A 209,462-nucleotide genomic window follows, 5' to 3' on the forward strand; every position below is an offset into this window, starting at 1 on the left:
TGGTTTATAGCAATTTGAGTCTGCAGATATATCGCTGTGTCACTTGGGGGCTATAAAAACAAGGAATACCTAGAGAAAATGTGTCACATTTCTCACACTGGGGGAAATTCAAGGTTTTATAAATGCTGCCTTATAATATTAAGTACTTAAAACTTATATACTGTTAAAATATGGATCATTAGCTATGATAGGGGTAAGAAGCCACCACAACAGTGTAAAGACAGATTCCATAGACTTTCAAGCTTCCAGAATGAGCAAACTTATTAATACAAAAGATGGTAAGAAAAAGGAAGACAAATGCTCCTCCACAATGAATACCTTGAACATTTGATTACTAATAGAAAAAGAAATACGAAAACCAGTAACAAGCAGAAAGAAAACTACAGGTAGACAAACACACACATTCACAAAGCCATATTTCCCAAAGTCAAAAACTTCTATGAAGCCAAAACGCAATATAATTACAATTAGTACACACTATACTACTTAAAAATCCAACTGAGAGTACATTTACAGCATTCCTTATAGTAAAATACAGAAATAAGAAGAAATCAAAAGCTAGAATACAGAAACATGACAGGGCTACAAGGGTTTTGATACCGATCTATGTGTAATATAGCCCATCATGAAATAAAACAACAATCATATAATGAAATAGAATAATAAGAAGATAATAGGATATGAAACAAACAAGAGAAAACTAAAGATTAAAGAAGCTTTTACACTTGCTTAACTGAAAATACAGTCAATTTAATGTAAAATACAATAAAATTTGGATATTCCCCTCGATAACCATTCAATTAGTTATTCAATTCAAAGTTTAATTGGTCTTATCTTAATATGTAGCACACCAGACGTTTTTATGGAGAATATCCAGGATCATATCCCAGCCATCTCCAAAATAAATATATTTCTTCTCAGCACTTCCTTAAAACATGAGAATATCAACATCCGAAATATAGGACACAAAGTAATTAGTACCTATTAACAAAAACTAGTAATTAATAATTAGAATGTGTTGACTGTATAGGCTACTAACCATGCATTACAATGATTGATATCCGATCGCTACAACGTTATCGAAATTACTTCTACAGCCAATGTTCAGGTTTGTTATGTGAGGTATATCTTTATAAATAACTAACATATCATTATAGCTAATGTTCAGGTTTGTTATGTGAGGTATATCTTTATAAATAACTATAAATAATTAACATTTCATTATAGCTGATGTTCAGGTTTGTTATGTCACGTATATGTTTATAAATAATTAACATATTATAGCTGATGTTCAGGTTTGTTATGTCACATATATGTTTATAAATAATTAACATTTCATTATAGCTCATGTTCAGGTTTGTTATGTCACGTATATGTTTATAAATAATTAACATATTATAGCTAATGTTCAGGTTTGTTATGTCACGTATATGTTTATAAGTAATTAACATATCATTATAGCTGATGTTCAGGCTCGTCATCTTACTATATGTTTAAAAATAATGAACATATCATTATAGCTGATATCCAGATATGTTATATCACGTACAGGTTTATAAATTATTATAAACAGAGTTTTGTTGCTGATGTTCAGGTTTGTTATGTGTATGTTTATAAATGATAATTAACATATTATTATAGCTGATGCTCAGGTTTGTTATGTCACGCATATGTTTATAAATAATTCTTAACATATTATTATAGCTGATGCTCAGGTTTGTTATGTCACGCATATGTTTATAAATGATAATTAACATATTATTATAGCTAATGTTCAGGTTTGTTATGTCACGCATATGTTTATAAATAATAATTAACATGTTATTATAGCTGATGCTCAGGTTTGTTATGTCACGCATATGTTTATAAATGATAATTAACATGTTATTATAGCTGATGCTCAGGTTTGTTATGTCACGCATATGTTTATAAATGATAATTAACATGTTATTATAGCTGATGCTCAGGTTTGTTATGTCACGCATATGTTTATAAATAATTCTTAACATATTATTATAGCTGATGCTCAGGTTTGTTATGTCACGCATATGTTTATAAATGATAATTAACATATTATTATAGCTAATGTTCAGGTTTGTTATGTCACGCATATGTTTATAAATAATAATTAACATGTTATTATAGCTGATGCTCAGGTTTGTTATGTCACGCATATGTTTATAAATGATAATTAACATGTTATTATAGCTGATGCTCAGGTTTGTTATGTCACGCATATGTTTATAAATAATAATTAACATGTTATTATAGCTGATGCTCAGGTTTGTTATGTCACGCATATGTTTATAAATGATAATTAACATGTTATTATAGCTGATGCTCAGGTTTGTTATGTCACGCATATGTTTATAAATAATTATTAACATATTTTTATAGCTGATTTTCAGGTTTGTTAGTATCATTAGTGTGGGATTTTTGAATACAATGTTAATATTTGTTTCTTCATATATACAAAATTAGAAACGAACTTTAACGTCTGATGTGCGGGTTCATTAATAAGATACGTAATTTCCATCGAAGCTTTCGAGCAGATAGATGTTGACCTGTGTTACTTTTATAAATGCACAATTACTGTCAAACTTCACAGCTGTTGTTTAGGGTTGTTACTCTGTTATTTACAACACTATAAACAAACATTTACAGATAATGTTCAGGTCGTTGAGTAACATACATACAAACCTTCCAACCTTCTATATATGCAAAAACGGCTTGTTTGGGTTGAGAATATATTTTTTTACGTAAAAAAAATTCTCAACCCAAACAAGCCGTTTTTACACATATATATTTTCTCTACAAGTGGGTTTTCTCGACATCACTTCATACCTTCTGTTCATGTCTGCTATTACAATACATAAAAATCTCTGTTAAATCAAACTTTTGAATGTATGTTTAGGTTATTGTAACATGTTTGAAATTACTATATAAACGCTTACAGCTAATTTTCACTTCTATTAATGTGATGTTTAAATATTCAGGGATTGCATGAAATAATTATTTCTTATGTTCATACACGTTACTACAATGAATATAAGATTTGCTCCAGTTTTATCAAGACTTTTTGGGACCTACGTGTTTTTAGCACATCATGAATATAAGATATGCTCCAGTTTTATCAAGACTTTTTCGACTTATGTGTCTTTAGCACATCATGAATATAAGATATGCTCCAGTTTTATCAAGACTTTTTGGACGTATGTGTTTTTAGCTCATCATGAATATAAGATTTGCTCCTACACTCTTGTTTACGTGTTTTGCAGTGAAAAACCACATGAATAAAAATACAAATTTATACCCGACCTAGTTTTATTTTACTGTAGTAACTGCAAGTTAGCCATCTAATTACTTATTTTACGTTCAAATGGAAACAGTCTCATCGTATCAATTATTTCACTTGGTTATTTTTCATGGTTTAAGAATTAAAGTATCTAAATAGAATTTCCGTCACTGACTTCTATATATTTTGCTATAATAATTACAAAAGTATCTGCTATCTATCATCTCCGACGCTCATAGTCTTATAACTATGATCCACACTTATATCATCAAATGAACACAAAAATAAACTTTTTTGTTAGTTAATTAATTCCTTTATATTATGCTTTCCTCACTCTCATCGGTAATCAGTACGTCTGCGAGCTTAAGTCACTAAAATTCGGGGCTCAATACCTGTGATGAGCACAGTACTGACAGCCCATTGTGAATCTTTGTGATTAAAACCAAACTATGGACCCACAGTGACTCAGCAGTAACTCTGAAGGTTTATAATGTTAAAAACCTGGTTTCTTTACTCATGGGGGGCATAACACAGATAACTCATTCTGTTGTTTTTTCTTAAACAACAAACAAACCAATCTTTTATTATGAATATGCAAGCTTAGTTCAATCAAATGACTTTCGTGAAGAAGCAAAACTGATACTAGCAAGTTAACGTTTTCTATTTTCTATCTGATGAAAGCAGCTCAAACCTGTGAAAGGATAAATGTTATTTGCAATGACTAAGCTACAGAAAAACAAACCCATAATTATAAAATACTGTAGATAACTTTCACCAAACCATTTATATGCGATTAGGATATCTGTTGACACGTTTTTTGATCTGAAATGCAAATAATTTATTAGTTAGTTTAAATTCGTAGTTGAAGGTTTCATAGTGATGGCTTTACATGTTTATACCTTATGATATTCTGGAGTATACTGATGGAACGTGAAGTATCGTCTAAGAGTATCCTGTGTGTGTTCTATGAGGATGATTTGTTTGTTTGTTTTTTGAATTTCGCACAAAGCTACTCGAGGGCTATCTGTGCTAGCCGTCCCTAATTTAGCAGTGTAAGACTAGAGGGAAGGCAGCTAGTCATCACCACCCACCGCCAACTCTTGGGCTACTCTTTTACCAACGAATAGTGGGATTGACCGTCACATTATACGCCCCCACGGCTGGGAGGGTGAGCATGTTTAGCGCGACACGGTCGCGAACCCGCGACCCTCGGATTACGAGTCGCACCCCTTACGCGCTTGGCCATGCCAGGCCCCTATGAGGATGAAGATTGTTCACTGTGTTACGTTGGTTCATTCATTAAGCCAAAGTCAGGGCCATTTGTACTTCTTCTTGGAAGTATAAAGGGTCGTACGATGTGTTCCTTGTAATCCTGTATAATGTAGAAAGTGGCAAGTCTACCGTTACTCATTCCACTATACTTCCAAAATTACCGCATGAATCACGCTATTTTTATGAAATTATGGTGAATTTGTTCCAAGTTTTCTTCATAGGGAACGTGTGCTTGCTGTGTGATTGCATGAGGAAGCACAAACAGTTTGTAAAAAAAAGACTTATTGTGAAATGAACCTCACTGGGCTTGCATACCTACCTTATGAAGTCTGTTTGTGACTATCTGTAGACTTGTATGGCGTACAGCTGTGGCTACGAACAACTGATTCAGTCTTGGAACAGGTATCTCAAGATTATATCGAACTGTAATCGACAGATAGCAGCTGTGTACTATTATTATGAACGATTATCTGCCTTGTCTAGGTGTTCCAGACACATTACCATTGACTTGTAAGCTGTTCCACATTTTATTAATGACGCTTTGAAATACTTACAGCCAGCACGTAATAAGCTGTTTTAATTAGGTAGCTTAAATTTGTCTGTTGTTTCTTTACACGATTGAAATATCTAGGTGTCTTTTTTAAGGTCCAACTATGGTTTACGAAACACTTGGATTATTTTAATGCCCTGTGGCTCACTTTAAAGTGTCAACTGAGACTCAGTTTTGTAAGACCACTAAATATATATATATATAGGAAAGGCTGAATGACAAATACAAACGATTGTATATATATATTCCTCATACACACACACACATACATAATTTAATTCCTCAGCTTTTACGTTTTTTTCTAAAATGATTGTTCGTCCGTCATTTGATAATGTTCTTATTTTACGCTTCACCATTTAAATTGTTTTAATTTATGTATTAATTTAAATCATTATCTTGCGGAAGCGTTGCATAGCTTTGTGGTTAAGGACGCTCGATTTGCAATTTGCAAATAGCATGTTTAAATCCTTTTATCGAACATAGTCATTCTTTCAGCCGTTGAAGCGTTGTAATGGGATGCCCAATCACACTTTTCGTTGTGAAAAAGTAGCAAGAGAAGCGTGGTGAGTGATAATGATAATGCTTTCAGAACATTTGATCAATAGTTTTTAGTTTATATATGTGTATAGATGGCATATCCATTTAATACTGGTGGAAGCTAGAGAGGAAGTCAGAAGTCAGATCCGGATACCCACTCGCCTATGTCACCCCACCCCCTCGAGGTTCTGAGGGTACATGCCAGGTTTAGTGACAATGGGTCCAGCTGTTCGCTATTTAAAAGTGGACACAATGCACGGGGGAGACAGAGAACCGGGAAGGTAACATAAGGGTTAAGATCCGAATGCAGATCTATTTATGTCAACCTGGGTTTGATGACAATCGGTCCAGCGGTTTTCCAATTATAAGTAGGCATACAAATAGATTGTTTTGAGAGAATAGTATACACATGTATTCGTAGTTAAACCGCCGAAATTCATATCTTGTCTTTATTTTTTATGATTTTAAAAATATTTGTCCGTCGGTTTTTAGATTCTGCGCATGAATGTATTCGTTATTTTATCATTAAAATTGCAAATTTACGTTTTACCTTTTTACAAAGTTTCAAAATATTTTACTTTTGTTTTAGATTATATATATGTATATAAATTCGTGTGGATTAACAGTAAAATTCTAATCTAACTTTCATTTGAATACAAATGAGAAAATTTCGTTACGTGTTTACCGATTAACGCTTCAGTATGGTCTTAAACTTTTGAACAACTAGTATTTAGGCTAATTTCATAATGTTCACATTTTCCCTATTAAATGCTAAAAAATATTTTTATTTTCTCATTTTCGTCTTTCGAAGCTTTACTCAAATAAGGGGTTGAATCTAACAACGTAAAATGTGTCTTTTTTTCTTTGTGTTTATTGGCCTTAAGTGTGTGTGTGTGTGTTTTTCGTATAGTAAAGACACAAGGGGCTATCTGCTCAGTCCACCGAAGGGAATCGAACGCCTGATTTAAGCGTTGTAAATCCTGAGACATACCGCTGTACTAGCGGGGGGCTTATTGGCCTTAAGATTTTGGCCAGCAGTGTATATTACTTTCCATAACAACTTATTACCAAATAATCACTAACTTATTTACCTTTACCTCTAAGGTATCATTGATGCGTAGGTGTCAGTTAATTCGCACTGAAGTACTAATTAATAGTAATCTTGCTTACTTTATCCTGAACTAGAGAATAGAATCTCCATTCATTTTCCAAGATTACCTTCTTGAGGAATATAACTAGAACTGTCTCAATACAGAAGTTTATTCAGTTACAAAATTGTCCAATTTATTTCGTTTGCGAAACTTAATCAATCTGATGTAGATAGGACTATATACTAGACCTTAGATAAAATTATTGTTGGATTTTGTAGACAGCTAATAGCGCTCTCTGTCATACTATTTACTGTCAATTTTATCTTAATTTAATATTTTAAGCATAAACTTCGCTATTTTCAATTGAAGATGATAAACTGTTAGTTTTGTTTCATAATAATTACCACAATTATAGTCTTTCTAAATGTAATTTTAACTTATACAATAGCGGAAAATTGTAAAATGGCAATCGTACTTATTATGTCTTTGCCCAGTGCATTTATAAAACAAACAAACTTTACGCCTTCAACTTTGATCCTTGTGTTCTTTGAAATATGGTCAGCCTTAAACTGACCATTTGTTTATTGTTTCAACATTATGCGCCAACTTATTGAAAGGCTCTCTTCGCAATGCCATCCTTATTGTTTGTTTTTGAATTTCGCGCAAAGCTACCCGATGGCTAAATACGCTAGCCGTCCCTAATTTAGCAGTGTAAGACTAGAGAGAAGGTCACTAGTCATCACCATCCACCGCCAGCTCTTGGGCTACTCTTTTACCAACTAATAGTGGGAATGACCCTCACATTATAACACCTCCATGGCTGAAAGGGCAGGTATGTTTGGTGCGACAGAGATTCGAGTCCGCAATCCTCAGATTTTCGAATATTTTCTCTTATAACATTTACCTATTTTCTGTTCTTTGCTTCAATATTTGTATAATGTTTATTTCTTCCCACTTAAATGTGGAAAAGTGGTGGGTATTTGTTTGTTTGAAATTAAACTCAAGGCTGCACAATGGGCTATCTGTGCTCTGGCCTCCTCGGGTATCAAAACAAGGTTTCTAGTATTACAAGTCCGCAGACATACTGCTGTGCCACTGGAGGGCAGCAACGGGTGAGTAATATTTTATAATATAGCAAAAATAACTTGCATTAAAGTTACTCACTTTTAATATGAAGATTGTCAGTATTAAAGACATAATAGTAGTTCACTCTATTGTAACATTTTTTGCATGTCTCAGCTTGAAAAGGCAAATAACTTGTGTAGTTGTTTTTTATCTTTTCTGTTCATGGACTCGATACTGAAGTCTTTCTCAGAAAGCATTTTGGTTTCTCAAAAATGGGCATTATACGTAGAACTTTTACTGTTGTTGTTTGTTTTCTTAGAAGTGGTTAGCAGCGCAGTATAACATCACAGTCTCCATGTTTAGTGGAAGCTAGCAAGCAGACCATAGTCTTACATGTTACAAATATGTTAAATATTCAAGATTATAGAAATTATTTGATTGGACTATAGAATAACATAACAAACATAATTAATTTCGTGATGTATTAAAAATAATAAGTCCAAAACAATTGCATTCATTATACGTATAAGGTAATATAATAACAAAGTGTACTGTTAACTGACTTGTCAGAAAATCTAGTTTTTAAAATTGCTGAAACAGTATTTTATCAAGTACAAAGTAACTTTTGTTCGGAAATAAAATCAGTGATATTCAGCTATATATACGCTAGTAAAACAACAAAAAACTATAGAAATGTGAGTGAATCTAATTCTAGTAAGTATGACGTCAATCTGGGTTAAAAATGCAATAACAGAATATCTCGTCTATACTTTTTGGCGAATAAAACGCCATAAAAATTCGTGGAAATCGATTTTCAGTCGGTATGACGTCATTTTTGGCATAATGACGTCATTTTCCTTTTCACTTGATAATGTTTGGAAGTTATGGGAGTTTGTGCACACCTACCATACTTCGTTATTTTGAGACAAGCCAGTCATGAGTTATACGCCTTTTCCTATTTTACGTACCTATAAACACAACACCACAAAAATAAAATGCCATACCATAAGCAGTAACCATCACAGGCTTGTAAAGTAAAACATAACATTCATATGCACTAACTAGAAATAGCTTAAACATCTCTTCTCTAATATATAATTACTAAGAAAAACGTACCAACAAAAACGAATCAATATTTAGTTTAATGAAACTTGTATTTTGAATAAAGAAAACGATAAAATCGTTTTTATTATTTCATACGGACAGTGATCAACGTGAAGGTTCTTCAACCAGGAAAAGATGAAATTACTGAATAACTGCAGTCTTTGAAGTATACAGAAAATGTAAACAGATACTGAATGTATTTTGCTTTCATGATGTCCATAGATGTATACATAACACTTGTTTTAGGGCGTTATACTACTACATCCGCAGCTGTATATAGATGCAGGTTTAAAGGGCGGCACGAATGTAAAGAATATAGAAACAACTTGGATAATACTGTTATCAGCACGAGCAGATATCAGTAAACGCAATAATTGAAAGTATGCTTTAAAATAGTTTTCTCTTAGAAAAACAAGTATTATGGCAAGAATGGCAGGAACATACGAAGACGAACTTTTGGCAAAATAGGAGTCATTTTCAGCTAACCTAACTTTATTTTTCTAACAGGACGATTGGATTACATTCAGATGTAGTGTAAGCAATTAATTTCAGAAGGTTTGAGGGAATGATTGTTACATATTTGAATGATAAGGAATGATTTTGCTATTTTTATTTTCATTTTAAAGTTTACTTTTGTGGATAGGATGGCTTAGAGGGACCAACGGACCTCTTCTTGTCCTAAGCTTATGTGTAAACAAAAGAAAATAAAAACACTTCGTTTTCAATTTTGCTTCACTAAAATTAGCTTAATAAAACTTCATTCACTGCTTATTTTATCTACTCATATTTACTAACGACAAGTTTACTGACTAAAGAGTGAAGTGTAAAAAGGGAACCTCCAGAAATTGCTTTTCAACAGAATGTTAAACGACCAGATTTATTTCTTAATCCTCCTTGTGTCAAACGAACCATGTTTAGCGAAAAATACTACATACAATAACATACATTACAACAATATTTAGAGTAGCTTGTAAATACAGTAAGTTATATTTTACGATTCAAGAAATAGAACATGAATTTGACACATTAGCTATATAGTAATATTCTTGAGGTGAACTGTGATTAGCTTATAATTTTGTTGCACAAGAGGTTGTTCCAATCAATCCATACCTACGAGTTAATTCCGCACATCTGTGCTGTCTTGCATACGTAACAGCTTTTTGACACAATCTTTTACGAGCTTACTTAGAATGGTAAAATAGGCATTTTAATTTTTAAATAACTTTTGAACATTTAACGTATTTTTATCTAAAATGTCTCTCAGAAACAAGGTTATGGTGGTTACTTTCAGAATCACGAAATATTTATTTAGAAATCATAGTTATGGAATTATAGCTCGGCATGGCCAGGTGGGTTAAGGCGGTAGACTCGTAATCTGAGGGCCCCCTTCATCCTTACTGTAGTTTTACTCATTTCTATTTTATTCAAGCCTTCTTCATCCTTACTGTAGTTTTACTCATTGCTATTTAATTCAAACCTTCTTCATCCTGGCCCGGCATGGCCAAGTGTGTTAAGGCGTTCGACTCGTAATTCAAGGGTCGCGGGTTCGAATCCCGTTCATACCAAACATGCTCGCCCTTTTAGCCGTGGGGACGTTATAATATGACGGTCAATCTCACTATTCGTTGGTAAAAGAGTAGCCCAAGAGTTGGCGGTGGTTGATGATGACTAGCTGCCTTCCCTCTAGTCTTACACTGCTAAATTAGGGACGGCTAGCGCAGATAGCCCTCGAATAGCTTTGTGCGAAAATTCAAAACAAACATTCTTCATCCTTACTGTAGTTTTACTCATTTCCATTTAATTCAAGCCTTCTTCATCCTTACTATAGTTTTATTAATTTTTATTTTAATTAATTATTCTTCTTTCTTACTATACAAACATTTTATGTTTGTACATTTTGATAAGTATTTAGTTCGGATAATTTGTTTTGTTAAAAAGTGGTATTTTAACTTTTTATTATAATTATCTGTAAAATTTCACCTTTTATGTCACGAATCTAGTATAAAATAACAGAAAAGAGAAAAACGAAAAGAATTGTAGGTTTAGCTGCATATATATATTTATTGTAGGTTTAGCTGTATATATATATATTACTTGTAGGTTTAGCTGTATATGTATATATATATATTAATTTGGATTTTAATTCATCTTTCTCCTTCCTTACTATAATTTTTTGAAGTTTTGATATTATTTAATCTTTCTCCTTAAAAGAGATATAATTTAGCTTTTGTGAATTTTGAATAATCTAGTTACGTATATTCTAAATGTTTTAAATATTTTGTTAATTTTAAATGACCTAGTTACTTATATTCTAAACATTTTATATATTTTGTTAATTCCGAATAACCTAGTTACTTATATTTTAAACATTTTAAATATTTTGTTAATTTCAAATAACCTAGTTACTTATATTTTAAACATTTTAAATATTTTGTTAATTCGAAATAACCTAGTTACTTATATTTTAAACGTTTTAAATATTTTGTTAATTTCAAATAACCTAATTACTTATATTCTAAACGTTTTAAATATTTTGTTAATTCCAAATAACCTAGTTACTTATATTTAAACGTTTTAAATATTTCGTTAATTCCAAGTAACCTAGTTCGTCGTTTTATCACCATTTAACAACGAATATATCTAAACGAACAGTTCTAGTGTAGACTCTCTGAACTGATTATCTGAGTTCAAACCTGTTGAGGGAGAAACGTCAACGCTGTTACCGATTTTAAAATAATTGATTATTTTGTTATTTCTCCGAAATAAGTAACAACTTTATCGATTAAGAAGATAAATATCACACTAGGCTTGTATGTAAAATAATTTCCCCCAAATCTCGACCTCATCCGATTTAATAATATCTGGATGTGTTATTGAAAGTTATTTTTCTTTATGCTCCATACATTATAAGTAATATTAAAGCCTGGTGGTTCAGAAATATAAACCGACGTACTGTTTTCATTTCATAATATTTTTTTCCTGACGTTTTATGTGTTATCAACGTTTGATAGTCCTTTTCGCATAAACTTGTGTCTCTAAAAGAAATGTTCAGATGTTGGCCTTGCATATTGATATTGTATATTTCACACAAGATGATTAATATTTAGACGATTCTTTATACGAGGGTCTAAAACCTACCAAAAGATGTCTTCGCAAGAACAAGCGTTATTGATTTTTATTTACCAAACTATCACCTTACTGTTTTACTTTAGATCAGTTCAATTAAATTTTATGACTGTATTTTATTATTTAAAGTAATTTATGTACTTTTAAAAACTTCGAAACGAGAATTTATTTGTGTGAGTTAAATTCACTGCTACATATTTTCTTTCTCTAATTCTTAACATTTTGTTCTGATTTATATGTTTTTGATAATTGCTTCATAATACTTTTCACAAGAAAAACTGTGTCGAAGAAAGTAAATATCTAAGTACTACTTAGAACTTTGTCAAAAAATATTTTATTCAGTGTCTTTAAAGTTCGTTTTTAAATAGTTCCGTATACACATATTGCTGTTTTAAAACACTTTCAATTGAAATTATGATCACTAAAATGTTATTCATTGTAGCTACATAGTATGATGATATACTTGTCAAAATATGTAGGATGAGAATAGGAAGAAAAGTAAGTGAATATTTTATAGCTTCTGTGCTGGATGGTTAGTAAAAATGATCGTAGAGTAGGTATTTTAAAACTTTTCACTAGGTGGTTAATAAAGATAATCGTGAACTAGGTATTTTAAAATGTGTTCACAGGGTGGTGGTGGTTAATAAAGATTATCCTGAATCAGATATTTTAAAGTGTCTTCACATGGTGGTGGTCATTAAAGATGATTTTGAATTAGGTATTTTAAAATGTCTTTATAGGGTGGTGGTCAAAAAAGATGATCTTGGATCAGGTATTGTGAAATGTCTTCATAGGGTGGTGGCCAATAAAAATGATTTTGAATTAAGCATTTTAAATCTCTGCATTGAATAGTCAGTTAATATGATCCTAAATTAGGAATTTTAAAACTTCTGTAAGTGCTAAATGGCAATAAAAATCATCAACTAGACGATCCATGTACTGTATGATTCCAAATAGAAGATCTTCAATAGGATATTTTCGAACTACTGTAACGATTAGATGGTTAATAAATATAGTTTTACACTATGTGCTATGAATCTTGTGTATGAATTAAGGGTTAGAAATGAGAGATCATAAGTTAGCGTTTTCAATTCACGTAAACATGAGATGGCCGATAAAAATGCTTTAAACGTAAAACTCCAATCAGAACTGGATGTTTGTAAAAAGAAGATTTTCAATTCACATTTTAAACTACTGCATTAGTTAGTTGACATATAAAGACAATATTACATTGCATATAATTGATTTCCTCTACTTTATTGGTGGTTATGGAAGGAGATTCTCAATTAGCCATTGCAGATCACTACAATAGTTAAAGACCAATATATTAGTATGAAATAGTAGTTTTTTTAAGTAGAATTTTAAAACAGTACAATAATTGATTAGTCGATAAAGATAATCTTAAACTACTTATTATAGAAATTCTATAATAACTGATTGATTATAAAAGACGATCCACCATTAACATTTGTAATAGATGAATGTCATTATGAACTTTTTCTTGTTGCTAGATTGTTAGAAAAAAAGATGATCCTCAACAAGTATTTTTAAACTACAGTAATTGTTAGATGGTCAATAAAGATAGTATTAAACTTGGTATTATGAAGTATCGAATGGTTATAAAAAGTAAATCCCAGTCAAGCATTTTCTAACCACTGTATTTTTTGTATAGCCAATAACATTATTCTGATCTAGGTATTGTGAACGTTTTGTAAGTAATGAACCAGATTCTGAAAGGTCACTAAAGATGATTTTAAACTTGAGATTAGAAATCACTTGCAATTACGGAATGGTTAGAAAAAAGACGTTTCTCAACTGGTATATTTAAACCTCTGTAAGAGATGGATGACCAGTAAAGATAATCTTAGATTAGTTTGATAATAACAAGTTTAAGAACTGGATGGTCAAAAAATCCCCTTAACTAGCATTTTCAAACTACTTTAAATTTGTTTTGAAAGTAAGAATAATATTGAACTAGGTCGTATAAATCTTCTGCAAGTACTAGATGGTTATAAGTAGAAGAATCTCAATTGGCTTATTCATTTACTGCAAGTATTGGATGGTTAATAAAGATAATCTTGAAGAAGGAAGTATGAATCTTCTGTAAGTATTAGATGGTTAGAAAAGGGTCATAATTAACTAGCATTTACAACCACTGTAATGGTTGGATGTTCAATCAATACAACTATAAACTAGATGTTATGTAACTTTTGTAAATACCTGATGATCAGAAAATGTAAGATCCTTAGCTAGCATTTTCAAACTACTAGACCCTCCCAGCGGCACAGCGGTATGTCTACTGACTCACACTACTAAAAACCGTGGTGGGCCGAACAGAGATAGCCCATTATAGCTTTGTGATTAATTCCAAATAACACTATGTAACACAAATTTTGTTCCTGGATAGTATGTGTTAGTTCTTAATTGCTTATGTTGTAAAAGTACAGAAAATAGCCATTATTCCCTTCAAACTTTGCTTTTTGTGACCTGGATAATGAAATTTAGAAATTAACCTATTTTCTATGTAAAAACGGACAAATTTGCACATTTCCATTTACATAATGTCTGAATAAAACAACATATGAATCAAGATTTACATGTATTTATACTAAAGTTATACAAAAATGTTTAGAAGTGAGTAGTTTTCCGAGTTTTACATCTGTAATGTAAATCACTTTTGCGCATCAGCCCCCTTATATAGTCTCCTATCATGTTTTCGTTATACGCTCTCAGGTCAAGAAAGCAAAAGTTTGAAGAGAAAAATAGTTCTTTTCCATTTACTTTAGGCATAAACAATTGGAGATAACACTTTCTGCCTAGGAACACGAAAAAGTTAAAAATTTGTTACATAGTTTATTATGCCTAGGAACACGAAAAAGTTAAAAATTTGTTACATAGTTTAATCAATAAACAATTAAAACCACTGTAATGGTTGGATGACCAATAAAGATAACCTTGAACTAGGTAATATGATGTTGCTGTATGATAAAGGAGATCTGTTTGTTTGTTTTTTTGAATTTCGCACAAAGCTACTCGAGAGCTATCTGTGCTAGCCGTCCCTAATTTAGCAGTGTAAGACTAGAGGAAAGGCAGCTAGTCATCACCACCCACCGCCAACTCTTGGGCTACTCTTTTACCAACGAATAGTGGGATTGACCGTCACATTATAACGCCCCCACGGCTGAAGTGGCGAGCATGTTTTTTGGCGCGACGGGGATACGAACCCGCGACCCTCGGATTACGAGTCGCACGCCTTAACACGCCTGGCCATGTCGGGCCTAAAGGAGGTATTAAAGTAATTTTACTTAACATTACTTGATACTTTTGGAAAAAAACATATGTCATCATCTTAGGATGGACATGTCTAATTACTAGAACTTTGTGTATTTTAATCTTTATTCATTTATACACTTTCGAGTTTCGTAAACTGGCTTTTTAATTTTTTTATATTTTCTCTTTGCAAAGGTTGGGGCGAAATATTTTCGTATTAATAGTCCACAAAGGTCTTCAATTATTCTTTAGACATTAATCCTATTTCATAAATAGTATTCAGTGAGATGATATTAATAAATAACCTTCTTTGACTCTATTGGATCTTACAATTATTACTTTCAAATTCAAGGTTTTACAACTAGATTAATTTGCTTGTTAACGTCATTGAGTCATTCAAACAAGAACGTTTTTTAACGAATCTTCGCAATTTATATTTTATTGCTATTGAACCATTCGACGATTTTATTACCATTTAACAATAAATATATCTAAACGGTCAGTTATAGTGTAGGCTCTTGGAAGAAATTATCTGAGCTCAAATCTGTTGAAGCAAAAATCTAAACGTTGTTACTGACTTTAAAATGTTTTTTTATTATTTGATTTTTTCTTCAAAATAAATATAAAAAACAATATCGATTCAGAAGATTAATATTACCCTAACCTTAAAAATAATCGTAGTAATGTAGTAAACTCATGTGCAAAAGAAATTCTCAAAAGCTTCGACCTCATTCGGTTTGATAACATCTGGATTTGTTATTGAAAGTGAATATTTTCTTTGTCTTATTTCTTCTCTTTCTAAGCCATCGGGTTTTAACGTTACTAGCAAGTTTAGTCGATTGTCAACTATATAATTTGTTATTCGTTACTGGTCTGTTTGAAAATACACCTCATAAGTCTTTAATTTTAAATCCTTGAATTGACGCATTTGGTAAAATAATTTAATGTTCATTGTTAGTAAAACTATGTTGAGAAACTATTGGCCAACTTTATTTTCAGTTTCAAAGGCCAAGACTTTATAACGATTTTGCAAGTCGTCTTATTGATCGAAAAAGATATAGAAAGATCACTATAAAAAAGAAGTTTTTTTTTTGTGGTCATGTTGCAGTCAAGGATTTCCTGGTTTTGGGTTTTGTACATACGACCATAGTAGTTTCTAGGAACCAACCGCATGCAAACATCAATCTCTACATGTGTTTTCAGCCATTATTCTATAGCGAAGAAAACACCTGTTTTTCTTTTATATTTTCGTATCTTACGATGTGCAGATGTAAGTTTTTATTTTATTAACTGTTTAAAATCATTACTAACTTTCTAAAAAAATGATGAGAGACCATTTTTGAATTCCTATGCTAAGTTAAAATCGATTAGTGAAATGATTTGATTAGGAATATTTAAATTTCGGACCAAAATAAAAAAGTACAAAAATGACTGAATTCTTTTGGAACAAATTATTCTCTGTCCATCCATTATTGCTTCCCAGTGGCACAGCGGTATGTCTGCGGACTTATGGTGCTAGAAAATGGGTTTCGATACCTATGATGGGCAGAGCTTTGTGCTTAACACGAAAACAGACAAACCATCTTTTCTTATGGATATCGTAAAATAAAAATAGATAGTTTTTGAGGGGTGGTGTTAATTACTAAGTTACTTGGGAGAGTGGTGAATTAACCATTTATATCATTTAAGCTTCCATAAGTGAGGGGCACTGATATTTTAGCTTCTATTAAAGCCACATTTATACGATTCAGAATATCAAAGAGGGTACAGCAATAAAACAAAACAAAAACTAATAAGAACCTGCCTATATGCTATCTAAAATGTAATGGCATTAAATAATTGATCTGTTTCTTTCTTGGTGACGAACATATACGTATACAAATCAGCTAAGGATTCATATGTCAGGAAAACTCTGATTTTAACCTGTAGGTGGACAAAATAAATTTATTTATACGTGAGCTCTGAATTTTTCCAAAAAATGAATTTTGTTTGGAATCCGTAAGAACAACAATAATAAAATTCTATTGTTGGAAAACGATTAAGATATCACTGATAAAAGTAAACTTGAACATGTGACTAGCCACCACGAATAACAGTTATCAATCCTTAACTTCAATACTTTGTTACAAAATATCTAAAGTAGTGAATGAAATAGAGTTTTAGGCCTAAGTGTGAAAGATGCGCTTAAGTGCAAACGTTTCGTTCTTTAGTTACACTACTATTAGTTAGCCAATTAAAAGTTTTAAATTGAAAATAACCAAGTAAAACTAGTATTTTAAAAACCATATTTTACTTGTCATGCACAAATACTAAGGAATCTTATTATTGAAATAGCTGTAGTCTCCGTACACTGAACGGAAAATATGTAAATTCATCATCAATGGAGGGTTGCCTTAGGACATGGAAAGTCGCTTCTCTTATATGTGATTGTTAAAAACGCAGAAACGCCCGTTAAAACCGAAGAACGCAAAATGTGAAACTGTTAACAGGAGATGAAGTAGTGGGAGAAAACGCAAATAAAAACCAGAAAACGCAAAATGCAAAACTGAACATTTGTACTTGCATTGACTTGATGAACCTCCATACCGATTTTGATGAAGATCCACCCATAACCTGCGAAGTAGTTACATGGACATACAACAAACAGTACTGTTATATTTACACAGATAACTCGGAGACCAAAATAATAGTGTGAATCCATTTCATTAAAGTGATTCCAGAACTCATTGACTGATCTAGATTGAGAGAAAGGAACTGCAGCTGATAGCGTCACAGCCGGAAAAATAGCTTTTTCAAATACTTTCGAAGAATCCGCCATTTTTCAAGTTGGCAACTAGTGTGGCGAGTACTAGTTTAAAAAAGAAACATAACGGTTTTCCATGCCTTATAAACGTGAATTTTACAAATTCAGAAATATGTAGCTAACACTTATGCTTCAACAATTATTTGTAAATGTTTCGTATTTCAAACCAGAAATTCTTGCTTATATAGCTAGGACTAACCAAAGAGGACTTTAACTACGCTCCATGTTCGTACTGTCAAACGCCACGATACCCGTGACGGGGTGGGGAGAGCACAGAGCCCATTGTGTAGCTTTGTGCTTAATTCTAAACAAACAAACACAACAAATATCTTATAATTAGCTATTTGTGGTTTACGATCTGGTAAAAAGATATTGGTGGGAAATTTACTAACAAAATGATTGTTACAAATGACACATTTGCAAGCGATCAAACAACATCTGGATTTTATAGGTTGTGGGCATTGTCTGTGGTTTAAAGGCGAGAGTATTTGTTGAAATTTAAATTAAATAAACATATTTAAAAAACAATAAGAATGTATTTTTGAGAATTTTTAAAATCAATCTTTTTCACCTCTTTCTGACAACAACCCACACGAACCACGGAACAGATGATTTTCTGACAAAGTTCTTTTGCTATCTGTTATTAGTTATTCCATGGGAATACCTCTCGTGAACAATTAAAAATTCCTGTCTCAAGTAGTCGAAAAAGTTACTTCTTGTAGATCACACATTAAGGTATTGCATTGTTGCTTTCTGTTCATACATTTCTTATATACATTTAGATCCAGGATTGGGTTTTGTTCTATGTTTGCTGGACTGTGAATGTATGAATTCATAGACCTTGACCTATTGCCATAAAACCTGTATGAATTATAAGAATGGTGGTCAGATCCCACTGTTTAGTCCCCACTGAACGACGGTAAGTCTACGGATTTATAACGCTAAAATCAGTGATTCGATTACCCTCTGTAGAAAATTGAGATAGCCCTAGGTGGCTTTGCTATAAGAAAAAACCACAAACAAACAAAAGAAAACACCCCCTGTTTGGGTTGATGGTGGGTGCTGTTGATTAGCTATCTTATCTTTAGTCTGTCAGCTCCAAACTTATGGACTTGTGTGAGTTTGTGTGAATATACGAAACAAACAAGCACATAGGCCCTGGAACAAATACAAAAAATCCGACTGGTTATTTGACGGATTATATATTTTTTTTAGTATGCTTCTCTTTATATTTGTTTACTAAAATATTGTGTATTTTTGTTTAATATGTATTATAACCTAAAATTACGGTGCTCTTTACACATGTGTCATAATTTGACATTTCTGTTTAACACATGTTCACAAGATGAAATTACTAGTCGAATATTAAGGAAAACGTTAGTTAAGATTACATTGTTCATTGTATATCTAAATGAAAATAACACAAGCTGAAAACATATTTTGCTAACAGGTATCTCAAATAAAAGGCCACCTAGTGACACAGCAGTATGTCTGCGGATTTATATTAATAGAAACCGAGTTTCGATACTCGTGGTGAGAGGAGCACAGTTGGTTCATTGTGTAGCTTTGTGCTCAACTTCAACTAGTCATCTCAATTATACGGTTATACAGAGTTTAATATCTATGATGGAAACGTTTCACCACGTCAACCATTAAGGTTTAAACTTCACAAGCTGTTTCCTATTAAATATGTGGATAACAAGTTTAATCCGTATCAAAGGTGGATTAAAGGGAAACAAAACAGGTCCATGGCTCCCTCTTTGCTCTCTATTTTGTTATGTTACTGCATAACACTCACTATTCATATCATAGAAATATAACAAGAAGGATCAACTGTAATAAGTTATCAATATACGATTAAATATGTTTATCAGCTTAAGCTAGACTTGTGCTGCAATCAACTGCTTGTTATTTGTGTTCATTTTAGTTTAGCTGGTGTGATATCCAGAATTAGTAGAAAGAAAAGATAAATTTACGGACATCATCACTGGCCGAGTGAGTTGTCATGGTGTCACGTGACTGTTCTATAGGTGTCTTTGGCATTTCGGTAATTTTTTTCAGTTTGGAAATTCAAATAACTGGCTCTAGAAACGAGGGTCATTCTACTATTTTTATAAACAGAAATAAAAAGTATAGAAAATGTAAATTAACCTGTTTAATAAACAATCATTGACTCAGCTGCATTTGTTTAAGTGAAATGGGAAAATATTTAAGGAGAGAGGAGACACTTCAATTTCTTCGTACTTGGAAATACGTATAAAGAACATGAAACATTAAGGAATATCGAACAGATGTCGCTGGTTTGCTGGTTCTTTCAGTGAAGTATTTGGACATTTTTTGTTTAGAAAGTGAAATTTTAAATGAAGCAATTTCGACCTTTAGAGTTCAGGTACAACTGGAAGGTTATCTGTTTGGAATTACTTTATGAACCTGCACCACATGTGATGTCTTATAATGTAATGTAACTTTGACCAATAGTGAAGTGGTGAGAAAGAAAATTTTATGAATACGAGTAATCATATCGAAACTCTAGTCTATTAGTTCCAAGTTAATGACTGGTAGCGTAGAGAATATTTGTGCAGCTAGTTATCACCACCCACCGCCAACTCTTGGGCTACTCTTTTATCAACAAATAGTGGGATTGATTGTCACATTATAATACCCCCACGGCTGAAAGGGCGAGTATATTTGGTGTGACAGGGATTCAAACTCGCGACTCTCAGATTACAAGTCGAATGCGTTAACCACCTGGCTATGCCAGGCCTAAATAAGTTTGGTCTTATTGTGACGTAATATAAAAAAAAACTATTGATCATTAATATTTAAATACTTTCTCAAAAACGTTTGTTTCTAGATCTTTTGCCTAAACTTACATTAGTGCTACTTGCACATAGTTAACCCTAACATTAAACTGAGAGATTAAAGAGAAGGTGGCCAACCAACAACACTTACCGTCAACTTTTGGGTTACTCTTTTCAGACGAAAAAAGTAGATTTGACAGTCACTTATAGTGTACCCACTGTTACGTTACAAAATGCAAAGCGGGTTTGTGCAGCAATGAGAAGCGAACAATGAAATGCATTCTTGTATTGAAATACCGGTTACTATAACCATTATGTAAGTTCGGATCCGTAAAGTCATTATTACTGTTAATAATTAGTATTGCATTGTGTTGAAGTGAAGCTCATGTCTATAGGGTGGCCCGTAAGTCCCCACCCATCCATATGTTATTATGTTATATTCAATTACGCATGCATTATAAATTTGTTTCTTTTTTTTTTTTCAAAGAAATATGGCCGATGTAAGCCCATTTACACTTGAAGAGCGTATTGTGACAAGTACGTGGGTACATGAGCGCTAGAATACTGGTGACAGCACACAGATACATTGGATACATAAGATATATGGATGGATAGGGACTTACGGACCACCCTGTAGTTTGTTCTAGTGAGCGTTAGAGCAACTACAATAAAATTATAAGTATATTTAAAAAAAATATTTTGAGGAATTTATACAAGGATAAGTCTTCAAATTAAACGTTGTATCCAAATATGACTCTTCCGAATTCACTGTTATCGTACAACAAATAAAATCCATAGTTACTGATATATTGTTTAAGTTCGTTCTAGCTATCACGTTACATGCATTTATGTGTTATACACAATTGTAATGCTTTACTGTGGCAAATATCTTGTATTTATTAGATGACTATTAAATAACTTGACTTTACAAATATAATAAAATATGATGCTCATTGACATCAAAGTGTCTTTCTGCTTTACCCATTTTCCTGTTTTAAAACTAGAAATAGATAAACATAACTGAAATGAGGAAGCAAATACTTTAGATATATTATTATTTATTTATTTGTCCAACATTATTTTTGAGTATCCAACACAATTGTCCTGCCATGACCTTTCTAAAACTCGCACACCAGTAGATCATAAACGCGTAAATTCTTTCTATTTAATGCATATCTTTTTATATATTAATAATTTCAGTTAGAGTTTCAATATATATATTTTATTGATTAATTTGAATTCAGTACAAAGCTACACGATGAGCTAGCTGTCTGCGCTCTGCCCAACACATACCGCTATGCCACTGAAGAGCTATATTTTTAAATAGTGTATTTTACATGTATTAAAACTTTGTTGATATTGGTGTCTAGACCGAATTCGATCTATATTTATATAATTATTTATTTATAATAGTGTAACATTGAGCGTTATTATACCAACTAGCGTTTGTGTTATAGTACTTTTTGTAGTTTGAATAAAATATTCCTATTATATATTTTCTATAAAGCATTAATGACGTATGTTATATACACATACATGTGTATGTATACCTCTTGCATAATTGACCAACTTTTCTTTTCACGAATGTGGCTTGCATCCTATTTTTTTGTTTTGTTTTGCGCAAAATGTCTTCAGTTTAATCGCACGAAAGTTTTATGTGAATAAACTAGAAATGTATATGTGTATACACATATTCGCAATAGCATGTTATACTAATACAGTGAAAGGTGAAAAAACATGTTGCATACTTCGTGAAAAAAGACAGATATGTAAGTATACCGAGGAGTAAATCCATGATAAGCTGACGTTTTCTTGAAATTGTTTTATATAAAAATAACAACTGTATAATAACACAATGTGAGATTCATAAATATTTAACATAATATACGCTTGCGCTTTGTGTATTAACTGCGTCTTCAAGTATATATCGTGTTTAGGGATATTGTGTAATGACACAAATATCATATATTTATACAGAAATTTCAAGAACATTGCGGAATTTCTTACTTCTTGTGAAAGATAGATAGGGCTTCACTTTTATTATTATTTTTAATGATTTTTTAAATGTTTCCGAACTAATAATACTTCCTATCCCATTACAGAGGGCGCTCGCGCGCTTAACGGTAGTAAGCCTACCAAGCTAAAATCCGGGGTTCGATTATCCGCACTGGCCGCAGTGGATAGTTCAATATACTTGGTATGTGTGTTGGTGTTAGTTTTAGGTCAAACTCCCTGTATCTACAGTGGGGAACTGAACCTCGGGTTTTAGCGCTGTAAATCCGTAGACTTACCATTGTCCCACCGGTGGACAGTCCAACGTAATTTTGCTATAAAATAACAAACAAACACTTATAACAGGTAAATATAAACAGCTTCAAGGTAGACACGACGTAAAAATCAATAAACTTAAATTATTGTGTAACTTTATCAATGTGAGTATACTGCTGAATTCTACAGTTATTTAACCTGTTTTACATCAAACGAACAGTTTAACAACAAAGATTGAAACGAAGCTTGAGTTATGGTCATCTGTCGTATCTCATCATTATATTGAAATTCATTGCCCGACGGGAATCGAACCCCTTATTTTAGCGTTGTAAACTTACCTCTCTATTAGCAGGGAACCAGTGCAATGGTGATAATCCTTCAAATATATATATCATATTTATGTTTATAGCTCCAAGTATTACAATATTTAAGATATGCACAATTAACGTTAAAACTGATAAAATGTGATAACAGGTTTTATACTGCTTTAGTCAGGGTCATGAGTTCGAATACCCTTTCCCTTCGCCGAACATATTCGTCAGCCACGGTGCCGTCTGGACTGACGAAGCGGATGGAATACTTCTGGCTTACAAAAAAAAACACAACAAGAACAGTCGACCTTAATGCCAACTAGTTTGATTTTTTACCCTTTTAAATTTAGTAAAGTTAATTAATTAATTGAAGACAAATATTTAGTATTCTAGCATGTTAATTAACGATCAACCACGTTTATCGAGTCTATGATTTTTTAGAAAGCGATTATATTTCATTTGATACAGTATTAACTGGGTCAATGGTAAATTTGCGGAATTACAGCACTAAAATCCTGGGTTCGATTTCTCTCAGATAGCTCAATGTGTAGATTTATTTTAAAATACATGCATAGCGTACTAGAATAATCTTATAAACAGCGAAATGACCAGATTTACTAACTATCTTGCTCATCATGGCCAAGTGGGTTGGGCGCTCGACTCGTAACCTGAGGGTCACGGGTTCGAATCCTCGTCACACCAAATATGTTCGCCGTGGAGCCGTTATAATATTATGGTAAATCCAACTGTTCGTTGGTAAAAGAATAGCTCAAGGGTTGGTGGTGGGTGGTGATGACTAGTGCCTTCCTTCTAGTCTTACTCTGCTAAATTAAGGATGGCTAGCGCAGGTAGCCCTCTACAGCTTTGTGTAAAATGAAAACAAACAAACTAACTCATTATTGTGAAACTTCTAATATCCACTTTTCGCTTTTTCAGCACGCACACGCTGAGCCCGAAGACAAAATGAAGTTTTGCTCACCAATTTATTCTTTTCTTGTCTTATAAGGAACAACTGCTTATGTTTATGTCTCTGATGCAAATTATTTGTTCATCATTCCAAAATAATGAAGATTTTTATCTATTCTGATTTTCTGGATTTGCAAAGCAGCCTTCATTTTGTCTTTATGTATGCGTTATTTTGTTTCCATACAAACGTCAATTAACATCCACAGTTCACCTAAACGTCATTTCCAATCACTTATTTACTCTATTTTGATTCTGATAGATAATGTCCCACCTCGTTTACTGTTCCGTATTGCTTGAACATACTTTAGACCTCAAGCCGTTTACGCATTTCTGAAAGAATTTGAAGGTCGCAGTCGTTCTATAATCATCTGTTGATATCTGTGAACAAAGTTCGGAGCAAGATCCTAGACGAACGAGGTACAGCCGAGAAAGACAGCTTCTGACATCTTGTTGAGCTTATATCCGGGCTGGTATCATGGTGAAAGAGGGCCTTATATCAAATTAGTCGGGGTTATTTATAAAATGGTGTAGCAACATGAAACAAAAATGTAGTTATCTGTTGTTACATATCCCTTATACAGAGATATCGAACTAAAAAAAGAAAGGAATGTGTGTTTTCTTGTAGCATAGCCACATGTAGCTATCTGCTGAGCCCATCGAGGGGAATCTTTATTTTAGTGTTGTAAATTCGTAGACTTACCAGGGGGCTAAAAAAATAAAGGAACAGGCGTGTATGACAATAAGTGATTGCCCATTTAAATCATGGCTCCAAAGTGGTACAGCGGTATATCTGTGGAGTTACAACCCTAGAAACCGGCTTTCGATACTTCTGGCTGGCGGGCAGAGATGACCCCTTGTAGAGCTTTGTGCTTATCTTCAAACAATTTAAATCATATTTGATATTTTTTTACAAATAAAATTATACTAGTATCAGGTTATAACTGGTTGCGTTAAAAAGGGAGGGAAATAAGCGAATATTAGTATAGGACATAGCTGAACGTAATCACTTTTTCATATTGATTTGCAGAGCGAATATTCACATTCTTAAAAGCTGCTCAACTAGTTTTATTGAAGGTTTTGAGCTAGCTGTGTCTAGGTTCTGCAGATTGTTAGCCCAATCATTTGTAGAACATTTAACGGCAAATGTCTTCCACATGAATTGAGTTATGGCCATACTTTGTCTATAGAGGTCACGGGCTCTTCTCCCTCACTTCTGTTGGGGTCTTCATAAAAAAAAAAGGTAGAAAAAAGTGAACAATAAAATAACAGAATTCTCACTCAAACATAGTAGAAACTGAACAATAAAAACATTGTAATCTTACTCAGCCACATTAAAAACTGAAGAATAAAAACGCTGTAATCTTACTTAGCCACATTAGAAACTGAAGAATAAAAACGCTGTAATCTTACTTAGCCACAATAGAAACTGAAGAATAAAAACATCGTAATCTTACTCAGCCACAATAGAAACCGAACAATGAAAACATCGTAATCTTACTCAACCACAATAGAAATTAAACGTTTTACTAGCTAACTTAAATTATTATTATGCTTTTTATTCCTATATATGGATCTTGATTAACGCGAATGTGTGTAATTGGTTCTTTATAGAAAAGTCCCCTAGCAGACAGCAGCATATCTGTGAACTCACACAGCTAGAAATCGGGTTTCGATACTCGTGGTGGGTAGAGTACGAATAACTTACTGTGTAGCTTTGTGCTTTATTTTAAAGAAGCAAACAAACTTAACAGAGAAAATATTTTGAAGTCAATATTTATCCAAAAAGTATTAAGAATATTAACGACATATTTTTTTTATTTTTAAAACAACAAATATTTCGTTTGTTTATTTTACGTCATTGATTTTACTTGAATAATAATAAATATGCCTCTACACTGCATAAAACAGGGATTAATCGGCATTTTCAATATTCTAACAATGACAAAGCAAATCTCCTGATCCTCCGCTGGTACATTGCTAAGTCTACGGATTTACAATCCTAAGATCACGGGTTCGAGTCTCCTAGGTGAATTCAGCAGATAGCCTGATGTGGGTTTTCTATACGAAAAATACCCAAACTTACTGGAAAGTCCATAGAAATTCTGAGTTCTTTGCATCCAAAACAAGAGTCAGATTTAAGTCGTGCCACCTGATATACAAATCGCAGTAGTAGATAAAAATGAAGAAAACACAATGTGTTTCTTTATAGCAGCTTGAATAAGCCAAAGTGAAAAGTTCCAGATTCACAGAAAAATATATTATGCCTACAACAAGGATATGAGACAGCTGCATGATGGGATATAAATAGGCAACTAGAGGTTGGCAAAATATAATAAGTTATTTTTGAGTGATTAGATGTCTCACAAAGAATGGGTTGCAGGATGAAAATTCACTTTAAGAATACCATTACAGCTGGCCTTGGGTTTGAACAGAGTAAAATGACTGGTACTTGATAATATGGTCTAGAAGCCACCTATGAACCTCAGATTACTAAATGAATCAACAGTTCATGTAGTAACTGATAGATGAGTCAGAAGGAATAGGTCAGAAACAAACTTTATTATGTTAACCTTTATACCAGATGACCAATGGCCGAGTTTCTCTAACCCACGTAAAACACACAAAACTTAACAGAATATGTTTTTAGTGGTGTCTAAAACATGTAGGTTAGTCAAACGACCTCTGGTTGATCGTCTTGTTTACAGACGAACCACATTTTACACTAGAGGCAGATAGGTGACGTGCACGAACTTGGATCCGGGACCTGATCAAACCCAAATTTCATGGAGAAAATCATACATACAGAATACGATGGTAGAATTTTCGTCCAGACAGTTTCTGTGGTCATACTGACCTTTACATGTTATATCATGGTATCACGGCGTACAGATGAAACTTTACCCCGTTACTCTTGCCATAGGCCAGTCAGACCTTTATTTTAATGGATGATAACGCACGCCCCATTGTATTAAAAACGTTAGCCATTTCCTAGAAAAATGAAGGTGCTGACTAGATTGACTGGCCAGTACATTAACCGGATTTGAATTTGACTGAACATATGATTCACTTCCAAGCCATTCTGATGAATCAGTGAGCCATTTTACCTCAGAGGCTTATTAAATTACCTATTGGAAGGATGTTTTATCAATGCACGACTTGTGTTAGTGTTAGAGGTTACTATACGCCTTGTGAACAAAACGATTTTTAATAATTTATTAGGCTACGAGTTCTGTAGTACCGAATAAGTATTTGTTGGTATGAACGCCATATTTCATGCCAGATCACATGGTTACCCACCTGAATATTGTTTTACACACAAATAAACTCAGTGGCGCCATTAATATTTTTTGATAAGAGAGTTTGTACCTTTACATGTGTAGAATATTGAAAACAACAATTATCATTTAACTGCTTGTGCAAATCTTTCAGCAAATTATTGATAATTTATGTAAAACGAAATAGCTGAAGTAAAAACCGCAAAACTTTGTTTCTGACAGCACTGAAACTAACTTTTATTTACGATTTTAAGGCCTTTAAAACTACTATTTACGTTCATGTAGTACTAACAGAGAGACTTACATAAGACAGAAAAGGTTACGAAAGCGGTGTGTCTGTGGACTTACGAGGCTAAAAACTGGGTTTCGATATCTGTGGTGAGCATTTCACAGATAGTTCGTTGTGTAGCTTTGTGCTTGTCATAAAAACAAACAAAATAACTAAAATAATTCAAAAACAAAACATGTACACTTGTAAAACCAGTCACATAGGCCACTAAAACCAGCTTAATATGCTTTTAAAAGCACATCTATATGTTTGCAAATCATGCCTATATGCTTCTAAAAATAGATCTGTATTTCTCTACAACCAGATCTATATAAATGTAAAATAAAACATGTATGTCATTCTAAAAACAAAGCTATTTGCTCCTAAAACCAGATGTACAAGTTCTAAAAATAGATCTGTATTTCTCTACAACCAGATCTATATAAATGTAAAATAAAACATGTATGTCATTCTAAAAACAAAGCTATTTGCTCCTAAAACCAGATGTACAAGTTCTAAAAATAGATCTGTATTTCTCTACAACCAGATCTATATAAATGTAAAATAAAACATATATGTCATTCTAAAAACAAAGCTATTTGCTCCTAAAACCAGATGTACAAGTTCTAAAAATCAGATCTGTATTTTTCTCAAACCAGACTATTTAATTATAAAATCAGACCTATATCATTATGAAACAGATCTTTGTGTTTGCAATATCAGGTATAACTACTTTTAAAACCATATCTATTTGTTTAATAACTCATATCTGTGTTGTTTTTAAAACACAATCTACATTATTCTAAAATAAGTCCAATACTGTTATATAAAAAGATGCAGAAGTGTCAAAACTGAAATCTGTAAGAATAAAAAATCATGTTTATGTGCCTATACAGTCAGGTCTATATACTTTTTATATTAAACCTATATACTTCTAAACTCAGGTTATATATACCGAAAAATCCATGTATATATATATATATATATATATGCTGGTGAAACGAGTTCTATATATTTGTGAAAACAGATCTATGTACTTTTAAATGCAGTTCTATCTAAGTCTAAAACCAGTTCCATATTCTTACAAAACAAAAGATATATGCTAGTAAAATCAAATCTATATGGTGGTAAAAATCATATCTGTATGATTTAATAATTAGATAAATGTTTCTCGAAAACGGGATCTATTTAAAATGTGGTCTACACGCTTCTAAAACGAGATATATTTGCTTGTAAAGTAATTTTTATTTGCTTATTAAGATAGTTCTATATGCTACTATTATTAAAAAACGTATATATATATTTAAAATCAGAATGTATAGTATTCCTGAACAAAATTTATGTGCTTATAAATTTTGTTGTACAAATGTTTAAAACCAGGTAAACATACTCCTAAAACTTGGCCTCTGTGATTTAATATATATATATATATATATAGTCTTCTCTAAAACAATGCTTATATGCTTGTAATATGATATCTAACTGTATTTAATACTAGAACCATATAATTTTTAAAATAGATCGAAATGCTTTTAAAATCAGATCTATATGCATGTTAGATCACATATATATGCTTCAAAAAGTATATTCGTACTCTTGTAAGACCAAAATTATCTGTTTGTAAATTGAGCTCTATATGTCTAAAAGTAAAGCAATACGCCTCCAAAACTGGATGTATATTCTTTGAAATTCACATATGTAGGAAAATAAAACCTGATCTATATGTCCATGAAACCAGATCTATATGTCTCTAGAATCAAATCTATAGGCTCTAGGAATAAATTGTCAAGCTTCTGAAGTGCGTTCTGTGAAACCAGATTTATGATATTCTAAAACCAGAATAGTATGCTTTAAAAGAAGATTTATACATCTATAAAGCCTATCTATATACTTCTCAATCGAGATCTATGTGCTTCTTCCCTCGAATTAGGTATCCGTAAAATCATATATATATATATGCTTATAAAATCTAACCTGTATAATTCCATAGCTATACCTATATGATTCTAGAGTCAGGTGTATATGTTTCTAAAAGTTGGTCTGTATGCTTAGTAAATAATCCATATTTCAAACTTGATTTACGTCTGTCTTAAACCATATTTATATCCCTCTAATTGAGACCCACGGGCTTATATAACAACATATACTTGCCTTTAAAATAACACCTTTATGATTATAAAACCAGATCTATACACCTCTAAAACCAGTTCTATTTGCTTCTAGAACAGGATATATATATATGCTATTATAAACTTGTCTGTACACTTTTAAAACCTAATCTATATGCTTCTAAATCAAGTGGTACATATTTATATAACCGGAACTATTTGCACAAAAGTTATATTCTTGCAAAGTATGATATTTTTACATACTTGAAAATCAGCTTCACATACTTGTAAAACAGGATATATGTATATACTAGTAAGATTCGATCTGTATATCTCTGAAACCAGTCATATACGTTTCTAAAATTTAATCTATACGCTTCTAAATAAATATAAATACAGATCTAAAATCAGATGTATAGAAGTTTTAAAACGTGAGCTATATATCATTTTAAAACCAGATAGATGTGTTTATAAGACAAAACCTACAAGTCTTCTTATAAACCTAAAATTGTATCCATCTAAAATCAGGTCAATATGTTTATAAAATCAGATATATTTGCTTCCAAAAATAGCTAATACTATACCTATATATCTATAAAAACATATTTATTTTCTTTTGAAAATTATCTAATACCAGGCCTATATTTTCTTAAAACAATATCCATTTACTTTAAAAATAAGGTCTTTTCTCTTTTAAAAATCTCATCAATATTTGTGTTTATAAAGCAAGGTCTATAAGATTCCAAAATTCAGGCCTAAATGCATGTAAAACCGTATGTATAGACCTCTAAAATTAGATCTATAGGTTTATTAGACCTGTACGATTGTAAAAGTAGATTTAGATAACTCTAAATGCTGTCTCTGTGCTTGATAAACCAGATCTATATGTCTTTTTAAACCAAATCTATTTACTTCTCCAATCCCATTCATATGCTTCTTAAACCAGAACTATATGCTTTTAAAAGCAGATTTAGGTGCTAATAAAATCCTATTTATGTGCTTCTAAAAACGGCTCTGTATTCTTCCACAACCAGAACTGTATGCCTCTAAAACCAAATCTATATGATTGTAAAATCAGATCTACACGCTTATAGAACCAGATTTGCATGCTTGTAGCAAGAGGCTTATAAAACTATATCTATTTGTCTCTTTGATCAGGTTCACAGTATTCCAAAAGAATATATATATATATGCTTTTAAAATAAGATCTACAGGCATCTAAAATGATATTTATATTCTTTTAGAACCAGATGTATATGCTTGCTTATCCTTGATTATTTGCTTCAAAAACCACATGTGTACGCCGGTAAAAAACATACCTATATGTTTCTAAAATGAGACGTATCGGCTTAGAAAATCAGATCTGTTGCTTCTAAAAAAAAAAAACAAACAGATACATATTTATTTCTAAAACGAGATATACGTGTCTCTAAAATAATGTGCATATGCTTCTGAAACTAAATCTACTATCATTTTGAACACGATCTAAAATTAAAACTACAGGTGTTCTATAACAAATCCATGCGGTGGTAAAACTAGATAGACATCCCTGTAACCACACATCTATATACCTCTATAACTGTACTTCTGTTCTCATAAAATCAAATGCACATGCGCCTAATACCATACGTATATATACGCTTTTGAATCCAGATCCACTGGCTTCTAATCTCAGGCTTATGTGCTGTTGAAACCTGTTTTATATATTATTTTAAACCAGATTAATGTGATTATAAACAAGATCTATATTCTTCTAATACCAGACCAATGTGTTACTAAAACAGATTTATATGCCTGTAAAATAACATCTATACATTTCTAAAACCAGATAAAATCGTTTCCACATGCTTCTATAAAGATATGTATTTGTCTTTAGAATCAGGTGTCAAAACTGGTTCTATGTGGTAACATAAATGATATAGGTGTTTTAAAACCTGATCTATACATTTCTTTGAAATCTAATCTTTTTGCTATTCAGGTTAGTTATACATGCTTGTAAAGCCAGATTAATGTTCTTCTAAAAATAAATCTATATGTTTATAAAATCAGACCCTTATACTATCAAAAGCAGACTTATACGTCTCTAAAACCGTATATTTAGATTTTTCTTTCTGAAAACCCCTAATGGTTCAGCGGTATGTCTGTGAGCTTATTATGCTAAAACCGGTTTTGGTACCTGTGGTGGGCATAACCCATTTTTAGTTTTGTGCTTAAAAACAGCAAATACCCTTCTGAGACTATATTCATATTGTGTGAAAATAGATATATGTACACCTAATTCAAGATATATATACTTATAAAACCAGATCTATATTATTTTAAATTTAGAATCAATCACTAAAAGGCTTATTTTTTGTCATCCTGTCGAGAACGTTTTCATGCTCTTTCTTTGGTAATGCTTAACAATATACATGATTGCTTACTGAAAAACACTTTACATAGAAGAGCGAACAACGTTTCGACCTTCTTCGGTCATCGTCAGGTTCACAAAGAAAGGTTTTCTCAGCCCAAACGAGCCGTTTTTGCATATCAATTTCTCAACAAGTGGGTTTCTCGTCATCACTGAATATACATGATTGCTTAGCAACAAAACAATCATTTGATTGTTCTTAGGTCAACTATGGTGTTTATGTTAAATGCTAAATATTCATGATGATTTATCAGAAACGTTATTTTTTATTCTTTATTTTTGATAATTTCGGTAAAAGATCAACAAAACAGTATAATTCAGAAGTTGCCTGACATTAAATGAGAGCGAAAAACAAAATATAATTTACCAAGTAGTGTTTCAGCTAAGCATTTCATTTATGTATTACGCCTAATGCTTAAATTAGGCTACAAATAGACCTTCTATCACTATTGTTATAGAGTCAGTATTTAAAAGTTTAAGTCGTAAGTAAAATTAATTAATGCATATTTTTTGGTATTTACAAATATTACCTACTAGGCTTGGAAACATAAAGGAAGATAAACGTTTATCACTTCCAAGTATTTATTATTCTTTGTACAGTCGAAAAAATTGAAACTTTGAGTCGAAATGTCTACACTATGTTTTTCTGTAGTGAAAAGGCTCAAATATCCTAATTAAGTCTCTTTCTGAGTGCACACATACTTTTTTCACGATGACATTTCATTTTTCTGCGCAGTTTCTACTAAAAATTAGTGATTAAAAATTACTTTGAGACTAATGAAAAAGTGTAGAGTACAACCAAATTAGTTTTAGTAAAATTTATAAATTTTGTTAGCTAATCGACAATGGTTTACTGTCATTTTAACGGGCTTTGTACTAGTATTTTTATAGAACGAGATGTACGTGATTATAAAGTTAAAACTATATGTGTTTATAAAACCAGAATTATATGTTTGTAAAATCAAATTTATACAGGTTTGAAACAAATCTATAAACTTCCAACACCAGGTAATCAGGCTTCTAAAACCTTATCAATATACTTTAAAGCTCATTGAAAATCATACGTGTATATAGAAATCAAAGTCAAATCTATATGCATATATATATATGTGAGCTTATATAACCAGATATATATGACTCTAAAATCAGATATATAAATATCTAAGACCAAGTCATCTAGCCTCTAAAACCATATCTATATGTTTCTAGCATAAGATTTATATGGTCGTGAAACCAAATCAATACATCTATACGCCTCTAAAGCGAGGTCCACATGCTTCAAAGGCGGTTCTATATATGCTTTTAAAACGAAATTTAGTTGCTTCTAAAAATGGATCTGTGTGCTTTCAAAACCTGATGTATGTTCTTCAAAAACAGATTAATATTCTTGCACAATAAGATCTATACTTTAATATAAGTAGATATATATACCTGTAAGATTAGTTCTATACGATTATCAAATCGCATATATGTACCTCTAAAATCATATCTATATACTCCTAAAACCAGATGTGTAAGCATCTAAAACTAAATACACATGTTTTTGAAACCAGATGTATATGGCACTAAAAGCAACTCTAAATAATTCTACAACAAGATGTATGTTCTTGTAAAATCAGGTCTATATACTGTTTAAAGTCAGACCTATATGCTTCTAAAACCATATATATACACAGGATTTAAAATCAGACGTGTAAGTGTTTCTACCAGTTCTATCGTCTTCTAAAACCAGACTATCATGCCTCTAAAAGCAGATCTATATGCCTGTATAAAAATATCTCTATGGTCTAAAATCAAATGTAGTTGTGTGTGATACCAGGTGCTTTTGAACTAATATGTATATGCTTCTAAATTTAGACCAATATACTTCTAAAACCTGATATATATATTATTATAAAATCATATATATATATATATATATATATATATATATTACTTTAAAACCAAAAGTAAGTGCTTAGAGAGGCAAATCTACGTATTTTTAAAATTAAATCGATATGCTTGTAAAAAATATGTATATGTCTGTTAAACAAGATCTATGTAACTGTAAAATCAAATATATATATTTTTAAAAGTATATCTACGTGTATCTAATTTGAGATCTATATGTTCTTAAAAATCATATGTATTTGCTTCTTAAACCTGGTATTTGTATTACTAAAACCTGACTTAAATTGTGACGGACTTATTATTATATATCTATTATAATATTGATGTTCATTTAAGTTAAATTTATATTTAAGAAGGTACATAACTCGTAGTGTTAAATCTGTATTGCGAAATTCTCGCATATTCACCGACGTTGTAGAAAATTCATGAATGTAAGAACCAACAATATATGTGTATATATAAAAGCTAATGTATCGTCAGTATTGTTGTGCAGACTGAGATTTCAAGAAACTTTCCTCACGCCTATAAATGTAACTAACACGGCACGCCAAGAGACAGTACATATTGTTGGTTTGCTGTTGTTGGTATACTATAAACCTCGGAAGCTATCATTAACGCTTATTGGATAGTTAACTAGACATGTTTTTAAATTTCTAATATTACCCCCACTTAACTTCAGATATCAGACATTAGTATTTTTACGAAAGCTTTATTATAATTTGATTTGTAAAAATTTGACACAGAGCTAGCTCCCTATTAGGTGAATTGTATCCATATCAACTCAAAATTAGCTCGCTTATCGTAAATCCCCGATAAAATATCCAGTACCAGATTAGATAGCAGACACATTATTGTTTGTAGGTTTGTGAAACTTTTGTACATAAATCATCATTTGTAATAACCGTTATTATAAATTATATTATTATTTTATATCAAAACATATTTGTATTAAGAGAGAAAAGTGTGTGCGCCGATCTTATTTATAAATATGATAAGTTGGATGCATATTGACATTTATTTAATTTCTAAGTCTAAATTACAATTAACTCAGTTTCAGTCTATTTGAAATTGTAAGACGTAACATAAAAATTAAAATTAGCATTAAAACTCAAATCAGAATTCAATTTATATTTATCAGTGCCAATAAAATTTAATCTGGTCTGATTATCAAGATTTTCTTGAATCAACCTCCCTCGAACAGCTAGAAAGATATAATAAAAGTGAATTCTTCGAAACTGTCAAAATTTTAGAACCAAATGTCAAAAAATAATGAGAATAAATGAACTGAAAAAGTATTAGTGAAATACAAGTCGATGATGATTTGTTGTTCGAGGAAATATTGGGTAATATGCTTGCGTCTCCTCTGGTTAATCGGAGTTAAGTGATAAGGATAAGTTAAAGGTCCAGCTAAAATGCAGACAAATCTAGCTTGAACAAGCTTGTATCGAAGTTGAAAAAGAGAAAGCATAAGCTCATATCAAAGCTGAGAAATAACAAGCCCGTATCGAAGCCGAGAAGGAATAAGCTCGAATTGAAGCCGAAAAAGAAATCAGGCTGAAAGAAATGGAAATTAGACTCAACTCTGATCGACCAAGGGAAAATAGCAGCTTTGAACTCAATCGACATATTAAAGTATCACCATTTGATGAAAGGGAAGCTGATAAATATTAAAATACCTCCTTTAAATGAAATTGAAGTTGATAAATATTTCCAATATTTTGAGAATGTTGGCCAAAGCATTGAATGGCCTACCGAAAAGTGGTTATTATCATTATAAAGTGTTTTAACTGATAAAGCACAATAACCTTATGCCGCTTTTCCTCTAGAAGATTGTACAGATTATAATAAGGTTAAAGCAACTATTCTCAAAGCATACGAGTTAGTACAGAAAGCCTATCAGCAAAAGTTTAGAGGTTATTGCAAGTAAGACAGGCAAACTTATAAGGAGTTCGCACAGCAAAAGAGGTTTATTTTGATCGATAGTGTAATTCTATGCCCATTGGCAACCGTTTCTACAAACTAAGACAATCATGTTTAATTAGTGAACTTAAACGTTGTGCAAGTGATGATGTCAAAACTTACTTGGATGAAAAGGAGGTTGAAGCACTACAGAAAGCAGCTGTTCTTTCTGAAGATTACACTTTAAAACCACTTTTCATTGCAAAAAATTCTGACATCTCAGTAAAAACCTGTATTTTTTTATAAACATCCTCAACATTAGTGTTTTTTTTCATAAAATGGCAGATAGGCCTTGAAGGTTTTGATAAAGTTTTATCCGATTGCTGTTGTTTGATAAAGAAAAGAGAAAAGGAAGCAACACACTGTGCGTTCATGTCTACATATGAACATAGTTTCACCAGATCATCCGATGTTGTTGGTTTGACCATTGATACAATGGCTGATGTAGTCAGAAAGGGATTTATACCTTTTTTTGTCTGTTGGTTCTGTGCCTTTGACAAATGACACTGTTTATCTCATACCCAATCGTATTTTACGTGATATTGGGGCGACTTAGTCATTGTTGTTAGAAGGTATATTGACTTTAGATCCGAGTTTTGCTACTGGTAATTCTATTATAGCTCAAGATATAGGGAGTGGTTTTACTTATATTCCTCTTCATAACATTTGTTTAACATCAGATTTAATTTTGGGACCAATTTTGGTTGGAGTAAGACCTACTCTACCAATTCTGGTTGTATCATGACTGTTGGGAAACGATTTGGCTGGGAGAAAGTTTTTGCCAAACCCAAAATAATTAGCGAGCCAATCGCTGTTTGGTTTAAGTTGATGTTGCTGTTCAGGAGAATTCAAATGTATTTTTCTAGTGATTCAGTCTAAGAAATTAAAATGATATACATGTATTCAGAGGACGATATTATAGATTTGTGTCAGACATTTTTTGGATCCAACGAGAATGCTGTGGATAATTGTTTTATTGACAATTCCTCGGTGAATGATGGACGTGAGGGATCTATCTCACCTAATGAAGTTCCGTTTGCTAAATTAAAATGATCGCCGAGCAAGAAAATGATCAGCAGATCTCTTCACTATTTAAATATGTACACCCAAAAGATGAACTGGTGAAAATTTTAAATAGTTATTCTTTTATAAAAATGGTATGTTTATGAAGAATGGAGACTATCAGATGTGTTAACATCAGAGGATTGGCTAGAGTTAATCAAATTGTTGTTCTAAAATATTGAAATTTGCCTATGGTGTCAAAAAGATACGTGACAAATCTATAAGATATTTCTTTTGGCCAAACATTAAACAAGATGTTTCTCAGTTGTTTGAAACTTGTCATACCTGTTAATTGGTCGGTAAACCTAACCAGAAAATTCCTGTTGCTCCTTTAAAGCCTGTCTTACCCTGCTTTACTAAAAACTCGATCAAAGAACTAGTATTTGTTGACCATCATGTGTGCATCTGCTAGATTCCCTGAAGCTTTCCCTTTAATACACAGCCTGATGGGAGATCATATTTTATGTCTGGATTGTTTTAACAAGTTGTATATAATCTTGGCGCTAAAAATATCAAATCTAGTGCGTACCCTCCAGAATCGCAAGAAGCTATCGAAAGATTCCATCAACCTTGACAAATATGATGCAAACTTATTGTATCTATAACGAGGAGGATTGGGATGAAGCAATTAATTTGTTACTATTTGCTGTTTATGAATCGGTTCAGGAGTCGTTAGGTTTTGAGTCGATGTTTGGTAATTCTATTAATGGTCCACTGAAGTTGCTGAAGACAACCTGAAATCAATATACTTATTCGATTACGATTCCACGTTTTGGTCCAGACTCTTACGTATTTGTGAATTGGTTCGAGGAAATATGAAATTATCCCAAGATGAAACGAAAAATATTTATGACTGCAAGGCTGAAGAGCCTAAGTCCTGTTCTGTTGATATGATTTTAGTATTACTATACAATGTTGGTCATCCACTCAATGCTAGGTATCAAGGTCTCTGTTAGGTTGTTAGGAATGTTAATGCTACAAACTATATTGCAAAACCTCCTACCTGGTCATCAAAAGGCTACCCAGTTGTGTCATATTATGTTGAAGCTCTATCACATCTGAGATGTACCCGAAAATATTTTAGCTGTTGAGTGTTCTTCTGATACTGATAACAATTATTTTGATTCAGACACTCGTAAATTTGAAAATATTGGAGATTAATGCAACATTAAATTAAGCACGTCTGACATTTTAGCAAAATAGTCGTTGAAACTGTAACGGTACGTGTTAAAAATTATCATTGAGATAAGCAGAGAAGAAGAGCCGAAAAACTAGACATATATGCTTTTAAAACCTTGTCAGTGTTCTTCTAAAATCTGAATAAAGATCATTGTAAGATTAAATCTCTATGCTTGTAAAATCAAATGTGGATGCATCTAATACCAGATGTATATGTTCGTGAATGTGGCTTTACTGGCTTCTGTGTATTTTTCAAACATGTCTGATATATTATTATAAAAAAAATGTTTGTATTCCTCTAATAAGAGACACATGTGGCTTTGAAACGTGGCGTCTACTTGCCTGTAAAAATCATTTTTTTTTTTAGAACTAGTTCTGTATGTATGTTAAAACAAATGTATATATGTTTGTAAAACGAGATCTATACGATGCTAGAGACAAATTCATGCACCTCTAAAACTGAATCTATGTGATTTTAAATCGAAACATGTATGCTTATAAAACCAGATTTATATGATTCTAAAATCAAATCTATGTGCTTCTGAAATATATGTAATTGTTCTAAAATGAGATCGTGGTTAGAGTGCAGGACTCTCAATCTGAGGGTCGCGGGTTAGAATTTCTGTCCCATTAAACATTATCACCTTTTTAGCTGTGGGGACGTTATAATGTGACGATGAATTTTAGTATTCGGTGGTAAAAGAGTTGCCCAAGAGTTCGCGGTAGGAGTTGATGACTAGTTGCCTTCCTTCTAGTCTTTCATTGCTAAATTACAGAAGGCTAGCGCAGATAGCCCTCGCGTAGCTTTGCGCGAAATTCAAACCAAACCAAACTGAAATAAGATCTAAATGCACCTTATGCTAGATATATGACTACAAAAAGAGATCTATATTCTGGTAAATGTAGATATATATATGGGAATAAAACCATATATGTAGGTTTATGAAACGAAAACTATCGGCTTTTAAAACAAGACCTGTATAAAACGAGATCTATATGCCTAAAAACTCATACATATATGCTTGAGCTTTATCTATATGATATAGAAATATTTTTCAGAGACTAAAAAGAAAAGCTTTGCAATATCGCTTTATCACTAAATCTAATCAGATTTAAATGTTGTTTTTAAATCAAACCTATGCGTCTCGAAAAGGAGACCTAATTTCTCCTCCATACCATACCTCTAAAGAAGTTGTATATGATTTTAAATGAGATTCATATATTTACAGACCTAGAAGATATTCATGCTTATAAAATGTTATATATATATCTTCTAATATCATTCCTATACACTTGAAAACTGTATTTATGCGCTTCTTAAAACCACATTTTTGTGCTAATAATTAGGATTAATAAATATCTAAAACCATATTTGTATTCCTGTTATAACAGACTACGTACTTCTGAAATCAGATCCATGTGTTATTAAATGAAATTTGTACACTTGTGACACTTGATCAATGCGCTATGAAAACCAGATATGCGTGTATCTTAAAGGAGAGAGAGATATGCTCTTACAATTTGATTTACGTTAATATGAAACTACAATTATGACCTTATAAAATAAGAGATAAATGCTTATAAGATAATATATACGTGCCTCCAAAATCAGATATATATGTTTCTAAAAACAGGTTAATATGCTTGTAAATCAACATCTATACATCTATAAAATCATGTATCTATGTTTTTGAAAACCAGATATATATTTTTGTAAAAACATAGCTGTATGACTCCAGAACCTATTATATATATTTTTATGTATATATAATCAAAACCATAACTATATGCTTTTAAAACAAGATCTATATGCTTACAAAGCCAGATCTATGTGTGTCTCAAACTGGATGTATATGCTTATAAGATCAGAAATACTCTAAAATAAGAGTCTATGTGCTTATAAAACCATATTTATTGTTGTCCCAAAATAGGCCTATTTACCTTTAAATATTGATCTCTGTGATTCTAAGACAAGGTCTATAGGCTTTTAAAACCTGATCTAATTAACTCTGAAGCCAAAAGTATATATATTTCTTTTTGTTCGAAGTTAAGCACAAAGCTAAACAATGGGCTTTCTGTGATCTGTCAACCACGGGTATCGAAACGCGGTTTCCAGCGTTGTAAGTCTGCAGACATACCGCTGTGCCATGGGGGGGCTATATGTCTCTAAAACCACATATATGCGATTTTTACAACAGGCCTATATGCTTATGAAACCAGATATATGCTTGTAAAACCGAATCTTTGTGATTTAAGACTAAACACATCTATATCTTATGCAAAAAGAACGTCTGTATCATTTTAAAACATCAAAGGTAAGATCTATCTAAAATTAGCGCATCATACTTTCAGAAGCAGATGCTTGTGTATTTAAAACCAGATTTGTATGCCTGTGAAACCATGTCTATTTCCTTTTAAAACAGATATATAAGCCTCTAAAACCAGATTTATATCCTTATACAAGCATATATATATATATGAATGTGGGTCTATAAAACCTGATATATACAGTTCTAAAACCAGATTTATTTGATTCTAAAACCGGATTTCTAGGCCTCAAAGAACTCGACCTGTATGCTTGTAAAATCAGATATATATATGCTTCTAACAACAGTAAGTCACTAAAACTAGATATATATACTTCTAAAATGTTTGTAAAAATGCTTTTTAAACGAAATGTATATGCTATAAAATTGGATATACATGCCTCTAACACCAAAATGTATATGCTATTAAACATATGTACATTTATATGTTTCTAAAAGCACATTTATAACATTATAAAAACAGAGTTATACGCTTTGAAATCTGATATATTTGCTTGTAAAGTCAGATCTATGTGCTTGTTTAATGAGATCCATGTGTCTGTAAAACTGAGTGTATGTGTTTGTCAAACCAGATATATACGTCTACAAAATCAGATTTGTATGCTTCTAAAACAAGATCTATACATATTTATACAACTAGAACTCTATGATGTTTTGAAAAGGTCTATATTATTTTAATACAAGTGTTAGTGTATTTCAGAAGTAGGTCTTAGTGATTTTAAAACCCTATAAATACTACTTTAAAATAAGATCTATGTGCTTCGAATGAAGAACAAAGTCTTAAATTTAGAACAGTATGCTTCTGAAACCAAATCCTTCTAAACGTGATCTTTATGCTTTTATAATCACACGTGTGTTTTTAAAATCTAATCTATGTGTTTCTAAAACCAGATTTATATATTTGTGAAATCGATTCTACACACCTTTAAATAAAAATGTATATGGTTTTAAAAGGAGATCCCTGTGTTTTGAAAACCAGATCTTTATTCCAGCCTCCAGTATTGGAATCCTAACTTCAAGAGGTAAGTTATAAACTTACTTACCCCCAAATGGTAGTACTTTATTTTCTTGTTCTTATTTTTATTTCAATTCATTTTTCTTCTTTATTTTGGAGAGCCGTCACTGTCTGCAGACAATGAAGGGCGATACAGATGTGAGACATTGTGGGCTTGAACACTCACATATAGCTCTCCTAATTTCTATTTCTATATCTATTGCTACTCTTTTATTTCTTTTGTGTGACTGGCAAATGGAGGTTAGGAGTGATAAACAGTGTATCCCCACTGCAATGTGGGTCCTACTTCCTCAGTCACCTCCAAAACTTAGGGTACATTTTATAATCCCACATTATAGCTTGTACCCTGGGATCTTTTCAGTTGATGCAGCGTTTTTTTTTTGTTTCGGGCTGTTTTTGAGTTATAACAAACTTATATAATAAGTCAGAGGTTTAGATTTGCTGTTTTTAACGTAGTTCTTCCTTATGTCTTTACTTATTTTACTATTTATCTTCATTAAAATTTAATTATTTTCACTATAAGTATATATATATATTCGTTTAAAGTTTTATTTATATGTCTTTAAATTTAAACGCAGTCTATATGATTGTAACAAGATCTAAAGCTAGATCCATATGCTTCTTAAACAATATCTACAAATCTGTAAAGCTAGGTGTATGTACTTCTACTAGATTTATTCGCTTCTATTTCCAGATTTGTATGCCAATATCCAGACTTTTAAGCTTTTAAAATCAGATCTATATTTTTCGAAAAGCACGCACATGTGTCTCTATAAGCGAACTATAGTCATGTAACCATTGTTTATTTAAAAAAAATTATATATTCCTCAAATACAATATATATACGTTTCTAAAATAAGGTCTATATTCTTCTGAAAGTAAAGCTATATGTTTCTAAAATTATTTTTATGTGTTTTTAAAGTCTGACCTCTATTTGTTTAGACTTTTATTTATGTGCCTTTAAAACCTAATTTGTATGCTTGTAAAACTAGACATATATGGGTGTAAAACTAGATATATCTGTATATAAAACCAGATCTATTTGCCTATAAAACTAGGACTGTATGCTTCGAAATGATGTTTAAGTTATTTTAAAAACGTATTTATTGGTTTTCTAAAGCAGGTTTATGTGATTTTAAGACTTGGTTTATATTAGCCTAAATTGGATCTATGTCCTTTAAATCAAGATTTATAAGTGCCTAAGTTCAGATCTATATGCATGTGAAATCAGACTTATATGTCTCTCAAACCAGATTTATAGTTTCTAAAATATCTGTATGCTTCGAAAATAAATTTTAAAATCTGATCCATATGTTTAAAAGCAATATGTATGTGCTACTAAAATCAGAACTATATGCTTCAGAAAGATCTCTTAGCTTTGAAGCTAGTTCTAAATACTTCTGAAACCAAATTTGTTTTTCTCTAAAACTAGATCTACATTATCTTTAAATTACACTTGTCCCCACGTGCCACAGCGGTATGTCTGCAGACTTACATTGCTAGAAACCAGGTTTCAATACCCGTAGTGGGCAGAGCAGATACGGTCCATTGTTAAGCTTTGTACTTAATTCTAAATAGAGAAACAGAAATTACACCCACATGCGTTTGTAACCAAATATCTTTGCTCCTAAAACCAGGTGTATATGATTTTATACGCAGATAATTTTGGTTCTTAAATTAGATTTGTGGTTTCAAAATAATATCTACATGGCTATAAAACCAGACAGATTAGCGTCTAGAGTCACATATGCCTCGAAAACCACGTCTCTTTCCTTGTAAAATTAAATGTATATAGTCTAATTCCTAACATATATGCTTCTTCAAATACATCTATGCACTCTTGAAACTTTACATTATTCAGAAGCCAAATATATATGCTTAGAACAAAAAAAAAAGACATACATGCTTCTGAAACAAGATATATATATATAATTATAAAAACAAATCTGTACGTTTGTAAAACAATACCTATTAGCTTCTAGAACAAGATCAATATTCGTATTAAAAATGTCTCAAAATTGTTTGAGAATTAGATCTGCATGCCATCGAAACGAGATGTGTATTATTGTAAATTCATATAAGCCTGCTTTTGAAACCATGTTTTTAGAATATATTAAATATCTCTAAATGTTTTAAGCCACGCATGTTTGTTTCTTAAACTAAGTCTAAATATTTTTAAAGCATAATTTATATTATTCTAAACAGAAACTTATATACTTATAAATAATGTCTATAAGAATCTAAATATAAGGCCCTAGGTATGTGTTTCTATAATCAGCTCAATATGTTTCTATAAGCAATCTCCCATTTTCTTTAAAATCATATTTATACGTGTTTCAAACCATATCTATATACATTAAAATGTGATATGTATTGTAATACCAGGTGAATATATTTATAAAACAAGATAAATATTCCCCTAAAACTATATATATATATGTCTTTAAAATCAGGTCTACGTGTGCCTCTTAAACTAGCGCTATAGTTTCTAAATCCAGATCTATATTTCTCGATTATGAGACATATATACTCTTAAGCTTATGAATCCATTCATTTACATGCCTCTAAAACAAGATCGGTATAAGTCTAGATCCATATGACTGTATTATTACATCTATATACTTGTGCAACCAAGTCTATATTCTTATGAAACATCTCCTATATTATTCTAAAGGCAGATTCTAAGGTGCTTTTGTAAACAAACATACAAAGCTCTGAAACAATCTATATGTCTCTTGAAATTAGGCCATCATTATGTAAAACCAGATCTATGTGATTGTAGATCGAGATTTCTGTACTCTTTAAAGCTCTTTTATGTTGTTCCAGGACTGTATTTATATTTCTCTGAAAAATAAACCTATATGTTTGTAAAATCATATATGTACATCCTGTGAAACCAGATCTCTGCCATTTGAAAATTAGACTTATATTCTTCTAAAACCAGATTAAGGTGCTCCTAAAACAAAATATAATTGTTTGTAACACAAGATCTATAAATCTATGAAATCAGACTTACATCCTTAAAAATTAGTTCTAAATTACTCTAAAATGACGTCTCTATATCCTAAGAGGAGATATGTATGCTACTAAAGTTAGATCTATGCGTTTTAAAACAAATTGTATATACTTCTATGTATTTCAAAATTTATAACAATATCTATATGCATTTAAATGAAAACGCATATGCTTATAAAACGAATTTTATGACATTTGAAAATCAAACATATATACCAACAGATCCAAAATGATATGCTTTTAAAAAATCTTTATAGTTATAAAGCATTATAAAAGCATGGCCATATAATTGCAAAACTTGTTTCTTAATTCAGATATAATTGCACTTAAAACCTACCTTATTTATATTATTCTAAAATCAGATCTACATATTCCTGAAATCATATGTACATGTGTATGTCGTAAAAGTAATCTATATGTTTTTAACATCAAAATGTTTATTCTTCTAAATATGTTTGAAGAAAAGATCTACATCCTCCTATAACTTGATCTATGTGAGTGTAAAACCATATTTATACGCTTGTAAAACCAAATATATATTCTCGTAAATCCTGATCCATGTGACTAAATGTAGATCTTTGTACCATTAAAACTAGACAGGTGTGATGGTTAAAAAGCAGATCTATATGCCTTTAAAACCAGGTCTATATACTTAGAAAAAATAAATACACGTATACAAATATAATTCAAGAATAGTTAGAATCATTTCACTTGACCCTAAAATTAAAGAAAAACACTCAAAGTCACTTCTTATTAAACAAATACTTATCAAATCTTTTTTAAAACTCTCTCAGATTAACTGTATCCTGTGCCCTGATTTTAGTTGATAATGCTCCGAAACCTCAGTTGGTGTCTTGGAAAATCAGAAAATACCACCATGATATATATCATACTGAAACGCCGAAATTTCCCATGTTTATGAACCCGAACCTCAATTTTTACAAGTATCTTGTGACATATTTGACTGCATCTACCATATCTGAAATCAAAACATTCCAAAGGTCAACCATCCAGTTAGAAAAATGAAACTGTCTTTACTAAAGATGACTCCTACCCTGCCAAAATTTATATTTGTGTTCCTCGGTCCTACCATTGCTACCATTATTTATAAAAACATACGATGTTTTAACACTATCAATAATTCCCTTTACAATCTGAAGTACTTCATTCAGATCTCCTGTAACTCTTCTTTTATCAAGAAAAAAAAATTCAGATATTTCAATTTCTCCTCGTATGATAACACCTAATTTCCAGGTACCATTCTAGTAACCCTTCTCTGAACTCATTTCAACAATTCAGTGTTCTTCCTAGGGTAAAAAACCAAGACGAAACACAGTGCTTTAAACGTAGCCTAACCAGTGACTTCATATAATGAAATTATAATCTATGGTATTTAGACTTGTATTCAATATTTCTTTAGATACAGCCTAATGCTACGACTAGTAACAGAACACTGCTTGGATGACTAAAGAGACTGATCACCCATTCCACCAAGATCCCTATCTTTAATGACACTGTTAAGATTATTTTCATTCAAATTATATTTATAATTCAAATTATGACAGCCCACATGCATTATCTTGCATTCATTATAATTAAAACCCATCTGCCATTTATTTGTTCAACTCACCAAATGATATAAATCATTTTGTATGACATTAGTCAAGTTTGACTGAACTCTGTTTGTAACAAGCCTTTTCTATCCAATTTGCTATACTGTTCCCTACACCCGTAGAGGTGACTTTATTTATAAGCCTATTGTACGAGGTTTTGTCAAATACTCTTTGAAATGACGATACACTAACTTTAAACCATTACCCTCATCTACGTAAGCAGTAACCTTTTCGAAGAATGTCAAATATTTATAAGAAAAGATTTCCATGTTGTCTATGCGGTAACATTTTAAACTTTGTTATATGACTTAAAAGAGCATATTTTGTCAGACTTTTCAAAGATTGCTGCTACAATTCACGTGAGACTAATAGGTATATAATTACTTGGACAGTTTTTATCATATTTTGTGAGAAATAGGAGTTACATCAGCTAACTTTCAATCTTCTGGTACCTACCCTCTGTTCAAGGACTGACGAAAAATAGTAGCAAATGGCTCACATATACAATTTATAACTTTCTAAAAAATCATTGGGAAATATTACCTGGCTCAGGAGCCTTATCGTTTTTACCCTTTCACATTTTTTGTTCAACAAGCTCAAAATTAATGTCACCATCTTGTTCGATCTCTTTTATATTTATTAATTGTTCAAGATGAGAAATATTGCTAAACTTTTCAGTAGCATAAACTAAAACAAAAAGTAGGAATAAATAACTTAGCCATTTTACAATCATAAGATACCAGCCGTTCTTTATGATCCCTAAGAAGTCTTAATCCTATTCCAACATTTTGTTAACCATAAGATACCAGCCATTCTTTATTATCCCTAAGAAGTCTTAATCCCATTCCAACATTTTGTTAACCATATGATACCAGCCAGTCTTTATTATCCCTAAGAAGTCTTAATCCCATTCCAACATTTTGTTAACCATTAATATATTTGAAGATATCTTTACTGTTCATTTTTATATTTTCAGCTGACCTTTATATGCGTCCTTCTTCATGTTCTTATTTTCTGTTTGACCAAAACTCTTGATCTTCTGTAACCTTCTAACTCTCCCGTTATACCAGTCAATTTGAATTTCTTAAATTTGTGATAATTTTCTTTAATATTGTCTCTTACATTCTTTGAAATGTTGTATTTACTTCAGGCCTAAATAAAGCAACCACGAATAATATTAAGTTCTGTAAACTTTAAGGTGGTAAATTGATTTGGATAATAAAGTTTACAATTTTTTAAACATGAATAACGTTATCACAATCTTTCGGAATGAAAAATGAGGCAAAGAAAGAAATATTATGAAAAAAAAAGTAACTTATTAATGTGAAAACAACAACAGCCAAACCTTATTAAGGTTGTTAACCGCAAAAATTTATGCGCAAGAAAGGCGTTTTTGAAAGTTTTTATCTTTAATGGTGACAAAATTTTCACCATTGAAAGATATTCTATTTCGATGAGACGCTATTAAGATGTCTGTTGTCACAAAGTTTTGTAAAGAAGTTTGTATGAAGGAATATACTTTACGCGAATATTGTATCCTGATTGATGATAAATTCCTAACTACCAAAAATATTCTATTTACTCAGAAAATTATTCAGTAGCCGACGTCACAATGTTTCATAAAGAAGTAGCATATGTTTTACTTGAATATTTTATCCTGGTTGATAACAAAGCCTTCACAGTAAAAAAATGTTATATTTAGTTTAAAGATTGTTGGACTTGCAATTGTTAAAATACTGTTAAATTTTCAATTGCAACAACGCCATTACACTTCCCATTGTTACATAGCTCGGTTGTACGTCCATTAATGAATAAGTTTTTATTATGTTTTCTGACAAATGTGAAGAGAAAATTACGAAATTTGTATTACAGAATGCGGCACTTTAGCTCATATATAGAGTTACGTCTGTATCAACATTTCATATAAAAATGAGTGTTTATTACAGAATAGTAGCAGAATGGCTACGATATAAAGGTATTTGGTTAATGACTCGAGATGTTCTTTAGGTGGCACCTGTAACAATATTTCATACAACAATGACATGTTGTAGAGTTTAATACAAAGTAATAACAAAGTGGTTAAATATAACATTTATCCATTTATTGTTAGGCACAAAGCTACACAATAGGCTATCAGTTCTGTGCTTGTCATGTGTACTGAAACTTTGATTTTAGTATCAGAAACCTCCAGACATTCCGCTGAGTCGCTGGAAACATCTTATATGGTGTTTTGTTCATAACTTGGAACTATTTGTTTGGTACTGACTGTAGCTATGTTTTATGATGAAATTGACTTTAGAAATGCTTAATACGGAACAGTAACAGAAGGTTTATTATTTAAAGGAAATAAACTTATAACTTGGGCCTTTTAGTTGGTGAAAATATATTATATACAGTGACATCTTATAAAGATGTTTTGTTTATAACTTGGGACTTTCTATGTGGTAGAGACTGTAACAACATTTTATAGAGAAACTGAACATAGAAATGCTTGATACGGGATATTGATATGATGTTTTGATGTAAAAAATACTTATAACTTGGACTTTTTTATTTAGTATTAAACAATATTAAAAGGACAAATGGTGTGTTACAAAGTTTAACACCGGATATTAATACAGTGTTTATGACACAAATCTGCTTTTTTGTAGCTTGGGACGTTCTACTAAGTGGTTACTAAAACGATATTTTATGAAGAAATGATACACTAGGCATGTTTGATTTGGGGAAATGTCAAAACGTTTATGATGTGAAGGTTCTTTATTTACGTGTAATATTGTTATGGTGGGGATATGTCGTCAAATATGCGCATTCTTGTAGACATGGGGACCTTACGATGTATCTGTCAATTCCGTTATTCGTTGACATAAAATGGCCCAAGAGGTTGCTATGGGTGATGTTGATTGGTTGCCTTCACTCTTGACTATCACTAAAAATGTGGACTGCTAGTGCATCGAATTAGCCCTTGAGTACCTTTGTGAGAAATTCAACAATCAAACCAAACAAAATTAAGACGTTGATTGTAACTGTATGAAATTAAAAAATATGTAAGAATGTTTAACCTGGAATAGGGTCGTAATGGTTAGGATATAAGGGTGCTTTGTTTATAGTGCTCCTCAATATTCAGTGATAACTGTAAGTCCAGACGCTTAAATTTTAAAAACCGAGTTTCGATACCTCCGGTTGGCAAAACGCAAATAACCTATTGTATAACTTTATACTTAACAAGAAACAAACATTTATTTACTGGGACGTTCTATAAGATGGCGACTTCAACAGTATTTCATTAAAAATGTTTTTTTTTGGAGATCAGCATGAGATAATAACAGACTAGTAAGATATAAGCAAACTTTGTTGACCCTCGGTATTCTTAAAGTGGTAATTATTAAACCTGTATAAAGAAATGATGTGTTGGAATGTTTTGTGTAGAAAGGTGACAGAGTGAGTTCATGATATAATTTTTATGTACTTGGAACACGACTATAATGAACAGCACTTACATTGAACAGAATATCTATTTTTCTCTAGTACAATTAATTGATAGAAATAAACAGAAGATATTTAGTTTAAACAAGAACAAAGTATGAAAATATTTTCCGTCATATATTTAATGTTATGTTAAACTAAATATATAAAGTCTGACTGACCAAATTTAAACCAACTTTTGAAGTGAACGTAATATATAATTTTCGAATGACTTTTACCGGTTTGTGTAATTCGTGGTACCTTATCTTCATTTTTTATAAATGTTTGTTCAGTGTAAATCTTGAGAATTACTGTACCAACAACATCACAGGGTTATCCTTAAGGATCACTGTACAAATAACATCACAATGTTACTCTTGAGAATTATTGTACCAAATATTACAAGATTATCCTTGAGGATCACTCTACCAATAATATCACAATGTTATTCTTGAGAATTATCGTACCAACAGTGTCACAGGATTATCCTTGAGGATTACTGTACAAATAACAATTCAATATTATCCTCGACGATCACTATACCAACAACATCACGATGTTATTCCTCAGGATTACTGTACAACGATGTCACAGAGTTATTATTGAGGATTACTGTACTAACAAAGTCACAGTGTTACAGTTTAATCCTTTTGCGAAAATTGTCCAGTTTTAAAGATTAAAACTGACGTCATAGTAGTTCAGAAAAACGCTTTTAACATGTGATTTTGTTGTAATTTTAGTGTAAATGCTAATAAGATGTTTATTGGAAACTTGCATACTGTTCATAACAGCAGATTATATTTTTGGTGAATAACTACTTTGAAATATGAACATTTTATTTTGTATAAGCGTGAAAAGAGGAATTATAATGATTAATCCTCAGAGAACCCAGGCTATATGCTTTGGATTAGAAGATTATATTATGTCTGAATCAATAGGGTACAGGACATATTCACGTAATTTGTAGCAATGAAACTTAGAATAGAACTGAATTCGCAATAAAGTGAGTTGAGATTGATATTGAATTCACAATAAAGTGAGTTGAGATTAATATTGAATTCACAATAAAGTGAGTTGAGATTGATATTGAATTCACAATAAAGTGAGTTGAGATTGATATTGAATTCACAATAAAGTGAGTTGAGATTGATATTGAATTCACAATAAAGTGAGTTGAGATTAATATTGAATGTACAATAAAGTGAGTTGAGATTGATATTGAATTCACAATAAAGTGACCTGAAATTGAAACCGAATCAGATCATTGCGGTGTGATTCTTGATTGGAATTAAAATCAGATCATTCCATTTCACGTATCTCTGAATTGTGTATATAAATATATTAGATTTATAAACACACATTAATTTAGAGAAGTATTTATCGAAGTGTGATGGTAAGAAAGGAGAACATTGCTTTTACGATTTTCATAATTTCAAGATAAGACCAACGTAACAAGTCTTTTAAAGAGCAAATTCTAAATTCTCCTATAATGCTAATAAGAGAGAAATTGAGCATTATGAACTTATAGTTACAAATATTTTGAAGCTACTGTTATATACATAGCATGTATAAGTATTTTCACCTCTTTTATTGATAAAAATGATGACACCGGTACAAATGTTGGTACTAAGAAAGCAGATCTGATCAGGGCGTTTACATGGTAACCTGCAAATGATCTTGAAGGGGTAAACCAAACTTATCACTGAAAAATAAGAATTGTCCTTGACACAAGTATTATGCTAAAATTCGTAAGGTACATTTAGAGATTTATTTAAACGAAAACATCAAATTACCAGTAGTCAGTCGTAACTCATATATCTATCTATGATAGCCTACGTAAGATAATTTACAAAGCTTATTTTAATCCCATTATGTCTATACGTGCACACAGCTTCTGAAGCACAGTTTACTTTTATGGGTTAATATTAATCAGTGATGTCGAGAAAACCCACTTGTAGAGAAATATATATATAAAAACGGCTCGTTTGGGTTGAGAAAATATTTTAAGTTAATATCTCTTTGGAAACAGGTATCAAATAATATTTGTGTTTTGTTGTGTTTGTATTTTTGATTTTATGATAAAATATGTCAGTTTTACTGACTATTAGTTTAGTTATATTTAAGTCAAAGTCAAAGATTATCGAATCTTTATTCCCACTACTTGAACAAATATCCAACACATTTTATATTGAAACCTACACAAATCATTGTACGTTCTAATATTTTTTCCTTAGATCAAAGGATGCCAATCTATTTAAAACACTTCTCTTTTGAACATTCATATCCAATGAATTAAGCAGTATTTCTTAACAAATTGGAAACTAAACGTTAGAGTTGTTATAATATCTGTGAATGTTTATGAGCAGTGGGTTACTTGTTCTGTGAATACTTGGTTCATTCATCGGTTTCCACTGCTGATACGAGTTATTTTTTCAGTGTGCACCCACAGTGACACAGCGGAATGTTTGAGGACTTAAAATGCTAGAAACTGAGTTTCGATACTCGTGGTGGGCACATATTTCAACACTCTGCTGATAATGACAAAAACTTTGTTCAAAGCAGTTAATTCCAATTATCATACTCTAGAAAAGACTAATAGACAGATTAGGTTAATATTTATGTAAAATAATGCTTTCAAAATATCCCGTTGAGAGACACACGTGTTTATGATATGCTATCGTATCTAGGATAACATAAGTCGTTCATCGATTTTTTTTTATATCGATGAATGGAGAAACAAGAGCCTCTTATGTTATTACAATATTATTAAATCGTCATAATTAGAATATGAGATGACAGTCATCGATGTTTTGAATATTAGTTATATGTTATACACTGCATACTACGTCGCTACTGTCTGTCCGACATCAATTCTTTTTCCAAAGTCGGTAAACCAGTAACTAAGCCGAATATTTCGTTTCTCCTTAAAACACCTAGTGCAGTTAGGAAAAGAGGCCATAAGCTGCAGCCTTCGCGGTGCTGACGCCTTCCTGAGACGGGCCCACGTCAGGCGCGCGTGTCAACAAGTGTCTTTAGATGTGTTGCTTTTATATATAAATATATCAAAAAAGAAAATACGATAAATAATGTATGCTCATTTTTCTCTGTACGTAGAAGGTAAAGTTAGACTATGTTGACCAACACTTCTAATCAATGTGTGAACTCAATATATTTGACCTTTGTTTGTTTAGAATTAAGCACAAAGCTACACAATGGGCTATCTGTGCTCTGCCCACCACAGGTATCGAAACCTGGTTTTTAGTGTGTAAGTCCGCAGACATACCACTGAGCCATTGGGGGGCAATACCTGACCTCTCTCAGTAAGTAAAACTTATGAAAAAACGACATTTCGATTTTATTGATATTAAATCTTAATATATATATTTGGTTCATAGGAGGCGGCCTTGCAATTAGAAACCCCTAATAACGATAAAATGATGAATATATTGTTAGCTTTCATTAATAACAAACGGCGTGAAAGATTTTACTTGGTATGCTCGTATTCTATTCTCGCCGTGAACACGCCTGAGCTTTTCTCCATCACCGACCGCCAGTCACTAAACACCTGAAGGAAACGTGACATCATTCGTGGAAAGTAAACCCTACCTCTCATCCTCTGATTCAGACATTTGTCGGTCGTCTTCTTCGTCTGATATTTCAGATACGGACCTTTCAAACAGATCGTCGATCGGCTCAAATGTCAGTTGAAAATCACTCATTTTTTTTCTAGAGTTCACTAAAGTTTAGACAACGCAGTATTTTAAAACCAGACACCCAGCATTTCTTCTTTGACGAGTTAAGGTAAAGAGCAGTTCGACAGATCGCTTGTATTACTAAAAAAAAGCCCCAATGTTGAATTCATTCACAAAAAAGACAACTCTAACGATCTTGTATGTTCAATGGTGCCCTTTGTCATCAAAGGCCTTAACAATTTTGTGTGTATTTGACGCATCACTAATAAACAAATACACGCATGCGCATGCAGTGATGTATTCATAAACAGTGCCCGAAATCCCGAGCATATGATGGACGTTCGCCCACTCAGCGTTGAAAGTAGTCCGGTTTCCAGCCACATAAGAACTCAGAATGGTTTTCGCTGGCACTTGAGTTTACTTACGTCATTGATTACGCTTGCGCGAAAGCAAAGACATTTGCTAGGTGTAGGCGTACTTACGATTTATCGTTTCCAAACAGCACGACATCGGGAACTGCAGGTAAGCATTTTCTTATTAGATGTCTTCACCGTGTTAACGGTAACTTTCCTATCGGCTTGTTAGGAGTCAAACCTAAAGGGAGAGAAACTTTGTCTTCAGTAAGAAAATCCTTATATGTTTTCTGCGAAAAATAAAGAAGAAATAAACAGATTGTTAACTTCCATAACCAACTAATTTTACACGTGACAGACATACACATTCATATACAAAAACAATTAATATGAAATTGCATATCACTGGATGTATGATTTTTCACTTTATTTTAAATTCGAACTGACCAACTTATTTTTTCCGTTGAGGACGTTTAGAAATTTTTATTTTAAAAATAATTAAGATTATTTTATTTTGCAACAGGTTTTTAATAAATAATATAGATACAAAATTCAACGCCAAAAACTACGATGTTATCTTAAAGATAAGTCTTAAAGAAACATATTATGTTAACACGTTTTTAACTGTAACTAAGCAAAGAAATTTATCAATAACAGTGAGATTATGACAAAAACATTCTCCTGTCACAAAACTTATAGTTTTTCAGGCTTATTTACAAAAACAAATGCTGGTCCCAAACGTATAAAAAAATTTACATTTTTTTTTTTTTTTTGATTTCTTTTCAATAAATTTCAGAAACTATAGACTGGAAGAATAAATATAGAAATATATAAACAAGTGAAGGATATACATGTACTTAAATGTAACCATCGCTGGCGGTATTAACTATTCCATTGTATTTCTTTGATGTAAAACAGTCATTCTTGATATTAGTTAAGGTTGAGAAAACATTGACAAGAAATATGAGGAGCAACCGGAGCTACAAATAGTTCGACAGCTACTACTGTTTAAGAAAAGCGCACAGACTCAACCGGAGCTACAAATAGTTAGACAGCCACTACTGTTTAAGAAAAGCGCACAGACTCAACCGGAGCTACAAATAGTTCGACAGCTACTACTGTTTAAGAAAAGCGCACAGACTCAACCGGAGCTACAAATAGTTCGACAGCTACTACTGTTTAAGAAAAGCGCACAGACTCAACCGGAGCTACAAATAGTTCGACAGCTACTACTGTTTAAAAAAAGCGCACAGACTCAACCGGAGCTACAAATAGTTCGACAGCTACTACTGTTTAAGAAAAGCGCACAGACTCAACCGGAGCTACAAATAGTTCGACAGCTACTACTGTTTAAGAAAAGCGCACAGACTCAACCAGAGCTACAAATAGTTCGACAGCTACTACTGTTTAAATAAAGCGCACAGACTCAACCATGAGCATTGACTTTCTTTGAACTACAAACATTTTCCATTTTGTGATACATAACTGAGATTGAAATATAATAAGTTATCTTGTTTTTGTCTCATATGACTGGCTGTTGCTAAGCGAGGATGAAATTCTACTTTCTATGCTACGCACTGATAAAATATTTTACGGTAACTTTAGAGCTTGTGTTGAATATATGCTACAAAATTTGAGCTGATTAACTTGAAGTCTTCACATTGTTAGCGCTATTATAGCTGGTAAGAACTACACCAGAATAAGACATATTAACTGAACCTTCACTTACGCCTAATAGTTACTACTGGTGTCTGGTGTGAGTGGTATATCAATTTGCTTTCAATTTAGCTATCACATGTATTAACACGTATTATTCCAGTGTTTATTATACATCTATTCCTAAAGTAAACAAAATCACCAGCTATTTTGCTACATACAGATGAAGCTAGTAGACTCTTGTTATAACTATAATCATACATAAAGATATGTCAGTCTGAAATTAAATTCTTATGAAATGAAACTCTGAAACAATTCAGTGCATTGATGAGACACTTAAATTTTGCGAACGTTCATTTTGAATACTTGGAAACTATTACTAAATAAAAACGACACCTCTTTTTATATCTACCTGTTTATCTCCAAACAGAAAATAAAAGGTATGTGCTCATTGATACGTATTTGTTATTTTAAGTAAAAACTGTAAAGAGTAGGCGATGTCTTTACGCTTCGTAATAAAATGGTCAAATAATATTTTCCATTAAAAACATCTGACTATTGTGGTGAATGTATTGAAAAACCAGTAAAAACTTAATATATCTCTTTTTGTATAATCTTACTTGTTGTGAAGCACAAAGCTGCACAATGGATTATTTATGCTCCACCAGAAGCGGGTATCAAAACCAGAATTTTAATTTTATAAACCTTCTAAATTTTTATATGGACCAGTAGAGAAATAAAAACCGAGTTTATAAAATAACGAACTGATGAAAAGGTCCAATAACACTTTCAGCTAGAGCAGACGTATGATAATTAAAACACTTACTTGAAGCAGAACAAACCTTCACCTTTAAAGGTCGCATTTATTTCCTGCACAACCAGAAAACTATTATATCGATATAAAAAAAAAAGTAGACACAAAGAAAAATACACTCTTTATCAGCAACAAATTCAGTAAGATGTACTTTGATACTTTGTGTTTCAGGGTTCTGGTTTTAAAAAAATTCTGGATTGTGTGCTTGTCAAGTAATAATGATACAAATGTAAAGTGAAGTAAACATCCTTAGGAATAAAAATATTATTACCAGCAGTGAAAGTTTCTATTGGTCGAAATATTACATTAAATTCATTTGCAGTTGCCAAAACAACAAATAAATGAAAAACTCCTAAATCGTATTGAGACTGGGACGTATTTATTGAGTGAATTTTTTTATATTTTTTATATAATTCGATGGTATAAAATATTTTATCACTTGACCATAAATAATTGTTAGCATCACTGTTTATTCGGGCATGTTTCTAATATAATGAACTGATGTTCTGATGTTATACAGCATATATCTGACGTACTATATAATTAGTGTTTTATAAGTGGTGTAAAAAAGTACGTATATCTTCCTTTGTTTTCATATTGGTTACTACGACTAGATCGTTGTATCTGCAAATAGTTTTTGTGGAAGAACAACATTCTGAGTATACTTTGTTATAACGTTATGAATTTTTATTAAAACAACACTAATAAGATACATAACATATTCCAGCTTTTACTTAGTAAATAATGATAAGTATAGCCAGCGACATGTTCGGCTTAACCTGGTAGAAACAAGAACTTTACCGTACCCTGGAAGGAGGTTTTGATCACTACATGAACATGTTGAACTGCTATTGTTACATAAATTCGACCATAATCACAGTCACATAGCGTTCTAAGACATAACAGTAATGACAGATAATAAGTTTATTTAATAATAACAACCTGTTATAAACCCGACGAACATGTGAAATATTTAAAGTGAAACCTGTTTTAAATAAGGCAGTTTGTCGAATAAATATTTTTCTGTAAAGATCGATTTAACGGGGTATATAATTAAGCCTTTTAATATGTTCAAGGGCTAAGAATTATATTTTCCAGTTTATAGAAGGTAATCAATTATAAACCATTTAATGGGGGCTAAGTTAACCTATAAATAAGGATAACTTATTATAATTTTTAATGATATCTCATAAAACTACCAATGGATACATTTACGAAAGAGAATGTTTCAAAACTGTAATTTATCTATGTAAATCATCCAGTGAAAAGTTTCTAGACTTCATACCATTCGTTAATTAGACAATTAAAACTGGTCTGGGTTAACCCCTGTCAATCGGTCTTTTTTGCATAACGTAAATGCTGTTTACAAAGACGTACAATGATTGTTTGTTTGTCTTAGCGCAAAACTACACGATATCCAGCTTTGTTTTATCCACGACGGGAAATGAATGGAGGTAAGTATTTTAGTGTTGTAAGTTAATAATTTTATCCATTACCCACTGGCGGATTGCACAATTATCACGATTAAAACAAAAATTACGTGTAATACTTGATTTTCCATTAAAGTAAACTCTCATTGAATGGAAAAATACAAAATTTCCAGTAAGTGGTGTATTACTAGTTACATTTTTATGCCGTTATCTTTAAGTTACTGATTTTGAAGATTAGTACATAAAAACAGAGACAAGATAGAACTTAGAAAATGATTTTTTTTTACTTTAAGCAAAGTAGCAAAGCTGTAACTGTAATGTCTTTTGTGCAGTATATCGTTTCATAGAAAGTTCATTAACAAAATTTAATATAAGCCATGGAATATTTTGTAAATGACTTTATTATAACATAAACAAATAAACTTTCTGGCCCGTTCTAGCTATTGTATTAAGTCCATAAAGATATAATGCGAAAGTAAGGTTAAATAAGGCTAAGGTGTAAAATAAGAGTTAGATAAACTAAACAACCAAAATCTATATTTATTCTAAAAAAGAACAATAATTATTTTCAACTAGTAAAAAAGTGCCGAGAATGTAGAAAGAGAAATGCTGATATCAGTGACCAGAATCACAAACAACAGTAAAACCGGTTTTTACCGAAACAATATCCTTTTATATTAATGCATTAAAAAAGGCACAGTGACATGCATAGGCGAAAACCTGAACTTTAATACATATCAAAACGTATAAGTAAAGAAGAATTAATTTATGTGTCCTTAAAAATTAAATTTAACTATGTTATTAACAAAAAAGGAACTTGTAAAACAACATAAAACGCTATTTGACGTGGAGATGTATTTTGCATGAAAAGATTAGAAAACTTTAGTTGAATTACACTTTCGAGCCTTTTATCAAAAGGTACAAGGTTCGAGCTGTGGTGTCACCAAACGCTTTAAGCTCTGGATTACGTTATGAAGGTGCAAATTCACCTCATTATTCGGTTCCTGTAGCAGCGAAAGTATTTGAGTGGTTGCACTACCCGTTGGGCTATATTGTACTGAGCACACCTGAGGTATCGATACTCCGTTGTTTTTTTTGTCGTTACAACGTTATAAGCCTTCAAATTTGCTTCTGAGCCAATGTGGAAGTCCCTTTTTTCTGGTAAGTTGTTCAAAATTATGTAGATTACAGATATCTTTACCCTTGTAGATTAGCTCGTGCGTACATAAGGTATCGGTCAGGTTGAATATACCAAACTTTAACTGAAAGAAGGTTTTTTACATAAAACACAGAGAATTTTGTTACTTTGATTTGCAAAATTTATATGAAAATACTTTCAAGAGCTGACACGCCAATTTTCAACTATTCAAATTATTACTCAAGTCATTCTGGCACTAAGAGAGTAGAAATCTATCAGTAAGGAATAGCTAACACAACTACTGTTTGTTTGTTTTGTTGTTACAAATAGATCAACGTAGGGGCTATCTCTGCTGTGCGCACCATGGGTATCAAGTCCTGGTTTTTTAGCTTTATAGACTTTTAGACTTACAACTAAACCAGTGAGCGGTCGAAGTAATTTCATAAAGTAGAAATAACTTCAGCTTTTAGGCTTACATAAAATATAGAAAAATGTGTAATTTCTCTTCCTTTAATTTTAATATGGAACAGCAAAATACATTTGTAAATTTGCAATCTTATTTTAGAGTGTGAACTTACAAAACAGAATAATTCGTTCGCAGTTTTATAAGTTCTTTTCTCGAGAGATCTCTTAAAAGAGATAAATAAAAAACATATCGGAAAAAACTTTTATCTGTAAACTGGCTCAACGGTGAGTCTGAGGGCTCATAACGCTAAAATTTGATTGAGATACTCGCAGAGCACAAATAGCCCAACGTGTAGTTTTGTGTCTAACAGCATAAAACTATTGTGAATTTCAGCTTTTGTTTTAAACAGTGATACAAAAAAAACTTTTGCAATTATATTACAGATAGATATATTTCCACGGAATTTTTACGTCAAAGTTTTTGTTTTCAGTTTACAGCCAATGATATCAAAGTGAAAAGCTGACTTACGACGTTTCTGATATCATACTACAAGCGGAATCTTATAGAAATTTGACTGTTTCATTAGAATTTTTGACTAAAGATACAGTAAGACAACCCGAAAATAGACGTCCCCAGTTTGGTACTGTCAGATTAGAGGGAAGGTAGCTAGTTAGTAACACCCACCGCTAACTCTCGGAGTACTCTTTCTGTCCTAATAGTAGGATTTGACATTCACTCTTACACAACACCTACGGTCCCAAAGTGCAAAGATGAGTGTTTTTTTTTTCCAGTTACGAAAAACGAACAAGTAACTCTAGGATTCAAAGTCCAGGTTTACTAACATTTTAGGTCCAGCATGGCCTGGTGATTAAGGCACTCGACTCGTAATATGAGGGTCGCAGTTTCAAATCACAATCTCACTATACATGCTCGCCCTTTCAGCCGTGGGGGCATTATAATGTGAGGTCAATCCCACTATTCGTTGGTAAAAGAGTTGCCCAAGAATTGACGATGGGTGGTGATGACTATTTGCCTTCTATCTAGTCTTACACTGCTAAATTAGAGACGGCTAGCGCAGGTAGTCTTCGTGTAGCTTCGCGCGAAAACCAAACCAGACCTAATATTTAAGATACGATTTTGTAGAGCATTCTTTCACAAAAGAAATATTATTGCATAATTTAGAATTTTTGCTTCGAGAAAAATTACTTTGATAATTTTAGATCCATTAGGCGATGTTACAGAGCAGAAAGGTTGATCTGGAAGTTTTTAACTGAATTTTACAGAGAGGTCGTACACGTAACAATAATAATCGTTTTCTGAACATTTGGGTATTAATCCATTAGATGATATTATAAAACAGAATAAAACATGTTCATAAGTTTTGTTCGTTTGGGATAGTTACACGGGTTCTATTTGTGTATCGCTGACCACAATCTTGAACTCATAAACCAAGGAGAAAATAAATATTGGGATTTGACCGTCACTCTTATAACTCACCTATAACCCGATAATTCGAAACGTAATTTAATAGCAGAGGACACGAAACATCGACCACCGAATTCATAATTCGTCACATCCCCTAGGTCACACCTGTCCGTTATTTGTTTTGAACTTCAAGTGACAGGGAGACTCTATACTAGAGAAAAAACATGTTATTCATATACATTTGTTGTATAACACGATTTGACGTTATGAACACAATCTAACGATTGTAATATTTGTTTTTTCTTTAATGTAGAACAATTATGTGTTAATTAAAGAGATTATGAGTTGATTTTTTATTTATTTTATATTTTATAATATTAGCTGTTAATAAAAAAGATATAGCGACGCATTATGCCAAGATCAGAAAAAACGCGCCGTATAAAATAAATTAAGCGACAACGAATTTAGAAGATTATAATTACGACGAAGTAAGAAACCTACGAATTAATGCCAAAAATCTCTTCAAGGTTGTTATTTAAATCAGACATCTGATATAAAAAAAAGTTATTTATCTTATAATCTGTACAAGATGTAGTGGCCTCGCAAAGTCTTGTTTCGGTTGTCACTTTGAAGTGAATCACAGTGTTTAAAGTACTTCAAATTACTTATGAACGATATCTAAACCTTAAGAAAAGGCCATTACTTGCTTCATTCCTGCTGAGAGTAGTAGGAAGAACGGAAGCCGAACAATCACAGGCTGCTGCAAATTGACTACAAGTTCTTAAACTGTCGTTAGCAGTATGTGGAATTACACCAAAGCCTCTGGCACAGTTTAGAGGCAGATGGTCAAGGCAGATCATCAGCTGAAACCCAACTGGACGACCGCAAACTATTGATTGTAGTTCTGTGCAACCACGTTTTATCCGCTTCGAGATTGAATCAAATACTCACAGCCGCAACTGAGAGCTGTACCAGTGTACAACTTGTTACAAACCTCAAAATACCGGTCTATACATGAGAAATTCAGTGAGGTGTATTCCGTTTTCAACAATTTAAAACCTTTTTTTTTTTCATAGATGAGTCTTTCTTTACCATGCAACAAATAAAGTATTCATTAGAAAAGAATCTGGTAATAGATCCAATCTCATTTTCTCGGACTAGCTTTCATGCTTCCAAAATGTTCATATTAGAGAACACAAAATGGAATATTTATAAAAGGTAAGTAACGTTTCTTCCAGTGCCTCCAATTAAGATGTTCCGGAACAATTATTTGAAGATACTAGTTTTGAATAGTTCAGGACTTACCAACAAGTATACTTAAGTGTACAAAATAAGTTTCAGTTTGTCTTTACTATTCGTAATGACTGTATTTCAGTTTGAAGTAATACGACAATGTTCTCCAATGGGACACTTTTAAGTCTAAGGATTACGATCCTAAAATCTGGAGTTCGATTCCTCGCGATGTACACAGCCGATAGTCCAATGTGGCTTTGCTCTAAAATAGGTAAGTAAGTAAACAAAATGTAAAATGTCAATAATTCTAAACATCTTAAGCCTCCTCAAATAAATATACGTTTACGATTGTATATTAAATGATCAATAATTTACATAATAAGTCATGTGGCGAATCACCAGTTCGCGATTTTTATACAAGCAGACAAATGAGAAACAACTGATATAACTTTACAACAGTGGGATTTACAATTTCTTAGCTAAAATATTACTTCAAATAACCTTTGAAGTATTTGTATACATTTGTAAATTTTAGAATAATATAAATGGCTTTCAATTTTAACAGTATTTTATAATAAGAACCAACAAAGAAGTTACTCACGTACTGAACATTTATAATATAGAAACATTTCGCTTTTAAAAACAGAGTGAGAATTAAATCTGTATTAATTCTATAGGTTGATGTTATATTTAGAGCAAAGTGAGGATTATACCTCTATTAATTCTATAGGTTGATGTTATATTTAGAGCAACGTGAGGATTATACCTCTATTAATTCTATAGGTTGATGTTATATTTAGAGCAACGTGAGGATTATACCTCTATTAATTCTATAGGTTGATGTTATATTTAGAGCAACGTGAGGATTATAACTCTATTAATTCTATAGGTTGATGTTATATTTAGAGCAAAGTGAGGATTATACCTCTATTAATTCTATAGGTTAATGTTATATTTAGAGCAACGTGAGGATTATAACTCTATTAATTCTATAGGTTGATGTTATATTTAGAGCAAAGTGAGGATAATTTCTCTATTAATTGTATAAGTTGATGTTATATTTAGAGCAAAGTGAGGATTATACCTCTATTAATTCTATAAGTTAATGTTATATTTAGAGCAACGTGAGGATTATAACTCTAGTAATTCTATAGGTTGATGTTATATTTAGAGCAAAGTGAGGATTATACCTCTATTAATTCTATAGGTTGATGTTATATTTAGAGCAAAGTGAGGATTATACCTCTATTAATTCTATAGGTTGATGTTATATTTAGAGCAAAGTGAGGATTATACCTTTATTAATTCTATAGGTTGATGTTATATTTAGAGCAACGTGAGGATTATACCTCTATTAATTCTATAGGTTGATGTTATATTTAGAGCAACGTGAGGATAATTTCTCTATTAATTCTATAGGTTGATGTTATATTTAGAGCAACGTGAGGATTATATCTCTATTAATTCTATAGGTTGATGTTATATTTAGAGCAATGTGAGGATTATACCTCTGTTAATTCTATAGGTTGATGTTATATTTAGAGCAAAGTGAGGATTATACCTTTATTAATTCTATAGGTTGATGTTATATTTAGAGCAAAGTGAGGATTATACCTTTATTAATTCTATAGGTTGATGTTATGTTTAGAGCAAAGTGAGGATTATACCTCTATTCATTCAAAAGATTGATGTTATATTTAGAGCAAAGTGAGGATTATTTCTCTATTAATTCTATAGGTTGATGTTATATTTAGAGAAAGTGAGGATAATTTCTCCTATTAATTCTATAGGCTCTATTAATTCTATAGGTTGATGTTATATTTAGAGCAACGTGAGGATTATTAATTGTATAGGTTGACAAAGTGAGGATTATACCTCTATTAATTCTATAGGTTGATGTTATATTTAGAGCAAAGTGAGGATTATACCTCAAAGTGAGGATTATTTCTCTATTAATTCTATAGGTTGATGTTATATTTAAAGCAACGTGAGGATTATACCTCTGTTAATTCTATAGGTTGATGTTATATTTAGAGCAACGTGAGGATTATACCTCTATTAATTCTATAGGTTGATGTTATATTTAGAGCAAAGTGAGGATTATACCTTATTAATTCTATAGGTTGATGTTATATTTAAAGCTATTATATTCTATAGGTTGATGTTATATTTAGAGCAACGTGAGGATTATACCTCTATTAATTCTATAGGTTGATGTTATATTTAGAGCAAAGTGAGGATTATACCTCTATTAATTCTATAGGTTGATGTTATATTTAGAGCAAAGTGAGGATTATACAACTCTATTCTATTCTATAGGTTGAGTTATTGATGTTATATTTAGAGCAATTTAGAGCAACGTGAGGATTATAACTCTATTAATTCTATAGGTTGATGTTATATTTAGAGCAAAGTGAGGATAATTTCTCTATTAATTGTATAGGTTGATGTTATATTTAGAGCAAAGTGAAAATAATTTCTCTATTGATTGTATAGGTTGATGTTATATTTAGAGCAAAGTGAGGATTATACCTCTAAATAGGTTGATGTTATATTTAGAGCAACGTGAGGATTATAACTCTATTAATTCTATAGGTTGATGTTATATTTAGAGCAAAGTGAGGATAATTTCTTTATTAATTGTATAGGTTGATGTTATATTTAGAGCAAAGTGAGGATTATACCTCTATTAATTCTATAGGTTGATGTTATATTTAGAGCAACGTGAGGATTATACCTCTATTAATTCTATAGGTTGATGTTATATTTAGAGCAAAGTGAGGATTATACCTCTATTAATTCTATAGGTTATATTTAGATGTTATCTATTTCTAGGTTGATGTTATATTTAGAGCAAAGTGAGGATTATACCTCTATTAATTCTATTTTTAGAGCTGAGGATTATTAATTCTATAGGTTGATGTTATATTTAGAGCAAAGTGAGGATTATACCTCTATTAATTCTATAGGTTGATGTTATATTTAGAGCAAAGTGAGGATTATACCTCTTAATTCTATAGGTTGATGTTATTTTAGAGCAAAGTGAGGATTATACCTCTATTAATTCTATAGATGATGTTATATTTAGAGCAAAGTGAGGATTATATTAATTCTATAGGTTGATGTTATATTTAGAGAAAGTGAGGATAATTTCTCTATTAATTCTATAGGTTGATGTTATATTTAGAGCAACGTGAGGATTATATTTCTATTAATTCTCTGATTAATTCTATAGGTTGATGTTATATTTAGAGCAACGTGAGGATTATACTCTATCTATTAATTCTATAGGTTGATGTTATATTTAGAGCAAAGTGAGGATTATACCTCTATTAATTGTATAGGTTGATGTTATATTTAGAGCTATAGGTTGATGTTATATTTAGAGCAAAGTGAGGATTATACCTTTATTAATTCTATAGGTTGATGTTATATTTAGAGCAAAATGAGGATTATACCTCTATTCATTCTAAAGATTGATGTTATATTTAGAGCAAAGTGAGGATTATTTCTCTATTAATTCTATAGGTTGATGTTATATTTAGAGAAAGTGAAGATAATTTCTCTATTAATTCTATAGGCTGATGTTATATTTAGAGCAACGTGAGGATTATACCTCTATTAATTCTATAGGTTGATGTTATACTTAGAGCAAAGTGATGATTATAACTCTATTAATTCTATAGGTTGATGTTATATTTAGAGAAAAGTGAGGATAATTTCTTTATTAATTGTATAGGTTGATGTTATATCTAGAGCAAAGTGAGAATTATACCTCTATTAATTCTATAGGTTGATGTTATATTTAGAGCAATGTGAGGATTATACATCTGTTAATACTATAGGTTGATATTATATTTAGAGCAAAGTGAGGATTATACCTTTATTAATTCTATAGGTTGATGTTATGTTTAGAGCAAAGTGAGGATTATACCTCTATTCATTCTAAAGATTGATGTTATATCTAGAGCAAAGTGAGGATTATACCTCTATTAATTCTATAGGTTGATGTTATATCTAGAGCAAAGTGAGGATTATACCTCTATTAATTCTATAGGTTGATGTTATATTTAAAGCAACGTGAGGATAATTCTATAGGTTGATGTTATATTTAGAGCAACGTGAGGATTATACCTCTATTAATTCTATAGGTTAATGTTATATTTAGAGCAAAGTGAGGATTATTTCTCTATTAATTCTATAGGCTGATGTTATATTTAGAGCAACGTGAGGATTATACCTCTATTAATTCTATAGGTTGATGTTATATTTAGAGCAAAGTGAGGATTATACCTCTATTAATTCTATAGGTTGATGTTATATTTAGAGGAAGTGAGGATAATTTCTCTATTAATTCTATAGGCTGATGTTATATTTAGAGCAACGTGAGGATTATACCTCTATTAATTCTATAGGTTGATGTTATATTTAGAGCAAAGTGAGGATTATACCTCTATTAATTCTATAGGTTGATGTTATATGTAGAGAAAGTGAGGATAATTTCTCTATTAATTCTATAGGCTGATGTTATATTTAGAGCAAAGTGAGGATTATACCTTTAATAATTCTATAGGTTGATGTTATATCTAGAGCAAAGTGAGGATTATACCTCTATTAATTCTATAGGTTGATGTTATATCTAGAGCAAAGTGAGGATTATACCTCTATTAATTCTATAGGTTGATGTTATATTTAAAGCAACGTGAGGATAATTCTATAGGTTGATGTTATATTTAGAGCAACGTGAGGATTATACCTCTATTAATTCTATAGGTTAATGTTATATTTAGAGCAAAGTGAGGATTATTTCTCTATTAATTCTATAGGCTGATGTTATATTTAGAGCAACGTGAGGATTATACCTCTATTAATTCTATAGGTTGATGTTATATTTAGAGCAAAGTGAGGATTATACCTCTATTAATTCTATAGGTTGATGTTATATTTAGAGGAAGTGAGGATAATTTCTCTATTAATTCTATAGGCTGATGTTATATTTAGAGCAACGTGAGGATTATACCTCTATTAATTCTATAGGTTGATGTTATATTTAGAGCAAAGTGAGGATTATACCTCTATTAATTCTATAGGTTGATGTTATATTTAGAGCAATGTGAGGATTATACCTCTGTTAGTTCTATAGGTTGATGTTATATTTAGAGCAAAGTGAGGATTATACCTCTATTAATTCTATAGGTTGATGTTATGTTTAGAGCAAAGTGAGGATTATACCTCTATTCATTCTAAAGATTGATGTTATATTGAGAGCAAAGTGAGGATTATTTCTCTATTAATTCTATAGGTTGATGTTATATTTAGAGAAAGTGAGGATTATTTCTCTATTAATTCTATTGGTTGATGTTATATTTAGAGAAAGTGAGGATAATTTCTCTATTAATTCTATAGGCTGATGTTATATTTAGAACAACGTGAGGATTATACCTCTATTAATTCTCTAGGTTGATGTTATATTTAGAGCAAAGTGAGGATTATACCTCTATTAATTCTATAGGTTGATGTTATATTTAGAGCAAAGTGAGGATTATACCTCTATTCATTCTAAAGATTGATGTTATATTTAGAGCAACGTGAGGATTATAACTCTATTAATTCTATAGGTTGATGTTATATTTAGAGCGAAGTGAGGATTATTTCTCTATTAATTCTATAGGTTGATGTTATATTTAGAGAAAGTGAGGATAATTTCTCTATTAATTCTATAGGTTGATGTTATATTTAGAGCAACGTGAGGATTATACCTCTAGTAATTCTATAGGTTGATGTTATATTTAGAGCAAAGTGAGGATTATACCTCTATTAATTCTATAGGTTGATGTTATATTTAGAGCAACGTAAGGATTATACTTCTATTAATTCTATAGGTTGATGTTATATTAAAAAGAAACTGATGATCATAATTATATTAATTATGTAGGTTGTTCTTATACTTAAAATAAAGTGAGGATCATATTTGCCTGATTTTTATAGGTTGATATTATATGAAAAAGAAAGTAAGGGTTATATCTGTATTAATCTTATAGGTTGTTGTTGTATTAAATACACAAAGCGAGAATCATATCTGTATTAATTCTGTGGCTTGTTGTTATTTTCAAAACAAAGTGATGATTTTATTTGTATTAATTGCATTGGGTGTTGTTATATCAAAAACAAAGTGAGGATTATATTTGTGTTAATCCTATATCTGTACAAACTATATGAGTTGTTGTTATATTAAAAACTAAGTAAAAATCATAACTGCCTCAAACCAATATTTGATATCATATTGAAAACAAATTGAGGATTATATCTGTACGAATTCTATAGGTTGTATTATCTAAAACAAAGTGAGAATTATATCTTTATCACTTTCGTAGGTTGTGGTTATGTTAAAAGCAAAATGATAGTCATGTTTGTATAAATTCTACTGGTTGTTGTTGTATCAAAAACAAAGTGAGGATAATATTTGTGTTAATTCTATATGTTGTTATATTAAAACGAAATAAGGATTATATTTGTCTTAATTATATATGTTATAATATTAAAAACAACGTGAGAATCATATCTGTATTATGTCTATAGGCTTTTGTTCTGTTAAAAAGGAAATGTGGATAATATCTGTATCAATTTTTTAAGTTGATGTTATATAAAAAACAATGTAAATATTATATTTGACATTAGGCTATATGAGATAATATTTAAAACAAAGTGAGGTTATAAAAAAGTGTGGATTATATTTGTATTAATCCTGTGCCTGTATCAATTATGTGAGTTGTTGATATATTAAAAACAGAGTAATGAACACATCTGTATAAATTCTATAGGTTGTACTTATAATAAAGTGAGAATTATATCTGTATTAATTCTGTATGTTGTTATGTTAAAACAAAGTGCTCTTATATTTGTGTGAATTCTATAGGTTTTGTTATATCAAAACAAAATAAGGATAATAACTATATTAATTCTATGGGTATGATGCTGTATTAAAAAAAACAAAGATTATATCTGTGTTAATTTTAAAGATTGTCTTTATATTGAAAACAAAGTGAGGATTAAATTTGTAGTAATTCTACAGGTTGGTGTTATATTAAAACAAATTAATAATCATACTTGTATTAATTCTATAGGTTGTTGCTATACTGAAAAGAAAATGAGGATTATGTGTGTATTAATGCTATACGTTGTTGATATATTAAAAAGAAAATGAAAAACATATCTATATTACTTCTGTAAGTTGTTATTACATTAAAAACAAAGTGAAGATTATACCTTTATTAACTGTATTGGTTGATGTTATATGAAAAACAAAGTGAAGATTATATCTGTATTCATTTTATAGGTTGTTATGTTAAAAACAAATTCATGATAATACTTGTATTAATTCTATAGGTTGTTCTTATACTTAAAATAAAGAGAGGATCATACTTGCCTTAATTCTATGATTTGATATTATATTTAAAACAAAGTAAGAGTTATATCTGTATTAATACTATTGGTTGTTGTTATATCAAAAAGTGAGGATTGTATTTGTATTAATCTTTTAGCTGGATCAATTCAAGCTTGTTGATATATTAAAAACAGAGTAATGATCACATCTTTATTAATTCTGTAGGTTGATGCTATATTACAAACATACTGAAAATAATATATGTGTACGAGGTCTGTTAAAAAAATACGCGGACTGTCTGAATTGCACGGCTCCAGTTGGTTCCAGGGGAATCCGTTTGGTGTCGCTAGGTTTGCACAGATCAGCTGATCACAACGCCATTTCCCGATTGCAGATATCTTCATTTGTGTATTAGCTACGCGGTTTTAAGTGAAGTGCGATTTTTTCGTTTGGCGGATTTCAGAATGAATGACCTGAAGGAGCAATGACTTACTGTGAAATTTTGTGTTAAATTTGGAAAATCTGCGACTGAAACTTTTGCTATGCTTAACACGGCTTACGGTGATGTTGCTATGAAGCGTACGGCATGTTTCAAGTGACATGAACGTTTTAAGGATGATCGACAGTCCATTGAAGATGATGAGCATCCTGGACGTCCTTCCACGTCAACTGACGACTCACACGTCGACAAAATCAACACCCTGGTGTGGGCAAATCGACGTCTGACTGTCAGGGAGCTTGCTGAAGAGTGTGGGATATCAGTTGGATCTTGTTACGAGATTTTGACCGAAAAATTGAAGATGCACCGCGTTGCTGCGAAATTTGTGCCTCAGAACTCGTGAGTTTTTGGCCAAACACTCGATCACTGTTCTTCCCCACCCCTCTACTCACCTGACCTTGCTCCTTGCGATTTTTTCTTGTTCCCCAAACTCAAAAGACCCTTGAAAGGAAGAAGATTTGAGACGATTTCCGAGATTAAGGCAAATGCGACGAAGGAGCTGGAGAACATTACAAAAGAAGCGTACCAGGACTTTTCAACAAGTGGAAACACCGTTTTGGGATAAGCGTTGGGGCGGAGAGTACTTTGAAGGGGTCCCAGACCTGTAACTTTTAAATAAAGTACATTTTGTTTTATGACGTCAGTCCGCGTATTTTTTGAACAGCCCTCGTATTAATTATACATGCTGTTATATTAAAAACAAAGTGATGATCATATCTGTATTAATTCTAAAGGTTGTTGTTATATTGAAACAAAATGAGAGTAATATCTGTTTTAATTCTGTAGTTTGATATTATATTAAAAAGAAACTGAGGGTTATATCTGTATTGATTCTATTAGTTGTTGTTATATTAAAAACATACTGAGAATTATATCTGTATTAATTTTATATTTTGTTGTATTAAAAACAAGGTGATGATCATATCTGTATTATTTCTAGAGATTGTTGTTATATTAAAACAAAATGAGGGTCATAACTGTCTTAATTCCATAATTTGATATTATAATAAAAACAATGTGAGAGTTATATCCGTATTAATTCTGTATACTGTTGTATTAAAACAACACTGTTGTAACAAAGTGAAGATTATATATGTGTTATTTCTATAGGTTTCGTTATATTAAAACTGTGAGGATTGTAACTGTATTAATTCCATAGGTTGATGTACTATTTGAGAAACAAAGATTATACCTGTATTAATTCTAAAGATTGTCGTTATATTGAAAACAAATTGAGGATTATATTTGTAGTAAGTCTATAGATCCGTGTTATATTAAAAACAAAGTGAGAATTATAAATATGTTAATTCCATAGGTTCACGCTATATTGAAAAGAAAATGAGAATCATAGCTATATTAATTCCATGAGTCACTGTTATATTAAAAAACAAAGTGAAGATCATATCCATATTGATTCTATAGGTTGTTGTTATATTAAAAACAAAGTGAGGATGATATCGGTATTAATTCTATAGGTTGCTGGTATATTTAACAAAATAATAATCATATCAGTCTTGTCTTTTTAGTTTGATATTATATAAGAAACATAGATAAAATAATTTTTTATTGATTCTATTACTTGTTGTTATATTAAAAACAAAGTCGGGATGATATCTGTATTAATTCTATAGATCTTTGTTATATTAAAACAAAATGAGGATCATTTCTATATTAATTCTATAAGTTGTTATATCAAAACCAAAGTAAAGATCTTATCTATATTCATTCTATAGGTTGTTGTTATATTAAAAACAAAGTAAGGATGATATGGGTAGTAATTCTATAAGTTGTTGGTATATTCAACAAAATAAGAATCATATCAGTCTTATCTTTTTAGTTTGATATTATATAAAAAACATAGTGAGGATCATTTTTGTATTGATTCTATTACTTGTTGTTATATTAAAAAACAAAGGAGAATGATATCTGTATTAATTCTATAGGTTGTAATTATATTGAAACAAAATGAAAGTCACAACAGTCTTAATTCTATAGTTTGATATTATATATAAAAACAAAATGTAGATTATATTTATGTATTGATAATTTAGTTGTTAATATATTAAAAAGAAAATGGAAATGATATCTGTATTAACTGTATAGGTTGTTGTTATATTTAACTCAAAGTGAGGATCTTATCTATATCAATTCTTCAGATTGTTATATTAAAAATAATCTAAGGATTATATTTTTATTAATTCTATATGTTGATTTTCTATTAAAAACAAAGATTATGTTTGTTCTAATTCTAAAGATTGTTGTTATATTTAAAATAGAGTGAAGATCATAACTGTATCAAATACTTAGGTTGTTGACATGTTATAAACAAAGTGAGGATCATATCTATATTAATTCTTTAGGTTGTTGTTATATTAAAAACAAAGTGAATATGATATCTTCATTAATTTGATAAGTTGCTGTTACATTAAAAACAAAACAAGGATTATATTTGTATTAATTCTATACGTTGATGTTCAATTAAAAACTAAGATTATATCTGTATTAATTCTAAAGATTGTTGTTATATGAAAAACAAAGTGAGGATAATATTTGTACTAATTCTATAGGTTGTTTTTATATTAAGAATTCACAATCATATCTATAATTTTTCTATAGGTTGTTGTTATATTAAAAATCACCATCATATTTTTAATAATTCAATTGGTTGATGCCATATTAGAAACAAAGGGGGAATCATATCTATATTAATTCTTTTGGTTGTGGTTATATTGAAACAAGATGAGAGTCAAATCGGTCTTAGTTCTACAGTTTGATATTATATATAAACAAAGCTACGATTATACATGTAGTGACGATGTTAGTAGTTAGTATATTAAAAAAAAGTGCGAATGATATCTGTATTAACTGTATAAATTGTTGTTATATTTGAAACAAAGTAAGAATCATATCTGTATTAATTTTTAGGTTGTTGTCATATTAAAACAAAGTGAGGATTGTATTTATATTAATTCTTTATGTTGTTGTTATATTAAAAGTAAAGTGAAAATCATAGCTATATGAATTCTTTAGGTTATTTCTATATTAAAATTGAGGATTATGTTTATAGCAATTCTAAATGTTGTCGTTATGTTCAAAAGAAAGATGAGGATCAAAGCTATATTATTTCTATCGGTTGTTGTTATATTTAAAACAAAATCAGGGTCTTATCTGTGTTAATTCTATAGGTTGTTGTTATATTAAAAACAAAGTATGGATCATATCTATATTAATTCTGAAGGTTGTTGTTGTATTATAAACAAAGTGATGATTATATCTGTATTAATTCTATAGGTAGCTGTTATATTGAAACAAAATGAGAGCTAGGGTTATGTATGTAGTGATTACGTTAGTTGTTATTATATTAAAAAGAAAGTGAGAATGATATCTGCATTAACTTATATGTTGTTGTTATATTTAAAACAAAGTGAGGATCATATAAATATTTATTTTTTTAGGTTGTTGTCATATTAAAAACAAATTGAGGATTATATTTATAGTAATTCTTTAAGTTGTTGTTACATTAAAACAAAGTGAATATGACATCTGTATTAATTCTGTAGGTTGTTGTTATATTAAAAATGAAGATAATATTTATAGTAATTCTATATGTTGTTATTTTGTTAAAAACAAAATGAGGATCACATCTATATTAATTCTATAAGTTGTTGTTATAATAAACACAAAGTAAAGATCATATCTATATCAATTGTACAGGTTGTTATTATGTTATAAACAAGTGAGGATAATATCTATATTTATTCTATAGGTTGTTGTTATAATAAAAACAAAGTGAGGATCATATCTATATTAATTCAATTTCTTGTTGTTATATTGAAAACAAATGAGGATCATATATATATTAATTCTATAAGTTGTTGTTATATTAAGAAGAAAGTGAGGATGATATCTACTTAATTCTCTTGGTTGTTGTTATATTAAATAAAAGGGAGAATCTTATTTATATTAACTCTATAGTTCTTGTTATATTATTACGAAGTAAGAATCATATATCTATATCAATTATTTAGGTTGTTGTTACAAAAAAACAAAATGAGGATTATGTGTGTATAAATTATATACGTCGTTGTTATATTAAAACAAAGTGAGAATCATATCTTTATTGATTCTATAGGTTGTTTTTATATAATATCAAACTATAGAATTAAGACTGATATCACTTTCATTTTATTTCAATATAACAACTGTTTTAACTGCATAAGTTATTCTTATGTCAAAAACAAGGTGAAGATCATATCTATATTAATTTTAAAGGTTGTTTTTATATTAAAATCAAAGTGAGTATTATATTTGTATTAACTCTATACGTCGATGTTTTATTAAAAAAAACAATGTTTATATTTGCATTCATACTAAAGATTGTTGTTATATTAAAAAGAAAGTGAGGATCATATCTGTATTTACTGTACATAGGTTGTTGTTATATTAAAAACAAAGTGCAGACCATATCTGTATTAATTCTAGAGGTTGTTGTATTGTGAACCAAGTGAGGATCATATCTATATTGATTCTATGGGTTGTTGTTATATTAAAAACAAAGTGACGATCTTATGTGTATTAATTCTATAAGTTGTTGTTCTATTAAAAACAAAGTGACGATCTTATGTGTATTAATTCTATAAGTTGTTGTTCTATTAAAAAGAAAGTGAGGATTATATCTAAATTAATTCTGTAGGTTGTTGTTATGTTATAAATGAAGTGCGGATCAATCTTTATTTATTTTATAGGTTGTTGTTATATTAAAAATAAAGTGAAGATGATATCTGTATTAATTCTATATGTTGTTATTATGTTGAAAATAAAGTGAGAATCATATCTATATTAATTTTATAGGTTGATATTATTACTTCGCATTGCTAAAACTGTTGCCGAAATATTATGCTTATTGATCCTGAAACAAGAAGAGAACCACCATAAGTAACAAATTGTTTAAATAACACTTATATATATATATATTTCTGATTGTAATTTCGTCCTTTTTTTTAATGCCACGTGCACCTGATATCGTTTTAGGCGTCATTTTAATCTTCCACTAGGGAAAAAACTAGTGCTTCGAGTACAAAGTATTTTTGGTGGTGGTGGAGTGCACAAAATTTATAACGTGTAAAGGCAGGTCTTTAGATACGAAGGTTAGATACGAAGAATTCTGAATGAATCTAATGATCGTGCGTGGCGCCTCAGTGACTGTGAAGTTTCACCTATTTTACAACACGTGACAGCCACCAAACACCCCTAGTAAAAAGGACACTGTAAGCCGAATGGTGTGATAAAAAATAACAAACCGATCGACTTATCTAGTAAGAGACATCAGAATTAGCAATGCTTTCAGAACCTGAGTATAGGGGAAAATATCGAAATTCAGTGATATTGCTCCCAAGTCTGCATTGAACAGGATGACGGTACAGGTTCTCAAGTGTATATAAACAAACGAAGAAATTCACACACGAAATCTTGACGTACACAAACACTGCTAACTGGGATGCGGCTCTCTGAGGGACGACAGATCCAACCCAAAATAACTTTTCCTTTGCAATGATCTGTACAGTTCATGTCTCCCTTTTCTTTATACACAATGTGACGTCATCTATACTTCCCTGCTCTTCAATTAGTTTCTACGTAGTTTAATGAAATTTCAAAAACCTCACATGCACCTTACTCTTATTGATACATATTAATGAAGAAACAGGCTACCATTTGTTGTTCATTAGTGCATAGTCACAACAATACTCAATGTATTCTTCAACTTCGTGTATTTTTCAATAATATTATATTGTTTTTTTTTAAATTTATTTCATTTGTTTTTCGAATAAAAGACATAAATAGGTTATTCGTACAAAACACTGGTTTTTTAGTTGTTCATTAGAAACGAAAAACAGTTGTTATTATTTTCGTATTGAGACTTTACAGGATATATTTGAAATAAAAATAAGTTTTTATCATCTAAATATAAATATAATAAATATAAATTATTTTATTTTATAGTTGAATATGGTCAAGAAAGTGACAACATCATTTTGAAAACTCTTTATGAATGAAGTATTGTCGTTAATAAAATGTTAAACATAAATGCTACATAATGGGCTATTTGTGATTTACCTTGTTTTGAGCATTATAACCCTAAAGGTTATAATGAGGTGGCGTTAAACTCTCAATAGAAAATATGGTCGTTTTTATAAGTTACAAAATACTGATTACTTCATCAGAAATAGACAACTGTGAGAAACGACTACCCTTTACTTGAGATAGTGAAAGATGAATATATAAATGAAAGCGACAAAAAAGAGCAAAAAATAATATATATGAGAGAAAATAAAAAGTTAAGAAAGAAATTTGTAAGATGGATAAAATCGACTACTTTTTAAGGTGAAAGTGTTGTCCACCGTATTAATTTTATGGTTTGTTTGTTTCGTACAAAGTTAAGATGGAGTTATATACGCTAGCCTTGTATAATTTTTAAGTGATAGGATAAAGCTAAATAAACAACTTCATCCAATCTATTGAAATATTCTTGTCAGACCAAATAGAAGGATTTTCCTATCACTTCTATAACGCACTTATGGTTCCAAAGTGGTATTACGATTTGTTTTTGACGGTAATGTGACCCGAACTTGGGATCATCAGGTGCACAATCCGACAGGTCAAACTCGGCCTAATTGTATGGAAATGCTATACAAGAACGTAAGTAAAATCTATAAATAATGTATAATTTTCCATTTACCATTTCTTGTAAAAATATAGAGCCTTTTTATCAAGGGGACTATATTTTATTTAGAAAAGTAATTATAGAATGTTATATTATGCACATCTAATTTAAAATAAGTATGCGTTTATTATAAACAATGCGAAAACGTTCAAAGATTAAAGTTTTATAACATAGAATAGAAGAGAAATAATAGTATAGTATTTGAAAAGATAAATAAACTGATAATTAATTAATTATGGAAAACTCAAATATCAAGTTTATTTCAGACAAATTGGAACTATAATAAAACCATTTTTTGACTCCATCGGTTGGTTAGTAGTCAGTTTATGAAATAACACATAAAATTTGGGGTTCGATTCCTTGCAGTGAAAAGATAAATAGTATAATATAGCTTTCTCTAAAACAAATAACATCTATTATTTTCAATAACTAACCTCTATAAGTGTTTTTGTACTTCAATTTGTAATTCACATTTTTTGTTATTTTTTTCATTTCGCGCAAATAACGAGAGTTATCTGCGTTAACCGTTCCTAATTTAGTAGTGTAAGAATAGAGGTAAGGCAGCTAGTAGTCACCACTCACCGCCAACTCTTGAGTTACTCTTTTAATAACGAATAGTGGGATTGACCGCACGTTATAACGCCCTTATGGCTGAAAGGGCAAGCATGTTTGGTGTCACTGGGAGTCAAACGCCTTAACCCATTTGGCCATGCTGGGCCAAAAATTCAATTTAACATACGAATCTTTTGAAAGGAGTAAAAAAATGAAGAAAAACGACGCGATTGTTTTAATTACAAAGCTAAACATAAACATCGTAACTTCTTAAAGAAAGTATTTAATTTTACTAGATAAGTTTCTTCAAATAATCAATCTTCCAGTGGCTCAGCCGAAAGTCTACAGGCGTTAAAAATCGGGTTTCGATACTCGTGGTAGGCAGAGCACAGATATCTTATTGTGCAGCTTTCTGCTTAACGCACAATCAGAAAATTAAATATATATTTAGAAACTCTGTAATTAAGAAATATATTATGAGCATAAAAAAAAAAATATTTTCAATGACAAAAATATGGTAATGTATTAAAATACGTGAAAAGAAGGAATATACGTTTTCTCGACCTCTCAGTTAATGATTATTGTTGGGAATGTTGAGTGGCAGAAATCAAGCACATTTTCTACCATTTAGTGTTGGGTCCAGCTATGACGTTTTGTATAAACATAAGTTGTTGAATTAGCTAATAATATACTTGATTCTGGGTCCTGGCGTAACCATAAGGTTTTCCTCTACTTTATTTTCAGTGTTATTTTTATTACATTACTTAAAGATTATTGTTGGTAATTACTGAGTGGAAAAATCAAGTACATTTTTACACAACATTTGCAACAGTTTCATCTTCACAATAAAAAATAACAGTAAAATAATTTAATTAACCAGTACCAATATTTGATAAATAATCACGTTTTCACTTGTAATAAAATGTAGACCAATATAATTTTAAATATTCTAAAAGCATGTAAAGGAATAAATCATGACATTGTTTGTTTTTCGTAAAAATTATCTTGAACAAGTAAATTAAATAAGAAAGTTAACAAGATATGTATGGCTTTTAACAAGAATATGAAAACAAAACAATGTTAATGAAAAATCACCTTTTAATAACAATAAAATAGCAAAACAATGTTAGTGAAAAATTAGCTTTTAATTACCATAGAAAAACAAAACAATCTTAATGAAAAGTCATATTTTAACGACAATAGGAAAACGAAACAATGTTAATAAAAAATCACCTTTTATTAACAATAGGACAGCAAAACAATGTTAGTCAAAAATTAGCTTTTAATTACCATAGAAAAACAAAACAATGTTAATAAAAAATCACCTTTTAATAACAATAGGATAGCAAAACAATGTTAGTAAAGAATCAGCTTTTAACGACAATGAGAAAACAAAACAATGTTAATGAAAAATTACCTTTAATAACAATAGGATAGCAAAACAATGTTAGTGAAGAATCAATTTTAAGGACCATAAGAAAACAAATCAGTGCTAATAAAAATCAACTATTAAAGACAATACGAAAAACAAAAAAATGTTAATGAAAAATCGATAGAAAGGAAGAGCAGTGGTTTTGTATCAGAAACGGTAATGTTAGTTTCATTGAAGTCCTTTTACAAATATTGTCTGGACCTAGAACTAAGCAGTTTATTTGCTAATTTAACATTTTTTGGTTTACACAAAAAGTTACAGCTGGACCCAGAATCAAAGAATAGAATAACAAATGCGAGAGTTTATGTGTGCATATAGAAGCGGGACTAAGCCTAGAATTGAGCACTAGAGTAGCTAACGTAATACTCTATGCTTGTACAGAGATTCTTGACTGAACCCAGAACCTAACAATGGAGTATCTAATGTGAGGGTTGATGTTTACATAGGTAAATGAGACTGGACCAAGAAATAAACAATAAAATAGATAATGTAACAAGGTTTCGCAGAGATAGGTGACTGGATTCATAACCAACCGGTAGAGTAGCTCATCTGACAATTTGGACAGACAGCAATGATTGGGCCCAGAACCAAGCAGTAGAGAAGCTAACGTAATTCTTTATTTCTACAAGGAGACCTGTGGCTGGATCCAGAGTAAAAGCAGTAGATTAGCTAAAGTGATGATTTGGTTTTATACAAAGAGCCTTGAAGTATGACTAGACCAGGAATGAAACAGTATAATAAGCAAACGTGCAAATAGTGCAATATTTAGTGTAATAGTTTATATTCATAGAGTGAGCCATACTGAGCTCTGAATCAAACAGTAGATTAGTTAATCTGGACAGTGTATGATTACACAGAGAACCATGACTGAATGTAGAAATAAGCGGTAATGTAAGTAAACTGACAGTTTATCTTTGTGCAGGAAGACGTGACTGTACCCATAAACAAACAATAGAGTATCTAATGCAACTGTTTGTGTTAAACACAGAAAGCTTTGAGAGAACTCAGAATTAAACAGACAATGTGTCAGTTTATTTTTAGGCAAAAAGCAATGTCTGGACCCAGGACCTAGGAGTATATCAGCCAAAGCGACAGTTTATGTTTAGACAGAAAGTCAAGACTGGCCTAAAAACAAACGCTAGAGCAGCTCATGTGACAGATCGTATATATCCAGAGAGGTGTGATTGGGCTGAAAACCAAACAGTAGAGTAACAAATGTGTCAGTTTGTGTTAACACAGAAATCTGTGAGTGGACTCAGCATGAAGCAGTTAAATAAAAACAAGTTATGTGTGGATCCAGAAACAAGCGTTTGAATAGTATATGTGGCAATTAATACACAGAATGCTAACTGGACCTCGAACCAAACAGTAGAAAAGTAGCTAATGTGACAGTTATGTCTACACAAGTAGTTGTCACCATACTCTAAAGAAGAATTATAGTAGCTAATGTTATTGTTTATTAATATAGAGATAGTCGTATATGGACAAATAGTCAAGCAGTTTAGTAGATAATGTGGCAGTATACGCTTACATAGAGAACCGAACAACGGAGTAGCTTTTGTGTACCAAGAACCAAGCAGTACATTGTGACAACATGACAGTTAAGTTTAAAAACGAGAAACGTCACGTGATCCAAAACCAACCAGTAGAGTAACTAATGTGACTGTTTGTATTCGGACAGAGAGCCGGTGACTGGATCCATAACGAAACAGTAGAAAAGCTAAAGAGACAGTTAAGTTTTTCAAAGAGATCCATGAATAAACCCTATCCAAACAGTATGTTAGCTAACGTGAAGGTTTGTTTTTGATCAGAGAGTCATGATTGGCCTATAACCAAGGAAAAGTGTACCTAATTTCACAATTTATGTTCATAAAGAGATCTGTGATTAGACCCAGAATCAAATAGTAGAATAGCTAATGTGACTTGTCTACATAGAGATCCGTAACTGGACCCAGAATCAAGGATCACATTATCTTTTATATAACTTTTTTTTGACAGTCAAAGAAACAGTTATATAATAGATAATGTGACCGTTTGCAAAGAGACCTATGACTGGACACAGATTGATGCAGTAAAGCAGCTCATGTGTCAGTTTATGTTTATCTACATAACCGTGACAGAACTTATAACCAAACATTTGATTAATTAATGTGACAGTTGATATTGAAAGGAACGAATAGATCCAAAACCTGATGGTAGAATAGCTTATGTGAAAGTTTATTTTTTATAAAGATATCCGTGACTGAGTCAGAATTTAGACAGTAGAGTAGTTAAGGTGACAGTTTATTTTTATAAAGATATTAGTGAGAGAAACAAAAATTAAACAGTAGAATGGTTAAAGTGACATCTCATGTTTACAAAGAGACTCTTGACTGGAAACAGAACCAAACAATAGAAAAGTTAATGTGACAATATGTGCTTTGATAGAGTCGTTGCTCTGAAAACAATAGAGTTTCTAATGTGACAATTTATGTCTACATGAAGTGCCGTGACTGATCCCAAAACCCAGAAGTAGAGTAGCTAATGTAACTGTTTGTGGTTGTACGTAGAGTCTTGATTTGACACATAACTAATCAGTAGAGTAGATAATGTGACAGATTATTTCTACACATGACTGGAATAGAACCAGTTTAGAAAGAACTCCGAATGGATCCTGAACGAAGCAGTAGAAGAGATAATATGACAGCTTAAGTTAGCAAAGAAAGTCGTGATCAGACTCAGAACCAAACAGTAGAATGTCCAAAATGAGAGCCGCTGCTGGATAGAGACACAAACAGCACAATAGCCAATTTGATATGTTATGTTTACACAGTAAACAAATGTTTAGTTTGTTTACAAAGAGAGCACTGAATCTACCTAGAACTAAGCAGTAGAGTAGGCAATTCTTCAAAGTGAGCCTTTTGAGGGCCCAGAACCAAGTAATAAAGTAGTTATTGTTACAGTTGATATTTATATAAAGAATTGTGGATGAACCAATATTTAATTGGTAGAGGAACTAACTGTGCAGATCATGTTTACGCAGAAAGCCATGATTGAACCAAATCCAAGATATAGAATAGCTTATGTGACATACTATGTTTGAACAGAGAGCCACGACTGATCAAGAACCAAACTGTTGAATAGTTAATGTGAAAGTTTATGTTTACAAATCACACTGGACGCAGAACCACACAGTAAAGAAGCTAATATGTCTGTATATCGAACCATGAATGGACCAAGAACCAAACGGAATAGTCGATAACGTGATGGATTTTGTTTATCCAAAGAGCCGTTCCTGGTTACAAAACCAAAAAGTAAGAGTAGCTAATGTTGCAATTTATATTTAAAGAGAAATGCATGACTACTAGACCAAAAACACAATCATTAGAGTAGTTAATATGATAGTTTGCATCTACATATTGGTCGATGATCATAATAAATTCAGAGTGACATAGGAGACGTTTAAGTCCAGCTCTTGAGCTGTGATTGGTCTAAAACCGAGCAAGAGGGAAGATTTTGTTATAGTTTAAGAGTACACCCACACTCTTACTTAGATCTGACTACACCGAGTAGTGGTGTAAGTTATTCATTTCTTTATGTCCATAGATACACACACAGATACACCAAGAACCTCGTAATGGTATATGTAATCTTACTTTTTACTTTCACTCACACACAAAGCTGTAACTGCTACTACATTCGAGTACATTTCTGTTTTGAGTGGTTACTTCGCCAATAATCAGATAATTGGGTAGTTTGTGTTACAGTTACTTCACACACACACATAATCGTGACAACATCACGAAAATAGTAATAAAGTATATTGTATTAGGATTTGTGTGCTCTAAATGAGCACATGTGTTATATTTGATATCTATACAAATATCCCTGGATGCAACGAGAAAATTGTAGAATACATTATGTTTCATGTGCGTATGCAGAGCCGAGAATGCACTGAAGCTGTGTGTTGTAAGTGAATTGTGACATTTTATTTACACATATGTCTCATGGGTGTTCTAAGAAACCGTTAAGAGCATTGTTTAACTTGCGGTTTCTGATTGCATTCACATTCTTAAGGGTCATCAACTCGCAATCTGAGGGTCGCGGGTTCGAATCCGTGCTCACAAAACATGTTCCGTCTTCCAGTTCGAGTTGGCAGTGGGTAGTGATAACTGGCTGACTTCTCTATAGTCTTACACTGCTGAATTAGGAACGGCTAGCGCAGATAGCCCTCGTGTAGCTTTGCGTGAAATTTACACAAACCAAACCAAAACATTCTTAAGCATCGTTTCACCTCCAGTGGTACAGCAGTATGTCTGCGGACGTACCGCTAGAAACTGGTTTTATACCCATGGTCGGCAAAGGAAATATACCTTACAAATAACTCTAGCGTCAGAGAAAGATTTTTTTTTCGTTTTAAAGACATGACGATTTTCCAGAAGTTGCGTTATATGTGTTTCATTTTTGTTTTTTAACTGGATGTCATTAATTTGTTTTAAAATAAATCATAGCTCCAATTATTTGTCTTCAGAGCGACCACAGGTTGTTTCAAAATTATATGTTGACTCTTTAGATGCTATAAGCTATTTAAAAACGTAGTTTAAAATTATCAGAGCTTTTATACACACTGCTAGCCAATATTTTAAGGCCAATGAACATAAAGACAAAAATATGCATTTTGCGTTGTTAGACTCAACCACTTATTTGTGTAGAGCTTCGAATGGCGAAAATAAGAAAAAAGAATATAAAAGTAAAAAACATTTTTAGCATTTAATAGGGAAAAGGTGAACACTATGAAATTAGCCTAAATATTAGCTGGTCAAAAGTTTGAGACCATACCAAAAGAGAAGTCCTAAACAGGGTAGGAAATGCCCAACAAGAGGTCTCAGTAGTGAGTTGCACGGCCTTCAATGCGAATAACTTCAAACATTCGCTTGGCATGGTCTATATAAGCGTTTGCAGAAGGCTGGCTGGAATTTTATTCCAAGTGGTGAAGTTGGCTTCACGAAGATCATTCAGTGTTTGGAATTGACATCCATTTCTATAGACTTCTCTTGTCATCCACCCCCAAACATTTTCAATGGGGTTCAGTTTGGGCGAACAGATCCATGCTACATGTTAAGCACGCAACACAAACCTTACTGAAATCCACGCTGCGTCACAAGCATACAACACAACGTTCGCTATTCAAATCCACATTGCATGTTAGTCACACAGAACAACCTGATGGTGAAATAGTCTATCCGGAACGTTGTACATCTGTAATGCAGTTTCTTTCATTACACATTCAAGTCGATTCCAGACGTTATTAACACAACTATCACAAATCATATCCATACTGCGCCAAAAGCATTCATCACCCTTAAAATTTAAATACATTCTGCGTGGACCTGGCATGAAAGTGTGTTAAGGCTTTCGACTCGTAATCCTAGGGTCGCGGGTTCGAATCCCCGTCGCACCAAACATGTTCGCCCTTTCAGCCGTGGGGTCAATCCCACTATTCGTTGGTAAAAGAATAGCCCAAAAGTTGGCGGTGGGTGGTGATTACTAGCTGCCTTACCTCTAGTCTTACACTGCTAAATTAGGGACGGCTAGCACAGATCGCCCTCGTGTAGCTTTGCACGAAATTCAAAACAAAATATGCTGCATGACAAGCATACAACACAACCTTTACTATTCAACTGTTAGTTCAAAACGTTTCACGTATGTTTTAAATAAACACAATGATTTCTTATACATCACTATATAGACACATAAAAATATTTTAGTGAAAATAAAGACACACACACACGTATATATATATATATATACACATATATAAATCATAACTTCATCATAAATAGATGTAATTACGTGTGTATTCTTTTTCATTGTGTCTTAAAAATCACTCACCTTTCGTAAAATTACAAATTTAATTATATATTTTCATAAACGTTTTCTTATTCTACTGTGACATAATGCACAATTAGAGAGCAAAGTTTATCTTAAGAAATATTAACGTTGCGTTGCGTGAAAGATTAATTTTAAATCATTTAAATACGGATAACGTGTAAGAAATGCTTCTTTACAAGGTGTTTGAAACACGATGTTTCTTATGAAAACCTACAAATGGGGAGAAGAGAATTCTGATAATTGAGAAGTTAAACCCTAACACACCACTTTGGTCTTGAATTCTTGTAGGTGCTCCCCCAGGATTAATTGGCTGGCTTACTTGAGTTTGTTTCAATCAAGTACCAGTATTGGACTTCTCAACGGGTGTTCTGGGCATTGTGTCTGATGCTGGTATAGTGCTCATGACACCCTAGCATTGCTGTAACGACCTTGTTTGGCATTGTAGTGCATCCCCTCGTAGAACTCTATTGTGGATAGTGACAATGGGCACTGAAACTTTATGTCTTTATTGTGGATCCCCCAAACCCAAACAAAGATAAAATAATAACAAACACACCATAGGTAAACGACCATGTCTTGAAGATTCTGAACAACAGTTCTTAACTTCCTTAGCACCTGTACTTCATATTCTGATATCACATTCTTTATTAGACAAATATTTAGGGCAAATGTCTCCCTTTTTTATTCAGAAGGAATTAGAGGGCCTTGCTTGCTCTCCTAAGTCAGTCAAAAGTCTACGTTTTTGTATCATCTTGGTGAAAACCTCCACTCCAAAACACAATGAACTTCTCTTGCATTCAAAGGCCATTTAAGATATACCAATTGAAGTTACTCCTCATGCTACTTTGAATTTATCACGAGGAATTATTGTTGAGAGGGATCATCGTTGGTTTATCCAGCCAAGGAGTTTCTGTGGTGCATTGTATCTCCACTCAAAAGGACGGAATAATGCTGCGTACAAATGCACTACTTTTGACGTTAACATCACCACGTCCACCTGTTATCATAAATGCAAATTATTTAAACTGTGAGGTACAGTCATATATTCTCAAACCTCTCAGGTGTTTCTAATGTCAGTGACTTGGTCACTCAAAGACACATCTTGACATGTGTTCGTTGTGGTAGCGATGTTCATGATGCCTACGAATGCGAAATGATCCCCGCTGTGTTAATTGTAGTGGCTCTCACCCCTCTTTTCATCTTGGGAAATAAGATCTGTAGCAGTGAGATTGTAGACAGACAAATCTCACTGGGCCTCCGAAAGAGTAATTTTCAAACCACATAAAGAGTCTTTTGCCCTCCATGGTTAAAAGAGTTGACCCTATCTCTGACACTACCATTCCTCCAGTGGCTAACCAAATCATCTTCAATTGGCTCTGGATGCTGGCGTTTCTTCAGGTCCGTCTTCTTCTTCAGTCCCGAGATATTGAATGATTACATTGCACAACAATTTTTTTGAAAAGTTTTTGCTCATTGTGACAGGTAATTGGTGGGTATGCACAAATATAGTTTTGGTTCTGCTTCATCACGTAGGAACTCTGAGAAATAGACATTTAAATGTTTACCGGCAATAACGTATTTATTCGCGTTTATGTTTCTAATACGCTATTAAGTTCAACATAATTAAAAGTGTTTTTCTCCTGATTTTTGTTTGTATTCAATGTCTGGTGCATCACGTTGCAGTGTCCAACAGTAGTCAGCAAGCATTGACGGATTCCAGGTTGCCCTGATATCGTTATTCCATTGTAGCAATGTCCTGGTGATGGGCAAATTTGGATGTAATTTTCGTGATTAGCAGCCAAAAATCTACAAGGAACACCCAACAGTGTTCAAGAAGCAAAACTTATGTTGTGCAGTGCTATTTTTCTCGACCTCAGTCTCTGAACTCTACGTTTACTGACAGAGACTTGCTCACTTGATCCAAGGCAGAATCAATGGAGGTCAAAAGACCTCCTTCTAATAAATGAAAAACGGCGTCATCTTAAACCAAAATGTTTTCTACCTAAATAAAAATGGGCACATGGATGCAGTGGAACTGTCAAGGTTTGCATTTAAATATAAACGAAATTAAGAATTTGACTGACACTTATCATCCTGTGTGTCTCTTCTGACAGGAAACATTTCTGAAACGTGTCAATGCATTCACCACTAGGCAGTTTTCTTTGTACAGAAATGACAGGTTGTGTGGTAGACGAATGCATGGAGGGGTGGTATGGTTGAGCAGTATGTGCCCACCTTGTCTTTGCCACTCAACACACCCTTGTAGGCTGTAGCCATCAATATATTCTTTGATCATACCGTCACTGTTTGTTCTCTGTACCTGTATTCTAAAAAGACCAATAGTTAATCATACCTTGATGCTCTCGTTGAACAGTTGCCGTCTTCCTTCTTAATCCTGGGGAGTTTTAACGAACATAATCCCCTCTGGGGTGGTGCTGATATTGATGGAAGGGGTTGTCGTTTTGCAGAGTGTATGCTCTTGGACCACAAATTTTCTCTTTTCAATACTGGTTCTTATACTTGTTTACATGCACTTAGTCAGTCTTCATCTCTATCTGCTCCATTTCATTTCTCTTTCGGAGTTGACAGTTACTCATGAGGCAGTGATCACGTTCCTATCATTTTGGATAGACTGGCCGTGGTAGATGCTACCCAACCCACGTGCCTCCGTGGAAGCTGGACTAGGCCAACTGACCCTCTTTCACTGGTTTCTCGTAACTTGACTCTACCATCATCAGTAAGCTATCAATTGATGACTGTGTTGCAACAGTGACGCACTGTATTATCCAGGCAGCTGCTCAATGTATTCCTAAAACCTCGACATGTTTTACACGGTATTCTCGTCCATGGTGGAATTCTGCCTGCCACATGGCAAGGAAGGCTCAAAGATGGGCCTGGGATACTTTTCGTGGGTATCATACACTTGCAAACTGCATGAATTTTCAGTACGCTCATGTACATGTTCGGCAGGTAAGACGCCAAAGGGAGAAAAATCTTGGATTAGGGTTACGACGAGCATCTTTTCTACCACCACTTCCAAAGTCATATGGAGAAGATTCAGAAGATCATAAGCAGTATACCTCTGCTCCCCTTTTGATCTTACTCTTCAATGCTCAGGAATTTGCTGATGCCCAGAACATTGCCGACACACTCAACGAAAGGTTTTTCTCGTACATCTAGTACTTCTGTTTCACCCTCGCCTTTTCAGCCATCAAGAATCGGGAAGAGCGATTGCCTCCTTCCTATTGGGCTGATCGTCCCTTTGATTATTATCCCCCCTTTACATTGGTGGAACCCAAGCTTGCTCTTCATTGGTCTGGCAGTAAGTATATTGGTCGGAAATGATGATATTCACTACGAGATGCTGCGCCATCTTTCTCCTGCCTCTCTTGCTATTCTTCTGGTTCTTTTTAAAAGACCAGAACTGGCAGAAGAATGCTTTTCCTGATGTTTGGTGCTAGACTATTGTTCTCCCTTTTCTAAGCTTGAGAAGGATTCTAAAATTCCTTCAAACTACTGTCAAATAGTTTTGACGAGCTGTCTCTGTAAGATCTTAGAAAGGATAGTTAATGCTCGTCTGGTTTAGTTCCTCGAATCAAACAACTTCCTCTCGCCCACCTCTTAAACTGTTAAGTTAGAGATGGCTAGCGCAGATAGTTCTTACGTAGATTTATGCGAAATTCAGAAACAAATAAACATTTTAGTTTTAAAAAGTTCGAGTGATATTCAGAAAGTAAAGGATTTTATATTCTCTATATCAACTAAATCATAACACAATCAACAAACAAACAAAAAGAGTAGTTTTGATATGCCTGCACATTACCTGTTAACATGACCTCCATCATGTACAATTGATTTATTTTATTTATTCGTGAGCTACGTTAGGCCAGATTGATATAATGCATATGTGATGTTATAAGACCACCAAATATTTGAATTTTGTCTGCGTATCTTATATTTGGCAGAGACTGAAGAGTGCTTGGTATAGTGGTTAGTTATGAAGGGCAGAAATTGCACCCTAGAACCACTTCTGATTTGTTAAAGTTCTAAAACATAATATGTAGGTAGGCCCCTTTATTCAAATAATATCGTTTCTTCTTTAACGAATATCTTGATAAGAAAATCCTCAGCATTTTTTTTAATGTTTGGTGAACATAAGCATTCCTGTTCACTCACTTAATGCCATCTATTTTCAATGAACGTGTTGAAGGAGAACTCCATACATTATAGGTGTATTGAAACTTGGTTAGTAGTAGGCACGTCTTTTAATCTCTTTAGTGTCCCCCTCCACGTTTTTTAATGAAAGTACTAATAAGAAGAATCCATGCTTGTTTCACGTGTTAAAGGAGAACTCCACACATGATAGGTGTATTGAAACCTGGTTAGTAAGCAGGCACGTCTTTTAATCTCCTTAGTGTCCCCCTCCACGTTTTTTAATGAAAGTACTAATAAGAAGAATCCATGCTTGTTTCACGTGTTAAAGGAGAACTCCACACATGATAGGTGTATTTAAACCTGGTTAGTAAGCAGGCACGTCTTTTAATTTCCTTAGTGTCCCCCTCCACGTTTTTTAATGAAAGTACTAATAAGAAGAATCCATGCTTGTTTCACGTGTTAAAGGAGAACTCCACACATGATAGGTGTATTGAAACCTGGTTAATAAGCAGGCACGTCTTTTAATCTCCTTAGTGTCCCCCTCCACATTTTTTAATGAAAGTACTAATAAGAAGAATCCATGCTTGTTTCACGTGTTAAAGGAGAACTCCACACATGATAGGTGTATTGAAACCTGGTTAGTAAGCAGGCACGTCTTTTAATCTCCTTAGTGTCCCCCTCCACGTTTTTTAATGAAAGTACTAATAAGAAGAATCCATGCTTGTTTCACGTGTTAAAGGAGAACTCCACACATGATAGGTGTATTGAAACCTGGTTAGTAAGCAGGCACGTCTTTTAATCTCCTTAGTGTCCCCCTCCACGTTTTTTTAATGAAAGTACTAATAAGAAGAATCCATGCTTGTTTCACGTGTTAAAGGAGAACTCCATACATATTTGGTGTTTCAAAATTTGGTGAATTAGTAGAGAGGCCCTCTTTCAAATATTTACTATTTTGTTAATGAAGGTATTGACAAGATAAACATTCATGTTCGATGAATTGAAGAGTGGTGAGTCTACAGGCAGATTCATTATTGGAAATAATGACCTCTCTTTTCAATGAATATTTCGACAAGAAAACTCCGTACATTTTCAATGAGATGACATTTGATGAGCATCTAAACATGCTCCTTCATTCGGTTGGAGTTCTATTTTCAATATTTCTTGACAACTGAGGGCACTTCTCCCTCCCTGTTTTCAATGAATTTTCACGTTAAGCGTGTTGAAGTTTAATAAATGTGCAGGAAGTCGCCTTCATTTGGTTAATGGCCACTTTTTTTTTAAAAATCAATGTGTGAACAAAAGTCTCTCATTCATGTTCGATATTTTAATGCTGATGATTAAAAAAATGAATGTGTGAACAAAAGTCTCTCATTCATGTTCGATATTTTAATGCTGATGATTAAAAAAATGAATGTGTGAACAAAAGTCTCTCATTCATGTTCGATATTTTAATGCTGATGATTAAAAAAATGAATGTGTGAACAAAAGACGCTCATTCATGTTCGATATTTTAATGCTGATGATTAAAAAAATGAATGTGTGAACAAAAGACGCTCATTCATGTTCGATATTTTAATGCTGGTGGTTATGCAGATAAGAGTTTCCATTACCACCTGTTTTCAACATATGTGTAAAGTAGAGAACTCCATGTATGTTCGGTGTGTTGAAGTGAGACTTAATTTGGTTATTGTTCCCTCATTTTCAATGACTGCAAGCTTCATTATTGTCAAACTTGTGATGCCCTTGTATGGTGTTCCGGTTACAGGTTCCCTTTACATGTGTGTATATTTACTAACTGACCGGAGTATAAATCACGAATCGTTTGCAAAATGAATGTCCATTCGCTTTTGGCTGCTGATCGTGTTCTTCGTACCAGCTATATTTTATTATGCTGTGATAGAAACTCACTCCATTGAGTATCTGACGTATAAGTCGTCATTGTGAAATTTATTTTTAACCATTGTTTACTCATGCGACATTCTACTATGGCTGTAATCTTCAGAAATTTCCAAGATTACAATGAGTCAGAATTACCTGCTTGTGATATTTATGATAGGATTATTCGTTTGGAAGTTGTTCCATATCCTTTTAATGACACTGTGAGTCATTTATAGTCCATTCTCAATGGACTGCTGGGAATATCCAGCCTCCACCACTTATATGGATTGCTCTGTAAATAAAACACTCAGATATCTTTTTGTGAGACCTAGAGAAAGTTGGTGAGTAGCTTAGGACAATTTGAGCTCTGTGATTTACTTTAAAATGACAAAGGAAACATAATTATTTAAGACCGTTGTACATATAACACATAATAACAGACCACTTATTTTGTATCTCCTACAACTTAACCCATCATCAGATATTTGATATGAATAACAATGGGCTGAGAATTTATTTGTTATGGAGAACAGCCACATTAGGCTATTTGCTGTGTCCACTTTGGTGAATCAAACCCTTTACCTTAATTTTGGAATTTCATAAACTTACCGCTGTCCCATCGTGAAAGATAAACTGAGAAAGGTGGCAGAAGTTGTTTAATGAGCGTACGTTTACGTCATTACTAATTACGATTGCCGTTTTTTTCAGTTTAAATTAGAAACAAAAAGATTAAATAAATACGAACAAATAAAATTAGATCAGTTAAACAAAGGTAACAACACGTGAGATAAAAATAAGTACAAACATGTTGGAAAATGAAAACGCTGTACATAAATATAAAAAACATCATATTAAACTTATGAATAAGAATACGTTGGATTTGTCGACGAACAGACAACATAGGCACAATAGGAGCGCGTCAGACATGGACAGGAAACTTTCATTGTCAAGGGTAAGCAATAACTCGTTTAACATAAGTAAATTACGTCATATTAGATATGTCAAAATAATAACAGATTTGACACGTGAAAGTTAGGGCGTATTAGTAACAAGTTATATCGAAAATAAAATTGACTTTTGACTCATAAGACATTTAAAGGTAAAACCAGGGTAAGCCTGTACAAATAAACCCAAATTAAAAACACGCAAGTATTTGGCCCGGCATGGCCAAGTCTGTTAAGGGGTGCGACTCGTAATCTGAGGGTCGCGGGTTCGCATCCCGGTCGCGCCAAACATGCTCGCCCTTTCAGCCGTGGGGTCAATCCCACTATTCGTTGGTAAAAGAGTAGCCCAAGAGTTGGCGGTGGGTGGTGATGACTAGCTGCCTTCCCTCTAGTCTTACACTGCTAAATTAGGGACGGCTAGCACAGATAGCCCGCGAGTAGCTTTGTGCGAAATTTCAAAACAAACAAACAAACGCAAGTAATTACATTTAGATATGTAAAAATCAGAAGAGCAAAAATATGTATAAGTTAGAACAGGGAAGACGTAAACTTAATACAGTATTAGATATGTACTAATAAGGACACTAATAAATAAACAAGAGGGAATCCTCAATAACACTGAGGTATTTGAAATTCGTTTATGCAGAATTAAAGTAAATTAATCCATGAGACCTTATTTCATTTTTGTTACCTATATTTTGTGCATCAGTGTTACTGGGCATGCGTAGTGTCGATCTGATTTTATTACTCTTCAGAAATTCTACTACTCTACTCTCAAATTGAGTTTGAGTTAGGCAAGGTTAAAATAAATTAACCTATGAGACTTTAGGCGTGGTCAAATACATTAATCGGAAGGGTTTAATCTTTTGAATACAAAACTGTAATTAGATCTCAAATCAGTCGAGAGCTGATGGAACTATGAGCTAAAAGTTTGTACTTCAAAAATTTCGGAGCCATTCTACGAAGCGTTATGCCTCGGCTAATAATAGTTGGTTCAGAGGAGAAACCAAAATGTGTAAGAAACGTTTAGTTTATAAATGCCTTATACTAGGAATTTCAGTTAGTAAGTATAACAACTAAAAGCATCAAATGATAGCAATTGAATTAAAACCAGTAAGAAAGTCATGCTCTAATTTATAACTAAACGTTTATAAGTTATAAGAGTTAACGCGAGATGATACTGCCATTCTCTTGTTCATTATTTACTGTATTACGGTAAAAATAAGATAAATAATTGTGTGTGTGTTTCTTATAGTAAAACCACATTGATTTATCTGCTGTGTCCACCAAGGGGAATCCAACCCCTGATTTTAGCGTTGTAAATCTGAAGACTTACCGCTCTTCTCGCGGGTGATAGGTAACTAACTAAATCATTAAAGTGTAGTCATGTTAATTTCGGAAATGTATTGGCATTCTGTAATATACTTTGGGTTATTATTAATGTTGAATTCACTACATAATTGAATTAACTTGCTGATGTTTGTAATTTGGAAAGGGAAACTATTTTCGTGAAAAATATGAGTGAGTTTATGAGTTTTGTTTACAAAGTCCTATAATAATGAACACATTATATAGTATTTAAAATACTTTGAAGAGTAAATATAATGGAGTAAACTATTTGGAATATTAGCATTAACAATAGGAAGTTTTAGATTTTCGAAATTAAAAGCTTATTTTAACAATATTTATATTTCATTCATTGCAACGTGCATTTCTGTGAAGGAAAAGCTAGGTTTCTCCACAGACTAATTCTGGAAAATAATTTGATTAGTCTTTTTTTTTTTGTGAGTGTAAAGCCGTGCAACAGGGATCGAATCCCTATTCCTAGCTTTATACATTTTCAGTTTTATCGTTTATTTACCAAATGTCATCGACTTTGTAGCGTTAAAAACAAGAACGTTTGGTAAAACAACATTTTCAATATATTTACAAGAGTAAATAATGTCTGAACTTTTCTGTTACCCAATGAGTTTGTTTATGAAAGCAGACCTCTAATGAACATGAAACTAGCAGGCTGAGAGCTTGTACTAAACTAAAACCTGTGTTATAATTAATTTTAACGAAAGTATTGCGAGATCCTATACAGTTGGTAAGAATTCGTTGAGCGTGGAACAGTGATACATTTTTTTTTTACTATTAATAATGTTATAGAAACATTTGACTTCCCAAACCTAAACCATTAATTTGATAAAATTATGGTGTTTTATTAAATACACTGTATTATATTTAAGACTTACCGACTAGAAGGAATGCATCATTATAGTTTGTTTTTGTTCTTTTGCACTGACTTTTGCACGGCATTGTGATTTATATAATTTCGTATTTTAACAATTGTTATCTTGTAAGCCTCCTTTCACAAGCTAGCGAAATATGATTATAATTGATTATTCTTGTCATAGAACATTGTTAGGCCTATTATATATTCTAAAGCTTCGTTCTTAATCTAATCTTTTAGGACTATTCACTACTGACGAGAAATGGATTTTATTAAGTAGCGTTACGAACACTTCTGTGCACGTTGTATCCCAATCAGTTTGAATAGCTCTGGATTTAGGGGAAAACGTCGTCGGCAATAGATATGGCAAATACAGCATACTTTAAATACTGTTACTGTACACTGTAGTAATTCTTGAAAATACCCAGGAGACCAGATTAAGAATATAATGAAAATATTACAATAGACCTAAAATATTTGCTTATGACAAGAACAATTAATTATAACCATGTTTATTCAGAGTGGAAAATACATTCATACTATAACAGTTATTGCAACAAATGGCTTTTATAAACGCTGTTTCGACAACTTTTCATATTCGTGTATCCCATCCGAGCTTAAAAGTTCAGGATTTAGCGAAGCGCATCATTTATAATAAATATCTCGAAAATGGTGTGGTTGAAGTATTATTGTTTTGTGTTCTTCTTATTATTAAATTCGTAAGGGACTAGGCTGTTAACGTACTGTTCAAATATAATAGGCCTAACAAAATAATAAGCATAAATAATTTCGAAAATATTGGTGCAACATTATTGCAATTTTGGGCATCGCATTAGATTCCTGAATGATACATTTTATATAAGCTGTGGTCTGAATATGTACAGACATGTGAACATACACAAATTAAATATGTGCCAGTAAAAATAAGTTAAACATATATCATTAATATAGCATACAGACAACAAAGTACCAATTGCTTTTTAAAGGCTGTCTCTTTTCATCTATCCCCCCCCAAAAAAAAAGATGAAAACTCATCCTTCTCTTTTCAAAAAATCATCTAATCCCTTAAATCTTTGAAGGGTCCTTCACAGCTGACGGTAGCTCATTCCATAATCCGTAAGTTGGACCGTAAATAAAGTAAAATAATCTTAACTGGAGCCTAAACTCTCTTTTTTCCCAGGTCTTAAGATTTTTCTCTCTTTCAGAATATACCTCAAAGAAGTCGGAGACTTATTCTATCGGTTCTCCAGATAATATTCTAATCCTAAATAAGATCATCCTGTGCCCTTTTCGCAAAAGAAAAGAAGTCCAAAGATATTAACTTTTTCTTGTAAGATAACTCGGTCATCTACGGAATCATCCTGGCCCGAAATGATTTATCGGGAGAATCACCATTTCTCCGAGCCTTTTTTCAACAAGCAAATATTCTTTCTTGGGTAAGGCGACCAATACTAAACACAGTATTCCAAGTACAGCCTAACTAGTTATTTCTATAGATGGATAGTTCTTACAATAATATATTAGAAATGCTTCCGACCCTGAGCATTCTAAGGGAAATGTTGACCTGAATAAGGTCCTGTATTAGTCTCTTGGTGAGAAGTAGAAATATTGAGATGTTAAAAATAGATAAGACAAGGTCTTAAAAGAGGTCAAAGATCATGAATGCTATCTTCTTTCTCTTTTTGTTTCTTTGGTAGGCCAATAGGAAGTGGGCAGGTATCTTAGGATTGGGAGTTGTTTTATTATACAGGACCTGAATGAGGTCCTGTATTAGTTTCTTGGTGAGAAGAAGAAATATTGAGATGTTAAAAATAGATAAGGCAAGGTCTTAAAAGAGGTCAAAGATCATGAATGCTATCTTCTTTCTCTTTTTGTTTCTTTGGTAGGCCAATAGGAAGTGGGCAGGTATCTTAGGATTGGGAGTTGTTTTATTACTCTAGTATTAAAATGGGTGATAGTTATTTAGTCTTTACTCGTGTAATGGGTAAGATTCTAGAATCTGATTAAAGAAACCTAACAACATAATTTAGTTAAGTATAATACTGCATATGAAAGTCAACATGGATTTATGAAAGTAATATCTTGTGTCACCAGTACGTTACCTTTTGGAAGATGTTATTGTTTACCTGGACAAAAGAACAGATGAAAACTTGGAATGCTTAACTTTTCCAAAAGCTTTTCATAAGGTGCCATACAAAACATTAGCAAAGAAATCCCCATCCTCAGGGGTAATTGGAGTGTAAGCTGGTTGGATGAAAAAAAGAAAAATATTTTTATTAATGTAATTCCAGTCAAAGTGTTATTTATGGAGTACACCCAGGATCAATACTTGGGACTTTGCACTTCTTATTTACACGAATTCTATTGATCAATAAGTAAAAGTAACTTAACAGTTAATAGTAAGTTTTCACTTGTAATATAATTTTATAGTATTGATTTTATTATAGATTTATTGGTAAAAGACCAGGGAAAGGGTATCATGATGGTCTGTATTTAAAAAAAAAAGAAGGATAAGAAACGATCATATTGAAGTTTACAGGATAGTCTGTGGAAAGAGCTTTTCTTTGTGTAAGTCTAGCCTTCTGTTACTTGAAACACTGCTGCACGTTCTAAATTGGTGTTCAGTCGTTGTTTGACCTGTGAGGGTCAGGTTCTCAGCTGGATCTCTTCCTATCTCTTTACTACTTTTTAATAACTTGACAAATGATACTAATATTATTCTGCTAGCAGGTTTATGAGATGTATTATTACATTTTATAAACACTGGCGTATTTATCTTCATCTTTTCAGGTCTTTGTCCTTGAATAGTATTCTAGCAGCATTTAGTGCCATTTTATTTTGGTTTTATTCGATTACATACACTCACAAACACTTAATACTGAAGTATTTCGTTTCATTTGATCGTATACGTGTTAGCAAACAGTGCGGAAATGAAACGACACTTGTTCACGAGATGTATCTAATATACCTCATTTGACATATATACCTTTTTAAATACACAGGTGGGAGAGGTCTCTTAGTATATTTTGAAATTCCCGCCATTGTCCTCACAACTTGCTTCTGCCTTTTATTGACGGATCTATATTTTTATAACATGTGTTCATACCCATGGATCTGTATCATAAATATTTCTTATCTCTTGTGCCATTTATAGCAGTCTGGGCTCTAACTACAACATTCGTATCTTTCTAAGAAAGTGATTGACTTATTGAATAAGTTACCTTCAGATGTAGTGAGACAAACATTTTACAGTGGTTTAAGAGTGGAATCGATTACTTCCAAACACAAAAAGCGTGTCTATGTTTTAAAATTTTCACAAGAATCGATGAACAGAAACAGCTTTGAAGGCACCAAATAGTCCCCTGTTTTCCAAATCTTTTGCTATTTACGTGTCCAGTTTGTTTTTTTTATATAAATTTTAGCCTTTCCTTACTTAAAAAACCGTTAAAGGTCTTTCTTGCTATATTTTGAAAAACTCGTCATTGACGTTACTTTGTTTTGGTTTTTACCGACGGGTAAAAACTTAAAGTGTAAGGTTGTCGTATCTGTCTCTGTATAATTGGTAAGAAGGTCGACTAATAAACTGCAGGTCGCAGATTCGAAGCTTATCACCTAACATGGTAACCCTTACAGTCATGGCGAGATTGTAATGTCACAGTCTATTGTACTATTCGATTCAAGAAGTCCAAAATTTCGCAGTGATGTTGACTAGCAGTCTTCCCTCTAATACAGTGGTTCCCAACCAGGGGTGCTGGCACCCCTTGGGGGTACGATATAGCATTCCAGGGGGTGCGAGATCCATACTCCTTCAATTTGGATAATATGTGGGATGATGAAGAACTGAAGGAGGATCTTATTGAACTGCGCAGCAATCGAGTTCTTGAAAATGCAGTTTGAAAGCAAAACTTTGGAACAATATTAGTGTTCGGCAATGGACATGTTTTCAAGACTTTGTGAAAAAGCACTAACTGTGCTCATTCCATTCGCGACGACATACTTATGCGAGTTTGGATTTATTGCCCTTTTGTCAATCAAGACAAATTCTAGAAATCGCTTGGGTGCACAGGCAGACTTGTGGATTGCTATCAGCAACAAAGTGCCACGCTTTGAAAAACTCGTAAGAAATAAACATAAACAAAAGAGTCATTAAATTTAAATTGGCTTATGAACATTTGAACATTTCAAATTCAAAGAAATTTCATTTCATGCATGGATGAAAATTTAATTTTTTGTAGGCCATGTAGGGTTTATGCAACTTTTAGTTTGTTGTAATATTTTTTCGTTTCCAAATGTTTCGTTTTTGTTTATATATCATTAAAAAATAATTATAAAAATTTGTTTTGGCCACCTTCACCTTTATTCTAAAATAAATAATTACTGTGAGGGGTGCGAAAACGTAATAAATGTTTTTAGGGATGCGGGGTATGAAATAGGTTGGGAACCACTGCTCTAATCTATCAGTTTAACATTAGAAAAGCTTTCGCAGATAGCTTTACTCGAAACTTAAGCATTCATGTTTTGTTAGACAAACGCTTCCACTTTGATTACGTGTAAATGTTTTATTTATGTATAATTTCTAGGGTGTTCAAAACTCTTACTACATGGCTACTTGTTGTTTACTGTCCTCCACTGGGACAGCGGTAAGTCTACGGATTTACGGATTCATGAAGTATTCTTAATTTTACACACATAAGTGTCTAGTGTTTTTACTTGTTCTTGTTTAACCTATTTTTACTTGTAAGCGACTAACGCTTTTATTTGTAGGTGCTCAAACTGGTTTTGACGTTCACGTTCGTAACTTGGTGTTAATATTTATACGTGTAATCACTCTTCTGGTATATATAACTACTTTTAATTGGTTCATCTTCCAGATGTTTAATGTGTTAGACATACAAGAGTAATAGCACCTTAAACATGTGAAAATAAACCAGGTAAGCTTCATCAGATGATTTCATTTTTACGTCTTACCTCCCTTAACTTATACGTATCTAATCATTTCGATGTACAAAGTGAAAACAAGTAGAAGAGAAGAGTTCCTAGAGATTGCGCAATATGAAACATCTTTTAAAAATGAATTTGAAAATAAAGCGCATTTTGGTGGAAATTGCATATACCCATCAATAAGCATGGTACTGTTTAATATGTGGAAATGGGTCGAGAAAAAATAGTTGCTGACGCATTCAGTCTGTTACTTTATGATGTAGCCCGGCATGGCCAAGTGGGTTAAGGCGTTCGACTCGTAATCTGAGGGTCGTGGGTTCGAAACCCCGTCACACCAAACATGCTCGCCCTTTCAGCCGTGAGAACATTATAATGAAATTGTTTACAAAAAGAAGAGAAAACAAGTAATAATATGCACATTTTAAGTATGATTTAAGTATGGTAAAAGTATGGTATTATTATATAAGTAATAATATGCACATTTTAAGTATGATTTAAGTATGGTAATGCCAAAAGGTATAGAAACAAGTTAGAGATTAGTTCACAAAATGTACAAAAATCCTTACATGAGTAGCTTGGCATGGCCTGGTAGTTAGGACGATCGACTTGCAATCTGAGGGTTACAGGTTCGTATTCCTGTTACCGAATATATTCATGTTTTCAGCGTGGGGTGTTATAATTTAACAATCAATCCCACTGTATATTGGTAGAAGAGTAGTCAAAGAGTTGATGATGGATTTTGTTGAGTAGCGACCTACTGTCTACCGCTGTTAAATTAAGCAGCTAACGCAGATAGCACTTTTGTAGCTTTGCATAGAATTCACAAACAAACACATTTTTAATGTGTTATTGTTTTACGTTTGCAGTTTTCTCTGTGTGACGTCTATCTAATGTATTTTCATTTTTTTTATCTAAAGTTTTGTTCCTTACGCACGTTTGAGTTGATATTTCTTACACATTTGTAACGCACTCTTGTTTTTATATAATAAACTTACTCTCCTAGTAACATCTTAAGCGTATGTTTACCGCTACGTTTCACGTAATTTTACTTTTACTTGCACGACGTATTTTTTGTTCTTACTTCGTGATTAGTTTTCTTTCTTATATACGCCTCACCTTTGATCGTATAAAGTTTTAACTGTAGTTTCATTACTTGTGTATGTTTAACATTTTCATACTTGCACATGCCTAACTGCTCTTGTTTTTACATGTTAAAAATACTTTTACTCACATTTTTATTTTTTTTATTTGGAGAAACATTATTTCTTTCACAGATGTTCTTAACAAATGTAAGAATGGTGTTAATTATCAATGTGTTCTGTGTATTAGCCCTAATTATAAACCATTGCTCTGCAACGCACAAAACATTAAAGCTGATATTTTGTTAATCTTTTGTACCTAATTCCATCAACCGTGCATGGTTGACAACTTCCGAGGGATTGTTTGAGCCACGGAAAGACACTAAGGTCAATAGAAAATGTCTGAAAATGGTATCAAATGAATTAGTGTTTTCATTTCGATATAGGGAGGTACTGCCATATTTCCCTGGTGTGGTCGTACTTTACTGGTATCTATCCGCTCAGAGATATCTTATGGTATGAATATCTAATAAAATGAACGTAAGTATGTTTTATTCCCTATAATTCCAGTTTAGAACTCGGTAAACCTAAACTTGGTCTTGCGTTTTTTAAGTCCTCCAGTATTATTTTCTGTAGTGTGATTACCAATGAATATCGGATATCATCATTGGCCGTAGTTGAATTTCATACTTGTTATATGAGGCAAAGATACATCTGGATTTTAGATATCCAGTTTTATAATTTGCCAACTACAAATATAATGACAGATTCAATTCAACTCTGAAGGAGCAAAGGCTTGTTACATCCTTTAGTTCAATTCTTCTCAAATTCCACTGAAGATGTGTGTTGCTTAATTTTCAGTTTGTTCGATCGATTACAGTTTATTAAGCGAATACGATTTTATTTTCAACCAGTTATATTTTTGTTTGCATTAAATACAGTTTCCTTCTCCCTTGTAGGGTTCAAATCGCCTTTTATTACCCTTATAATAAGTGTTACAATTGCTGCAGGTATATAAGTATACATATGCCATATCCAGTGTAGCAACATACCTCGATTTGTCACATATCAAGTAATATTGCTACAGTAATATTTCAATTATTTGCTTCATCAGCAACTTTAAAACTCAAATCTTAAGTTGAAATTGTAGACACACATCAGTTAGTATTATCATATTTTTAATTTCCAGGAAGGCCATTATTTCATCTGTAATATGTTGCTGTATTCTTAAATTACTTTGGTGTGAGTTTGTTTGTTTTTGAATTTCGCGCAAAGCTACTCGAGGAATATCTGTGCTAGTTGTCCCTAATTTAGCAGTGTAAGACTAGAGGGAAGGCAGCTAGTCATCACCACCCACCGCCAACTCTTGGGCTACTCTTTTACCAACGAATAGTGAGATTGACCGTCATATTATAACGCCCCCATGGCTGAAAGGGCGAGCATGTTTGGTGCGACTGGGATTCGAACCCACGACCCTCGGACTTCGAGTCGAACGCCTTAACACACTTGGCCATGCCGGGCCCTTGTGTGAGAATGGTAACTCGTCTTGGAATTGCATGATTTTTATTTTCCTTGTGCAGTCGTACCTAAGCTTGCTTTACAGGTATGGTTTAATATAGCGGATACAAGCTTCGTCGAATCTTCGAGTTTTCAATGCTTTTATAATAGCACAAAAGGAGAATTCTTCATCCACAATTTTTATTTCGTAATCCTTCTTTAAAGAGGCCAATCGCAAAAATTAACTGCACTTGAAAATTACTGAAATGCAAGAGAAAAGACAAAGTTTTAAACGCATTTAGTCGAAGAGTTGATGTATGGCTAGGGTCAGGGTGAATGAATACACAAATTGTTACTATAGATCGTGAATAGCCATCCTAAATTAATATTTTCTAGCTCTCGGTTACTTGGTTTGCCCCACCAGTGGCTCAGCGGTATGTCTGTGGACTTACAACGCTAAAAACCGAGTTTCGATACCCGTGTTGGGCAGAGCACAGATAGCCTATTGTGTAGCTTTGTGCTTAATTCAAAACAACAATTACTTGATGTCTTCGAGTTTGCTTAAGATTTTGTTATTATTTACGTTTAACGGTTTTGTACATTTGTAACACTTACCTTTTGGTACTTTTTAACACTGAACAGATATTTATATCTCTGTTGAGACATATTCTGTTTCTCTTTTTTTTTTCTTATTCCAAAGACTTTTCAATCGACTGCCATTCCTTCATTTATGGACAGACTGAATTGGAACTTGATAGATGAATACTTTGATATGCCAAGAAACTGTTTTCTTTATTTAGGACATTTTGAAGATGTTATGGGATCAAAGATAAAACAATCCCATAATTGTACATTTTAGGGTCCTATACAGTCATATCTACAGTAAACATGATGAAAGTTGGCACCAGTATATATATATATATATATATTTGTTTATATGCTCAACACACTGTCATATAATAAAGTAGGATTTGCCATTTTGAGTGTTTTGAGATTGTTACGTTCTCAATAAAGCATAATGTTGGGGTTTTCGGTCAATTAATCGGCCGTATTCTGACCAACTTACACGCGATTTCATACAAAGAAACTTTTCTAAAGGTCTTACACATTAATAAACAAAAAGAGTGTACTTCATATGTTTATCAGCTATGGGAGTGGTCACGATGCTACAAAAATAACATAACTTTTGGTTTTTTTTGTGCCGTAGATTCATTCGATGGGAATCAAAGTTTAATGATGAACAAAAGGACGACGGCAGCAACAACAAACCTTTGACACACGTGTGTATAGCAACAAACCTGTGACACACGTGTGTGCAGTAACAAACCTTTGGCACACGTGTGTACAGTAACAAACCTTTGGTACACGTGTGTACAGTAACAAACCTTTGACACGTGTGTACAGTAACAAACCTTTGGCACACGTGTGTACAGCAACAAACCTTTGGCACACGTGTGTACAGCAACAAACCTTTGGCACACGTGTGTACAGTAACAAACCTTTGGCACGTGTAGGTACAGTAACGAACCTTTAATTCTTGAACGTTTCGGGACTTCCATATTCTATCTTCATCAAACTATGTTGAACATGGTCAGTTCTTAGGTACTGACATCTCATAAATGTAATTAATTAGAATACAGAAGAAAAGTGTGAAATAAATTAAAAGACTATCAGATAAACTAATGCAACGATTATTATGTAGAAATTTAAAACAAACTTAATTGTTGTGAATTTATGTTATTATTAAAAGTTAGGATTCAATTTAAAATAGATAAACGTTCTTTAGTTAAAAGTTCAGTATTGATGATCCAGACAAGATGACTGAAATTCATAATCAAGGTGGGGTGTTGGTTATTTTCACTATGTGTGGAGCCTGATGGATTTGATAGGTTTTTCTTACCAGTTCTGTTTGATATTTTCATATGTTGGCAGGTATAATTAGCATTTCAGCCACCACAAGTGTATTAATATATGATCCTGGAATACATGGAATTAGGTATTGGTCCTTAAATCGGAACAGATTTTGTATTTTAAATGGTGATTTAAATATCACTTGTAGTTGAATTTGTGAGTAAAATGTTTTAATTATTCTTAAAATTTGTGGTTTAAGTATGAAACCATCCTTACCATGTTTTTTTTTTGGGAGGGAGTCAAATTTGTGAGACAGAAACTTACGTGTTAGAGCTTGAATGAAATGCACGAGATAACTTTTGTTTGTTATAATGTCCTATAAGGTGGAGATTTCAGTATGCAGATCGTGATAGTTGGAACAGATGTTATATGTTCTATTGAGAAGGCTGGGAATAAGGCTGTGTTTAAAGGAATTCAGAATAAAACTACAGAATCGCGTATTTCGGCCAGTTTACGCTGTATTTGGCACTTAGCTACCTTTCTTGCAGGTTCCAAACAATGATTCGTACAATTTTTTATTTTCCTGTGTTTTTTCCACAGTTTTTTCTGATGTCAGAATTGGCTGACTTAGAATTACATGGTGGAGACATTTTGCATTCCCCCGCGAATGTTGGCATGTTTAATTATTAATGTGTTCCTGAAAGTTTATACCCCCAGCTGGTACAGCGGTAAGTCTATGGAATTATAACGCTAAAATCAAGGGTTCGATTCCCCTCGGTGGGCTCAGAAGATAACCCGGTGTGGGTTTGCTATAAGAACACACACACACACACCCAAGTCTTATATTTAACAAATTTCACTTTACGTTGTGCCGTTTTATCCGCATGCACCAAACATAATCATATTTGTGAAAGTCTAAGATACTATTTGCAGAATATCAGTATTACGTTTCAATTTGAGCCAGAACCAGGCTCGGCTTAGTGGTTAGCGTTTCGGGATGCCCAGTAAAAGGCCCAACTTCTTATTTTTTAAAACTCTTTACAGATTTCTGTACCAGAGTATAAGTAGTTCGACTGTGGCTCCTTCCTAGAGGAATATAGTCTGAAACTGGTTCACAAGTGTCGGTGGAATATTGTGAAAGGAATGTAACATTCATTTTGGTCCAAAACATGCATATTAAGACTAAGATCTGAAGATGAAGAAAGATGACCAAGAAACCTCCGCTATGCTTTCGAAGCAGTTTTTTAGACAATAATATGTTATGGTTTGCTTGACCTTTGGCCATCATGTGTTGTACCTTGTTTTATCATCATGTTCATAGAAACATCGTTTTTTTAGTGTGGAAATGCAGCACATGGTTTATAAAACTATTTACGAAGAATGGAAATGTTATTTCTTGTGAAGTAATTAAATGCCCCAAACTTTGCCACAAGGCCTCCTATATCAATATATTAACTTCCACATATTCTACTGACAGGTTCAACAACATTTCGTGGTATTCTTTACACTTTTACTTTATTATTAGTACAGATAAGTGAAAAATGATCTATCGCAGACTTTTATTGCTCATAAACTGTGCTTAAAATAATATTCACGCCACAATTGTTTTCTATTTAACCTCTTAAACAAAGATACTGTTGACTGATTTATCAGCTGACAAGTGACAGTTTTTATAACAGATTTTGCACGGTCGGATAGAGATGATCGAATCCTGGCCATTCTTTAATGACTAGGCGAATTAAGACATAGTCTGACGTCTCTTCTCTAGGTCAGTCACCAGCAGTTGGCGAATGTTTTTTTTTTTTATTGTAGTGGCACATGCGCATTCTCTTTTGATTGTGACAAGTAACAGGTTTGTTAATAGATATCTATGAATAGTTAGTCTCCCCACCCAGAAAAAAAGAAAAGGTCTTTGATGTTGGAACTCTCACCGATTCCATTACAGTGTCATTTTTGAATAGCCAGTCAAAGAAATTGTAACTGATAATAGCAATCTTGCTGAATCCATTATCGTGCCATATTGAGAGTTCGACAGATCCTCGCTTTTACCACTTATTTCACAGACTAATTATAACATGAATACATTTGTGTATTAACCGGGCTTAACTGTGTATGTGGAGAAGTCCCAGTCAAGTTAATAGTAAGTATATGCCACTCAAATGTGGCTAGCCTTAAAGCTTAAATCTTTTTCTTAGTTATCATTGTTACAAATTAAGTACAGTTTTAATTTTCTAATTTGTTAATCTTGTACATCTTACTTAACGACTAATTTTCACCTTAAATTTTCTTTACGTTGCCAACCTTCACTGATTCGATGTGTTTTGATGTTTATAGTGATATTTTGTAACCTAACTTTTATAAGCCTCTGATAATGAGAAAGAGGAAAAAATTTCTCCAGTTTTGACTGACAAGTGATTCTATTTGTGTAATAAATTTTGAAAACGTCGCTGAAAGTTTGTAATATAATCGTTGAAAAGTAAAAAAAAAAAACAATACTAAGTGCAACAAGCACTAACTGTTGTTATATACAAGTTAAAATATTTTTCTTTAACAAGAAATCTTAAGATGTCTGAATTTATCATATAACATCGATAATTCTTTTCACGACTGTGATTTTTTAAATTCATGAGGTTTTAGTACTTCTGATAACGTCTGAGAGCTAAGAGTTTACACAACAACCAGAATACTTTGTCCATCTAATTGAATTTTGGATTACAGAAAGGATGGGGGGGATAAAACTTCAATATAGCCTTAAAATTAGATGAACAAAATTATGACAACGCTATAAACCGGGTTTCCATACCTGTGATGTGTAGCTTTGGGCATAGCTTCAAACAAAAACAACAACATGATGTGGATGATCTATTGCTAGTTCATTTAGGAAGAGACATCGTCAACGCAGCTTCGTTACCTTTTAGTCAGGGAAGCAGCAACAAAGGATAACTTATTTTTAATATACTGGAAAGGTTAGTTCATCAGTGTATTTCTTTGTATGTTTAGAATTAAACACAAAGCTACACGAGAGTTTATCTGTGTTCTGCTGCCACTGGTATCGAAAATTCGGTTTTTAGCGGTGTGAGTCCGTAAACATTGCACTGTGCAACTGGGGGAGTCGTCATCGTAACTGCAAAAGTGAAACATATCAGTTTCGATTTTCTTCACCTTTCTTTCCTCTCATTAAATCGTTTCGCAGACTGAATCAATCTTTGTAAATACATTTTAATAATTAACAGATGTTATTGTTTGTATCGGTGGTTGTCCGCACATAAACATTCCTAATGTTGAACTGGTGGACTAGAGGGAAGGCATCCAGTCAATATAATCCATCGCTGTCATTTAGACTACTATTGTTTGATTGAATAGATGGATTTCGTCTTTGCTCTTATAGCGATCCACGACGATAAGCGGTTTGTTTGTTTTGAATTTCGCGCGAAGCTAAACGAGAGCTATCTGCGCTAGCCGTCCTCACTTTAGTAGTGTAAGACTAGAGGGAAGGCAGCTAGTCATCACCACCCACCGCCAACTCTTGGGCTAATCTTTTACCAAGAATAGTGGGATTGACCGTAACTTTATAACGCCCCCACGGTCGAAAGGGCGAGCAAGTTTGGTTTGACGGGCCATTTCATAAAACAATGTACAAGAAATAACAACATACAAATATAGTGTATTCAGTAATCTGTTTTGTGTAGTTTCAGGACAAACCTGCACAATGGTTGTCTGTGATCTGGGTCCGCGAGTATCGAAACTCCGTTGCCAGTGTTGTAAGTCTCCAGATACACTGCTGCGCCACTAAGGTTGTCCCCGTGCTTATCAGTTTTTTTAAGTGAGGGCTTGTTTTATTCGAAGCGACAAGACCCGAAACGTTAACTAAACACTAACTGTTTTTGTCCCTTTCATATTACATACAGTAAACGCGCATTTATTTATCTTAAATTTGTGAATTCAAGCGCACATGCAAAGAAATATTACATTCCATAGTAATGAAGTGTTTTGTGGACATTCTATTGTCCGATGCCTTGTCTGAAACAAATTTTAAGAAATTCAACAAAATTTGCTTAAACCTCGTCCAGTATAGAAAGAGGGTAAGTGTATTTATTTGTATAGTCGCCAGTGGTCAATATTTTTGAATAAACTTACATTACTTTTTGAGCAGAAGCTGTACTTTACTATGCCTGTTTTCTTATGTTAGGAATATTATTTTTATATTTCTCCATATTGTATCACCAAATAGTTTTTTTCTTGCATCAGATAATAAACCAGTTAGTTAATAGCTTGTAATGGCTTTAATATTATTTTAATATCTGTTTGTTTCAGTTTAATATATACTAAGAAATATATGCAACTTATATTGTTAAATGCGTATTATACAAGTCCCTCCTGTTCGGCGCAGATAACCCTCGTGTAGCTTTGTGCAAAATTCAAAATAGACCAAACCAAACTCTCCTATTCTCTAAATTTGTAAAAGATTCGACATTCAATTAAATTCTAAATTCAGTTTCGAACTTCGATTTATTGAAATTGTAATACGCAACGTACGAAACGTAATAAATTGGAGACTCGTCTGAGATCAATTATAATACGTAACAGATTGTCAAAATGATTAATATTTTCTACTCAGAAGTAGATATAATTCTACATTTCTCCCCGTTTTTCTTTCACAAGTTGAGATAAACAGATGCGTATTTTAAGTAAAAAAAATTTAATGAAGTTGACTTTAATTCGCAGTATATGTTCGCACACTATTTGAAGATCAGCTGTGTCAAAAAAGTTATTAAGAATAAAATGTCGCGCGGATGTAGGTAATACTGTCAAAATTAGGGCGCGTGGGCGGTCGAACTAAATGGAGAATAGAAAGGACTACCTCGGATGATAAGCTAGTAGTTTGTCAGAAAAATAAATGAAATTCGTTGTGTAGGTGGAAGAAATATACAGTGGCGCCATCCCGCTCAACTGGCTCTATTTAGATCTGAAGCAGACATTGAATTTATCCGGTGGATTGCTGTGTGTTGGAGGTTTGACGTCATAAGCGGTTTATTGTTCCCAATTGGACAGGAAGAGCCAGGTGAGAAAACTGTATTCTTGACTCTCTGCCTGCTCTGCCAATGGCTCACATGTCTGGGAATTTGATGGAAGGTTTATGTCTGTAATAAGCCTTTAAAAGCTGATAATATGTAAATTATTTTCTTAATAGTTTGGTAGCATGAAACGTTTAAAATTGCTTTCAGGCTTAATGCTGATAGTATTAGGTATCAATATTGAAATCAGTTTCGAAATAGTGATAAGTTATCACTGAAGAAATAGCGTTTTTTACAGGTACTTTCCCTCCTATTGTTTGGATTACGCATATTTCAGGTGGAAACGAGTAGCAAAGTCACTACGACTTTATATGGGGTTACTAATTTGCTAGTAAACAAATAACTTAAACAACTCGCACTAAACACAGAATTAAATCAGTTAAAAAGTAATACATCACTTCAATGGCCGTATTTACCACAACAATCAGACATTAGTTATAAAACGTATATTTAGCAACATAAGAACGTGAAATTAAAAGTATCATAAAGTTTGTATCAGTGTGAACCTATTAAAGTTTTTTTTTTAATTTCGCGCAAAGCTACACGAGGGCTATCTGCGCCAGCCGCACCTAATTTGGCAGTTTAAGACTAGAGGGATGGCAGCTGGTCATTACCATCCAAAGCCAAAGGTAAACAAAAAACTTCAGAAGATGTTATTCTTGAGTCGTGCATAGCTTTGTGGTTAACATGGAGTAATACGGATCGGAAGGCCCACAGTTTGAGCCACTAAACACGCTCCACAATTTCAGTTATGAGTACATTATAACTGTGGCAATCATTCCTCCAGTTTGGTTGTGAGTAAGCTGCATATGTGGTAAGTATGTTTACTGATTCTTTTCCATGTGATTATCTTCTTAAATGTGTCACCGATCGCTAGTCTGGATATTTGGACTTTATGTAACTGGGGTGTCATTCATGCTGAAAATACCAAATGTGGTATTCATAATGAAAGTAATCCGCTTGCAAGTCCATCAAGGTCTATTGGTCTGTGAAACAAGACTAATGAAAGCATAGGAAATACAACATATTTTGGGATGTGTTACATCAAGGGCTGTTTTAAATTTTATGGGACCTTGGCCAGTGTTAACTATAAGAATGTTTAAGAGTATGTTAAACCTAAAGAGAGATAGTCGGTGTGATTAACTTTAAGGAATACTTATTTAAAAATTATACCTAATTGTATAGTGATGTGCGATAAATCTATATGAATACTTATGTGTGGTAAACCTAATGGGCTTAAGACATTGAACAAACTTCAGAGTTCTTAAGAATTTTATAAACTTAACATTGACAAGATACAAGGGTTAAACTTAAAAAAGACTTGATAGTCTGTTAACTTAATATGACTTGGGAATATGTTAACCAAACGTGACGTCAGGAGGTTTTGAAACAACGAGGACATGAGAAAATGCAAGAACTCGTGAGAACTGGGGTTTCTAAGTCTATAAAGCACTTGGGAATGTTTTGCCATAACAGAACTTAGAAATGGTAAGTTTAAATATAACTGAACTTCAAGGCTTGTTAAACCTAATTAAACCAACGAAAAAAAAACAAGGAAACGTGTTAAACTAAACAGACTTGAAATTTGTCAAACCTAATTCTTTTTCCTGTGACCTTGTACAATTTTATACTATTCTAAGTTATCTACTAATAGAATAAGTTCACCATAACAAGAAGTGTAATATTAATGGCGTATTAAAATGCATAACTTTTACTGGTTCGTGTCCTCAACCTCATTAGAGAATTAGTTTGCTTTGAATTTCGCGCAAAGCTACACAAGGGCTATCTGCGCTAGCTGTATCTAATTTTGAAGTGTAAGGCTAGAGGGAAGGAAGCTAGTCATCACCACTTACCGCAAACTCTTGAGCTACTCTCTTACCAACGAATAATGGGATTGACCGTTACATCGTAACGCCCCCACGGCTGAAAGGGCAAGCATGCTTGGTGTAACAGGGATTTGAACCCCCGATCCTCAGATTACGAGTCGAGTGCTTTAATCACCTGGCCTTGCCCACCCCTTCTCAGTAATGAAGTACATTGTAAGAAAAAACCAACAAGAGTTGTGTTATAATGTTATTATAATAGTATTAAGTTGTACAGGGCAAGATGCGAATGAGAAGACGGCGTTTTAGAAAACAAATATAACACTATATTAAACAAATATAACACTATATTAAACAAATAGCGTCCCCTAGACAGAAATTGTGTAAATTCATAATTAATGAAATATTATCTTAGGACATAAAGTTGTTTTCGTTATATGCAATTGTGAGAAAAACACAACAACTCAAAAACAACCATAAAACCGCAAGTATGCATGTATCTCCTCATAAACCCAAGCAGAATACTATTGCATACTACAATATACTTTTGGTAGATGGTGGTTTTTGGTGTTTCTTATAGCAAAGACATGTAGGGTTATCTGCTGAGTCCACCGAGGGGAATCGAACCATTGATTTTAGCATTATAAATCCGTCGAATCGCAGCTGTAAGCCATAAACAAAATACGCTGCATATTTTTAAAAAAAATATCGTAGGGTACAAACTATAACTGGGATTGTAAAATGTATTTTAGATTTTGGAGATGACTGCGAAAATAGGACCCACATGGCGGTGGGGATACACCTTCTATCAGTCTTAAACTCCAATTTGCTAGTGTCGCATAAGAAGATTAGATATTAGGAGAGCGAGATGTGGGTGCTCAAGCCCACAACGTCCAACATCTGTATCACCCTTCACTGCCTTCAGACAGTTGTGGGAAGATGACTGCTCTCCTAAGTTAAACATAAAAAGATGAAAAATAAGGATAATAAGATACTACCTAATACATATTTGTACGTATTACAGAATAACTTAATAATTTCATGTTATATTTCCTTATTAAATCCATTAAGTATTAATTCTTTATGTCAATATATCAACATTATTAAAAATATTGTAATTTATTACAAATTTTACAATATCTGAATAACCGCGAAGTTATAATGCTTATAACAGATGGATATGACGCATTACTATATATTTTGATAAAAAAAATAATAGTTAATTAGAGTGTCCCCCACCAGTACAGCAGTAAGTCTACGGATTTACAACGCTAAAATCAGGGGTTCGATTCCTTTCGGTGGACTCACCAGCTAGCCCGTTGTGAACGTGTTATGTGAAAACACGCACATAAGAAATATCAGATTAAGTTATTCTGTAATAAATACAAAAAAGTAAAATGGGAGAAATATTACTAATAATTATATTTAGTTAAAAATAAGGTTATTTAAGAACTTGGCACTACTTTATGCGGATGTACACCTTAAGCCGCATATGAAAGCACGACAGTCTTAGAATTCTGGTGTGGCTCAATGTCGTGTTTATTAGTGCCTATACTATACTGGGGGCAGATATGCTGCTAACTTCAAGAGGCAAGTTTTACTTTACTTATGCCCAAATGGTAATACCTTATTTTTCTTGAGCACCCACTTCTCTCTCTCCTAATTTCTAATCTTGTTATGCGAGACTAGCGAATTAAAAAAAACCTAGGATACATTTTATAATCCCACGTTGTATCTTGTATCCTAAGGTCTTTGCAAAAATATGCAGCGTATTTTGTTTAATTTTAATGTTTTGTTTATAGCTTAAAATTTATGGTTATAATGTAATTAATCAGATGTCAGGATTTGCTGTTTTTAACGCAGTCCATACTCATGATTTTAAACACTTATTTCACTTCATTTAAATGTAAAAATGTAATTTCACTATTATTTATTGATAGGACTATTAATATGGAAGCCAACTGAGAAATGTGGTAGAATTTTACAGATTTGTAGAGCTGTGTTTTATGGAAGAAAAACTATTTAACAATATTAAAAAAGTATCACCACGAGACTCTCTCACGTGCCGACAGATATCGCAGTGGATAAAATTTCGAAATAATTCTAGAATTCAAATTATTTTGCTTTTTCAAAACTAAGTATTAATTAATGAAGAACAAAATATTAACTCGTTTTTAACAATTATTTATATCTATTCTAATTTTATCTTAATATTATTTCGTGTTTGTTTAGTGAGTGTATTAATATTTTATACTGATTAATATTGAGTGTGTTTAATGTATAAGAGCCATTGTCTCAGACTGAAATACCTTGTGCACATAACATGGTCTAGTGTTCAACTTTGAACGAGTAGGAGGTATAATAGTTCACGTAATAAATAAAGTCCCACGTTTCTCTTTTTAGTTTCCATGTTGATTTATGTATATTGTTTCCTTCTTCACCCTAACAACGTCTTGTACACGCATGACAGGTCAAACTGTCAGGCCAGAGATATCTGATTTTCAGTTTGTAATAATTACGAAAGAAACATTAAAATAACAATAAAGTCGCATAAGGAACTTTTGATATAAAGTTTCCTAAATCAAAAGGTAGATAATAATAATTAATACAAATAAAACATTATTGATACCGAACCTAGAAAAGTCAAGTTGAAGCTGAAGACAGTCTTAACGTATCACGTTAAAAAAAGGCATAGCCGTCCCTTTAACAATGCGACAAAATAGGTCGTTGGTCTTCCCCTCAAAATATGAACATACCGTTAGTTAGGTAGTTAGTTTGTTTGTTTTTGAATTTCGCACAAAGCTACTCGAGGGCTATCTGCGTTATCCGTCCCTAATTTAGCAGTGTAAGACTAGAGGGAAGGCAGCTAGTCATCACCACCCACCGCCAACTCTTGGGCTACTCTTTTACCAACGAATAGTGGGATTGACCGTCACATTATAACGCCCCCACGGCTGAAAGGGCGAGCATGTTTGGCGCGACGGGGATGCGAACCCGCGACCCTCAGATTACAAGTTGCACAACTTAACACGCTTGGCCATGCCGGGCCCCATACCGTTAGTAAGTAGAGCTCTCATCCTTTCGCTTAAGAACAAAATTTATTTGTTTGTTATTAAGCCCAAATCTACTCAAAATGTTTTATTTGTCCTTTGCACACCACGGGTGTCGAAACCCGGTTTCTAGCTATGTAAGGTCGTAGACTGCCACTTGGGGCAAGGGAGGCAAGAGAGCAAAAAATAAAAAATAAAAGTTTTCCGTATAAATACAAAATGGGAGTTATTTAGAGTACAAAACTAGCCAAATAGACAAACAGACGCAGCCTAATTGTTAGCGTTATTTGACTGTGAATCCAAATATTCGTGATTGATGTCTTGTTGTTGCAACAGTGCGTTCCACACTTTGTGGCCAGTGCGTCTGAAGAATGACAACCAGATCGCACGATCTGATTAAGGTACTCCATTACTAACTTTCATTCTTGTCTTTCAATTCAGAATTATAGACTGCTACAACAGGTGGGACTTGTTTAGTTTTGCGCGACTATCGGGATTTGTTTGTTTGTTTGTTTTTGAATTTCGCACAAAGCAACTCGAGGGCTATATGTGCTAGTCGTCCCTAATCTAGCAAAGTAAGACTAGAGGGAAGACAGCTAGTCATCACCACCCACCGCCAACTCTTGGGCTACTCTTTTACCAACGAATAATGGGATTGACCGTAATATTATAACGCCCCCACGGCTGAAAGGGCGAGCATGTTTGGCGCGACGGGAATGCGATCCCGCGACCCTCAGATTTCGAGTCGCACGCCTTAACGCGCTTGGCCATGTAGGGCCTACACTGTCGGGAACGTGTAAACAAACAAAAGGATCATATTTTGAGACATAATTACTTTAGTAGAATTGGCTTTGTTGTCACGAGAAATAATCAGAGTAACATAGAATGCTAGTTTAGGTACAAGGTGTAGATGATTTTTTCATTTTGTAGTTTCTTTTAAATTAAAGAATCTATCAGTTCTTATTTAAAAGTCAACATACAACTGAATATTTAAAAACCTGTATATAATTAGTCTTTATCTAAAAATTAGCATATGATTGATAGAAGTGAAATAGTAAAGTTAGAAAATCTGATTTTTCCGTTCAAGAGAACTTTGATGCACTCACGTTTTAGTTTTCTTTACTTGTTCGATTAGAAAAGAATAACCACGTTGATTGCGAAGATACGGCAAAATTTCCTACACCCGAGTTTGCTAGAGTGGTATCGAACAAGTAATCGAACAAGGTAGTGCAAGAGTTATGGCGTGCCTCAGCCGCTTGTCTTGTGATAATTCGAACAACGGTGCCGTGCGCATTAATAACTTTTAAGGAGAGGTCAAGAGAAAGGTAATTTCCAATTTTATGGTGAAATTGTTGACAGTGAAGTTTTTATTGTTCTTTTTTTACTGATATGATTTTAAGCGCATTTTACTTCCAAGTTGTCGCAACATTGACTGACTAATTGCATAAATCTAAGTGCTACTTCATTCAAATATTGATGCCATCGTAATAAACTTTATGATGTCCAGATTCGTTTCTATGGTAAGAATAACTAAAAGGCTATGTGTTAACAGTATGCATTATTCGTTTCTATGGTAAGAATAACTAAAAGGCTATGTGTTAACAGTATGCATTATTCGTTTCTATGGTAAGAATAACTAAAAGGCTATGTGTTAACAGTATGCATTATTCGTTTCTATGGTAAGAATAACTAAAAGGCTATGTGTTAACAGTATGCATTATTCGTTTCTATGGTAAGAATAACTAAAAGGCTATGTGTTAACAGTATGCATTATTCGTTTCTATGGTAAGAATAACTAAAAGGCTATGTGTTAACAGTATGCATTATTCGTTTCTATGGTAAGAATAACTAAAAAGCTATGTGTTAACAGTATGCATTACAAGGGCTTATGTTTTACGAGTTCGTACACGCGTTATTTTTTTTTTAAATCGCAAAATTAAACAATGGGCTATTTGGGCACTGTTTTCTGTTAACCACAGGGGATCGAACCCTGAATTTTACGGTTGTAAGTCCGTAACACCTACCATCAGGTGACTAACATACACATAGAACAGTGACGATCGCAGCATCTTAAGTTATTCACAAACGTGTTTTATGTGCTAAAGTACATAACATGTTGTAAATTGACTTTTTGTCTAACTAAACACATTTCAAGAATGCCCCAGGTTTCTATTCAATGAAGTGTTCAATATGAACGTATTTCCGTACAATTATCCTGTTGCTGTTTTCACCTCTTGACAGATTTACCAGTGAAGTCATAGATGAGTTGCACCCACCAAAATGAGGGACGAACTAGTTTAGAATTTGATCGTTTTAGGGACGAACTCGTTTAGAATTTGGTCGTTGTTGTCACTGCACATTAATGTCTATATTTTCTTGGGTCACGATGCAGTTCGTTAGGTATAAGATATAATCAATCAGTCACCCACTGTATTATTTATTGACACTTCAATACGTGTCAACAAGTTTCTTATTCTGTATTAAGATTTGTAAAATACTCTCAAACACGCCCACTTTGTAATTACTCAGCGTACCGTAACCAATGAGATTGTCTGTTTGATTTTGAAATTTCGTGAAAAGCAACTTCAGGGCTATCTGCGCAAGCCGTTTCTAATTTAGAAGTGCTAAGCTAGAGGGAAGGCAATTATTCAACGACGCTCGCCGCCAATTTTTGGGAGATTTTTTTACCAACGCAAAGTGGGATTTACCGTCATCTATAATACCCCCTACGGCTGAAAGGGCGAGCACGTTCGATGATAGGATTCGAATCCTCGGCTTGCAGGTTGCGATCCGAGCGTCTTAACCACCAGGCCGTCTCAATGGAAGTACTGACGTAGTTTAATTGTATTATTATAGCGCTTAAATGACTTAGAAATTTTATAATTAAAAAATACCTTGTTTGTGCAACTTTTGGTAAGATGTTGCTTATTAGGCTTTTAAAGATGGGCACATCTGTTATGCTATAGTAAGTAATGTTTTTAGACCTCCCTAAATTTGTACTAATACGCTAGAGGGAAGGATCTAGTCAACAGTATCCATTGCTACTTATTTCATGTTTTGGAAGAATGGAATCTGATTGTTGCTATTGCCACAGAAGTGGAAAACGTGTCGCGAATCACGTACCCTGTATGTTACGATATAGACACGCAAACAGTTAGACCACTCCAACCATGGCCCGGCATGGCCAAGCGTGTCAAGGCGTTGGACTCGTAATCCGAGGGTCGCGGGTTCGAATCCCTGTCGCACCAAAACATGCCCGCCCTTTCGGCCGTGGGTGCGTTATAATGTGACGGTCAATCCCACTATAAAAGATAAAAGAGTAGCCCAAGAGTTGGCGGTGGGTAGTGATGACTAGCTGCCTTCCCTCTTGTCTTACACTGCTAAATTAGGGACGGCTAGCGCAGATAGCCCTCGAGTAGCTTTGCACGAAATTCAAAAAACAAACAAATCACTCCCAGCCCACTGTGTAAGCGTAACTTACAACATGCAATTCAAAACATAGTAACAATGAAACTGAATATTTACGACAACACCGTATTATTTAGTCTTTATGTAAATAAAATCGGAAAATTAATGTTTCATGTTGTTATACTTCAGTATGTATAAATAAAAGTATGGTAATTATTAATGTTATGTCTGTTTTATATTCTTCAACAAAATCGTTGCAATTTTTATTTTTGTGCAACACATTTTAAGAAAAACGTGTTTTATATTCTATTTTGTTTGTTCATTTGATAAACACAAAGCTGCATAAGGGGTTATCTGTGCACTGCCCACTAGGAGTATCGAAACCCGATTTTTAGCGTTGTAACCTGACAGACTTACTGCTGGGGCAATATTTTGAAAGGAAAACAATAAATGTTTAATTTTGCTGCGTATCACTTAACACTGTGTTTAAAAAAAATCATTTTCTTTTGGTAACACTTGGAGGGAAACAGGATGATGTTTTATTAAATGGAATAAAATATCCATTTTGTTGTGTAACACAATTTAAGAAAAAAACGGAGTGGATGTTTCTTGAATGTTTTTGTGGTGTAAGGATGACTGAGATGCAGTGGCGGCGCCAGGATATTTTCGTTAGGGGAGCTGAGGTAAACTGTGGAGGGGCTTCCCAAAATGCCATCAATATGAAGTATAGATGGTAAATTACAATAATGTAAATACCAAGATACATTTCAGAAAGGTGTGCTATTTTGAACTGCGTTTTCAATGCAGTTTTTATTGGAAACTCATACTCTGATTAATAATTCATTATTACAAATTAGAAATAATCTGTTTATGAAAATATGCGTATATGTAAAAGAGGAAGCTCACCTAAATTCCACCAAAGGTAATACATAATAATAAAGAAAATCAAGATTAGCTTGGATTGAACATTTAATATACCATTAAGAGTAAAGCTACAAATCAAAAGAAATATAACATAAAGACATAGTTTACATAGCAGAAACGAATTATCCCATGTGAAGTTAATACACTCTGAGGAAAAGTAAGGTCACTATCAGGCTATCTTTCATCATGTTGTGTTTATAGTCAATATTACTTCAAAACAATGCGCCTGTTCTGGTGATTGGCAGCAAATGTGTTTATAACAGTATCAATATTGAGTTGTTTTGCTCTCCTGGAGTTTACTGATATGACAGCAAGGTTGCTGGTGTGGTTGTTACCACTGCTGTTGCACAAGTATGTCTTGAGAAGATTCAGACATGAGAAACTTCTCTCACAGGCAGCTGAAGTGACAGGCAGGGTCACAGCGATGCATACAAGTTTGTGGACATCCATGATGGCATCCTTGTATGGCTCCAGCATGGCTGCAAGCTCCCAATGGTGTGGATACTTCCTGCCCCTTGTCTTTCTTCCTGGCAATTAGCCGGTTCAACTGGTGGACCTCCACTGCGAGGGCATTCTCTGCCACACCATAGTTTGCTGCCATTCCTAAGAGTGCTTGCTTGTCCAGAAATATGGAGTGTTTGAGGTTCAGTGCAATTGCACCCATCAGAACACTGCAGGCATCAGAAGAGAATATTCTATTCGCTCGTTGAGCATTCTGTTTATGATGGCATAGAAGATGTGTTTCCCGACATCTGTTGTTGGTTCATCTCTTTGGCCAGTACTAGATGTGAGTATGAATTCGTCCAGATGTCTGGGGGCAGATCGCTGTCCACCTTGATGCACCGTTTCTTCATGCACAACCGATGTAGAGAAGAATTTGTACAGCTTCTGAATTGTCACAAAAGCTCTGCTGCAGCCTGGATGTTGTGCACACAACCAACTAGCACAAGGTTGAGCCTGTGTGCATAGCAGTGGACATAGACAGCCTGAGACACCTCTCTCCTGAACCACAATGGACAGCTCACATCCTTTGTTTCATCCACCATTAGAGCAAAATGCTCAGCTCCCATGACCTCTTTGCTGATATCCTTCCTGATCATTCCAGCTATGACGTCAAGCAGTTTATTTTGGATATCATGGTGCATGTACTTGGCATTGCCAGGACCACTCAACTTGTTCTTCACGATTTCATCATACCTGGAAATTATGTCAAGAAGTTCCAGAAAATTGCCCCTGTTATCTGACTGACTACCTTCCCTGTGACGTCTCTGGGCTTCATTCTGGTAGGCTGTGAAGAGCAGTGCATCTATCACGGCTCTTATGTAATGTCGGTTTTCCTCCACAGTTTTAGCATGGCTTGCATCGAGAGCATGTTGGATCCTTGCACCCTTTGTTTTCTGTAATTTAAACTCTGCCCAAGCTTGCATGGCAAACTTGTGTCCTGCAGAGTTATCATGGGACTTCAGTGACGTGGTCGCCTTCTTCCAGTTCCGGAAGCCTTCATGGGTGAAGGGCTTCTCAGTTTTACTGAAGTGTGTGTGACTGAAAAGACGACATGCGAAGCAGAATTCAGCATCTTGGGTCACAGAGTGCTCCAATCACGAGTGCTGATCACGCCAATTGTTGTTGAATGACCTTGACTGGCCACTGTATTCTGTGGCTGGGTATCTCTTCAAGTCTGGACAGGTAGGACCACTATCTGGAAGCTGGCTCAGGTCCTTGGGTCCTGGTGGTAGTTTTTCACTCTGGGTATGAGTGGTGCCCTCATGCGGCTGAGGTCCCGCACTAGTCGTGTCTGCATTCTCACCATCACGATCATCACTGTCCTCCTCACTTGCACCACATGTATTTGTAGGACCATCTACTCGCTGCCTCTTCTTGGGTAGCAGGTAGTGTTGCATAATCAACCCTATGTGTAGTATGAACGGTTTATGTTTTGGTGAGTGATGTCTGACTCTTGTCTTGTGTGTTGGTGTCCTTGTTTGAAAACGAGTCGCCGAATTTGATTTCCTTTTATTAATCCAAGCTGAATATGTGTTCTAATGTGAGGCCGAGTACAAGAGAGAGCAAGAGCCGCGTAAACAAACATAACTCCCTTTTATACAGAGCGCGCGAACGTCAAAGTGACCCTTGAGCCGGCTGACTGATAGTACCATTTCTTACTTCCAAGTTGTGTTAGTTTGTATGAAACGAATGGGAATTTCTCTCCTTATATTAGCATTAGGGCTTACAAAGTATATTCATTTTAAACATCGAAATCTAAGGAAAAAGATACAACATACATACTATCGGGTCTTTTCATGAATAAGGAACAAATAACAACTAAACATAGTTCAATATTACGAACAACTGCTCTGCGGCGTTGAAATCACCAAATTATATTAATAACACATGAAAATCCAGAACATATCCGTGAAATACTGTTAGAGAAAGTGTTTATCTATAACCATATGCCCTTCAGTGGCTCAGCGGTATGTCTGCGGAGTTACAACGCTAAAAACCGGGTTTCGATACCCGTGGTGGGTAGAGCACAGATAGCTCTTTGTGTAGCTTTGTGCTTAGTTCAAAACAACAACAACTTTAATCATATAGCACAAGTACTTAATTAGAGGGTAGTGATAATGTAAAATTATAGGGCTAATTAGGGAACACAAACACAGCTCTGATAGGGCATGTTGTGAAACTGTGGGCAGCTAATGGGAGTGAGCGGGTGGGTGGCGTGCGGCTGGCATCTGGATCTCGATCGGGCTGTGCCGATCGTTAGCAGAGCATACACCATGGTCAGCCACTCGGTGATCATACGCTTAAGGCATTCATGGTGGGAATCGCACGCTCGAACAAAGCAAACCTGTGGCCTGGATATTGAATGGTCATAGTAGCACCAAAACAAAATGTCTAAATTGCAGTTGACCTTCACAGGAAGGCTGGTTTCTTCATAAGTTCACATTATTAATACAGGCCAAACTGTGATTGTGATATTGTTCTTATTATCATAAGTGTGACAAGCACCTGTTACAATAATGTAACTACTATATTACATTAAATTAGACATTTCTAAATAGTCCAATGACAATTTCAAAATTCATTCTAGAATTGTTTAGAAATATTATTTGGTCAGTTAACACGTAAGGTTGTTATCTAATCATAAGTATCGCGTGTGTGTGTGTGTGTTTTTCTTATAGCAAAGCCACATAGGCTATCTGCTGAGCCCACCGAGGGGAATCGAACCCCTGATTTTAGCGTTGTAAATCCGTAGACATACCGCTGTACTAGCGGGGGGCCATAAGTATAGCATTAATTGGATTGTAAGTCACAATTTTAAGTGTATGCCACAATCATCAGTACAGTTTTGGATGGCTGATAAACAATGCAAAATGATCTCACAGAGGACACAACACCGGCTAAATGCTTCATAGTTTTGACCTATACACAATACACTTATAACACTTACAACATGCATGCTATGTTTTACTTTTCAATAAAAGATAAATGAAATTAATGGGTAAATACCTGTGAAACCTTTGGTTTATCAAGTAAAATCCCTGATGATCTGTTGTAACTTAAAATCAACGTGGTTGTCTAATCTTCGTCAAAGCTCAAGATAGAATGGCATTACACAGGGAGTGGCAATACAACACATGAGTTTCAGTGCATTCAGTACGTTGCTATGGGACGCATGACACATACTTCCGTCTTAATGAAGACGTTGAGTTCTACAGATCTATGTCTCTTTGATGTTAATTGTTAAGCAACAACGACGATTGTGTTTTTCATATTTTATGAATATATGTAGGTAACAATACTGGGGGGATGAGGGGGGTTTGGATCATTTTTGGGTGGCTCAAGCCCCCTCTTGGCGCCGCCACTGCTGAGATGCGAACATTTTTTGGTTGATCAGGAATTGAAGATAAAAATTAGGTAATTATTGTATATGTTTAAAACTAACTGAAATATCATTCTTGAAGTTGATTTACACTGTGTAAACTAGGTGGTGTGTTTATTTTACCTATAGTATTGTGTAAGTAAAGCTAAACCTTTGTGGTGCTTTTTTCTTTACGAAGCTCAATAAAATATTCACTATAATAATTTACCATGTTTAAAAACAAACAAAGAAACAAACTTAGCTGTGTAAGGAAAACACGGTCAAATATTTAGTATATCACTGTGCTCACAGTAGTTTGATACTGAAGGGAAAAAAAACGATTTACGTTGTGAAAGCATTGGTGTTGCGTGCGTTTTCTTATTTTTTGCATTCCACTGATTTTTGTTTTCCTTTTTCGAATCTACGTATTTTCTTAACATTACGAATAATTAATATCTAATACTATCGTACTTTATTATTCAGAAAATAAGACCAGCAGAATAACAAGTAAATAATGTTAAATATACGTAGAGATCCTGAGTTTTACAATTCATTATTAGAATATTTCCTGGTTTTGAATGAAAGACGGGATTATCTCGTTGAATGTTTCAAAAGCAGTTCTTGCCTGAGTCCCTAGTAGCGATAGCTGTCTCTATTGGTTTAGTCCTCAGTTTTTACTTTATTGTCAACAACGTCATGATTGTATACATTATTAAGTGACTGCCGAGTTATATAACTTTTATATGCTCATTTCAAATTACTCGATATAATTTTTTTTAGATAGCCTAAATGTTTCCACGTGGTCATACCACCTTTGTTATCCAAACACGTCAAACATTTTTCTTTTATTGATGACTATTTATAAATGATATGCTATACTGAATTATTCATTATTTAATTAATCAAACGAGTATTGAGTTGTTTTCGATCTTCGAATAAGAGAATTTGAATTATTCGAGTGAAATTGATAACATATTTTGGTAACAAACATAGTGACATAGTGACACTGTTCGTTTATTTAAAGATTTGCACACGCAGTGTTATTCATTACTGAACCTGTACTCTTGTGTATACGAGCAGAGAAGATTTATTCGCTATATATGAATTTCATTGATCTGGAGTAAACGGCGTAGTACTACTATCAATGAATTGTGTAAATCGTCACTTTTAGATGGCGCCACCATCTAGACAGATTCATCCAAACATGCCTTGCACAATCAATGAGTGTAGGTAGAGGTTGGATAACTGTAACCGGTTGCTACAGGTTTTCCATGACCCGCCCATTGATTAAATAGGAGTGGTTATCACAATCTGAATGTGCTGGCTGCTTCATTCATTCTTGTCCTTTCTGAATGAGATATAGACAGTCTGTCGCTAGCGCTGTGACGTTTACTTGTGTGTTTATTTTCGACAAAGATAAATTAATTGGCCTTATATAACGTTGTTTTCCATGTTAAAAATCTCACTTTATAACTTCGTTTTATATCAAACAGCCAAATGTTTATAACAAAATATTTTGAGAATTTTAAAACCGATACATTCTTGATTCAGAATATTTTATATTTAGATTCGTACAAAGATACCTTAACTCCAAAGTCATTGTAGTTTTAACTATAATCTTGGTTTCATCACTAGAGTTGCATTATCAGTAAGGCCAGCAAAATTGTAGCGAGTAAAGTATTGTTTATGTTGTTGGTTATAGCGATAATTAATCTGCGATCTTATGTGCTGAGTATAATATTTTATTGGTTGAAATAAAGGATTTTTGAACTTTTATGTGAATAGCAACTCCCTTCTTTAATTTTGACGGCCAACATTTGTGTCACAATGCATCTGTACACATTCTATTTATATATAAAATATAACTGTTCAGAGTTTATCCTTCCTCTGATTGCGGCCCGACATGATCAGCTGTTTAAGGCACTCGACTCATAATCTGAGGGTCGTGGGTTCGAATCCTTGTTACACCAAGCATGGGGGCGTTATAATGTGACGGTCAGTCCAACTATTTGTTAGTAAAACAGTAACCCAACACTTGGCGGTAGGTGGTGATGACTAGCTTCCTTCCCTCTAGCCTTACACTGCAAAATTAGGGACAGCTAGCGCAGATAGCCCTTGTGTAGCTTTGCGCGAAATTCAAAGCAAACTAATTCTCTAATGAGGTTGAGGACACGTACTAGTAAAATTTATGGATTTTAATACGCCATTAATATTACACTTCTTGTTATGGTGAACTTATTCTATTAGTAGATAACTTAGAATAGTATAAAATTGTACAAGGTCACAGGAAAAAGAATTAGGTTTGACAAATTTCAAGTCTGTTTAGTTTAACACGTTTCCTTGTTTTTTTTCATTGGTTTTATTAGGTTTAACAAACCTTGAAGTTCAGTTACATTTAAACTTACCATTTCTAAGTTCTGTTATGGCAAAACATTCCCTAGTGCTTTATAGACTTAGAAACCCCAGTTCTCACGAGTTCTTGCATTTTCGCATGTCCTCGTTGTTTCAAAATCTCCTGACGTCACGTTTGGTTAACATATTCCCAAGTCATATTAAGTTAACAGACTATCAAGTCTTTTTAAGTTTAACCCTTGTATCTTGTCAATGTTAAGTTTATAAAATTCTTAAGAACTCTGAAGTTTATTCAATGTCTTAAGCTCATTAGGTTTACCACACATAAGTATCCATATAGATTTATCGCACATCAATATACAATTTTTAAATAAGTATTCCTTAAAGTTAATCACATCTACTATCTCTCGTTAGGTTTAACATACTCTTAAATATTTTTATAGTTAACACTCGCCAAGGTCCCACAAAATTTAAAATAGCCCTTGATGTAACACATCCCAATATATGCTATATAGGCCTTGATGGACTTGCAAGCGGATTAGTTTCATTATGAATACCACATTTGGTATATTCAGCATGAATAACACCTCAGTGACATGAGGTTCAAATATCCAGATCAGCGATCGGTGACACATTTAAGAAGATAATCACATGGAAAAGAATCAGTAAACATACTTACCACATATGCAGCTTACTCGCAACCAAACTGGAGAAATGATTGCCACAGTTATAATGTACTCATAACTGAAATTGTGGAGCGTGTTTAGTGGCTCAAACTGTGGGCCTTCCGATCCGTATTACTCATGTTAACCACAAAGCTATGCACGACTCAAGAATAACATGCTCTGTAGTTTTATGTTTACTATACGTCTTTTTGGTGTTTGATACATCTATGCGTTTAAATAATAACTTATACAGTTATATTTGGTAATATACATTTTATTGTCTTTCTTTAGACAATAAATAAACCTTGTTAAATTAATCGTTTTTCCTCAATATATTGTAATATACACACTTTCAAGGGTAGCATACCTGTTCGTACGATTTAGCGTTTAGCAGTTTGGTTTGACTGAAATAGTCTTTGACAGCTTCGTAGCTATCCCATAAATAGTACTTAAAATATGTGAATGAGAAACGAACAAGGCTTAAACAAAGACAGAGATAAATAGCTGGTGCTGCCATCTTGTGACTAACAATGTAACTAGTATAATTATGAGTTTAAAAGTATTATTTCCTATGGACACTGGTTTGTTTTTTTACATCATAAAATATTAAAATAAGTAATATGAAAGAAATACATAATAAGACTGATGAAATATGGAACGTACGTGGAACATACTTTATAGATCTTAATAGTAAGGATCAACAAAATCCGACCATTAAAAGTTTCTGTTACGATATTATGTGTACATGTATACCAGTAATACGCTACAAAGGTTGCTAAAGTTTTCGATATAATAACGAGTAAGAAATGTCTTAGCTTGTGGTATCACTATACGATTTCTCCTACCTACTTAACTCGTCTGTGGTTGTGCACGTTTTATATTACGATAAATATATACAGTTTTTTTTTGTATAAATGGTAAATATGTCATGCACGCACTTAAATATTTTAAACCCAATTCAACCTAAGAGATGGCGCCACAAGTCGATGGATAGATATGCAACAGTTTCTAAAGATAAAGTGTATAACAAAAAATAAACAACGAGATTATTAAAAATTACGACTTTTGAAATAAAGTCGTAGATTCTACTACAAAATATAATGAAACCAAACCACAAACTAAGACTGAAATAAGGGTTACATTTTATAAAACTGTGATTATTATAACTGCCGAGATATGGCTATACTGAAGGCTTATAGATGTTGTACCCATATCGTAAACATACAGAAAGAAATTAACAGAAAATAGAGATCGTTGATTATTTATATAATTACTCTAAGAAGTATATTAAACAAAATAAATTTGGCAATGAAGAGTATTAAAACAAGTAGAGTAATACTAGTTTGATAAATTTTAAAATTTAGTTTAACTATATGGATTACTGATGAAAACCAGTATCACTGTACTTGTTTATGTGTTCTTTATTACAGCGTTTATTTTGTTTGGATAATTCCTATAGTAATTCTATAAATAATCAATGATTGCGACTTAATATTTAGATATTTATTTTATTTTTTTGTGCATAATTATATACAGATTAGTGTTAAAACATAATACGATTTTTGTTTGTTTTTATTTAATCATAACAATACAGAATTTGATTGATTTTATTCCTTGCATGCAAGAATTTTTTAAATACTTCACTGTTATAGTTTATAAATAATTTTATAATATTATAACGATCAGTATAATTTAACGATCCATCAAAGTTTTGGATCTCTTAAAATATTTAGAAAAAATACGTTGAAGAACTTGATTCTTTGTAATCAAGCGCAAGGCTATGTAAAGGTCTGTATGCTGTGCCCACCATGATTATTGAAAATCGCTATTAACTCTCAGACTTACCTCTGACTCACTGAATGGGTCCTACCACGGATATCGAATCTTGATTTCTAGACTTAAGAAACGTCAAGTTTACCGCTGACCTCGTGAGTGGAGTTCACCACAGATATCGAAACCTAACTTTTAGTGTTAAAAGCTCTCCGACTTACCATTGATCCATCTTGTGGTTTTACTTGCGACATTGGACAGGTATAAGGAAACCCAATCCTATAATATCGTAGACGAAACAGAAGACGAGAAAAAGGAATAACTAAAAGAGGTGTTAGGTGTTTATAATCAGTTCCATCAAAAATTAAAGTAAAACTAAAACATTTGGGGTCCACCATGGCCAGGTGGTTAGGGCGATCGGCTCGCAGTCTGAGGGTCGTAGGTTTGAATCTCCGTCCTACCAAATATACTCACCTTTTCAGCCATGGGAACGTTATAATGCGAGAGTCAATTTCACTATTCATTGGTAAAAGAGCAGCCCAAGAGTTGGCGGTGGGTGGTGATGACTCGCCGCATTCCATCTACTACTTCATTGCTAAATTAGGGACGACTAGCACAGATAGCCCTCGTGTAACTTTGCGCGAAATTCAAAACAAGACAAAACAAATAAAACTGTCTGCACTAGTGAATGAAACGTATTTGTTGCAACATTAAAAAAAAGTTCAATTGCCCATTGTAAGTCGTAAACGAAATTTGAGTATCTCAAATAAAGTTTAAAATTCATTCATATAGCCACATTTTAAATATCATTTATATTTAAACCATTTTTAAAACGATTTCGACGATAACTTACTTGTGTTGCAAACTATATTTAACGTTAAGTGCAGAATATTAGGTTAATCAAGTAAAAAAAACATATCTGTGTTGACATCATGGCATATCTGTGTTGACATCATGGCTATGAGTGATGGCATCTCATGATGCTTAACGTTTTGCATCATACCCAGTTGATACTTGCGTTAAAACAATGCAATTTGTATTAGTTCCATAATGTAATTTAAAACCTGAATAAATCCAGACACGAAGCTTTGATCTCTGACATTTTCATCAAAATTTATTTTTAATGTTTCATGTAAACGATGGGCTAAACGAATGGGTCAAAAACTCCTATGGTTCAGACGTAGCCTTATGAATTTTGAACTTCAGACGAAACAGAAACCAACCAGTAGGAGAAGCGAGCATTCTGAAGCGGGATTAACTGTCACTCTTATAGCGCGTGCCTTCAGCTGAAAGTGTGAAGTACGTTTGATAGTTTCACGTTTGGAACCCTGTAGATCATCAGTTCAATACACTGTCCACTAAGTTAGCCACTCAAGACGGACCACACGTCCGATACTTGTTATTGGACGAACTTTTAGATTCTAGATTTCAAAGATTCGAAACCTCTGTTGAATTTTCGGTTGTTTGTGGAAAGACTGTACTGATGTGTTAAGTGCATACAGGAAAGTTTTCTTTATTAGCAAACTTACTTGGATCACTGCGGCTGGTGACAGAGTAATAGAACGATCTGTGCATTAACTTAATATCTGGCCGTAAAGAATTCTCATGCATGTATTATATAAATGTGAGTTAGAGTAAGTTCAAATGTCATATCATGACGATCAAAGAAGATGCTTTTGGAATAGATCATCGATACAATAACCTCAAACAACCGAACTTTATAATATGAAATGCTACGTAAACAAATAAGACGTTATAAATGGCTACCAGATGAGAGAGTAAAACATGAAACCGGGTTTCATCACCACCCTTTGGCGGATCGATGGTTTCGTTTGCCCTTTGATATTTCTGAGGTTTGCTCCTCTCTGTTTCTAAAAATAGCAGCGAAGCTCAGAAAAGGGCAGGAAAAGCTACTGACAGACAAGCGTTTCAACCAGATTACATGCCGTCACAGGATGAATTATCAAGGAGGTGAAGACACTTTCTCAGTAATTATTATGGCTGAGGGTATTTTCAACTTATGAGATACGCCGTGGGATAAGAGATAATTAAGGAAACGGGCAATCTAAATGAAACAGATGTAACCTCAAGTTTCTGTTGGTTGGATTTACAGAAACTTAATTTCATGCTATTACAACCAGTTTCACGTGGTTTATTTAATGATGGTTTACATCTTTAACAACGACAAAAACTGGTTTGGAACTTGAACTAGTATTGTACGTCAGCATGTACATAAATAACTATTTTTTAACGAGAAATTAAAAGTTAGCAAACATTTCTGTTTTTAGTTTTAACTTGCAGACTGACATTCAAAATGAAAATAACAGTTAATGCAGTTTCAACCTATCTGTTGGAAGGAAAAAAAAATGACTGGTTAAAATGGATTATTAACTTATTTTGTGTTTGTGCTATTCCAGTGATCGAAATTATCACCTCTATTAATACGTACAGAACACTGAGAAAAGTTACACTGTTTTCCTGATTATAGGCTAACAACAGCGTTCTGTCTGTTTGCTTGTTATTACGTACAAAACTACACAATGGGTTGTCGGTGGTGTACCCATCACGAGTATCGAAACCCAGTTTCTAGCATTATTAAACAGTATTTTGCCATATTTGTCATTGTATAAAACTTGAAATCACTATATATACCAGAATAGTTAGAAGAAAAGCTGACCTTTCATTCAGAATGTTTATGTTGTTTTCTTCCAGGTGTCCATGGACTATATTATATAGGAAAAAAAACTTTCTTTTTTACATTTTTGGTTTAATGATCTCAAAACTCAATCGCAAAACGTGTTTTATTATTACAATTATTACTCTAAAACAAAATCAATTTGCAGATTTTCGAAGCAAGCGTTTGTGTTGAAATCTTATTAATTATCGTGCTAAAATAATATATCCTTCAAACTGTTGAGATTCGCTTCTTTATTCTTGTGGTGGAAAGTAATGTGACGCCACAAAACGATACGTTTTACTCTTCGTGTTACAGCAGGTTTTTTTTATTTACTGTAACTGTTTTAGTCTATTTGTTACAATGAGTATCTTTACTGTAATGGTTTTAGTCTGCTTGTTGCAATGGATGAGTTTACCATAACAGGTGACACTTGTAAGAATTTTAAAGAGTTTCTAAGACTCATTTTAACACTGAGCTCAACGTCTCAGTATATTACAGCCACAAAGCAGAAAGAAATTGTCGTAGGAACAAGATGTAATGAACACATTTTCTTAACATAGAATATGTTTTATATTAAATTAATTTTTATCAACGCTTAAGAAAGTGCTTGCAAAATCTTTAGGGGTCAGAAACATCCGGTATCTCTGACGTCAGTAAAGCACATTCGTTGACGTCAGCACCAGGCCAGCGAGCTCCACCTACGCACATGTTATTGTTGCATTTTCTGTGGAACAAACAATGTACCAGGAGCTCATTTCAATAGTAAAACCTGCTCTAGCCTGCGTTGTATTTATTCATTTCAAAATCGAACCTGTTTCTTACCATAGGAGGGAGAAAGCAATTCTTCAAATAATTACGCAAGATAACGTTTTTTATTTGTTTTTTTCGTTATTACGTTCCGTGATTCATCTCTTTCCTGGTAAATGAATCACTAAGAGTAACATATACACGTATGCAGATATATAACGCATAACTTTCACGTGTTGGTCAAACTGTTTTATCGTTCGTGTTTTTATGCACTATTGAACATTGAACTATGATTTAGGTGTTAGCAAACGTAAATGGAATAATTAAAATGATTCTTCATTACTATAACATGACAATGGGAATATGCAAGGCAAGGCACAGGACGCGTATTAAATACACTTTACGATTAACAGTTGAATGCCCGTATCTTTGCATAAGTATGCTATAATTCTGACCGTTAGGGTTCTAGGGTTCATACAGCTGATGTAAGCATAAATACATTATATTTTTTTACTGTCAAGGTTTAGGTTGCTAATAGGTTGCTAATTCCAGTACGTTATTTCTCTGCACTGGTCTGTTAACGTTATCGAGTAATTAGTATTGAATTGAATGTTCCGTACACTGATACGGAAGTACTCGACTAATTTGGTGGTGCTGTTTGTTTTTTTTAGCAAAGTCATACTGAGATACCTACTGTGTCGACCTTGGGGAATCGAACTCTACATTTTAGCGTCTGTAGAATTATCGCTCTTCTACCGGTGACCTGACGTTTTTTTAAATTTCGCACAAAGCTACACGAGAGCTATCTGCGCTAGCCGTCCCTAATTTAGCAGTGTAAAACTAGAGGAAAGACAGCTAGTCGTTACCACCCACCGCCATGTCTTGGGCTACTCTTTTACAAACGATTAGTGGGATTGACCGTCGCATTATAACGCCCCCACGGCTAAAAGGGCGAGTATCTTTGGTGCGATGGGGATTCGAACCCACGACCTTCAGATTACGAGTCGAGCGCCTTCACCATCTGGCCATGCCGAGGCCGTGAGCTTGCGTTTATAATGTTTCAGTAGCACGAGTGACCTAGTTGTTAAACGAGGGTCCATGGTCTGCATCCCATTACCGCAAAATAGCGGCTCCGCACTCTGGGGCCATAGGTGTGTTATAATATTAATGGTCAAATATTACTATCCTATTAGAGCATCCCAACAGTTTGTGGTGGTTGTTCTAGTTTATCGATTCAAAATTATGGACAGCTAGCACGTGTAGTCGTTGAGTATCTTTGCAAATATGCGAAACAAAGAAAAATTTCCACCTATAACTAAACACACTTCACGCTGCAGAGTCCTGATATTGTAAGCGTTACTAAAAACCATTTGTTAGAGCTTCGAGTTTAGGTAGTTTCTAGGTTTTGTTGACTATACGAATATTTCTCACATCTGGAGGTAAAACGCGCTAGCTTGAAGAACGGAGAGGACTAGGTCATCTGTTAGGTTTTTCTCGTCAGGTAAGGTTAATATTAATAGCGATCATGTATTTATATTTCGCTTTGGCATTCGGAACACATGACGTGAAACATTTTTTCTATGCCTGTAGCGACACACGTAGATATTTGTCGAACTAAAACGCCGGACAACTTCACCTACATACTTGTTACTGTCGTTGTATTTGTACAAACGTAAGCACGTATTATACCATTACTTCTCAACAGTTTCGCCCATGCTTACTGTAGTAATTGCCGTTGCGTTTCTATAAACGCAAACAGGTATGCGCCAAAGCTTAACTTCTGAACAACCTTACCTGTACGGATTGTCGTTACTTTGATTGTACAAACTTATGTAGATATTTGTGAAATTATAGCGTGTGAATAATTTTATCTTTACGCATTGTTGCTATTTTCGCTTTATTTGCAAAAAGCTTTTATTAAGGGCAAATGGAGATATCTCATGGTAACAGACACCACGCAGGTGTTTCTCAATAAAAAACAACAGGCCCGGCTTGGTCAGGTGATCAGGGCGATGGGCTCGCAATCTGGAAGTCTCAGATTCGAATCCCCGTCCTACCAAACATGCTTACTTTATCAGCTGTGGGGGCGTTATAATGTGGCAGACAATTCCACTATTCGCTGGTAAAAGAGTAGCTCAAGATTTGGCGGTGGGTGGTGATGATTAACTGCCTTTCCTCTAGTCTTACACTGCTAAATTAGGGACGGCTAGCGCAGATAGCCCTCGTGTAGCTTTGCGTTAAACTGAAAACAAACCTTAATAAAAATTGTATTATAGGCAGATTTTGGCAGGACAAAACAGTAAAGAAACAACGTACACATGTGTTAGTGACAAATACTAAAATAGAACACGTTTTTGGCAATAAATGCTAATATATATATATGTATATGTTAGTTAATATGAATTTTTGTTGCAAATATCAAATTAATAAGCATTTTATTTTTGTGAGCAATATATCGTGTGTTACTCATTTCCTTTTGTCAAATTTAAGTTCCTCAGTTGTAAGTACGAAAATATAGTAGGAGTTTAGTTGGTAGTATCTAAAAATATTGACATTAATTAATACATGTCTTCTAAAAGCGTTAAACATTAACACTTGTTTCAGCAACGATTATGAATCATTGCTTTGTTTATTAGTATAAATTTGTAAACAGTATTAAGTATTCCTTTTGTAAATAATGTTGAGAGACTTTTCGTCCCAGATTATCTGTCAAATGGGAAACATCCAAAACTTTTTCCCGCTGCTGTTTAACTTAAGAACAAAAGATGACGGTGGGCATGATCACTCCAGGTTTATACAACTAAAATGATGAATTTGGATTGTTTGGAATTTAGCATAGATCTACACATTGGGCAATCTGTGCTCTACCCACCACGATTATCGAAACCCGTTTTCTAGTCTAGCAGTGTGAGTCTACAGATATGCCGCTGTGCCACTAGGGGGCGATGAAAATGGTGGTGTGTGAAATTTCATGCCAGGCTACTCGAAGGCTCTCTATGATATCCGTCCCTAATTTAGCAGTATAAGACTAGAGGGAAGACAGCTAGTCGTCACGACACACCGCCAACTCTTGGGCTACTCTTTTACCAACGAATAGTGGGATTGACCGTCACTTTATAACTCTCCCACAGCTAAAAGGGTGAGCGTGTTTGTTGTGACGGGGGTTCGAACCATGTTTTAAATCTGGTTCATCCTTCAAATATTGCTGTCCTTATGTGGGTCAGCGGCAAGTTTACTGAGTTACAACGCTAAAATGTGGGGTTCTATTTCCCACGGTGGACAAGCAAATACCCCAATGTGATATCTCTAAAATAACCAAATAAAACAAACAATCAAATATTGCTTTCAGATAGAAAATGAGAAATATTTAAAAAAATCCAAAATCAGTTTGATCACATTATGAAGATGACATTCGCTGTCATTTGTATTATTTGTATTGCTGTCTAATGCTCTCTCAATGTCAGACTTTATGAAGATGACATTTGCTGTCATTTGTATTATTTGTATCGTTGTCTAATGCTTTCTCAATGTCAGATCCATCGGAAGGGTAAGTTTCCGTTTTGACACTGCGCCTTGACATTCTAGAACGACGAAAATTGAAAGTGCTCGGTAAACGTTTAATCTTGAATGTGATTGGTACTACTGTATCATGTGAACTGTTGCGTCATTAGTATTACCAACGTCTCACAATAAAGTTTGATCAAAACATCCCAGCTAGGCTGCGAGCCCACGTCGCCAAAGCACGCCCGTTGGCTCAAAGTTTCAAAAGTTTATGATACACGTGTCACAAAATTATTTGTGTTAAAACAAATCTGTTTCAGGTATAGCAATATGTACGAGAACACACATCACGACACTATTTTAAAATAAGATGGGAAATGACATAAATAATGCTTTAATAACGTTAAATTGCTATGTAACCAGGACGAAACAATACGAAGATGTAACAAGATTAAATTGCTATGTAACCAGGACGAAACATTACGAAGATGTAACAAGATTAAATTGCTATGTAACCAGAACGAAACAATACGAAGATGTAACAAGATTAAATTGCTATGTAACCAGGACGAAACAATACGAAGATGTAACAAGGTTAAATTGCTACGTAACCAGGACGAAACAATACGAAGATGTAACAAGATTAATTTGCTATGTAACCAGGACGAAACAATTCGAAGATGTAATAAGATTAAATTGCTATGTAAGCAAGACGAAATAGTAAGAAGATGTAATAAAGTTAAATTGGTGTGTAAGCAAGACGAAACAATAAGACGATGTAACTTCGTTCATGTGAAGCTTATATTTTACCTCTGCTATTAAGTACAGATAAGATGTCTTCAGGTACAACTTTTTTTTTTTTAAATTAATAGCTCCTATTTTGACATTTGAAAAATATGTTCACGCACATTCACATAACATTTCACCAATAGTTGAAGAGCATGCATTGTTTTGTTTTTAAAGTCCGGTACAAATGAGTCACCAGGGTGGTTTCTATGTGAGATGTAATTAGTATATCTGCTATTTGTTGACCATATCAGTTAAAAGGGGGAGGTACAGTAATTTACAAGTACAGATAAAGGATAAGGTTTTATAATGCAGTTCAAAGCTTACAGAATTTCCTCGCACCCTCAAAAAATAAAACTTTATAGGCTACAATATTCTCATCTCATGCAGATTGAACAACACCTTACCTGTATGGATCAATCCAATTTTTCCCTGTATAGAGGGGAAAAGTCACAAGGACAGTGTGTAGTGGACCTGAGCTGTATGTTCGAGAAACTCATCATGTAAAGAATTTTCAGAAATGTCACATAACTTAGAAGAAAATGAACTGGTAATTTTTTCACCAGTGACCTTTAAGGGAACCTGCAAACACTGTATGAAAACTGCAGGGTGTCTATCCTCAAGCCACTGCTGTACCGGGCGCGCAAAAGGCAAGTCGGAACGCGGCAAACAACTGTTGTCAAGCTTACATGTATGCGTGGGGGGGAATCTACGTAAATGTCACCATGGCAACCGGGCGACGCGAATAGTCCGGAACTGTTTACGTACAAACATTGTAAAATATATAAGATTAAAGTCTGAAACAGTTTTTAAATAAAAAAAACTGAATGTGTCCAACTTCTTATCTTGGACAACTTGAATTGGGTGCATCCGAAGACGATGTACCATCTAGTCTGTTTAAGATGAATTGCTGGCTGGCGAGCTTCGCATTGTTGAAGCGCGCTTAGTTCTATGAGCTGCCTAGCTGGACGGAAGGTCAGCCGTACCAGAGCAAGACGTGCCTGCCTGCAGGCACGGATGATATGTGCCTTTAATCGCATTTGCTACTCGCATAACATGTCTAAATACAGTTAATTCGAAATGTTCCATTCACCGAAAGGTCAAAGGGAAACAAATGTATGTATATACACAGCGAAATGTGAAGAAAAAACAACTGACGTCTAAAAATAGCTTTTCCGATGCATCTGAGCAGAAACACTATATTGTTACGTGTTTTTTTTTTTAGCCTTTTATTTGATGGGAAGGTAAATGCATATTTTCAAACGCTCTATTAGTGTTGCACTTTACGCCTGTAAAGCGTGTTTTTTCTTCAAACACAAACTATTAAAATGTTTCTTAGAACGAATCTTATTTAAAAAAAAACAAAAAATCCGATTGCTGTAACGCAACTAAACGAGAAGGAAAACTATCTTAAAGTTTCTTTCCATTATTAGTTAGTGCAGATGTGGAGAACTGTTCTTTGTCAGCGGGGAAATGGATGGTGTTAACTGTTTTGCACTGAAAAAAACCCAAAATGGTACAAAAAACGAGAATTTTAAGCAGAAGAGAAATAAATGAACAACATCATGGAATTCTGTATATTTTGTGTTTTATTTGTAACAACATGTTTGTGTGTGTGATTATGGGTGTGGGTGAGAAGGTAGTATGTGCACTTGAAACAAACAGATAATATATAGAATTGTGTGGTGAGTGAAAACCAACAACAAAAGTGACGTAACAATTCGTCATGTTACATCAGACTATATTGCTTAACACAGGTCAGCTTATCCACCGGACAGTTATGTGTCTATTGCACATTCCCTTCTAACTCAACGAGATGAATAAGGGTTATGAAATTTATATGCAACCAAACATGTAGCCTTGTTCCTTTTAATTATCTTCTACGGTCTTCTCAGATTCTGTTCTTGGTACTGAAGGCCTTATTAACGAGGGCCATAAAAGTGTCGTAACCTTTTAGATTAACTCTATTTAAATAAGGTCGCCATAAGAATAATAACGTATGTTGGGCTAAACTACACTTTCTCTCCGGATTGTACATACGTGTTTTTAATGAACTGTAACTATTCAGTGATTATTATTCGCTGTTTATTTAAGCGAAACGCCAAAGGGGGCTATCCGTGCTAGCCGCTCTTAATTTTGATTGTTTGTTTTTGAATTTCGTACAAAGCTACTCGAGGGCTATCTGCGCTAGCCGTCCCTAATTTAGCAGTGTAAGACTAGAGGGAAGGCAGCTAGTCATCACCACCAACCGTCAACTCTTGGGCTACTATTTATCAACGAATAGTGGGATTGACCGTCACTTATAACGCCCCCACGGCTAAAAGGGCGAGCATGCTTGGTGTGATCGAGATTCGAACCCGCGACCCTCAGATTACGAGTCGAACGCCTTAACCCACCTGGCCATGCCGGGTCTAACTTCTTAATTTTGAATTGACAAACTAAAGATAAGAGAGCTAGTCAACATAATTCACCCCAATGATTTGGATACTCTAATCAAATAGTGGGATTTGGCATTCACTCTTATAACGCACCCATGGCACAGAAAGAGAGAGCGAAATGTAGTTTATATTTCAGAAACAGGACACGGAGGGTTTTGCCTTGAGACTCCATCCACTATTTAAATTGATAAAACAGAGAGTTAATGGACAAACAAAATATAGTACAACCACTTATTTTATCAGTTTTTAACTTTACTGAATTGTGCCCTCTTGCCTGAAGCAGTCCTTTTTTACTCTCTACTGTGGTTTATGTTTACAACCCAATATTCATAAGACTATACAAAACGCAAAAATCACTTCATAATAATTTTATGTAATTTAAAACTTTATTGTCTTCCTCTTGAGCTTGTAATTTATACTTTTTTGTTTGAATGTCACCTTTGAACTATTGAACTTCACTTACATCAGCCAAGTAGAAACTTTATATTATCACTAAATCATTCGGTGTAAGTTAGTGTATTGGAAAAGATGGAAAGTACATGAAACACTTGAGATATGAAATGCATCGGTCTACTTATACGGCAAATACGATGATGTTATTTAGGTCATGAATCATAAAACACCTCCATTATATCTAAGTGTTGATAATGGGACAAATTTTGCTAGGTTTCCATGTTTAACGCATTGCATTAACAAAAATAATGATACAGGAATAACCTTATCAAATTAATGTCTTCAATGTTGAACGTTTTCAATCTACCAGTGTGTTATCTCATCTGGATTTGCTTTTGCGTGACCATATTTCAAACAATAACAACAACAACTAATACTACAGAACCTTATTGAAGACAAATAATTACGTTAAAGACTTAAGCTGCGTCACGAAATTGACAGATATAAATATGGCCGAATGTGATTGCTGTGATTCGTGTTTCTTGAGCCGTCTTTCTTGTGAAAACGTTTATTAATTTCTAAGTGGCTGAGAGCTTTTGACGCTTAATATTTTTGCTAGTGGTATCATATGTTCAACTTCTATGAACTTGCCTTTTGGATCAGAGGATTCTCTTTTGTCACCAAATATATCACTCACTCTGTGGAAGAGGATATCGTTCTCGAATGGGATAGGGCGTTGTTTCAAATGGCTGAAATTAAAACTAATTTTTACACATCCAAGAATCATAATGCATACGTCTTTCTTGGAAATGTTTTCCTTTGGCAATACACTGTTCAACAACCTAGATCTATAATATCCTTCGTAGTATTTATTACAATGCCGAAGTATCAGACATTCAGAACTCCCATTGGTGTCAACACACAACTTAATTTTTATTAGTCCACTAAAGTTTCAATAAACTACAAGATAACACTTTTTTATATCATAAGTTCAAGAAAATGCATAAAATGCCATCGAATTGATTGAGAACAAGAGATTGGTTTGTTCCTACTCGATTAGTACATAAAGTAAGAACTGTATTTTACCAGCTACCCAATGACTCAAAGGAAAGTTTGAAGGCTTATAATGTTGAAACTACCGACATTCGTAGTTGGCACAGCACAAGAATCCTATTGTGTAGCTTTATATTTACAAAAGGTTTCCTCATTTGATTTCTTTTATGAATTATATAAATATCAATTCTTTATTCTGTGTCTTGTATGTTAACTTAAAGCTTATTATGTCATTACTAATATCAAAAAATACATGTAGCAAATAATTAATTATATTTAAAAACTAGAAACGTAAAATCTTAAATATTCCGAAAAGCAAACGAGCTCGTCATGTTTTCATATTAATTTAATTTAACTCGTACTTTGCCACAAGTTGGTTAAAATGTGATCACACGGTACTTAAACATTTGAGTTATCTATGACATAACGCTGAAGAATAAAATAAGTATCTTCTGATCCATCCAGACCGTCCCGTCCACGAAATTGACAACTCATCAAATATTTTTCTCACACGTACCCTGATCGACATTCAGAAGTAACCTCTTCACAATATGTCAAAATATTAGTAAGGAAAGCTTTTTCACCAATAAAAAACATGGTGATTATCCAAAAAAGTATTAATTAATATTTTAAATAATTTTGAAAAGCATCCTTTATCAGACTTTCAAAACTTTTCTTACCACTGATACAAGAATAATTACTGGTATAATTTCAGTCACAACTCAAGGACTTAAGACATGTGAGCCATTTGTTACTATATTTTTATCTTTAACTCTGAAAATCTTTGGGCAAGTATTATCTAGCTCACGAGCTTTGGCATCCTTTAAACTTCCCAAGTTTTTCTTAACAATCTCATAATTGATGTTATAATTATGTTCAACCTCTTTAACGTACAGAATGATTAGTGAAAAATAAAGACATTATTAATCTTGCTATCCAATAATCATCAGATATTAACATTTCTTTACGATCTCTCAAAACCCCTACCCCTACCCCATCATTTTGGTTATCTTTAACATCCTTTATATTTGTTCTTTCATTTTCAGCCAACCTGTTTTCCGTATACTTTTATGTTCGTGATTTCCTGTTTGATCAACTCTATTGACGTTCTGTAATCCTCTGAATCTCCTATTATTACAGCTTCTATATTTATAATGCTTTTTAAAAATTCTATTCCTTATCTTCTTTATAGGTCAATCTGATTTTTTACTTGAAACCACAATATTTTTATGTTAAATATTTAATAATTCATTTTAAACATTTTTTTTCACATTTTATCTTCAACTGAATGTTTAGTATTCTATCCCTATTAAACAATGTATAATTTTATGCATTTCAAAAACAAATCCTGTCATCAGAATTGTTCATTTCACCATCTTTTAGTCATCTCCATTGTTTAAAAACCTCTGTTTTAACGAATACCTTAAAGTCACACATTTAATATTTTATACTTCTAGTATTTCAATAATAACAGTTTAATCTGCCATTAAACCTATCTTTGTACCTTGCCCCCACACTGTACCTCATGATGTGTCTTTTTTTCTGTGGTCCTAGTTTAATCTGCCATTAAACCTATCTTTGTACCTTGCCCCCACACTGTACCTCATGATGTGTCTTTTTTTTGTGGTCCTAGTTTAATCTGCCATTAAACCTATCTTTGTACCTTGCCCCCACACTGTACCTCATGATGTGTCTTTTTTTGTGGTCCTAGTTTAATCTGCCATTAAACCTATCTTTGTACCTTGCCCCCACACTGTACCTCATGATGTGTCTTTTTTTTGTGGTCCTAGTTTAATCTGCCATTAAACCTATCTTTGTACCTTGCCCCCACACTGCACCTCATGATGTGTCTTTTTTTTGTGGTCCTAGTTTAATCTGCCATTAAACCTATCTTTGTACCTTGCCCCCACACTGTACCTCATGATGTGTCTTTTTTTTGTGGTCCTAGTTTAATCTGCCATTAAACCTATCTTTGTACCTTGCCCCCACACTGCACCTCATGATGTGTCTTTTTTTTTTGTGGTCCTAGTTTAAAGTTACTCTTATAGCTCAGTTGTTGTTTCAAATAATCACTGACAGGTATCGTCTTAATGGTAGGGATAAGGTTTGGTTTGTTTTGAATTTCGCGCAAAGCTACTCGAGAGCTATTTGCGCTTGTCGTCCCTAACTTAGGAGTGTAGCGGAAAGAAAGCGGGTTTCTATACATGTGGTGAGCAAACAACAGGTAGCCCATTGTGTAGCTTTGTGCTTAATTCTAAACAACAAAAAAAACAACCAAAACCAAAAAAGCAGTCGATAATTTTATCAAAATTGTACAAAATAGTCGTTCCAATTACTCTTTTCTAGGTAAAAATAATAATAATTTATAAGTCAGGAGCAATACTATTCGGCTATGGATGGTCAGGTGGTTAGGGCGTTTCACTCGAAATCTAAGGGTTGCAAGTTTGAATTCTCGTCATACCAAATATGTTTGCCCTTTCAACAATGGGGGGGGCATTATAATGTGACGGTTAATCCTCCTACTTATTGGTAAAAGAGTAGTTCAAGAGTTGGCGGTGATGGTGATGACTAGCTGCCTTCCCTCTAGTCTTACACTGCTAAATTATGGACGGTTAGCGCAGATAGCCCTTGTGTAGCTTTGCGCAAAATTCAAAACAACAACAACAACAATATGCAGCTATGACTTGGCACACAAAATATTGAGATTATTTAGTAAAGTCACTGAGTATATCAAAGGAAAATTCATTTTAACTAAAAATTACTTGATGTTATATATATCATTGTGTAAAAATTACTTGTATGTTTTCACGGTAAACTTTATATCTTACAAAATGCGTTGTGATTTACAAGTTGTCTTTTTATCATAATTAACTAATTAGATTCTTAGAGAAATAATATCTATTAAAATGCTGTTCATATACTAAGACTATGATTCAGAAACCTTAATTTAACGTCCTACACTTCTTTTGCAAACTGTATACTATCATCCAGAGTAGATCTGTTGTTATTAGGTTTTTTTATAATGAATTTAAACTAAAAATCTTCCGTACTTATAATGTACCTTTCCTTAGGGACTTTTGTAAAACCCCATGAAAACCTGAATGATTTTGCTGTTGCTAAAATTTTATTAATTATCCATGTTCAACTTTAAACTTTGTCTTTGAAATTTATTTTCTTTACGTTGTAGTATGTGTTTTTTATAGCTTAGCAAATTCAGTTTTATTACACTAGATACTGCTAACATTACACAACTAACCTTGCTTTGAAACAAGAGAACACTGACTCCTGAATCAGACTTCATTACAACAATAACCCAAATAACTTTGCTGTAGATCACAATAACTCTGACTCCTGGATCAGATTTCAGTTCGACCATAACCCAAATACTCTTGACGTAGATCGCAAGAACTCTGACTCTTGGATCAGCTTTCATTATGACAATAACCAGAATAACCTTATTATAGAACACAAAAACAATGTCTCCTGGAATAGATTTCATTATTACAATAACCTAAATAACATTACTATGGAACACAGGAATCCTTTCACCTGGATCAGATTTAATTACGGCAATAACCCAAATAATTTTGTTGTAGAACACAGCAACACGGACTTCTGGATTGGATGTAATAACGACACTATAGTTACTTTCAATGGGATTTCTTAACGTTTCAGTGTCCACTTTTCTTACGTTTAAAAATATTTATTTTGAATTACGATTTCTGAATTAAACCAAATATGATCTCTTTATTTTCAATATTAATGAAAGATTCACCACTTCTTAATAATACAGTCTGTTTTCTAACTTCTGAAGAAGTTTATGAACGTGTAAAAATTAATTAATTAATCCCAGTTTACTTAATGACTTTCTTTTTAATGTTCACGTTCGCTAAAGATATTGACAAAATACTAAAATGTACATCTTTACCCAAACACTGTACTGCATACATTCACCAAACACTCTTTTGTATGTATATTCTATTAAACACTGTGATATGTATCTCTACTAAACACTGTGATGTGCATCTTTACTAAACACCGTGTTGTGTATCTCCATTAAACAATGTGTTGCGTATCTTTACTAAACAATGATATATATATATATATATTTAGTAAACACTGTGACGTGTATCTCTACTAAACACTTTGACATATTTGTTTGCTAAATACTGTAATGTATATACAGGGTGTTCGGAAGATCACTGTGCACTTATATACTTATTAACAGACATGTTTATATATAGAATACAGGAGGTAAATATGAATGACAATTATAAACAATGTTGAAAGTGACCCCCGTTGACATCAATACAGGTCTGGATCCTTCTTATTTTGTTTCTAAACACCGCTATCGGTTGCTGGCTTGAAATAGACTGAATAAAATATGACTACAAAACTGCACAGTGACTTTCTGAACACCCTGTATTTACTAACCACTGTGATGTGTATTTTTACTTAACACTGTGATGTGTATCTTTACTTAACACTATGATGTGTATCTTTACTTAACACTGTGATGTGTATCTTTACTTAACACTGTGATGTGTATCGTTACTTAACACTGTGATGTGTATCTTTACTTAACACTATGATGTGTATCGTTACTGAAGTTCATCATTCTCAAACTTATGTAACACAATCAAGTAAAACAATCTTATATCAGGTGATCCCATAAGTAATGTCCGAAAATTTAATACCGAAAGTGCATCATCATTTTTTTCTTTGTAGCAGGTTTTCATGACTAAAATATGTAGTAGGACATGTATAAAAATGTTCAGACAAATAAAATAAACTAACTCACTTTTTCAGATCATTAATCAAGTAAACCCTTATAAAGATGGATGTATCTGAGGAGCACATTAGGCATATAATGCTTTATGAGTTTATAAAAGGCAATAGTGCAGCAGAAACTACACGAAACATTCAAGGTATTTATAGTTCCGAGTCTCTCAATGAAAGAAAATGTCGAAGGTGGTTCCAGAGGTTCAGATCAGGTGTGTGTGTGTTTTCTTATAGCAAAGTCATATTGGGCTATCTACTGAGCCCACGGAGGGGAATCGAACCCCTGATTTTATCGTTGTAAATCCGTATATTTACCGCTGTATTAGAGGGGGCGAGATCAGGTGTCTATAGCTTTAGTGATGCACCACGTTCAGGTCATCCTGTTCAGTTTAATGATAACTTGCTGCTGGCTGCACTTGATAAATATTGTGTTTTAACAGTTGAAGAACTAGCACAGAAGCTTAATTCAACCCATTCAACAGTTCACCGCCATCTGCAACAGCTTGGAAATGTGTCAAAATTTGGAAAATAGGTCCCCCATGATTAGACAGAAGTCAATCTTAGAATAAGAGTGGACATTTGCACTTCTCTGCACTCTCGTGAACTTAACTCACCTTTTCTGGACAAGTTAGTGACTGGAGATGAAAAATGGATGTATTATAAAAATGTTAAGCGCCGCAGACAATGGTTCAGTGCACGTAAACTGGTTAAAGCACAACCCAAAATGGACCTCCACCCTAGGAAAGTCTTGTTAAGCGTTTGGTGGGATATTGTTGGTATGATCCACTTTGAGTTGCTGTCACGCAATGTAACGATTACATCAGATTTCTATTGTCAACAATAGATATTGACTCAGAGCGCTTGAATGTTGCACTTAAAGAAAAGAGGCCTGCTTTGATTAATCGTAAAGATGTTGTGTTACATCAGGATAATGCACGGCCCCATACAGCAAGGATTACATCTGCAAAGACTGAAGAGCTAGACTGGAGAAAACTTCTACATTCTCCTGATTCTCCAGACCTCGTCCCATCTGATTATCATCTATTTTGTAGTTTGAAGAACTATCTTGATGGAAAAGAACTTGGAACACATGAAGATGTCAAAACTACCCTCTCTACATTTTTTTTCCTCCAAACCCCAAGAATTTTATAGAAGTGGCATTCAGAAGCTTGTGAATCGTTGGCAGGAAGTAATTAATAATAATGGAACAAACATTATTGATTAATTAACATTAAAAGCGTTTGAGATATTTTCTCTTTTTCTGAGCCTAAAATCGGACATTACTTAAGGGATGACCTGATATTAATACTAAAATACAGTTAATTAAAAAATATACTTTAAGAACATTTATGTGAAGGTAAGAAGACAACATGGAAGTATTGACATATTTGAGAAAATTGATGTTTCACACATTTTCAAAAAATAGTTTCTGTTTATCCGTGCGCAATAAAATGTGGTCTTGCTGTTGATCGAAACACATCGACATGTTTATCTGTTCTTTTTTTATCTGAAAGTGTGACACTAAAAATATGTAATATTGATATATTGTAATATGACAAATAACCGATTTCGAACTTAGATCCGAAGCTCCATCATTCACGTTTCCAAGTCTGCGTTATCTCATTTAGCTGGAGACAAGGCCTCCTTCTAGTGTCGTTTTTCGCATTCAGTTACACCACCTGGTCATTGATCGCACACATATGTTAGAAGAAGCTTCGAGCGACCCAGTCGAATCGATCTGATTTAAAAATAGCCTTCTTGTCAGTTACTATATTTAGAAAGGCTATATATTCTGAACTTTCTTACAAATAGAACGAAACAAACAAAATCATTGTGATTTTATGTTTTTAAATACAACTCCAAAATCCCTATGTTAACATTCACTAAATATTTGTGTTAACTACTGTTATCATGTTTGAAAAATCGTTGAGAGTATTTATTGATAAGTTATCGACCTTTATATCTAACCAGCACTTGGGTGTGGAGGGTAAACGTATCAGTGTAAAGACAATAGACAAGATGTGATATATGATAAATATCACTTCTATTCTAAATGGTTACTAAGATAATAGTATAAATGTTTAAGTGTTCATGACGAGGTCTAGTGGTTAAGATACGCAGTCAAATAGTCCAATGATCAAGACATGAGGATGCTAATCATTCTACACTCCTTCAGCTGTAGGTGAAAATAACAGTAACCAATTAACTTCATAATAACTTAATATAGTTAAAATAGGGTGTTGTAAATTATTACTTTACGTGATATAGCTAAAAGGGCTGTTGTAAATTGTTACTTTGAGTGATACAGTTGAATGGTTTATGGTACAATGTTACTTTGTGATATAATTAAAACAGATTATTGTAAATTTTTATTGCACTTGACGTAGTTATAACGGGTTATTGTAAATTATTACTTCATGCGATATAGTTAGGTCGACTATTTGTATATTGTTACGACGCGTGCTATAGTTAGAACTGGTATTTGTATTTTGTTACTTCACGTGACATAATTAGAACAGGTATTGTTTATTGTTAATTTACACTATATAGTTAGATTGGTTTGTTGTTGATTGTTACATTACGTGATATAGCTGAAAGGGGTTATTGTAACTTGTAATTCACGTGACAAACTTGGAATGGGTTATAAATTGAGATAGTTAGCTCAGGTTATTGTTATTTTTGTTCAACGTGATATAGCTAGAACAGGTTCTTGTATATTGTTATTTTACGTGACATACTTAGATCTGGTTACTGTTTATTGCTACTTCACGTGATATAGTTAAAAAGGTGTCACTGTTAGTTATTACTTTACGTGAGAAAGTTAGATCGAGGTATTGTAAATTGTTATTTCACTTTATAGTTAAATCTGATTATTATAATTTGTTAGTTTACGTCATATAGTTAAAAGACGTTGTTGCTCATTGTTTCTTTACGTGATATCGATAGAAAGAATGATTATAAATTGTTACTTTACGTGATATAGTTAGAGCGGGTTATTGTTGATGTTTTACTTCAAGAGATACCGTTAGAATGGGTTAGTGTAAATTGTTACCTTACATAACATAGTGATAACGGGTTATTGCAAATTGCTCCTTCATGGGATGTACTTCAGTAGTATATTCATTGAAATGTCATGTAATATAGTTAGCATGAGCTATTGTAAATTGATACTGCACGTAACAGTTATAACAAGCTAAGTTAAGTTGTTTCTTTATGTGATATAATAATAAAAAGTCATTATTCTTGATCGTTGTTTTGTGTTATAGTTAAAAGGAGTTATTATAAATTTCTACTTCACGTGGCATAGCTAGCACGGTTTAATGTAAATTGTTACTTCGCATGATATAGTTAGATCTGGTTATTGTGAATTGTTATTTCATGTGATATAGTTAGAACGGGTTAATGTTTTTTTTTTTTCATGATATAGCTAGAACAGGTGTTTGTAAGTTGTTACTTCAAGGGATATAGCTAGAATGGGTTATTATGGATTGTTAGTTCATGTAATATAGTTAGAACGGGTTCTTGTTAATTTTTATTTCACGTGATATGCAGTTAAAATAGGTTAGGGTAAATTGTTACTTAAAATAACACAATGGGTTATCGTAAGTTGTTACTTCACGTGATATAGCTAAAACGGGTTTTTGTAAGTTAATACTTCACGTGAGAACCTTAAAACCGGTTATTGTAAATTGACACTTTACGCGATATAGGTAGAACAGGTTAATTCTGATTTTTATTTCACATCATATAGCTAGAAGAATTTATTGTAAATTGATACTGTACCTGACATAGTTAAAAATGCATTATTGTTGATTGTTACGTTACGTAATATAGTTAAAAAGAGTTATTTGAAAATGTAGCTTCTCGTCACGTAGTTAGAATGTATTAGTGTTGACTGATACTTCTCGTGATATAATTAAAACGGCTTAATATTTATCAATATCTCACGTGAGATGGTTAGAATGAGTTATTTTCAATTACTATATCAAGTAATATAGTTAGAACGAGTTATTATAAATTACTACTTCACATTAAGTAGTTAGAACAGGTTATTGTTGATTGTTGTTTCACATGATATAGCTAGAAAGGTTTTTGTAAATTGTTACTTTACGTGACATAATTAGAACGGATTATTGTTGATTGATACTTCACGTGACGTACTTAGAACGGGTTATTGTTGATTGATACTTCACGTGATATAGCTAGAATAGGTTATTGTTTGTTTAGTCTTGCTGTGCGTCACTAAACTCCAGAAGGCGTTGAAAATATATGCTGCTTTCATAACAAGCAACTGTATTTTGGAAGTTCGCTTAAAGACGTACAAGGACTATCTGCACCAGTTGTCCCTATTTTTGACTTGATAGACTAGAAACATCGTTACTAGTAAATATTACTCTCCGTCAACTTCTGGGCTACTGTAATCGAATAGTGGGATTTGATTGCTATATTCACAGTCCTGTGGGGTAGCCATATTAATCACTCCTGGCCAAGCAAAAATACTTATCCTGATTTCACTGTTCTCAATGATGTCTTACCTACTTTATAAACTGATAAATATTTTGAGATTATTGAAATTAATTTGGCCAAGCTTCACGTACAGATATCAAATAAAAAATGAATTTTCTACACATACACACAAAAATAACATACAATAAATGTAAGTCTAGCGAAGATGCTGTTTAGTTTATCCGTCAAATAACAAACATGTTTGTGTTGTTGTTAAGTGTTGGTGGAACGGCTGTAATTCTATAAAATACATAGGTAACATACAGTATAATATTTAAAATGACATTTAAATACAATAAGTATAGAACCTGATTCACAGAAAACGGTGCTCTACTCATGTCAGCTTATTTTTTTTAAAAAAATGCTATTTTAATCATTCAGGCAAAAACGAATAATTAAATTGAATTGTCATAGCTATAAAATAGATTATTTGCAAAACTCGAGGAATATCATCCTAATCTTCCTTCACAGAAACTAGTTTCTAATGACTTACTTTAAAATTGGATCGAGATGAATAGCTAACTGAACATGCGCAAAAGAACCTATAGTAAATGATAAATTACAGAACTTTTAACATGAACTGTGTGATGTCCAGACACTTTGTGGTTGAGCACAAACTACACAAAGGACTATCTGTACTCTGCTTACCCTCTAGTCCTACACTGCTAAATTAGGGACGGCTAGCGCAGATAGCCCTCGTGTAGCTATGCGCGAAATTTAAAAATTCAAAATTGTAGCCTGTTTAGTGATTTGAATGTAAATGTTATTCATACCTTTCTTTACATATACTGTAAAAATACAGTATAATAAACGTGATACTAACTTAGTGTATTTAAGTCCGCAGACATACCACTGTGCAACTGGTGGGCCATCCAGACATGTCAACTTTTCGGTCTTAATTGTGAATTCTTAAACAGTTCTGCACTTTGGGGGGGGGGGTGAAAATGTAAAGGCATTTCTGAGACAGGGCTTCAGCTGTAAAGTTTAATTGGTGCAGAATTACGAGTACAAGGTGTTAATAGAGAAAATCCCCGCGAATATTCAGTAAAGAAACACAACAATGTACTAAAGTGTATGTAACTACTGAAGGCTATATTGATCAGTAATGGTCTACTAACTGAAATTCTTCGTTCAAGATTTGATGATAATATGAGCATGCGCAGCTCTGTCACTGAACCTATAGTAAATACTATTTATTGTTTAAAGTACCAAGTTTTGGTCCTAATGGAAACAAATAGGTCAATGTAGTAAAATTTACGAAATTTCCTGGAACTTGTAGTCTAAAATATTATATACCTTCAAGAAAAGAAACCAACTGTGTAACCTGTAGGAAACCAAACGGAGCAAGTTAAACGTCAAACAATATCAGAAGTGTTAGGACATTTGCAATAGTAGATTAACAGTGGATAAATATTACTACAATAGGAAAATGGAAATGGGACAGTATTTGCGTTAGTTCATGTGGAAGCCTTAATTAAACTAAGATATTCTAAAATAAAAGCAAATAACATTGATAGGTTTGTGTGTGAACTTAACTAAAACTTCATCCGATTCGCAATGTGTTTATCAAACTTTATACAAGTTTTAACTCGACACAAATATCTATAGCAAACTAGAGATAATACAATCTAGAAAGCTAGATAGCTGACTAGAGTTGTTTCAATATACTCAAACTGTAAATTTTAATTTTAGCTATATATACCTGACATTTGGCTATCTTATAAAACATTTTAATAGTACAAGATTCAAGATAATTAATAATATATTTTAATACTTTGAAACGATCAAAGACATAGTTATAGTTGATACTAGTATTCTGAGGGTTATATTTACACTTAAATTGTACATAAATATACTGTATTGTTCAAAAGTATTAAGATAAAGTCAAAATTATATTTCAGACTACTTTCAAAGAACAATGGAAGATAAATTATTGTTGAAACGTCAACATGTTATTAATCTTCACATTTAGTACAACAGAATTTCAGTGGAAGTGATTGAGTTCAGTAAACAGTTAATATTTTGTGTCCTCTTCTGCTTTAATAACTGTAAACGGTTTTTCAGATATTGTTGCAAAATATTGGGGCAAAATGTTTTTTGGGATTTTACTCCAAAAGTTTTTGATACACTCCCATAAAATTTCTTTGGAATTATATTTTTATTTGTCAAGTTTTTGATTATCAAATCCCAGATCTGCTAAATTGGGTTGAGATCAAGGCTCTGTGGGAACCGATGGATCAATTGAATGAATCCAGTAGTTTCTTTTTTAGCTAAGTAATATCTGAGTAGTTTTGGATGAGTGTTTAGGGTCATTATCTTCTTGGTAGTAGAATCCTTTACCAATAATACACAAAACACTGAGTCAGTATCTGATGGTAGTTGTCCTGGTTAATTATTTTCCAACCATTTTTTCAATATCTCCTGTCACTTCGGAAGAAAACAACCCCAAGCCGTCACATTGTCTTCCTGATGCTTCATGATAGGTGTTACGCACTGAGATAATCATGTTTCACTTTTCTTTCACCGGATGATGGTAAAAGTTTGTCGAAACGTTGTACGTTTGTAATAAAGTTTTGTTGTTTTTTTTTCACTACGCATTCAAGCTGTTTCCAAACTTTATATAGATAGGTATCAGTGTATATGCCCCAGAATTGCCCGATTCTAATAAGTAATCATTTAAATTTCTACTATTGTCCACCTGGACTTAGCAATAATCGTATTTAGTAATTCATATGTGTGTGCTAGAACTGATTTTTTCTTGGCGTAAGTTTATCACTTGTATAATTGCCTTCTTGTATTTAGTGTACATGCATTAATATTGTGCTATTCCAGTTAATCATTATCCTGCATTATTTAGGGATTATTGTAGAGGTCATATTCCCCTTCTTTTGTGATTTTTAATCAATGTAAACATGCTAAAACAAATGGTATTTTCATGTAACGGATATAAAATATCTGTTGTATTTAGTAACAATTAGAAATGTACAACAACTAAATGTTTGAGTTATTAGCCAACATGGCCCGGTATGGCCATCTGATTAGGGTGCTGAACTCGTAATCCGAGGGTCGCGGGCTCGAATCCCCGTCGCACCAAACATGCTCGTTTTTTCAGCCGTGGGGGCATTGCAATGTGACGGCTAGTCACACTATTCGTTGGTAAAAGAATATCCAAAGTGCTAGCAATGAGTGGTGATGACTAGTTGTCTTCCCTCTAGTCCCACACTGCTAAATTAGGGACGGCTAGCGTAGATAACCCTCGTGTAGCTTTGCTTGAAATTCATAAACAAACAAAGAAACTAACGAACATAAAAAAATGCAAAATTATAGCCTATTTAGTAATTTAGCTCCCCAGTGGCACAGTAGTATGTCTGCGGACTTACACACTAAAAACTGGGTTTCGATACCCGTGGTGGGCAGAGCACAGATAGTCCATTGAGTAGCTTTGTGCTTAATTCTAAAAAAACAAACAAAAAACCAGCAACTTGAATGTAAATGTTATTTATATCTTTCTTTACATGTACTGTAAAAAATACAGTAAAATAAACATGATACTAACTTATTTTTCAGTGGTACAATCCGTATTTTAAAGTATGGTTAAAACCCGAAAATAAGTTGAAAAACATAACAGAAATAAATATACACCTTAATTTTACTGAAGTTATTCTAAGTTTCTTTCCAGCGTAAAACATTATTTTTATACAAAATTACGTTTTTTTTCCTTCCAGAGGAATTAACGCTGTAATCCTGAAAAATATGGAGCTGAACTGCTCGAAGTTTATTTTATCTATACGTGTGTGTGCATATATATAATAATATAACTGTAGATATTTTATGTGAACAAACGATTTCAAATATTTCTGTGTAGAATTTGAAGAAAAGAAACCTATGAAATATAAAATAAAACCATTGTTGTATGTGGATTAGCCATTAGTTTGAAACTATTTCTTTGTAGGTTCACAAAAACTCCAGATATATAAATATATTGTGTTGGTACTTAACATTGAAGTATTTTATTGTGGAATAGCAGTGAAAACGACATGATATATTTAGTGATAAGCTTATTTTATGTGAAATAATCATTAACTTCAGGGTATTTCCTTGTACAATAAAGGTTAACAACACTCAAAATACAAATGAAAACAGTTATTTTGGGATAGACTCTGGTAAATTTAACAGGTGAATTGATGCGAATGTAACAAAGACACCGTGAAATAGTTTACGATTTGAGCTTACTTGTACTAGTTTGGCTGTTAATCGTTTAACCCTAAATTAAGATAAAACTTTTACAGTACATGTTTACAAGTTAACGTTATACGTATAGCCGTCTTTAAAATGTCAGTGTATTAGATAAAGCCACAAGGAAACGTTTTATACACGCAAAACGTGGAATGTTTATTTTATCTGTTTACTTCGACAAAATATCATTAGTGCGCGTATCCTTCGGTCATGGTTCAGGATACAAAAGCATGTTTTTTGTACTAATGACTACAGCCTCTAATACATTGATGCAACATGAAAACAATCTAAATAAAATCCCCACTGATAAAGTTTGACAAAAAGTTCAATGTATTATTCTCTACTGAGTTAATTTATCATATAAGTCATTTATCGTTCACAAATTAAGAAGTCTTAATAACTTTGATAACAAAACGTAACAAAAACAGAAAATGTTCAGAAAGAAACAAGCTTAGCTTTCACGTATTGGGTAGAATAAATTGCAGCCAACGGTCGATCATGTTAATACGTCTAAACAACGATCGATCATGTTAATACGTCTAAACGGCTCTGGCTACTTTATATGCTATATGTTTCTCAAATAAGTGCCTTATTAACACAGAACAAAAATGAATGTTTCTGTGACGTCATTGCGCTGTCGCATTTTTTAACAAAAGGGGGAGTGTAGAAGCCGTGTTCGTGCACTGACGGTCTAAAAACGTATACTGTTACGATTCCACCTCTTTGGTTCTTTCGAGGATGGTCTACATGGGGAAACGCTTCCAAACAACTAATATTTCTTAAACAGCTGTTCGCATTTAGCTCTGTTACGATACACTTGCATTTCAAGGAGCTGTCGAGATGAACTTCACGGAACGTTAGAGGAAATTAGCATGTCATGAAGTGATATCTGGCTGCTTCCATCTTCATCACCATTAATATACGTTTGTTGCAATTTGAAAAGGTCAACCCAAATGTCTTTTCTGAACACTTGCTGTTAAAGAATCCACTTTTATTAAGCTGGAATTTAGCGAGAAAAACTAGACAAATTATGACTGAACTAAATATAGTTTTCTCGGTTGAAATACTACGTAAGTTTCAATAATATGAAGCGATAAACAAACGTTTCTCTGTTTTAATGTAACTTTATGCCCTTTTGTCATAGCGGGACTTAAATCACAATAATTTTTTTCTTCTCCAGATCAAAACCATATCCGGAATTTTCTGTACTTTGTTAATATTTAACAGTAACAACGAGCTGAGTTACAAAAAAACTGGATTAGAAAACGTGATAGAATTATTCGTGTCATTCGGTTCATATACATTTTCATATATATATTTTTATTTAAATACCTGTTTTCATTTGGCAACAAACAGAGGCAAACATTTTTTACCTTCTTAGTGAAGATTTAGTGAGTTTTTTTGGGGGGTAAAAAATGTTCATTTGGAAACAATGTATTCTGTTTCAATTGTAAACACGATATTACTAACTTACGACAATTTGTTTTTCCTGGAAATTGAATTTCCGTCTTTAATACGTTGATTTCTAATGTTATCTGGATATTTTGATTTCGAGAATTGAAACAAAATGTCTTATAATTTCATATTTGGTCACTTATAGAATTTTCTTAGTAGTATGATGTTAGAATATCGTTTGAATGTATTTTGGAAATCAATTAATCGATAACATTATATCATTATAATAGGACATTGGTCATAAACACTCAAACAAATGTCTATATCTAAACAGGATGTGAAGAGGGAATAATGTAGGAACACTTACTACACGTATTAAATACATCTAAGCACTTCAAGCATCTTAGTTTGTGAAATCATTGTAATAAACATTGGAACTCATGGAGGACATGTTTTTAAAGTATATTCTTTAAACCAGATGATCATACTCTATGACACACAAAATAGCTAAATAACTTAAAGTATCAACATAAGTAATTAAAAAAAACTTGTTAATATTAGAGTTTGAAACAAAACTGAATAATTCGACACTTTTTAAACATTTTCTGTACCTTATAAACATAGACCACATTTGGGAAGTACCATCTCAACTAAGTACCCCTGGACTTATTTCAGTAACCAGTAAAATGCTTTTCATATTTTCATAAACACGAAAACAACGCGCACTTTTGTTATGTACGAAAATATACACACCATTTATCTATACCATTCACAATTTACACAAACTACTTTGTAAACAATGCACGAAGCTACTCTTTAAATATGATTCAAAATTCTTTGAAAATCTAAACAAGTTTTCACTCCTAACAAATGGGGAACATCTAAATGTTGTCACATCATTAGTAAATAGTGGCTTTTCCAATAATTATTGATAAAAAAAAATCCATCCGCTTTTTTTCTTTTTGGAATTTAACTAAATCATACGTTTATCACTGAGCAACTGTTATTCAATAATAAAAACCCTACAAGGAACGATGCTCTTAGAAATGTTGGCACAGTAGTTTAAATATTACATAATTTCAGTAAGAACATAAGAGTTACGACAGTAAGACACAACAGAACCTGTTCAACAATTTTAAATTCAACGAGAACCTTGAAAAGAAATATCAAACCTCCATTCAAGTAGGTCATTTAAACAATAGTTCACCGAATGATCTTCTGAACTTATCTGTCGTCTGTTTTGTCGAGTTAGAATTTTTGAGCAACAGAAGTTTGGAAATGATCAGACATTCGCAATGTGTCACTCTCACCGGTAAACCCAATATTTCTGGTACTTTGGGTGATGGTACATTTTTTCAGAAGAAAATAAATGCAATTCTTAATTCTTTCTTTCCAAACTAGCCAATTGTTACTGATGATCTGCCATCTTCTAACAGTGTATTTCTCTTTCTTGCAAATCCAGATTACGAGAAATACTGGAAACCTCATTTGTTGCTGGCTGGTTATCGGTATAAATGCTTTTGTTAGCAACGTGATGTCCACATGAGACGAATCGGTTTACAGGGATGCTAGATCTGCTGTTGAAATTCATGTCCACGTTATTATAAACTATGGGCTGGTTATTTAGCTGTTGTGAAAGAGCCGAGGCGTCCAGTGAAATGTCAGAGCGATGATCCTGACCTGTGATGTCATTAGAACTAACACTGTTAGATAACACTGGGGGCTTGTTGCCTCCTGACACAAAGGGCAGAGACTCCAAAGAGCCCACACTTGATGCTCTCTTAATAGGACTTGTTTCGCAGCTTTCATTCCGCTGTTGATTAATATTTTGATTTCGCTTTGGATTTTCGCTGGCGCCGTAGCCTGAGTTGTGATGATTTGATGTAGCATCAATAGAGCTCTTGAGTAGAGACATCGAATCATGAGTATCACTGACATTAAGATTCGTACCTTCATCTTGATTATCCTTTCGACATTCATCACTTAGTGAGGACTGAAGGATGTCGGTTGTAACAAAAGCACGGTTTGTTTGGTCGGCCTGAATGAAGCTCGTTTCCATGGTGTGAAAGCCGTTCTTATTGTTTCTAGATGAGACTGAGGCTTTGTCTTCAAGGTCAAGAAGTTTCTCCATCGACTCAACACTCGACTGTAGTTCTGTTTTCTCAGTGTTGAGGCTGTAATTCGATGAAGGCATTGGAATAAGATAATCTTCTGAGCCTGGTGACTGTAGATCAGGGTGAGGGCGATTAATCTGAAATAATAGATGAAAAATTAAACTTTGGTGTACAATCATACCTTGAGAGCTTATGAAACGAACAAACTCTTATTATACTTTGTAAGATAGTCTCAAACCCAGCTTATAGCATTCCAACAATTCCTACAACCAGCAGTAGATCGCGTGTAATTATAGCACACAGCACAACCCATGCTACAAATTAATCTACATATTCCTACCTAACATGAGTACAACTGAAAGCTTTCTTAAAGTTTAGAATGAAAACGATGTTACCATCTTTCGCAAATATTAATGATAAATAAATTGAATCTGGCTGGGGCTAGACCAAGTCTCTTTTGGTAATGCTTCTTGTCAACAAACATTGTTGCCATTTATAAAATCCATTAGTTATCAGTTTGTTTAGCTCCTACACTGATATTCGAGTCTACTGTTTCAATTATTCTTTAACACGAACCTATTATTGTTCACAGCGCTTCTTGTCGTTAGATGTTTCTAAACGTTTGCATTTCGTTTTTCGAATAAGTAAAAATTATATACCTCTGTTTGAAACTTCCACCGTATTCACAACAAAAATATTTTGTAGCTTTTGTTGCTTAGAATTCGTAAGATAAAGTTTATATTTATACACAGGTCGTGCTTGTTCCATCCGTGATCTAAACTCACAACTTCTTCACTTTGCAACAAAAACAACCCATCGTCAGAGATTATTTTCTAAACCAATAGTTTGCTTTAGTCGTGATGACGAAAAGTATACAGCTGAATCAGCTTAGCCTGTTACAAACTCAAAAACACATACAGCTTTAAATAGTTACTTACCAAACTGACTGAACTGATGTACATTATTCGTCGCGAAAGACACAATCCAGTTGCATACTTATTTATAATATTTTTAAATATTTTAATATTTTCTCTTTTCAAGAAACAGGAGCTTCCCTTCAAAAGAATTTCTTCGTGACTTCAAAAAAATTTAGTTAAGTTTTATCTTTATTACTCACACAGATACATACACACACGTTCACATACCTGCAAACAAGCATTTTCGGTGTCCGGAGGTCGCATGACTGGGTCATCTTGTTCCATTAAAGACGAACAATTGAGTTCCGGCAAAGTTGAGTTAACAACATCTGGGTCCTAAAGAAAAGATACAGGAAACGAATTTACTAAAAACAACAATAATCATTAGTTTTATAATCACCTGGTCTGCATCGTGTCAAAATATTAAATATTTTAATAAAACTGTTTGCTGAGATTTTCTTTTTGGCTGGAAACCCGTAATGGGCCTGTTAAGTGTACCGTACTTAAATATGTCATATTATGCTGTGACGTTCACCTATGTATTTGTCCCCCGCTGGTACAGCAGTAAGTCTTCGGATTTACAACGCTAAAATCAGGGGTTCGATTTACCCTGTGTGGACTCAGCAGATGAGATACCCAAATGTGGCTTTGCTATAAGAAAATAAACACAAACTATGCATTTCACGTGAATAAAATTTTCCATGCTTTATGAGATTTGGTGTTCATGATATATTCGATTGTTTATACACACATAGTCCTTGTAGTGACTCAACTCTATTTTCCGATGGTATTAGGTAAACTTCTTTCCCCTTTTGGCCTCTATGCGTATACAATGTGGATGGATGATGCTCTTCACGATATATCTTTCTGCTCGCCCTTTCAGCTGTGGGGGAGTTATAATGTGACGGTTAATCCCACTATTCTGTGGTAAAAGAGTAGCCCAAGAGTTGGCGGTGGGTGATGATGACTAGCTGCCTTCCCTCTAGTCTGACACTGCTAAATTAGGGACGGCTAGCTTAGATAGCCCTCGTGTGTACTTTGCGCGAAATTCAAAAACCAAGATACACAGCTATAGTTTCAAAACGTACACTATTAAGAATGGTGCCGTAATGTAGTCTTTAGGAAAGCCTTAGCTACGTATGGAGATAATAGAAAATTGACAGTGTTTTCGCAAAATAATACGCATCTCTGTGGTTGGAACACAGACGCAAGGTGTTTTGGACAGACAAGTCTGAACTTTGAACTGACTCGTGTATTTTTACCAACGAATCAATTATAGGTTACAGGGTGTGCTTTGTACCACCAGTAAAGCAGGCAGGAGGCTCTGTGATAGTATTTAGAGCAATATATTGTTGGAAGTCTTTAAAAAATTAATGCAGTCATGGATATAAATAAATATTCATTGAGCAAAATTTCTTACTTCGAGAAGCTAATGATTGTAATCTCACTTCCCAAATTTTCAGAGTTATTTGGCAAATAAAACAAGCTTAGAAAGTATGCGTATATCTGGGATAGTTATTGAGTCTTTTAGCAAATTTAAAACTAGGATACTGAATGACTCTTCTACTATAACTGGATCTAAGATAATGAATGAGTCTTCCACTATAACTATAACTGTGATACTGAATGAGCCTTTTGGTGTAACTAGATCTAATGAATCTTATAATATAATTAGCACTAGGATACAGAATAAGTCCTTTAGTATAACTAGGCTTAGGGTACTTAATGAGTCTTCTGAATGATTAAAACTAGGATATTGAATGAGCTTTCTAGTATAACTAAAACTAGGATACTGAATGAGCTTCCTAGTATAACTAAAACTAGGATGCTGAATAAATATTTTTCTATAGCTTGATCTCAGATACTGAATAAGTCTTCTAGTACAAGTAGAACCAGGATATTGAATTAGTATATTTATGATATAACTAGATGTAGGAGAATGAAGAGTCTTCTAGTATAACTAGAGCTAGGATACTGAATGAATCTTATAATATAACCAAGTCTAGAGTCCTGGGTGAGTGTTACAGTACACTGAATAAGTCTTCCAACATAACTAGATCAACGACACCGAGTTAGTGTCGAAATATGACTAGAACACTAATATTAAGTGAGTTTTATAGCACAACTATATTTAAAACACTAAATGAGTTTTCTAGTGTAACTGAATGTAGGGTATTGTGTAACTGGGTCAGTGTTCTAGTATAGTTACGTATAGGATACTGAAATGGAGGTTAAGTATGACTGAATCTGGGATTTAATGGGTGAATTATTACACCAGTTTAAAATACGTAATAAATAAATTTTATATTAAAATTTGTGCGTGCGCGTGTGACGTAATGCTAAGTCAAATAATACCAGTCTGACTAGTGAAGTCTTATATGTTCTAAACTTTAATATCAAGTTTCTCCTTAGTAACCTGGTTTTAACCAGTAACATTCTTACACTGAAGTGTTTTTGTCTGCATACACATTTCTTAAAAATTGCTAAAACGTTCAAAATTAACAAAACAACAACAACAACAACTCTTTAGAATTAGATTCTGTTGTCATTTTGTTCCATGTTTACTGTGGGAAATACATTACCGTACTTCTTCTAAACGTCTGTTGATGACGAGAAACCCACTTGAAATAAAAATATGTCTGAAGATCGAAACGCTGTGTCAATAAGTGTTGATACCCATACCAGCCGTTCTGAGTTACGTTTCTAAACATCTTCAGAACTCGAGATCATGAAAACGAAGCTTGTGATTCCAAAATGAGAACAAAATTCAACAAGTCGACAGGCACCATGTTTGATTTTAATGTGACTGCATTTTGAAAACCCTTATTAATTTTTTTCGTTTTGAGTTTCTGATTATAAGCATAATTTTATTATACCTTACAAATTTTATATTGACGACGAATATTTCCAAAACAGGTACAACGTTTCGATCATTGGTGCAATCGCTCTCAACTGTGCAAATGTTAACAGTTGAAATTAGTGCACTATAGAACCTTTGCACTAATTATTGAAATGTCGTACCTGTTTTAGAAATATCCTTCCTTACTGCAAAAGCTGTAACCTGTAAAAAAATGTAATTATGTTTAAGATATCATAACATTTTCCAGCTTACAAATGGTGTATCTATTTTTAAAATAGCAAATATAAGTTAGTTCTTTCAATGATCCAAAAACCTGTGTTCCATTTCATATCTCTTATAAAAACTGAACAACAGATGTAATATTTGAAACTTACCTGCATGCAGTAACCGAGACGTTCTATGATAGTGGTGAAACTGGGTCGTTCTTCCGGTACAGGATGCCAACACTGCATCATGATGTGGTATCTAAATGACATAAAAACTAATATCAATCTCCAAACGTTTATCAAACCAAACTCCGGATAAAAAAGCCCCCATAAATTTTGAGATTTTTCGCACATGGCCTGGCATGGCCAGGTGATAAAGGCGCTAGACTCGTAATCCAAGGGTTGCGGGCTCGAATCCCCGTCACATCAAACAAGCTCGTCCTGTCAGCTGTAGGGGTGTTATAATGTGATGGTCAATCCCACTATTCGTTGGTGAAAGAGTAGCCCAAGAGTTGGCGGTGGGTGGTGATGACTAACTGCCTTCCCTCTAGTCTTACACTGATAAATAAGGGATGGCTAGCGCAGATAGCCCTCGTGTAGCTTTGCGCGAAATTCAAAACAAACGAAACCAAACTTTTGGCACATTATCATCGGATAAACTGGTGCGTTGATAGAAATACCTGGCTGATATTGCTTACGAAGAAAACAACGTTGCTGAAACGTTGTTAGAAATGTGTGTTTTCTTAGAGCAAAGACTCAACGAGCTGACTGCTGAGTGTTGATAGAAATACCTGGCTGATGTCACTTGAAGAAAATAACGTGTTAATACACTTTCATTACTGGAACTTAACGTTTGTCAAATGTATAATATCCATTATAATACTATCATAATTATAAGAAGTAGTAATAATACTTTATCATAATTATAAGAAGTAGTAATAATACTTTATCATAATTATAAGAAGTAGTAATAATACTTTATCATAATTATAAGTAGTAGTAATAATACTTTATCATAATTATAAAAAGTAATAATAATCATAATTATAAGAAGTAGTAATAATACTTTATCATAATTATAGTAAATTTGTTGAATAATAAACTTTTTTTCCTCTTCCACACCACAAAAAAAAAATGAATCAAACAATTAAATTTTTAAAACATCCTATTTCGCTTTAAGGTTAAGACTCTTGATCTGGAACACATTTTGTTTTAATATTAATAATGTACAGAAACTACTTTTGAATTAAAATACACTGTAATAAAGATTTACACAGTAGTGCATGTTGTACATTCGTAGTATAACTTTATTACGACTAAATCATACTGACCCACTGCTGGTATGATGACACGAAACTTTCATGTTTGACCTTCTTAATTTCAAACATTTTTCAGGTATTGAAAGTTTTTCGAGTTATGCGACACCATGCGCTAGAATTCTTCACCAATCCGCAGATTGCGCAAATTGCATTATTGAATGGAAGAAGTTTAGTATATTTTAAATAAAAAACGCAGGCTAGAGATAGTTTTACTGATTACCAAACGCACAAGAATGAATAAAGTTTTTACTGTTATTTAATGAAGGCTTGAAGAATGACTCTCGAACAACAAAAAAAGAAACACAAGCCAATACTTTGCTTTTACAAAATAATATAGTTAAATTATTAAGATATACATATAACAGGCATTAAAGAAAACAACAAATAAAACTTGAATAAACACAAGAAGAGACATTAATATCAATTACATGTAAGACGTTGTATTCAAAGCAAGGGAAGATATATATATGTAATGATTAAACTAAGACGAATCTAATCAGAGTTTGAGAATATTATTTTACTGTATTGAAAATAATCCAGATAGCTTGAACATGTTAGATTAATAAATAAAGAGTGATTTGAAAACATTTACTAAATGAATTGGAATGGTGACGCTTAGATAGTTTAAAGAATATATATATATTAAGAGAAACTCCTTTAAATAAGAGAATATAAGAATGTCCAAATCCTGTAAAATGATAAACCTATGGAGAAAAAAGAAACGAAGAGATCAGGGACACTTGCCTAATCAAGATCTGAAAATAACAAATTGTTACAGAAAGAAAAATATAAAAATGATAGAAATACAGAAACAAAAACACTTTATTAGAAGTACAAAACAATAGTTTGTTATATGAAGAACAAATGTGAGAATAATAAATATATACAGGACGTAAAACTAATACTCGAACCTGAAAATAACAGATAGTTGAATGAAATGGGATCTGGTCACAATCTGTAAACCACTCATAACTGACATCATAAACTTGACAGAAAACTTACAAATAATAAATGTTTATGATAAATGAAACCTCATCAGAACTGGAAGCAACAGGTACTAAAAAAAATAAGCACTTGTATACAATAAATAGATAGTTAAATAAGCACTTGTATACAAGAAATAGATAGTTAAATAAGCACTTGTATATGATAAATAGCTAGTTAAATAAGCACTTGTATACAAGAAATAGATAGTTAAATAAGCACTTGTATATGATAAATAGCTAGTTAAATAAGCACTTGTATATGATAAATAGCTAGTTAAATAAGCACTTGTATATGATAAATAGATAGTTAAATAAGCACTTGTATACAAGAAATAGATAGTTAAATAAGCACTTGTATACAAGAAATAGATAGTTAAATAAGCACTTGTATACAAGAAATAGATAGTTAAATAAGCACTTGTATACAAGAAATAGATAGTTAAATAAGCACTTGTATATGATAAATAGATAGTTAAATAAGCACTTGTATACAAGAAATAGATAGTTAAATAAGCACTTGTATACAAGAAATAGCTAGTTAAATAAGCACTTGTATACAAGAAATAGATAGTTAAATAAGCACTTGTATATGATAAATAGCTAGTTAAATAAGCACTTGTATACAAGAAATAGATAGTTAAATAAGCACTTGTATATGATAAATAGCTAGTTAAATAAGCACTTGTATATGATAAATAGATAGTTAAATAAGCACTTGTATATGATAAATAGATAGTTAAATAAGCACTTGTATATGATAAATAGCTAGTTAAATAAGCACTTGTATATGATAAATAGCTAGTTAAATAAGCACTTGTATATGATAAATAGATAGTTAAATAAGCATTTGTATATGATAAATAGATAGTTAAATAAGCACTTGTATATGATAAATAGATAGTTAAATAAGCACTTGTATATGATAAATAGCTAGTTAAATAAGCACTTGTATATGATAAATAGCTAGTTAAATAAGCACTTGTATATGATAAATAGCTAGTTAAATAAGCACTTGTATATGATAAATAGATAGTTAAATAAGCACTTGTATATGATAAATAGCTAGTTAAATAAGCACTTGTATATGATAAATAGATAGTTAAATAAGCACTTGTATACAAGAAATAGCTAGTTAAATAAGCACTTGTATATGATAAATAGATAGTTAAATAAGCACTTGTATATGATAAATAGCTAGTTAAATAAGCACTTGTATATGATAAATAGCTAGTTAAATAAGCACTTGTATATGATAAATAGCTAGTTAAATAAGCACTTGTATATGATAAATAGATAGTTAAATAAGCACTTGTATATGATAAATAGATAGTTAAATAAGCACTTGTATATGATAAATAGCTAGTTAAATAAGCACTTGTATATGATAAATAGATAGTTAAATAAGCACTTGTATATGATAAATAGATAGTTAAATAAGCACTTGTATACAAGAAATAGATAGTTAAATAAGCACTTGTATATGATAAATAGATAGTTAAATAAGCACTTGTATACAAGAAATAGATAGTTAAATAAGCACTTGTATATGATAAATAGATAGTTAAATAAGTGCTTGTACATAAGAAATAGATAGTTAAATAAGCACTTGTATATAAGAAATAGCTAGTTAAATAAGTGCTTGTACATAAGGAATAGCAAGTTAAATAAGCACTTGTATACAGTTAAAAGAGTAATTAATAAAAAGAATTGTCTTCGGATCATAATTTGTGAGCAGTAGAGTAATAAATACAATAAAACGTCTTACATGGGTACAGTATTAAACAGCTTCAAACCATACTGAATTACAGAGAACAGTAATAAACAGCTTCATAACTAATCAGATTACCAGAAACAGTAATAAATAGCTTAAGAACGAGGCTCCTTACAGTAAACAGTTTCAGAATTAATTGCGCTACAGGAAGCAGTAAAAACAACTTCAGAACTGGGTACCTTACAAGAACTAGTAATAAACAGCTCGACATACAGGAAACGGTAATAAACAGTTCCGGAATTAATCACATTATCGAAAACTTTAATAAACAGCTTCCAAATCGATCACATCAACGGAAACAGCGATAAGCAGGTTCAGAATTAATCGCATTACCGGAAACAGTAATAAAGAGCTTCAAAACTAAACGCTATACAGGAACTAGTAATAAACAGCTTCAGAACTAGGTGCCATATAGGAACTAGTAATAAATAGCTTCAGCACTAGGTGCCATACAGGAACTAGTAATAAACAGTTTCAGAACTAGGTGCCATACAGGAACTAGTAATAAACAGTTTCAGAACTAGGTGCCATACAGGAACTAGTAATAAACAGCTTAAGATAGAACTAGGTGCCATACAGGAACTAGTAATAAACAGTTTCAGAACTAGGTGCCATACAGGAACTAGTAATAAACAGCTTAAGATAGAACTAGGTGCCATACAGGAACTAGTAATAAACAGCTTCAGAACTAGGTGCCATACAGGAACTAGTAATAAACAGCTTAAGATAGAACTAGGTGCCATACAGGAACTAGTGATAAACAGTTTCAAAACTAGGTGCCATACAGGAACTAGTAATAAACAGCTTCAGAACTAGGTGCCATACAGGAACTAGTAATAAACAGCTTAAGATAGAACTAGGTGCCATACAGGAACTAGTAATAAACAGTTTCAGAACTAGGTGCCATACAGGAACTAGTAATAAACAGTTTCAGAACTAGGTGCCATACAGGAACCAGTAATAAACAGCTTCAGAACTAGGTGCTATACAGGAACTAGTAATAAACAGTTTCAGAACTAGGTGCCATACAGGAACTAGTAATAAACAGTTTCAGAACTAGGTGCCATACAGGAACTAGTAATAAACAGCTTCAGAACTAGCTGCCATACAGGAACTAGTAATAAACAGCTTCAGAACTAGCTGCCATACAGGAACTAGTAATAAACAGCTTTACTTACTCCTAAAATGCTAATTATCCATATGTTAATCAGCTGACTCTTTTCATTCGTCTTTTCTAATTTTTTTAAGATAATATCTTACATATATATAAGTTCTATGTATGTTTATACGCCTTCTTTATTGTATGTTTCATCTAACACGTTAAACAGAAAATGTCGTGGATAAAGTAGAAACTCTTCTAACATTGATATATTTTGGAAAGAAGGCGTATAAACAAACAATGAATAATGTGTTAGTACAACTATTAATAAAAATCTGATTTTAGTTCTGGACTTCATGGAAGAACGTGTCTTGTAGGATAATCGTTTTCAATATTTTATTAATAAGTAGATAGAAAAACTAGGTTGACACTAAGGTGCCCTTCCCTATCTGTTAGTATAGATTATCTGTCTATATGTGGGTATTATTATCTGATTCCAGAAAAGGTTAGTCATCTTTAAATCAATCTCATATTTCCCTAGATTATACCATCCTTTAGATAAACACTATCTATCTGTACGTTGATGTCTGGTCGAATATCACTTGCTTTTTACAGGCATCAATTTTCTCAAGGTATACCTATTGACTGATATCCACTTCTGGATAATAGTTACTACATCTAGGTGATGTCATCCTGTAGGTAGACATAATACACCTCTAGAAACATTCTTTTTACGTTTGATCAACAACGGTTCACTCCTAGATTGGGCTGATTTTTCTCCCTCACCTTCCTATTAATCCACATACATTTACATCTATATAGACATAACATAACTGTAAGCTTTCTGAATAAACAAATATAATATTATAAAAATTATTGCTCCTGCCCAGTGGCACAGCGCTATGTCTGCAGACTCACACCGTTAGAAACTGGATTTCGATACTCGTGGTGGGCAGAGCACAGATAGCTCATTGCGTAGTTTTGTGCTTATTTCTGAAAACACAAACAAATAAATAAAAATTCCTCTTGACAAAAATTTTAAAAAATCGACAGTTCTGTTAACACAACTATTTCCTGTAGTTGAGGGATACTGAAACACAGGGAATAAATAATCGCGTATCTCTAAAAGAATTGCTGAATTAGCTATTGTACATGGTGTCAATATAGCATCATAAGACTTTGAATGAAAACTGTAATTTAAAGGAAAACCAAAGACACGTAAAGTCATAATCATCACAGCTTTATTTTGTAACCCATGTTCAATAAAATATTACCATTTGTAATACAATGATATGTGTCACGTTTTAATGCTGTTCTGGAACCTTATAACAGTCAGTTCATGCAAGATTTTTGTCTCAACAAAATAGTAAATTTCTAGCAGATAGTTGTTGTGACAACCTTTTGCGTGGTTGTCACCATCATAATAATGAACAATTCAGGGGTATTAGCTGAACGTAAACATATGTTACTTCAAGATATAAGCTCTTCCGGGAGCACATGTTTTACATTGTGTTAATTTTTTGTTTTTTTGTTTTAGAAGTTTCGCACATACAACTACTTATGCATAATCGCCTCTGATTTTGGACTGACAAACTAGAGATGAATAGTTAGTCAATAGCTAGTAGACTCGAAGGAAAGCAACTAGTTAATAGCATCCTCCGTAAACTCTTTACCTATTCTAATGTCTTCGAAAATTGAGTTCTGACGTTCACTCTTATAGCACACCCTCTATCCTAATAAGCTGTTCTCAGTCCGGAAAAGTTTTTCCCACTAGACCAATCCCGGCTCTATGCTATATATTTTTTGATTTAGTCATTATAATAATGAAGTTCTATTGACAATAGTTTTAGAGTTTTTTAAGTAATGCGACAATCTCTCGAAACTACAAAAGTTATTTTTTTCGCAGATATCAGATATGTCAATATACGCAATACTAATTTAATCTTCTTAACATACCTGAAAAAACACATTAAAAATTGTTGAAAGATGCTGTTGTGTAAGTCTACACTCAATATTTATTACATAAAAACGTATATAATGTAACAAACTATGCTATAAAACAAATTTCGTAATAAAAATTAACACTTCAAATTCGTTAATATTTATGAAAGTACTTCAAAACATATGTCAGAATATTTTAAGCAAAAACCAAAACCATAAAATAATGAAATTATAACCGTGTTAAATGTTATTTATAAGCCAGGTTTCATTACATTATTGCTGAATAAATCGTATACAGCTTATTGAACATTATTAGAAACAGTTTGTTTAAAGTAAGTGCTTACAAGTTTACCATAATTAGGTTTCACTTTATTTATTTCCATTCTTTGTAACTGTCGATCGATCTTCTTGGTAACTATTTGACCACTTTAGGAAATAACTTCTAATACCAGTATCGTATAACTTTTAAATTAAAACAGATGCTGCAGATGATGTAGAAGAAAGACTTTACTTTCTATTGGCGTCTTGAACTACCACAAGTACAAATGTTACAGCATTATTTTATTTTGTACAAGTACCATAAACTCTTGCAGGAATCTACAGGGTGTTCGAAAAGTCACTGTGCAGTTTTGTAATCATATCTTATGCAGTCTATTTCAAACCAGCAACTGATAGTGGTGTTTAGAAACAAAATAAGAAGGATCCAGACCTGTATTGATGACACTTGGGGACACTATCAACATTGTTTATAATTGTCATTCATACTTACCAACTGTATTCTATACTGAAACATGTCTGTTAATAAATATATTAGTGCACAGTGACTTTCCGAACACCCTGTAGATAGACTACATGTTTTCATAAATCCGTACGCTGCATAGAGCTATAAATAGAGGTGGAAAATGAAGTGAGTTCATCTTCACACAGTACATAGAGTAAAACAACGGGTAATTGCCTGTTACTTCTAGTAACATAACAGAGCTGAACTAACAATTATAACTGGTCTTCACACTGCGTAGAGATTACACAATTTGAACGTACTGTGTGATAAACTGGTCTGTAGGCACTATAAAGTATAGGTGGATCAAGCGTTGGTTTGGTCTAAACATTGAATAGAGACTATAAAATATAGGTGGAATAAGTGTTGAGGTTGGTCCAAACGTTATATAATCACCATAAAATATAAGTGGACAAAGTGTTGAGGTTTGTCCAAACAGTGTTTAGAGACCATAAAATATAGGTGGAATAAGTGTTGGTTGGTCCAAACGTTATATAATCACCATAAAATATAAGTGGACAAAGTGTTGAGGTTTGTCCAAACAGTGTTTAGAGACCATAAAATATAGGTGGAATAAGTGTTAAGGTTGGTCCAAACGTTATATAATCACCATAAAATATAGGTGGACAAAGTGTTGAGGTTTGTCCAAACAGTGTTTAGAGACCATAAAATATAGGTGGAATAAGTGTTGAGGTTGGTCCAAACGTTATATAAACACCATAAAATATAGGTAGACAAAGTGTTGAGGTTTGTCCAAACAGTGTTTAGAAACCATAAAATATAGGTGGAATAAGTGTTGAGGTTGGTCCAAACGTTATATAATCACCATAAAATATAGGTGGACAAAGTGTTGAGGTTTGTCCAAACAGTGTTTAGAGACCATAAAATATAGGTGGAATAAGTGTTGAGGTTGGTCCAAACGTTATATAATCACCATAAAATATAGGTGGACAAAGTGTTGAGGTTTGTCCAAACAGTGTTTAGAGACCATAAAATATAGGTGGAATAAGTGTTGAGGTTGGTCCAAACGTTATATAAACACCATAAAATATAGGTAGACAAAGTGTTGAGGTTTGTCCAAACAGTGTTTAGAAACCATAAAATATAGGTGGAATAAGTGTTGAGGCTAATCTAAAAACTCTATAGAGACCATATAGTATAGATGACAATGTGTTTCAGTAGGCCTGTACACTGCATGGTGAGTAAACAATACATGTGGATTACATTTTACTGTGGTCCTACACTCAATATCAAACTAAAAACTACAGGTAAAATACGTTACGCACATTGCAGGTGGTGTGTTTATGGCTAGCATCTGTAATGTACAGACTGACGACATGTTTTCACGATACTTATGCTATACGCATACTATAAAATCGATGTGGTTTACCTGGTTGAACTGATGTGTGTACAGCATTAACATCTTATAAAATGCAAAAAGATTGTTTTAATATATGTTTCATTAAGCATAGGTTTGGTTTGAATTTCGCACAAAGCTACACGAGGACTATCTGCGCTATCCGTCCCTAATTTATCAGTGTAAGACTAGAGGAAAGGCAGCTAGTCATCACTACCCACCGCCAACTCTTGTGCTACTTTTTTACCAGTGAATGGTGGGATTGACCGTAACATTATAACGCACTCACGGCTGAAAGGGCGAACATGTTTGGTGTGACGGGGATTCGAACCCACGACCCTCGGATTATGAGTCAAGTTCTGTCGGGCCCATTAAGCATAGGAGTTGTAAGAAGTTTCTAAAGAATCGATATTTTCTTCTTTACATTAGTGCCACAGCTTGTAGTTTATCTGCATGTCGATTTGTTGATTTGGCTATTTTCTGAGATTAAAAAAGTCGCATTTATATAACAGTTAAATATATAGCTGTAACATATACTAGATGTGCTTATAATACGAAAAGTTAAACTATGTTCTTTTATATGTTCACACTGAAAAGTGTTCACCTATTTCAAGTTTTCAATGGTTGTACGATGTCAAAATGTTTGTATTTTTTGTGGCAAATACAACTTCATTGCAGCACCTCCTCCTTCCTTGCGATCAAATTCATTAATATTATAAAGTTTTATGTTTCGATGTTATGCGTGTAGAATATTTTGTACGTATCCTGTGGTAGTAAAAATTCGTTTTCATTAAATATTACTTTAGTTATTAAACCAGAGCAAAATAATTACCTGCACATTATATTATGGTGTTACTAGAGTTGACATGTTTTAAGAAAAACAATTAAAATGTTTTTTTTTTAGTCTCTTTCTTTCGTTTTATTTCCGTATTTTGGCAGTCCAACTCTTCTTTCTAAGCATAACGCGGCCCTGTTGTAGAGCTCTGAATTTCTAAGCTGACGCCTTAGGTTCGAATCTTAATGAAACATTTCTCATACTTTGGCTGTAGGTGCAAAATAAAAGTGGCAGTAATTATTTTAGTTTGATGGTGTGCGGTAGGTTCCTTCTGACGGGTTGCCTTGCCTCTGGTCAGTAGTTCAAAATTAGGATCAGCGACATTTTGACTTCGTATCTTTGCCATAAATACAAAACACAAACATCAGTCTAAAGTTAAATTTCTTACACTGGTTTTGGACACATCGAAGGGGGTTCTAGTCTTCCACCAGATGTAACTAACTGCATTACTTCCTGGTTGCTCCTTCCTGGGTAAGGCATGTAACCCAGTGACATCACTTCCCACAAGAGAACTCCAAAGGACCTGAAATAATAGGAGACAAACCTTACAATATCATCTCACAGAATGTGTATGTGCGTTTAATCTAATTATACCAACAAAAGTTAAGTCGTATTAAAGTTTGTTTCAATACGCAATTTTGAATTTTGCTGGTAAATATTAAAAACGGTTCTTTTCGTAAAGAAAAATCTGGTTCGTTAGAAATCTCAAAATAATTTAAGTATTTTTGATTACCATAACAACATCTAGTATGTTTTGGATGTCACTCTGTGCACTGATATAAAAACATCTAATAACTTTTATCAATATTTCTCTACATCAACGTTTGTGTTTATGGTTTAATCGAGGTGTGTAGTCCACACACAAACTCAAAATTTGATATGAAATCTGAATCTGCCACAGGTATTGACAACTGTTATACGAAGGAAGTGCATTATAAGAAAACAAACAGTTGGGGCATGAAAAGTGTTTGGCAAGAATTAGAAAAAAAAATTAAAATAATATCTTATAAAACATTAACACGTCAAACATAACATCACTATTAAGTCTAATACGCAAGTTTAACAAAATTAATGGACAGACATTTATTTGATGAAATGTAAACTAATAAGGGGCTGTGAAAAAAAAAAAAAACTTTGATAAATTGATTGCTGTATCGATGCTGATGTGTTATAAAGAAGTTAACTAACCAAGAATACAAATATTCTTTGATGACTTGTTAAAATTATTAAATGAATAAAGGTTGATGTACTTCTTAGGTAATAAATAATATAACAATATAAATATTATTGGATGCCTTATAAAAATTACTAGGTTAGGTGTTTGCGTATACTATTGATACCTATTAAAAATAATAATTTTCAAGAGTATGGATACAAATTTTAAATTATGTGTAAAGGTGAAAGTTCTGTAAATTCTAGACTCGAAGCCCTCGACCTGGTAAAGTCCTCATTAGCCACACGTTTTTTTTTTCCTTGTAATGTCGACCCAAGTGTTTCATGAAACAAGCAGAAGTTGAATAATCACACCAAACGACTTGACAGTATGGCAAAGAAGCCATGTTGTCTCATCACCATGGGTTTATTTGTTTTACTGTTAAGCAGAAAGCGACATAATGGGCTATCTACGCTGGATTCACCACGGATATCAAGATCCAATTTTTAGCATTATAAGACTTCGAACTTTCAGTTAAGTCACTGAGAACATTGCAATAGGAAAATGAATTTCGCCAACTGGAATCTAGCAGTGTCTACATTTCAATATTATTGATGATAAGGCATTCACTATAATTATTAAACCTTAATTCTGAATAGATCAGGCAAATTATTAAATGCAATGATGGAATTTCATTAATGAATAGATCCGTTAAAAAACAAAATAGTTTTTATACAGAGATATAGTAACTAAAACACAGTTGTTAAATCTTATTGGAGGGGCGTTGTTACTTTAATAACCCTCTGGTTATTTGATCTCAAAGAGTTATTCGGGTTATTGAGTTAAAAGGTTTGTATCTATACTGATATGATTTCAAAGAGATATGTGGGATAAATAATATAAGTGCCTCTAAAAGATATGTTCTGGCAATGTGGCTGCACCTCGTAGAGAACGATATTTTTGAGGTTGAAGGTCAAATTGGCTCAATCTAACTAAATTATACACATGCGTTACATTCAGTTTAGTTTTGTGAAAGTTATCGCTTACCAAATATCCGTTTTTGAGGTAAATATGCCGTCCAGAAAGGCTTCTGGTGGCATCCATTTGACTGGTAGGATTGTCTTACCTCCTTTCCGATAGTAATCAGCTCTGAAAATTGTTTAAAGTATTTAATTATTTTAATTTTTAAGAGCGTACCATTGACAGTACTGAAACAGCATTGTTAAACAATACGTGTACTAAATGTGTTTCTATAAGTTTAGGCACGAAGTCGTCAAGGATTATTTGAGTAACCAGATCCTTAGTACCATTAGCTTTAAAATTTTTATCCTATTAAATTTATGCTATGTCTTTTTCAAACAATAGAAAAAACAACTAATATTTATTGTTGTTAAATCATACCGATAGATGTCTCTAGCCATGCCAAAGTCAGCTATTTTGACAAGTGAGTCTAAATCCCTTGTCGTGAGAAGACAATTCCTGGCTGCGAGATCCCTAAATCGTAAATAACGGATATGATAATGCTTAGAATATTCCATAAAATGTAAATATTTATACACACATAATTAATCGATTCATTAACATTTTCTGAACTAGTTAGATGGTAGTCAAATACAATAGTATTTTTACACGTTGTGTACAATATTTGAGTAATTTATTGTTGAATAGTCAGCATTGTAATATATGATGAAAATCAAAAACATCGTATAATGTTTAATTTTTATGTTTGGTTAAAATGAAGTTCATTGAACTTTACATGAATGTTCTAATTTCGAAAAATGTAATCAATCTCAAGTTGTTCCCAACATAAATTATTTAAATACTACGTTAACCGTACTGTAATGTGAAATTAAGGTATAAAAAGAAGTGTGTTCTATTATTCCCGCCTTTATTTTTGATTATTTCTGTTTTATTGAAGATGAGTATTTCTATTGATAATATTAATATTAAATATGTTTTAAACAAACATATAACAAAACAAGAGACTCATATATGTTGTTTTTAAAGCTCATCAATAGATGGCCATAGCGATGTCATCACATGAAAATTATAATCGCAAAATATGTTTCTACAAGGATTTCGAAGTTAGTTTTACACTCGAGACCAGTATTATAACATACGTTTATAGGTTTGATTTGCCTTTGAAAAACAAAAACAAACTTATTTTTTTGAAAACTGTTAGCAAGTTTAAGTGTATTTCTCTCTATGAAGTAAATTATTCTTGACTGTAAGTATGAGATTTTTGTACTTTATTTGTTGAAACTGTTAGCCTATGGAGCGTTTATTGTTTTTAAGAGCAAAGTTCCCGTTTTAACATTTACAGTTGAGCCACTGGTGGGCTGGAAGACAGAACAGAATTTCCCCATCACACCAAACATTCTCGCATTTTCAGCCGTGGGGGTGTTATAATGTGACAGTCAATCCCACTATTCGTTGGTAAAAGAGTAGCCCAAGAGTTGGCGGTGGGTGGTAATGACTAACTGTCTTCCCTCTAGTCTTAGACTCTTAAATTAGGAACGGCTAGCGCAGATAGCCCTTGTGTAGCTTTGCGCGAAATTCAAAACAAACCAAACCAGAACAGAATTAGTGTAAACTAAAATTACTCGAAAAGATTTTGAAAGCTGTTAACTTGTGAAGTAAGAAGAAGAAATACTATGTGCAAATTTAATTACAGTGGACAACTAGCGCTAAACATCTGGCTTCGATCCCTTCAACGGACACAAAACCAATAGCCAAATTGTGTAACATTGCATCTAAATGAATCTATAACCTAAAACGAAATTTTACTTATTGTGTACTTAATTATGAGTATTGTTTATTACGATAAAATAAAGAGAATGCACGTTACAGTAAGAAATGTACTTTAATCAGAGTTTAAAATTATAGAAGTGTAATTACATAGTCTATAAGAAGCTTGTTGAACAAGCAGTTTTATGCCTTTAACTCTTGTAAACGATTAAAGTCAAACAATACGACTTCTTGAACACCGACATAAGTTTCAACGTATTAATTTCTGTAGAACTCAAAGTAAGAAAATTGTAAGTTACCGTATTTTCACGTAAGTGACCTACTCCTGGTATACCTCGTACCTGAGGATAAAAAGTGCTTTAAGAAACTATTAGGCACGTATTACCAACACTCGTGTACACTTCGCAAGCCAGCAACACAAATAAATTTTAAAAGACAAAACAAATTAAAGAATGTTTTTACATTACAGACTAGAAGTGAGTAGTCTGTGGTTGCCATTGGTTAAATCTACAGCAGGTCTTTGCACCAATCACAAAGAGGATAAACCTTCTGTTGCAACATGTTGTACGTGGAAAACTTCAGGAAGATACTGTATTGTTTATTATAGTAATTTAATTGATTCATATCAAATTAGATATGTGCATGTAACCTGTACAAAAGAACTGTTATTAAAGATATTTCGATTAAAATGATAGAAAAAACTTGTATCTCGCTGATAATTTAACCCAATCCTTTATGGTCATGTCACGTGGTGAAGTCAATCACAGGTTAAAGATTATAGTGGATGTCATGGGACAACTGAAAGTGACACTTACTCGTTTTTGACAACGCTATCAATTAATTAAGTCGTAATTGTAATGTATTCAAATACTAATAAATAGAGTCAAATCATTCGTATATATATATATATATATATATATATATATATATATATTTTACTAGAAAATAATTGGGATTCCTAACAGATCTACTTCTCAACTGACTGATGAATCGCTCCACGTGTGAAACGAATGTTCAGAAAAGAATTGGCGCTTTCAGTCTTAAAAACGAACAAAGAAAATACCTTATTACCTGCACACAGGTATACCACACGGTTGGCATTTTTGAATATCAATTTAACATATATCTCGCGAGTTACTTGTGTGAAAATACAGTAATATCCCAAAAAAATTAAACTTGTTGAAATAGAGTTAACTTTTTTTATTATTTGTTTGTAGGTTTATAGAATTTAAGCGAAGGTTTTGGTTTGGTTTGTTTTGAATTTCGTGCAAAGCTACTCGAGGGCTGTTTGCGCTAGCCGTCCATAATTTAGCGGTGCAAGACTAGAGGGAAGGCAGCTAGTCATCACCACCCACTGCCAAATCTTGGGCTACTCTTTTACCAACGAATAGTGGGATTGACCATCATATTATAATACCCACACGGCTGAAAGAGCGAGCATATTTGGTGTGATAGGGATTCGAACCCGCAACCCTCAGATTACGATTAGAGTGCTATGCCGATCCATCAAGCGAAGGAATAACAAAGGGCTTAAAATATAAAATACTTATATCTTTCTGACCTATGGATAAAGTGGAGTTCCTCCAGATATTGGCAACCTTTACCAACATCCATAACCATTGCCAGAAGTTTCTTCATAGACAGATTAGACTTATTCTGTAGACAAAGAAAGAATACATCTGGTTAAAAGAAAAGATATGGGGTTTTGAGTCGTTTGAACTCACCATATTGTAACTTAAACTAATTTAGTTGAATGAATAATACTGTAACGTTACGCCTAATTTGTTATTGGATATTTTACAGTGAAGCAACTGTTTAGTGTGTATATTACAGATATAGTTTCTTTTTACTGAAAGAGAAATTGAAAATATAAGATGTAATTCTTTGGTTTGCTGATCCTAGCTTTGCTGATGAACGCTGAGAAAGCAAAGATGCAATCCAATGGAGACCTCCACGTCAATGTCATGTAAAGAGAATCTGTAATATATTGGTTCAAAAATTTTTAATAAACAAATAATTTGGAAATAGTTATAATTAATAAATGATATTCATGTAACAGTCTCTAAGCTTTATTTCCACATAACAACACACAAACCAGTAAGTCTTTTAAGTGACTTTACCAGTAGATTTGATGACCCACCCAATGTTGTTTCATGAGAAAGTTTGCAGTGGACTGTCCATATGATACCTTCATAATTCTATAACTTCAATACAAATTTTTAAAACTTTGTATTTAACAGGAGTTAGTATTCTATACAATATGAGCAGTTTCTTACATTTACACCAAGAATGTGTGCTTATGATATCTTTGCACCAAAAATGTGTATTCATAGAAATATTGCATCAAGAATGCTAATCTATGCTAATTTTAATTTTGCATCAAGAATGTATGTTCGTGGTAAGTTTAATCGGGAAAAATAATTTCTACTTGACTTGTACTCTAGTATTACATGTAAGAGCGGCATCATAAATTAATAATTATAAAACATATTGATTAATATTACAGAGACAGAAATTTAAAAAGAAGGTTTTAAACAAAAAAATTAGGATTGTTAATAATGAATTCTGAGATCAATAACTATTTACTTATAAAACGGTTATCCCGAATAGATGTTTTTCAATAAAAACAGCCTCCTAACACCTTACTGTTAATGTGTATTTAGTTATAGAGTTTTGAGGCTCCCAGTCAAACACCATGTTAAGACAGAAGTTTCTCATAAACACACTTACTAGTGCACACTAGTATCTCTCTTCAACACATCAACACACTTACTAGTGCACACTAGTATCCCTCTTCAACACATCAACACACATTAGGTCAGGAAACATTAATACCGTTTCCGTTTTCACTACTGGTAATTGCAATTACTAGTAGTACACATCTTGTTTGTTTGTTTGGAATTAAGCACAAGACTACACAATGGGCTATCTGTACTCTGCCCATCACGGGTATAGAAACCCAGTTTCTAGCGGTATGAGTCTGCAGACATACAATTGTGCCGCTAAGAGACTATAACACATCTACTTTAAATAACGTACAGTTCTAAATTTGTTTCAAATTCCTAGGTTCTGTTCTTCTCTGTGTTTATTTTTCTTTTTATATGTTCTTATGACATAGCATGTGTTTCCTATTTGCTTCCCTAACATGTTTTGTTTTGTTGTTATCGTAATGCTATATATATATTTATTTAAGATTGGTGTACCAACAACAGACTACAAAACTGTCTGAATAATGTAAACCCGATATTAAATTATTGCCGTGGACGATCAGAGAACCATGGAACATAACCTGGAACAAATGTATGAAACATTTGTGAAATAAACTTCTGAGAAACGACCGTAGGTGGCTCTGCAAGTGCAGTTAAAAGTGAGAGTTGATATCACAGCTCAGTCATTCATTTGTCCATTAGTAAAACTGTTACAACTATCCGATGTTAACAGTTGAGCAAAAAGTCATATTCAACATTCTGAATCTATCACGTTTTTGTCACGTCTGAATATGTTGCCAGAAATGGATGGCACATCTAATGCGACTGCATTCTTAACACTGAATCAAACTTACTGTACTTTAAGGTCATCTTGCAGCGTCACTTACAGTACTTTTCCGTATAATTCTTCACACACCTTTACTAAGTGATAAAGTGGTATATTATGATGTTCTCTCATTGACTACACGTTTATACCGAAATTTATTTAATGGCAGAATCTTATTCTGTAAGGTCTACTCTGGGTCACAAAATTACCAGTTTATCTAGAAAATATTCGTTGAATATTTGCTTAGATCTTATAAACTAATAATGACATTGTCTCATTGTTCGATCTTATAAACTTATAATGACATTGTCTCATTGTTAGATCTTACAAACTAATAATGACTGTCTCATTGTTGGATCTTACAAATTAAAAATGACATTGTCTCAGTGAAGTTACAAAATTATTAGAAAAGACGTAAAGCACTTTCCTATTCATCTTTTATGACTGGTTTATTTCATTAAGTTTCTTGGTCCATAGTGTGTTTAAAAATAATGAATATCTCTATTCGCAATATTATGTTGCACTAGCTAAACAACGAATAAACTGAATTTTAAAGTACTCACGCATTTAATTCTATTTTCCTTTAAGAATGTCTTCAGGTCGCCACCACTTAGCAGTTCCAGTATAATAAATTTTGGCATCTTGTCAAAGCATACCCCCATGAATTTGACAATATTGGGGTGGTTGAATTTGCTATAAACATATATAAGATAATTAATTTCACGCGAAATGCATTGATGCTGTTATTAAATGTAATTTTAAGCAACCAACTAAAATATCAGGGTCAAATTCTCAATTCCACGTAATTTTAATGTAATTTTTTAAATATATAACCTAGAACAACACTTTTCAACCTATGACTCCGACCACAAATTGACTAGTTAGAATGTGTGAAATGGTCAGGAAAAGGAATAAAAATAGGTAATTATTTATTTATTATTTTAATAGGTATGTAGTAAGCCATACTTTTTTGCACTAAAAGAAATTATTGGGTCACAACAAGCTATCAGTGTTTACATATGGGTTTTAGTCAAAACAGATTAACAGCCATCGTAGTAAAACAACAAAATTCTCACTATTGTTCTGTAATGGTCTTGTTTCCCTGGGGGATGAATATAAACTAATATTTAAATAACTGGACTTTCCCAAAATTAGAAAAAAATCCAAAAACACTACTTAATAATAATAATCTAAATCATTCATCCAGATATATTAGAAAAACAAAATAATGTGGAGATTTGTAAGTTTTCAGTGTCTCTGTTTTGGCCTGTAATTTATTCAGATATATTAGAAAAATAAAATATTGTGGAAGTTTGTAAGAATTCAGTGTCTCTGTTTTGGCCTATAATTTATCCAGATATATTAGAAAAACAAAATATTGTGGAAGTTTGTAAATTTTCACTGCCCCTGTTTTGGCCTGTAATTGATCCAGATATATTAGAAAGACAAAATATTGTGGAAATTTATGGCTTTGAATGTCTCTGTTTTGGCCTATAATTTACCGACATTTATTAGAAAAACAATATATTGTGGGAATTTGTTAATATTTAGAGTCTCTCAGTTGGCATGTAATTTATCCTGACATACTAGAAAAACAAAATATTCTGAAAGATTGCAATTTTCAATGTCTCTGTTTTGGCCTGTAATTTATCCAGATATATTAGAAAAAGAAATTATTGTGGTTATTTGTAAGTTTTCATTGTCTCTGTTTTGGCCTGTAATTTTTCCATATATATTAGAAAAACAAAATATTTTGGAAGTTTGTGAGTTTTAATGTCTCTGTTTTGGACTGTAATTTATTCAGATACATTAGAAAGACAAAATATTGTGGAAGTTTCTAATTTTTCAATGTGTCTCTCTTGGCCTGTAATTTATTTGTATATATTAGAAAAACAAAATATTGTGGAAGTTTATAAGTTTTCATTATTTCTGTTTTGGTTTGTAAGTTATCCATACAAATTAGAAAAACAAAATATTGTGGAAGTTTGTAAGTTTTCACTGTCTCTGTTTTGCCCTGTAATTTATCCAGATTTATTAGAAAAAGAAATTATTGTGGAAGTTTGTAAGTTTTCAGTGTCTCTGTTTTGGCCTGTAATTTATTTGTATAGATTAGAAAAACAAAATATTGTAGAAGTTTGTATATTTTCATTCTCTGTCTTTTGGCCTGTAATTTATCCGTATATATTAGGAAAAGAAAATATTGTGGAAGTTTGTAAATTTTATGTGTCTCCGTTTTTACCTGTAATTTCTCTAGATATATTAGAAAAACAAAATATTGTGGTAGATTGTTAGTTTTCATTGTCTCTGTTTGGGTTTGTAATTTATCCAGAAATAATAGAAAACCAAAATATTGTGGTTATTTGTAAGGTTTCATTGTTTCTGTTTTGGCCTTAATTTATTCAAATATATTAGAAAAAGAAATTATTGTGGAAGTTTGTAAGTTTTCACTGTCTCTGTTTGGGTTTGTAATTTATCCAGAAATAATAGAAAACCAAAATATTGTGGTTATTTGTAAGGTTTCATTGTCTCTGTTTTGGCCTTAATTTATTCAAATATATTAGAAAAAGAAATTATTGTGGAAGTTTGTAAGTTTTCACTGTCTCTGTTTTGGCCTGTAATTTATCCATACATATTAGGAAACAAAATATTGTGGAAATTTATAGGCTTTGAAAGTCTCTGTTTTGGCTTATAATTTACCAACATTTATTAGAAAAACAATATATTGTTGGAGTTTGTCAATATTTAGTGTCTCTTTTATGGACTGTAATTTATCGAGACATACTGGAAAAACAAAATATTGTGGAGGATTGTAATTTTCAATGTCTCTGTTTTGGACTGAAAGTCATCTAGATATATTAGAAGAACAAAATATGGTTTAAGTTTGTAAGTTTTCAGTGTCTCTGTTTTGGTCAGTAATTTATCCACACATATTAGAAAAACAAAATATTGTGGAAGTTTGTAAATTTTCACTGTCACTGTTTTGGCCTGTAATTTATTCAGATGTATTAGAAAAAGAAAATATTGTGGAAGTTTGTAAGATTTCAGTGCCTCTATATTGGCATGTAATTTATTGTGAGATATTTGAAAAACAAAATATTTTGGAAATTTGTAATATTTCAATGTCTTAGTTTTGGCCCGTAATTTATCCAGATATATTAGAAGAACAATATACTGTGGAGATTTGTAAGTTTTCAATGTCTCTGTTTTTGCCTGTAATTCATCCAGATATATTTGAAAAACAAAATACTGTGGAAGTTTATAACATTTTAGTGTCTGTGATTTGGTCTCTATATTATCCAGATATATTAGAAAAAGAAAATATTGTGGATATTTATATGTTTTCAATATCTCTGTTTTGGCCTTTTATTTATAGAGATATATTACAAAAACAAAATATTCTGGAAGTTTGTTAATTTTCAATGTCTTTCGTTTGGCCTGTAATTGATCCAAATATATTAGAAAGACAAAATATTGTGGAGATATGTAAGTTTGCAGTGTCTCTGCTTGGGCCTGTGATTTATCCATACATATTAGGAAACAAAATATTGTGGAAATTTATAGGCTTTGAAAGACTCTGTTTTGGCCTATAATTTACCCACATTTATTAGAAAAACAATATATTGTTGGATTTGTCAATATTTAGTGTCTCTGTTTTGGCCTGTAATTTATCCAGATATATTAGAAAAAGAAATTAATGTGGAAGATTCTAAGTTTTCACTGTCTCTGTTTTGGCCTGTAATTATCCAGATATATTAGAAAAAGAAATTATTGTGGAAGTTTGTAAGTTTTCATTGTCTCTGTTTTGGCCTGTAATTTATCCATACATATTAGGAAACAAAATATTGTGGAAATTTATAGGCTTTAAAAATGTCTCTGTTTTGGCCTATAATTTACCCGCATTTATTAGAAAAACAATATAGTGTTGGAGGTTGTCAATATTTAGTGTCTCTTTTATGGCCTGTAATTTATGCAGACATACTAGAAAAACAAAATATTGTGTAGGATTGTAATTTTCAATGTCTGTGTTTTGGACTGAAAGTCATCTAGATATATTAGAAGAACAAAATATGGTTTAAGTTTGTAAGTTTTCATTTTCTCTGTACTGGCCTGTAATGTATCCAGATATATTAGAAAAGAAAATATTGTGGAAGTTTGTAAAATTTCAGTGCCTCTGTATTGGCATGTAATTTATCCAAATATCTTAGAAGATCAAAATATTGTGCAAGTTTGTATGTTTTCAGTGCCTCTGTATTGGCATGTAAGTTATTGAGAGATATTTGAAAATCAAAATATTTTGGAAATTTGTAACATTTCAATATCTTTGTTTTTGCCTGTAATTCATCCAGATATATTTGAAAAACAAAATATTGTGGAAGTTTGTATGTTTTCATTGTCTCTGTATTGGCCTGTAATTTATCCAGATATATTAGGAAACAAAATATTGTGGAAGTTTGTAAGATTTCATTATTTCTATTTTGGTTTGTAATTTTTCCATACAAATGAGAAAAACATAATATTTTTGAAGTTTGTAAGTTTTCACTATCTCTGTTTTGCCCTGTAATTTATCCATACATATTACAAAAACAAAATATTGTGGAAGTTTTTAAATTTTCATTGTCTCTGTTTTGTCCTGGAATTTATCAATACATATTAGAAAACAAAATATTGTGGAAGTTTGTAAATTTTTACTGTCACTGTTTTAGCCTGTAATTTATCCAGATATATTAGAAAAAGAAAATATTGTGGAAGTTTGTAAGTTTTCATTGTCTCTGTTTTAGCCTGTAATTTATCCAGATATATTAGAAAAAGAAAATATTGTGGAAGTTTGTAAGTTTTCATTGTCTCTGTTTTAGCCTGTAATTTATCCAGATATATTAGAAAAAGAAAATATTGTGGAAGTTTGTAAGTTTTCATTGTCTCTGTTTTGGCCTGTAATTTATCCAGATATATTAGGAAACAAAATATTGTGGAAGTTTGTAAGATTTCAGTGCCTCTGTATTGGCATGTAATTTATTGAGAGATATTTGAAAAACAAAATATTTTGGAAATTTGTAATATTTCAGTGTCTTTGTTTTGGCCTTAATTTTTTCAAATATATTACAAAAAGAAAATATTGTGGAAGTTTTTAAATTTTCATTGTCTCTGTTTTGTCCTGTAATTTATCAATACATATTAAAAAACAAAATATTGTGGAAGTTTGTAAATTTTTACTGTCACTGTTTTAGCCTGTAATTTATCCAGATATATTAGAAAAAGAAAATATTGTGGAAGTTTGTAAGTTTTCATTGTCTTTGTTTTGGCCTGTAATTTATCCAAATATATTAGAAGAACAATATACTGTGGAGATTTGTAAGTTTTCAATGTCTCTGGTTTGGCCTTTTATTTATAGAGATATATTACAAAAACAAAATATTCTGGAAGTTTGTTAATTTTCAGTGTCTTTCGTTTGGTCTGTAATTGATCCAAATGTATTAGAAAGACAAAATATTGTGGAGATATGCAAGTTTGCAGTGTCTCTGTTTGGGCCTGTAATTTATTCAGATATATAAGAAAAACAAAATATTGTGGACTTTTGTTATTTTTCAGTGTCTCTGTATTGTTTTGTCATTTATCTAGATATATTATATAAACAAAATATTGCGGAAGTTTGTAAGGTTTCACTGGCTCTGTTTTGGCCTGCAATTTATCCAGATATATTAGAAAAACAAAATATTTTGGAAATTTGTAATATTTCAGTGTCTTTGTTTTGGTCTGTAATTTATCCAGATATATTAGAAGAACAATATACTGTGGAGATTTGCAAGTTTTCAATGTCTCTGTTTTTGCCTGTAATACATCTAGATATATTTGAAAAACAAAATACTGTGGAAGTTTGTAAGATTTCAGTGCCTCTGTATTGGCATGTAATTTATAGAGCGATATTTGAAAAAGAAAATATTTTGGAATTTGTAATTTTTCAATGTCTTTGTTTTGGCCTGTAATTTATCCAAATATATTAGAAAAACAAAATATTGTGGAAGATTGTAAGTTTTCAGTGTCTCTGTATTGTTTTGTTATTTATCTAGATATGTTATCTAAACAAAATATTGTGGAAGTTTCTAAGATTTCAGTGTCTCTGTTTTAGCCTTAATTTATTCAAATATATTAGAAAAACAATATATTGTGGAAGTTTGTAAGTTTTCATTGTCTCTGTTTTGGCCTGTAATTTATCCATACATATTAGAAAAACAAAATATTGTGGAAATTGGTAAGTTTTCACTGTCTCTGTTTTGGCCTGCAAGTTATCCAGATATATTAGAAAAACAACATATTGTGGAGATTTGTCAGTTTTCAGTCTCTGTTTTGCTTGTAATTCATCCAGATATATCAGGAAACAAAATATTGTGGAAGTTTGTAAGTTTTCATTGTCTCTGTATTGGACTGTAATGCATCCAGATATATTAGGAAAGAAAATATTTTGTGAAGTTTGTAAGATGTCAGTGCCTCTGTATTGGCATGTAATTTATAGAGCGATATTTGAAAAAGAAAATATTTTGGAATTTGTAATTTTTCAATGTCTTTGTTTTGGCCTGTAATTTATCCAAATATATTAGAAGAACAATATACTGTGGAGATTTGTCAGTTTTCATTGTCTCTGTTTTGGTCTGTATTTTATCCATACATATTAGGAAACAAAATTTCGTGGAAATTTATAGGCTTTGAAAGTCTTTGTTTTGGCCTGTAATTTATCCATACATATTAGGAAACAAAATATTGTGGAAATATATAGGCTTTGAAAGTCTCTGTTTTGGCCTATAATATACCCACATTTATTAGAAAAAGAATATAGTGTTGGAGTTTGTCAATATTTAGTGTCTCTTTTATTGCCTGTAATTTATGCAGACATACTAGAAAAACAAAATATTGTGTAGGATTGTAATTTTCAATGTCTCTGTTTTGAACTGAAAGTCATCTAGATATATTAGAAGAACAAAATATGGTTTAAGTTTGTAAGTTTTCAGTGTCTCTGTTTTGGTGAGTAATTTATCCACACATATTAGAAAAACAAAATATTGTGGAAGTTTGTAAATTTTCACTGTCACTGTTTTGGCCTGTAATTTATTCAGATGTATTAGAAAAAGAAAATATTGTGGAAGTTTGTAAGATTTCAGTGCCTGTATATTGGCATGTAATTTATTGATAGATATTTGAAAAAGAAAATATTTTGGAATTTGTAATTTTTCAATGTCTTTGTTTTGGCCTGTAATTTATCCAAATATATTAGAAGAACAATTTACTGTGGAGATTTGTAAGTTTTCAATGTCTCTGGTTTGGCCTTTTATTTATAGAGATATATTAGAAAAACAAAATATTCTGGAAGTTTGTTAATTTTCAGTGTCTTTCGTTTGGCCTGTAATTGATCCAAATGTATTAGAAAGACAAAATATTGTGGAGATATGCAAATTTGCAGTGTCTCTGTATTGTTTTGTTATTTATCTAGATATATTATATAAACAAAATATTGCGGAAGTTTGTAAGAGTTTAGTATCTCTGATTTAGCCGATAAGTTATCCAGATATATAACAAAAACAAAATGTTTTGTAATTTGTAAACTTTCAGTATCACTGTTTTCACCAGTAATTTATAAGTATATATTAGAAAAACAAATTATTGTGGAAGTTTGTTTATTTTCATTCTCTGTCTTTTGGCCTGTAATTTATCCGTATATATTAGGAAAAGAAAATATTGTGGAAGTTTGTAAATTTTATGTGTCTCCGTTTTTACCTGTAATTTCTCTAGATATATTAGAAAAACAAAATATTGTGGTAGATTGTTAGTTTTCATTGTCTCTGTTTGGGTTTGTAATTTATCCAGAAATAATAGAAAACCAAAATATTGTGGTTATTTGTAAGGTTTCATTGTCTCTGTTTTGGCCTTAATTTATTCAAATATATTAGAAAAAGAAATTATTGTGGAAGTTTGTAAGTTTTCACTGTCTCTGTTTTGGCCTGTAATTTATCCATACATATTAGGAAACAAAATATTGTGGAAATTTATAGGCTTTGAAAGTCTCTGTTTTGGCCTATAATTTACCCACATTTATTAGAAAAACAAAATATTGTGGAAGTTTGTATGTTTTCATTGTCTCTGTATTGGCCTGTAATTTATCCAGATATATTAGGAAAGAAAATATTGTGGAAGTTTGTAAGATTTCATTATTTCTGTTTTGGTTTGTAATTTTTCCATACAAATGAGAAAAACATAATATTGTTGAAGTTTGTAAGTTTTCACTGTCTCTGTTTTGGTCAGTAATTTATCCACACATATTAGAAAAACAATATATTGTGGAATTTTGTAAATTTTCACTGTCACTGTTTTGGTCTGTAATTTATTCAGATGTATAAGAAAAAGAAAATATTGTGGAAGTTTGTAAGATTTCAGTGCCTCTGTATTGGCATGTAATTTATTGATAGATATTTGAAAAAGAAAATATTTTGGAATTTGTAATTTTTCAATGTCTTTGTTTTGGCCTGTAATTTATCCAAATATATTAGAAGAACAATATACTGTGGAGATTTGTAAGTTTTCAATGTCTATGGTTTGGCCTTTTATTTATAGAGATATATTACAAAAACAAAATATTCTGGAAGTTTGTTAATTTTCAGTGTCTTTCGTTTGGCCTGTAATTGATCCAAATGTATTAGAAAGACAAAATATTGTGGAGATATACAAGTTTGCAGTGTCTCTGTATTGTTTTGTTATTTATCTAGATATATTATATAAACAAAATATTGCGGAAGTTTGTAAGAGTTTAGTATCTCTGATTTAGACGATAAGTTATCCAGATATATAACAAAAACAAAATGTTTTGTAATTTGCAAACTTTCAGTATCACTGTTTTCACCAGTAATTTATAAGTATATATTAGAAAAACAAATTATTGTGGAAGTTTGTTTATTTTCATTCTCTGTCTTTTGGCCTGTAATTTCTCAGTATATATTAGGAAAAGAAAATATTGTTGAAGTTTGTAAATTTTATGTGTCTCCGTTTTTACCTGTAATTTCTCTAGATATATTAGAAAAACAAAATATTGTGGTAGATTGTTAGTTTTCATTATCTCTGTTTGGGTTTGTAATTTATCCAGAAATAATAGAAAACCAAAATATTGTGGTTATTTGTAAGGTTTCATTGTCTCTGTTTTGGCCTTAATTTATTCAAATATATTAGAAAAAGAAAATATTGTGGAAGTTTGTAAGTTTTCATTGTCTCTGTTTTGGCCTGTAATTTATCCAGATATATTAGGAAACAAAATATTGTGGAAGTTTGTAAGATTTCAGTGCCTCTGTATTGGCATGTAATTTATTGAGAGATATTTGAAAAACAAAATATTTTGGAAATTTGTAATATTTCAGTGTCTTTGTTTTGGCCTTAATTTTTTCAAATATATTACAAAAAGAAAATATTGTGGAAGTTTTTAAATTTTCATTGTCTCTGTTTTGTCCTGTAATTTATCAATACATATTAAAAAACAAAATATTGTGGAAGTTTGTAAATTTTTACTGTCACTGTTTTAGCCTGTAATTTATCCAGATATATTAGAAAAACAAAATATTGTGGAAGTTTGTAAGTTTTCATTGTCTTTGTTTTGGCCTGTAATTTATCCAAATATATTAGAAGAACAATATACTGTGGAGATTTGTAAGTTTTCAATGTCTCTGGTTTGGCCTTTTATTTATAGAGATATATTACAAAAACAAAATATTCTGGAAGTTTGTTAATTTTCAGTGTCTTTCGTTTGGTCTGTAATTGATCCAAATGTATTAGAAAGACAAAATATTGTGGAGATATGTAAGTTTGCAGTGTCTCTGTTTGGGCCTGTAATTTATTCAGATATATAAGAAAAACAAAATATTGTGGACTTTTGTTATTTTTCAGTGTCTCTGTATTGTTTTGTAATTTATCTAGATATATTATATAAACAAAATATTGTGGAAGTTTGTAAGGTTTCACTGTCTCTGTTTTGGCCTGTAATTTATCCAGATATATTAGAAAAACAAAATATTTTGGAAATTTGTAATATTTCAGTGTCTTTGTTTTGGTCTGTAATTTATCCAGATATATTAGAAGAACAATATACTGTGGAGATTTGCAAGTTTTCAATGTCTCTGTTTTGGCCTGTAATTTATCTAGATATATTAGAAAAACAAAATATTGTGGAAGTTTGTAAGATTTCAGTGCCTCTGTATTGGCATGTAATTTATAGAGATATATTTGAAAAAAAAAATATTGTGGAATTTGTAATTTTTCAATGTCTTTGTTTTGGCCTGTAATTTATCCAAATATATTAGAAAAACAAAATATTGTGGAAGATTGTAAGTTTTCAGTGTCTCTGTATTGTTTTGTTATTTATCTAGATATGTTATCTAAACAAAATATTGTGGAAGTTTCTAAGATTTCAGTGTCTCTGTTTTAGCCTTAATTTATTCAAATATATTAGAAAAACAATATATTGTGGAAGTTTGTAAGTTTTCATTGTCTCTGTTTTGGCCTGTAATTTATCCATACATATTAGAAAAACAAAATATTGTGGAAATTTGTAAGTTTTCACTGTCTCTGTTTTGGCCTGCAAGTTATCCAGATATATTAGAAAAACAAAATATTGTGGAGATTTGTCAGTTTTCAGTCTCTGTTTTGCTTGTAATTCATCCAGATATATCAGGAAACAAAATATTGTGGAAGTTTGTAAGTTTTCATTGTCTCTGTATTGGACTGTAATGCATCCAGATATATTAGGAAAGAAAATATTTTGTGAAGTTTGTAAGATTTCAGTGCCTCTGTATTGGCATGTAATTTATAGAGCGATATTTGAAAAAGAAAATATTTTGGAATTTGTAATTTTTCAATGTCTTTGTTTTGGCCTGTAATTTATCCAAATATATTAGAAGAACAATATATTGTGGAGATTTGTCAGTTTTCATTGTCTCTGTTTTGGTCTGTATTTTATCCATATATATTAGGAAACAAAATTTGTGGAAATTTATAGGCTTTGAAAGTCTTTGTTTTGGCCTGTAATTTATCCATACATATTAGGAAACAAAATATTGTGGAAATTTATAGGCTTTGAAAGTCTCTGTTTTGGCCTATAATTTATCCCACATTTATTAGAAAAAAGAATATAGTGTTGGAGTTTGTCAATATTTAGTGTCTCTTTTATTGCCTGTAATTTATCCAGACATACTAGAAAAACAAAATATTGTGGAGGATTGTAATTTTCAATGTCTCTGTTTTGGACTGAAAGTCATCTAGATATATTAGAAGAACAAAATATGGTTTAAGTTTGTAAGTTTTCAGTGTCTCTGTTTTGGTGAGTAATTTATCCACATATATTAGAAAAACAAAATATTGTGGAAGTTTGTAAATTTTCACTGTCTCTGTTTTGGCCTGTAATTTATTCAGATATATTAGAAAAAAGAAAATATTGTGGAAGTTTGTAAGATTTCAGTGCCTGTATATTGGCATGTAATTTATTGATAGATATTTGAAAAAGAAAATATTTTGGAATTTGTAATTTTTCAATGTCTTTGTTTTGGCCTGTAATTTATCCAAATATATTAGAAGAACAATTTACTGTGGAGATTTGTAAGTTTTCAATGTCTCTGGTTTGGCCTTTTATTTATAGAGATATATTAGAAAAACAAAATATTGTGGAAGTTTGTTAATTTTCAGTGTCTTTCGTTTGGCCTGTAATTGATCCAAATGTATTAGAAAGACAAAATATTGTGGAGATATGTAAATTTGCAGTGTCTCTGTATTGTTTTGTTATTTATCTAGATATATTATATAAACAAAATATTGTGGAAGTTTGTAAGAGTTTAGTATCTCTGATTTGGCCGATAAGTTATCCAGATATATAACAAAAACAAAATATTTTGTAATTTGTAAACTTTCAGTATCACTGTTTTCACCTGTAATTTATAAGTATATATTAGAAAAACAAATTATTGTGGAAGTTTGTTTATTTTCATTCTCTGTCTTTTGGCCTGTAATTTATCCAGATATATTAGGAAAAGAAAATATTGTGGAAGTTTGTAAATTTTATGTGTCTCCGTTTTTACCTGTAATTTCTCTAGATATATTAGAAAAACAAAATATTGTGGTAGATTGTTAGTTTTCATTGTCTCTGTTTGGGTTTGTAATTTATCCAGAAATAATAGAAAACCAAAATATTGTGGTTATTTGTAAGGTTTCATTGTCTCTGTTTTGGCCTTAATTTATTCAAATATATTAGAAAAAGAAATTATTGTGGAAGTTTGTAAGTTTTCACTGTCTCTGTTTTGGCCTGTAATTTATCCATACATATTAGGAAACAAAATATTGTGGAAATTTATAGGCTTTGAAAGTCTCTGTTTTGGCCTATAATTTACCCACATTTATTAGAAAAACAAAATATTGTGGAAGTTTGTATGTTTTCATTGTCTCTGTATTGGCCTGTAATTTATCCAGATATATTAGAAAAACAAAATATTGTGGAAGTTTGTAAGATTTCATTATTTCTGTTTTGGTTTGTAATTTTTCCATACAAATTAGAAAAACAAAATATTGTTGAAGTTTGTAAGTTTTCACTGTCTCTGTTTTGGTCAGTAATTTATCCACATATTAGAAAAACAATATATTGTGGAATTTTGTAAATTTTCACTGTCTCTGTTTTGGTCTGTAATTTATTCAGATGTATAAGAAAAAAGAAAATATTGTGGAAGTTTGTAAGATTTCAGTGCCTCTGTATTGGCATGTAATTTATTGAGAGATATTTGAAAAAGAAAATATTTTGGAATTTGTAATTTTTCAATGTCTTTGTTTTGGCCTGTAATTTATCCAAATATATTAGAAGAACAATATATTGTGGAGATTTGTAAGTTTTCAATGTCTCTGGTTTGGCCTTTAATTTATAGAGATATATTACAAAAACAAAATATTGTGGAAGTTTGTTAATTTTCAGTGTCTTTGTTTGGCCTGTAATTGATCCAAATGTATTAGAAAGACAAAATATTGTGGAGATATACAAGTTTGCAGTGTCTCTGTATTGTTTTGTTATTTATCTAGATATATTATATAAACAAAATATTGTGGAAGTTTGTAAGAGTTTAGTATCTCTGATTTAGCCGATAAGTTATCCAGACATATAAGAAAAAAACAAAATGTTTTGTAATTTGTAAACTTTCAGTATCACTGTTTTCACCTGTAATTTATAAGTATATATTAGAAAAACAAATTATTGTGGAAGTTTGTTTATTTTCATTCTCTGTCTTTTGGCCTGTAATTTATCCGTATATATTAGGAAAAGAAAATATTGTGGAAGTTTTAAATTTTATGTCTCCGTTTTTACCTGTAATTTCTCTAGATATATTAGAAAAACAAAATATTGTGGTAGATTGTTAGTTTTCACTGTCTCTGTTTTGGCCTGTAATTTATCCATACATATTAGGAAACAAAATATTGTGGAAATTTATAGGCTTTGAAAGTCTCTGTTTTGGCCTATAATTTATCCACATTTATTAGAAAAACAATATATTGTTGGAGTTTGTCAATATTTAGTGTCTCTTTTATGGCCTGTAATTTATCGAGACATACTAGAAAAACAAAATATTGTGGAGGATTGTAATTTTCAATGTCTCTGTTTTGGACTGAAAGTCATCTAGATATATTAGAAGAACAAAATATGGTTTAAGTTTGTAAGTTTTCAGTGTCTCTGTTTTGGCCTGTAATTTATCCACATATATTAGAAAAAACAAAATATTGTGGAAGTTTGTAAATTTTCACTGTCTCTGTTTTGGCCTGTAATTTATTCAGATATATTAGAAAAAGAAAATATTGTGGAAGTTTGTAAGATTTCAGTGTCTCTGTATTGGCATGTAATTTATTGATAGATATTGAAAAAAAAAATATTTTGGAATTTGTAATATTTCAATGTCTTTGTTTTGGCCTGTAATTTATCCAATATATATTAGAAGAACAAAATATTGTGGAGATTTGTAAGTTTTCAATGTCTCTGGTTTGGCCTTTTATTTATAGAGATATATTAGAAAAACAAAATATTGTGGAAGTTTGTTAATTTTCAGTGTCTTTGTTTGGCCTGTAATTTATCCAAATATATTAGAAAGACAAAATATTGTGGAGATTTGTAAATTTTCAGTGTCTCTGTATTGTTTTGTTATTTATCTAGATATATTATAAAACAAAATATTGTGGAAGTTTGTAAGAGTTTAGTGTCTCTGATTTAGGCGATAAGTTATCCAGATATATAACAAAAAACAAAATATTTTGTAATTTGTAAACTTTCAGTATCTCTGTTTTCACCAGTAATTTATAAGTATATATTAGAAAAACAAATTATTGTGGAAGTTTGTTTATTTTCATTCTCTGTCTTTTGGCCTGTAATTTATCAGTATATATTAGAAAAAGAAAATATTGTGGAAGTTTGTAAATTTTATGTGTCTCTGTTTTTTACCTGTAATTTCTCTAGATATATTAGAAAACAAAATATTGTGGTAGATTGTTAGTTTTCATTGTCTCTGTTTGGGTTTGTAATTTATCCAGAAATATTAGAAAACAAAATATTGTGGTTATTTGTAAGGTTTCATTGTCTCTGTTTTGGCCTTAATTTATTCAAATATATTAGAAAAAAGAAATTATTGTGGAAGTTTGTAAGTTTTCACTGTCTCTGTTTTGGCCTGTAATTTATCCATACATATTAGGAAACAAAATATTGTGGAAATTTATAGGCTTTGAAAGTCTCTGTTTTGGCCAATAATTTACCTACATTTATTAGAAAAACAATATATTCTTGGAGTTTGTCAATATTTAGTGTCTCTTTTATGGCCTGTAATTTATATAGACATAATAGAAAAACAAAATATTGTGGAGGATTGTAATTTTCAATGTCTCTGTTTTGGACTGAAAGTCATCTAGATATATTAGAAGAACAAAATATGGTTTAAGTTTGTAAGTTTTCAGTGTCTCTGTTTTGGTCAGTAATTTATCCACACATATTAGAAAAACAAAATATTGTGGAAGTTTGTAAATTTTCACTGTCACTGTTTTGCCCTGTAATTTATTCAGATGTATTAGAAAAAGAAAATATTGTGGAAGTTTGTAAGATTTCAGTGCCTCTATATTGGCATGTAATTTATTGTGAGATATTTGAAAAACAAAATATTTTGGAAATTTGTAATATTTCAATGTCTTAGTTTTGGCCCGTAATTTATCCAGATATATTTGAAAAACAAAATACTGTGGAAGTTTATAACATTTTAGTGTCTGTGATTTGGTCTCTGTATTATCCAGATATATTAGAAAAAGAAAATATTGTGGATATTTATAAGTTTTCAATATCTCTGTTTTGGCCTTTTATTTATAGAGATATATTACAAAAACAAAATATTCTGGAAGTTTGTTAATTTTCAATGTCTTTCGTTTGGCCTGTAATTGATCCAAATGTATTAGAAAGACAAAATATTGTGGAGCTATGTAAGTTTGCAGTGTCTCTGCTTGGGCCTGTGATTTATCCATACATATTAGGAAGCAAAATATTGTGGAAATTTATAGGCTTTGAAAGACTCTCTTTTGGCCTATAATTTATCTACATTTATTAGAAAAACAATATATTGTTGGATTTGTCAATATTTAGTGTCTCTTTTATGGCCTGTAATTTATCGAGACATACTAGAAAAACAGAATATTGTGGAGGATTGTAATTTTCAATGTCTCTGTTTTGGACTGAAAGTCATCTAGATATATTAGAAGAACAAAATATGGTTTAAGTTTGCAAGTAGGAAACAAAATATTGTGGAAATTTATAAGCTTTGAAAGTCTCTGTTTTGGCCTATAATTTATCTACATTTATTAGAAAAACAATATATTGTTGGATTTGTCAATATTGAGTGTCTCTGTTTTGGCCTGTAATTTATCCAGATATATTAGAAAAACAAAATATTGTGGAAGTTTGTAAGTTTTCATTGTCTCTGTTTTGTCCTGTAATTTATCCAGATATATTAGGAAACAAAATATTGTGGAAGTTTGTAAGATTTCAGTGCCTCTGTTTTGGCCTGTAATTTATCCAGATATATTAGAAAAATAAAATATTGTGGAAGTTTGTAAGTTTTCATTGTCTCTGTTTTGGCCTGTAATTTATCCAGATATATTAGGAAACAAAATATTGTGGAAGTTTGTAAGATTTTAGTGCCTCTGTATTGGCATGTAATTTATTGAGAGATATTTGAAAAAAATATTGTGGATGTTTGTAAGTTTTCAGTGTCTCTGTATTGTTTTGTTATTTATCTAGATATATTATCTAAACAAAATATTGTGGAAGTTTCTAAGATTTCAGTGTCTTTGTTTTGGCCTTAATTTATTCAAATATATTAGAAAAACAAAATATTGTGAAAGTTTGTAAGGTTTCACTGTCTCTGTTTTGGTCTGTAACTTATCCAGATATATTAGAAAAAGAAATTATTGTGGAAGATTCTAAGTTTTCACTGTCTCTGTTTTGGCCTGTAATTATCCAGATATATTAGAAAAACAAAATATTGTGGAAGTTTGTAAGGTTTCATTGTCTCTGTTTTGGCCTTAATTTATTGAAATATATTAGAAAAAGAAATTATTGTGGAAGTTTGTAAGTTTTTACTGTCTCTGTTTTGGCCTGTAATTTATCCATACATATTAGGAAACAAAATATTGTGGAAATTTATAGGCTTTGAAAGTCTCTGTTTTGGCCTATAATTTACCCACATTTATTAGAAAAACAATATATTGTTGGAGTTTGTCAATGTTTAGTGTCTCTTTTATGGCCTGTAATTTATCGGGACATACTAGAAAAACAAAATATTGTGGAGGATTGTAATTTTCAATGTCTCTGTTTTGGACTGAAAGTCATCTAGATATATTAGAAGAACAAAATATGGTTTAAGTTTGTAAGTTTTCAGTGTCTCTGTTTTGGTCAGTAATTTATCCACACATATTAGAAAAACAAAATATTGTGGAAGTTTGTAAATTTTCACTGTCACTGTTTTGGCCTGTAATTTATTAAGATGTATTAGAAAAAGAAAATATTGTGGAAGTTTGTAAGATTTCAGTGCCTCTATATTTCATGTAATTTATTGTGAGATATTTGAAAAACAAAATATTTTGGAAATTTGTAATATTTCAATGTCTTAGTTTTGGCTTGTAATTTATCCAGATATATTAGAAGAACAATATATTGTGGAGATTTGTAAGTTTTCAATGTCTCTGTTTTTGCCTGTAATTCATCCGGATATATTTGAAAAACAAAATACTGTGGAAGTTTGTAAGATTTTAGTGTCTGTGATTTGGCCTGTATATTATCCAGATATATTAGAAAAAGAAAATATTGTGGATATTTATAAGTTTTCAATATCTCTGTTTTGGCCTTTTATTTATAGAGATATATTACAAAAACAAAATATTCTGGAAGTTTGTTAATTTTCAATGTCTTTCGTTTGGCCTGTAATTGATCCAAATGTATTAGAAAAACAAAATATTGTGGAGATATGTAAGTTTGCAGTGTCTCTGCTTGGGCCTGTGATTTATCCATACATATTAGGAAACAAAATATTGTGGAAATTTATAGGCTTTGAAAGACTCTGTTTTGGCCTATAATTTACACACATTTATTGGAAAAACAATATATTGTTGGAGTTTGTCAATATTTAGTGTCTCTTTTATGGCCTGTAATTTATCCAGACATACTAGAAAAACAGAATATTGTGGACGATTGTAATTTTCAATGTCTTTGTTTTGGACTGAAAGTCATCTAGATATATTAGAAGAACAAAATATGGTTTAAGTTTGCAAGTAGGAAACAAAATATTGTGGAAATTTATAGGCTTTGAAAGTCTCTGTTTTGGCCTATAATTTATCTACATTTATTAGAAAAACAATATATTGTTGGATTTGTCAATATTTAGTGTCTCTGTTTTGGCCTGTAATTTATCCAGATATATTAAAAAACAAATTATTGTGGAAGTTTCTTTATTTTCATTCTCTGTCTTTTGGCCTGTAATTTATCCGTATATATTAGGAAAAGAAAATATTGTGGAAGTTTGTAAATTTTATGTGTCTCCGTTTTTACCTGTAATTTCTCTAGATATATTAGAAAAACAAAATATTGTGGAAGATTGTTAGTTTTTATTGTGTCTGTTTGGGTTTGTAATTTATCCAGAAATAAGAGAAAACCAAAATATTGTGGTTATTTGTAAGGTTTCATGATCTCTGTTTTGGCCTTAATTTATTCAAATATATTAGAAAAAGAAATTATTGTGGAAGTTTGTAAATTTTCACTGTCTCTGTTTTGGCCTGTAATTTATTCAGATGTATTAGAAAACGAAAATATTGTGGAAATTTGTAAGCTTTCAAAGTCTCTGTTTTGGCCTATAATTTATCCAGATTTATTAGAAAAACAAAATATTTGTTGGAGTTTGTAATATTTCAGTGTCTCTTTTTTGGCCTGTAATTTATCCAGACATATTAGAAAAACAAAATATTGTGGAAGATTGTAATTTTCAATGTCTCTGTTTTGGCCTGTAATTTATCCAGATATATTAGAAAAACAAAATATTGTGGAAGTTTGTAAGTTTTCAGTGTCTCTGTTTTGGTCTGTAATTTATCCAGATATATTAGAAAAACAAAATATTGTGGAAGTTTGTAAATTTTCACTGTCTCTGTTTTGGCCTGTAATTTATCCAGATATATTAGAAAAACAAAATATTGTGGAAGTTTGTAAGATTTCAGTGTCTCTGTATTTCCTGTAATTTATTGTGATATATTAGAAAAACAAAATATTGTGGAAATTTGTAATATTTCAATGTCTCTGTTTTGGCCTGTAATTTATCCATACATATTAGAAAACAAAATATTGTGGAAATTTGTAAGTTTTCACTGTCTCTGTTTTGGCCTGTAATTTATCCAGATATATTAGAAAAACAAAATATTGTGGAAGTTTGTAAGATTTTAGTGTCTCTGATTTGGCCTGTAATTTATCCAGATATATTAGAAAAACAAAATATTGTGGATATTTGTAAGTTTTCAATGTCTCTGTTTTGGCCTTTATTTATAGAGATATATTACAAAAAAACAAAATATTGTGGAAGTTTGTTAATTTTCAATGTCTTGTTTTGGCCTGTAATTTATCCAAATGTATTAGAAAGAAGACAAAATATTGTGGAGATTTGTAAGTTTTCAGTGTCTCTGTTTGGGCCTGTAATTTATCCATACATATTAGGAAACAAAATATTGTGGAAATTTATAGGCTTTGAAAATGTCTCTGTTTTGGCCTATAATTTATCCACATTTATTAGAAAAACAATATATTGTTGGAGTTTGTCAATATTTAGTGTCTCTTTTTTGGCCTGTAATTTATCCAGACATATTAGAAAAAAAAATATTGTGGAGGATTGTAATTTTCAATGTCTCTGTTTTGGACTGAAAGTCATCTAGATATATTAGAAAAACAAAATATGGTTTAAGTTTGTAAGTTTTCATTGTCTCTGTATTGGCCTGTAATTTATCCAGATATATTAGGAAAGAAAATATTGTGGAAGTTTGTAAGATTTCAGTGTCTCTGTTTTGGCCTGTAATTTATTGATAGATATTTGAAAAAGAAATATTGTGGATTTTGTAAATTTTCAATCTCTGTTTTGGCCTGTAATTTATCAATGAAAAACAAAATATTGTGGAAATTTGTAAGTTTTCACTGTCTCTGTTTTGGCCTGTAATTTATCCAGATATATTAGAAAAACAAAATATTGTGGAAGTTTATAAGATTTTAGTGTCTGTGATTTGGTCTGTAATTATCCAGATATATTAGAAAAACAAAATATTGTGGATATTTATAAGTTTTCAATCTCTGTTTGGCCTTTATTTATAGAGATATATTAAAAAACAAAATATTCTGGAAGTTTGTTAATTTTCAGTGTCTTTCGTTTGGCCTGTAATTGATCCAAATGTATTAGAAAGACAAAATATTGTGGAAGATATGTAAGTTTGCAGTGTCTCTGTTTGGGCCTGTAATTTATCCATACATATTAGGAAACAAAATATTGTGGAAATTTATAGGCTTTGAAAGACTCTGTTTTGGCCTATAATTTACACACATTTATTGGAAAAACAATATATTGTTGGAGTTTGTCAATATTTAGTGTCTCTTTTATGGCCTGTAATTTATCCAGACATACTAGAAAAACAGAATATTGTGGACGATTGTAATTTTCAATGTCTCTGTTTTGGACTGAAAGTCATCTAGATATATTAGAAGAACAAAATATGGTTTAAGTTTGCAAGTAGGAAACAAAATATTGTGGAAATTTATAGGCTTTGAAAGTCTCTGTTTTGGCCTATAATTTATCTACATTTATTAGAAAAACAATATATTGTTGGATTTGTCAATATTTAGTGTCTCTGTTTTGGCCTGTAATTTATCCAGATATATTAGAAAAACAAAATATTGTGGAAGTTTGTAAGTTTTCATGTCTCTGTTTTGGCCTGTAATTTATCCAGATATATTAGAAAAACAAAATATTGTGGAAGTTTGTAAATTTTCAGTGTCTCTGTTTTGTTTGTAATTTATCTAGATATATTAGAAAAACAAAATATTGTGGAAGTTTGTAAGTTTTCATTGTCTCTGTTTTGGCCTGTAATTTATCCAGATATATTAGAAAAACAAAATATTGTGGAATTTGTAAGTTTTCAGTGTCTCTGTTTTGGCCTGTAATTTATCCAGATATATTAGAAAAACAAAATATTGTGGAAGTTTGTAAGTTTTCATTGTCTCTGTTTTGGCCTGTAATTTATCCAGATATATTAGAAAAACAAATATTGTGGAAGTTTGTAAGATTTCAGTGTCTCTGTTTTGGCCTGTAATTTATCCAGATATATTAGAAAAACAAAATATTTTGGAAATTTGTAATATTTCAATGTCTTGTTTTGGCCTGTAATTTATCCAGATATATTAGAAAAACAAAATATTGTGGAAGTTTGTAAGTTTTCAATGTCTCTGTTTTGGCCTGTAATTTATCCAGATATATTAGAAAAACAAAATATTGTGGAAGTTTGTAAGATTTTAGTGTCTGTGATTTGGTCTGTATATTATCCAGATATATTAGAAAAAGAAAATATTGTGGATATTTATAAGTTTTCAATGTCTCTGTTTTGGCCTTTATTTATAGAGATATATTACAAAAAAACAAAATATTGTGGAAGTTTGTTAATTTTCAATGTCTCTGTTTGGCCTGTAATTTATCCAAATATATTAGAAAAACAAAATATTGTGGAGATTTGTAAGTTTTCAGTGTCTCTGTTTGGGCCTGTAATTTATCCATACATATTAGGAAACAAAATATTGTGGAAATTTATAGGCTTTGAAAGACTCTGTTTTGGCCTATAATTTACCCACATTTATTGGAAAAACAATATATTGTTGGATTTGTCAATATTTAGTGTCTCTGTTTTGGCCTGTAATTTATCCAGACATACTAGAAAAACAGAATATTGTGGAGGATTGTAATTTTCAATGTCTCTGTTTTGGACTGAAAGTCATCTAGATATATTAGAAGAACAAAATATGGTTTAAGTTTGCAAGTAGGAAACAAAATATTGTGGAAATTTATAGGCTTTGAAAGTCTCTGTTTTGGCCTATAATTTATCTACATTTATTAGAAAAACAATATATTGTTGGATTTGTCAATATTTAGTGTCTCTGTTTTGGCCTGTAATTTATCCAGATATATTAGAAAAATAAAATATTGTGGAAGTTTGTAAGTTTTCACTGTCTCTGTTTTGGCCTGTAATTATCCAGATATATTAGAAAAATAAAATATTGTGGAAGTTTGTAAGTTTTCAGTGTCTTTGTATTGTTTTGTTATTTATCTAGATATATTATCTAAACAAAATATTGTGGAAGTTTCTAAGATTTCAGTGTCTCTGTTTTAGCCTTAATTTATTCAAATATATTAGAAAAACAATATATTGTGGAAGTTTGTAAGTTTTCATTGTCTCTGTTTTGGCCTGTAATTTATCCATACATATTAGAAAAACAAAATATTGTGGAAATTTGTAAGTTTTCACTGTCTCTGTTTTGGCCTGCAAGTTATCCAGATATATTAGAAAAACAAAATACTGTGGAAGTTTATAAGATTTTAGTGTCTGTGATTTGGTCTGTATATTATCCAGATATATTAGAAAAAGAAAATATTGTGGATATTTATAAGTTTTCAATATCTCTGTTTTGGCCTTTTATTTATAGAGATATATTACAAAAACAAAATATTCTGGAAGTTTGTTAATTTTCAATGTCTTTCGTTTGGCCTGTAATTGATCCAAATGTATTAGAAAGACAAAATATTGTGGAGATATGTAAGTTTGCAGTGTCTCTGCTTGGGCCTGTGATTTATCCATACATATTAGGAAACAAAATATTGTGGAAATTTATAGGCTTTGAAAGACTCTGTTTTGGCCTATAATTTACACACATTTATTGGAAAAACAATATATTGTTGGAGTTTGTCAATATTTAGTGTCTCTTTTATGGCCTGTAATTTATCCAGACATACTAGAAAAACAGAATATTGTGGACGATTGTAATTTTCAATGTCTCTGTTTTGGACTGAAAGTCATCTAGATATATTAGAAGAACAAAATATGGTTTAAGTTTGCAAGTAGGAAACAAAATATTGTGGAAATTTATAGGTTTTGAAAGTCTCTGTTTTGGCCTATAATTTATCTACATTTATTAGAAAAACAATATATTGTTGGATTTGTCAATATTTAGTGTCTCTGTTTTGGCCTGTAATTTATCCAGATATATTAGAAAAAAAAAATATTGTGGAAGTTTGTAAGTTTTCAGTGTCTCTGTATTGTTTTGTTATTTATCTAGATATATTATCTAAACAAAATATTGTGGAAGTTTCTAAAATTTCAGTGTCTCTGTTTTAGCCTTAATTTATCCAAATATATTAGAAAAACAAAATATTGTGGAAGTTTGTAAGTTTTCATTGTCTCTGTTTTGGCCTGTAATTTATCCATATATATTAGAAAAACAAAATATTGTGGAAGTTTGTAAGTTTTCAGTGTCTCTGTTTTGGCCTGTAATTTATCCAGATATATTAGAAAAACAAAATATTGTGGAATTTGTAAGTTTTCATTGTCTCTGTTTTGCTTGTAATTCATCCAGATATATTAGAAAACAAAATATTGTGGAAGTTTGTAAGTTTTCATTGTCTCTGTATTGGACTGTAATGCATCCAGATATATTTGGAAAGAAAATATTTTGTGAAGTTTGTAAGATTTCAGTGCCTCTGTATTGGCATGTAATTTATAGAGCGATATTTGAAAAAGAAAATATTTTGGAATTTGTAATTTTTCAATGTTCTTGTGTTTTGGCCTGTAATTTATCCAAATATATTATAAAAACAAATTATTGTGGAAGTTTGTTTATTTTCATGTCTCTGTTTTTGGCCTGTAATTTATCCGTATATATTAGGAAAAGAAAATATTGTGGAAGTTTGTAAATTTTATGTGTCTCCGTTTTTACCTGTAATTTCTCTAGATATATTAGAAAAACAAAATATTGTGGTAGATTGTTAGTTTTTATTGTCTCTGTTTGGGTTTGTAATTTATCCAGAAATAATAGAAAACCAAAATATTGTGGTTATTTGTAAGGTTTCATTGTCTCTGTTTTGGCCTTAATTTATTCAAATATATTAGAAAAAGAAATTATTGTGGAAGTTTGTAAGTTTTCACTGTCTCTGTTTTGGCCTGTAATTTATCCATACATATTAGGAAACAAAATATTGTGGAAATTTATAGGCTTTGAAAGACTCTCTTTTGGCCTATAATTTACCCACATTTATTGGAAAAACAATATATTGTTGGAGTTTGTCAATATTTAGTGTCTCTTTTATGGCCTGTAATTTATCCAGACATACTAGAAAAACAGAATATTGTGGAGGATTGTAATTTTCAATGTCTCTGTTTTGGACTGAAAGTCATCTAGATATATTAGAAGAACAAAATATGGTTTAAGTTTGCAAGTAGGAAACAAAATATTGTGGAAATTTATAGGCTTTGAAAGTCTCTGTTTTGGCCTATAATTTATCTACATTTATTAGAAAAACAATATATTGTTGGATTTGTCAATATTTAGTGTCTCTGTTTTGGCCTGTAATTTATCCAGATATATTAGAAAAAGAAATTATTGTGGAAGTTTGTAAGTTTTCATTGTCTCTGTTTTGGCCTGTAATTTATCCATACATATTAGAAAAACAAAATATTGTGGAAATTTGTAAGTTTTCAGTGTCTCTGTTTTGGCCTGTAATTTATCCAGATATATTAGAAAAACAAAATATTGTGGAAGTTTGTAAGATTTCAGTGTCTCTGTTTTGGCCTGTAATTTATCCAGATATATTAGAAAAACAAAATATTGTGGAAGTTTGTAAGTTTTCAATGTCTCTGTTTTGGCCTGTAATTTATCCAGATATATTAGAAAACAAAATATTGTGGAAGTTTGTAAGTTTTCAATGTCTCTGTTTTGGCCTGTAATTTATCCAGATATATTAGAAAAACAAAATATTGTGGAAGTTTGTAAGTTTTCAAAGTCTCTGTTTTGGCCTGTAATTTATCCAGATATATTAGAAAAAACAAATATTGTGGAAGTTTGTAAGATTTCAGTGTCTCTGTTTTGGCCTGTAATTTATCCAGATATATTAGAAAAACAAAATATTGTGGAAGTTTGTAAGTTTTCACTGTCTCTGTTTTGGCCTGTAATTTATCCAGATATATTAGAAAAACAAAATATTGTGGAAGTTTGTAAGTTTTCAGTGTCTCTGTATTGGCCTGTAATTTATCCAGATATATTAGAAAAACAAAATATTGTGGAAGTTTGTAAGATTTCAGTGTCTCTGTTTTGGCCTGTAATTTATCCAAATATATTAGAAAAACAAAATATTGTGGAAGTTTGTAAGTTTTCATTGTCTCTGTTTTGGCCTGTAATTTATCCATATATATTAGAAAAACAAAATATTGTGGAAATTTGTAAGTTTTCACTGTCTCTGTTTTGGCCTGTAATTTATCCAGATATATTAGAAAAAAAAATATTGTGGAAGTTTGTAAGTTTTCAGTGTCTCTGTTTTGCCTGTAATTTATCCAGATATATTAGAAAACAAAATATTGTGGAAGTTTGTAAGTTTTCATTGTCTCTGTTTTGGCCTGTAATTTATCCAGATATATTAGAAAAAAAAATATTGTGTGAAGTTTGTAAGATTTCAGTGTCTCTGTTTTGGCCTGTAATTTATAGAGATATATTAGAAAAAAAAAATATTGTGGAATTTGTAATTTTTCAATGTCTCTTGTTTTGGCCTGTAATTTATCCAAATATATTAGAAAACAAAATATTGTGGAAGTTTGTTTATTTTCATTCTCTGTTTTGGCCTGTAATTTATCCAGATATATTAGAAAAACAAAATATTGTGGAAGTTTGTAAATTTTATGTGTCTCTGTTTTTACCTGTAATTTATCCAGATATATTAGAAAAACAAAATATTGTGGAAGATTTGTAAGTTTTCATTGTCTCTGTTTGGGCCTGTAATTTATCCAGATATATTAGAAAACAAAATATTGTGGTTATTTGTAAGGTTTCATTGTCTCTGTTTTGGCCTGTAATTTATTCAAATATATTAGAAAAACAAAATATTGTGGAAGTTTGTAAGTTTTCAGTGTCTCTGTTTTGGCCTGTAATTTATCCATACATATTAGAAAACAAAATATTGTGGAAATTTATAGGCTTTGAAAGTCTCTGTTTTGGCCTATAATTTATCCACATATATTAGAAAAACAATATATTGTTGGAGTTTGTCAATATTTAGTGTCTCTTTTTTGGCCTGTAATTTATCCAGATATATTAGAAAAACAAAATATTGTGGAGATTTGTAAGTTTTCAATGTCTCTGTTTTGGACTGTAATTTATCCAGATATATTAGAAAAACAAAATATGGTTTAAATATTTCAGCTTTGTTTTGTAGGAAAAACAAAATATTGTGGAAATTTATAGGTTTTCAATGTCTCTGTTTTGGCCTGTAATTTATCTAGATATATTAGAAAAACAAAATATTGTGGAAGTTTGTAAATTTTCAGTGTCTCTGTTTTGGCCTGTAATTTATCCAGATATATTAGAAAAACAAAATATTGTGGAAGTTTGTAAGTTTTCATTGTCTCTGTTTTGGCCTGTAATTTATCCATATATATTAGAAAAACAAAATATTGTGGAAGTTTGTAAGTTTTCACTGTCTCTGTTTTGGCCTGTAATTTATCCAGATATATTAGAAAAACAAAATATTGTGGAAGTTTGTAAGATTTTAGTGTCTGTGATTTGGTCTGTATATTATCCAGATATATTAGAAAAAAAAAATATTGTGGATATTTATAAGTTTTCAATGTCTCTGTTTTGGCCTTTTGAGATATATTACAAAAAGATATATTACTATTCTGGAAGTTTGTTAATTTTCAGTCTCTGTTTGGCCTGTAATTGATCCAAATAATTAGAAAGACAAAATATTGTGGAAGTTTGTAAGTTTTCAGTGTCTCTGTTTGGCCTGTAATTGATCCAAATGTATTAGAAAGACAAAATATTGTGGAAATTTATAGGCTTTGAAAGACTCTCTTTTGGCCTATAATTTACCCACATTTATTGGAAAAACAATATCTTGTTGGAGTTTGTCAATATTTAGTGTCTCTTTTTATGGCCTGTAATTTATCCAGACATACTAGAAAAACAGAATATTGTGGAGGATTGTAATTTTCAATGTCTCTGTTTTGGACTGAAAGTCATCTAGATATATTAGAAGAACAAAATATGGTTTAAGTTTGCAAGTAGGAAACAAAATATTGTGGAAATTTATAGGCTTTGAAAGTCTCTGTTTTGGCCTATAATTTATCTACATTTATTAGAAAAACAATATATTGTTGGATTTGTCAATATTTAGTGTCTCTGTTTTGGCCTGTAATTTATCCAGATATATTAGAAAAAAAAATTAATGTGGAAGATTCTAAGTTTTCACTGTCTCTGTTTCGGCCTGTAATTATCCAGATATATTAGAAAAATAAAATATTGTGGAAGTTTGTAAGTTTTCAGTGTCTTTGTATTGTTTTGTTATTTATCTAGATATATTATCTAAACAAAATATTGTGGAAGTTTCTAAGATTTCAGTGTCTCTGTTTTAGCCTTAATTTATTCAAATATATTAGAAAAACAATATATTGTGGAAGTTTGTAAGTTTTCATTGTCTCTGTTTTGGCCTGTAATTTATCCATACATATTAGAAAAACAAAATATTGTGGAAATTTGTAAGTTTTCACTGTCTCTGTTTTGGCCTGCAAGTTATCCAGATATATTAGAAAAACAAAATACTGTGGAAGTTTATAAGATTTTAGTGTCTGTGATTTGGTCTGTATATTATCCAGATATATTAGAAAAAGAAAATATTGTGGATATTTATAAGTTTTCAATATCTCTGTTTTGGCCTTTATTTATAGAGATATATTACAAAAACAAAATATTCTGGAAGTTTGTTAATTTTCAATGTCTTTCGTTTGGCCTGTAATTGATCCAAATGTATTAGAAAGACAAAATATTGTGGAGATATGTAAGTTTGCAGTGTCTCTGCTTGGGCCTGTGATTTATCCATACATATTAGGAAACAAAATATTGTGGAAATTTATAGGCTTTGAAAGACTCTGTTTTGGCCTATAATTTACACACATTTATTGGAAAAACAATATATTGTTGGAGTTTGTCAATATTTAGTGTCTCTTTTATGGCCTGTAATTTATCCAGACATACTAGAAAAACAGAATATTGTGGAGGATTGTAATTTTCAATGTCTCTGTTTTGGACTGAAAGTCATCTAGATATATTAGAAGAACAAAATATGGTTTAAGTTTGCAAGTAGGAAACAAAATATTGTGGAAATTTATAGGCTTTGAAAGTCTCTGTTTTGGCCTATAATTTATCTACATTTATTAGAAAAACAATATATTGTTGGATTTGTCAATATTTAGTGTCTCTGTTTTGGCCTGTAATTTATCCAGATATATTAGAAAAAGAAATTATTGTGGAAGATTCTAAGTTTTCACTGTCTCTGTTTTGGCCTGTAATTATCCAGATATATTAGAAAAACAAAATATTGTGGAAGTTTGTAAGTTTTCAGTGTCTTTGTATTGTTTTGTTATTTATCTAGATATATTATCTAAACAAAATATTGTGGAAGTTTCTAAGATTTCAGTGTCTCTGTTTTAGCCTTAATTTATTCAAATATATTAGAAAAACAATATATTGTGGAAGTTTGTAAGTTTTCATTGTCTCTGTTTTGGCCTGTAATTTATCCATACATATTAGAAAAACAAAATATTGTGGAAGTTTGTAAGTTTTCAGTCTCTGTTTTGGCCTGTAATTTATCAGATATATTATATTGTGGAAGTTTGTAAGTTTTCAGTGTCTCTGTTTTGCTCCAGATATATTAGTATTGTGGAAGTTTGTAAGTTTTCATGTCTCTGTATTGGACTGTAATCCAGATATATTTGGAAAGAAAATATTTTGTGAAGTTTGTAAGATTTCAGTGCCTCTGTATTGGCATGTAATTTATATAGCGATATTTGAAAAAGAAAATATTTTGGAATTTGTAATTTTTCAATGTTCTTGTGTTGGCCTGTAATTTATCCAAATATATTATAAAAACAAATTATTGTGGAAGTTTGTTTATTTTCATTCTCTGTCTTTTGGCCTGTAATTTATCCGTATATATTAGGAAAAGAAAATATTGTGGAAGTTTGTAAATTTTATGTGTCTCCGTTTTTACCTGTAATTTCTCTAGATATATTAGAAAAACAAAATATTGTGGTAGATTGTTAGTTTTTATTGTCTCTGTTTGGGTTTGTAATTTATCCAGAAATAATAGAAAACCAAAATATTGTGGTTATTTGTAAGGTTTCATTGTCTCTGTTTTGGCCTTAATTTATTCAAATATATTAGAAAAAGAAATTATTGTGGAAGTTTGTAAGTTTTCACTGTCTCTGTTTTGGCCTGTAATTTATCCATACATATTAGGAAACAAAATATTGTGGAAATTTATAGGCTTTGAAAGACTCTCTTTTGGCCTATAATTTACCCACATTTATTGGAAAAACAATATATTGTTGGAGTTTGTCAATATTTAGTGTCTCTTTTATGGCCTGTAATTTATCCAGACATACTAGAAAAACAGAATATTGTGGAGGATTGTAATTTTCAATGTCTCTGTTTTGGACTGAAAGTCATCTAGATATATTAGAAGAACAAAATATGGTTTAAGTTTGCAAGTAGGAAACAAAATATTGTGGAAATTTATAGGCTTTGAAAGTCTCTGTTTTGGCCTATAATTTATCTACATTTATTAGAAAAACAATATATTGTTGGATTTGTCAATATTTAGTGTCTCTGTTTTGGCCTGTAATTTATCCAGATATATTAGAAAAAGAAATTAATGTGGAAGATTCTAAGTTTTCACTGTCTCTGTTTCGGCCTGTAATTATCCAGATATATTAGAAAAATAAAATATTGTGGAAGTTTGTAAGTTTTCAGTGTCTTTGTATTGTTTTGTTATTTATCTAGATATATTATCTAAACAAAATATTGTGGAAGTTTCTAAGATTTCAGTGTCTCTGTTTTAGCCTTAATTTATTCAAATATATTAGAAAAACAATATATTGTGGAAGTTTGTAAGTTTTCATTGTCTCTGTTTTGGCCTGTAATTTATCCATACATATTAGAAAAACAAAATATTGTGGAAATTTGTAAGTTTTCACTGTCTCTGTTTTGGCCTGTAATTTATCCAGATATATTAGAAAAACAAAATATTGTGGAAGTTTGTAAGATTTTAGTGTCTGTGATTTGGTCTGTATTTATCCAGATATATTAGAAAAAGAAAATATTGTGGATATTTGTAAGTTTTCAATGTCTCTGTTTTGGCCTTTAATTTATAGAGATATATTAGAAAAACAAAATATTCTGGAAGTTTGTTAATTTTCAATGTCTTTCGTTTGGCCTGTAATTTATCCAAATATATTAGAAAACAAAATATTGTGGAGTTTGTAAGTTTTCAGTGTCTCTGTTTGGGCCTGTAATTTATCCATACATATTAGGAAACAAAATATTGTGGAAATTTATAGGCTTTGAAAGACTCTGTTTTGGCCTATAATTTACACACATTTATTGGAAAAACAATATATTGTTGGAGTTTGTCAATATTTAGTGTCTCTTTTATGGCCTGTAATTTATCCAGACATACTAGAAAAACAGAATATTGTGGAGGATTGTAATTTTCAATGTCTCTGTTTTGGACTGAAAGTCATCTAGATATATTAGAAGAACAAAATATGGTTTAAGTTTGCAAGTAGGAAACAAAATATTGTGGAAATTTATAGGCTTTGAAAGTCTCTGTTTTGGCCTATAATTTATCTACATTTATTAGAAAAACAATATATTGTTGGATTTGTCAATATTTAGTGTCTCTGTTTTGGCCTGTAATTTATCCAGATATATTAGAAAAAAAAATATGTTTTTCACTGTCTCTGTTTTGGCCTGTAAATATTGTGGAAGTTTGTAAGTTTTCAGTGTCTCTGTATTGTTTTGTTATTTATCTAGATATATTAGAAAAACAAAATATTGTGGAAGTTTGTAAGATTTCAGTGTCTCTGTTTTGTAATTTATCCAAATATATTAGAAAAACAAAATATTGTGGAAGTTTGTAAGTTTTCATTGTCTCTGTTTTGGCCTGTAATTTATCCATATATATTAGAAAAACAAAATATTGTGGAAATTTGTAAGTTTTCAGTGTCTCTGTTTTGGCCTGTAATTTATCCAGATATATTAGAAAAACAAAATATTGTGGAGATTTGTAAGTTTTCAGTGTCTCTGTTTTGCTTGTAATTTATCCAGATATATTAGAAAACAAAATATTGTGGAAGTTTGTAAGTTTTCATTGTCTCTGTATTGGACTGTAATTTATCCAGATATATTAGGAAAGAAAATATTTTGTGAAGTTTGTAAGATTTCAGTGTCTCTGTATTGGCCTGTAATTTATAGAGCGATATTTGAAAAAAAAATATTTTGGAATTTGTTTTGTAATTTTTCAATGTCTCTTGTTTTGGCCTGTAATTTATCCAAATATATTAGAAAAACAAAATATTGTGGAAGTTTGTAATTTTTCATTGTCTCTGTTTTGGCCTGTAATTTATCCAGATATATTAGAAAACAAAATATTGTGGAAGTTTGTAAATTTTATGTGTCTCTGTTTTTGGCCTGTAATTTATCCAGATATATTAGAAAAACAAAATATTGTGGAAGTTTGTTAGTTTTCATTGTCTCTGTTTTGGTTTGTAATTTATCCAGATATATTAGAAAACAAAATATTGTGGTTATTTGTAAGGTTTCATTGTCTCTGTTTTGGCCTGTAATTTATCAAATATATTAGAAAAAAAAATTATTGTGGAAGTTTGTAAGTTTTCAGTGTCTCTGTTTTGGCCTGTAATTTATCCATACATATTAGGAAGCAAAATATTGTGGAAATTTATAGGCTTTGAAAGTCTCTGTTTTGTCCTATAATTTACCCACATTTATTAGAAAAACTATATTGTTGGAGTTTGTCAATATTTAGTGTCTCTTTTATGGCCTGTAATTTATCCAGACATACTAGAAAAACAAAATATTGTGGAGGATTGTAATTTTCAATGTCTCTGTTTTGGACTGAAAGTCATCTAGATATATTAGAAGAACAAAATATGGTTTAAGTTTGCAAGTAGGAAACAAAATATTGTGGAAATTTATAGGCTTTGAAAGTCTCTGTTTTGGCCTATAATTTATCTACATTTATTAGAAAAACAATATATTGTTGGATTTGTCAATATTTAGTGTCTCTGTTTTGGCCTGTAATTTATCCAGATATATTAGAAAAAAAAATATTGTGGAAGATTCTAAGTTTTCACTGTCTCTGTTTTGGCCTGTAATTATCCAGATATATTAGAAAAACAAAATATTGTGGAAGTTTGTAAGTTTTCAGTGTCTTTGTATTGTTTTGTAATTTATCTAGATATATTATCTAAACAAAATATTGTGGAAGTTTCTAAGATTTCAGTGTCTCTGTTTTGGCCTTAATTTATCCAAATATATTAGAAAAACAATATATTGTGGAAGTTTGTAAGTTTTCATTGTCTCTGTTTTGGCCTGTAATTTATCCATACATATTAGAAAAACAAAATATTGTGGAAATTTGTAAGTTTTCACTGTCTCTGTTTTGGCCTGTAATTTATCCAGATATATTAGAAAAACAAAATATTGTGGAAGTTTGTAAGATTTTAGTGTCTGTGATTTGGTCTGTATATTATCCAGATATATTAGAAAAAGAAAATATTGTGGATATTTGTAAGTTTTCAATGTCTCTGTTTTGGCCTTTAATTTATAGAGATATATTACAAAACAAAATATTGTGGAAGTTTGTTAATTTTTCAATGTCTTTCGTTTGGCCTGTAATTTATCCAAATATATTAGAAAGACAAAATATTGTGGAGATATGTAAGTTTGCAGTGTCTCTGTTGGGCCTGTAATTTATCCATACATATTAGGAAACAAAATATTGTGGAAATTTATAGGCTTTGAAAGACTCTGTTTTGGCCTATAATTTACACACATTTATTGGAAAAACAATATATTGTTGGAGTTTGTCAATATTTAGTGTCTCTTTTATGGCCTGTAATTTATCCAGACATACTAGAAAAACAGAATATTGTGGAGGATTGTAATTTTCAATGTCTCTGTTTTGGACTGAAAGTCATCTAGATATATTAGAAGAACAAAATATGGTTTAAGTTTGCAAGTAGGAAACAAAATATTGTGGAAATTTATAGGCTTTGAAAGTCTCTGTTTTGGCCTATAATTTATCTACATTTATTAGAAAAACAATATATTGTTGGATTTGTCAATATTTAGTGTCTCTGTTTTGGCCTGTAATTTATCCAGATATATTAGAAAAAAAAAATATTGTGGAAGTTTGTAAGTTTTCACTGTCTCTGTTTTGGCCTGTAATTTATCCAGATATATTAGAAAAACAAAATATTGTGG

General features: G+C 32.1%; 1 protein-coding gene and 1 long non-coding RNA gene across 3 annotated transcripts in view; both read right to left on the bottom strand.

Annotated features, from left to right (window-relative positions):
* Window positions 1–15,973: 15,973 nt before the first annotated feature.
* Window positions 15,974–134,522, bottom strand: LOC143229754 (uncharacterized). The gene is made up of 3 exons (XR_013016045.1): window positions 134,259–134,522; window positions 54,220–54,331; window positions 15,974–25,682 (listed from the first exon to the last, which is right to left on the bottom strand). It is a non-coding gene; the product is annotated as an uncharacterized LOC143229754 (long non-coding RNA).
* Window positions 134,523–151,389: 16,867 nt separating this feature from the next.
* LOC143229753 (tyrosine-protein kinase receptor-like) overlaps window positions 151,390–209,462 on the bottom strand; it is a 215,406-nt gene continuing 157,333 nt past the window's right edge. For both annotated transcript variants that reach the window (XM_076462508.1, XM_076462507.1), the window contains exons 22-29: window positions 176,836–176,965; window positions 174,300–174,394; window positions 171,392–171,484; window positions 171,038–171,139; window positions 169,226–169,360; window positions 158,920–159,010; window positions 155,914–156,021; window positions 151,390–154,905 (exon numbers count right to left, since the gene is read on the bottom strand). In XM_076462508.1, the coding sequence (XP_076318623.1) occupies window positions 154,084–154,905; window positions 155,914–156,021; window positions 158,920–159,010; window positions 169,226–169,360; window positions 171,038–171,139; window positions 171,392–171,484; window positions 174,300–174,394; window positions 176,836–176,965 (1,576 nt within the window). In that variant the 3' untranslated portion in view covers window positions 151,390–154,083. The remainder of the gene's footprint in view (window positions 154,906–155,913; window positions 156,022–158,919; window positions 159,011–169,225; window positions 169,361–171,037; window positions 171,140–171,391; window positions 171,485–174,299; window positions 174,395–176,835; window positions 176,966–209,462) is intronic.

The sequence above is a fragment of the Tachypleus tridentatus genome, chromosome 10 (genome assembly GCF_004210375.1).
Source record: "Tachypleus tridentatus isolate NWPU-2018 chromosome 10, ASM421037v1, whole genome shotgun sequence".
Lineage (NCBI taxonomy): Eukaryota > Metazoa > Arthropoda > Merostomata > Xiphosura > Limulidae > Tachypleus > Tachypleus tridentatus.